This window comes from Saccoglossus kowalevskii, chromosome 13 (genome assembly GCF_978046115.1).
Source record: "Saccoglossus kowalevskii chromosome 13, keSacKowa6.1, whole genome shotgun sequence".
NCBI lineage: Eukaryota > Metazoa > Hemichordata > Enteropneusta > Harrimaniidae > Saccoglossus > Saccoglossus kowalevskii.
In genome coordinates, this window is record NC_140653.1 from 1,773,717 (window position 1) to 2,018,805 (window position 245,089).

General features: G+C 37.1%; 3 protein-coding genes and 1 long non-coding RNA gene across 7 annotated transcripts; 1 reads left to right on the forward strand and 3 right to left on the reverse strand.

Annotated features, from left to right (window-relative positions):
- The first annotated feature begins 16,159 nt into the window (after positions 1 to 16,159).
- On the forward strand, positions 16,160 to 149,569 carry LOC102802336 (importin-11-like). Of its 4 annotated transcripts, XR_014931363.1 has the most exons (31): positions 16,160 to 16,243; positions 26,858 to 27,039; positions 28,509 to 28,609; positions 29,641 to 29,917; positions 35,670 to 35,799; positions 36,492 to 36,550; positions 36,946 to 36,994; positions 41,529 to 41,599; positions 46,847 to 47,074; positions 50,048 to 50,131; positions 50,654 to 50,731; positions 65,464 to 65,554; positions 65,904 to 65,951; positions 79,147 to 79,252; positions 79,951 to 80,114; positions 82,014 to 82,054; positions 82,389 to 82,454; positions 97,019 to 97,069; positions 97,354 to 97,467; positions 97,666 to 97,781; positions 122,841 to 122,917; positions 123,562 to 123,641; positions 123,771 to 123,854; positions 129,993 to 130,088; positions 130,589 to 130,702; positions 133,675 to 133,796; positions 133,937 to 134,046; positions 135,997 to 136,377; positions 137,201 to 137,290; positions 147,407 to 147,479; positions 147,686 to 149,569. XR_014931363.1 is itself a non-coding variant. In XM_085506852.1 (29 exons), the coding sequence occupies exons 2-29, from the start codon at positions 26,902 to 26,904 to the stop codon at positions 147,842 to 147,844; spliced, it is 2,907 nt and encodes a 968-aa protein (XP_085362978.1). In that variant the 5' UTR covers positions 16,160 to 16,243; positions 26,858 to 26,901; the 3' UTR covers positions 147,845 to 149,569. The 4 variants fall into 4 exon arrangements, 3 of the variants coding, with proteins under 3 accessions (XP_085362978.1, XP_085362976.1, XP_085362977.1); XM_085506852.1 differs by lacking the exons at positions 133,937 to 134,046; positions 135,997 to 136,377; XM_085506850.1 differs by lacking the exons at positions 137,201 to 137,290; positions 147,407 to 147,479; positions 147,686 to 149,569 and having other exon boundaries at positions 135,997 to 136,988.
- On the reverse strand, positions 149,467 to 195,125 carry LOC102802464 (uncharacterized). Its single transcript, XM_006813587.3, has 7 exons — positions 194,987 to 195,125; positions 154,959 to 155,042; positions 153,970 to 154,028; positions 152,571 to 152,669; positions 152,091 to 152,233; positions 151,703 to 151,976; positions 149,467 to 151,011 (listed from the first exon to the last, which is right to left on the reverse strand). Exons 1-7 carry the CDS (start codon positions 195,075 to 195,077, stop codon positions 150,019 to 150,021), a joined length of 1,743 nt encoding a protein of 580 aa, XP_006813650.2. The 5' UTR covers positions 195,078 to 195,125; the 3' UTR covers positions 149,467 to 150,018.
- On the reverse strand, positions 159,732 to 160,271 carry LOC146734920 (uncharacterized). The gene is made up of 2 exons (XR_014931282.1): positions 160,209 to 160,271; positions 159,732 to 160,049 (listed from the first exon to the last, which is right to left on the reverse strand). It is a non-coding gene; the product is annotated as an uncharacterized LOC146734920 (long non-coding RNA).
- Positions 195,126 to 200,419: 5,294 nt separating the features above from the next.
- LOC100370397 (pro-cathepsin H-like) lies at positions 200,420 to 243,757 on the reverse strand. The gene is made up of 11 exons (XM_085506853.1): positions 243,626 to 243,757; positions 232,059 to 232,090; positions 228,964 to 229,072; positions 228,624 to 228,694; positions 217,183 to 217,290; positions 216,624 to 216,766; positions 212,888 to 212,969; positions 206,042 to 206,110; positions 205,160 to 205,266; positions 204,942 to 205,070; positions 200,420 to 200,664 (listed from the first exon to the last, which is right to left on the reverse strand). Exons 1-11 carry the CDS (start codon positions 243,696 to 243,698, stop codon positions 200,589 to 200,591), a joined length of 999 nt encoding a protein of 332 aa, XP_085362979.1. The 5' UTR covers positions 243,699 to 243,757; the 3' UTR covers positions 200,420 to 200,588.
- Positions 243,758 to 245,089: the final 1,332 nt, after the last annotated feature.

Sequence of the window (245,089 nt, forward strand, 5' to 3'; positions counted from 1 at the left end):
AGTAGTGGCAAAGTACAGTAAAGTGTGGCAAAGTACTGAAAAGTAGTGGCAAAGTACTGAAAAGTAGTGGCAAAGTGCTGGAAAGTGTGCCAAAGTACTGAAAAGTTGTGGCAAAGTGCTGACAATTAGTGGCAAAGTACTGAAAAGCAGTTGCAAAGGACTGAAAAGGGTGGCAAAGTACTGCGAAGTTGTGGCAAAGTCGTGGCAAAGTACTGAAAACTGTGGCAAAGTACTGAAAAGTTGTGGCAAAGTTCTGAAAAGTAGTGGCAAAGTACTGAAAGGTAGTGGCAAAGTGCTGAAAAGTGTGGCAAAGTACTGAAAAGTTGTGGCAAAGTGCTGAAAATTAGTGGCAAAGTACTGAAAAGCAGTTGCAAAGTACTGAAAAGGGTGGCAAAGTACTGCAAAGTTGTGGCAAAGTCGTGACAAAGTACTGAAATGTTGTGGCAAAGTGCTGAAAAGTGTGGCAAAGTAGTGACAAGTTGTGGCAAAGTCGTGGCAAAAAACATGGTGCCGCCAAGGGATAACAAAATTGTCAACTAAATTAAAAGATTCGGTTTTCATTATGCTAGATGCAGGTTATTTTGGCTTGCAAAATAACATTATTGTAGGTTCCCTGTATATTCCTCCAGAGCGGTCAACTGCCTATACAGACGAAACTAATGGTATTGATTTATTAGGTCAACAATTGAGTAGTTTGGGGGCTCAGTACCCTGACTGTTACTGATTACTTATGGGCGACTTCAATGCCAGGACAGGTCAAGATTTTGATTATATTATTGGCGATTCTTTAGACCACATTCAAACTTCAACTGAAAGTTATGTAGAGGATACCTTTGAGATTAAGAGAAATTCAAAAGATATGCTTAAAATAATTTTGGGAATAGTCTGCTTGAATTGTGTTGTAAATATTCAATTCATTTCCTTAATGGTAGATTGGGGGCAGATTTAGCAGGGGAGTTCACATGTACATCTAACAGGGGATCCAGTGTGGCGGATTATGTTATAGCATCGACTCCACTATTTCAAAACATTACCAGTTTTTGTGTAGGGGACAGAGGTGATTCTGACCATTTCCCATTATTGTGTTCTATGAATATTAAGTTGTTGAATAACACATCAGAGGAATCTGAAACACTTTATTATACGTTTTCACCATTTAAATGGGATAAGGAAAACAGAGAAACAGAGGTCCTTCGCTCATATTTGCCACGTAATCATGGTGCTTCGCACTTATTTATAATAATCGTGGTCCTTCGCTCATATTTATAATATAATCGAGGTCCTTCGCTCATATTTGCCACGTAATCACGGTCCTTCGCTCATATTTGCCACGTAATCACGGTCCTTCGCTCTTATTTATAATATAATCGTGGTCCTTCGCTCATATTTATAATATAATCGAGGTCCTTCGCTCATATTTATAATATAATCGAGGTCCTTCGCTCATATTAATCACGTAATCGAGGTCCTTCGCTCATATTCGCCACGTACTCATGGTCCTTCGCTCTTATTTATAATATAATCGTGGTCCTTTGCTCATATTTATAATATAATCGAGGTCCTTCGCTCATATTAATCACGTAATCGAGGTCCTTCGCTCATATTCGCCACGTAATCATGTTCCTTCGCTCTTATTTATAATATAATCGTGGTCCTTCGCTCATATTTATAATATAATCGAGGTCCTTCGCTCATATTTGCCACGTAATATTGGTCCTTCGCTCTTATTTATAATATAATCATGGTCTTTCGCTCATATTTATAATATAATCGAGGTCCTTCGCTTATATTTGCCACGTAATCACGGTCCTTCGGTTATATTTGCCACGTAATCATGGTCCTTCGCTCTTATTTATAATTTAATCGTGGTCCTTCGCTCATATTTATAATATAATCGAGGCCCTTCGCTCATATTTGCCACGTACTCATGTCCTTCGCTCATATTTATCACGTACTCATGTCCTTCGCTCATATTTATCACGTAATCATGGTCCTTCGCTCATATTTATAATATAATCGAGGTCCTTCACTCATATTTGTAATATAAACGTGGTCCTTCGCTCATATTTGTAATATAAACGTGGTCCTTCGCTCATATTTATAATATAATCATGGTCCTTCGCTCATATTTATCACGTAATCATGGTCCTTCGCTCATATTTATAATATAATCGAGGTCCTTCGCTGATATTTATAATATAATCATGGTCCTTCGCTCATATTTGCCACGTAATCACGGTCCTTCGGTCATATTTGCCACGTAATCATGGTCCTTCGCTCTTATTTATAATATAATCGTGGTCCTTCGCTCATATTTACAATATAATCGAGGTCCTTCGCTCATATTTGCCACGTAACATTGGTCCTTCGCTCTTATTTATAATATAATCGTGGTCCTTCGCTCATATTTATAATATAATCGAGGTCCTTCGCTCATATTTGCCACGTAATCATGGTCCTTCGCTCATATTTGCCACGTAATCATGGTCCTTCGCTCTTATTTATAATATAATCGTGGTCCTTCGCTCATATTTATAATATAATCGAGGTCCTTCGCTCATTGTTGCCACGTAATCATGGTCCTTCGCTCTTATTTATAATAATCGTGGTCCTTCGCTCATATTTATAATATAATCGAGGTCCTTCGCTCATATTTGCCACGTAATCACGGTCCTTCGCTCATATTTGCCACGTAATCATGGTCCTTCGCTCTTATTTATAATTTAATCGTGGTCCTTCGCTCATATTTATAATATAATCGAGGTCCTTCGCTCATATTTGTAATATAAACGTGGTCCTTCGCTCATATTTGTAATATAAACGTGGTCCTTCGCTCATATTTATAATATAATCATGGTCCTTCGTTCATATTTATCACGTAATCATGGTCCTTCGCTCAAATTTATAATATAATCGAGGTCCTTCGCTCATATTTGTAATATAAACGTGGTCCTTCGCTCATATTTATAATATAATCATGGTCCTTCGCTCATATTTGCCACGTAATCACGGTCCTTCGCTCTTATTTATAATATAATCGTGGTACTTCGCTCATATTTATAATATAATCGAGGTCCTTCGCTCATATTTGCCACGTAATATTGGTCCTTCGCTCTTATTTATAATATAATCGTAGTCCTTCCCTCTTATTTATAATATAATCGTGGTCCTTCGCTCATATTTATAATATAATCGAGGTCCTTCGCTCATATTTGCCATGTAATCACGGTCCTTCGGTCATATTTGCCATGTAATCATGGTCCTTCGCTCTTATTTATAATATAATCGTGGTCCTTCGCTCATATTTATAATATAATCGAGGTCTTTCGCTCATATTTGCCACGTAACATTGGTCCTTCGCTCTAATTTATAATATAATCGTGGTCCTTCGCTCATATTTATAATATAATCGAGGTCCTTCGCTCATATTTATCACGTAATCATGGTCCTTCGCTCATATTTGCCACGTAATCATGGTCCTTCGCTCTTATTTATAATATAATCGTGGTCCTTCGCTCATATTTATAATATAATCGAGGTCCTTCGCTCATATTTGCCACATAATCATGGTCCTTCGCTCTTATTTATAATAATCGTGGTCCTTCGCTCATATTTATAATATAATCGAGGTCCTTCGCTCATATTTGCCACGTAATCACGGTCCTTCGCTCATATTTGCCACGTAATCATGGTCCTTCGCTCTTATTTATAATTTAATCGTGGTCCTTCGCTCATATTTATAATATAATCGAGGTCCTTCGCTCATATTTGCCACGTAATCATGGTCCTTCGCTCTTATTTATAATATAATCGTGGTCCTTCGCTCATATTTGCCACGTAATTATGTTCCTTCGCTCATATTTATAATATAATCGAGGTCCTTCGCTCATATTTGCCACGTAATCATGGTCCTTCGCTCTTATTTATAATATAATCGTGGTCCTTCGCTCATATTTATAATATAATCGAGGTCCTTCGCTCATATTTGCCACGTAATCACGGTCCTTCGCTCATATTTGCCACGTAATCATGGTCCTTCGCTCTTATTTATAATATAATCGTGGTCCTTCGCTCATATTTATAATATAATCGAGGTCCTTCATTCATATTTGCCACGTAATCACGGTCCTTCACTCATATTTGCCACGTAATCATGGTCCTTCGCTCTTATTTATAATATAATTGTGGTCCTTCGCTCATATTCATAATATAATCGAGGTCCTTCGCTCATATTTGCCACGTAATCACGATTATATTTATAATATATTTGAGTTCCTTCGCTCATATTAATCTCCGACAAAATGCAACGTATATCAACGTTATTTTTATCAGCGGTTTATAGTCATTACGCCCGTTTAAGTTCTTCGGTCCTTCGGCTCGGTCCTTCGGTCCTTCGCGGTCCTTCGTTTTAGTGAGTACCAGGAAAGGAAGGATGAATTATCCAAACAAATACAACGTAATACTGAAGACGTCCGTGTGCTTAAAGAAGAGATGACTCAGTTGAGATCGGAAAATGAACAGTTAAAACTTCAAAACAGTTCTATAAATCACCGTTTGCTACAATATGAAAGGGGAAAAAATGAAAGTGAAGATAGAGCAAGGAGATCAAATTTGGTATTCTACGGTATTCCACAAGAACAAAATGAGACCTGGGAAATGACAGAGGAAAAAGTGAAGAGCCAAATATCGGAAAATCTTGAATTAGATTCGTCATCTATGGACATAGAGAGGGCACATCGCGTATTTAATGCTCCAAATGTTAGAGGTTCAAAGCCAGTTGTTGTTAAATTTGTGCGTTATAAGGATAACGAGAAAGTTCGAAGAAACGCTTACAAACTGAAAAATACTAACTTTTCAATCGAGGAAGATTTTTCAAGAAACACTAGAGCTAAACGCAAGCAACTTTTTGCAAAGAAGAAAGACATTCTGCAGGCAAATAACAGTGCAAAGGTATATATAAATTATGTTACCATGTCTGTTGTATATCCAAGTGGGGAGAAAGTTAAGTATATGGTAGATGATACCACAGGTACTGTCAAAACCATTAATACACATAGATAGAGGTGTGGTCAAGGCAGGGGTATACGAGATGTTCCCAAATCCAGTATTCGTTTTCTGTCATGGAATGTTCAGGGGTTAAGAAATAAGTTATTTAATGAATCATTTCAACAATTTGTGTCAGAGTTTGATATTATTTCCTTTGAGGAAACATGGCTTCATAAGCTGAATTTACCCGATGTATGTTTAGCTGATTATGATGTTTTTTATTCAGTTAGAGAGAAAAAGTCACAATTTGGTAGATGTGGTGGTGGGGTATCTGTTTTCATTAAACATGGTGCCGCCAAGGGATAACAAAATTGTCAACTAAATTAAAAGATTCGGTTTTCATTATGCTAGATGCAGGTTATTTTGGCTTGCAAAATAACATTATTGTAGGTTCCCTGTATATTCCTCCAGAGCGGTCAACTGCCTATACAGACGAAACTAATGGTATTGATTTATTAGGTCAACAATTGAGTAGTTTGGGGGCTCAGTACCCTGACTGTTACTGATTACTTATGGGCGACTTCAATGCCAGGACAGGTCAAGATTTTGATTATATTATTGGCGATTCTTTAGACCACATTCAAACTTCAACTGAAAGTTATGTAGAGGATACCTTTGAGATTAAGAGAAATTCAAAAGATATGCTTAAAATAATTTTGGGAATAGTCTGCTTGAATTGTGTTGTAAATATTCAATTCATTTCCTTAATGGTAGATTGGGGGCAGATTTAGCAGGGGAGTTTACATGTACAGCTAACGGGGGATCCAGTGTGGTGGATTATGTTATAGCATCGACTCCACTATTTCAAAACATTACCAGTTTTTGTGTAGGGGACAGAGGTGATTCTGACCATTTCCCATTATTGTGTTCTATGAATATTAAGTTGTTGAATAACACATCAGAGGAATCTGAAACACTTTATTATACGTATTCACCATTTAAATGGGATAAGGAAAACAGTCACCTCTTTTTAGAAAATATGATGTCCAATAAGGGGGTAAATATGATAAATCAGGTTCTAAATTCTAATACAGAATGTGTAAATGATATTATCGAAAATCTGTATTATACGTATTCACCATTTAAATGGGATAAGGAAAACAGTCACCTCTTTTTAGAAAATATGATGTCCAATAAGGGGGTAAATATGATAAATCAGGTTCTAAATTCTAATACAGAATGTGTAAATGATATTATCGAAAATATGTATAATGTTTTAAACTGGGCAGCTAGTGATTTCAGGAAACGTGCATATTGTGGCAAAGGTGTTCACAGGCAGCCATACTCGACCTGGTTTAATACACATTGTATGTCAGCTAAACGTGATATGTACTCTGCATTACGTAAATTCAGAAAGCATGATGATCTTGAGAGCTTACAAAATTATAAAACATTAAAGCTTTTAAAAAGGTATGTGAAAAAACAAAAAGCAAATTCAAACGTGATGCTTGTAAGAATTTACGAGAGGTAGATAGAAATGATTTGTGGAAACAGGTCAAACGGTTCACGGGAGTCAGTAGGCATTGTCCAAACATTGAACCGACAAAATGGCTGCAACATTTTGAAATACTTCACAACCCCGAAAGACAAAAGTCACCTTTAGATGCCACAGTTGAGCAATATTTGGAATATTTTGATTACGTGGGCAATAGTCAGGATGGCAGTATAGATGAAATTTTGAAAAGGAAAATTTCAGAAAACGAAATTTTACATGCACTGAAAAAACTAAAAAATGACAAATCCCCTGGACCGGATGGCATTCCCAATGATTTTTTATAAAGCTGCCAAAAATATACTTGTTCCCGCTCTAATGTTTATGTTCAATGTTATTTTTGACACCGGAGTCTTTCCAAATGAATGGTGTAAAGGTATAATAGTACCAATACATAAAAAGGGAAGTATGACTGATCCACAAAATTACAGGGGGATTACCTTATTAAACTCATTGAGTAAAATTTTCACATCAATATTGAATATAAGACTGGTCAAATGGGCAGATGCTGTGGGTTGTATTACAGATTGTCAGGCAGGTTTTCGCAAAGGTTATAGTACGGTTGATAACATATTTGTCTTGCATGTTATGGTTCAAAAATATTTGAGTAAATCAAAAGGTAGATTTTATTGTGCATTTGTGGATTTTAGCAAAGCTTTTGATTCAGTAGACCATAACTTATTATGTATAGAAGGTATTAGTGGGAAAATGCTTATTATTTTGAAGTCCATGTACAAAGATGTCAAAGCCTGTGTTAAATCGCAGCAAGGTATTACAAACTACTTCTCTTGTCATGTTGGGGTACGTCAGGGATGCATGATTAGTCCATTTTTATTTACATTATTCATCAATGAACTCAATACTATGTTAAAAAATTCAGGTCACGTGGGTATTCAAATCTCACAGGAACTTTTAAATTTATTTTCACTTTTGTATGCAGATGATGTGGCCATTTTTAGTGATTCTCCTATTGGCTTACAGAGACTTCTGTCGATTTTGGAAAAATTTTGTACACTTTGGAAAATGTCGGTAAACTTAAGTAAAACAGAAATTATAGTTTTTAGACGCGGGGGCATTGTTAAGAAAAGTGAAAACTGGGCTTTTGGAGGGACACGGATTAATACAGTGAGTTACTACAAATACCTTGGTTTATTGATCTCTAGTAGAAATTCATGGTCAATGGCTGTAAATACATTAGCAAGACAAGCACAAAAAGCGATGGGGGCAATTTTTCGCATGATACATAATACTGGGAGTCTTCCATATAATGATTATTTTAAATTATTTGATGGTATGATTTTACCAATTTTGAGTTACGGATCAGAGATATGGGGACATAATAGGTATCAGGTAGTAGAAAGAGCCCAGTTAAAATATTGCAAAGCTTTTTTAGGAGTTAAGTCTTCCACATCCGACGTTGCAGTACTCGGAGAGTGTGGTAGATACCCTATATATAATTATACAGTCAAAAAGTGTATGAAATAGTGGCTAAGACTATTAACCATGCACCCAAGTAGAGTTGCTAAGCAAGCTTATAAACTTGCGCTCAATCTTGATGAAAATGACAGAACGTCATGGGCAACACACATAAAATCTATTCTTTTTGAGTTTGGTTTTGGCGAAGTGTGGTTTTGGCAGGGTCCTGGTGACCCTGAAGCCTTTCTCTGTCAATTCATGTCAAGGGCAAATGATATTTTTAGACAAAATTGGAGAGCGGAGGTGTGTACAAAAGATAAACTACGTACATATTGTAATTTCAAATTCCTATTCCAGAGGGAAGATTATTTATTAGTAATGTTAAATTGAGAAGAACATTATCATGCTTTAGATGTTCCAGTCATGTATTGGCAATAGAGGGCGGCAGGGTCATGGGGCTTGACATTGATTATAGACTTTGTCAAGTCATTCCCATTTGGTCTTATACAAATCCATCTGTAAATAAGTTTTATTCTTTAATGTCATGTAATTCATTTGAAATTATTAGTAACTTAGCTGTTTTTATACAAAATGCATTAAAGTTGAGACAAGATGTACTTGACCTTTGACCAAAGATTTGTTGCATCAGTATTGTAATAAGCAAAAGGGGCCAGTGACCTATAAGAGCAAATAAATATATATATATATATATATATATATATATATATTGTTTTTTAATGGCTATTTTTTTTTTATTAATTTGTGTTCTATGTCATTATTAGTTTTAAGGTCTTACATTTCATGTCATAACATTTATTCCTCTGTTGTTCATTCTGAACACATGTTTTTAAAACTTCTACAGGCAGTGTTGTGGTTAATATTTGACAACATTGCTGGCATTGTTCAGAATTAGCAACTAAGTTATTTGAGTATTTGTAAAGCCTGTAAAAAATATATGACACATTGTTCTTCTGACACACATATCATCACCAAAATGTTTGTCGCATACGACTTATTTACCACTTCCGTGTCACTGAGAGTGTTCTAGAACCGTACTGTGTCTGGGTAGAGTATTCTAGATTTTTTTTAGAAACTGGTTGAATAGGTAATAGAACAATGTAGGAGGTAATAGAAGGTAATGGAACATTTTAGAAATTTGTAGTAAGTTCCAGACTCATTTTGTATGCTGATGTAATGGTCTATTTATAGACAGTGGTAGTATATATAGGGGAGTTGTTCAGCACTGAGGTCAGATCGGAGATCTCGTTGAATTGTGTTGGAGTTTAAGTATCTAGTTATTGGAGGTTTGGAGTTTTACCGCGTTATTGTACTTGATGTTGATATAATAATACCAGTACCAGTTGAAACCTTATCTGTTGGCTCCGTGTTCGTATGTTATCATCGCCGCCAGGGAAGTCTTTATGTTACTGTTGCCATTTTGGTATTTGAATCATCACACCTGTACTATACCAATTACGGTAATATTATGTTGCGTGTGACAATTTTTTAGGAGTGAGCAGCCAAAATGAGATTGAATCTGATGATGCAGGCAAAACACGTTAAATTTCTCAAATCAAGCTGGCAATACGGAGTACTATCAGTAAATCACTAATTGCTTTTAGTATTTTGTGATTCCAAATCTCCTGATAATACAATTGTACTTTACTTTGGCATTATCTGTCTCCAGTAGATAAAACTAGATCTACATCTTTCCATGTATAAATGGATTACAACTGTGGACTAATGTAAAGAGTGCAAATAATGATATCTTCATCTAAACATGCTTGCCATCCAATCTACTCAAGATGAAATCCTTGCAATTACTGTTCATTTGTTGAATGCCCAATTTATAGTACCAGTCTGGTAGTGCATTTTATGTTTGGTTGTTCTGAATGTATGAAAATAGCTTAAGTTCAGAACTTGGATCTTATTATTTGCATTAGATTTAATTTCCACTATAATTATACAATCAAAGCAAGTAATACCATCTGTTTATAACATCATTAGAACGTGCACTGTACCATGCATTTCGGTGGGCTCTGTGTGAGCTGTTGTGGAACGCGTTACAATGGCCAGTGAAAGCGGTGAAATTATATATGTTGCATGCGGGTAGGGGTATTCTCGTTATACTATTCAGGTGAGTTTAAATAACTAGACGAAAGTACAGTTTTGCCGGGTGTGTTTGCGTTCAAAATGATAAAGAAAAAGTACCAGGTTTTGTGCAACTGTGGCGTCACAGTCTAGGAATATGGATTTATTATTGTAATATTTTGTTTTAGCTCGGTTATTTAATAAGCAATACTGATCAATGTATAGCGATGACATGTTGCGATTTCACAGTTCCTACAAGAACATCGTGGTAGCTAACTGTCGGTTCATTGTTCTTTTTGTGTTCGTCTTTGTGATTGTAATTTAGGCATTTCTAATATATTTGGTGTCATTACATATGATATTTTCAAACATTTGGATTGTTATCGACACAGAAGAGCTATGGTTCTTCCCATAGACTTGCGTAACACAGACGTACGACGCCAAATGGCATAGCAAATAAAATTTGATGAAAGTACACAATGTTCATATAGCACGCAACAGAAACTATAATCGATCGATTGCATGTTTATTAAACACTCACCAGCGCGAAAACCGTGACAACAATAATTAGTTTGAAGTTGTTTTTCCTGTGATTTCGCTCGCTAAACCGTGAGTAGCTCTAGTGACAGCCACTTGGCAGCGATCTTGAGGTCGAATGAGGAAAACATTACTTACCTATTTAACGCCACTGTATTATAGCTTCCTTCGGAAGGGAGCGGTCGCCTGCTACTATTGCTACTACTACTAGGAAAAACACATCATCTTGGGTATTTATGAGGAACTGGAAAAATATCCACTTGATATATTCATCAAAAAACAATTAATTAAATAGTTTAACAGAGTAATGAATACATCAAATGAATTGGTAAGGAAGGCAGCAATTTTGAACAAACAATTAAACAGCAAATGGTACAGTGCCATAACTACACTGTTAACTGAAATAAACCAACCACAAATTATCGAAACAACAACTATACTAAACGACAGAGAAATCAAGAAATTAAGTTTGAAAGATGAAAAAATATATAAATTTTATTGCAAAAAAGATCAACATGAGAACTGATGATAACCTAAATAACAATAACAGCAGAAATAAACTCAGAATGTACACAAATTTCAAAAATGAATTTAATTTAGAAAATTACACTAGAGTTAGGTGTGGTTCGAAGCACTAAATCCTGGGAAAAAGAACACCAAACTAATAGTTTTGTCACGGTTTTGGTTTTGGTGAGAGCTTAATATACATAGTTATAGCTAGGTCGAGAAACGCACACCCATACTAATTCTTCCTGCAAACAGCCAGTGCAAATTAGTATCAAAGTATCAAAGCAAATATTTTGAAGAAGAAGTCAAAAATAGCATTTTTACCAAAAATTACAAAATTATTCGCCTAGAATTAAAGATATCATCATGAAATGAACAAAACTAACAGACTAACTATTAGTTTGGTGTATTCAAGGAGGTACATAGAAATCATACAGTGGAATATGGGGGCTCTTAGAACAATTACCTCCTTTATTGTTACTGTTATTACACCTAACTCTGTACATGGTAAGGACCCTGCAGACCTGAGCATGTGCTTCTGTTTACATAAAGTACTAGTATGCATGACTTTTGTGTATTTAACCACGACTGTCTAGTTTCACTTGAGACTGGAATATAAGTTCTATTATCTATCTAACTATCAATATTCGTTACTGGTGCATTAGTGACTACCTTACTAAATAATTAATAAACAACTAAAAACGACTGCCCATAACACAATAGTACAATATAATGTTAACTTCCCAGGTCCCCCTACTCTAGTTGATCGATTACATCCAGTTTATACTTAGTGCCTCTGCATATGTATAAGTGGGAACATATTAGGGCTTATTGTAGGCCTTGGCCCTTTCTATAGGTTAATGTATTATGATTTTTGTTACCTATTTCACGAATAAAAAAACATTAGCAGTCACATGACTTTTACCGTCATATTGAACATTCTGAAAAACAGCAAAACACTTTTGAAAGTCTTCTTTTTTGGTATTGAGATTCTAAAGTTCATTACTGTTTGTAAAGTTCTTTATGTCACGTAGTTTGATCGCTATTTTTAATTTCTTTTAAACAGGAATTAGTTTTATACTGACAATTTGAAAAGAGCAAACATATTTAGCATTTGTTTTTTCATGAGTACTCAACTTTGAAGTAATCCCGAACAATCAAATTCATATATGTTACACACGTAGGGCTAATCTTGTTACACTGTTCAGGGGACTCTCAACAACCATCGCAAAGTACCGTTTTCTGCAGGTTTTTGGTCTTTGTTTTCACTGCGAGGGTTGCCAGGCGGTAGAAAATGCCCGGATGTCCGCCCCCGAGGATAAATTCCAAGAACACAAAACAAACAACTGACAACAATCGACAAAACAAAAATACTTCACAGTCACTGTAGCCACACCAGTAAGAAAAAGATACTGTGGAAACTCATTACAAATGTAAATACAAAATAATCGTCAGTGAATACAATATTTATTAATTTGTAGCCGCCGTGGACAAGTTCACAGCCTCTAATATTGCAAAACCGTTAGTTGTGAAGTGAACTTTAAATCACATCAGGATTTCCACATGAAGTTACAAAGTGCAATATTAAGACAAGAAAAAAATAATGCTTTTTTGTCAAGGGTATATCCTAATTTCTCTTATTTTGTGGGTATGTTTGTGAGTGTACTTGTATGCATTACAATTATCGTAACTTAAAATGTAATCATAGTACAAATGTAATGTAAACAAATTATCGAGTGTTTTTGGATTTGTTGGAAAAGTAGCCGAAATGCTGTGGCATGGTCTAATCGGTGGTGGGAATTGCCAAGCCAGTTTATAAAACAAGCCGGTAGGCTGGTTGGCGATCCGCTCCGCTCAAAAGCAAGCAACATCATGTGTTCGGCTGTTGCCATGGTAGGACATGAACGTAAAGCTAACGTCAGTTTATAACTATAACCGGGCCCCGTATACGAAGTTCTCAAAAAAAACAAAAAAAACGTTAATTCTTAAGTCACTTTATTGTATTGCTAGGACGTATTCTGCTGTTAAATTTATTATTTCCAACCGTTTTGCAATAGTATTTTCTAGATTGAAGGCAGCATTTACAGTTCATTCAAAGTTCAAAGTTGCGTTGGGATTACGTTGATACAGTGTAACAATGTTGGCTCCGGTGATCTCTTACCAGTGTGCAACGTAGCTAAAGTAAAAAACAAAAACATGATCATATACACTGCTATTACAAGACTGGTAGGAGGTAATAAATTTGAGGCGAAAGTAATCAAAAATCAGTTTTTGGCTGTTGCCATGGCAGAGGTGAGCGAGAATTTTTTTTCAATTAGTGACGGTACGACCTGCCTGTCAAGTATGAACAAAATCAGTCAAGCCAAAAAAAAACTCAGAGCAGTTAAAAGCCGCTGGTGAAAAGTTACCCCAACTTTGAGGTCAGGTTTCTCGGTATTAAAATAGACATAAAACAACCAGTAAATTTATGCACACTCAAGCTGAGTAGAATGAGCTACTTAATCCTAGAATTGTAGAGTGAGAAGGTATTCAAAACAATCATTTTGTTGGCTGTTGCCATGGAAACGGTGTACCCACACTCAAGCTGAGTAGTAAGAGCTATGTCTGAGGAGTTTTATCCTAAATTTGTAGGAGGAGGTACATTTGGCACGAAGCTATCCAAAAAACAGTTTTTGGCTGTTACTATGGCAACGATGGGCCAAATTTTTTTCCAGATTTTACCTAATAACTATGGTGATGGTGTGACCTGCCTGCCAAGTTTGAGGGAAATAGGCCAAGCCCAAAAAATCACAGAAGAATTAATACGTAAAAACACTGGAAATCACACATACAGACACACAAAATTGATTTTAAGGACAATCCTAGCGAAGCGGATCGCCAATAATGAACAAAAATTATCGTAAATATTACTGACCGCAAAAGACGCTCATCGCGAAGTGACTTGTTTTAATATAAAAAAAAGTACATTTTTCTTAGTAACAGTGACACCTGTTGTTTAGTATGATGGATCCCCACGGTTGGGTACAGGAGCACAGAAGTTTATAATTAAAATTGTTTTCCATAAGAAACAAGAAACCATCATAAATGGCCTTTTAAACAGCCTTTTACTTCATAGTGGGCTGAGTGGAGTAAACCTGTGATTATTTTTATTACTTCCTGACCATCTAGTTTGCCATTTTCCATGTCCATATAAACAAAAGCTCCAGCCAATATCAGATTTGACTACTTGTTTCAAGCTGTGGCACTTGGAAATGAGTGTTGTGACATGTGGCAAATGACCAAATGTCTTGGGTAATACTCCGCCATCTTTATTTTAATATTAGATGCAACCATTATTCTATAGGGGACAACGGGCCATGATTTTAAAAATGTCTTGATCAATAAGAGTCTAAGATACAGGGAACATTATTTTGATTTTTCAGTGGACCAATAAATGCATTTGACAGGAAAATAGAAAAACTCTACCACAACAGCAATTAAAACAGCTTGCTGCATTATAAGTATCACTTCCCTGTCAAATTAGTGGTTCAACATAACTGGCCAATTCTATCACACCTTGCCTGGCTCGAACTTCCATCCAATCAGAGCATTCCAACTTAAACATGATTCTCCACAAATACTAGAGGGCGCTCTGACCAACAAATTGCCATATATATAGATAGATAATTAAATATACGACACCAGCTACATAGCGCCCGACGAGGTATTGAGATTACATTTACCAACCATCTAGAAAATAACATGCTCGTATCCCATAATTCTGCTTGCAGCTTAAATATATATATATTATTTATTATCCCAGATTCCTGAACATAAATAACTTTTTATATCTGGATTTTAAATACTTGCATCTTTTATACACACTTCATACATTGTGTGTCTTCCCTACTAGTAAGGAAAGTGTCTCTGTGACACAATGGTGTGTATATGGTCCATGTTTTGCCAAATGTTTGTGTATTATGATATGGACCAACTTGTCCTGCACCATATTGCAAGATTAAAGGTAGACGTAATAAGCTTCGGGAATGATATGGCGAGTTTGTATTGGTATTTAATTAGTATTTTTTGCATTTCTCTTCCAAGTTGTGAGGGATTTTTTTAATATATTTTTCTATAACTTTTTCTGTAGATTCAATTTGTTTTTCTGAGCTAATTAATTGTCCCATTTCACCATCTCAACTTGGTTAAACCCCTATTAAAATAACTTAAGTTATACTTAACAACTCTATTTTTGTTTTTAGTATTACCAGAAAGACATCAAATTAATAAACTTTAACTTGAATGCGTTTTCAAATCGTCGAATCGTCTGTTCACGTTCTTAGACTGATACTACATACTCATTATTTTATTCTTATCCTTCTTCCAGCATTCATGGCGGAATACATACTACAGGTCTAGAAAATATGACCGACTAATTTAGACTGAAAAGGGGAAATTGATTAACCGAAACAAATAATATTGGAACACTTTTTCAACTCTATTTACATTTTATAACCGGCTTCTAGCTTGGCAACAATTTATTCAATTTTATTTTTGTTTTGCACGGTACAGTCAATCAAGATCAGCTGACAAAGCCATGTTCTAACTAACTTCTCTCAATTTATATAGAGAATATAAATCGTGAATCCGGCGATCTGATTGGTGGAAGGCCATGTTAGAAAGAATACAGCGAAAACACATTTCGTCATCACATGGCATGTCTAGCCATGAAGAAGTACGCTGTAAGACGCTAAGTGTCATTTATTAATCATATGTCACCTGCCCAAATTGTGAGATATATCCTTGGTATAGGAAATAACGGTAAAATGACAAATCATCTATTTTCACTTCATTTTGCACATTTTTCTTAGAGCCGAGTACTGTGACCCCATACTGTTAGTTCATTTTCTTCATCATTGTGACATGAAGTTACACTTACGAACATTACATTCTTTTTTACTACTGGGTCGGATTCTAACTCAAAAAGACATGCATCACTCTCAGAACAGTTATTACATGTAAGCTCTTCATTGATTATATCACACACATACTTTCTCTCAAACAGGGCGCCCTCACAGTCCATAAGTGGATATTTGAGTGTAGACACGAACAAACTAACAACAAATATGGCGTATTCCATGCTGGTTATGTGAATTTCAGCTTTTTCTCATTGAGGTAAGATTATCATGTTAATGTTGTCTAGGCGACGCTACCACACCCCCACCTTTCAGTGTTATGTGTTGAGTTTCGTTTGGAATCGATTTGTTAAACCGATACTCCGGTTGTATGGTATACGAAGACTAAACCGGGACTAAGACTTCAGTGACGCAGTCCGGCGTTTTTTTAGTTTGTGAGCGCGTGTCATAATAATACTGTGGATCTTGTCGTTGGAATCCTGAGCGATGTAGGGAATTTTCTGGTTAATGTCACTGGTTTTGCCGCGGTCGCTAGGACCTATAAGTGATGTTGCACGATAATAGATCACCAGACATCACAAAAATGATTTAATGTTAGCAAATAGAAATACTTTTTGGTAGAAAGAGTTTCTTTTTGCACCCCTTTCCCTAACTCTAACTCTAATCCTACTCTTACCCTTACCCTTACCCCACAGTCACTTGGGGGCTGAAAATCAATAAATACTAATTTTCAATAAAAATCATCCGCTATACGTATATAAATAAACAAGTTGTGAAACACGGCACCGAGTAAATCGACACCCTGTCGGTTTCAAATGTCGATTTCTTACCTTAAAATGCGAAACAAAAAGTGCAGAGGGGGTCAGGTGTTAGGTTAATAACCATTGTTCATAATCGCTAACTTGGTTTTATTCAAAACGGCACAAATCGCGAGTTTTTTGGTGATATCCGACAATTTCATGATCGAAAATGGCCAGCAGCCAGAATCAAGGGGGATTCGCGCAGAGTTATGGGTAAATCAAGTGCGCATACTCATTTTCAGCCAATCAGGCGTGCCGTAACAGCGAGTATTTCCTTGATTTACCCAGAACTCTATGCGAATCCCCCTTGATTCTGGCTGCTGGCCATTTTCGTTCATGAAATCGTCGGATATCATCAGAAAACGCGGGATTTGTGCAGTTTTGAATAAAACCAAGTTAGCAATTATGAACAATGGTTATTAACGTAACACCTGATCCCCTCTAAAATTTTTGTTTCGCATTTTAAGGTAAGAAATCGACATTTGAAACCGACAGGGTGTCGATTTACTCGGTGCCGTGTTTCATAACTTGTTTATTTATATACGTATAGCGGATGATTTTTATTGAAAATTAGTATTTATTGATTTTCAGCCCCCAAGTGACTGTGCCTTACCCTGCAGTGCTCCGCAATTTAATTTGTCCCCGTGCAGGCGCAGACTGAAAGGGAAAATATTAACCTGGGTTTCTTCTCACTGTTTAGGTGTCTGTGTATTATCAGCATTATCTCAGAATTTCATTAGCAGATACATGTACATGTATCGTGGAGGTAAAAAAAGAAGGAAAAGAGTAGCAGTAGAGTAACTAGTTCAGTTATGCGCATGCTCACAAAACTTTCGCCCAGATTTAAATCACAACTGACGCAATTCACAGACTTCTCAACTTGCATTAGATATAGGCAGGCACATTGTAATATCAATTCCCAGACTACTTGAATACAGAAGTATGTCAGATGTAACTGAGTTTGCTGCTACCTGGTAAGTGATACAAGTTTTGTGAGCATGCGCATAACTAGTTACTCTACTGCGCATGTGAGCTCATGAAAACAAGATGGCCGTTCCTTGCAGGCTGTAGATTTTTGAGAAAGTTCGGTTTTTCCACCAAAGTGAACGTTTTTTTGGATGAATAAAGGTAACTGAGTTCGCTCGATCATTCCAAAGGGCATTTACTTTATTTGTGGTCAATCGGAACAAAATATTTTGAAAAACAATTGATTCTGGGACTTTTCGTTTTCACGCCAACAGTTCTTGCCGACCTTGTGTATAATGGTTACAGGGCCGGGCGATCTCTCGACTCCTATTGTACATTTCTTTTATTATCTCAGAAACATACTGAGCGCCTGTGTTTGTGAGTACAGGAATGTTGGAATTTAAAAAATATCTCCCAATATGGACAAGTACTTATTTGACGATCAGATACAAATGTCAATCATTTTATTGTTAAACAATCATCATAATCATATTCTTGACATGGTTATATTCCAGCTATATTACTATGAACAAAACTATATATCTTAAAGTGCCTGTGCAATGCCCACTCTCACGTTAACTATTTTAGATCCGTGTCCTACTGAAGTGGGCAGTTATTGATTGTTTTTGTCAAAATGGTTACTCCTATCCAAGTAAATTTAAGATATATCTCGTGCTGTAGCCACGCCCACCTATCCTGAAACGGTCGACTGTTTCCGGATTTCCGACTCTCGCCGAAAGTGCGCCACCAAATGCCAAAATATGAGAGGAAGCCATACTCCTGAGCTGTACTTATATAACACTGCGTGATTCAACATACTTTTAAACGATATACATTTTTCGGTCGGCATTTCTTTTTTTTGTCAATTTTTTTTTTTTTTTGAGATAGAGAGTTTTTAGAAGTTGTTTTCAGAACAAACGTTTGTGATGGTTAAACGTTGTGTTGTGGGCGGTTGCAGTAATACGTATAGTCATAGTGTAAGTATTCACACTTTTCCAAACGATCCGAAGGTGCGACGTCAGTAAACGAAAGCCGTGAAAACAACGAGAAAAGGTTGGGGTGGACCTTCTCCTTACAGCGTCATATGTAGTGTCCACTTCACCTCAGATTCTTTTTTCGAAAAACTGTCTTCGGCCGTGAAAAAACAACTAGGTTTTAAAGAGAAGCGCCGACAACTTAAACCTGGCGCAATACCAACAATTTTGAAAGAAATAGATTCCGAACCAGCCCATGATCACCGAGGCGGATTTCAGAAGAGAGAGAGACGTCGGGTAAGTGTTTCAAATCATTTGACTTGTTTTGCCATCCTGATTATCGCTTTATAGAGACAATTAAGTTTGCGTTATGTAAAGGTATCAATAATTTTTGATAGTAACACGAAAACGACGCGTCGGACAAACAGGAAATTACGCAGTCCTTACACACTGCTAATTGTTTTCATTTTCGCAGGCTAAAAGTTTCTGAATTGTTCGGTGATTGGTGCTGAATGTCGAATTCACACCTCTGTTACTTTCCTTCTAGCTTGATCTGCGAAATAATTTATGGGGGTACTGGACATCTCGACCCCAAAAAATCCCGACCCGTTTTTCATACCTACAGCCAAAACAAAAATTGAAAGTCAGCTTGGACTTTCAGTTATGAGACATGACAAAACAAACGCTGCCAGTGATAGATTTCGCGAATAAAAAACAAAATTAACGCAATCAAAGGCGCCGACCACACGCGTTGGAAATACTAGTAGATAGTACACGACGTTTCGAATTAAAAGATGTCGATCAACGTTGAACTAGATAGAGGTTCGCGTCGCCACATTGAGACAGGGTCGCGTCGATGTGGTGGGTCGAGATGTTCAACTTGGGTCGAAATGTCTTGGGTCGAGATGTCTAGAAATCATTTATGGAATAAGAATCCGGGCTTTGGCTGTCAATGCGTTATCACCAAGTAAATAAGTATGACAATCACGCTAACTCGAGTCCACTCTGAATTTTTCTGTATGTGTGTTGCTCTCAATTATTTTTGTTATCCAATTAAACGCCACCAGTCACGCACTTGTCCTCGTCGTGACCCGACGCGTTCACCCATTTCAACTGAATCTATTTCCACGCGGCGGTCATTTATTTAGTAACTGTGATTTGTCGTTTTTTTAGTTATTTCCCTATTTTATTGATCACTATAGTTTAACGTCTAGAATGTCAAAATATGTTTTCTTTTTATTTTAATTTTGATGCTTCTACTGGAAATGTACTTCAATAGAGCATGTGTGATATGATTCTTTATGGTTTTCTATCTACTATTGTTGAATCAAAATGCTCTTATTATAATTTACAGATTACGTAGAAGAGCTCTTCAATACACTAGACTTGTATGTTGGAGGAGATTGTGTATTACATACACTTGATGATGCACCCCTGCCACTCAACAGCCAGTATGCCCACCCTGACAAAGTCTCGGCAGTTCATTGCCACACTACAAGATTCACATAACAGTGTAAATACATTTCCAGATGCTGCAACAATTATGCTAATAAAAAACAGGCTACGTTACACAGTTCACAAATTGTATTTAGACTTGTGATGAACAAAGAAATATGACAATGTAAACATTGGATTGTCTGTACATGTATGTGAGGAAAATAATGTGAATAAAATATAATTTGTACATGGATTACTATTACTATAGTATATGGTTTTAATTGAGTGACACTGTGTGACAATGAAAAAAGGAAACACATCTTCAGATTTTGGAATCTATGAAAAACCAAGATTTGGTAATTTAAGTCCTAAATAATTCTCTGACATAAATATTGATAAATCTGTTACTGCTCACTCTGGTAGTACTGTAGTCTTTTTCAAGGAACTTCAAGTATCCCCTCGTTAACCTGTGGAGGTTTAGAAAATAAATAAGGTCACAATCTTTATTTGGCATTTGTTTATACGTAATTCATTCGTTTTATGATGCATCTTTTTTTACTATAATAAAGGCAACTATTATTATGTTATATATGTGTTTGAATTATGGATGAAAAAAATATTGAACACATTTACAATTAGTACATAAGTATAAGCAATTGCCACCCAATCCTCTCAAACGATTATTCAAAAAATAATTAAATTTTTTTTCTTCATTTTCTTTTCATAATAATATGTCAATTTTATTTCACCAAACATTTTTCAAATTTACGTTTAAAATTTTGAAACTTGCGGATGTAATGCACACCCGCGCTTCGTGTGAGGGGAAGCCAGGTCAAAACATTGGGAATTTTACGTGTGTAGAGCAGCCCACAGAGACGTCGGCCGATCCCAACAACCATATCAGAAATTGTTGATGGTGGAAAAAAATAAGAGTTTCATTTGTGCAAAAAAAAAAATCAAACGTGATAAAGTAAAACGCCGATGACATTCGGGCCACACGAGACACTCACGCCTTCGACCATGAACGAAAATCCAATATATGGATGCCAATGCACGTTTGAACGAAGCAGGCAATATTTCTGAGGAAATTCGCGATCTAAGTTTATCGAGCATAATAAAGAGTTCACACATACCTCTTTGAAATTATCGATAAGATATTTTATAAAGAGTAGTAAGCTCAACTAGAACAAAAAAAACTAGAACTTCTTACCGACTCGAAAGTTGTCCAGTGCCGAGGTTCAGCGATAGTTTACAAACGTGCGCCGGGGACGGTGACATCACTGCGACCAGCCACACCAGAACGGACATATCTCGCATCTAACTCAACCCCATGCAACAAATTTGATATCCAAGTGTTCATTATGGCCCGTTCTTCCTCGACGAAAAAGTACATAAGTGACAATTTAGTCAAAGACGAGAAAACTGCACAAGAAATTTGCCTTATTTACACGTATCGGCAATGCGAGCTGCCCAGCAACTTCACTTTCTGACGTCACAAGGGGAATTTCTGTATGGCAATGAATAGCTAATGAGGAGCCTCGTTTTAAAATACAAAAATAAAGTTGCTGTAGACTGAGTTTAAAACACATTTTTTCACTTAAAAAAAATAATTTATGCTTAGAAACATAAAAATTAATAATATTTATGTATCAATTGATAATTTTAGACGTGAAAATAGCAGCCATTTCACAGGCACTTTAAATTTGATAACTACCGTAAAATTCCTAATTGAGGCCGCGGCTTTAATTAAAATTTGTTTTTTCAATGGACGAATTCAGAAGCGTGAAGTCTTGGTGCGGCTTTAATTAGAGCATTCACTTCGGTAACAGTGGGATTTTTTTTCAGAAAACAAAGGCCAGAAGGAATAATGATATGCTAATGAGATGCACGACACTCGATTGCAACGATTCTAAGGCACTTTCGGATTTTTACACACAGACAAACTTGTACACAAACAAAATTTCACACTGTGTAACATACTGCACAATAAATAATATCTACAAATAGATTTGTATGCATTTGCAGATTACGGTACTGTATACTACAATATCTTGAATAGACTAATTCGTTAGCACCAGTCACTCTTTTAGTAACGGTGCAGACAGCCGTCTGACACAGTCGATTGCGGCATGTTCGACTTCCGGCAGAGTGACTGTACATTCCACGTTTAATCTAGACATCGGGGAAATTAAAATAAAAAAAGTCAATCAAAAAAAAAATGTTCGCATAATAACAATAAAATACTCAGTATATTATATAATGTAATATATATTTATTTTCTTATTTTTTTGATAACGAAAAGTATATTCTAAAAGAAGCCAAAACAAAAACGAATGCATTCTTAGTAGCAAATGATCACGGTAACGGTCATGCTGCGTTTCATACAAGTGAATACTTACTTGTCTTCAAAGTGTTACAATTGCTGATTATTAATCAGTAGTGATTACAATAATGTACAAAAAAGAAATTTGTTGAATTGTTGTGAAAATTCAACTTAGTTTCACCGCAAGCGAATGATTTTGGTCACATTTAAATGCTCGATACGATATCCGCCATGTTAGTTCAAACATCTTTAGTGAATTGAAACTGTTATGTTGACCTGATAGGTCAAGTCGCTAATTAACCAATCGAAACGCTGGATGGTGCCAACATGATTAAATTACCATAGCTCATTTAAATATGTTAATGTAGTTCAGCGACCTCATGGTAAACGAAACACGGTAGAGATTTACCGTTGCTGTAGTGCGATTGTTTGGCTTTGATTTTAATGGGAAAACGGCATGATTTTTTTTTAAGTCAAGAAATTAGTTGTTTTCAAAAGATAAGCTGAGCATTGAAGAAGAATTTAACACTTTTGAAGATAATAACAGCTCATTGTCGAAACGCAGTTTACCCAGTCATGTCACACAAATTAAACCTGTACTCTGGAATAAGCGTCAATGACTACGGAAAACCTTAATTAGACTCTAATTTAAGCGTCATGAATATTAATGAGCTATATGAATATTAATTAGCAATGAATATTAATGAGTTTGGTCGCAGCAAATATTTTTATTATGTTTCACAATTTAGAAGAGTTTGAATTTAAAAATTAAATATATTCGAAATGCAAATGCTGCAGACTAAAAAACAGAAACAAATAAATTATTGTTGCAATATTAATGTATATTGTAAAAGTTAAATAAAACGCATTTGAAACGTTTTAGCGAGGAATATTTTCACGATCTTATTTACTCTAAATACATTCTCCTTCAAAAAATCGACCACGTAATTATTTGGAGTAGTGTTGTAATTTATTATTCGTATCATCAATTTCTAAAACGTATATATTTACAGTAATGAACGAACAAATAAAACTTCCGAACTTTCAACGTTACGACGTGACACAACTTACTTCGCGATTTTATACACCGATTATACCAATAATTCCTCTTACTCAGTCATGATGCCAAGCAAAAAATGTTACTTCGTTTTTTTGATAAGAAATAAATGTAAAATTTGACTTAATTTTATCGGGAGTGGATATTTTTGATCACTCGATCGCTTCGGTAAAAAACACAGCCCGCCATGATGTTTGTGACTTATTAGTTGATCGGCACGTGTCCTTTGACCCGATGGGTCAATAATTCCATTAACCAATCAGAATGTCGCATAGTAATGCCGGTAGAATCCGAAGTTTTCCGAATGGTAGTGATCGTAAATGTTACATTGCTGAAGTAAAGCGATGTCGCACGACGTGCTGACATCGATTTCAGTTGAAAACTGCACGATGGTGATAGAAAGAGGTGATTAGTCGCGATGATAACAGCGTAAACTGTCGTGAACTCTGCTTTGACCATGTTATATTGGGGTGAAATTGATTTTGAAAGAATTTTACCTTTCAATCTAAAGACTGACACAGTCGGAGACACTATCGCAGAAAGTATTTACTTACAAACAAAGAGGTGCTAATTTCACAAAATTGACTAGCCACTACGTATCGTGCGACTAGGTCTATTGTTTACAAATTATAATCCACGACTGACAGGATGCGTGTCAGTCGGTACATAATTATAATAACAATCGGACAATAGTCCTGGTCGGAAGCATTTCAGTGGTAGTCGCTAATTTTAAGTGCCGGTCGGGGCCGACCACCGCCGACCAGCATGGCGAGATCCCTGGGCTTATATTGCAGACTTTTCCCTGGGATCAAAACTTGTCAATTTCAACATGAAACAATGTCTCAAGTTAGGGGTGCGGCTTTTATTAAAGCTGCGGCCTCAAATATGATTTTTACGATACTGGAGACTGTGCCATGCATGGCTTGTTCGTTGTATTTTTGAATTGGCAATATTGTACTGTTTCGAAATCTTGCTAGTACTGTTTTTTAGTCCAAAAGAAGCTTGTTTAATGATCTTTGCAATGATGCATGACATGGATCCCATCGCATTGTACCAGAAACTGAATTTTAAGGATAGTAATGACAATTTTTAAAATTTATATCCAGTGTACCGTAAAAGTCTCTTGATCCGCAGTAGTAAAAACAATCATTTCCAAGGTGAGCAAATTAATTTACGTTTTGATCGGTTCAGTTTTAAAGACAACATGCCAATCACTGAGACCCGCTGCATTTTGTTTGGTGGTTTAACGGTACTTCTGGTGTGCTTTTATAAAACTGTTCACTTCGCTGGTACTTCATTTACTGGTGCTGGTCCAAGAATTTCATCAAGTTGGCTCTGTCCTATCAATTGCAACCACTGCATAATATTCATTTTGTTTGCTGCAGCCATAGTTTATCGTTTGCAGTTTGTCAAGGGTGCCAGTTAACAGGATACGTAAACATATCCATCCGCAGTGCCAAACTTATCGATTAACCCGATTGCATGCGCAAGTGTATCATTCACCCTCTTAACATCGGGCAAATGATCACCTGTGCTCAGGCACAAATGCCCATATTCGAGCAGTAATATATACTCTAGTTGTGACAAATTTATTTGTTTGGAATATTAGATAAGTCAGATAAATTTATGAAACTATTCTCAAAATATACAGCGCAAGCCATGCGTAGTTTAACTATGTTTTAACTTGAAGCTAAATTAGTGATAAGATGCCCTTATCCATATGGTAATAGTTGTGTTCACGTTACACAAAGTACGGTCTAAGATTTAGGCTTATCTAGCATATTTGCAATTCGGCTAGACTCAATTGCGTCCAATCACACAGGGAGGGCCAGTCGTTAGCACGGGCTAAGGGACGCCATCAGTCGGTGACCTTTGGCAAGCCGCTATTTACGGACGAAAAATGGATGACACGCGCGAGGTTCTATTTCTGCTGCTGACATGTTTCGTTCAAAATTTTGAAGCGACGTGCACAGGAACGCGATAAAAGATGGACCCAACTTATTTGGATGCACAGAAACAGTATACAACGGCGTAACAGAATACAGAGTTTTATTAATGCATGTCGTAGACAGCGAACCAAATTTATTTAGCTCGGTTATCATTTTGGGAATGAGAAAGTTGGATACATGTATATTTGATCACATGCATAATATTCACACCCAAAGGTCGCTGCAGATGGCGCTTAGCCCTGGGCTAAACGTTCACGCACACTTCGTTAGCCCGTGCTAAGGGTCTAGACGTCGTCTTAAATTCGGATCAGATTTAACACGTACTTAGCATTCCTTAGCCCGTGCTAAGCGTTAACGCACGTTTGCTTAGCACGGGCTAAGGAATTTGACCTCTTAGCCCGTGCTAAGGAGCTGTGCGTGAACGCAACTAATAGTTATTACTGAGACAGATGTGATGTTGATATTCAATAACAATGAATATAAATTTAACTTAATTGAATATGTATGACATTATTAGTGTTTCTTATTAGTCCCCGTTCGGACGAAGTCCGAAAACGGGGACTTATAATTCGGTCTCCGTCCGTCCGTCCGTCTGTGCGTCCGTGCGTCCATCCGTCCATCCGGAGTCATATCTCAGAATCCCTTGGACCGATTCCGTTCATTCTTTGCATGTGCCTAGTACTTTATGTGGGACATATGCACATGCAGTGGTTTAGCGATTCGATTTAAAATGGCCGACTGGCAGCCATCTTGTTTTTTGAAAATGTTGTATTTTGGACATGCTTTGTCAGTTGTCATTCAAACTTGGTACATAGATTATACATGTTAGGATACATGTCCATGACGATTTATTTCGCAATTGGATCAAAGATGGTCGACTGGCAGGCATCTTGTTTTTGTTATTTTATGCGGTATCTTGGACGTGCTCTGTCAGTTTTCATTCAAATTTGGCACATACATGTACTTTATACATGTTAGGATGCATGTCCATGACAATTTGTTTCAAAATCTGGTCAAGGATGGCTGATTGACAGCCATCTGACTTTTTGGCCTTACTACTATATTTCCACAATTTATGTACCATTTTCATTCGTATTTGGCACATACATCATACATATCAGTGTGTTTCATTTTGGCTATATTACTATGACACGAAACAAGTGTTTTGATGTAAATAAACAATCTGTTGTATACGCCACTTGGAACTCAAGTTTCAAGGACACGCTCGCGACAACCCCTCTGCTTTAATATGACAAGCACAAAGAGAACTTAACGGGGACTGTGTCATTTTCAATGACTTGTTACATGTACATGACACTTTTAGTGTTTTCATGTCATGTATGACATTATTAGTATTTTCTTTTCAGTTCTATTTATCTGCTGGGTGTCAACCTATGATAGAAAATATAAGATGGAAGTAGAGACTGCAGGTCTATTAGTTTTACAGACTTTGGGTAGAGCGGCCAGTCAAGATGCCTCAACCCTGAAACCTGCTGAACAGCAACTAAAACAATGGGAGACTCAGCCTGGTTTTTACTCAATCTTGCTTGTAAGTATTCTGCCTTTCATAAAGATGGTGGGGAATGTCTGACGTGTTCTGTCATATCATCATCACCGTTGATGTTGATTTGATTGGGGGCATGTACTATTTTAAATTTTGTACATGAACCGTATTTATCTGGGTAAGAGCCCATGCCGGGGCAAATGCCCACCCCCCACTTTTGATACAATATAGGAATTGAGGTCATGTCCTGGCATACGCCGAGGGTGTCTTTTTCTACACTTGTAATAAAAAAATAACAAAAACCTATTATGTTTCATTGTATTAAGAGTTGATTTCTTTGCAGTTTGTTGTGATTCTGATAAAAATTCTTGAAAAATAATTGTCAATTGCGTAAAACGCAAAAAAGCTGTGACAGCAAAATAGGTAATTTCGCTTTCAGCATTCGAAGCAGCAGCGTGTTCATCGTTGTTGATGTAATTTATATTTAATTTTCAAGATTTTTTATCTGAATCATATTAGTCATCAAGTCTACAAAAATGTATATTAAAGCAGAAATGGTAGTTCTCTTTTTGAAATATGTCGTGTCCCTGAAAAGGTCGACCGCTTATGCTTTCTTCAAAACGATACAAGCAAATCTTACAGTATATGGAGAGCCGGGAAGCAAGTGTCGCACTTGTTCGGCTTTAGCATAATCGACAATGAAACCAATGTTGCAATATTGTAGCAACTCGTACCTGGGAGATTGGTTGAAATCACATTGTTTTGGCTTTAAAAAATATTTGGTAGCTGCTTGTGAATCCATAACTGAGGCGTGCATTTTTGCAATGTCACGCCGAAGACTGCCAACTTTTTCACCATCTTTCATCACAGCTTTTTCATTTCTGTCATGAAAATTAAATCTTCTGTCGTTGGAGAAGTACAAATGCTTTTTATTTCAAGCTCACCGCGTTATCCATATTGTGAGACATTCCAACCTCTGGAACTTGCTAAATGTTAACTTTCGCCATGATTGATGAGCGCCTAGTCTGATAAGAAAGCATTGCTGACTTGACCTCTATGATGAAACACTAGTAGTAGTGATGTCATTCTTAGCCAATCAGTAAAGCAGATGCTTAAAGGTCAAAGATGATTGTCAGACTGTAAACAAAAGCATTGTGTGCCATTGCAGCAAAGTTGTTTGCTGCGACCCCATTTTTCTTGTCTCTTTATTAGTCTTATGTTTTGACTTATGTTTTGATCTCTGTGTGCGTCCGGACCTGTATCTTAGAAATGCCTGGACCAATCACAATCAAACTTCACACATACATAATACATTACATTATACATATGCACATCAATTTGTTTCACGATGTGATTCAAGATGGCCGAATGGCAGCCATTTTGTACTGAAAATCATCAAAATTAAAATAAAGAATTTTACAGTACAGATTTGCAACTACATATAATTAGCTGGCATGTTATTCACACAACAGAAAATCATTCGTTGAAAGTTGTCATTTTCTCATTTTTGGCAGACAATATTTAACAACCATTCTATTGATGTTAATGTAAGATGGCTTGCTGTGCTTTACTGTAAGAATGGTGTTGATAGGTATTGGAGAAAAACAGCTCCACAGTAAGTAATAATAATGTACTTTCATACATTGCCATTGGCTAATCGGCTACCATGAGTGAAACAATGCATGAATTCACGTCTTTGAATTTCTGATTGCGTCTAAATTATTCTAACAAAAAAATTGTATTATATAGTTTGTGATGAAGACAAGAGTTCCTCTATCAATAGTGTTATGAATATCCATCTTGGGCTTGGATGTTGTATTTTTTGGCAGATTTGCATACTTTCTGTTGGTGCACTTTGTTTCGTTTAGATTTTTTTAAGTTATTTTCATTTTATGTAATGTTTAAATTGCTGCTTTATTTTATGTGCAATCTTTCAGTGAAAAGTTACACAAGACTACATGTAAAAAATGTTTAAAAAAATAAGGCAATATTTTATAATAGATTTATAATTTTGTTATGTTTGATAACATTGATGTTCTCTTAATAATTATTTGAGATATTTCCCGACTTTAACATTAAGTGAACCATGCCTTGAACCTTTTCCGTTTCAGGTTTACACCAGTAAAGGTGTATGTCTGCAGTGAATTTTTAAACTTGTTTACTTTGTCCACTGTATAATGCATTGTGACCTAAAACCCAAACATCCTCAATGGCCCAGTTTTATCCAAACTTAGGTACATTACATTTTCTGCAACTTGTATTCATTTATTTGTTGATAAAACTATGATTGACAGTTAATTTCAAGACCTGCATGGCTGTTAAAACAAAGATTTTTATCAATTTTTAGATGGGACATAAAGTCTTGCCCAACTAATAGACTAACAGCAAAATCTATTTTCTATATGTATTCATGATTGTGTACGACAGACAAAATAATTGTGAAAATTCTTGATTCACGGAACACATGCAGTTGATGCATGACAATGAAGTGCAATTTGCATACTTAAATCTAGTATTAAACCTTTCCATGTATGCACTGTAACTGTGGTTTAAGATTCATAGTGACTTGGTACAATGTAGTACATGTATATCATTTTAAAAAGTCAAAACTGGAACTTACTGATTTGTGTTGACTGTTAATTTCAGTGCTATTGCAGAAGAGGAAAAAGTAAATTTAAAGAAACAGTTGATTGCAAACTTCAATGAACCAATCAGTCAACTTGCAACACAGCTTGCCGTACTTATTGCTAAGATAGCACGCTTAGATTGTCCTAGAAACTGGCCAGAGCTTATACCGTCACTCCTTGAAGCTGTTAAACAGCCAGAGTTGTTATGGCAACAGAGGGCTTTGTTAACTTTACATCATGTTACAAAGACGCTGGCTTCAAAGCGACTTTCTGCTGATCGTAAGCTATTCCAGGAAGTGAGTACACTTTTAAACAATTACTACCGTTAAAATCCTATTATAAACCGCATACCTAATAGTAACCGCAACCCTGATTTCGGCTTCAGTGTTGAAGAGTTCTCAACAAAAATTGAAAACATGAAAAGTACCTATTACCGTACTCGACCGCGTTAGCGCCCAGGGGCCTCAACTCAGAAAATCATGATTTTTTAGGGGTGGGCGCTTACCCGAGCACCCCCCTCGAAAAATAGTGCAAATTAAAAATTTGATTCATCAAGTGACAGATTACGTCTTTGAGGGAAATCAAATTACGAAATTAGTTGAGTCGTCATTGATTTTCACAATGAAGAAACAGAAATGATCACAAAAAATATGCACGTTTTATTACAATATTAATTACGTACCGCCAGAATTTACGAAATTAAAAACATTTGAGTCTGTTGGAACACAGTCGAAGTCAAAATTGTCATATTATCTCCACTGACGAAGGTGTTGGATCGTACGCAAACTCTCGATGAAAATCACTTTCTGCCATGATGCATTTGCAGATTTTACCTGCAGCGGCGTCCTTTGACCTAATGGGTCAAGTTGGTTATTAACCAATCACAATGCTGTGTTGTACTGACGCAATTCTTCGGAAATTCCCGAAGACTTTCCGGTAACGCAATGCGGAAGTGAATTATCGATGTTGAAGTATAATCTGTTGGAATTGATTTCAGCGAATAAACGACATAGCTTTTCCAAAAAACTAGTAACTAGCCATTTTTGAGAGGTAAACTGTATATGGCATGAAATATTTACCGCATTTTACTTGTATTAACAGGTCATTGTCGAAGCGTAGTTTATGCACGGTTACCGTGTTCTACGCATTCACAACATGTTCACAACGGTCGATATCCATGCTGTATCATATAAAAAACGATTACCAAGATTCGTTACGCAAGACCAAGTTTTAAATTAGTTGCATTTTGAAGGGGTGGGCGCTTTGCCGAATGTGACCCCAAATATAAAAATTGCGCAAAAGTGGGGGTGGGCGCTTTCCCGGGCATGGGTGCTAACGTGGTCGAGTACGGTACTACCGTTAAAGTCCTAATATAAACCGCATACGTAATAGTAACCGCACCCCCAATTCCGGCTTCGGGGTTAAAGAGTTCTTAACAAAAATTGAAAACTTGAAAAGTACCTATTACTAACCGCACCCCCAATTCAACAAGACCGTGACTGACTTCATTGTTTCAACCAGCTGTTCCAAAACGGCACTGTTCCTAATCCTATTCATTTGTTTCGACAACATGCCTAAAAATATTCACACCTATTTATTGTTCAGCGGTGATAAGATGTCAGACAGGCAATGAAACTGCTTTTGTTCTGGCGGCGACCTCTGTCAATACTCTTTCTGAATACGTCTGTGTTTCGTAAGTTTTAGACAATGAGCTTTTATCATTGTAAAAGTGTTAAACTGAGCATTGAAGAATAATTTATCTTTCGAAAACAAATAATTTCTTGATTTAAAAAAAAAAAATCATGCCATTTTCCCATGGAAATCAAAGGCAAAAGATCGCACTACATTATCGGTAAATCTCTTCCGTGTTGCGTTCACTATGAGGTCGCTGAACTGTCATTAACATATTTAAATGAGCTATGTAATTTAGACACGTGGGCACCATCCAGTATTTTGATTGGTTAATTAGCGACTTGACCTATCCGGTCAATAATACGTCACGTGAGCATTCAAAAACATGGCGGATATCATATCGGCTGTTTACATGTGACTGAAATCATTCGCTTACGGGGAAACTAAGTTGAATTTTACTTGCATTTTATAACAATTCAACGAATTTATTTTTCGTGCGTTATTGTAATCACTACTAAATAATAATCACCAATATCAACACTTCGAAAACAAGTAAGTTATTCACTTGTGACCCGCAGCATGGCCGGATCGAGCTACCGTTCTGTGATCATTTGCTACTAAGCAGTGCATTCGTGTTTTTATTTGAAACTTCTGTTTGAATATACTTTTCGTAACCAAGAAAATTAAAAAAATACATGCATATTACATTAAAAATACTGAGTATTTTTTGTATCATGTGGAATTTTTTTTTATCGACTGTAATTTTTCAACATTTCGTAACGCCTATTTTAGAACCAAAATAAGGCTTTTCACTCTTCCCCGACGCCTATTCAAGAGATTGTACGGTGTATTGTTTGTTTTGTGCATGTGTTGTGGAAAAAAAATGACCATGCCCATTTAGTGATTGCAATATGTACGTAATAGAAACCGCACCCCGAACTTGAGCTTTTGATCCCAATTTTTAAATTGATACATTGTAATATGAACCGCGGTTTATAATAGGACTTTAAAGGTAACCGCACCCCCAATTCAACAAGACCGTGACCGACTTTGTTTCAACCAGCTGGTACATTGTTCCTAATCCTATTCATTTGTTTCGACAACGTGCCTAAAAATATTCACACCTCTTTATTGTTCAGTAGTGTTAGGATGTCAAACACGCAGTGAAACTGCTTTTGTCTTGTGACAACTTTGTCAATACTTCTTATAAATACGTCCGTGTGTCGCAAGTTTTCGACAATGAGCTGTTCTCACTGAAAAACTGTTAAATTCTTTTTCAATGCTCAGTTTATCTTTCAAAAACAACTAATTTCTTGATTTAATAATTTAAAAAAAAAGTCATGTCGTTTTCCCATGGAAATCAAAGCCAAAAGATCGCACTACATTATAGGTAAATCGCTTCTGGGTTTCGTTCACCATGAAGTCAGTGACCTGTCATTAACATGAACTAAGGTAATTTGAACACGTGGGCACCATCCAGCATTTTGATTGGTTAATTAGCGACTTGACCTACCCGGTCAAGTAATGTCTCGTGTGCATTCAAACTACATAGCGGAAAATAATTCGCTTACAGTGAAACTAAGTTGAATTTTACTTGCATTTGTTAACAATTCAACGAGTTTATTTTTTGTGCGTTATTATAATCACTACTGAGTAATACTGTAAAATCTGTATTAGAAACCGCGGCTTCTATTAAAATGGTACAATGCAATAGAGGGGATGCGGCTTCTATTAGAGCATCTACACATATGAGAAATGATGATTTTTTGGTTCTCAATTTTTCAAAAAGAATGGGTGCGACTTCTATTAGGGATGCGGCTTCTAATACAGATTTTACGGTAATCAACAATTTCAACAGTTTGAAAACAAGTAAGTTATTCACTTGTGAGCCGAAGCATGGCCGGATTGCGTTACCGTACCCAAGGTACCGTACCTTTTTAGTGCCGTACCATGATCATTTTCTACTAAGCAATGCGTTAATGTTTGTTTTTATTTGAAACCCCTGTCAGAATATACTTTCCGTTATGAAGAAAATTAAAAAAATAAATGCATATTACATTAAATATACAGAGTATTTTTTGTTCATGTCAACAGGTTTTTTGTGACGTGACGCTTATCACTCTTCCCTGACATCTAAATTGGAGTTAGCTTATATTCAAAAGATTGTACGGTGTATTGTTTGTTTTGTGCAAGTGATGTGGGAAAAAAATGACCACGCCCATTTAGTGATTGTAATATGCACCTAAAATAAACCGAACCTGAGCTGTTGATCCCAATTTTTTATTTGATACATTGTAATATAAACCGCGGTTTATAATAGGATTTTAATGGTACCATTATATATTGAGCTGAAATAGTTTGCTTTGTTCTGAATACCTGATTTCTACTTAAATAATGCAGTTGTTTTGAACCATTCACTTTTAACATAATGCCATAAAAAATTATAAATGAAATGTGACATTAGCTAGGAAATCACTGCTGTATACATGTATGTATCACTGGGCATGATAAACATATTAAATGTAAATACATTTACATTCATAACAGGAGGTCCTTATCTTGGTTGTACTTGTACAAGAAAAGTTTCACAGTTTTATATGAAATACCAGCAATTATTAGTCCCCGTTCGGACGCAGTCAGAAAACGGGGACTTATGTTTTGACCTCCGTGCGTGCGTCTGTGCATGCGTGCGTGCGTCCGAACCTGTATCTTAGAAATACCTGGACCAATCACAATCAAACTTCACACATACATCATACAGGATATTATACATATGTACGTCAATTTGTTTCACGATCTGATTCAAGATGGCTGAATGGCAGCCATTTTTGTGCTAAAAATCATCAAAATCAAGCATTTCCCGGCTGTTTACAAATGGATTTTGTTCAAACCTCGCATATACGTTGGACATTATAGGACCTTGATGCACATTGTTTTGTTTTACAATCTGATTCAAGATGGCTGAATGGCGGTCATTTTTCTGCTAAAAAATCATAAAAATCAAGCATTTCTCGGCTGTTTACAGATGGATTTTGTTCAAACTTGGTATATACATTAGACATTATGGGACCTTGATGCAAATAATTTATTTTTTCAGATAAAATTAAAAATGGCCGACTGGTGGCCATTTTGTTTTATGAATGTGGTTCTCGTGCCATATCTTGCTTTTACTGATTATGTTCAAATTTTGAATATTCATTATACATCATGTCATAGATAGACAGATATATTGGTTTGACGATCCTATTCAAAATGGTCAAATGGTGGCCATTTTTGTGCTAAAAAATCATGAAATATCAAGCATTTCTGGCATTTATGGATGGATTTCGTTCAAACTTGGTACATATATTAGACATTACAGGTTCCTGATGCACATCATATATTTTTCAGATCGGATTCAAAATGGCTGTCTGGCGGCCATTTTGTTTTAATGAATGGGCTTCTAGACCCATATCTCCGACTTGTTTTGACTGACTGTATTTAAATTTTAAATATTCATTATACATCATGTTATATATATACAAAGTCATGTATTCAAAATGGCTGATTTAAATGCTGTTCCAAAGCAATATCTCTCAACATGAACAAGTACTTGTTTGACGATCAGATACAAATGTCGATCATATTCCTGACATGTTTATATTCCAGCTATATTACTATAAACAAAATTATATATCTCAAATTTGATAACTAACGGGGACTGTGCCATGCATGGCTTGTTCAGATAAGATTCAAAATGGCTCTCTGGTGGCCATTTTGTTTTAATGAATGGGTTTCCAAACCCGTATGTCTGACTTGTTTTGAATGATTATGTTCAAATTTTTAATATTCATTATACATCATGTCATAGATATACAGATATATTGGTTTGACGATCCTTTTCAAAGTGGCCAAATGGTGGCTATGTTTGTGGTAAAAAAAAATTCAAATATCAAGCATTTTTGCATTTATGGATGGATTTTGTTAAAACTTAGAACATATATTACACATTACAGGTTCCTGATGCACGTCGTTTTATTTTTCAGATTGGATTCAAAATGGTTGACTGGCGGCCATTTTGTTTTAATGAATTGGCTTCTAGAGCAATATCTCATAAATGCTTTGACTGATTATATTCAAATTATGCATCATGTTATATATATATATATATATATATATATACATGTATTCAAAATGGCTGATTTTGAATGCTGTTCCATAGCAATATCTCTCAATATGGACAAGTACTTGTTTGACGATCAGATACAAATGTCAATCATTTTAATGTTAAAAAATCATATTCCTGACATATTATATATCATATATTATATATATTATACATCCAGCTATATTACTATAAACAAAACTATATATCTTAAATTTGATAACTAACGGGGACTGTGCTATGGATGGCTTGTTATATATGTTCTATTACAGTTAACTGCCAATACATTTACATTTGTCTTTCACCTATGGAATGAGCACACTGATCGCTTTCTACAACAAGCCTCAGAACAAGATAATGATATGATTGCTTCACTGGAGCTGAGTCTAATAGCATTACGAGGTAAGTTACTCATGCAGACATTGACGCCTTAGGCATATATTACATCCAATTTTTTATTCATTCACCATCATAACAATATTACATGTTTGGATGTACATGTATATGGGACTTCTGTTTTAAGTGCACTCTGGCCATCTGTCTGGAGCCATTTTTCAGACATGCCTGGACGATTTTGTTTTCTCCAAAATAACAAAAACAATATTCATTCATTTTGAGCAGCCATTTAAAAAAAAACACTAACTTTTTCCGGGTTGCATGTCCACCGATTTTATGAGTTGAGGACACCATCGCGGTCAAGTACGGTAATTGCAATGTACAAGAGCAAGGGGGACTGTGACATTCTCAATAGCGTGTTACTCCTTGTTCAAAGTTCAAAACAGGGACTTATAATTTGGTCTCCATTTGTCAACCAGTGTTATATTTCTGAGCCCTGTGGACCAAATTCTTTGCATGTGCCTAGTACTTTACCTGGCATATATACTCATTTTAGTCCATATTACTTTATTTTTGGCATAAATAACATTTCTAATTCCAACAGCGACTATGTGACTAGCAATGACTTGTTTATTACAATATTCTTTCTTTACATTTCATCGATTTTGTTACCATTCAAACTCTGCTGGTATGCTATAACAATACTATTTCCAATTATAATTACCCAATATTTGATATTGTTTTTTGTTTTTTTTTAGTTCTTCGAAAGTTATTGGTCCATGGCTTCAAAGAACCACACAATGAAGTTTATGTTATGGTAATGCGTTATTAACTATGTAAATAAGGGTACTAGTACACAACTGTGGGGTAACAAAAATACATTTCTCAATAACCAGTCTTCAAATTGTGATGAAATTTGGTACATTGGTGTTATTTGGTTCAATCACATGCACATATTTTCTGTATCAAATTTTAAATGAATTTTGGTACATATGTATGTTTGAATAATCTACAGATCTGTTTACTTTATGGTAGCATGGGCATATTAATGACATCATTTGCATAAATTAGGCAACCACTCATCTGATTTAATTTAAAACTTTTACTTTGTGCCACAAACTTTTACTATTATAAATTTGTTAATGCATCTTAAAGACAGGCATCTGGGTTGAAAGTTCACTTATAAATAAATAATTAATGTGTTTATTTCAGACGTTCCTTAGAATGACATTTGTGAGGCTTCGTGAAATGCTTATATGTAGTAAGTATTATATCATTCTAACTGTCATGCTACCATGCCTTTCCAACTCCACTAAGCACCCATTCCCTACTATTGTTGTATATAATCTAAATGGGAAATATTATATACTTACATGTAATTTCACCAAGCAAACACTTTTCTGCTGTTTATGTCTTTTCCGGTCAAGTCAGTGAAAAACCGCCGTCAATATGGGTATGCTAGAATTTACCACTACAGCTAGCTAACTGGTTAAGTCGTTGAAAAACGGCCTGCTATTTAGGTTGCTCAGACGGTCAAGCGTTTATAATACGTTGTACGGAACCTGATAATTTACACTTGCGAAATTATGGAGGGAGAGAATTTGTTGTCGATTCTGCCAAGTCAAATAAACTGACTGAGTAATAAAGAATGTGATTCTATACACTTGTCTGCTCATTTCACTATTTTACCGTCACAACGTGACATTTGCGACGGCGTAAAAAATACTCATTGACCACATTGCAAACTGCAGCATTACAACCGTATTTGAACGATACGATTCACGATTATAACTGTAGTAACGTATTTTGACCAGCTTGGCAAATAGTCCTGGCACTTAGAATGAATAGCATGACGGATTCCAACGGCTGAGCTTGGAATGTCAGCAATCACCATTGTAAAATGACCGGGACAGCTGGTGGGAAATATTAAAGTTCACGTGATTTCACCATCTGAGCTAGCATATGCAATTCTATGTGTATGCAAATTGTAACCAATTCGTGTTCGAAAAAATAACATATTTATTTACATAACAATAAATATTCAAATTGTGGGGAGGTGCAGTCTTGTGGACATCTGGTTGTTCAGTATAAGTATGGCCGAAGAAAGTGAGATAAAGCCCAGACTCGCAGTGTGCCTTCTTTCCGACACATACGTTAATATGCCGTCCTATACAGATAGGAAGTGTTTTATGAAGGCAAGAAGGAAACTGAAGAAAACGTGTCAATCGTGCAGTGGCATGGGGAGTGATAAGTTTGATATTGACATGACAGATTTTTCACCAGCAAAGTGTTGGAAAAGAAAGAAATCCAAAGCAAAGGAAACATATGACGTCAGTGAGTTACCAGCTGAACGTACCATGGACACCAGTGATAATAGTCCACTCAAGAAAAGGCGTAAAAAGAAAAAGAACAAACGCAAGTCGGAGACTGTCTCCTCTGTCAATGAACATGGGATTACAGAAGAAAGCCGTTCGAAGGACTGTGGGAGGCAAACGTGAATCGAAGACGAACCATAAAGTGGTTGAATCGCTAGTTGCCGACGTAGCAAATGCCTAAGAAATGGGAGTTGGTCACGATGAAATACAATGTGCCGTTGAAGATGTGATACAATTTTTGCAAGACAATGTTTGCAATTCGGAACCGTCAACATCCGTCACAACTGCCAACACAGAAAAGCAGGGGCCTGAACATATCGACCCAGCGAGTATGCAACAAAACGTTGATGTTAACACCAAAGAAATGGTACAAGAAAATGCATGTGATACAGAACAATCAACATTTGCGAGTTTCCCCGAAAAACAAACTATTAAAAAACGTGTTGTGTATGCACATGCATCGACAATGGACATGCGTGATGATGAACCTGTATTGGACGAAAAAACAGGTGAACTACGACACAAAATACCAGATGACATCATAGTTGCAAATGACGACGATGCGGATTCAGAAATCGTTGAAGATTGTGCTGAGAATGACGAATTTTTATAGCAACGTTACCCACATGTACTCGATAGCGATAGCGTCATTGAAATTGAATCCGACACAGAAATTGGTGCTACATTCGATTATGTTGCCTCCGCCACTGGAGAATGGCCACGGAGGAAGACGGCGATATATTTAGTATTCCAGTTTTTGAACATGAACCTGGACCAACTTTCGAACTGCGTTCATATGCTCGTGAGGTGGAATATTTCTACAAATTTATCCTGATAGAACTGGCTTCCATTGAGACTAATAAATACGCCAAATATCATCAAAAATACATTGCAAACAAATTAAATGCCTGCTGGCGTAATACAAATTTAAGTGCAATGCAAGCATTCTTTGGTGTGATGACATGTACGGTTGTTGATCACAAATCAGCAATCGACGATTATTGGTCGAGTGATGTCTTTCTGCAGAATATGGGAATTGCATCTGTAATGACTCGGGCCAGATTTCAAATGCCAATGCGTTATTTTCATTTAGCAGATCCAGTAAATGACCCACGGCGGGATCCTGACATTGAATGTCGTCGTCAACGATCAGAGGCCGACCCGTTGTATAAAATCAACCCGTACTGAAACCCGTACTCGAAAATTGACGGCGATACTACCAGATGGGCCAGGAAATTTTGATTGATGAGGGTATGGTTAGATTCAAGGAACGGTCCAAGTTTAAGCAGATATTGCCTCACAAACCCAATCGTGATGGCTTCAAAATATGGCAGGTGTGCGACTCGACAACATCTTACATTGCAAACTTTGAACAATATTTGGGGGTGAAATATAAAACTACAAATGACCGGAGAAGGAAAGAAACTGGGACAATCAAGAAGACAACACATTGGTTGCTACAGCCCTTCACAGAAAAAACACATATTCTTTTTTGTGATTCGCTTTTTACGTCAGTTAACACAGTCCTTGAATTACAAGACAAGAAAGTGTACATGGTCGGTAGTTTTAGCAGACGAAATCGGAAAACCATGCCGCCGCAATTAATTCCTGAGGGGAAAAGCAAGAAGCTGAAATTGAAAATTGTTGAAATGAAAGCAGCAACTAGACCGGACAGCACTATCAATATTACTGCATACCAGGATGACAGCGCACAAATATTGATTTTAAATACAGTCTATCCCCCACTGGCTACGTCGGCATAAGCAGTTTATGACCAGAGACACGTGCCTGTATTGTTACAATGTTACAGACATCACATGGATGGTGTGGATCGTTCTAACCAAAGGTGAAAATACTATCACACAGGCAGAAAAAACAATCGTTGGTGGATCTACATGGCCTGTTACCTCATAGATGTTGAGTTGGTCAATGCTCATGAATGTTTCAAGGCATTAAATCGCACGACTAAAAGTAACGCACAAATTCTTTAATATCCGCACAGGAAAACAACTGATTGGTGGACACTTTCAAAAATCCATAAAAGAAGTTGGCTCCCTTCCAAGTAACACGTCATTTATTCGTAGTGAAACATGGACTCACACGAAATATGCAGACTACCCAGGCATCAAAAATCGTGTAAGCAGTGTAGCAAAGATGAGAGAAAAACAGCGAGTGGTCGATTATCACTAACATCAAAAGGATGCCCAATTTGTAAAGTTCACGGGTGAATGTTTCGCTGCTTTTCATCACATCATGGCTCTGAGGGGAAAACGCACCGTGGGAACACAAACACGAAGTACAGAAGAGCAGCCCTCGACATCAGGCAGACGCATGGAAGAAGCCCGCCGGGGTGGACGACTAAGAAAGGCGTACAACAAATAAATTTGGGACTTATTACAGCGTCACGGACTGTACAATAGTTTGAGTTAGTGAAAATACGTTATCGTTAATTTTGTTTCATGCTCACTCGGTATTTATATGTTTTAATGTCAGGATAGTTCATCGGGTCTAGTCGGTGGAAATACGTTTCTGTGCGAGTATATATACACACCAAGTCCCTGAAGTTACATTCTCGCTAGTTCGTTTTATTTCAAGTTGTTTAATATACGTTGAAATATTTAGTTAGTTAATCGGGTCATGTCGGTGAATATACATTGCCGTGTGAAGGTAACTCCGATAAAGTCGTTGCAGTTACGTTCTCGTTCGTTTTAGTTTCAGTTTGAGTTGTCAAATATACGTTGTAAGTGTGGTCTTATTCGTACGGTCAAGTCGGTTAATATACGTTAGAGCTTGAATATAACATCAGTCAAGTCACGGAAAGTACGTTGTAATATGTTACACATGTAGTTCAAGTCGTTGAATATAAGTTGCAATTTGTATTGTACACAGGTTGAGTACGTCTAACACGTTTTCCCTCGTACATGTCCCAAATATCCCCATACTTGCGCGTTTTTTTTTTCTTCTTACTGCACATTTGCATTCATGCAGTGACCTTGTACTTGCTTGTAATGTGTTTTCAATTAAGCAATATTTATTTCAATGTTTAACACGTGTTTATTGAGACTGTACAAAGGGCAAAACATTGTTACTTAACGACAGTAAAAAATGTGTATTGAAATAAAACGGTGATTTTTTTTATATGAGAAATTGTTGTCCATGGTGGTAATGAAGTGTGTATGCAAACAGATTGCAAAAAATGTGAAAACTGAGGTTGATACAGTCTGTTAACTATGGCCTATTTTTGCAAAAATGTCTGGCAGAATAGCATGCACAGATGCTGGCTACTGGAGTGCATTGAATCATGACCGTTTTTCACCGACTTAACCTGATAGCCTGAAACTCCCTGACCAGAAAAAGGTTAAAAAAGTGTTCTAATGTTAGGATTTTTATGCACTGGACTTTGTACTTTGACTTCTATAGGATCTACATTTCCACAAGAATGTCGCTCTAGAGAAATGTCTGAGAAGACTGTTGTCCTTCTTACAAAGGTGGTGAGTACTGAAAAAATTAAACTCTTCTCACCGGTACTATCCATAGTCACCAATTTGTTTCTGTTTCAGACATACAGTACAGCTCAAAACTCGCTTACCAAAATGTTAGCATGGCGTTAACGCAAGTCAACGTGATGTTAGCTTTGCGTTAACGCAGCTGTAATGCACGCTAACGAGTGGGTAACGTGCCAGGGCGTTAGCATATTCAGCGTTAATTGTCGTGCAGTTTTTTCTATTGTTTGTATTCAAATTATCTTTAGTGTGTTCTATAAAAACAGAACGGAGGCTTACAATTGTATCTCGACGGATTCCGGTGATTTTGTATGTCGCGTTTGTGTTGCCAAAGCCGGGAAAGTTTAATTCAAGATCCGTAAAAAATTTGAAAGATGCGTACTATACTGAACACATTGTACCAGTATTATTTTAAACTTGAGCCCTGCTTTAAAATAAACCCAGCACATATTTTAAGCGTGCTTGAATCAATGTTTGAATTTGCGTCTTGCATCGTGTTGTTTTATCTAGACGATTCTCAGTATCAGCTAAAAAAAACTTTTTTTTTTATACACATTGTAAGGCAACGGATGAGTGAGTAAATTAGGCCATTGGACGCGCAAGTGTGGCTTTCAAATGAAGCAAGCTTGGGTCAGTGAACTTTCAAAAGAAGCAAATCTGAGCCAGGGGCGAAGTCAAGAAGCTCTCCAGTCTCCAGTTGTGAATCATGTCCTGGGATTTGCTTCCTGGCGAGAAACCCGATTCGTGTCTTTATCACGACTTGATTGTCCATAAGGGCAACACACCTGTCTCAGAAGGACGCCCCTAGTTCAGCCCGACGCCTACCTGAGGCAAGGGTGAGTAGGAAGACTGTTTTCCACGTCAAAAGTTTGTGAGTTGTGCTGATCGTAGAGGCTCAAAGGGCTGCTTAGAGCGGCCAACACAACCGATAAGTTCCAATTGGTTGGTTCCCTCATTCGGGGTCTAGGCCTCTGATTAAACAGTAAACAATGGTAGGACAACCGGCTAGCCTCGTCCCCAGAGAATCTCAATGGTTGACCTATAGCCAACAATCGCTGAAAGGACAAGTCCATTTCGTTCAAACGATGGATGAAAAGTCAGCTGTCTGGCCAACAAAGGGATGGCATGAATCTCCCTTCCACTACACCAATCAGTGTACGCACGTCATTTCGAGACGTAGTCTGTGTTGGTGGGATCCCTGTTCGCCCTGGCCAGGACATTGGCAGCCCACTCAGAAAAGTGAGTCAACTGAGAGCCTCGATGCGTGTAAGTGGTTGCTGGGCTCAAAGGCAATGCATCATCCGGTTGGGAGAGCAGATCCAGAAGCACCCTGGTGTTTCGACTAACATTTCCAACAGTAGTGGAAACCAGACCCTGCTTGGCCCATTGGGCGCCACCCGCGTCAAAGTGCAGATGCGCTCCTGTCAAAGTTTCTCCAGTACCCGGTGATTAGCAGGAAGGGAGGAAAGGCATACACGTCCATGTGGGTTGACAAAGTGTTCCTGGCCCAGGCTCCTGGAGTCGGCAGGAGTGTCATGCGTCGGCAGCTTGGCGTTCCTGGGTGTGGTGAATAGGTCTAACCTTGGACCATCCCACCGCCGAAACAGTCTGGAGGTTACCCATTGGGGTATCCACCACTCCGCGTTCTGGAGACTGAGCTGCCACGAGAGGGTGTCCACTTGACTGTTCCTCGCCCCTGGAAAGCGGTGTGCGGCTAACTCCACATTGTGTTCCAGGTACTAAAGGAGAATTTGCTCTGCTCGGACTGACAACAATGGGGATCTGGTCCCCCCCTTCTTGTAGCTATAGCTGTGTTGTCCCTGCGAAGCAAGAGTCTGTGGTCTTGAACTATGGGTAGAAAGTGAAGTAGTGCTAAGCGCACTTCTTTTAGTTCGAGCCAGTTGATATGGCAGTACTGAATCTAATGCAGGGGCCATATTTTCTATTGGGCTTGTTCGTCCAATAGGTGCACTCCCCAACAGTTTCCAGAGTCATACATGTAGCCATGGCGAATGTGTCCAAGGGGACCCCCTGCCTGAGGTTGGCAATTGCCGACCACCAGGGCAAGGCATCCCTCGCTTGGTCCTGGTCCGTAAGTGTTACTCGCCTCTCCAGTTCCCGTAAGAGATCCTGGTGTTGCAACAAAAGTGCGCTGTAATGGGCGGCTGCATAACGCGGCCTAGGGGCACTTCCCTGCGAACTGTTGACATCATTCTGATGATCTGCATTACTTCTCAGAGGGACACAGAGAGAACGCTAACTAAGCATTTTGCTAGGTTGTTTAGGCAACATGCCTGCAGTGAACGTACCAAGCCCACCTCTGTGTCAAACTCCCTGGCCAGAAACACCAACTGTTGTGTTGGCTGAGGGTGGGACTTGCACGATTTACCAGGAAGCACAACTGGTCTAGAAAATCTGGTGTTAGCCTTGCTGTTTGACTAACCACCCTTTGTTGGGTTGTGTAGTACTCAGCCACACGTTGATGTGTATCGATGTCATGTATATCGGCGCTGCAGTAGCGCACCACCTGTTTCTATACTCTGGTGAATATGTATGGAGCCATGCAAAACCTGAAGGGGAGCACCCCGCGCTCGACTACTTGGCCGAACTGGGTAAATCGAGGGAGTCATAAACTATCTACCTCCTGTTGAATTGCTCTCGCTTTGCGGGAGTCCCCTGCTAGTGGCCTGAATGAGGGCTGGTGCCAGGGGGTGGAGATTGCAGAGATTGCCACCTGGAGAGTCCAGGGATCGGTTACGCGCTGCCTCCGAACCGGAATACACCGGCACAATCAATGTGACAGAGATGTGTGGGTTCCACGGTCCCACATCAGGGTGATCTCTCCTCCGTCGAGGTGAGACCCCACAGGGTCTGTGGAAGTCGATTGGTTCCGACTCTACCTCCCGCCGAACATATGCCCATCCCCCTTGTCACAACCAGAAGCATCAAACCTGCTTCCATGCAAGCTAGGTAGGTGACCCCTGAGGAAGAGGGGGGGGGGGGGGCAGTCCCACCAATGGCTGTGTTTCTGCTGGTCTAGGAGGCTGGTGCATTCCACCATTGCTACTTCAGAGTGCTGGCGTCGCAAAACAATTTGTTCCAGTGGGCTGGCCACAATTCGAAGGTTGATGGTCGCCACTCTGCTCTCAGTGCATGGATTGCTTCCAACTAACCGCTTGGTCCAGTGGAAAAGGCTGAGCATAAAATGTACCTACCCTAAGGACTTAGGCCTCTATCCCACAGGGGACCAAGGTCTGCCCATCAACACCTGTTTGTGCGTTTCTCCCTACGACCAGCACTTGGCGGGATCCAAAGCAATACCGAATGCAGGACTCTGGATCATCTGGTCACTAGGATCGATGTTCTCCTCCCACGGCGTGGCTCACAGAGTCATTACCAGGAACAGACTCCTAGGGGCTGCCCGAGGTTGCACATTTAAATTATACTAATTTGACGGCTATATTGGATTTATGCAAATGGTTGTTATTCAATCAAATGTTTCACAATCACATACATTCACACACACCAAACCATATCGCAGCAACTTGAATATCTAAAAAATGTCGGCTAGAATTAAAGATATGTCCTAATAGTTATATTTTCCATGTTGTAAAAATGCACCAAACGGCCATTTTGAATATATGCAAATTAGGTATATTTCGGTGCCTAGATTTTCCTAGACTTTTAGTATGTCAAGCTAGGCACCTCCCCAAATGTATTGTGAAGGAATTATTTCTGTTGCAATTTGTGATGGGTCAAACCATAAATTGACTGGACTATGAGTCTGCTTGGAAATAAATTTATGAATGGCAAGATTTCCTCCTGAGATGCATATCCATGTAGCTCATACAACAGATTGCAACTATGGGTGCGAGTAAACTTTAACTGACTTTAATTTGTGAATTCTCAAACATACATTGTATGTTATTCACTTGGTACAGTTCGCTTTCTAGTCGCAGTCCAAAAACGTGTCCATGATTTTATCTTAGACATGCCTTGACTGATTATATACATCGTACATAATATTATACATATGTACATCAATGGCAGTCATTTTTGTGCTGAAAAATAATCAAAATCAGACATTTCTGACATTCTGGAACCGGATCTCAGCTGTTTACGGATGAATTTTGTTCAGACTTATTACATACATTATGAGACCTTGATGAATGTCATTTTGTTTCTCAGATCAGATTTTAAATGGCCGACTGGCGGCAATTTTGTTTTATAAAATGTGGTTTTAGTGCCATATTTCTGACATGCTATGACTGATTATGTTAAAATTTTTGACTGTTGTGTGAAAATATACAAGTTTTTGCATCTATGCTATCATGAACTATTAAACATATTCCAAGACAACTTGGTACATCAATGTTCTATGTCATTGTTTACACCTGATTACTTTATAGCTCTGCTGTTAATCATTGGCATATTTAAGGTAGAGATGTAGTTTACCTGACAGGTATTTTAATTAGTTAATTAGGAAACCAAGATGACCTCCCTTGTCCACCAAACTATATATTTTCGGAAAGCTTATTGTATGAATTTTAAATTTTTTTTTAAAGTTCTGGGATGTGCACTAAAAAGAAGGTGAGATAATTGCTAATTTGCATAACAATTCACTCAGTAAGAAGTTTACTAATGCTCATAATTAAAATGGCTGTAACAGTTCCAAATTGAAATGTATTATCGTATTGTTAAAAGTCAAATATATGGAGATCCCGTCATTTCTTTTTTCACCATGTTTCTTTTTTATTATTTATGTACAGCCTTGCCAAATCTTGCTGAGCATTCAAAAGAGAGAATGTTTGCACCTGTTATCTATATTTTAAAATCGTTTTTTAAGTATGTTCCACTATTCACAATTCTACAAAATTTTAACAGTCTATAGCCAAGACTTTTTGGATAATAAAAAGCAAAAAAAAAAAAATCACTCCCAAGTGCCCACAAACCTGCATCTCTACCTAAAAGTCTGTTCCAGAGCAATATGGCTGTGATACTTTCTGGGCAGGTACCTTGGTTGGTTCTCCACTAATTTGTTTCCCAACGATAACTTCAATTCACTAATTTTAGTAAATATTGTTTTCATTTTTAGTAAAAATACTATTTTTGCCTTTCTGAAAAATGGCTAGCCCAAATGCTTTAACTATCATACCATCCTTACAACTATATATGTCTATCTGTATTCTATAAATACAATCTGTTAATACCAATAATGTACTTTCTTCTACCAAGCTTCTTGACACCCAGCATACCTATCCACTGTCCTACGTACCATTTATCAGAGAATCACTAGAGCTGGCCACAACTTGCGTGTTCACAGACGTTGGAAAAGGAATATTATTCGAGAGATTCATTGTGAATTGCATGAACCTAATCAAATCTATTGCGAGATGTGATGCTTATACACCAGCTAGGAATCTAGAAGAAACCAAAGATATTAGAACTATTGATGCCTACAAGGTTAGTGTCTACACTTATACCTTATATTGTACAGTCAAACCTGTGTAAAGTGACCACCCATGGGATATAAAATGGTTGTCATAGACAGGTAGTCCTTATATCAAGGTTGGATTATAATTTGTACATTTGACAAAATGTAAAGACACATTTATTTGGCTTGATCAATTCACCTTGATGATGAAATTAAAAATTGTTTTATAAACATAATACTGTAAAATCTGTATTAGAAACCGCGGCTTCTATTAAAATGGTACAATGCAATAGAGGGGATGCGGCTTCTATTAGAGCATCTACACATATGAGAAATGATGATTTTTTGGTTCTCAATTTTTCAAAAAGAATGGGTGCGACTTCTATTAGGGATGCAGCTTCTAATACAGATTTTACGGTACTAATTATTATTTTAGATTTTAAACAAAGATGACAAATCTTGAAAAGATGGGCACATAAGACAGATGGCCTTTATATTCATGTTGCTCATATGTTATGCCTTGGGACTGCCTAAAAGTATGAATAGATATGGTCACTAACACAGGTTTTACTGTATAACTAAAGCCCAGGGTAGATTCAATTAGGTTAAATGAATTATTTCTATCATTAGTCCCTGTTCGGACACAGTCTAAAAACGGGGACTTATGTTTTGACCTCCATGTGGACCTGTATCTTAGAAATGCCTGGACCAATCACAATCAAACGTCACACATACATCATACATGATATTATACATATGCACGTCATTTTGTTTCACGATCTGTGCTAAAAATCATCAAAATCAAGTATTTTTCGGCTGTTTACAGATGGATTTTGTTCAAAATTGGTATATATGCTAGACATTATATGACCTTGATGCACATCATTTTGTTAAGATTAAAAATGGCTGACTGGCGGTCATTTTGTTTTAATAAATGTGGTTCTAGTGCCATATCTCTGACTTGCTTTGACTGATTATGTTCAAATTTTAAATATTCATCATAAATCATGTCATAGATATACAGATATATTGGTTTGACAATCCTATTAAAAATGGCCAAATGGTGGTCATTTTTGTGCTAAAAAATCATCAAAATCAAGCATTTCCCGGCTGTTTACAGATGGATTTTGTTCAAACCTTGTATATACGTTGGACATCATAGAACCTTGATGCTCATCATTTTGTTTTTCAGATACATGTAAGATTCTAAATGGCCGACTGGCAGCCATTTTGTTTTAATGAATGTGGTTCTAGTGCCATATCTCTGACTTGCTTTGACTGATTATGTTCAAATTTCAAATATTCATCATAGATCATGTCATAGATATACAGATATATTGGTTTGACGATCCTATTCAAAATGGCCGGATGGTGGCCATTTTTGTGCTAAAAAATCATCAAATATCAAGCATTTCTGGCATTTATGGATGGATTTTGTTGGTACATACATTAGACATTATGGGTACCCGATGCACGTCATTTTATTTTTAAAATGGCCGACTGGTGGCCATTTTGTATTAATGAATGCAGCTCTAGTGCCATATCTCTGATATGCTTTGACTGTTTGATGTTTTATACCCTACTTCCCCGAGTATAAGCCCACCCCTCTGTTTTTGGAAATTTACCGAGTTGAGGGCATCCCCGAGTATAGGCCAAGGGTGTTTTTTACCGGGCGTCAACAACATTTATTTAAATATGCATGTAAAAAGTGTATTTCATTGCATAATAATCATGATTGGTACGGTAGTTTGATTCCAGCTTTTACGAGAAAACAGGCATTAATTTCAGAGTGCACGGCGGGTGAACGTACATAGTTCGCACATTTTCTATTCTGTTATTTACTCTGGATCAAACCCGATGTTGCAATACTGAAATAATCCATATTTCTTTTGAGTAGTAGTTTTCCAAACAGCAAAAATGTGATCGTCAAGTCGTGAAACCTTGTCACTATCATCGTTTTACTTTTCTGAATAATCTTGTCCATTGAGACTATCATGAATGCGGTGTGAACGAGCAAACTATTCGTCGACATGACTTGTTGGCGGCCGGGAAAGGTTTAAATACTTGCCTCACCCTCAGTTTACCTTTCTAAAATTGTGAATCAACAGCTTTTAGGGAAAAAAGTCACCGTGTTTTGTCGAAATCGGTGTTAACAGATCGCATTTTAACATCGCAGTAATACACTTACGCATTGCGTTGATAAAAATACTTCAATAATCAGAAAAGTTTGACTGTATGACAGAGCATTTTCATTGTTAACAAAAGACGTGACCTGTTAGGTCAAAGGAAGTTGTTCAGGTCAAATTATGATGAAACCATGGCGTAAATAGGTTTGTATCGAGAGTTTGCGTACGATCTTGCCTTCGACCGTTTTCCCACAAACCCTACCTATTTTTGCACCGTAAATTCATACGGTATGTGAACCGCATTGTAATAACATTTTTGTTTTTTGTTCATATTTGTTTCTTCATTGTAAAAAGCGTTGTTGAAAACAATGATGGCTCGTTTCGCATTTTTGTTTTCTCAAAAAGACGTAATATTCCCCTGAGACTGGCACTGTGAACGAAAAATGTAATTTGGATAATGTTTCGAGGTCGGGAAGATGGTTACAGTTTTAAACGCACCAACAAATTATTTTTCTGGTCCTCAAGTATAAGCCCACCCCTTATTTTTCCGATTTTACATGGGCTTATACTCGGGGAAGTACGGTATATTCATTATACATGTATTCAAAATGGCTGATTTTGTTTCAACTAATGCTGTTCAAGAGCAATATCTCTCAATACTCGTTTGACGATCAGATACAAATGTCAATCATTTAAATGTTAAAAAATCATCATATTCATATTCCTGACATGTTTATATTCCAGCTATATTACTATAAACAAAACTATATATCTTAAATTTGATAACTAACAGCGACTGTGCCATGCATGGCTTGTTTTCTATTAATATCACTTCTATTGAGGATCATGTATAACAAAATGTGTTGTCTGTTTCAGTTGAAAACCGCTTTCTTTACCAGTGCCACTCTGTGTGAAATATGTACTACATTAGTATCACATTACTTTCTGCTCACTTCTGAGGTATGTTAATCTGACAGCTGACTTGATTCTTGACAGCTTACACCCATATATGCCATTTTGACATCTGTTTCCATCCATCCATCTATTTACACTTAGTTGAAATACTATATTTATGGGTTGGCCTCCAAGCGTGCATCTTTTCTGTATCATAAACTTGCCTGGACCTATCTTATTCAAATTGTACACATACATCATACATGAGATCAATATGTCTAAATATCAATTTATATGCATAAAATTCATCAAAATCAATTATTTATGTGGATGGATTTTGTGTAAACTTGATGCACAACATTTTGTTTCTCATATCAAATAAGAAAATGGCTGTACATAGTGAATGCTGTTCCAGAGCCATGATATATGTGCTGATCAAAAATAAATATTTTTTTTTTTACTTTAATTAATGATAACATAATATAATGAAAACGTATAAAAAAGCTAAAAAAGACATGTTTTTGCAAAATAATAGGATCATTATTGTAAAATTTGAATTATTACCCACAATTCTTGCCTGTTTTCCAGGAATTACTGATGTGGGAATCTGATCCTGAAGGATTCTGTGCGGATGAAACTGGGGAGTCTTTTAAATTCAACCTCAGGGTAGGTTTCTTATTTTCTTAGTTTTGCCGCAAATGGACTATCAGTATTAATTTAAGTTTGTCCTAAGCCATTACATTACTGTCCTTTCCTGTATCTCAGACATGTCTGGGATACATATGCACATGGTCTGATTTGAAATGCATGTATGGCTAGAAGTAATATAAATCAAGCATTTCTATCATTTTCAAACATTTAAATTTGGATCATACTTTGAACATAATAGAACATTGATGCTTGTCATTTTGTTCTTCAGATCAGATCAAGAGCGGTAGGCAAAAGTGCCTCGGTTAATACCATACTAGAAATAATACATGAATGTTTTCCTTTTTGGATAAAATAAGTTATTAGTAATATTCTACAAATGATAAAACAGTACTACAAGCATTACCGTGGTGACATGTTTTAACTTTAACTCATACATGTATTGGTTTCGTGTCTTGCCCAGACTCTGAGTTTTAGAAACTGATTTTCATAATACTGTAATAGGAGTAATTATTCACTGGGTTTTAATTTAGCTTATTTCGCTGACTGGAAAAATGCGCTAAATTAAAACACAGTGAATATGTAAAATTTAGCATAGAACACATTATCTAAAAGACGAAACTGTAAATTTAAAACCCACTGAATATGTCTGAAATGGTAAATCAGTGAAAGTTAGTCATTTTACAGTAATAGACGGGGTATGACACGACTCAAGCTGACCAATAAGTGTTTGCCATATAGAACACGTGACCTGCAATTTTCATCCATTGCTCGTACCATTGTTTACGAGTACCATGCTCTGCTTCGCATTATTATGCATGTCTGCTTTTTATTGAAGAAGGTACACACCATGTTCAATCCTTAAAAAACATAATTCACTAATCTGGGCTCAATATTGAACGTTTGCTGTAAAATGCAGAAACTTTAATAATCGCTGTTGTGCGGTCGCTCATGATCCATCACTGTCACTAGATGCATAGCTGCCGTTCTGTGCATATTTAAACCTAGTTCGATGACGGGCGAAATAATCTTATCGCCAATAAAACAACGATATACCCTAGCAATACTGCAGCTACTGATGCGTTGTTAATAGTCAACTTCCCAGGTGACTCAATTTTGAACAATATTTGTACAGTCAAAAAATAGGCTCAATCAAGCAAAATGTTCAATATGTTCATGAAAAATTTGGTTTATTTCTGTATTCATAAACACATTTCAAAACCATCACATAAAAATTACGTACAATTTTACGCTAAAATAATGGCGATGTGGTTATTTGTCACCATACGAACACCATAAATAATGTTCGCGAACGAGAAGTCTGGTACGTGGTGTGTCTGAAAATGGAACACACTGTATCATACCCCGTCTATATTATAGTTTCGCTAAATATTTCTCCTTTATGGCGGAAACTAAGGAAACAAGAAATCGTTCCTTTTGGATATCGCTAATTCATAACTTACGGCTCGGCTTACAATGCCCTTGATCAGATTCAAAATGGCTATCTGATGGCCACTTGTTTTAATGAATGCTGTCATAGAGACATAATCACTGACATGCCTTGGCCAGTCACATTCAAACCTTATACATACAGTAAAAAATATTATTTCAAGGTTGTGAAAATAATTATATTTTCAAAAGCGTGAATGCCCAAGATAGATATTCAAAAAACTAGGTACATTTGTTTTCTCCAAAAAAATATAATTATCTTGTAAGTCATATACATTGTTAAATTAATTTAGACGAAATCAACATTGACAACATTTTATATTACTGTATTTATCTGGGTACAAGCCCAGGGTCCTGAACATGGAAAATTGCCAAAAAATAGGGGTGGGCGTTTGCCAGGATATCCCCAGCAAAAATTCTGGAAAATTGACAACATGCAGATCAAACTGCGACAGGGAATAGAACGGCAAATTGTCACAGGGTGCTAGTTGGGTTGAGCTAAGATTTCAGATTGTCCCAAACAAATGACACCCATAATACCCCTGTGAACTGGGTCCTTTAATAATTCGAAACTTAAGATTGTTGTATAATTTATATGCGACATAAACAACAAGTACACGCTACGCGAGTAAGGTGTAAACAACGTACTTTATTCCACACACCTAAAAGATGGGCAGGAAATGCCTGACCCGTTACAAGGGGTAGTGGGGTACACGTTGTGTTGTTACACAAAAATATAACACTAGAAATATAATTCAGTAATAATATTGTAATATTTCCACACGGGAAAAGGGTAGTCAAGAAATGCCAAACCCTCTATAAAGGGGTAGTGGATTACGTTATAATATTATGATGAAATGCGTAAATCGATAATGTAAATAATTGTCTAACATAGAATCTTGCATGCATGCATAAAACTAAGAGACAAACATACAATGTACATAACAAACAATGGACGCAAATAATATACTGGCGATCGGACACAGCCCTACCTACATACAGTTTCTTCAAAGTAGATGAAAACGGGTCTTTGCGTGATAACGGTGTATTTTCCAGCGAGTCTCTGCTAACGGTGGCGACGACGGTAATTACAGAACGCAGTCAGAAGCACTGTAGTCGTAGAATACACGCTGCACACTCAGTCGAGCACGATACCAATCAATTACAGAGTTTATCTGTCCAATATTCGTAACTTGTAGAAGGAGAGTGGTCCTGGTGGATTCCCTTGCACCGCAGTACACATCCATAGCCAGCAAAATAAATTAGAAGGCACGTCCAGTTCAGAACCAAAATCGGGAATGCCATTCACTGGCGAGTTTCCCCACTCGTTAACTGCAGTAGGCCGGAATTGGCCAATAGAATTATCTTTATGACGCACATTCCGTAGATCACAATACATTAATTTGTATGACAATACACAGTGCATTGTTCTAACGTTACTTTCAAACGCGTGATTAGTAGACACCTAAAAATTGGTATACTGTCAGCAACGGCAAAACGACGTCCTCCAGAATAGATCACAAACTCCCATGATGCAATATTATTCAATGGCTTACTGTGGTACCTACAAGATCGGACATCCACATTTGATCACATGAACGTTCGGATCGGGTTCTATCAAAGTCAGCTTCTTGAGTACTGACTAAAAGAAACATCTTGCCACTCTATATTTAACAATTATCTATCACCAAAAACAACATTGCCTATCTATCGCCGTAAGACAAACACAAAACACCACCATCACGACATACAACATAAACATGATTTAATGTTTGACATTCGTGACACAAATGAAAACATGCAACAGAAATAAATGAACAATATGCAACATTAGAAGTAAAACAAAACTAATGTATTGCTTATAATGTGACAAATAAACCAGAAACACGCCCAATACGCATGAACTCAAAATGAATTAAAATGTCAGAGGTTAAACTGCGTAAAATGATTTCCGGTCTCAACAAATTATGAATCAACTGTCATACAAAATCAATAATAACTTACAAATTTACACAGTAAAAATTATAAAAATTCATAGCTGTTTGAAAAAACTTCACAGATCTTTATTTGTACGTTCATTGCCATCTTCGTCAAACTCAAAACCCTCAAAGTCCAAGTCAGCGTCACTGTAGCCGTCAAACAAAATCCCTACAACTTCTTCCTGAAGTTCGTCGATATCGTCCCACACAATTTGTACTTAGCACTTTTAAACCACGGATTCGCAGTCTGTCAGCTTGGTACTTTTCATTCTTGTCTAATCACAATAAAGAGACAAGAAAAGTGGGGTCACTCTTCTGCGATAGCACACGATGCTTTTGTTTACAGTCTGACAATCATCTTTGACCTTTATGCGTCTGCTTTACTGATTGGCTAAGAATGACATCACTACTAGTATTTCATCATAAAGGTAAAATCGTGACATTGCTTTCTTATCAGACTCAACGCTTATCAATCACGGTGAAAGTTATCATTCAGCAAGTTCCGGCGGTTGGAATGTCTCACTATATGGATATCGCGGTGGGCTTGAAATAGAAAGTTTTGTTTTTATCCAACAACAGAAGAATAGTTTTCATGACAGAAATGCAATAGCGGTGATGAAAGATGGTAAAAAAGTTGGCACTCTTCGGCGTGACATTGCAAAATTGCTAGCCCCAGTTATGGATTTGCAAGCTGCTACCAAATATGATATAAAGCCAAAATAACGTGATTCAACCACTCTGCCAGGTACGGGTTGCTACAATATTGCAACATTGGTTTCATTGTCGACGACGCTAAAGCCGAATGAGTGCGTCACTTGCTTAGCGGCTCTTCTTATATTATACGATTTGCTTGAATCGTTTCTAAGGAAGCACAAACCAAACGACCGGCCCTTTTTAGGGCTATGACATATTTCAAAAAGAGAACTACCGTTATGATTCTGTAAAAAAAATCTTGAAAAATAAATGTAAATCAGCGGTGAACGCGCTGCCCTAAAGGCAGAAAGCGAAATACCTATATTTACCTATCTAAAGTGGGGGGTGGGCGTTTGCCCCTGCATGGGCTCTAGCCCGGATAAATACGGTAATAAATGCTGTTCAAAAGCCATACATGTACCTCTGATTTGCTATGACTGATGCTTTACATCTCCTACATTACATCATGGCAAACATATTAACATGTTTTCAGTTCAAGCTCTGATTCAAAATCGCTGACTTGTTTCAGTTTTTGACTCCTGTGTCTGTCCGTTTGTTCCACTGATGCCTCAAGAACCGTATGTTGGTTTTTAATGAAACTTGGTGAATAGTTGCTCTGGTTTAATGCGCAGATTTGACTAGGTTTTGGTTGAAATCCATGCTTATTAATTACCTAATTTGCATGATAATTAGCTAATTTTCAGCTGTTCCATTTATTGGATTTTGATGAAACTTGTTACATACAGTAGTCATTTCGCCCAAGCTCCCGCCCGCTTCCGGATTTCAATCGCTTTTTTTTCGCTCACTTTGTTCAATTCGACCGCGCAATTTCCGCTTTTTTTTCGACCTCGCTAATCCGGAAGTATCTGCTTGCGCAAGCGGTCGCTCGCTCGCTCGCTCGCTCGCCTGACAGCGCAACCGCCCGCATTTACAGTTCATTACCTACTGTTTCATGTACAAGTGTATCATTTTTGTTATTATGATGTTAAAATAAGAATAAATACAATCAGAAATTTATAGAACGACCGTTGAAAAAATACGGTGGATCACACTGCCATATAAAATTGGTAATAATACATACGTTTAGTAATAATGTCCACCATAAACAAGATCGAACCAAACATGTGAAATCAAATACGACACTGACACAGACACAACTAATATGAAATAAACCATTCTATTTTTGGTGGAGAGCGAAAAATGTCTACTGTAGAGTACGGTATTCGTTGAGTAACCGTGTGTAGGGTGATGGTTGTCATGCACGCATGGTTTGGGTTTAACACAGGTCAAGTTGTAGTTATGTTAAAATCCGTGGCACCTATAACAATTGAAGAATATCTGCAGGAATAGTAAGACTGTGAAAAAAATGACCAATCGATTGTTATAGAATGACCGTAGTGTACAATTTTTCAAAAAAATACAAGTCTTGCAAATGTAATGTCGGGCAGCGCCCATCTTACTCATCCGAAGTTGTCGAAGCCGACATCAATGAAGATCGCGTTTTTTAACTAGGCGGCTGGCAAGCGGAGTAACACGTTACATACACTTGTTGAATTACAATTATGGTTTTTATTTTTGCGCCCAATGTCTCGTTATAAAATAAAGGATTAAAATTTTGCAGGGTATTCCGTTTTTTGCGAACTCTGGGCGAAATACTTTCATGAGCTGTATGTAGTTCATTTACAGCCAAAACAAAGTCAGCTTGGACATTAAGTTGTGAGACGTGACAAAACAAATGCTGCCAGTGATAGATTACGTGAATAAAAGAACAAAATAAACGCAATCAAAGGCGCCGACCACACGCTTTGGAAATGAATAGAACGCGTTGCTAAGAGGAATCACACCTGCATCTCGACGACGTCTCCGGTCATGAGCAGGGTTTGCCGCGTCTTAGAAAAATTGAAAGTTAAAAAGGAATCAGTGTCGGGAAACCATTCACAATGTGTGCATGAAAAATCACACGCGAAAGCGTTTTTTTTTTCTGTTACAAACACTATGGTACCTTAATCCCGATTAATTCATAAATATGAATCGGTAAGGGTCAATTTCCTGCAATCCTTCAAGATTATATTTGCCTCCGAAAATTTTTCTAACGATGACCTGGAAGATTGCCATGATTGAGTGTCACCATTTCTGTTCTAAGATTTATTCAGTATAATAATACAAATGTTCACCCCAACAGAGGTGGACATACAGTTTTAGCGACCCGAAGAGCTCATTATCAACCGAGGTGAAGCACTACGATAAAGACTTTCTGTTCCCAATAAATAATAAAAAAAAAAAAAAATTCTCGTTCCCGACATTATGAAATTCTTTCGTTTTGGGGGAAAAACCCGGGGAAAAAAAATGATTTTGACAAGATAATTTAGAAATTGATATTAAGAATAATTCATAACGAAATGTATTCCATATGTACCCATAATTTTTTTCATAATTACTGATTACACACGAATATTACAGATAAAAATAATTTGCTATACATGTATTATCTATATATGTGCCTTTTATTTGTCTTGAATCGTGACTGAAAGGAGCTGGATGAAATTACAAACTATGTAGTGTGCTCGACAACTCATTTATGAACAACAATTTTAATAAATATGATTTTACTTGGTAAAATTACTGTATTTTTCTACATAAAAACAAAAGAATTTCACAATGTCTTTATTATCATAGCGTTGTTGGCAATAGTTGAAAATGATACATCCACGTGAACCTGCTTATATGAGATCGAAGGAGTCTCTGTTTTCAACAGCCGTATACATCTAACTGCATCATCGCTAAGTTTCCTTGGTGGACCACGAACTCTGTTCCTTATTTGCACGTTATCATGTTCACACAATCGCAGACATTATTTGTAAGGATGCCCTTTGAAATGGCACATTTTCTCGATGTTTTAGCGAGTACTCCGCGGGTATATGGCTTGTTCTCACATCAGCATAATTTTCCTCGAGTTCACTCATCGCTTTCCCACATGCACTTCTCGTTCTTTGCTGCTAACTTTTTTTGCACTCTAATATGTTGTTGTTTTTGTCTTTCTAAACATTGAGTTTATTTTTGACATTCAACGAGATCGCTTGAATTTTGAATTTGATGACGGTTCGAATTTATCCACTTTTACAGTGATCAACATTGCGTTCGAGTAGAGTTACTAGTAATTACAAGCCTGATTTACATTTTTCTTGCGGTGTTTTTCGTCAATGTATTAAATATAAATGCTTTAGGAAATAACATACATGTAATTATATTGCGCGAGTGAAAGAGTTTGGTGAGACTGTCACAACACATTTTATTTATTTCCAACGCGCGTGGTCTGATTGCGTTTATTTTGTATTTTTGTTTTCAAAATGTATCACTGGCTGCGTTTGTTTTGTTTTCCTCTCTTTCATTTTTCGTCCGGCTGCTGCCAATCCAATAATTCGTCGCCGCATGTACTCAGACAAACGATTAATCGTCACAGTCATTATACTAGTAGTTTAAGTCCAATTGATTTGTAGAAATTCAGCTATGCGATAATTATATGTGCAGTTTTGTTTTGCGCACCCAGTCACGAGCAAAAGTTAACCAATAGATTTTCTGAACTACAGCATCATTACTTATGCAAATTGAGTAAAGGTCATAGTGTGAGTTGCGTTCGCAAATAACAAAGTGTCAAATTATTTTGAGCGCCGTTCGGAATAAATTTAGTCAAAATCACACACAGAAACACACAACACACAAATACTAGTACTCAATACATATCGCGATTGACCAGTTATATAGCTGCTTGAACTACACACACAAGGACGTAAATATGTAAATACAGGTCACAGTTCGACTTGCGTAGCAAACGTTACAATGTGTCAAGAGATTTAAAGGCATCTTTGTTCCAACACAGAGAAGCAATAGGCGTTGTGTTTTGAATCGTCATTAAAACCTAAATTTATTACAAATAAAAACTTAAGTTTATACATACAATGTACGATCATTGTTACTCCAGCGGTCGGTTGGCAAGCGGACGATGTTTCTGAAGCCAGCCATAGCAAGAGCGAGCGAGCGAACAAAAGCGAACGAGCGAAAAAAATAGCGGTCGGTTTCCAGGAGGAAAGCAGTGAGCGGTCGGAAATTAAGCGATAAGAGGTCGGAAAAAAAGCAATAAAAGCGGGAGGTTGGGCGGAATGAGTACTGTAGATGTCTGGACTAAATCACAGATGTGATTAGTTTTGGGTAAAAATCCATTCATATAATTAACCTAATTTGCGGCTTCTATTAAAATGGTACAATGCAACAGAGAGGATGTGGCTTCTATTAGAGATCTACACATATGAGAAACGGTGAATTATTAGTTCTCAATTGTTCAAAAAGGATGTGTGCGGCTTCTAATACAGATTTTACGGGAGTCAAGTTTTGGCTTTTCCACTGATATCTCAGGTACTAATCATCACATTTCAATGAAACTTGCATAGATACATAGGACGATGCACAGACAGATATGTGCATAATTAATCAATTTTCAGCTTTTGATATTTCAAGTACTATTACTTCATTACTTTTCAATGAAACTTGGTACATAGATGCTCTAGAACAATCCAAAGACCCGCTCAGTTGTGGGTTAAAATCAGATCATATTAATTACCTAATTTGCATAATAAATCATAATTTTTGGTTCTAATCACATTTCAATGAAACTTCGTACATACAGATGGTCTGTGACAGTACTTATCTTAATTCAGTGAATCTCAGTACATAAGTTCTCTAACAAAATGTGATGGTCAATTTAGTTTTAGGTTTATATACATCTATAATAATTACCTTATTTGCATAATCATTTACTTTTCAGCTTTCCACTAATTTAGTTAGGATTAATCATCACATTATAATGAAACCTTGAACATGTGCACCATGAAACAATGTACAGATCTAAATCTATGCATAATAATTGCTTAATTTGTATAATAATTCATTTGGTTCATTGGGGTAATCCACAGACATGATTAGTTTAATTCAGTTGATGAACATGCATATTGATTATCTATTATTAGTCCATTTCTGATTTCGAAAAAAATTAGATTTAAATTGAATTCATTGCAGAGGTGCTCTGGAACTAATTAGACTAAAAACCATGGATGAAAAATCAAATGTATTTTCTGTATGTATTCATATGAAAATTGGTGCTTACAAGTCTTAGTGGGGGATTTGGATTATAACACGATCTAAATCCAACGTTAAGCCTATAAACGTTCCATTGTTTTTAGTGCCAAATCCCTTTGTTAAGTACAACAACAAATATTTCGTTGGTGTTTGTGAGCTCTTGTGTGATTGGTCAATGCATGGACAGCTCTTCCACTTCCGTGTTTTACTCCCTATCAATTTGGGCCCTGTTTAACCATAGACAGTATAGTAATATAGTAACACCAATGTCAAACGCCGTATGCCCAATGTAAGCTGGGCTGGAATATTATGATGAGCAAGTAAACAATAACGTCATATTTACTTCCATGCGATGTCACTACTTTCGTATCGAACTACAAGTATCTTTCCGCAATGCGCATCTTCCGAACACACAATAGTTATCCGATGTTCTCGTGAACGTGGTTCACTAGTAAAAAATATGACTTTTAATATATATGTTCCTGTTTAATTGAATAAAATTAAAAGTTAGTTTCAGATGGCAGTAATGTTTCCGTACATGTTATATTCAGTCTGTACCCCGTTTTCGACAAAATATTTGAATATTTTTGTTTTCTTGGTGTATGAATCTTATTATGTTATTGTTTACCGACTATGCCGTTTTTTATTTTTCTCTGCCACGCATTTTTTTTTCAAACAGACTTTGAATCCGTATGTTCTCTCATCTGTCCCATCTTGACAATAGCTCACACTCTTTCAACCGGAATTCATGTCTAAGGTTGTACCCCGTTTTCGACAAAATACTCGAATATTTTAGTTTTCATGATGCATGAATCTTCTTATTATGTTATTTTCCACCGACTGTGCTCGGTTTTTGTTGTTCTCTGTCTTGCACTTATTTTGAAATTAACTTTCAATCCGTCCGTTTTCATGTCTGTCGTCATCTTGACTACTTATTCACACTCTTTCAAACGGAATGCATGTGTAAGTGTGTACCCCGTATTCGACAAAATACACAAATATTATTGTTTTCATGATGCATGAATCGTCAAATTTTGTTATTTTCACTGACTACACTTGTTTTTTGTTGTTGTCTGTCTCGCATTTTTTTAATAGACTTTCATTCCGTTTTCACGTCTGTCGCCATCTTGACTACACGTCCAGTCTTTCAGCCTGAATGCACGTCTACCTATGTTATACCCTGTTTTTATTAATAATTTCAACAAAATAACTTGAATACTTGTGTATAAATGAGGCACGATTGTCTTTATTATTCTATTTTCACTATTTTCGGTTTTTTGTTAGTGTTTCAAGGAGTTTCTTTTACGTGACGATCAAGAAAATGCAAATCTTCGCTATTTCCGATGTTGATGCCCGGGCTCTGAATCACACACACAGAGTTGTTAACATGAATTGCTGTGTCTACTGCGTTTGGATCTTCTTCACTATCATTTCCACCGTCATCAAAATCCGGAAAAAAAAAACATCGAGCAAATCATCTACACACGGGAACTCGTGATCAGCAACGGCCATTTAGAATACCCATGGAATACCGTAGGCGACTCTCATCAATGAAATTACGCAGTCCGCTTCATTGATTGTTTAGTTTGATAATTTATAAACATATATTCAGTGTGAGACTGTTGCTTTCAAGTTGTGTTAATACAAAGATGATTTAAACTTGTCCCTTCCGTTACCAACGTATTCAATATACGGAAATAGCATGTGTGTGCGTTTGCGTGAGTGAAAGATGCAGGCGAAATTTCTCGTCAGTTCTATTTATTTCGAACGCGCGTGGTCGGCGCCTTTGATTGCGTTTATTTTGTTCTTTCATTCGCGAAATCTATCACTGGCACCGTTTATTTTGTCATGTCTCACAACTGAATGTCCAAGCTGACTTTGTTTTGGCTGTATATAGGTTGGTTGCCTAATTAACTAATTAAAATACCTGTCAGGCATCTCTACCTTAACGAGAAATCGAAATCGAAATAAATATTTAGTTTATGTTAACGGTTAGTTTAAATCAGCTTAACTTTTTTCCAGCCTACCCTGCTACAATAGAATCGCTGGAGTTGCTTGTCCTTCCTACTATATTGTCTATGGTTTAACTCCGGGGTTACGTCCAAACGCCACCCTTTTGACTGGAGATCTGTGTTAGAAAATAAACCTTTGTTGTTGCGGTGTACGCAAGAAGATGAACTACTTATGTTTTTAACATCACTTCACCTATTAACAATTCATCCCTAGACGTGATAATTTCATTTTAATAGTAAAAATCTGTTCTCAAAAATCCAAATAATCACAACTTCACCGAAATTCATTTTTAGCTCCGCTGTCGACATTGTCGAGCGGAGCTTATCATATGAGTGATTGTCCGTCGTCGTCCGTGTCAATGTTTTACTTTTTCGACTTCTTCTTGAAAACTACAAGCCTGAATGCTTTGATACTTGGTGTATATGTACCTTGGGTAGACCTCTCTTAGGTTTGTTCATTTCATGTTGATATCTTCAATTCTCTAATTTTGGTGAATATTTTTGTCATTTTTGGTAAAAAGTGATATTTTCGACTTCTTGTTAAAAACCGCAAGTGCAATTGCTTTGATATTACATATATAGGTACTACATGTAGACCTCTCTCAGATTTGTTCATTTTGTAATGATATTTTTAATTCTCTAATTTTGGTGAATATTTTTGTCATTTTTGGTAAAAAGTGATATTTTCGACTTCTTGTTAAAAACCGCACGTGCAATTGCTTTGATATTACATATATAGGTACTACATGTGGACCTCTCTCAGATTTGTTCATTTTGTGATGATATCTTCAATTCTCTAATTTTGGTGAATATTTTTGTAATTTTTGGTAAAAAGTGATATTTTCGACTTCTTGTTAAAAACCACAAGTCCGATTGCTTTGATATTACATATATAGGTACTACATGTGGACCTCTCTCAGATTTGTTCATTTTGTGATGATATCTTCAATTCTCTAATTTTGGTGAATATTTTTGTAATTTTTGGTAAAAAGTGATATTTTCGACTTCTTGTTAAAAACCACAAGTCCGATTGCTTTGATATTACATATATAGGTACTACATGTGGACCTCTCACAGATTTGTTCATTTTGTGATGATGTCTTCAATTCTCTAATTTTCGTGAATATTTTTGTAATTTTTGGTAAAAAGTGATATTTTCGACTTCTTGTTAAAAACCAATTGTTCAATTGCTTTGATATTACATATTTAGATACTACATGTAGACCTTTCTCAGATTTGTTCATTTCGTGATGATATCTTGGATTCTATAATTTTGGTGAATATTTTTGTCATATTTGGTAAAAAGTGATATTTTCGACTTCTTGTTAAAAACCAAAAGTTCAATGGCTTTGATATTACATATATAGATACTACATGTAGACCTTTCTCAGATTTGTTCATTTCGTGATGATATCTTCAATTCTCTAATTTTGGTGAATATTTTAGTCATTTTTGGTAGAAAGTGATATTTTCGACTTCTTGTTAAAAACTGTAAGTCCGATTGCTTTGATACTATACATATTGTTCATTTTCTGATGATGTCTTCAGTTCTTTAATTGAAATGTGCATTTCTAACAGCGGAGCTATCTCAGCCGATAGGCTGCTTGTCTATTCTTACCCACAAGCCACACCCAGACCATTCATCAAAACGAGTGGTCTGGGGTATAATAGTACTCTGACCCATGCTGAGGACTTCCTGTTTGTAATGCTATATGATAAATCAGATTAACTATCACATGAAACCAAAGACAATTGTCTTTGGTGAAACCAAATGAAAATCATTCTAAAATAACGTACAAATGTACTTATACCCAATTGATTCTGGAAAAAAATGACATTTGCAATAATAATCGACGAGCAGGTCCGGGTAGTAATGTTCGGTTGACGAAATAGACGATACAACAGTACTGATTGGACCTACATGAATGCTACTCTATTTCACATAACCAAATGTTGTTTTTTGCTGTTGTACATTAACTTGCAAAACGAGTCTGTTTCGATCCATCATCGCTTAAGCAGCATACAATTTATTTATTTTTTGACTCATTTAAAAAATATGAACGGTGTCAATATTTAAAACTGCATTTTGTCTGTCTCTAGCGTGCCTCAGAATGATATAGATCTTGGTCGATCGTATTTTTACAAATGACCTGAATGTACAGCACTAATTTCACCCAACCTCCTGCTCGCTTCTGCTTTTCGATTATCATTTTTAATCGCTTTTTCAACCGCCTGTTGAATAATTTTCGCTTATTTTTTCGAGCGCGCGAACCGAGAAATATCGCCCGTCTGCATGCTCGCATTTTAAATACATGGCCGTGGCATCAATATGTTCCTGGTGTATCTGCTCTCTGCCCTAAGGAGTTAGCATTGCCTGTATCACGTAATTGTCTCGATAATCATGTTGTTGAAACGATATAGCAGCCCTGGATTCAAACGGAACACAGTCCCGCTGTACGTTCGCGAACGAAACAAAGTATGATGGTTTGGAAGTGTCGCTCGAAATTAAATAATGGTTAATAATCATTGAATCCTCAAACTTTAGCACTAAAACAACCATTTCGACAACTCATGTGCCAGTGTTCAGTGTTTGAACAAGCGGTCAGTGTTTTTAATAAGCGAGTGAGAAAAAAAAGGGATAAAAACATGGTCGTGTTTCCGGTCGGAAATTAAGTGATATGTTATAAAATGTTATAAAAGCGAAATATTGGGCGAAATGAGTATTGATGCCCATTTATAGCTTTACATGCGTCACTAAATGGGGACATGGTTAAAGTTGGTAGTACCATGGAAGGTACTAATCCATGGTAGTACCAGTACTAGTATACGCGGGGAGGGAGTCCAGAGAGGGAACAGCCAGCATCCCTTTTACGGGAAAACGTGAAATCTCGACGGATTTGTTTCGTTCTCACATGTAATATTAGGTTTTGCGGGCTTCTGAGTTCAAAAATGATGACGAAATCAGCTAAAAAGCAAGCGTTTAGAAACATACCTATGCAGAAGTTGGTTTGCCAGTACTTAATCTATTTTTAACACCTAGGCTACTCTATTGACATTGGTTGTTTATTTCATGGATTTGGCACTTGAGGTAGCTGATAAGCCGTGTCGAAAACGTGCACAAAACGACCATTCTGTGCACGTTTTCGACACGGATTAAAAACCAGTTGTAAGCACAAATTTTCATATGTTATAAATTTTGATAATGTGAATCACATTTTTTCATCTCATTATGCATCTCAATTAGCAGACAAAAATTAGTTGCCAAGCTTCTTTTTTGAACAGCAAATCTTAAATTTTGAATTCATTTTAATGTGTCTCCAATACTCTCAGCACACATGAGTTCTTTCTAAGCTTTCTTTGATTATCATATGTATTGTGGATTCAAGAGTGGTGTTTATTGCTCACAGGAAAACATTTGGTTTTTGGTAAAATACATAATTTCAGTGTCTTTAATTCATTAAGTGTTTTTTTCTTTTTTTCTTGGCAGCCATGTGTAGAAGTTTTATTCTTAACTTTATTTCATGAGTACAGAGAAACACTGACTCCTCTGTTGCTGGAGATGATCCAAAGCACAAAAGGTGAGGTACTCACTTCTGACAATGACTAAATAGTTTACATATTTAACTGTAATATTCAACATTTTAGTTGCACAATTGGGAATGATACTTGGAAGCAAACCTAAAAAAGAAAACAACCATGTCATGAGAAAGTAATTGATAAGAAAACCTAAGTGGTGTCTGGGCCTAGAATATGAACATTGGATGTTTTCGCGCCAACATATACGGTCTCATCTATGACTTTCTCTGTCTTATCCCATGTCACTCTGTCATTGCTGATTTATTTATTAGTGAAATTATAATTCCCATCAATTATTTGTCCTGTATAGATTCATTTTTTTATAAAATGTATTTGTCTTCTTTGCTCTAGGCATGACAAGTATTGATGACATGGCTGTGTTGCTACAAAAAGATGCAGGTAGTTTTAAATTGATTTATTATGTACACATTACTATCCTATTATAGTAGCCTTCAGTGGTACCACAGTGTTCTCCCCAGGCTCAGAGGCAAGCATGGCGGTCTAATTTGCATACTAATTTGCATATTTTTCAGGATTCACTCTCACAAAAACAAACATACAAGATAGTATTAAAATGTATGAGAGACTTTATTTAAATTACATAATACTTTACATAATATACCATAATTTGACAAGATCGTCATTTAATGTGAACTGTTCCATAAAACTTAGTCTAAACTAATCCTTCTGACTTTGTTGTGCTCCAAACATTGGCTGCCTTCTTTCACAACTTGTTTATTTATATACGTATAGCAGATGATTTTTTTAAAAAAAATAGTATTTATTGATTTTCAGCCCCCAAGTGACTGTGGCTGCCTTACTGTAGTTAAACTCGTCATAGACGTGCTTTGAGCATTAACTGCACAACATTCCTAGTGGGAAAAAATGAAAAATAATAAAAAAACAAAACAATGAGGATTGAGGTTCAAATAAATGTAAACATAACGATTGAATTGTGCCACAATCGGGAACCCAGTGCCGTATGGATAGCATTTCGTCTGCAAAACATGTTGTTTACATGTTGGTTTTGTCAGGTCAACGACAAGGAGACTCGGGAATTTCTAGGAAAAAAAACATGAGGTCACTATTCAATTAAAATTAAAACGTAACAATAGAATTATGTATACAAATCGGGATTCCATCGATCATAGCGCGTGATGATGATAGCAGCGTCGTTCGCAAGACGTTGACAGGCCGCCATCTTGGAAATACCTACACAGGTCAACATGTGACCGGAAGATTACAAAATTCGATTTTTTTTTTTGCTTGGACAAATTATAACATACGCGTACCCATTAATCTATGAAGATATCCATAAATAATCTAAAAAAAGTTGACAGTAACGAGTGATGTTTTTTTTTTTCATGTCGTGTCTATACCAGCCTCGTGTCTAAGATGTTGATTGAAATCGGTGTAGGCCTACCATGTTCGGTGTTCTTACGATCGGCAAAACATACACACACTGGCATTTTATTTCTAAAATTACGAAATCTTACCTGAACAATTGACCTTAACCAGGGAAATGTCTTTTTCCACGATTCATCAAAACCAGCCTCACGCCATTTCCGTGTTTCTACACGCTTCCGTTTCTGTGCTGTGCTAGCGGTGATTGTACGTTTTAGCCGGGCGGCATCACCTATTTTTCCTTTACATGTTTAGATCTCGGTGTTTGCAACTTGAGTGACAATTTGTTCCCCATTGACAGCGTCTGTACTTCACACGTGTTTAACAATGGGACTGTTTAATTCGTCCCGGCAAGTTCAAACCGCCGTGGCGTAGACGGTGATAATTTATGCATGGCGGTGAAGTTGTAAGCTTGGCGGTCCGAGCCCAAGCGTGGCGGCCGGGTCGCCAAGCATGGCGGTACCGCCATGCTTTGTTCTATGTGGGGAGAACACTGGTACCAACATTGTTAATTTGATACCACATGCCAAAAAGTGGTCTACAATTTTAAAGTTAATCAATATGAACAAATTACAATGTTTTAAAATTATTTTAGCTCAAGATAAGCATGTACATGAGGTAGTCTGCGTGCGTGCGTGTGTCAGAACCTGTATCTTAGAAATGCCTGGACCAATCACAATCAAACTTCACACATACATAATATTGTACATATAAACATCAATTTGTTTCACAATCTGGTTCAAGATGGCAGAATGGCGGCCATTTTTGTGTTAGAAAATCATCAAAATCAAGCATTTCTCGGCTGTTTACAGATGGATTTTGTTCAAACTTGGTATATACGTTGTACATTATAGGACCGTGATGCACATCATTTTGTTTTTCAGATAAGATTCAAAATAGCCGACTGGTTCTAGTGCCATATCTCTCTGACTTGCTTTGACTGATTATGTTCAAATTTTAAATATTCATTATACATCATGTCATAGATATACAGATATATTGGTTTGACGACCCTATTAAAAATGGCCGAATGGTGGCCATTTTTGTGCTAAAAAATCATCAAATTTCTGGGATTTGTGGATAGATTTTGTTCAAACTTGGTACATACATTAGACTTTACAGGTTCCTGATGCATTTCATTTTGTTTTTCAGATAAGATTCAAAATGGCCAACTGGCGGCCATTTTGTTTTAATAAATGGGGTTCTAGTGTCACATCTCTGACATGCTTTGACTGATTAGCCCCGCCGGATCTGCGATCCGGGCGGGGGGTATTAATTTGGGTCGTGTCTGTGCAAATGTGTGTGCACATTTTCATGTTACCAGCTTTTTCTCACACATGTGTGATCCAATTCAGTTCAGAGTTGGTACAGAGACAGAAATTGATGGTGCTATTGTGCACATCAAGTTATTTTTTCGATTCTTCAAAGTTTGACTGTGTTTTTCCTTGATTTTTAACATTTTTCCTTCAAAATCCGAAATTACCCGAATGTAGTCCGAGTTTTGATGACACATATGCAGTTCTTGTCTCGGTGAAAATCACAGTCGTTTTTGTGTGAGGATATTGTATCCCGGAATTGTATCTTTATTTGCGCAACGCTTATATGGACAAAATTGTGTCTCGTCAATTTCAAAGGTAAGAAACTGTTCTTGTTATGGTATTTTACACTTTGTATTATTGTTTGTGTCTCGGGTTTGGTGATCGTTAGAAACTATTGCTAACCTGGCGAGATTTTCGCCAGAAAAACTGCCTTTTTATTATGGTTGTAGGAACTGATTATGTATTGTGTAAATTGAAAGTTTACCTCGTGATTTAAGAGGTTTGCAGTGCTCTCACCGGGATTCAAACGTCGTGGTGGTGTCGGCGCAATGCTGCTCTGAGACGCTTGCCAGACTCTGCCTCGCTCAAAATCATTATCGCCATGCTTGATTTCCACAACATTTACATTTGTTTATGATTTCCACAGCTATTGTTCTATAAGAAGCGTCCTCGCTGTTCATAAACAGCCATAAACAAGTTTAGTTGGGTCGGCATGTACTCATTGAAAGTGTTGGTTTATTTACGTAATCCACTGATCACGCAATAGGCGAAGTTAAAAATATGTCGCTACTCAGGAGAGCTTATCCACAACGCTAAATGGCCCAATATAAACGTACCGGTACGTTTATTTTTTCCACAGAAAAATTCCACCCGGTACATTTTTATTTGGGACGGTACGTTTATTTATTTTTCTAAATTTGATTAAAAAAAATCATGCCTTTTTCCCCAAGAGAAACGAAGCCAAAAGATCACACTAAAACATTGGTAAATCTGGTCTTCCGTGTTGCTTTCACCATGAGGTCGCTGAACTGTCATATTTAAATGCTTTATGGTAATTTTAGCACATGGGCACCATCCAGCATTTTGATTGGTTGATTAGCGACTTGACCTATCTGGTCAATAAACACATGGAAGGATAACATGGCGGATATCGTATCGCTTTGGGCGTTAACATGTAACCGAAAACATTTGCTTACGATAAAACTAAGTTGAATTTCATTGCTAAGGAGTGGAAAATCACATTCACATTTAGAGTCATAACTATGGAAAGAATATTTTTATATTTGGTGGAGCTGCTCATATATCATCTGCATACATTTTTGTATGTATTGTGCAGTTTCCCAGCCAGTCAGACTCAAGTAGTGATTGGTTTGCTACTTCATTACATCTTGCAGCCTTTCAAACAGTATATTGCTAGACATGCATCAATTGTTATTCATGTATATTCCTAATTGCTCAGTGAAAACTTGCAATTTCTTTCTGGCTGGTATAAATATATTAAGTAATATGTTTTCGTACTGAAAAGACGGTACACAAATATCTTTTTTAATTAAATTTAACAGCTAATGGGAGCATATATGCTACAACCTCTGCTTACTTTTGACTAAATGTTTTTTTTGTTTTTTTCAGGTGCAGAGCCAGAATTTTTTTCTCGGAAAGCAAAGACACTGAAACTGCATATATTACAAAAGCATACTATTCGCTGCATGTCTGACAATTGTATAAAGTTTTGCAGGTCCTCTTTTTAGTCCCCGTTCAGGCGCAGCCTGAAAAGGGGACTTATAATTCAGGTTTTGTCTTTTTTCCGTCTCCAACATTTTCTCAGAAATTCTACAGCAGGTATCAGTGAAACTTGGTAGGTTGATGAATAAGTGTCTTCCGAGTATGCACGTAATTTTTTTTCCAGATCTGAAAATCCCAAGTGGGTCTTTTTCACGATTTTCATCAAAAATTACCTCTCCCGGCAACATTGACAGAATGTCTGCGCATGCTCAGAATAAATTAATTACTGTAAAATACTTTATTTTTGCTTGCAACATTTTTTTGCTATTTTCGCTGAAGGAATGTTTCAGTTAAAATAAAATCCAACGAATATACCCTTTTCTTATATTTTACAGTCAACTTGTCAAAAATCAATGAAAATAAATTCAATACAAAACAGCCAGAAAAAGTCTTTTCAGCGAATGATAATTCCAGCTGAAATAAAATATTTTACAGTAGATTAGATCTGTGAGTAACGCTGCTGTTATTACGGCACGTGATTTCTCCAATGCGTGCAATTTATTATAGTACTGTTTATACATGTATTCTGTTCGGCTCAGTGGTCTCATTCACTAGTTGCTAGAAGAACTAGTAACCTTATTTGATTTCAAGAACTTCAAGAAGGCGGCATAAGAGACGTGTTTGCAAAGGTAAGTTCTCCAGTTTCTACAAAATTGAATGTATTTTGGGGTACGATTGGTGTACATTCCGTGACGTACGTACGGACATGAATATTATGATGATTGCCAGCTTTATATTCTTGTGAAAAGCCAAAAAAGCAAACAATTGTCTCCAATCTACGAAACTAGTTTGTAAATTGTATACCCTGTCAAATTATTGTACACGGACGATTAATTCATGGGGACATAGTTTCAAGTTAGTAAATCGTTATGCGGTCTTTTGCTTGTGACGCGATTTCTGAAATATCCACAACTCGGGGGGGGGGATGTCCCTGTGTCGATCAATTTATTCATTATATAATAGTAGGTTGCATATGATTATATTCGTATTTTTATGTTGTGAGCATTAAACTGTTAGTTGTAATGAAGATTTTGCCGATCTCGTACGATTCAACATGGCCGATGTGCAGTGACAACACTTGTATGGACGTTCGGTCGAGTAGTCTGCAACGGACCATGAAATCGCCCGGCGATTTTTCAGCATTTTTTTATAGTTTTTTTTTTAAATATTTTAGATATTTCATTCACTCCTGGCGCCTAAAAGAGTCTACTTTATATTTTACCGTAGTCATTGACACCTATTGTGAATAGCCCGAATGGGTAAGCTTCGTTTCGACAATGAGCTGTTATTTCTGCGAACAATGTTAAATTATTCTTTGAATGCTCAGTTTATATTTTGAAAACAACTAATTTTTTGATTAAAAAAAAAATCATGCCGTTTTCCCTGTCAAAATCAAAGCATAAAGATCTTGCCAGAACATTGGTAAATCTACTACCGCGTTGCGTTCACCACGAGGTCACTGAACCGTCATTAACATATTTAAATGAGCCATGTGTAAATGAGAACAAGGCGGATATCTATCGCTTCGCGCAATTACATTCGACCGAAATCATTCGTTTACGATGAAACTAAGTTGAATATTACTTCCAATTTATAAAAATTCAATGAATTAAATTTTTGTGCGTTATTATAATCATTACTGAATAATAATCAACAATTGCAATATTTCGAAAACAAGCAAGTTATTCACTTGCGAAACACAGAATGACCAGATTGTGCTACCGTGATCATTCGCTACCGGTACTAACCACTAAGCAATGTATTCGTGTTTGTATTTATTCGAAACTTCTTTTAGAACATACTTTACTTTTCGTTATCAACAAGATTATAAAAAAAATAATGGATGTTACAGTATGTGAATTTTTTGGGGGGATTCAATTCCAACATTTCGCGATGCCTATGAACCAAAGGCCTTTCACTCTTCTCTGAGTGTGACTCCTAAACCAGAGGTTTTATGGTGCATAAATTGGCACTAAATGAAAAGGCCGTTGAACCTTATTCAAATTTATAAATACATGTTATTATGTATTTCATTATGAAAACTGACTAAATTAAATGTGATCTTATTTTTAATTATGATTATGATTTATATCGATAATGACGTTTTCATCCAATATTAATTGTGCAATTGTTAAAATGCCTACCTACACATTTATTGTTTTTGTTTCTGTTGCCCTGAAATAGACATTTGTAAAAAATAAAAAAAATAAAAAATCATGCTTGATTAAAATAAAAAAAAAAAAGATATAGTCATGTAGCCCCTTCCTGTTACCTGTTTTCAACTTCTTCCAAAGTAAAACTGGCGAAGCCTTGTAATTGCCATAGAATCATCAACTGTAGGAAAACTTGTATGTTATTGAAAATCTTTATTTTGTTGTCTGTGAATTAATATAATATTTGAAATGGCGTAATGGTGCAAAATATTCTCAAACAATCAGTCTTCTGATGACACTACACTGTGCATTTATGCACAGTCAGTATCCCAATGCGCGATCACATCTTACTAAGTGATGATTGTGGTTGAAATGGAAAACTGAATACAAAAATCCAGTAATATCTCAAACGAATTTCCGTCTGCTGTGAATGCATGTTTCGTTGCATCAAATAAATAACCCAATTTTATGATAGAAGCTTGCAATTGTCAATTAGTTCGCCTGATCAACACAGCGTTTTACATAGGACTGATATTGAATCACGGAGAGTAAAATCTGGTGATACTAATCTCTAGAACCACTCAGATTGGTACATATGTCTTATGAACCCACATGTGTATGTCTTTGACTATACTTATTTTAACCTTTTTTTTTTTTTTTTTTTTTTTTGCAGTGGTGCTGTGAACTGCTTCAATTTCGCAAGGCAATTTTTTCTGGGTTCCTACAACATGGAGTGTCAGGGACTTTATTGAAATGTTGTACACAAATTTCACAAAATCCTGAATATATCTAGAAGTGAAAATTAAATGGTTTACAGTATTTTATACCCATTAATAATGATTGAAATGCAATAATATCACTGCACTAAAAAGACTTCAAACAATTATTTGTTTCTTCTTCATTGAAGGGAATGAGCAGACCAACCATTATCGCAACTGGCTTTCTTAATTATTATTACATGTACTTGCTCTGAAAACATAGCTTTTACAATTGTTTAAATTAACAGATGTTGTTCTATGTACAATGAATACATTTTAAATAATAAACCTTACTTTGTTAATAACAAATTGTATTTGACAACATGAGAATGATTCTGATGCCCAGTGGTGATGTTGAAACAAACCCAGGTCTTGGTAATATACTAAGACCTGATTAACAAAGAAGTCATGTACCAGTACATCAAGGTTCACTCAGATTTATGAATGCAGTTTCTTGAGCAAGTATACATGTATGACAAATAGTTTTGTTGCACTTGTGTACTCTGAGATTCTGAACATGGGTCAGTGGAAGTTTTTAGTTGTCAGTACAAAACTAGATCATCGGAAATCACTTTATGATGAGTTGTAACTACAAAGAGTACATATTTATTCACCTGTTTGCAGATGTTCCTTGTACAACTTTATAATCAAATAACTGGGACTGTGACATTTCATGTCTTGTTTTTTCTTTGAGAAGTGCTGTCAACCAAAGCATAAATATGTGTTTCTCTGTACATAACAGTTCAATTTCACACAATTTGTTAATATTAATGTATGATAATAAAAACTTGATAATATTTTTCAGGATTCTTGCACTTTATTTGTATCATTGTCATATGATAAGTACTCTTGTCCTTATTTAGAGATATTGAAACTAATTCAGGGCCACAAACTACATGTAGATCTGTACATAAAGTACATGGGAAGTAAAGTTGTTGGCACAGGTAATGTACACCAAGGATCATTGCAGTTTCTCAGTTCTTCATCTGGTGCTAGTACTTGTATGACAAACGGTATCTTTGCCCTGTTACTGTTTGAAATATCAGAAGTTTTTCGCTGGAACAGTTCTGTGATTGGCAGTGTTCTTGTATTAGGAATACAGTTGTACAAGGAAGTTTATCCAAACAGACACAACACTAACTCTTCAACATACTTGCAGATCTGATTTGCATACTTTCATGTCATTTTACCTGTTGTACTTGTTTGTTGCTCTCTGGTGTTCTTGCTGAGACCAGGATGGAGAGTGCTATAAACTTGAAAATGCCATAGAAATCATGTTTGCCAATTTACATCCATGCCAAAAACTGGACAAATTATATGTTGCAACTTTCAGTGTCATTCATGACCTGTTTGATTGGATAAAGTTTTACGACTTGGAGGCCATTTTTCCCCTCAAAAATCTAAAAAAAAACAAGCTTTTTCTAGCTGTTAACAGCTTTTTCTCAGATATGTGTCATCCAGTTTTGTTCAAAGTTGGTACAGGGACAGGTAATAATTGTTTACAAGTGCACATCGCATTATATGTTTAACAAGTTATAAATTGTCTCAGAAAAGCCAAATGAATAAATTTTTACCCCACCCCCTAAAATTGTAACACATCAATTCTGAACATTTAATAACAGAATTTTAATACAGCTCATAATGAATTAATTCACTCTGACACAAACTAAGTTCAATATAAGTTTTTAAAGTTTTTTCTGTCATGTCTTGTTATGTTCAAATTTTATATATTCATTGTACATGTATTCAAAATGGCTGATTTTGTTTTAATTAATGCTGTTCCAGAACAATATGTCTCAATACTCGTTTGACGATCAGATACAAATGTCAATCATATTCCTAACATGTTTATGTTCCAGCTATACTACTATAAACAAAACTATATATCCTAAATTCGATAACTAACGGGGACTGTACCATGCATGACTTGTTTTCCTTGACTACCATTTTTGTCCTGCAAAACACCAATAATCCACATAAGATTTCTCATCATTTCTCAGGCACACCTAAGCTGATTGCCTTAATCTGTGTTTCTCAGGCACACCTAAGCTGATTCCCTTATTCTGTGTTTCTCAGGCACACCTAAGCTGATTCCCTTAATCTGTGTTTCTCGGGCACACCTCAGCTGATTCCCTTAATCTGTGTTTCTCATGCACACCTAAGCTGATTCCCTTAATCTGTGTTTCTCAGGCACACCTCAGCTGATTCCCTTAATCTGTGTTTCTCAGGCACACCTAAGCTGATTCCCTTAATCTGTGTTTCTCAGGCACACCTAAGCTGATTCCCTTAATCTGTGTTTCTCAGGCACACCTAAGCTGATTCCCTTAATCTGTGTTTCTCAGGCACACCTAAGCTGATTCCCTTAATCTGTGTTTCTCAGGCACACCTAAGATGATTCCCTTAATCTGTGTTTCTCAGGCACACCTAAACTGATTCCCTTAATCTGTGTTTCTCAGGCACACCTAAGATGATTCCCTTAATCTGTGTTTCTCAGGCACACCTAAGCTGATTCCCTTAATCTGTGTTTCTCAGGCACACCTAAGCTGATTCCCTTAATCTGTGTTTCTCGGGCACACCTAAGCTGATTCCCTTAATCTGTGTTTCTCAGGCACACCTAAGCTGATTCCCTTAATCTGTGTTTCTCAGGCACGCCTGAACTGATTCCCTAAATTAATCTGTGTTTCTCAAGCACACCTAAACTGATTCCTTTCATCTGTGTTTCTTAGGCACACCTAAACTGATTCCTTTCATCTGTGTTTCTCAGGCACACCTAAACTGATTCCCTTAATCTGTGTTTCTCAGGCACACCTAAGCTGATTCCCTTAATCTGTGTTTCTCAGGCACACCTAAACTGATTCCCTTAATCTGTGTTTCTCAGGCACACCTAAACTGATTCCCTTAATCTGTGTTTCTCAGGCACACCTAAACTGATTCCCTTAATCTGTGTTTCTCAGGCACGCCTAAACTGATTCCCTTAATCTGTGTTTCTTAGGCACACCTAAACTGATTCCTTTCATCTGTGTTTCTCAGGCACACCTAAACTGATTCCTTTCATCTGTGTTTCTCAGGCACACCTAAACTGATTCCCTTAATCTGTGTTTCTCAGGCACACCTAAGCTGATTCCCTTAATCTGTGTTTCTCAGGCACCCCTAAGCTGATTCCCTTAATCTGTGTTTCTCAGGCACACCTAAACTGATTCCTTTCATCTGTGTTTCTCAGGCACACCTAAACTGATTCCCTTATTCTGTGTTTCTCAGGCACACCTAAGCTGATTCCCTTAATCTGTGTTTCTCATGCACACCTAAACTGATTCCCTTAATCTGTGTTTCTCAGGCACACCTAAGCTGATTCCCTTAATCTGTGTTTCTCTGGCACACCTAAGCTGATTCCCTTAATCTGTGTTTCTCAGGCACACCTAAACTGATTCCCTTAATCTGTGTTTCTCAGGCACACCTTAGCTGATTCCCTTAATCTGTGTTTCTCAGGCACACCTAAGCTGATTCCCTTAATCTATGTTTCTTAGGCACACCTAAGCTGATTCCCTTAATCTGTGTTTCTCAGGCACACCTAAACTGATTCCCTTAATCTGTGTTTCTCAGGCACACCTAAACTGATTCCCTTAATCTGTGTTTCTCAGGCACACCTAAACTGATTCCTTTCATCTGTGTTTCTCAGGCACACCTAAACTGATTCCCTTAATCTGTGTTTCTCAGGCACACCTAAGCTGATTCCCTTAATCTGTGTTTCTCAGGCACACCTAAACTGATTCCCTTAATCTGTGTTTCTCAGGCACACCTAAGCTGATTCCCTTAATCTGTGTTTCTCAGGCACGCCTAAGCTGATTCCCTTAATCTGTGTTTCTCAGGCACACCTAAACTGATTCCTTTCATCTGTGTTTCTCAGGCACACCTAAACTGATTCCCTTATTCTGTGTTTCTCAGGCACACCTAAGCTGATTCCCTTAATCTGTGTTTCTCAGGCACACCTAAGCTGATTCCCTTAATCTGTGTTTCTCAGGCACACCTAAACTGATTCCCTTAATCTGTGTTTCTCAGGCACACCTAAGCTGATTCCCTTAATCTGTGTTTCTCTGGCACACCTAAGCTGATTCCCTTAATCTGTGTTTCTCAGACACACCTAAACTGATTCCCTTAATCTGTGTTTCTCAGGCACACCTTAGCTGATTCCCTTAATCTGTGTTTCTCAGGCACACCTAAGCTGATTCCCTTAATCTGTGTTTCTCAGGCACGCCTAAGCTGATTCCCTTAATCTGTGTTTCTCAGGCACGCCTAAGCTGATTCCCTTAATCTGTGTTTCTCAGGCACACCTAAGCTGATTCCCTTAATCTGTGTTTCTCAGGCACACCTAAGCTGATTCCCTTAATCTGTGTTTCTCAGGCACACCTAAACTGATTCCCTTAATCTGTGTTTCTCAGGCACGCCTAAACTGATTCCCTTAATCTGTGTTTCTCAGGCACACCTAAGCTGATTCCCTTAATCTGTGTTTCTCAGGCACGCCTAAGCTGATTCCCTTAATCTGTGTTTCTCAGGCACACCTAAACTGATTCCCCTAATCTGTGTTTCTCAGGCACACCTAAGCTGATTCCTTTAATCTGTGTTTCTCAGGCACACCTAAGCTGATTCCTTTAATCTGTGTTTCTCAGGCACGCCTAATCTGATTCCTTTAATCTGTTTTTCTCAGGCACACCTAAGCTGATTAATCTGTGTTAGTGATGCAATTTGGCATTAAATATAGAACAGAGACTGTGCATTGTCAATTATCTGATGCCTGCGAAATGGCTGCTTTTTTCACACCTAAAATTATCCATTCATACATAAATATTATTAATTTTTATGTTTCTTAGCATAAATTATTTTTTTAAGTGAAAAAGTGCGTTTTAAACTAAGTCTACGGCAACTTTATTTTTGTGTATTTTAAAATGAGGCTCCTCAGCTTCTCATTTGTATACAAAAATTTCCCCTTGTGACATCAGAAGGGGAAGTTGCTGAGCAGGTTGCATTGCCGATTCATGTAAATGAGGCAAATTTCTTGTGCATTTTTCTCATCTTTGACTAAATTGCCATAATGAACACATAGTATCAAGTTTGTTGTATGGGGTTGAGTTAGATGTGAAATATGTCCGTTCTGGTGTAGCTGGTCACCGTGATCGTCACCGTGATCGTCACCGTCACTGGCGCACGTTTGTACACTATTGCTGGACCCCGGCATTGTACAAAATCAAATTTGACGTCTGAATTGTCAGAATTTAGCAGGTTACTTAGGCACGTCACTACACTGTTTTATTTCGTTGATTGTCTCAGTAAAAAAAACATTCAAAATTAAAATAAAAAGAGAACATATTTTGATATTCTGAACACTAAAGTATAGTGATCAATAAAATAAGAAATAATTTAAAAAACGACAAATAACAGTTACTAAATAAATGACAGTCACATGGAAATAAGAATGTTGTATGTGTTATAAAATTACGGCTCAGGGGTATGGCTTTCTCACATATTTTGGCATTTGGTGGCACACTTACAGCGAGAGTCAGAAATCTGGAAACAGTTGACTGTTTCAGGATAGAAATATCTTAAATTTACTTGGATACAAGTAATCATTTTTAGCAAAAAAATCAATAACTGCTCATTTCAGTAAGACACAGATCTGAAATGAGAAACGTGTGGGTAGGCATTGCACAGACACTTTAAATTAAACTTGGTACATTGATACCAGCAACTGTAAAATCTGTATTAGAAGCCGCATCCCTAATAGAAGTCGCACCCATTCTTTTTGAATAATTGAGAATCAAAAAATCATCATTTCTCATATGTGTAGATGCTCTAATAGAAGCCGCATCCCCTCTGTTGCTTTGTACCATTTTAATAGAAGCCGCAGCTTCTAATACAGATTTTACAGTAGTATTAGTTAGTGTTAGTATCTGTGAGCTGTATTAGCTGACAGGCATCTGATTTAAGAGATGAATATTAAATCTGTAGTCATTATTTGTACTCTATGCTTCCAAAAATACCCTTGGCACACACAGTTGTTTTCCAAGGTTTATTTGATTCTTCTGTGATATCAGAAAATATTTTACAACAAAATCGATTACACAATTAGCAACCATGACAAGAGGGATGATTGTTTCTAAGCTTTCTTTGATTTAATATATTTCAGTGTATAATGCTGCTGGTATTACGTCATTTGAACTCTTTGATGATATTAATTTTGATGAGTGGTTGACAACACAACTTTTACCAGAACTAAAAAACAAGTATCCAAGGTATGTTTAACCACTAAAATATTATAATGGTGAAAATCAATGACACCATTTGTGATTTCAATTAAATGAGCCAAAATAAAGTTTTCTGGACATAACATAGTGTCAAAGTCAAAGACAGTATAGTTGATGATTATTATAAACATGATTGATGTAGATTACTTTAAATGCAAAAAGTCACATTAGTGTTGATAAACACACAAAACCTGTTTGAAGACAGATTCTATCGATACAATATTACACCAGCTGTATCTTTGATGAGCTTCTAATTATTATTTCACTAAATGACCAAAACAAAACCAAATGTTGCACACTGTTCATGTTGAACTGTTGAGCTGAATATTATCTGTAAATAGCAAGTCATTACTTACTTTTTAAAGTGCTAGTACAGTCTATATTGCTGAACACTTATACAGCCACTTGCTATATTTTAGTAAATTTGGTTCAATGCACACATTAACAGAACCTTAATTAAACTAAAGAGCCAACAATTTCATTGTGGTAATATACATGTACATGTACTCTCTTTTAAATTAGCTACATCTTGAATGAATGGAATTGTGAATTGGCATGAATTTTCTAAAATAACATGCTAGCTAAAATACATATTTACAGTACTTCGATGGATCAGCTGTAATGAACAAATACATGTATTTCTTGAACCAATATTACATATTACCTAATCTGTGTCTTTACTGCAGGTTTAAATTGATAAGACGTCGTGTGGTATGGCTGATTGGTCAATGGATTGGAGTGAAGCTTTCATGTGATTTGAGACCAGTGGTGTATGAAGCGTTATTGCCATTACTTGCTGACACAGAAGACACCGTAGTTCGAATTACTGCTGCACAGACTTTAAAAATTGATATCCTTAGTGTTTACCTCATGTTACCTTTTTATGTCCTGCTCTAACAAACATGTTATTTGTCCTATTCCAACAAACCCGTTATATGTCCTATTCTAACAAACCCTGTATTTGTTCTGCTCTAACAAACCCGTTATATGTCCTGTTCTAACAAACCCTTTATATGTCCTGTTCTAACAAACCCTTTTTATGTCCTGTTCTAACAAACCCTTTATATGTCCTATTCTAACAAACCCGTTATATGTCCTATTCTAACAAACCCGTTATATGTCCTATTCTAACAAACCCGTTATATGTCCTATTCTAACAAACCCGTTATATGTCCTATTCTAACAAACCCTTTGTATGTCCTATTCTAACAAACCCTTTATATGTCCTATTCTAACAAACCCTTTATATGTCCTGTTCTAACAAACCCGTTATATGTCCTATTCTAACAAACCCTTTATATGTCCTGTTCTAACAAACCCGTTATATGTCCTGTTCTAACAAACCCGTTATATGTCCTGTTCTAACAAACCCGTTATATGTCCTGTTCTAACAAACCCTTTATATGTCCTGTTCTAACAAACTTGTTATATGTCCTATTCTAACAAACGCTTTATATGTCCTATTCTAACAAACCCTTTATATGTCCTGTTCTAACAAACCCTTTATATGTTCTGTTCTAACAAACCCTTTATATGTCCTATTCTAACAAACCCTTTATATGTCCTGTTCTAACAAACCCGTTATATGTCCTGTTCTAACAAACCCTTTATATGTCCTGTTCTAACAAACCCGTTATATGTCCTGTTCTAACAAACCCTTTATATGTCCTGTTCTAACAAACCCTTTATATGTCCTGTTCTAACAAACCCTTTATATGTTCTGTTCTAACAAACCCTTTATATGTCCTATTCTAACAAACCCTTTATATGTCCTGTTCTAACAAACCCGTTATATGTCCTGTTCTAACAAACCCTTTATATGTCCTGTTCTAACAAACCCGTTATATGTCCTGTTCTAACAAACCCTTTATATGTCCTATTCTAACAAACCCTTTATATGTCCTGTTCTAACAAACCCGTTATATGTCCTATTCTAACAAACCCTTTATATGTTCTGTTCTAACAAACCCGTTATATGTCCTGTTCTAACAAACCCTTTATATGTCCTATTCTAACAAACCCTTTATATGTCCTATTCTAACAAACCCTTTATATGTCCTGTTCTAACAAACCCTTTATATGTCCTATTCTAACAAACCCTTTATATGTCCTGTTCTAACAAACCCTTTATATGTCCTGTTCTAACAAACCCTTTCTATGTCCTATTCTAACAAACCCTTTATATGTCCTGTTCTAACAAACCCTTTATATGTCCTATTCTAACAAACCCTTTGTATGTCCTATTCTAACAAACCCTTTATATGTCCTATTCTAACAAACCCTTTATATGTCCTATTCTAACAAACCCTTTATATGTCCTGTTCTAACAAACCCGTTATATGTCCTGTTCTAACAAACCCGTTATATGTCCTGTTCTAACAAACCTATTATATGTCCTGTTCTAACAAACCCTTTATATGTCCTATTCTAACAAACCCTTTATATGTCCTGTTCTAACAAACCCTTTATATGTCCTGTTCTAACAAACCTATTATATGTCCTGTTCTAACAAACCTATTATATGTCCTGTTCTAACAAACCCTTTATATGTCCTATTCTAACAAACCCTTTATATGTCCTGTTCTAACAAACCCGTTATATGTCCTGTTCTAACAAACGCTTTTCAGATCAGTTTCAGGGTTCTGTGCTTGAAATATATAAACTAATGGCCCTTTTATACTGCTATTGTAGAATTTTTTTCTGTTATTCAATAACAAAAATTGATTTTTTTCTTAATTTGCTGTTTTACCTGTGGATGATTTTGAGTTCAAGACAGACCAGTTTATGCCTGTGAGTACATTTGTTTATATCGTATACATTATTTCTTAGTCTGATCAGACAATAGCTCAAAACAAAGGATTTATTTTTTATGTTCTGTCTGTCTGCTCATGCAGCAGCATTTCTCCAACAAGCTAATAAGACTGGTGATAATGGATTTGTTACAGAACAAAACAAATCCTCAAATGCTAATTCATCCAAATTAAGACTATCTAATTGACTTGTTTTATTTTATCTGATGTTGTTTCTATCCTGCTATGCATGTTACAAAGCAATGATTGGCAGAACCCGATCCAGGGTAATGTAATACACTTGTATTCTGATTTAGTTTTCTTCTCATTTGAAGTACCTTGAACCAAGTTTTGATCTGTTATTTCAACTGCTTCGCCAAGTATCTGAATGTGATACAAAGGTAGGGTATATATACAATGTCTGGTCATTTTGTCACACTTATGTGCAGTTTCTACATGATACTTAGACTTGCTTGTGAGGTATGTGTGAGGCTTGAAATCGATACTCTGCACCACTGGAATGCGCCGGCGCATTTCCCAAAATAAGCATTGTGCGCCACCTAGTTGCGCCACCATTCTGCGCCGTATTCTGCACCATCGTAAAATTTATCATGTGTCCCAGTTCACGCTTTTTAAAAATGTAAAATCATAGACCCATAGACGGCAATGATTTTCAAGCCTGTTTATCGCGTAAAATACTGTAATATAACATTTCTGGGAAATAAGTACGAATCTATTGGAAACAAGTAAATTAAAATAATCGGCCAGCTATAATTAGGCAAATTTCCAAAGGGGTAGCACATGGTTAGCGTAACATTCAATCGTACATATTGATACGAAAATGAATAATCTGTGAAACAAACAGGACAGAGACTAACCACGGTAACATGGGCTTTCAACGGTTAATTCTAAGGTCACGAAACCATGAAAACAAACATTATCTTTTGGAGTGGCTAAAATGCGTGTTTGCAGATTACAGAACGTTTTCTCTCGCCGAAGGGTATTTGGCCAATCAATTCGTCGTTCTTAGGCAAGCATTCAACCATTTGTGGTCTTGAGTGATTTTTGGAAAAACGTTTTTTTAGTCCCCGTTCGGACACAGTCCGAATACAGGGACTTATGTTTTGATTTCCGTGTGTCCGTGTGTGCATCCGGATGTGCGTCCGGACCTGTATCTTTGAAATGCCTGGACCAATCACAATCAAACTTCACATATACATCATACATGATATTATACATATGCACATCAATTTGTTTCACGATCTGATTCAAGATGGCCGAATGGAGGCCATTTTTGTGCTTAAAATCATCAAAATCAAGCCTTTCTTGGCTGTTTACAGATGGATTTTGTTCAAACTTGGTATATACATTAGACATTATAGGACCTTGAGGCATATCATTTTGTTTTACGATCTGATACAAGATGGCCGAATGGCGGCCGAATGGGCTTCTAGACCCATATCTCCGACTTGTTTTGACTGATTATATTCGAATTTTAAATATTCATTATACATCATGTCATAGATAAACAGATATATTGGTTTGACGATCTTATTCAAAATGGCCGAATGGTGGTCATTTTTGTGCTAAAAAATCATCAAATATCAAGCATTTATGGATGGATTTCATTCAAACTTGGTACATACATTAGACATTACGGGTTCCTGATGCACGTCATTTTATTTTTCAGATTGGATTCAAAATGGCTGACTGACGGCCATTTTATTTTAATGATTGAGCTTCTAGAGCCATATCTCTTAAATGCTTTGACTGATTATATTCAAATTTTATATATTCGTTATACATCATGTTATATATATACATGTATTCAAAATGGCTGATTTTGAATGCTGTTCCAGAACAATATCTCTCAATATGGACAAGTACTTGTTTGACGATCAGATACAAATGTCAATCATTTTAATATTAAAAAATCATATTCCTGACATGGTTATATTCCAGCTATATTACTATAAACAAAACTATATATCTTAAATTTGATAACGAACGGGGACTGTGCCATGCATGCCTTGTTTAGTCCCCGTTCAGGCGCAGCCTGAAAAGGGGACTTATAATTCAGGTTTTGTCTTTTTTCCGTCTCCAACATTTTCTCAGAAATTCTACAGCAGGTATCAGTGAAACTTGGCAGGTTGATGAACAAGTGTCTTCCGAGTATGCACGTAATTTTTTTTCCAGATCTGAAAATCCCAAGTGGGTCTTTTTCACGATTTTTATCAAAAATTACCTCTCCCGGCAACATTGAAAGAACGTCTGCGCATGCTCAGAATAAATTAATTACTGTAAAATACTTTATTTTTGCTTGCAACATTTTTTTGCTATTTTCGCTGAAGGAATGTTTCAGTTAAAATAAAATCCAGCGAATATTCCCTTTTTCCTATATTTTACAGTCAAACTTGTCAAAAATCAATGAAAATAAATTCAATACAAAAACAGCCAGAAAAAGTCTTTTCAGCGAATGATAATTCCAGCTGAAATAAAATATTTTACAGTAGATTAGAACTGTGAGTAACGCTACAGCACGTGATTTCTCCATTGCGTTCAATTTATTATAGTACTGTTTATACATGTATTCTGTTCGGCTCAGTGGTCTCATTCACTAGTTAGTCCCCGTTCGGACGCAGTCCGAAAACGGGGACTTATGTTTTGCCCTGTGTGCGTCTGTCCGTCCGTCCGTGCGTCCGTGATCACCTGTATCTCGAACATGCATGGACCGATTAAGTTCAAACTTCACTCATACATCACACATTATATGGGACATATGCACATGCATTTTTTTCATGATCCGATTAACGATAGCCGAATAGCGGCCATTTTAAGGCCGAAAATGCATCAAAATCGCACATTTTCACCATTCCGGACCCGGATCTCAGTTATGCATGGATGGATTTTGTTCAAATTTGGTACATACATTAAACATAATAGGACCTTGATGCACGTCATTTTTTTTTTTGGATCGGGTTCGAAATGGCCGACTGGCGGCCATTTTGTTTTAAAGAATTCAGTTCTGGATCCGTATCTGAGACATGCTTGGATTGATCGAGTTCAAACTTCACACACACAAGGTACATCATGTCACAAATATGTATGTGCATTTGTTTCATGATCTCATTAACGATAGCCAAATGGCGGCCACTTTAAGGCCGAAAATGCATTGAAATCGCACATTTTCACCATTCCGGACCCGGATCTCAGTTATGCATGGACGGATTTCATTCAAATTTGGTACATACATTAAACATAATAGGACCTTGATGCACGTCATTTTTTTTTTCGGATCAAGTTCGAAATAGCCGACTGGCGGCCATTTTGTTTTAAAGAATTCAGTTCTGGATCCGTATCCGAGACATGTCTGGATTGATCAAGTTCAAACTTCACACACACAAGGTACATCATGTCACAAATATGTATGTGCATTTGTTTCATGATCTCATTAACGATAGCCAAATGGGGACCGCTTTAAGGCCGAAAATGCATTGAAATCGCACATTTTCACCATTCCAGACCCAGATCTCAGTTATGCATGGACGGATTTCATTCAAATTTGGTACATACATTAAACATAATAGGACCTTGATGCACGTCATTTTTTTTTTCGGATCAAGTATGAAATAGCCGACTGGCGGCCATTTTGTTTTAAAGAATTCAGTTCTGGATCCGTATCCGAGACATGTCTGGATTGATCAAGTTCAAACTTCACACACACAAGGTACATCATGTCACAAATATGTATGTGCATTTGTTTCATGATCTCATTAACGATAGCCAAATGGGGGCCGCTTTAAGGCCGAAAATGCATTGAAATCGCACATTTTCACCATTCCGAACCCGTATCTCAGTTATGCATGGATGGATTTTGTTCAAATTTGGTACATACATTAAACATAATAGGACCTTGATGCACGTCTTTTTTTTTCGGATCAAGTTCGAAATGGCCGACTGGCGGCCATTTTGTTAAAGAATTCAGTTCTGGATCCGTATCCAAGACATGTCTGGATTGATCAAGTTCAAACTTCACACACACATGGTACATCATGTCACAAATAGATATGTGCATTTGTTTCATGATCTGCTTAACAATAGCGGAATGATGGCCATTTTAAGGCCGAAAATGCATCAAAATCACGTATTTTCACAATTCCAGAACCGAATCTCAGTCATGCATGGATGGATTTTGTTCAGATTTAGCACAATGTGTTGTACATATGCAGGTGCATTTCGGTCATGATCTGCTTTGAATGTATATGTCACTCAAATAAGAACGGAATGGGGACGTGTCATTGACAATGACTTGTTACTAGAAGAACTAGTAACCTTATTTGATTTCAAGAACTTCAAGAAGGCGGCATAAGAGATGTGTTTGCAAAGGTAAGTTCTCCAGTTTCTACAAAATTGAATGTATTTTGGGGTGCGATTGGTGTACATTCCGTGATGTACGTACAGACGTGAATATTATGATGATTGCCAGCTTTATATTCTTGTGAAAAGCCAAAAAAGCAAACAATTGTCTCCAATCTATGCAACTAGTTTGTAAATTGTATACCCTGTCAAATTATTGTACACGGACGATTAATTCATCTGGACATAGTTTCAAGTAAGTTAGTAAATCGTTATCCGGTCTTTTGCTTGTGACGCGATTTCTGAAATATCCACAACTCGGGGGGGGGGGGGGGGGGGTGTCCCTGTGTCGATCAATTTATTCATTATATAATAGTAGGTTGCATATGATTATATTCGTATTTTTATGTTGTGAGCATTAAACTGTTAGTTGTAATGAAGATTTTGCCGATCTCGTGCGATTCAACATGGCCGATGTGCAGTGACAACACGTGTATGGATGTTCGGTCGAGTAGTCTGCAACGGACCATGAAATCGCCCGGCGTTTTTTCGGCATTTTTTTTTAGTTTTTTTTAAATATTTCAGATATTTCATTCACTCCTGGCGCCTAAAAGAGTCTACTTTATATTTTACCGTAGTCATTGACACCTATTGTGAATAGCCGGAATGGGTAAGCTTCGTTTCGACAATGAGCTGTTATTTCTGCGAACAATGTTAAATTATTCTTTGAATGCTCAGTTTATATTTTGAAAACAACTAATTTTTTGATTAAAAAAAAAATCATGCCGTTTTCCCTGTCAAAATCAAAGCATAAAGATCTTGCCAGAACGTCGGTAAATCTACTACCGCGTTGCGTTCACCACGAGGTCACTGAACCGTCATTAACATATTTAAATGAGCCACGTGTAAATGAGAACAAGGCGGATATCTATCGCTTCGCGCATTTACATTCGACCGAAATCATTCGTTTACGATGAAACTAAGTTGAATATTACTTCCAATTTATAAAAATTTAACGAATTAAATTTTTGTGCGTTATTATAATCATTACTGAATAGTTATCAACAATTGCAATACTTCGAAAACAAGCAAGTTATTCACTTGCGAAACACAGAATGACCAGATTGTGCTACCGTGATCATTCGCTACCGGTACTAACCACTAAGCAATGTATTCGTGTTTGTATTTATTCGAAACTTCTTTTAGAACATACTTTACTTTTCGTTATCAACAAGATTATAAAAAAAATAATGGATGTTACAGTATGTGAATTTTTTTGGGGGGGGGGGGGGGGATTCAATTCCAACATTTCGCGATGCCTATGAACCAAAGGCCTTTCAATCTTCTCTGAGTGTGACACCTAAACCAGAGGTTTTATGGTGTATAAATTGGCACTAATGAAAAGGCTGTTGAACCTTATTCAAATTTATAAATACATGTTATTATGTATTTCATTATGAAAACTGACTAAATTAAATGTGATCTTATTTTTAATTATGATTATGATTTATATCGGTAATGACGTTTTCATCCAATATTAATTGTGCAATTGTTAAAATGCCTACCTACACATTTATTGTTTTTGTTTCTGTTGCCCTGAAATAGACATTTGTAAAAAAAAAAAAAAATTAAAAAAATCATGCTTGATTAAAATTAAAAAAAAATAGATGTAGTCATGTAGCCCCTTCCTGTTACCTGTTTTCAACTTCTTCCAACTGGTGAAGGCATGTAATTGCCATACAATCATAAACTGTGGGAAAACTTATGTTATTGAAAATCTTTATTTTGTTGTCTGTGAATTAATATAATATTTGAAATGGCGTAATGGTGCAAAATATTCTCAAACAATAAGTCTTCTGATGACACTACACTGCGCATTTATGCACAGTCAGTATCCCAATGCGCGATCACAGCTTACTAAGTGATGATTGTGGTTGAAATGGAAAACTAAATACAAAAATCCAGTAATATCTCAAACGAATTTCCGTCTGCTGTGAATGCATGTTTCGTTGCATCAAATAAATAAGTGATTGAGCAATAACAAATGTGATTTTATGTATTAGGTCATTGAATGTATCCAAAAACATGGTACCAATGATCTGAAATTTCAGGAGTGCTCGCGGAAGGTTTATCTATCCTGCGTATTGTCTTGTTCTTTTTCAATCCTGCATTTCAGTTACTAGAATTCATACTAAGAAAATAGTTTCTGTTTTTCTTCTAATAATTCGTCCACTTTCAAAAACAAATGTTTTTCCATAGTCAAAGTGCTAGAAGAATACAAAACTACTGTGATTTCATAGCGATACCTGTAGGGCCATTGTCAATTAGTTCGCCTAATCAACACAGCGTTATACATAGGACTGATATTGAATCACGGAGAGTAAAATCTTGTGATACTAATCTCTAGAACCAACTCAGATTGGTACATATGTCTTATGAACCCACATGTGTATGTCTTTGACTATACTTATTTTAACCTATTTTTTTTTTTTTTTTTTGCAGTGGTGCTGTGAACTGCTTCAATTTCGCAAGGCAATTTTTTCTGGGTTCCTACAACATGGAGTGTCAGGGACTTTATTGAAATGTTGTACACAAATTTCACAAAATCCTGAATATATCTAGAAGTGAAAATTAAATGGTTTACAGTATTTTATACCCATTAATAATGATTGAAATGCAATAATATCACTGCACTAAAAAGACTTCAAACAATTATTTGTTTCTTCACCATTGAAGGGAATGAGCAGACCAACCTTTATCGCAACTGGCTTTCTTAATTATTACATGTACTTGCTCTGAAAACATAGCTTTTACAATTGTTTAAATTAACAGATGTTGTTCTATGTACAATGAATACATTTTAAATAATAAACCTTACTGTGTTAATAACAAATTGTATTTGACAACATGAGAATGATTCTGATGCCCAGTGGTGATGTTGAAACAAACCCAGGTCTTGGTAATATACTAAGACCTGATTAACAAAGAAGTCATGTACCGGTACATCAAGGTTCACTCAGATTTATGAATGCAGTTTCTTGAGCAAGTATACATGTATGACAAATAGTTTTGTTGCACTTGTGTACTCTGAGATTCTGAACATGGGTCAGTGGAAGTTTTTAGTTGTCAGTACAAAACTAGATCATCGGGAATCACTTTATGATGAGTTGTAACCACAAAGAGTACAAATATTCACCTGTTTGCAGATGTTCCTTGTACAACTTTATAATCAAATAACGGGGACTGTGACATTTCATGTCTTGTTTTTAAAGATATAGGTGAAACTAAAACACTCTAACGTTTTTTTAAATAGTATGATACAAGTAAAAATTTTGATAATTTGACCAACAGATGTTTTATTTTCTCAAAAACAGGCAAAACATATTCTCAAAGACAGCTACATCACAATCCCCAAACATTGCCAGGACCAATCACAAACAAGAATAGACAATGATTTTTTGGATTAACACTTCTGTTTTCCCCCACACTAACGAAAAAATCTTTTGTCTTCTACTGACTTCCTGTTCCGGCCCGTCTTTGACAAAGCTGACACAAAACAAGTCGGCGCAGCCATTTCCAGTCCCGGGTGATTTTTAGACAGTTCGTAAATTTCAGAACAACAACTTTTGAACACTGATTTGCCCAACTAACAAACACTAATGTTGAAAATAGTATGATTTTAGTCATCATAAAGAATAATTCCCGTATATACTTTAGATGTCGTTTTCCGAATAACCAGTACCGAAAAAAGTATGATCTATCACGGTTACTAGTAACCGTGGATCTATACACTTTTTATTATTCAAATTGTTCACAGTCATTCGAACAAAAGACATTGCCTAGTGGTAGAGAATAAACATTGCATTGTCATTAAAACTTTTACGCACAAATTAAACTTGGGTTGTTTATTTTTGTAGATACTAGTGAGTTTGCGCTGCAAAATTAATCAACTTATGTGACATTCGATGTTGTTTCGACTTCGGCATTTGAAAGTTTAGAGTCCATTCCATAAATAAAGAAATCATTTTTTAAGGTAAATAATACTCTCGCTATCGAAGTGAACATAAATGGTTAGTAGCTTCGGCGACTTGAAGTCTGGATACATCGCGAATGTTTCAAAACAATGTTTATTGTAGCAAACCAGGGAGCTACAATTTTGTTTGTAGCTTCACAAGCAAACCAACATCAATAACTGACAAAGCAATTACATTTACCATCTTGAGAATTTTAATTTTGCTCATTTTGTTGGGTTGCACTTATCACGTGGCTATGAGTATGAATCCGTGCGAATTACAGTTGTGTGTGTGAAGCTATGAGCACGTCTGTTTTTGTAAAATACTAGATAGTGCAAAGACATGCAAGTGTGGTGGAGTTGGAATGAGTTCATGCAATGAAGTGAAACATTGTTTCAACTACGTAACGGTGGACCTAGATTGAGTCATATAAAACAACATTACAGTGCTTTTTGTTGGCGCAGAATGACAGCTCAACTAGTGGGCAATTTTGATAAAAAAAGGACTGTAAAATTAATAGATCAAGAATGAAAACATTGTTTAAAATTTGTTACAATTGACATAGATTGCGTTTTTGAATACAAAAATAGTTCGTACGCAAATGATGAGAGCTTTTTGATGCCCCTGTCATTGGGTTTGCACCTATTATAGCTTGTTCTTTATGGTTTTTGGGTGGTTGGTTGAGTTAGTTGGTTGTCCGGGAGAAAATAAGTGACGCTGCCTGGGTTGAATTTGGGGTGTGTTGCTTGGCTTTGAGAGTACTTTCTGGGAGTGGCATAGGTGATATTTGAACTGCTCAACAATATTTACACAAGTCACCGCATGTCATTTTCATCAAGTTATAATATAACACACACCCAGAGTTGCATGTTCTGAGGCCTAAATGTACATTAACGCAAAGTGGCGAGTCGTACTGAACCGATCTGTCGTTAACTCGGTCTTTGACCCAACTCTCTCGTTGACTAGTTACCCTGCACTCCTCACTCTCTCTAACCTGACTCAAATCCAACTACTTAGTAACTAACTGTCTCACTGTTCTAACTCGTGAAGTTGCATTGTGGGATGTATCATGTTTCCTTGAGATCACTATGCTCTCTTGCGTAATCATGCAAAAAAGAGTGTGCCCGCAGTGACTGAGTTAAATACAATTTGGGCAGCAAACACCTATGTGATTACTCATATAGCCAAAGGGAATACTTTCGTATACTTTTAAGTGTTTCTCAGACTGCTGACATGGTACTTTTCCCAACATGGAGTGACCTCACTCCAGTTAAATATATGGGGGGGGGGGTTCAACTCTGTAAATTGTTAATACATGTCAATCAAAGAATTTTTTTTAAAAAAATACAGAACTTGTAAAATGTACATTTAAATAAATAATGTTAAATACTGCATAGAAATGTAGAGAATTCAGAATTTTGCTGGAAGTGTCAATAAAATCAAATAATTTCAAAAGCAACTATCACGTATATAAAAAAATGTTCAATTTAATACATATATAAAACGTGTGACAAATAAACACTCTAATTAGGTATATGAAGAACACAGTGAAATATATAGATTTCCAAACTCATTTAGTAAACCAAACATAAATTCACTACACATAATGCATCGGATATCAAAAGAATTGTTATTGTTATCGGTCATGGTCAAAATGTAAAATTAATTTATAGGTTTCGTTTGTTCCTCATGTCATGCACTAATTAAGTATGGGCGTGTACAGGGCTTGACGTAAATATTCATAGTCTGAAGAGATGGGTTGCACTGTGTGGCAAACAGAAATTTTCGTAAAAATGGGATATTCTCCAATCAAAACTCTAGTGTAGAATTTGGAATGTATAATCCTTTTAGCATGTGTAGCATGTCCAAGTGGTATGGGTAATTTGGTTGGCAAGCAAATAGTTTGTTCCGTAAGACAATCAATTAATATATTTACCGCCTGCCATCGAAGACATATATGGGGGTGAATGTGACCTATTTCAATTCTGGCACTCTTAACAGCGCTACGCTCAGTACGGTAATTCTTGCAACGGGATAAGAAATTGTTTAACATGAATGCTAATGGCATCATCGTAGTTTTACAATTCAATAACAATAACAATGGTCGCTCCACAAGTTTGAAGGAAAGGGACATGAAACAATTTAGTATGAACACGTGCCAGTGTGAATTTGCAATTTATATTTTTCAAGAATTTTTCATCGGAATCACAACAGACAGCAAGCAAGTTTACATGGTACTCTCAGCCCAACAACTCAGTTATTGAATGTCATTAGAATGTGCAATGATCTCGTTGATTGGCTGGTTTGATTCAACTGCCATTGAGATTTATAAATATTTATTAAAATGAAGGGAATGCCTTTGTTGAGCTGAGAGTACCTACTTTTCTAGCTCTATGATTAGTCCCTGTTCAGGCGCAGCCTGAAAAGGGGACTTTATAATTCAGGTTTTGTTCGTTTTCCGTCTCCAACATTTTCTCAGAAATTCTACAGCAGGTATCAGTGAAACTTGGCAGGTTGATGAACAAGTGTCTTCCGAGTATGCACGTAATTTTTTTTCCAGATCTGAAAATCCCAAGTGGGTCTTTTTCACGATTTTTATCAAAAATTACCTCTCCCGGCAACATTGACAGAATGTCTGCGCATGCTCAGAATAAATTAATTACTGTAAAATACTTTATTTTTGCTTGCAACATTTTTTTGCTATTTTCGCTGAAGGAATGTTTCAGTTAAAATAAAATCCAGCGAATATTCCCTTTTTCCTATATATTACAGTCAAACTTGTCAAAAATCAATGAAAATAAATTCAATACAAAAAACAGCCAGAAAAAGTCTTTTCAGTGAATGATAATCCAGCTGAAATAAAATATTTTACAGTAGATTAGATCTGTGAATAATGCTGCTGTTATTACGGCACGTGAATTCTCCATTGCGTGCAATTTATTATAGTACTGTTTATACATGTATTCTGTTCGGCTCAGTGGTCTCATTCACTAGTTACTAGAAGAACTTGTAACCTTATTTGATTTCAAGAACTTCAAGAAGGCAGCATAAGAGACGTGTTTGCAAAGGTAAGTTCTCCAGTTTCTACAAAATTGAATGTATTTTGGGGTACGATTGGTGTACATTCCGTGACGTACGTACGGACGTGAATATTATGATGATTGCCAGCTTTATATTCTTGTAAAAAGCCAAAAAAGCAAACAATTGTCTTCATTAAGGGCATTGTCTATATCTCGGACCTTTGTATTTCAAATGGAAAAATAAAAAAATTGGACACAACTACAAGAAATTGGGTTTACTCCTAGACAATATCTCCTTTGGCACGGCATAATTTCCGCTATACCACCAGAATGGAGAGGCTGTACTCTCTTTTTTGTTAGACCAGAATTGCCTATTGGTTTGTACATTAACAACATATTTTGTCCATTGAATATGGTAACATGTAAAGTAATACGGAATGCTCTTTCATCTCTTTATTTTATTCCACCAAAATGTAAAACTTATTTTCAGCAGTTGTTTCAATTAAATAAAATTAAGTGGGAAATTATTTTCAAGTTACCATTTAGAGTTACCATTGAAACAAAACTCCAAGAATTCCAGTGGAAACTAAATCATAATGTTTTATTTACGAATACTATGCTTCACCGTATGAGACCTCCTCTCGTCACCTCTAGCCTTTGTTCTTTTTGTCATAATAGCGATGAAACTCTAACACATTTATTCGTTACATGCAACTATGTTACTGTCCTTTGGACATCAATATGTAATAGATGGGGTGAATTTTTAAATACCCCAGACACTTTCACAGATATTCAAATTTTGCTGGGCGATGATCAGTTCTCAAGTTTATTGAACCATATCATTATTATAACTAAACAAATTATTTATTCCTGTAAATTTAATGGCACTTCACCTTCATTTCGTCTGGTAGAAAAAAAAGTAATGGAAACAAAAGAAATGGAATATTGTATATGTAGTAAAAATAGCACTATCGAATTGTTTCAGGTGAAGTGGGGTAATTTTACCTAATGTTGGTTTGTGCATCTTTCAATTTTCAATCCACAATTTTTTTCAATACAATTGGAGTTACATGGTAATCTGTCTTCATTATTCGTTTGTTTTGTTTATTACTGTATTTACTGTATTTATTAAAGTACTGTAATTTTTTTGTTTATGGGTAATAACAAATATTTATCAAAAAAACAAACAATTGTCTCCAATCTACAAAACTAGTTTGTAAATTGTATACCTGTCAAATTATTGTACACGAACGATTAATTCATGGGGACATAGCTTTCAAGTAAATCGTTATCCGGTCTTTTGCTTGTGTCGCGATTTCCGAAATATCCACAACTTGGGGGGGGGGATGTCCCTGTGTCGATCAACTTATTCATTATATAATAGTAGGTTGCCTATGATTATATTCGTATTTTTATGTTGTGAGCATTAAACTGTTAGTTGTAATGAAGATTTTGCCGATCTCGTGCGATTCAACATGGCCGATGTGCAGTGACAACACGTGTATGGACGGTCGGTCGAGTAGTCTGCAACGGACCATGAAATCGCCTGGCGTTTTTTCGGCATTTTTTTTTAGTTTTTTTTAAAATATTTTAGATATTTCATTCACTCCTGGCGCCTAAAAGAGTCTACTTTATATTTTACCGTAGTCATTGACACCTATTGTGAATAGCCCGAATGGGTAAGCTTCGTTTCGACAATGAGCTGTTATTTCTGCGAACAATGTTAAATTATTCTTTGAATGCTCAGTTTATATTTTGAAAAAAACTAATTTTTTGATTAAAAAAAAATCATGCCGTTTTCCCCATCAAAATCAAAGCATAAAGATCTTGCCAGAACATTGGTAAATCTACTACCGCGTTGCGTTCACCACGAGGTCACTGAACCGTCAATAACATATTTAAAGGGGAGCAGAGGTGTAGCTTTTGACACTCTGTACATGAAATTTGAGATCTATGAATGAATTCTGTCGATAAAAACATTTTGTATGTGCTGCGAAATGCCCTAAATATCGGGTATAAAACGGGCTGTGAAGCAGATGACAAACGTCCGCTTTTCCTGGCGTCATTTCGCCTCTAGAGGGCCAGTCGAATGACTTCATCAGTGAACACTGATAATTGAACCTATTCATGCTAGTACGTCAATCCCATAGAAATGCTACTATGAAAGACCTTGTTAACTGACAACTGTTTTTCTTCTAATAATTCGGCCACTTTCAAAAACAAGTATTTTTCCATGGTCGAAATGCAAGAAGAATACAAAACTACTGTGATTTCATAGCGATACCTGTAGGGCCATTGTCAATTAGTTCGCCTGATCAACACAGCGTTTTACATAGGACTGATATTGAATCACGGAGAGTAAAATCTTGTGATACTAATCTCTAGAACCAACTCAGATTGGTACATACGTCTTATGAACCCACATGTGTATATCTTTGACTATATTCATTTTAAACTTTTTTTTTTTTACAGTGGTGCTGTGAACTGAATTTTTTCTGGGTTCCTACAACATGGAGTGTCAGGGACTTTATTGAAATGTTGTACACAAATTTCATAAAATCCTGAATATATCTAGAAGTCAAAATTAAATGGTTTACAGTATTTTATACCCATTAATAATAATTGAAATGCAATAATATCACTGCACTAAAAAGACTTCAAACAATTATTTGTTTCTTCACCATTGAAGGGAATGAGCAGACCAACCTTTTTATCACTACTGGCTTTCTTAATTATTACATGTACTTGCTCTGAAAACGTAGCTTTTACAATTGTTTAAATTAACAGATGTTGTTCTATGTACAATGAATACATTTTAAATAATAAACCTTACTGTGTTAATAACAAATTGTATTTGACAACATGAGAATGATTCTGATGCCCAGTGGTGATGTTGAAATAAACCCAGGTCCTGGTAATATACTAAGACCTGATTAACAAAGAAGTCATGTACATCAAGGTTCACTCAGATTCTTGAGCAAGTATACATGTATGACAAATAGTTTTGTTGCACTTGTGTACTCTGAGATTCTGAACATGGGTCAGTGGAAGTTTTTAGTTGTCAGTACAAAACTAGATCATCGGAAATCACTTTATGATGAGTTGTAACCACAAAGAGTACATATTTATTCACCTGTTTGCAGATGTTCCTTGTACAACTTTATAATCAAATAACGGGGACTGTGACATTTCATGTCTTGTGTAATTGAAGATTTCTAGATATGCTTACCTGATTGCACAAATTATATATTCACCTATTGGATGAGCATTCCCTGTGATTCCAGCACATAGTCACTAATCATATGAACACCAACATTTTTATTGTCACGTTTGGACGAACATTTTGTGTATTTTCCTTAAATTTCTTTGTTAATATTGGACTTGGTTTTACATAGCTTACAGATAGTTTTCAAGTTGACTTTGGCCCTCAAAGAGATAAATTGTCTTAGATAGCAGTTTGTACATCCACGTAATCTCCAACCTTTATTGTTTAACTCAATGCCCAACACATGTAGATGTGTGTGCAGACATCTATGATAATTACTTTGTTTGATGATATTATCTTTGATTTACCAGATGCAAGCCCTGCACGTCATGTCATTTGTTATAGAAAGGGTTGAAAAAGAGGTAAATCATTTTTTCTTTCCACATTTGTTATATTCCTCTATTTCTCACATTCTCTTTTTATTCCTTTCATTATTTATACATAAAACAAGACAATTAACATTATCTCTAAGATGTATATGAAAAACAAGCCAGGGCATGGATGTGTAAGACACAATGTTAAAATAAATTGTTTACAGTGCCAACATTGATTAAAGTGATTACTGTAATGTTATATATGCCAAGAGAAGCTTATCTTCAGGCATTTGTTACAATGAAACTGACACCATTAAAATATTCTTCTCTAGATTCGTCCATATGTGTCTTCCTTGATCCAGTATTTACCATTGCTATGGAGCGAGTCTGCTGAGCATAATATGCTACGATGTGCAATTCTAACAACTCTCATTCACTTAGTACAGGTTAGTATGCAGAGTAAATAAAAACAATAACATTCAGGGTTTGAGAAACTGCTAGGCTTAGAATATTTTTGTGTGGTAGTTTTCACAGCTATAGCACAGAATATTATTGTATGGTAGTTTTCACATCTATAACACAATTGCTTAAGCCATGCTAGTCTGAAAAAGTTTAGAAATGACAAATGTTTCTGTTTCTTCCAGGGTCTTGGTACAAGTAGTGTTTCTTTGTATTCATTTTTGTTACCAGTTATAAAGTTTAGTACTGATGTCAACCAACCCCCACATATTTACCTCTTGGAGGATGGCATTGAGTTATGGTAAGTATATACTACCCTCCCTATAATGTATGGGTTCATTGACTTTGGATGTATCAAACAAACCACTGATCCCCAGTATCAAATACAGCACTGGTCGCTTGTATCAAATACAGCACTGGTCCCCAGTATCAAATACAGCACTGGTCCCCAGTATCAAATACAGCACTGGTCGCTTATATCAAATACAGCACTGGTCCCCAGTATCAATTACAGCACTGATTCCCAGGATCAGATACAGCACTGGTCCCCTGTATCAAATACAGCACTGGTCGCTTGTATCAAATACAGCACTGGTCCCCAGTATCAAATACAGCACTGGTCGCTTATATCAAATACAGCACTGGTCCCCAGTATCAATTACAGCACTGATTCCCAGGATCAGATACAGCACTGGTCCCCTGTATCAAATACAGCACTGGTCGCTTGTATCAAATACAGCACTGGTCCCCAGTATCAAATACAGCACTGGTCGCTTGTATCAAATACAGCACTGGTCCCCAGTATCAAATACAGCACTGGTCGCTTATATCAAATACAGCACTGGTCCCCAGGATCAGATACGGCACTGGTCCCCAGGATCAGATACAGCACTGGTCCCCAGTATCAAACAAACCACTGATCCCCAGTATCAAATACAGCACTGGTCGCTTGTATCAAATACAGCACTGGTCCCCAGTATCAAATACAGCACTGGTCGCTTATATCAAATACAGCACTGGTCCCCAGTATCAATTACAGCACTGATTCCCAGGATCAGATACAGCACTGGTCCCCTGTATCAAATACAGCACTGGTTCCCTGTATTAAATACAGCACTGGTCCCCAGTATCAGATACAGCACTGGTACCCAGTATCAAATACAGCACTGGTACCCAGTATCAAATACAGCACTGGTCCCCAGTATCAAATACAGCACTGGTCCCCAGTATCACATACAGCACTGGTCCCCAGTATCAGATACAGCACTGGTTCCCAGTATCAGATACAGCACTGGTCCCCTGTATCAGATACAGCACTGGTCCCCTGTATCTCAGATACAGCACTGGTCCCCAGTATCAGATACAGCACTGGTCCCCAATATCAGAAACAGCACTGGTCCCCAGTATCAGATATACAGCACTGGTCCCCAGTATCAAATACAACACTGGTCCCCCGTATTAAATACAGCACTGGTCACCTGTATCTCAGATACAGCACTGGTCCCCTGTATCTCAGATACAGCACTGGTCCCCTGTATCTCAGATACAGCACTGGTCCCCTGTATCTCAGATACAGCACTGGTCCCCTGTATCTCAGATACAGCACTGGTCCCCTGTATCTCAGATACAGCACTGGTCCCCTGTATCTCAGATATAGCACTGGTCCCCTGTATCTCAGATATAGCACTGGTCCCCTGTATCTCAGATACAGCACTGGTCCCCTGTATCTCAGATACAGCACTGGTCCCCTGTATCTCAGATACAGCACTGGTCCCCTGTATCTCAGATACAGCACTGGTCCCCAGTATCAGATACAGCACTGGTCCCTAGTATCAGATCAGAAACAACACTGGTCCCCAGTATCAGATATACAGCACTGGTCCCCAGTATCAGATATACAGCACTGGTCCCCAGTATCAGATATACAGCACTGGTCCCCAGTATCAATTACAGCACTGGTCCCCTGTATTAAATACAGCACTGGTCCCCAGTATCAGATACAGCACTGGTCCCCAGTATCAGATACAGCACTGGTCCCCAGTATCAGATACAGCACTGGTCCCCAGTATCAGATACAGCACTGGTTCCCAGTATCAGATACAGCACTGGTCCCCTGTATCAGATACAGCACTGGTCCCCTGTATCAGATACAGCACTGGTCCCCTGTATCTCAGATACAGCACTGGTCCCCAGTATCAGATACAGCACTGGTCCCCAATATCAGAAACAGCACTGGTCCCCAGTATCAGATATACAGCACTGGTCCCCAGTATCAAATACAACACTGGTCCCCCGTATTAAATACAGCACTGTTCCCCCGTATTAAATACAGCACTGGTCACCTGTATTTCAGATACAGCACTGGTCACCTGTATTTCAGATACAGCACTGGTCCCCTGTATCTCAGATACAGCACTGGTCCCCTGTATCTCAGATACAGCACTGGTCCCCTGTATCTCAGATACAGCACTGGTCCCCTGTATCTCAGATACAGCACTGGTCCCCAGTATCAGAAACAACACTGGTCCCCAGTATCAGATATACAGCACTGGTCCCCAGTATCAAATACAGCACTGGTCTCCAGTATCAATTACAGCACTGGTCCCCTGTATTAAATACAGCACTGGTCCCCAGTATCAGATACAGCACTGGTCCCCAGTATCAAATACAGCACTGGTACCCTGTATTAAATACAGCACAGGTGCACAGTATCAGATACAGCACTGGTACCCTGTATCAAATACAGCACTGGTTCCCAGAATCAGATACAGCACTGGTTCCCTGTATTGAATACAGCACTGGTTCCCAGTATCAGATACAGCACTGGTTCCCTGTATTGAATACAGCACTGGTTCCCTGTATCGAATACAGCACTGGTTCTCTGTATCGAATACAGCACTGGTTCTCTGTATCAAATACAGCACTGGTCCCCTGTGTCGAATACAGCAATGGATCCCCTGTGTCGAATACAGCACTGGTCCCCTGTGTTAAATACAGCACTGGTCCCCTGTGTTAAATACAGCACTGGTCCCCTGTGTTGAATACAGCACTGGTCCCCTGTGTTGAATACAGCACTGGTCCCCTGTGTTGAATACAGCACTGGTCCCCCTGTGTTGAATACAGCACTGGTCCCCAGTATCAGACACAGCACTTGTCCCCCGTATCAGACACAGCACTTGTCCCCCGTATCAAATACAGCCGTTACCCTGTATTAAATACAGCACAGGTCCCCTGTATTAAATACAGCACTGGTCCCCTTTCTTAAATACAGCACTGGTACCCTGTATTAAATACAGCACAGGTCCCCTGTATTAAATACAGCACTGGTCCCCTTTTTCAAATACAGCACTGGTCTCCTGTATTAAATACAGCACAGGTCCCCAGTATCAGATAACACTTTGCTACCGTGTACTAAATACAGCACTGGTCCCCAGTATCAGATACAGCACTAGTGCCCTGTATTAAATACAGCACTGGTCCCCTGTATTAAATACAGCACTGGTCCCCTTTCTCAAATACAGCACTGGTCTCCTGTATTAAATACAGCACTTGTCCTAAGTATCAGATACAGCACTGGTACTGTGTATGAAATACAGCACTAGTACCCTGTATTAAATACAGCACTGGTCCCCTGTCTCAAATACAGCACTGGTCTCCTGTATTAAATATAGCACTGGTCCCCAGTATCAGATACAGCACTGGTACCCTGTATTAAATACAGCACTAGTACCCTGTATTAAATACAGCACTGGTCCCCTGTATTAAATACAGCACTGGTCCCCTGTATTAAATACAGCACTGGTTCCCAGTATCAGATACAGCATTGATCCCCTGTATTAAATACAGCACTGGTTCCCTGTATCAAATACAGCACTGGTTACCTGTATTGAATACAGCACTGGTCCCCTGTATCGAATACAGCACTGGTCTCCTGTATTAAATACAGCACTGGTCTCCTGTATTAAATACAGCACAGGTCCCCAGTATCAGATAACACTTTGCTACCGTGTACTAAATACAGCACTGGTCCCCAGTATCAGATACAGCACTAGTGCCCTGTGTTAAATACAGCACTGGTCCCCTGTATTAAATACAGCACTGGTCCCCTTTCTCAAATACAGCACTGGTCTCCTGTATTAAATACAGCACTGGTCCTAAGTATCAGATACAGCACTGGTACTGTGTATTAAATACAGCACTAGTACCCTGTATTAAATACAGCACTGGTCCCCTGTCTCAAATACAGCACTGGTCTCCTGTATTAAATATAGCACTGGTCCCCAGTATCAGATACAGCACTGGTACCCTGTATTAAATACAGCACTAGTACCCTGTATTAAATACAGCACTGGTCCCCTGTATTAAATACAGCACTGGTTCCCAGTATCAGATACAGCATTGGTCCCCTGTATTAAATACAGCACTGGTTCCCTGTATCAAATACAGCACTGGTTACCTGTATTGAATACAGCACTGGTCCCCTGTATTGAATACAGCACTGGTCTTCTGTATTGAATACAGCACTGGTCCCCTGTATTGAATACAGCACTGGTCCCCTGTATTGAATACAGCACTGGTTACCTGTTTTGAATACAACACTGGTACCTTGTATCAAATACATCACTGGTCCACAGTATCAGATACAGAACTGGTCCACAGTATCAGATATAGTACTCATTTCGCCGAACCTCCCGCCTGCTTCCGGATTTCGATCGCTTTTTTTTCGCTCGCTTTGTTAAATTTGACTGCGCAATTTCCGCAAGTATCCGCTCGCGCAATCGCTCGCTCGCTCGCTCGCTCGCCTGACAGCGCTACCGCCCGCATTTACAGTTCATTACCTACTGTTTCATGTACAAGTGTATCATTTTTGTTTTTTATGATGTTAAAATAAGAATAAATACAATCAGAAATTTATAGAACGACCGTTGAAAAAATACGGTGGATCACACGGCCATATAAAATTGGTAATAATACATACGCGTAGTAATAATGTCCACCATAAACAAGATCGAACCAAACATGTGAAATCAAATACGACACTGACACAGACACAACTAATATGAAATAAAACCATTCTATTTTTGGCGGAGAGCGAAAAATGTCTACTGTAGAGTACGGTATTCGTTGAGTTACCGTGTGTAGGGTGATGGTTGTCATGCACGCGTGGTTTGGGTTTAACACGGGTCAAGTTGTAGTTATGTTAAAATCCGTGGCACCTATAACAATTGAAGAATATCTGCAGGAATAGTAAGACTGTGAAAAAAACGACTGATCGATTGTTATAGAATGACCGTAGTGTACAATTTGTCAAACAAATACAATACTTGCAAATGTAATGTCGGCCAGCGCCCATCTTGTCCGAAGTTGTCAAAGCCGACATCAATGGAGATCGCGTTGTTTAACTAGGCGGCTGGCAAGCGGACTAACACGTTACATATACTTGTTGAATTACAATTATGGTTTTTATTTTTGCGCCCAATGTCTCGTTATAAAATAAAGGATTAAAATTTTGCTGGGTATTCCGTTTTTTGCGAACTCTGGGCGAAATACTTTCATGAGCTGTACGTAGTTCACTTACAGCCAAAAAAAGTTAGCTTTGACATTAAGTTGTGAGACGCGACAAAACAAACACTGCCAGTGATAGATAGATAAAAGAACAAAATAAACGCAATCAAAGGCGCCGACCACACGCTTTGGAAATAAATAGAACGCGTTGCTAAGAGGAATCGCACCTGCATCTTGACGACGTCTCCAGTCATGAGCAGGGTTTGCCGCGTCTTAGAAAAATTGAAAGTTAAAAAGGAATCAGTGTCTGGGAACCATTCACAATGTTTGCATGAAAAGTCCCACGCGAAAGAGTTTTTTTTTTTCCTGTTACAAACACTATGGTACCTGAATCCCGATTAATTCATAAATATGAATCGGTAAGGGTCAATTTCCTGCAATCCTTCAAGATTAAATTTGCCTTCGAAAATCTTTCTAACGATGACCTGGAAGATTGCCATGATTGAGTGCCACCATTTCTGTTATAAGATTTATTCAGTATAATAATACAAATGTTCACCCCAACAGAGGTGGACATACACTTTTAGCGACCTGAAGAGCTCATTGTCAACCGAGGCGAAGCACTACGATAAAGACTTTCCGTTCCCAATAAATAATAATAAAAAAAAAAACTTCTCGTTCCCGACATTATGAAATTCTTTCGTTTTGGGGGAAAAAACCTGGGAAAAAAACCTGATTTTGACAAAATAATTTAGAAATTGATATTAAGAATAATTCATAACGAAATCCATATGTACCCATATTTTTTTTTTCATAATTACTGATTACACACGAATATTACAGAAAAAAATAATTTGCTATATTATCTATATTTGTGCCTTTTATTTGTCTTGAATCGTGACTGAAAGGAGATGGATGAAATTACAAACTATGTAGTGTGCTCGACAACTCATGTATGAACAACAATTTTAATAAATATGATTTTACTTGGTAAAATTACTGTATTTTTCTACATAAAAACAAAAGAATTTCATAATGTCTTTGTTATCATAGCGTTGTTGGTAATAATTGAAAATGATACATCCACGTGAACCTGCTTATATGAGATTGAAGGAGTCTCTGTTTACAACAGCCGTATACATCTAACTGCGTCATCGCTAAGTTTCCTTGTGGACCACGAGCTCTGTTCCTTGTTTGCACGTTATCATGTTCACACAATCGCAGACATTATTTGTAAGGGTGCCCTTTGAAATGGCACATTTTCTCGATGTTTTAGCGAGTACTCCGTGGGTATATGGCTTGTTCTCACATCAGCATAATTTTCCTCGAGTTCACTCATCGGTTTCCCACATGCACTTTCGTTCTTTGCTGCTAACTTTTTTGCACTATAATATGGTGTTGTTTTTGTCTTTCTAAACATCGAGTTTATTTTTGACATTCAACGAGATCGCTTGAATTTTGAATTTGATGATGGTTCGAATTTATCCACTTTTACAGTGATCAACATTGCGTTCGAGTAGAGTTACTAGTAATTACAAGCCTGATTTACATTTTTCTTGCGTTGTTTTTTGTCAATGTATTAAATATAAGTGCTTTGGGAAATAACATAATTATATTGCGCGAGTGAAAGTATTTGGTGAGACTGTCACAACACGTTTTATTTATTTCCAACGCGCGTGGTCGGCGCCTCTGATTGCGTTTATTTTGTATTTTTGTTTTCAAAATGTATCACTGGCTGCGTTTGTTTTGTTTTCCTCAACAAATTAACTGTTCCGAGATCTCTTTCATTTTTCGTCCGGCTGCTGCCAATCCAATAATTCGTCGCCGCATGTACTCAGACAAGCGATTAATCGTCAGTCATTATACTAGTAGTTTAAGTCCAATTGATTTGTAGAAATTCAGCTATGCGATAATTATATGTGCAGTTTTGTTTTGCGCACCCAGTCACGAGCAAAAGTTAACCAATAGATTTTCTGAACTACAGCATTCGTATTACTTATGCAAATTGAATAAGGGTCATAGTGTGAGTTGCGTTCGCAAATAACAAAGTGTCAAATTATTTTGAGCGCCGTTCGGAATAAATTTAGTCAAAATCACACACAGAAACACACACACAACACACAAATACTAGTACTCAATACATATCGCGATTGACCAGTTATATAGTTGAATTACACACACAAGGACGTAAATATGTAAATACAGGTCACAGTTCGACTTGCGTAGCAAACGTTACAATGTGTCAAGTGATTTAAAGGCGTCTTTGTTCCAACACAGAGAAGCAATAGGCGTTGTGTTTTGAATCGTCATTAAAACCTAAATTTATTACAAATAAAAACTTAAGTTTATACATACAATGTACGATCATTGTTACTCCAGCAGTCGGTTGGGAAGGGGACGATGTTTCTGAAGCCAGCCATAGCAGGAGGGAGCGAGCGAACAAAAGCGAACGCGAGCGAGCGAGCGAACAAAAGCGAACGCGAGCGAGCGGGAAAAAAAGCGGTCGGTTTCCGGTCGGAAAGCAGCGAGCGGTTGGAAATTAAGCGATAAGCGGTCAGAAAAAAAGCGATAAAAGCGGGAGGTTGAGCGGAATGAGTACTGTACAGCACTGGTACCCTGTATTAAATACAGCACTGGTACCCTGTATTGAATACAGCACTGGTACCCTGTATCAGATACAGCACTGGTACCTTGTATTAAATACAGCACTGGTCCCCAGTATCAAATACAGCCCTGTTACACTGTATTAAACACAGCACTTGTCCCCTGTATTAAACACAGCACTGGTACCCTGTATTAAATACAGCACTGGTACCCTGTATTAAATACAGCACTGGTACCCTGTATCAGATAAAGCACTGGTACCTTGTATTAAATACAGCACTGGTCCCCAGTATCAGATACAGCACTGGTACCCTGTGTTAAATACAGCACAGGTCCCCAGTATCAAATAAAACATTGGTACCATGTATTAAATACAGCACTGGTCCCCTGTGTTAAATACAGCACTGGTCCCTAGTATTAAATACAGCACTGGTCCCATGTATTGAATACAGCACTGGTCCCCAGTATCGGATACAGCACTGCTACCCTGTATTAAATACAGCACTGGTTCCCAGTTTCAGATACAGCACTGGTCCCCAGTATTAAATACAGCACTGGTCCCCTGTATTGAATACATCACTGGTCCCCAGTATCAGATACAGCACTGCTACCCTGTATTAAATACAGCACTGGTTCCCAGTATCAGATACAGCACTGGTACCCTATATTAAATACAGCACTGGTCCCCAGTATCATATACAGCATAGGTCCCCTGTATCAAATACAGCACTGGTTCCCTGTATCGAATACAGCAATGGTTACCTGTATTGAATACAGCACTGGTCCCCTGTATTGAATACAGCACTGGTTACCTGTATTGAATACAGCACTGGTCCCCTGTATTAAATACAGCACTGGTCCCCTGTATTGAATACAGCACTGGTTACCTGTATTGAATACAGCACTGGTTACCTGTATTGAATACAGCACTGGTCCCCTGTATTGAATACAGCACTGATCCCCAGTGTCAGATACATCACTGGTCCCCAGTATCAGATACATCACTGGTCCCCTGCATTAAATACAGTGCTGGTTCCCTGTATCGAATAGAGCACTGGTTCCCTGTATCGAATACAGCACTGGTTCCCTGTATCGAATACAGCACTGGTTCCCTGTATCGAATGCAGCACTGGTTCCCTGTATCAAATACAGCACTGATCCCCTGTATCGAATATAGCACTGGTCCCCTGTGTCGAATAGAGCACTGGTCCCTGTGTTGAATACAGCACTGGTCCCCTGTGTTGAATACAGCACTGGTCCCCTGTGTTGAATTACAGCACTGGTCCCCAGTATCAGACACAGCACTGGTACCCTGTATTAAATACAGCACTGGTACCCTGTATTAAACACAGCACTGGTACCCTGTATTAAACACAGCACTGGTACCCTGTATCAAATACATCCCTGCTACCCTGTATCAAATACAGCACTGGTCCCCTGTATAAAATACAGCCCTGTTACCCTGTATTAAACACAGCACTGGTACCCTGTATTAAATACAGCACTGGTACCCTGTATCAAATACAGCCCTGTTACCCTGTATCAAATACAGCACTGGTCCCCTGTATAAAATACAGCCCTGTTACCCTGTATTAAACACAGCACTGGTACCCTGTATCAAATACAGCACTGGTACCCTGTATCAAATACAGCCCTGTTACCCTGTATCAAATACAGCACTGGTCCCCTGTATAAAATACAGCCCTGTTACCCTGTATTAAACACAGCACTGGTACCCTGTATTAAATACAGCACTGGTACCCTGTATTAAATACAGCACTGGTACCCTGTATTAAATACAGCACTGGTACCCTGTATTAAATACAGCACTGTTACCCTGTATTAAACACAGCACTGGTACCCTGTATTAATTACAGCACTGGTACCCTGTATTAAATACAGCACTGTTACCCTGTATTAAACACAGCACTGGTACTCTGTATTAAACACAGCACTGGTCCCCTGAATTAAATACAGCACTGGTACCCTGTATTAAATACAGCACTGGTCCCCTGTATTAAATACAGCACTGGTCCCCTGTATTGAATACAGCACTGGTTACCTGTATTGAATACAGCACTGGTCCCCTGTATTGAATACAGCACTGATCCCCAGTGTCAGATACATCACTGGTCCCCAGTATCAGATACATCACTGGTCCCCTGCATTAAATACAGTGCTGGTTCCCAGTATCAGATACAGCACTGGTTCCCTGTATTGAATACAGCACTGGTTCCCTGTATCGAATAGAGCAATGGTTCCCTGTATCGAATACAGCACTGGTTCCCTGTATCGAATACAGCACTGGTTCCCTGTATCGAATGCAGCACTGGTTCCCTGTATCAAATACAGCACTGATCCCCTGTATCGAATATAGCACTGGTCCCCTGTGTCGAATAGAGCACTGGTCCCTGTGTTGAATACAGCACTGGTCCCCTGTGTTGAATACAGCACTGGTCCCCTGTGTTGAATTACAGCACTGGTCCCCAGTATCAGACACAGCACTGGTACCCTGTATTAAATACAGCACTGGTACACTGTATTAAATACAGCACTGGTACCCTGTATTAAACACAGCACTGGTACCCTGTATCAAATACAGCCCTGCTACCCTGTATCAAATACAGCACTGGTCCCCTGTATAAAATACAGCCCTGTTACCCTGTATTAAACACAGCACTGGTACCCTGTATTAAATACAGCACTGGTACCCTGTATCAAATACAGCCCTGTTACCCTGTATTAAACACAGCACTGGTACCCTGTATTAAATACAGCACTGGTACCCTGTATTAAATACAGCACTGGTACCCTGTATTAAATACAGCACTGTTACCCTGTATTAAACACAGCACTGGTACCCTGTATTAAATACAGCACTGGTACCCTGTATTAAATACAGCACTGGTACCCTGTATTAAATACAGCACTGTTACCCTGTATTAAACACAGCACTGGTACCCTGTATTAAATACAGCACTGGTACTCTGTATCAAATACAGCACTGGTACCCTTTATTAAACACAGCACTGGTACCCTGTATCAAATACAGCCCTGTTACCCTGTATCAAATACAGCACTGGTCCCCTGTATAAAATACAGCCCTGTTACCCTGTATTAAACACAGCACTGGTACCCTGTATTAAATACAGCACTGTTACCCTGTATTAAACACAGCACTGGTACCCTGTATCAAATAAAACATTGGTACCATGTATTAAATACAGCACTGGTCCCCTGTGTTAAATACAGCACTGGTCCCTAGTATTAAATACAGCACTGGTCCCATGTATTGAATACAGCACTGGTCCCCAGTATCGGATACAGCACTGCTACCCTGTATTAAATACAGCACTGGTTCCCAGTTTCAGATACAGCACTGGTCCCCAGTATTAAATACAGCACTGGTCCCCTGTATTGAATACAGCACTGGTCCCCAGTATCAGATACAGCACTGCTACCCTGTATTAAATACAGCACTGGTTCCCAGTATCAGATACAGCACTGGTACCCTATATTAAATACAGCACTGGTCCCCAGTATCATATACAGCATAGGTCCCCTGTATCAAATACAGCACTGGTTCCCTGTATCGAATACAGCAATGGTTACCTGTATTGAATACAGCACTGGTCCCCTGTATTGAATACAGCACTGGTTACCTGTATTGAATACAGCACTGGTCCCCTGTATTAAATACAGCACTGGTCCCCTGTATTGAATACAGCACTGGTTACCTGTATTGAATACAGCACTGGTCCCCTGTATTGAATACAGCACTGATCCCCAGTGTCAGATACATCACTGGTCCCCAGTATCAGATACATCACTGGTCCCCTGCATTAAATACAGTGCTGGTTCCCAGTATCAGATACAGCACTGGTTCCCTGTATTGAATACAGCACTGGTTCCCTGTATCGAATAGAGCACTGGTTCCCTGTATCGAATACAGCACTGGTTCCCTGTATCGAATACAGCACTGGTTCCCTGTATCGAATGCAGCACTGGTTCCCTGTATCAAATACAGCACTGATCCCCTGTATCGAATATAGCACTGGTCCCCTGTGTCGAATAGAGCACTGGTCCCTGTGTTGAATACAGCACTGGTCCCCTGTGTTGAATACAGCACTGGTCCCCTGTGTTGAATTACAGCACTGGTCCCCAGTATCAGACACAGCACTGGTACCCTGTATTAAATACAGCACTGGTACCCTGTATTAAACACAGCACTGGTACCCTGTATTAAACACAGCACTGGTACCCTGTATCAAATACATCCCTGCTACCCTGTATCAAATACAGCACTGGTCCCCTGTATGAAATACAGCCCTGTTACCCTGTATTAAACACAGCACTGGTACCCTGTATTAAATACAGCACTGGTACCCTGTATCAAATACAGCCCTGTTACCCTGTATCAAATACAGCACTGGTCCCCTGTATAAAATACAGCCCTGTTACCCTGTATTAAACACAGCACTGGTACCCTGTATCAAATACAGCACTGGTACCCTGTATCGAATACAGCCCTGTTACCCTGTATCAAATACAGCACTGGTCCCCTGTATAAAATACAGCCCTGTTACCCTGTATTAAACACAGCACTGGTACCCTGTATTAAATACAGCACTGGTACCCTGTATTAAATACAGCACTGGTACCCTGTATTAAATACAGCACTGGTACCCTGTATTAAATACAGCACTGTTACCCTGTATTAAACACAGCACTGGTACCCTGTATTAATTACAGCACTGGTACCCTGTATTAAATACAGCACTGTTACCCTGTATTAAACACAGCACTGGTACTCTGTATTAAACACAGCACTGGTCCCCTGAATTAAATACAGCACTGGTACCCTGTATTAAATACAGCACTGGTCCCCTGTATTAAATACAGCACTGGTCCCCTGTATTGAATACAGCACTGGTTACCTGTATTGAATACAGCACTGGTCCCCTGTATTGAATACAGCACTGATCCCCAGTGTCAGATACATCACTGGTCCCCAGTATCAGATACATCACTGGTCCCCTGCATTAAATACAGTGCTGGTTCCCAGTATCAGATACAGCACTGGTTCCCTGTATTGAATACAGCACTGGTTCCCTGTATCGAATAGAGCAATGGTTCCCTGTATCGAATACAGCACTGGTTCCCTGTATCGAATACAGCACTGGTTCCCTGTATCGAATGCAGCACTGGTTCCCTGTATCAAATACAGCACTGATCCCCTGTATCGAATATAGCACTGGTCCCCTGTGTCGAATAGAGCACTGGTCCCTGTGTTGAATACAGCACTGGTCCCCTGTGTTGAATACAGCACTGGTCCCCTGTGTTGAATTACAGCACTGGTCCCCAGTATCAGACACAGCACTGGTACCCTGTATTAAATACAGCACTGGTACCCTGTATTAAACACAGCACTGGTACCCTGTATTAAACACAGCACTGGTACCCTGTATCAAATACATCCCTGCTACCCTGTATCAAATACAGCACTGGTCCCCTGTATAAAATACAGCCCTGTTACCCTGTATTAAACACAGCACTGGTACCCTGTATTAAATACAGCACTGGTACCCTGTATCAAATACAGCCCTGTTACCCTGTATCAAATACAGCACTGGTCCCCTGTATAAAATACAGCCCTGTTACCCTGTATTAAACACAGCACTGGTACCCTGTATCAAATACAGCACTGGTACCCTGTATCAAATACAGCCCTGTTACCCTGTATCAAATACAGCACTGGTCCCCTGTATAAAATACAGCCCTGTTACCCTGTATTAAACACAGCACTGGTACCCTGTATTAAATACAGCACTGGTACCCTGTATTAAATACAGCACTGGTACCCTGTATTAAATACAGCACTGGTACCCTGTATTAAATACAGCACTGTTACCCTGTATTAAACACAGCACTGGTACCCTGTATTAATTACAGCACTGGTACCCTGTATTAAATACAGCACTGTTACCCTGTATTAAACACCGCACTGGTACTCTGTATTAAACACAGCACTGGTCCCCTGAATTAAATACAGCACTGGTACCCTGTATTAAATACAGCACTGGTCCCCTGTATTAAATACAGCACTGGTCCCCTGTATTGAATACAGCACTGGTTACCTGTATTGAATACAGCACTGGTCCCCTGTATTGAATACAGCACTGATCCCCAGTGTCAGATACATCACTGGTCCCCAGTATCAGATACATCACTGGTCCCCTGCATTAAATACAGTGCTGGTTCCCAGTATCAGATACAGCACTGGTTCCCTGTATTGAATACAGCACTGGTTCCCTGTATCGAATAGAGCAATGGTTCCCTGTATCGAATACAGCACTGGTTCCCTGTATCGAATACAGCACTGGTTCCCTGTATCGAATGCAGCACTGGTTCCCTGTATCAAATACAGCACTGATCCCCTGTATCGAATATAGCACTGGTCCCCTGTGTCGAATAGAGCACTGGTCCCTGTGTTGAATACAGCACTGGTCCCCTGTGTTGAATACAGCACTGGTCCCCTGTGTTGAATTACAGCACTGGTCCCCAGTATCAGACACAGCACTGGTACCCTGTATTAAATACAGCACTGGTACACTGTATTAAATACAGCACTGGTACCCTGTATTAAACACAGCACTGGTACCCTGTATCAAATACAGCCCTGCTACCCTGTATCAAATACAGCACTGGTCCCCTGTATAAAATACAGCCCTGTTACCCTGTATTAAACACAGCACTGGTACCCTGTATTAAATACAGCACTGGTACCCTGTATCAAATACAGCCCTGTTACCCTGTATTAAACACAGCACTGGTACCCTGTATTAAATACAGAACTGGTACCCTGTATTAAATACAGCACTGGTACCCTGTATTAAATACAGCACTGTTACCCTGTATTAAACACAGCACTGGTACCCTGTATTAAATACAGCACTGGTACCCTGTATTAAATACAGCACTGGTACCCTGTATTAAATACAGCACTGTTACCCTGTATTAAACACAGCACTGGTACCCTGTATTAAATACAGCACTGGTACCCTGTATTAAATACAGCACTGTTACCCTGTATTAAATACAGCACTGGTACCCTGTATTAAATACAGCACTGGTACCCTGTATCAAATACAGCCCTGTTACCCTGTATCAAATACAGCACTGGTCCCCTGTATAAAATACAGCCCTGTTACCCTGTATTAAACACAGCACTGGTACCCTGTATTAAATACAGCACTGTTACCCTGTATTAAACACAGCACTGGTACCCTGTATTAAATACCGCACTGGTACCCTGTATTAAATACAGCACTGTTACCCTGTATTAAATACAGCACTGGTACCCTGTATTAAATACAGCCCTGTTACCCTGTATTAAACACAGCACTGGTCCCCTGTATTAAATACAGCACTGGTACCCTGTATTAAATACAGCACTGTTACCCTGTATTAAACACAGCACTGTTACCCTGTATTAAATACAGCACTGGTACCCTGTATTAAATACAGCACTGGTACCCTGTATTAAATACAGCACTGTTACCCTGTATTAAACACAGCACTGGTACCCTGTATTAAACACAGCACTGGTACCATGTATTAAACACAGCACTGGTCCCCTGTATTAAACACAGCACTGGTCCCCTGTATTAAACACAGCACTGGTACCCTGTATCAAATACAGCACTGGTCCCCTGTATAAAATACAGCCCTGGTACCCTGTATTAAACACAGCACTGGTACCCTGTATTAAATACAGCACTGGTACCCTGTATTAAATACAGCACTGTTACCCTGTATTAAACACAGCACTGGTACCCTGTATCAAATACAGCCCTGTTACCCTGTATCAAATACAGCACTGGTCCCCTGTATAAAATACAGCCCTGTTACCCTGTATTAAACACAGCACTGGTACCCTGTATTAAATACAGCACTGGTTCCCTGTATCAAATACAGCACTGATCCCCTGTATCGAATATAGCACTGGTCCCCTGTGTCGAATAGAGCACTGGTCCCTGTGTTGAATACAGCACTGGTCCCCTGTGTTGAATACAGCACTGGTCCCCTGTGTTGAATTACAGCACTGGTCCCCAGTATCAGACCCAGCACTGGTACCCTGTATTAAATACAGCACTGGTACCCTGTAGTAAATACAGCACTGGTACCCTGTATTAAACACAGCACTGGTACCCTGTATCAAATACAGCCCTGCTACCCTGTATCAAATACAGCACTGGTCCCCTGTATAAAATACAGCCCTGTTACCCTGTATTAAACACAGCACTGGTACCCTGTATTAAATACAGCACTGGTACCCTGTATCAAATACAGCCCTGTTACCCTGTATCAAATACAGCCCTGTTACCCTGTATCAAATACAGCACTGGTCCCCTGTATAAAATACAGCCCTGTTACCCTGTATTAAACACAGCACTGGTACCCTGTATTAAATACAGCACTGGTACCCTGTATTAAATACAGCACTGTTACCCTGTATTAAACACAGCACTGGTACCCTGTATTAAATACAGCACTGGTACCCTGTATTAATTACAGCACTGGTACCCTGTATTAAATACAGCACTGTTACCCTGTATTAAATACAGCACTGTTACCCTGTATTAAACACAGCACTGTTACCCTGTATTAAACACAGCACTGGTACCCTGTATCAAACACAGCACTGGTACCCTGTATCAAACACAGCACTGGTACCCTGTATCAAACACAGCACTGGTACGCTGTATCAAATACAGCCCTGTTACCCTGTATCAAATACAGCACTGGTCCCCTGTATAATATACAGCCCTGTTACCCTGTATTAAACACAGCACTGGTACCCTGTATTAAATACAGCACTGTTACCCTGTATTAAACACAGCACTGGTACCCTGTATTAAACACAGCACTGGTACCCTGTATTAAACACAGCACTGGTACCCTGAATTAAATACAGCACTGGTACCCTGTATTAAATACAGCACTGTTACCCTGTATTAAACACAGCACTGGTACCCTGTATTAAATACAGCACTGGTACCCTGTATTAAATACAGCACTGTTACCCTGTATTAAACACAGCACTGGTACCCTGTATTAAACACAGCACTGGTCCCCTGTATTAAACACAGCACTGGTACCCTGTATCAAATACAGCCCTGTTACCCTGTATCAAATACAGCACTGGTACCCTGTATTAAATACAGCCCTGTTACCCTGTATTAAATACAGCCCTGTTACCCTGTATTAAACACAGCACTGGTACCCTGTATTAAATACAGCACTGGTACCCTGTATTAAATACAGCACTGGTACCCTGTATTAAATACAGCACTGTTACCCTGTATTAAACACAGCACTGGTATCCTGTATTAAATACAGCACTGTTACCCTGTAGTAAACACAGCACTGGTACCCTGTATTAAACACAGCACTGGTCCCCTGTATTAAATACAGCACTGGTACCCTGTATTAAATACAGCACTGGTACCCTGTATTAAATACAGCACTGGTACCCTGTATTAAATACAGCACTGGTACCCTGTATAAAATACAGCCCTGTTACCCTGTATTAAACACAGCACTGGTACCCTGTATTAAATACAGCACTGGTACCCTGTATTAAATACAGCACTGGTACCCTGTATTAAATACAGCACTGTTACCCTGTATTAAACACAGCACTGGTATCCTGTATTAAATACAGCACTGTTACCCTGTAGTAAACACAGCACTGGTACCCTGTATTAAACACAGCACTGGTACCCTGTATTAAATACAGCACTGGTACCCTGTATTAAATACAGCACTGTTACCCTGTATTAAACACAGCACTGGTATCCTGTATTAAATACAGCACTGTTACCCTGTAGTAAACACAGCACTGGTACCCTGTATTAAACACAGCACTGGTACCCTGTATTAAACACAGCACTGGTACCCTGTATTAAACACAGCACTGGTACCCTGTATTAAACACAGCACTGGTACCCTGTATTAAACATAGCACTGGTCCCCTGTATTAAACATAGCACTGGTCCCCTGTATTAAACATAGCACTGGTACCCTGTATCAGATACAGCATTGCTACCCTGTATTAAATACAGCACTGGTACCCTGTATTAAATACAGCACTGTTACCCTGTATTAAACACAGCACTGGTACCCTGTATTAATTACAGCACTGGTACCCTGTATTAAATACAGCACTGTTACCCTGTATTAAACACAGCACTGGTACTCTGTATTAAACACAGCACTGGTCCCCTGAATTAAATACAGCACTGGTACCCTGTATCAAACACAGCACTGGTACCCTGTATCAAACACAGCACTGGTACCCTGTATCAAACACAGCACTGGTACCCTGTATTAAATACAGCACTGTTACCCTGTATTAAACACAGCACTGGTACCCTGTATTTAATACAGCACTGTTACCCTGTATTAAACACAGCACTGGTACCCTGTATCAAACACAGCACTGGTACCCTGTATTAAATACAGCCCTGTTACCCTGTATCAAATACAGCACTGGTCCCCTGTATAATATACAGCCCTGTTACCCTGTATTAAACACAGCACTGGTACCCTGTATTAAATACAGCACTGGTACCCTGTATTAAATACAGCACTGTTACCCTGTATTAAACACAGCACTGGTACCCTGTATTAAACACAGCACTGGTACCCTGAATTAAATACAGCACTGGTACCCTGTATTAAATACAGCACTGTTACCCTGTATTAAACACAGCACTGGTACCCTGTATTAAATACAGCACTGGTACCCTGTATTAAATACAGCACTGTTACCCTGTATTAAACACAGCACTGGTACCCTGTATTAAACACAGCACTGGTCCCCTGTATTAAACACAGCACTGGTACCCTGTATCAAATACAGCCCTGTTACCCTGTATCAAATACAGCACTGGTACCCTGTATTAAATACAGCCCTGTTACCCTGTATTAAACACAGCACTGGTACCCTGTATTAAATACAGCACTGGTACCCTGTATTAAATACAGCACTGGTACCCTGTATTAAATACAGCACTGTTACCCTGTATTAAACACAGCACTGGTATCCTGTATTAAATACAGCACTGTTAACCTGTAGTAAACACAGCACTGGTACCCTGTATTAAACACAGCACTGGTACCCTGTATTAAATACAGCACTGGTACCCTGTATTAAATACAGCACTGGTACCCTGTATTAAATACAGCACTGGTACCCTGTATTAAATACAGCACTGGTACCCTGTATAAAATACAGCCCTGTTACCCTGTATTAAACACAGCACTGGTACCCTGTATTAAATACAGCACTGGTACCCTGTATTAAATACAGCACTGGTACCCTGTATTAAATACAGCACTGTTACCCTGTATTAAACACAGCACTGGTATCCTGTATTAAATACAGCACTGTTACCCTGTAGTAAACACAGCACTGGTACCCTGTATTAAACACAGCACTGGTACCCTGTATTAAATACAGCACTGGTACCCTGTATTAAATACAGCACTGTTACCCTGTATTAAACACAGCACTGGTATCCTGTATTAAATACAGCACTGTTACCCTGTAGTAAACACAGCACTGGTACCCTGTATTAAACACAGCACTGGTACCCTGTATTAAACACAGCACTGGTACCCTGTATTAAACACAGCACTGGTACCCTGTATTAAACACAGCACTGGTACCCTGTATTAAACATAGCACTGGTCCCCTGTATTAAACATAGCACTGGTACCCTGTATCAAATACAGCCCTGTTACCCTGTATCAAATACAGCACTGGTCCCCTGTATAAAATACAGCCCTGTTACCCTGTATTAAACACAGCACTGGTACCCTGTATTAAATACAGCACTGGTACCCTGTATTAAATACAGCACTGTTACCCTGTATTAAACACAGCACTGGTATCCTGTATTAAACACAGCACTGGTACCCTGTATTAAACACAGCACTGGTTCCCTGTATTAAATACAGCACTGTTACCCTGTATTAAACACAGCACTGGTACCCTGTATTAAACACAGCACTGGTCCCCTGAATTAAATACAGCACTGGTACCCTGTATTAAATACAGCACTGTTACCCTGTATTAAACATAGCACTGGTACCCTGTATTAAATACAGCACTGGTACCCTGTATCAAACACAGCACTGGTACCCTGTATCAAACACAGCACTGGTACCCTGTATTAAACACAGCACTGGTCCCCTGTATTAAACACAGCACTGGTACCCTGTATCAAATACAGCCCTGTTACCCTGTATCAAATACAGCACTGGTCCCCTGTATAAAATACAGCCCTGTTACCCTGTATTAAACACAGCACTGGTACCCTGTATTAAATACAGCACTGTTACCCTGTATTAAACACAGCACTGGTACCCTGTATTAAATACAGCACTGTTACCCTGTATTAAACACAGCACTGGTATCCTGTATTAAATACAGCACTGGTACCCTGTATTAAATACAGCACTGTTACCCTGTATTAAACACAGCACTGGTATCCTGTATTACATACAGCACTGGTATCCTGTATTAAATACAGCACTGGTCCCCTGTATAAAATACAGCCCTGGTACCCTGTATTAAACACAGCACTGGTACCCTGTATTAAATACAGCCCTGTTACCCTATATCAAATACAGCACTGGTACCCTGTATTAATTACAGCACTGGTACCCTGTATTAAATACAGCACTGGTACCCTGTTATAAATACAGCACTGTTACCCTGTATTAAACACAGCACTGGTACCCTGTATTAAATACAGCCCTGTTACCCTGTATAAAATACAGCACTGTTACCCTGTATTAAACACAGCACTGTTACCCTGTATTAAATACAGCACTGATACCCTGTATTAAATACAGCACTGGTACCCTGTATTAAATACAGCACTGGTACCCTGTATTAAACACAGCCCTGTTACCCTGTATTAAATACAGCACTGGTCCCTAATATCAGACACAGCACTGGTACCCTGTATTAAATACAGCACTGGTACCCTGTATTAAATACAGCACTGGTACCCTGTATTAAACACAGCCCTGTTACCCTGTATTAAATACAGCACTGGTACCCTGTATTAAATACAGCCCTGTTAACCTGTATAAAATACAGCACTGTTACCCTGTATTAAACACAGCACTGGTACCCTGTATTAAACACAGCACTGGTACCCTGTATTAAATACAGCACTGGTACCCTGTATTAAATACAGCACTGGTACCCTGTATTAAATACAGCACTGGTACCCTGTATTAAATACAGCACTGGTTCCCAGTATCAGATACAGCATTGGTCCTCAGTATCAGATACAGCAATGGTACTGTGTATTAAATACAGCACTAGTACCCTGTATTAAATACAGCCCTGTTACCCTGTATTAAATACAGCACTGGTACCCTGTATTAAATACAGCACTGTTACCCTGTATTAAACACAGCATTGGTCCTCAGTATCAGATACAGCACTGGTACTGTGTATTAAATACAGCACTAGTACCCTGTATTAAATACAGCACTGGTCCCCTGTCTCAAATACAGCACTGGTCCCCAGTATCAAATACAGCACTGGTCCCCAGTATCAGATACAGCACTGGTCCCCAGTATCAGATACAGCACTGGTTCCCTGTATTAAATACAGCCCTAGTACCCTGTATTAAATGCAGCACTGGTCCCCTGTATTAAATACAGCACTGGTTCCCAGTATCAGATACAGCACTGGTCCCCAGTATCATATACTGCACTGGTTCCCTGTATCGAATACAGCACTGGTTACCTGTATCGAATACAGCACTGGTTACCTGTATCGAATACAGCACTGGTTACCTGTATCGAATACAGCACTGGTTACCTGTATCGAATACAGCACTGGTCCCCTGTATTGAATTCAGCACTGGTCCCCTGTATTGAATACAGCACTGGTCCCCTGTATTGAATACAGCACTGGTCCCCTGTATTGAATACAGCACTGGTCCCCAGTATCAAATACAGCACTGGTCCCCAGTATCAGATACAGCACTGGTTCCCAGTATTAAATACAGCACCGGTCCCCAGTATTGAATACAGCACTGGTCCCCTGTATTATATACAGCACTGGTTCCCAGTATTAAATACAGCACCGGTCCCCAGTATTGAATACAGCACTGGACACCAGTATCAGATACAGCACTGGTTCCCTGTATCAAATACAGCACTGGTCCCCTGTATTGAATACAGCACTGGTCCCCAGTATCAGATACAGCACTGGTACCCTGTATTAAATACAGCACTGGTACCCTGTATTAAATACAGCACTGGTACCTTGTATTAAATACAGCACTGGTCCACAGTATCAGATACAGAACTGGTCCACAGTATCAGATACAGCACTGGTACCCTGTATTAAATACAGCACTGGTCCCCAGTATCAGATACAGCACTGGTCCCCAGTATTGAATACAGCACTGGACCCTAGTATCAGATACAGCACTGGTCCCCGGTATTAAATACAGCACTGGTCCCCAGTATCAGATACAGCCTTGGTCGCCCTGTATCAAATACAGCACTGGTCCCCAGTATCAAATACATCACTGGCTCCCTGTATTAAATACATCACTGGTCCCCAGTATTAAATACATCACTGGTCCCAAGTATTAATTACAGCACTGGTCCCCTGTATTAAATACAGCCCTGGTCTCCAGTATTGAATACAGCACTGGTCCCCAGTATCAGATACAGCACTGGTCCCCAGTATCAGATACAGCACTGGTACCCTGTATTAAATACAGCACTGGTACCCTGTATAAAATACAGCACTGCTCCCTTGTATTAAATACAGCACTGGTCCCCGGTATTGAATACAGCACTGGTCCCCAGTATTGAATACAGCACTGGTCCCCAGTATGAGACACAGCACTGGTCCCCAGTATGAGACACAGCACTGGTCCCCTGCATTAAATACAGCAGTGATCCCCAGTATCAGATACAGCTCTGGTTCCCTGTATTGAATACAGCACTGGTTCCCTTTATCGAATACAGCACTGGTTCCCTGTATTGAATATAGCACTGGTTCCCTGTATCGAATACAGCACTGGTTCCCTGTATCAAATAGAGCACTGGTCCCCTGTATTGAATACAGCACTGGTTCACTGTATTGAATACTGCATTGGTACCCTGTATTGAATACAGCACTGGTACCCTGTATTGATTACAGCACTGGTACCCTGTATTAAATACAGCACTGGTCCACAGAATCAGATATAGCACTGGTACCCAGTATTAAATACAGCACTGGTCCCCAGTATCAGATACAGCACTGGTACCCTGTATTAAATACAGCACTGGTCCCCAGTATCAGATACAGCACTGGTACCCTGTATTAAATACAGCACAGGTCCCCAGTATCAGATAAAACATTGGTATCATGTATTAAATACAGCACTGGTACCCTGTATTAAATACAGCACTGGTACCTTGTATTAAATACAGCACTGGTCCACAGTATCAGATACAGAACTGGTCCACAGTATCAGATACAGCACTGGTACCCTGTATTAAATACAGCACTGGTCCCCAGTATCAGATACAGCACTGGTCCCCAGTATTGAATACAGCACTGGACCCCAGTATCAGATACAGCACTGGTCCCCGGTATTAAATACAGCACTGGTCCCCAGTATCAGATACAGCCTTGGTCGCCCTGTATCAAATACAGCACTGGTCCTCAGTATCAGATAAAGCGCTGGTACCCTGTATCAGATACAGCACTGGTCCACAGTATCAGATACAGCACTGGTACACTGTATTGAATACAGCACTGGTACCCTGTATCAGATACAGCACTGGTCCACAGTATCAGATACAGCACTGGTACACTGTATTGAATACAGCACTGGTACCCTGTATTAATTACAGCTCTAGTCCTCTGTATTGAATACAGCACTGGTTCCCTGTATCGAATACAGCACTGGTTCCCTGTATCGAATACAGCACTGGTCCCCTGTATCGGATACATCTCTGGTCCCCTGAATTAAATACAGCACTGGTACCCAGTATCAGATACTTCACTGGTACCCAGTATCAGATACGGCACTGGTACCCTGTATTAAATACAGCACTAGTACCCTGTATTAAATATAGCACTGGTACCCTGTATTAAATACAGCACTGGTCTACAGTATCAGATACAGCACTGGTCTACAGTATCAGATACAGCACTGGTACCCTGTATCAAATACAGCACTGGTACCCTGTATCAAATAAAGCACTGGTCCACAGTATCAGTTACAGCACTGGTACCCTGTATTAAATACAGCACTGGTACCCTGTATTGAATACAGCACTGGTACCCTTTATTGAATACAGCACTGGTACCCTGTATTAAATACAGCACTGGTACCCTGTATTGAATACAGCACTAGTACCCTGTATTGAATACAGCACTAGTACCCTGTATTAAATACAGCACTGGTCCCCTGTATTAAATACAGCTCTGGTCCCCTGAATTAAATACAGCACTGGTACCCAGTATCAGATACTTCACTGGTACCCAGTATCAGATACGGCACTGGTACCCTGTATTAAATACAGTACTCGTACCCTGTATTAAATATAGCACTGGTACCCTGTATTAAATACAGTACTGGTCTACAGTATCAGATACAGCACTGGTCTACAGTATCAGATACAGCACTGGTCTACAGTATCAGATACAGCATTGGTCTACAGTATCAGATACAGCACTGGTCTACAGTATCAGATACAGCACTGGTACCCTGTATCAAATAAAGCACTGGTCCACAGTATCAGTTACAGCACTGGTACCCTGTATTAAATACAGCACTGGTACCCTGTATTAAATACAGCACTGGTACCCTGTATTGAATACAGCACTGGTACCCTGTATTGAATACAGCACTAGTACCCTGTATTAAATACAGCTCTGGTCCCCTGTATTAAATACAGCACTGGTCCCCAGTATCAGATACAGCACTGGTACCCTGTATTAAATACAGCACTGGTCCCCTGTATTAAATAAGCACAGGTCCCCAGTATTAAATACAGCTCTGGTTCCCTGTATTGAATACAGCACTGGTCCCCAGTATTAGATACAGCACTGATCCCCTGTATTGAATACAGCACTGGTCCCCAGTATCAGATACAGCACTAACTTTAGAAATAATTATTAATATATATATATATTGTCATACAGGTTGGAATCATTGCACCATGCTTCTTCCATTACACCTGAATTACTAGAGTTATTTACAAATATGCCAGATTTATTGGGTAAGTTATGTACTATGAATATTCGATTAGTAGCATGTGTACATATGCAAATAACAGAGGTGTTTCTAAGGTGAAACTATTAAAGTGTCATAATGATCCAGTATACATTAAATGCAATTTTTGGTTTATATGTAGATGCACTTGCAATAGAGCAAATATGGTATATTGACTGAGACAACTTTCTATCTGATCACTTTTCACAACAGTAGACTTTTTTTTTTTTTACCCCTCATTGAATTATCAGAAAAAATGCATAATGTGTTTGTCTACATTTTTACATACTTCTATATGCATTTTGAACTTTGGTAGTCCATACACACTTTTATAAGTGCCATAATTTGATTGGCCTTCAAATCCCGCAGTACACAGAAAGCTCCAGTCATTACTAAGCGTTTTGATAGATATACATATAACCTGGCTTAGTAAGATTGATATATGTGGTACTGTAAAATTTGTATTTGAAGCCGTGGCTTCTATTAAAATGGTACAATACAACAGAAGGGATGCGGCTTCTATTAGAGCATCTACACATATGAGAAATGATGAATTTGTGGGTCTCAATTGTACAAAAAGATTGAGTGCGACTTCTATTAGGGATGTGGCTTCTAATACAGATTTTACGGTACACTTTTTGTTTTTTTCAGAGCTTGGATCTGAAACTTTAAAACCATGCTTTAACATTATTACAGCATATGTGTTGCTTGGTACCAAAGTCTTTCTACAGGTATTGTACAAATTTTAATTATGTGAATTGTGTGATCAATATTTGTTATGAAACATGTTATTTTATCATGCTGTAAACTCCCTGTCGATGACAGTGATTTTTATATGTGTACATTTGTTTTGTCTGTAGAGTTACTCTGGGACTGTTGTCGCAGCCTGTGCCTCACATCTTGGAAATGATGTCAAACCAGAGGGCATTGTTATGGTAATGAGGGTAGGTCACATGACATTTTAATTACTCATTACAAGTGTTCTCACAAGGAAATAATTATATGGGTCAGAAAGTATGAGACAATTACCCATCCATGTGAAGTATTTTGTTGTCTTGACCTCAAATGTCTGTTCATGGATTTTCTGTAAAATGATCTAGTATTAAATGTATTAAAACAACGGACTACATGAATTGAATGAAAAGTTGAATATCTAGAGAATGAAAAGTGATATAAAAAAACTGTAAATTGCATGTTCTTACATTTGCCAGCTCTTTTATCTGGGAGTAGTATGTTGTTAGCCTTGACTTTCCCTTTAATATGAATTTTCATTCTACATTTATAAATTGTCTTTTGAATTTTCTTACATTTTTGTGAGACCATTTTGTTGTTTGAAAATATTGTATCTTTGACATCCTATGTCATTTTTTAGCTCCGCTGTCATCGCAGATGACCCAGTAGAGCTGTTGGTATGGGGGGTCCTCCAGCGTCGTCTGTCCTGCGTCAAAAGTACTTGACCAATTACATTCATATTTGTACCTAAGGTATTGGGGTGGTCGTTAATTTGTTAAATTTGTGTCAAAATATGCAAATTTGGATTTTTAGTGAATATTTTTGTCATTTTTGTTAAAAAATTGTATTTTCGACAACTAGTCCTAAACTGTAAGTTCAATAGCTTTCATATTTCTAGCAATGGTACTTGGGGTGGCCTTCTGTCAGATTTTTAGTGAATATTTTTGTCATTTTTGGTAAATAGTGTTATTTTCGACAACTAGTCCGAAACCGCAAGTCCAAATACTTTCATAATTGCAACTGAAAGCAACTGTAACTCAAGTGCAATGTTCTCTAAATGACTAACATGAATATTACAGCCACAATGCCACTTTACTGATTCTTGTTCCATGATAATGAAGACATGTTAGGATTCAATGACAATTTTTTTCGTGTTTGGATGGCCAACTGGAAGCCATCTTCTTCTTGTTGCTGGGAAAGGATTGACCAGCTTTGTTATTAGTCCAAGAAAATTGTTCAGCTTGGAATGTGTCTGAATCCCTCATTAGTAATATTAGTATGCAAGAATGTAGGAATGTACCAAGAAAATTGTTTTTCTGGAGTAAATTGTAGTGTATTTTACTTATGAATGATCAAAAAGTGCATGGAGATTTTATGAAAATGTGTGGATGTTAACAGAATGCTGTCGTGAGTTCACAGTTGCGCAATAAATGGACTGAAAAGTGATTTCCATTTACTTTGTTTGTTTGTTTGTTTGTTATAAATCAACTGTATTAACTTCCTTCGAACTTCCTATTGCCATCAAGAGTATGTCTACTGCACTCGGCCGTGTAGTTCGTATCGATCTTCTTGTATGAAACGCACCCGAACCCGGAAATCGATGGCAAATCGAGATGGTCTCATCACGTAATTTTTTACCTTGTTCTTGGCCGCAGTACACTTGGCTATGAACTTCTACATACCCACGCTTATGGGAATAGTACATCGTGGGTATTACTGCATTGATCAAGGTTAAACAAACTTGGCTGCCGTAATGCCTGTTGTTCGATCATGGTTACTAAAAAAACGTAAAGTAACCGTGTTCAAATACATCGCTCGTGTTTCTCTTTCTGTCTTAGAGTTCCCTGTTTTCTTTGATTTTTTTTTATTTCAATTAAACAGCGATTTGGCTGTGACCATGCATTTAGTCATTGTCGACTGTTTTTCTCAAATTGGTTGATTGTCATAGTAACATACGCTAAGTACAATTAAACGTACGGAGTTGAACAGTAGTCATTTCTAACATGATTATTTAATTTAGTTTAATTCCTTCAGTTAAAAATTGTGTTTCCAAAATAAATAAATAATAACATGTACGTCGTACTCTTATGTATACTTCAAGTTTTCATTGAAACAAAGTCAAAGTTTTTGAAATTGCTTTTCTGCCTGTTCGCCAATCCATTGCTCCAAAACACACCTTTAAATACTCTTATTTTCCCAGCATCGAGATGGCTCTGCCAACTCTTGTTCTTGAAAATTTTGTTATTTTTGTCACATACATAATATTATATTGTACCAGTATATTGATGGCGTTAATCCATCGATTTGATTGGTCCAAACACAAAATTTGCATATGCAATTATTGGTATATTGGCTGATAATGTACGGCTAAACCAAGTGGCCCTGGAACATGAATTGACTAAAGGTTTAATACGGAAATTCATGAGACCGGTAGTATTTGATTTTTAGGGAAATATAGTGGTTGAATTTTTGAAAAAAATACGGAATTAAAAACAAAATTATATAACCATAATATTGCTTTTTGTTAATAGTGGGATTTAAGTTGTGAGCGTCGGTCGTTGGGTGTTGTTCGCCACATAAACCTAAATCACCGTCCCTCAACACTGTGAGGTGCTTAAATGAACGCCAGAGAACGCTGTGTTCTCGGTGTTGTGACATTGTTGAAGGTTCGCAATCCATTTTAAAGAAAACATTATCTTTATGTTTAACTGGGGACCAACTAGATGAGATTGAGGGATCAAAGGACAAAAATAAAAGCAAAAAACTACGAGTCACAGGCAAAAATGTTTGCCACCAATAACAACCAGTGTCCCGTATCGGTGTTTGAATTCTAGCTGACAAAACTGCATCTGGTAATTGCCATCTGTTTTAATGAACACGGGACAATGCAGAATTCGACGATGATATATGGTATTGTAATTCTCCACTATGGGTAAATAAATTACAGGAGATGATGAAGGTAATTTCAAAAGCTGCAGATTTGTGCCGATTGTACACCAACCACTGCATTAGAACAACGGCGTGCAAAGTCTCTCTTTCGGCCGGAGTTAAGACAAGGCATATCATGTACGTGTCACAAAAATGCGAGAATCTGATCTTACACCATCAAACTTACCCCAGAACAACGACAAAAACTTTGGTTATATAGATGTATCCAGGTCAGATGTTTTGAGACTGAGGTTGCGGTGCTGGTTGCCGTACATGATACACTGCTGTGTCTCAAACTTCGGTCGCACAAAGTACCGCTGAACATCAAATATCCACAGTTACAAGTAGTATGTTGAGTCACAGAACTGGTTTATTTCACTACTGTACTTTCAATGGGCAATTTGTGCAGAAAACAGAATGAAAACATGGAAAATTCGTTGTTTCTGAGAAAGGATTGACCAGCTTTGGGGACTTATGTTTTGATGTATGTGCGTCTGTACGTGTGTGCGTCCAGACCTGTATCTTATAAATGCCTGGACCAATCACAATCAAACTTCACACGTACATCATACATGATATTATACATATGCATGTCAATTTGTTTCACGATCTGATTCAAGATGGCCGAATGGCGGCCATTTTTGTGCTAAAAAATCATAAAAATCAAGCATTTCTCGGCTGTTTACAAATGGATTTTGTTCAAACTTGGTGTATACATTAGACATGGGACCTTGATGCAAATAATTTTGTTTTTCAGATTAGATTAAAAATGGCCGACTGGCGGTCATTTTGTTTTAATGAATGTGGTTCTCGTGCCATATCTCTGACCTCTTTTGACTGATTATGTTCAAATTTTAAATATTCATTATACATCATGTCATAGATAGACAGATATATTGTTTTGACGATCCTATTCAAAATGCCCGAATGGTGGCCATTTTTGTGCTAACAAATCATCAAATATCAAATATTTCTGGCATTTATAGATGGATTTTGTTCAAACTTGGTACATACATTAGACATTACGCGTTCCTGATGCACATCCGTTTATTTGTCAGATCAGATTCAAAATGGCTGTCTGGCGGCCATTTTGTTTTAATGAATGGGTTTCCAGACCATCGTCCGCCTGCACGGTGTTGTTTCGTTCGGATATTCCTCCCTCTACAACATCGTGCGGTAATTCTATTCATAACCGTGTATGTCACGTGGTTGCGCGATAGAAAGTTTACCGACCAATAGAAAGCTTTGTTACAATGACTGCCAGAAACGGCTGGAGCTTTGCATTCCTGATGTCTTCGGCTTCATTTCTGCCGATATATGTTGCAGTGACATCATGAACTTTGAGGTATAACACCTACTCTTCTATAGTACCCAACAGTGGTGACAACACTATTACCACGCTCGACAGTCGCAAGGCCGGTAAAGCATAATAACATAAGGATTTACTATTTCCAGTGCGACTAAAAACGAACACATCAGACACGGCACTAAGTATAGTTTGAATAGCTTTAGTCTGAATATCAGTGAGTTGCATGATGTATGGATATTGTCGCTGTATTGCCTTGACATCCAAGCCAACACAGCTTCCACTGTGCGCAGCGAAATTTATTCTCGAGTCAGACATTTTCACCGCCTGGCAATCATCATGGTGAAAACAAAGTCCGATAAATTCTAAGAAAACGGTGTTTTGGGATGGTCGTTGACACCTCTGAACAGTGTAACAAGATTACCCCTACATATGCAACATATTTAAATTTGGTTGTTTAGGATTTCTTCAAAGTTAAGGTCGTGCTGTTTTCTCAAATTTAGTCGTTTTCACCGGCTTTTCGACCGGTACTTCACAGCAGCTCGCGCAGAGCCCATAGAAATACATGGCAGAGTGGAGCGCATGGGGCATCTCGTGATGAATTTGATAGCTTGGCCAAGCGCGTTGAAGAAAGAAGCAATATGATTGGCTGTTGGTAAATTGATTCTATACTGTGAGGGCATTGTCACATACACATATTCCTAATGAAATACTTCAAGGTGATAGCGGAGTGCTTCGCCGGAACATTCACCTTGAAAATTCAAGATGTTCCAGACCCACATGTCTGACTTGTTTTGACTGATTATGTTCGAATTTTTAATATTCATTATACATCATGTCATTGATATACGAATATATTGGTTTGATGATCCTTTTCTAAGTGGCCAAATGGTGGCTATTTTTGTGCTAAAAAAATCATCAAATATCAAGCATTTCTTGCATTTATGGATGGATTTTGTTCAAATGTATAAACCCAGGTTGTGATACTGAATCATGCCTATAAATTGGACAGACTAAAGACAGTTTGGGTTGATCATTTCAACTTGGTGTCCGTCACTTCAACTTGCTTTCCTGTGTGTTCTACTACGATACGATATTACAGGCTACAACCATCATTCTGTGAGACTTGTATGAACTGCTCTGTGATCTCCTGCTTTCAGCGGTGCCCTCCAGAATACCAGCGTTCCTCTGCAAGCAAGACTCCTGTATTTCTCTGTTGTTGTGTTGCAGAAGCCATTGACTGTCGTCCATTAATACATCATGGAAGTGTGAGTTATCACCAATGCTCACTTCCCTAAGCAATCCCCTATTTTAGTGATTTTATTCATTGTATTTCTCTGTGCTTTATTTCTTGTAATTACTTTGAGAGGTATTAAAGTCAGGATATTTTGGTGTATGTGTATTTCATTTCCAGTACTATTGTCTTGTCTACCCATACTAGCAGTGAAAGAACCCCCTGTCCAGTGTGAGTTCTGTGGGTAGACCTCTCAATTGCGATAAGCAGGCCGTACACTGTGACAATCAAAATCAAGCATTTCTTGGCTGTGTACAAATGGATTTTGTTCAAACTTGGTACATACATTGGACATTATGGGTTCCTGATGCACATCATTTTGTTTTCAGATAAGATTTAAAATGGCCGACTGACAGCCATTTTGTTTTAATAAATGTAGTTCTAGTGCCATATCCCTGACTTGCTTTGACTGATTATGTTCAAATTTTAAATATTCATTATACATCATGTCATTGATATACAGATATATTGGTTTGACGATCCTATTAAAAATGGCCAAATGGGGACCATTTTTGTGCTAAAAAATCATCAAATATCAAGCATTTATGGATGGATTTTGCTCAAACTTGGTACATACATTGGACATTCTTGATGTTCCTGATGCACGTTATTTTATTTTTTAGATTGGATTTTAGATCCAATTTAATTGCATATACACATATTATGCATGTAGCAGTACAAAACAATTTGTGTTTAGATGAAAGATGATGTGATGACTTTATTTTAGACATTTCCCCTAATTGCAATGGGGTCTGTGTGACTTGTATATATTGATTTGATTGATTGACCATGTGACCAGTGCTGCTATATTTTACTATACAGGTGATGGAGACCATTTTAAAAGTCTTTCCTGTGGAAGGATCTGAAATGTTCAGACAGCTTTTACCAGATATATTACATGCTGTATTGAAAGGAGATGTGAGTATATACTACTTTATGATTTGAAAACTTACTGTACATGGTACAACCCTTTTAAATAGAGATTTTGTTGCTATGGTCATCAGATGTCATATTGTGCCTGGCTTCTGCTAACCTTTCACCTACGACATTTTTGCCACCAATGGCATAGGCAAATAACATATTATAACATAATAACATAACATCACCCTCAGAAATAAACATCTGGAAAATATATTACTTATGGCTATATTATAATGGCATATTTAATTTTGTGCATGAATTTTTCATTGACTAATGTTATCCCAGTTTGCCAAGTGTCTAAACAAGTTGATGATTAGTATGTAGTATGATCCACTTTCCAAAGTCAAAGTAGTGTACAGTCTGCATATTCTGATTTATTGAAGAATAAAAACCAACGAATCATGGCAAATGCATTGTAATGTGAAAGTGCCTGTAATGCAGGGATATATTCTGTTACAGAAAACTTGTTGAATTTTATTGAATATTTCTCTTCTCAGGAATACCCTATGGTGATATCCATGTACCTGTCTGTTCTGGCAAGGATTATGTTACAGAATGAAACTTTCTTTTTCTCATTCTTGGATGATGTTGCTCGTCATTGTGAAAAACAGGTAATTCAAAATAGCACTTTTCCATCTCTAAATTCCACCAAGTACCACCTCTATTAATCTGACAATTTTATATCCCTGCCTTGTCGCGTCTTTTCATGCATGGTCAAAGTTCCTTTTCCACAGAGTGCACAGGTCGCGGCTTTCTCCAAGCATTCGTTCAGGGACTTTAGGTCGATTATACCCAGGACTTCAGAATCTTCTTCCATTATATTGTCATTATGGCCCATGGCATATCTGTTTCTTCTGTTGTACATATGTATGATCCCATGTCTGTTTCATACTCCGAGTCGGACTCTGTCGGGAAGCTGTCACTTTCGGTACAGTATGCCCTAAAAATCGCGTCTTCTCATTGGTTATGATAGAAACCACAGTCTGATTCCTTCAGTAACATTCTTTTTTTTTTCTAACATAGTGTCCGTCTTTCCTTTTCCGGATCTGTTCTCCTTTTTACTCTGCGTGGTATTGTTGTATATGATAAATAAATCTTGGGATATAAAATAGCTGATGTGTTGCGTATGAACGCCATTTGTGAAACCATGGAGGTAGCTCCATGGTGAAAGAAGTTAAATGAAACGAAACTGGTCTTCCCGAAACATGATTTGCATACAACTGTTAAGCTCTAGCGGTCAATCAACATTAATTAAGCAAGATTTATGCAAATTAAACAGTTAAACTAAGACCGTGGCACATGTGTTTTTAATAATTTAAACCTAGTTTATAAGGTGTTCTACTCACAATAGGATTTTGAAATTTTCACTCAAGAACAAGGATGTTTTCTGCTATATAAAAAGTTAAAAAAAGTGAAATTCCACGCCAACGCCACCTTAAAGTATTTTTTTAGACAATCATTTTTGATTTTTGACAAAGGGAGTCTTTGCAGTTAGTAAGTCTGTCTGCGTGTGTCTGTGTGTGTGTCTGTTCCACTGATATCTCAAGAACCATACATTGATTTTTGATGAAACTTGTTGCATATATGCTCTGGGCCTATGCGCAGATTTGATTAGGTTTTGCTAAAAATCCATGCATATTAATTACCTAATTTGCATGATAATTAGCTGATTTTTAGCTGTTCCACTGATATCTAAAGAACCACTCATTGGATTTTGATGAAATTTGACACATAGATGCTCCAAACTAATGCGCAGATTTGATTAGTTTTGGGTGAAAATCTGTGCAATATTAATTATCTAATTTGCATAATGATTAATCAATTTTCTGCTTTTGATATTTCAAGTAGCAATCATCACATTTCAATGACGCTTGGTACATAGTTACTTAAGGACTGTGCAGACCCCTGATTAGTTTTTTGGTAAATATTTGTGCATATTAATTACCTTATTAGCATAATTAGGTAATTTTCAGCTTTTTGCCTGATATCTCAAGTACTAATCATCATATTTCAATGAGACTTGCTACGTAGATCTTCTAGGACTATGCAGAGACCTGATAAGTTTTAATTGGATATTAATTACCTAATTTGCATAAAGTTCTACTGATATATAAAGAACCACGAATTGGATTTTAATGAAACTTTTAAAGAGAACTATGCAGAAACCCAATTAGTTTTTGGTAATTATTTATGCTTATTATTAACGTAATTAATTAACACTGATCACATTTGAATAAAATTTGATACATAAATGCGCTAGGACAATAGACACGCCTGATTAATTTGGGGTTAAAATTTGTTCATATTAATAATTAGTCCCCGTTCAGACGAAGTCCGAAAACTGGGACTTATAATTCGGTCTCCATCCGTCCGTCTGTGCGTCCGTCCGGAGTCATATCTCAGAATCCCTTTGACTGATTCAGTTAATTCTTTGCATGTGCCTAGTACTTTATGTGGGACATATGCACATGCAATGGTTTAGCGATTCGATTCAAAATGGCCGACTGGCAGCCGTCTTGTTTTTGGAAAATGTTGTATTTTGGGAATGCTTTGTCAGTTTTCATTCAAACTTGGTACATAGATTATACATGTTAGGATACATGTTCATGACGATTTATTTCACAATTGGGTCAATAGTGGCCGACTGGCAGCCATCTTGTTTTTTTTAAATGTCGTATTTTGTACATGCTTTATCAGTTTTCATTCAAATTTAGTACATAGATCATACATGTTAGGATACATGTCCCCGACTGTCCGTGAGTTCCTGAGTCTGTCTGTCCGTCCGTCCGTCCGTCCGTGCATCTGTCTGGAGTCATATCTAAGAATCCCTTGGACCGATTTGTGAAAATGTTGTATTTTGGACATGCTTTGTCAGTTGTCATTCAACATTGGTACATAGATTACACATGTTAGGATACATGTCCATGATGATTTATTTCGCAATTGGATCAAAGATGGTCGACTGGCAGGCATCTTTTTTTTTTTTTTTTATGTGGTATCTTGGACGTGCTCTGTCAGTTTTCATTCAAATTTGGCACATACATGTACTTTATACATGTTAGAATGCATGTGCATGACAATTTGTTTCAAAATCTGGTCATGGATGGCTGATTGACAGCCATCTGACTTTTTGGCCTTACTACTATATTTCCACAATTTATGTACCATTTTCATTTGTATTTGGCACATACATATCAGTGTGTTTCATAATCAGATCAAAGATGGCCGAATAACGGCTGTTTTTATTTTTGGCCACATGGAAAATGTGTTTTGATTTAAATAAACAATCTGTTGTATAGGCCACTTGGAACTCAAGTTTCAAGGACACGCTCGCGACAACCCCTTCGCTTTAATATGACGAGCACAAAGAGAACTTGAGAACTTTCAAAAATTTAACGGGGACTGTGTCATTTTCAATGACTTGTTCATAATTGTTAATGTGTCTTCAAAACTCTCAGCACATGGGGGTTCTTTCTAAGCTTTCTTTGATCCCATTTTATATTGACGTACAAGTTTCTGGGAACATCGTAGGTAAAAGTAAATTGTCAGTCTACTTATCTTGCTGTATGTGGTATTTTTCTAGAGTACAGAACTACTATCATCACTAATAGACATGTGGGTTGAAAAGATTGATATGATTACACAGACAGAAAGGAGGAAATTGTCAGCTTTTGCATTAGGTTCACTTTTAACAGTGAATTCAAGGTAGGAAGCAAACTTATTTAAATCTTTCACATTGTGTTGCATCAATTATTATGACAATTAATAAGTCATTTTAATGTAGCATTTCTGCCACAGTACAAGTGTGATAAAATAAATGCAACTTACCAATATTTACTATATAGGGAATGCCATCTTGAATACAACTCAGTCAATTTTGTGAGGATATTGTATTCCGGAATCTTTATTTGTGCAATGCTTCTATGGACAAAATTGTGTCTCGTCAATTTCAAAGGTAAGAAACTGTGCTTGTTATGGTATTTATACACTTTGTATTATCGTTTGTGTCTCCGGTTTGGTGATCGTGAGAAACTATTGCTAACCTGGCGAGAGTTTCGCCAGAAAAACTGCCTTTTTATTATGGTTGTAGGAACTGATTATGTATTGTGTAAATTGAAAGTTTACCTCGTGACTTAAGAGGTTTGCAGTGCTCTCACCGGGATTCAAACGTCGTGGTGGTGTCGGCGCAATGCTGCTCTGAGACGCTTGCCAGACTCTGCCTCGCTCAAAATCATTATCGCCATGCTTGATTTCCGCAACATTTACATTTGTTTATGATTTCCACAGCTATTGTTCTATGAGATGCGTCCTCGCTGTTCATAAACAGCCATAAACAAGTTTAGTTGGGTCGGCATGTACTCATTGAAAGTGTTGGTTTATTTACGTAATCCACTGATCACGCAATAGGCGAAGTTAAAAATATGTCGCTACTCAGGAGAGCTTGCCCACAACGCTAAATGTCCCAATATAAACGTACCGGTACGTTTATTTTTTCCACAGAAAAATTCCATCCGGCACATTTTTATTTGGGACGGTACGTTTATTTATTTTTCTAAATCCGATTAAAAAAATCCTGCCTTTTTCCCCATGAGAAACGAAGCCAAAAGATCGCACTAAAACATCGGTAAATCTGGTCTTTCGTTTTGCTTTCACCATGAGGTCGCTGAACTGTCATATTTAAATGCTTTATGGTAATTTGAGCACATGGGCACCATCCAGCATTTTGATTGGTTGATTAGCGACTTGACCTATCTGGTCATTATAAACACGCGTCGTGGGCATGGATAACATGGCGGATATTGTCTCATCGAGCGTTAACATGTAACCGAAAACATTTGCTTACGATAAAACTAAGTTGAATTTTACTTGCATTTCATAACAATTCAACGAATTTATTTTTTGTACGTTAATATAATCACTACTGAGTACTAATCAACAATTACAACACTTCGAAAACAAGTAAGCTACCGTACCGTGCTACCAACAAAAAAATAATGCATAATGAATATAGTGAATATTTTGTTGTTGTCATGTGAACAGTTTTTTTGATTGACTGTAATTTTCCAACATTCTATGATGTCTATTGTAGCACCAAATTAGGTCTTTTCACTCCTCCTTGACGCCTATTTAAACGATTAGACGGCACCTTGTCGCCAGCCACGAATGTCACACTAGACGAACTTGATCGATACTGCCGACTATTCCATGCATTTTTATATCGACGCACGATTTCATGCAAATCGAGAAAAGTATTGTCCTTGCAACAATTTTGCGCAAATATACGTCACCACTATACAGTGACTGATTTTAATTTTTATTCAACATTAAAACAAACTACAGTGAGTTGTTCTATGGTCGTATAAAAATAAAATGAACTACATTAAGATACAGTAAAGTTAACCAACTAAACAGAATGCTAAATAAAGCTAAATAATATTACAAACACATAGAATCACAATAAACTTGTACGATACAGTACAATACAATACTCTAACTACTATTGCTAAGGAGTGGAAAATCACATTCACATTAGAGTCATAACTATGGAAAGAATATTTTTATATTTGGTGGAGCTGCTCATATATCATGAGCATACATTTTTGTATGTACTGTGCAGTTTCCCAGCCAGTCAGACTACTTCGCTACTTCGCTACTTCATTACATCTTGCAGCCTTTCAAACAGTATATTGCTAGAAATGCATCAATTGTTGTCCATGTATATTCCTAATTGCTCAGTGAAAACTTGCAATTTCTTTCTGGCTGGTATAAATATATTAAGTAATATATTTTCGTACTGAAAAGACAGTACGAAAATATCTTTTTTAATTAAATTTAACAGCTAATGGGAGCATATATGCTACAATCTCTGCTTACTTTTGACTAAATGTTTTTTTGTTTTTTTCAGGTGCAGAGCCAGAATTTTTTTCTCGGAAAGCAAAGCCACTGAAACTGCATATATTACAAAAGCATACTATTCGCTGCATGTCTGACAATTGTATAAAGTTTTGCAGGTCGTCTTTTTTTTTTTTTTTGAGAAGTGCTGTCAACCAAAGCATAAATATGTGTTTCTCTGTACATAAAAGTTCAATTTCACATGATTTGTTAATATTAATGTATGATAATAAAAACTTGATAATATTTTTTCTTGATTCTTGCACTTTATTTGTATCATTGTCATATGAGAAGTACTCTTGTTCTTATTTAGAGATATTGAAACTAATTCAGGGCCATAAACTACATGTAGATCTGTACATGAAGTACATGGGAAGTAAAGTTGTTGACACAGGTAATGTACACCAAGGATCATTGCAGTTTCTCAGTTCTTCATCTGGTGCTAGTACTTGTATGACAAACGGTATCTTTGCTCTGTTACTGTTTGAAATATCAGAAGTTTTTCGCTGGAACAGTTCTGTGATTGACGGTGTTCTTGTATTAGGAATACAGTTGTACAAAGAAGTTTATCCAAACAGACACAACACTGACTCTTCAACATATTTGCAGATCTGATTTGCATACTTGCATGTCATTTTACCTGTTGTACTTGTTTGTTGCTCTCTGGTGTTCTTGCTGAGAATGCCATAGAAATCATGTTTGCCAATTTACATCCAAACCAAAAACTGGACAAATTATATGTTGCAACTTTCAGTGTCATTCATGACCTGTTTGATTGGATAAAGTTTTACGACTTGGAGGCCATTTTTCCCTCAAAAATCTAAAAAAAACAAGCTTTTTCTAGCTGTTAACAGCTTTTTCTCAGATATGTCATCCAGTTTTGTTCAAAGTTGGTACAGGGACAGGTAATAATTGTTTACAAGTGCACATCGCATTATATGTTTAACAAGTTATAAATTGTCTCAGAAAAGCCAAATGAATAAATTTTTACCCCACCCCCTAAAATTGTAACACATCAATTCTGAACATTTAATAACAGAATTTTAATACAGCTCATAATGAATTAATTCACTCTGACACAAACTAAGTTCAATATAAGTTTTTAAATTTTTTTCTGAGCGGGGGCTATGACATGACATGACATGTCATGTCTTGTGGTATTAAGACATCACATACTATGTGATTTTGCTTCATGAATATTTGACGCTTATTTTCAGCATCATTCAAGAGAAGTTCTGTGGTATTATATATGTACTGGTAGAAGTCTTGCATGATGTTTGTAGAAGTGACAGTGGTTTCCAAGCAGAGTAAGTTTACATTGTTCCATATCTGCTTTTTACACATTTTTAGTTTTGACCTCTGTGTGTCTGTGCGTGCGTCTGTGTGTGCATCCAAACCTGTATCTTAGAAATACCTGGACCAATCACAATCAAACTTCACACATACAACATACATGATATTATACATATGCACATCAATTTGTTTCACGATCTGATTCAAGATGGCCGAATGGCGGCCTTTTTTGTGCTAAAAATCATCAAAATCAAGCATTTCTCAGCTGTTTACAGATGGATTTTGTTCAAACTTGGTATATACATTAGACATTATAGGACCTTGATGCACATCATTTTGTTTTACGATGTGATTCAAGATGGCCGAATGGCGGCCATTTTTTTTGCTAAAAAATCATAAAAATCAAGCATTTTTCAGCTGTTTACCGATGGATTTTGTTCAAACTTGGTATATACATTAGACATTATGGGACCTTGATGCAAATAATTTTGTTTTTCAGATAAGATTCAAAATGGCAGTCTGGCGGCCATTTTGTTTTAATGAATGTGGTTCTCGTGTCATATCTCTGACCTGCTTTCACTGATTATGTTCAAATTTTAAATATTCATTATACATCATGTCATAGATAGACAGATTTATTGGTTTGACGATCCTATTCAAAATAGCCAAATGGTGGACATTTTTGTGCTAAAAAATCATCAAATATCAAGCATTTCTGGCATTTATGGATGGATTTTGTTCAAACTTGGTACATACATTAGACATTGCGGGTTTCTGATGCATGTCATTTTATTTTTCAGATTGGATTCAAAATGGCTGACTTGCGGCCATTTTGCTTTAATGATTGGGGTTCTAGAGCCACATCTCTTAAATGCTTTGACTGATTATATTCAAATTTTATATATTCGTTATACATCATGTTATATATATACATGTATTCAAAATAGCTGATTTTGAATGCTGTTCCAGAGCAATATCTCTCAATATGGACAAGTACTTGTTTGACGATTAGGTACAAATGTCAATCATTTTAATGTTACAAAATCATATTCCTGACATGGTTATATTCCAGCTATACTATAAACAAAACTATACATCTTAAATTTGATAACTAACGAGGACTGTGCCATGCATGGCTTGTTCATCATTGGCTAGGCCTGGATATGTCAAACTAGATGTATGTTGTGCCACAAGGATTGACCTTTGCTGGGTATATCAGACTAGATGTATGTTGTGCTACAAGGATTGACCTTCCCGGGGTACAGTACAGTTCTCGCGAAAGCATTGGCTTCACTTCAGCTTCACCTTTGCTTCAGCATCGCATCATTATGGCATTGTTGTGGCTTCAGCATCGCATCAATGTCACGACATTAAAAAGTTGGGCGGTTAACGCTTCGCTTCATTGTCGCCTCATTATGGCAACAATGTGGCATCAGCATCGCTTCATCAAAAAAGGAAGTACAAAACTCGTTTCGCCCAACCTCTCACCCGCTTCCGCTTTTCAATCGCTCGCTTTTGCGACTGTCATTTTCTTTTATGATTTAATTGATGGTCACATTGGTTTACTACATTTACTACCTACCAGAAAGTCTGTGGAAATAATAAATTTCATTTATTACTCGTTAGGCCTAATTACAGATTACATCCCCCAACGGAAACAATTAGGGAATATACCCGGGTCCACAACAAACACCCTAGGGTAGCATTCCCTATAGAAAAAAAGGCCTCTCCTGAAGGGTCACCCTCAAGGCACTCACGCGAGAGAAGCCCAGACCTTTCTCTCCTGTTTTCGCGACCAACAGGTGCAGATATTTTTGAGCTCTGCTGCTACGCACGACAGGAGAACAGGTTACAGTTTTATGACAGATTATCTAGGAATCTAGTGTTGGCAATCGACTCCATTACGGTAAAGGCTTTCCATTATTTAAGGCCCCATTTTTTACCTGTTTTAGTTGAATCACCGGCTCAGTTTATATTCACTGGATTCCGAATTCTGGCATGAATTTTCTCGTTTTTTTCACGATCTCATTTCGTAATTTTTTCCTGACAGCATAATGCCTAAGTCGTAAAAAAAGACGAAGAATGTCCCGACACAATAGTCGGGACGGTAGGACATCCTCATCCTGCCTTAAACAAGTGCCTGTTTGGGACCCGCAGTCTCCGTTTGGTAGGGATTCAGGGTATTGCCTAGATAGTCTATGCGATCAATGGGACCCCAAAAACGTGGTTGCATTACAAGGCAAGATAGAAAGCGGAAGGCAAGCGATTAAAAGCTGGTAAAAATCGCGATAAAAAGGCGAAATCCCTAGCCGCAGCTAGCGATGTAATGTCTGATTCAATGAGTGAAAAAAATCTCTCCCTCCACTTGGTAATCGTGTCGAGGCTTGCCTCCGATCAACAACCGATATTGTTGGAGAGTTGTCAGGATCTGACTCCCTGCTCGAGGTGGCGGGTCGACGATTGAGACAAGACCTTCAAAACCATTTATCTCTGAGATGACGGAGATGTCGGTCGATAACGCGGAAACACCGGTGACAACTCACATCAGTGGGAAAGGGAGCATCCACTTCTTTTATAGAGGGGGCCCTTATTTGTCCTCCGTATTCCCCACCCCCTTCAGGCTCGGGCTGACCAGGCATTGTTATCTGAGTCTTACCAGGCCACGCAGATTGCCCCCACTTGTGACTCTTGGGGGGGGGGACTGCAGTGACTTATATGGGGTGCAGCTACCACTCCTCCAGCAGGAGTAGGGGGCGAGCGCTTTGTCGTCTCTCGTCCCCACTTTGTCGCGGTCACAAGATACCCTACCAACTGAAGCCCAGTTGACCCTTACTAATATGCAGTTAAGGTCGCAGCTTGTGAACCAGGCAGTGATAGCCGCAAGACTTTTGTTTTCATACGAGCCAGTTGACCAAGAGGCAGTTCTGAGTCTGTGCGTCTATCCTAGTCCTCAGGCTCAGTCTCCCTGTCTTCGTCCTCCCATAGTGGAGGCTGGAGTTTGGGAAGCACTAGCTCTGAACCCCCGTCCGCCCCTTCCCGTGGAATCACGCCTTATGCAGCACATACCAGCTTGGCGCAGGAGAATTTCTGATCCCTGGACGCTTGCAGTAGTGACGCGTGATTCCTCTTTGGTCTCTGACTCCTCATCCTCCCTCAGGTCCTCAGTGTCTTCAGCCGAAACCACCCTTCTTTGCTTGACGCTGCTGGTTTCAATCGGCGCTATCGAACCCCAGCAATACACTGTTTTTGATGCATTAGAATTGTTGGGGCCCTATTTTATTGTTCAGTCGGCCAGCTTTAGTAGCCTCCCTAAATTGGGGGGGTCTACTCTTGAGGCTCCCGGTCCCTGAAGAGTCGCCCGAGTGGTTGTATCCCGGAACAAGACTCCTTGTTAGTGAGTAGTTTTAGATTTTAGATTTAGCGAGAACGTTTGTGAGAATGAACGGTCTGGGCCTCTCGCGTGAGTGCCTTGAGGGTGACCCCTCAGGAGAGGCTTTTTTTTCTATAGGGAATGCTACCCTGGTGTGTTTGTTGTGGACTCGGGTATATTCCCTAATTGTTTCCGTTCGGGGCTGTAATCTGTAATTAAGCCTAACGAGTAATACTGTAAAATGACTAATTTTCGCTGGGTTTAAATTTCGCTGATTTACCATTTCAGGCACATTCAGTGTGTTTTAAATTCACGGTTTTATCATTTAGAATAATGTGTTCTATGCTAAATTTTACATATATTCACTGGATTTTAATTTAGCGCATTTTCCAGTCAGCGAAATAAGCAAAATTAAAACCCAGTGAATAATTAACCGCTTTACAGTAAATGAAATTTATTATCTCCACAGACTTTCTGGTAGATGTCATTAGGCAAACAAACGGGTTTATACACCCCTAATAGTTTATATTTTTATTTGTCCTTAAACAATTCCTTTGACATGCCTTGACCAATTTTGTTCAAAGTTGGCTATGTGCAATTTTGTGAACTGGCAGCCATATTGTTAGTCCCCATTCGGACAGTCCGAAAAAGGGGACTTACGAATTTACCTCTGTGTGTGCGTCCAGACCTATATCTTAGACATGCCTGGACCGATTACATTCAAACTTCATACCGGTACATAAATAATATTATACATTGCACATCAATTTGTTTCACAATCTGATTAAAGATTTTTGTGCTGAAAAATCATCAAAATCAAGCATTTCTGGTATTCCGGAACCATATCTTGACTGTTTACATATGTATCTTAATCAAACTTGGTACATACATTGGAAATCAAGGGACCTTGTCCGCTGAGCCTATGGAATGGGTTTCTGTCCTGCGTCCGTCTGTCTGTCTGTGCATGACTTCTTCTCAAAAACCGCCTTGATGAGTGCAGATGGTAATTTGTTCATGAGAAGTTGCTCTGCCAAAAATTATGCAAATTAGCCCCCCAAAAACTCTACTGTGGCGGTTCATAGTGAAAGCGCCATTTATAGTGTGGTGTTGGAATAACCATGTTTATGAATAAGTCTGTGTGTCCCTGTGTCGGATTGTACTCGTCTGTGTGGGCAGGTCGATTCTCCTGTTAAATCAACTAAATTCCTTCCAAAGACTGAACTAAAGTGGTTATGGATGTTGTGGAACTCTTGGGACAGAAGAAATCGTGTTTGCGCGGAATTTAGTGACTGGCAGAAGTCTTTTCCGAAAGTGGGTCGATCGCAGAGGTTGCAGTTTTCTGTTGCCATTGTGTTGAAAAAACCGTGGTTGAACCTAGCTGCAGTTCTGTAGCTCAGTTGGTTTCGATGTCTGTTATTTCGTTCGTCGTGGTGTTAACGTGAAACCATAGCTACAGTTCCATTCTTTCCGAGTTACCCTATTTTACCAAACTGAAATCAGGTCGGGTCATAACAGCCGTTTTTTAGCTCCGCTGTCGACTTTGTCAAGCGAAGCTTATCATATGAGTGATTGTCCGGCGTCGTCCGTCCGTGTCAATGTTTTACTTTTTCGACTTCTTCTTGAAATCTATAAGCCTGAATGCTTTGATACTTGGTGTATATGTACCTTGGGTAGACCTCTCTCAGATTTGAGAGCCCAATTGCTTTGATATTACATATATAGATACTACATATGGACCACTCTCAAATTTGTTCATTTCATGATATCTTCAATTTTGGTGAATATTTTGGTAAAAAGTGATATTTTCAACTTCTTGTTAAAAACCGCAAGTCCAATTGCTTATATATTACATGTATAGATACTACATATGGACCACTATCAAATTTGTTCATTTCATGATATCTTCAATTCTCTAATTTTGATGAATATTTTTGTAATTTTTGGTAAAAAGTGATATTTATTTATGGTTAAAAATTATATTTTTGAATTCTTGTTGAAAACAGCAAGTCCCATTGCATTGATACTATGCATATTGTTCATTTTCTAATGATATCATCTGTTCTTTAATTGAAATGTGCATTGCTAACAGCGGAGCTATCTCAGTCGAGAGGCTGCTTGTTAGGGGCCCAAGCCCAAAGGGCGAGGCCCCTATTCTTATTGTTCGGTTTTTTCTTCTTTCTTCTTCTTTCTTCCACAACTTCTTTCGTCAAGCCGTTTGAGAAAACTGCTGAACTGAATAGTCTGAAAATGCTCTCTACTGATAGTCCCTAATGTGAACTGGTGCAACATGCTTTCAGAATTTCGATTGGTCAATTAGTTTGGCAGCCATGTTGAAATGAAATAAAACCGGAAGTGGCTGTTTGACCACTTTCTGAGGGTCTAGGCGTCTAGATTTTTTTATGGTATATAGTACAACTCATGTGTAATAGATATCAGCAATAAAAACTTTAGCGGTCATGTGACTTTTCCCGCCATTTTGTTTTTCCTAAAAACGGCAAAAAACACTAAAAAATCTTCTTCATCAGAACCACCAAGCAGAATGCTATCATATGTAGTATTAAGCTTCTATATATGAATCCCATTTATGTTTGAAAAAATTATTACGATTGGTCAAGTGGTTTGGCCACCATTTTGGATTTCTTCTAAACAGGAAGTAGTATTTTACTCTGGCAACACTTGAGGGATTATTTTCAATTTTGCTTCATGGCATCTGTATATCAAACGCTTTCAGAAACCTAAGAAAGATTTCAGATCAGTCACATGGTTTGGCCGCCATCTTGGATTTTAAGCAAAATTGACCAAAAGTTTGGGCATTTGTTTCTCAGAGGTGATTCAACCAATCTACTAGATGTTTTTATATTTACCATGCCTGGCCTTAGCTCCATTTGAGAAAAATAATATTATTTTTGATCGGTCACGTGGTTTGGCCACCATCTTGGATTTTGTGAAAATAGAAATTATGCAACTACATGTTTTGTATTAGTCTGATTTCTTTCAAATTTTGTATGTGCATTTGTGTCATCAGATGCATCATTTTGCCCCAATAGCACACTGCTAGGCCACGTGGCTGGGCACCCATGGGGTGGGGGCTTCTAACCTCATTAATATGCATAACTGTTATAACTCAAGCACTGTTATAGTTAGGATGATGAATCCTGTGTTATTATGACAACGTTGAACAAGAGATTCGATTAAAATAACAAATGACCATATATGGTCATGTGAGCTCATTAATATGCATAACTGTCATATCTCAAACACTGTTGCAGTTAGGAAGTGGAATCCTGTGTTATTATGACAACATTGAACAAAAGATTTGATTAAAATAACAGATGACCATATATGGTCATGTGAGCTCATTAATATGCATAATCGTAAGATCTCAAACACTGTTGCAGTTAGGGTGATGAATCCTGTGTTATTATGACAAGAGTGAACAAGAGATTTGATTAAAATAACAGATGACCATATATGGTCATGAGAACTCATTAATATGCATAACCATTATCTCTCAAACACTGTTGTAGTTAGGATGATGGTTCCTGGGTTTTCAGGACAACAGTGAGCAATTGATTTCATTAAAATAACAGATGACCATATATGGTCATGTGAACTCAATAATATGCATAACCATTATATCTTAAACACTGTTTCAGTTAGGAAGATGAATCCTGTTTTATTATGACAACAGTGAACAAGAGATTTGATTAAAATAACAGATGACCATATATGGTCATGTGAACTCATTAATATGCATAGCAGTCATATCTAAAACACTGTCGCAGAGCAGGACATGTAACTAGTGTCATTATGAAGACATTGAATGAAAGATGTAACTGACATTAGAAATGGCTATATATGATTATGTAATCTCATTATTGTGCATAAGAACATGGCTAATTATATATCCTGAAAACTATATTTCGATTACCAAAGCAGATAAATACATGGTACAACTTCATTTTGACCTCATGTTACTGATAATAAGATCTATCTGATTGTTTAACATGTAACCTCATTAATTATGAAACAGAATCTTATCAGCTTGGGCCCCGGTGACGCCGCTTGCGGCTTTAATTTTTCATTATTTTCGCCTTAAGTTCCTACCTTTCTACTGTCGATGGGTCCCGAAACAATTTCATCAATTATTTTGAAGGCGATGGTCTGAAGTTGGTCGATTTCAAGACGAAAACCGCGGGAAAACTTCAACGAAATCCCTGTGTTTGCCGCCATCTTGAATAAGTCATCGTGAAGCCACGAGGCGTCATAGTTTTCCCATTCCATACGATTTTCGCCGTGAAATCAACCAATTTCAAATTTTATATATTCATTAAATGTCATGTCATGGATATACAGATGTAATGGTTTGACGATTCAATTCATGGTGGCCTGTTTTTGTGTTGAAAAATCTGGCATTCCAGATCTTGGTCGCTTATTGATAGATTTTGTTCATTAGTACATTATTGGTCTTTGATGCACGTCATTTTGTTTTTAAGATCAGATTTAAAATGACTGGTGTTTTGTTTCAATGAATGTGGAGCTATATCTCTGACATGCTTTGACTGACGTATTCAAAATGACTGATCGGTAATGATTTTGTTATAATGCTGTTCCAAAGTAATATCTCATTTGATAATCAGATACAAGATGACTGAATGTCAATCATCATAATCAAACATCAGCTTCTGGACTTGTATCTTTGATATGTTTATGCTCCAACTATATCATAAATAACTAACAGGGAATGCGCCATGCATGGCTTGTTGACTCCCATGTGCGAAGCACAAAATGGGAGTCTTTGCAGTTAGTGTGTGTGTATGTGTGTATGTGTGTCCGACTGTTCCACTGCTATCTCAAGAACCATACATCGGTTTTTGATGAAACTTGGTGCATAGATGCTCTGGGCCAATGCGCAGATTTGATTAGGTTTTGGTAAAAATCCATGCTCGTTAATTACCTAATTTGCATGATAATTAGCTAATTTTTAGCTGTTCTATGACTGTTCCACTGATATCTAAAGAACCACTCATTGGATTTTGATGAAACTTGGTACATAGATGCTCTGAACATATGCGCAGATTTGATTAGTTTTTGGTAAAAATCCGTGCATATTAATTACCTAATTTGCATGATAATTAGCTATTTTTTAGTGGTTCCATGACTGTTCCACTGATATCTAAACAACCACTCATTGGATTTTGATGAAACTTGGTACATAGATTTTCTGAACTAATGCTAGGTTTTGATTAGTTTTTGGTAATAATCCGTGGATACTAATTACCTAATTTGCATAATGATTAGTCAATTTTCGGTTTTTCCACTGATATCAAGTACTAATCATCACATTTCAATGAAACTTGGTACATAGATGTCATATGACACTGCACAGACCTGATAGTTTTTATGGTAATATCAGTACATGTAATTACCTAATTTGCATAATTAATTAATTTTCAGCTTTTGATATAAATAGTGAGCATTACATTTCAATGAAACTTGGTACTTACATACTCAAGGACTATGCAGAGATTGATTGTTTCGGATAAATATTTGTGCATAATTAGTTAATTTTCAGCTTTTCCACGGGTATCTCAAGTACTAATCATCGCATTTCAATGAAACTTGGTACATAGATCCTTTAGGACTATGCAGAAACCTGATTAGTTTCAGGGTAAATAATTTGCATAATTAATTTTCAGCTTTTCTACTGATATCTAAAGTACTACCGTAATCATCACATTTCAATCTATCTAAAATTGTGCAGAGACCCAATTAGTTTTTGGTAAATATTTGTGCATATTAATCACCTAATTTGCATAATTAACCAATTTACAATTTTCACATTGATATCTCAGGTACTACCGTAATCATCACATATCAATGAATGCTGTAGGACAATAGACAGACCTGGATAATTGTGGGTTAAAATCTGTACATATTAATTACCCAATTTGCATAATTAACCAATTTTAAGCTTTCACACTGATATCTAAAGTACTAATTTCCATTTTAATGATGCTCTAGGACAATGTACAAACCTAATTAGTTTGGGGTAAAACTCTGTTCATATTATTTCCCCAATTAGCATAATAATTCATAATTTTTTGGTTCTAATCACATTTCAATTAAACTTGGTACATAGAGTTTTTGTTACATTGCGCAGACCTCATTAGTTTTACAATCAAATCTGTTCATGTTAATTTTCTGATTTGCATAATTAGTTTTCAGCTAAGTAATTTAATGTGTCTCCAATACTCTCAGCACATGGGAGTTCTTTCTAAGCTTTCTTTGATTTTATTTTTTGTGTGTCTTTGATATTCCATTATCACTCTTTGATTGATTTTCTTTAAATTTAACCATGGCAAGAGTCTTAGTATTTACATGTACACTATCATGAATAAAAATCATCACAACATTCAATCTCTACAAATATATCTGTCACCACACGATCTTGTGCTTGTCGTTGATGCATCACAACCAAAACATTGCCTTGTTGCTGCTGAAAGCATACCCGATGTTTGTAGAAGAGTTAGTCATCAATACTACAAAGTGTTTTTGTTTATTTCCTCCCCTATAAATCAACAGAAATGTCAGCTTAGGTAACAGAGTTATTTCAGTTATACTTTAGGTGTTCTAACCACAAGGAACTCTGGAAAGGAGATGCACAGCATTTTAACATTCCCTGCTGTCACGTTATTCATAGTTATATTTCTCAGTCCTTCAGTTAATATGTCCCTGCTTTTCTACATCTTATACATAGCTATCTGGTGATGTCAGAGAGAGAAGATTTAGATGATGAATATGAAACAGAACATGATAAGAGAAGACGACAGGTATTTTGAAATCAATAGTCCCACAGTTTGCTGAAATGGTGACTACTGTATCCATCCATGCATTCAAAACGATTGCTTGGACATGCATCAACCAATGTGTTTGAAACTTGGTAAACAGTACATGTCATACTATGCACAAATATGGCCAACTGGTGATGTTTCAAGGCTTGTCTTGCTTATATACCTTTTTTTTTAACTCCATGCAGCTCTCATTAAAAGATCCTGTGCACTCGGTGTCTCTCAGAGACTTCACTATCAACAAGCTGTCAGCATGCCAACAGATCTATGGACAGGGAACGTTTGAAACCATGATGGAAACCGTCGATGTTGAGATTGTGCAACAGATGCAACAGTTTGTAAAATAAGAATATTCAACTCAAAGTGTCACAATTAATACGCCTGAAGTAACATCAGTCAGTGCTTTCATACAGTAGAAACTATGCCTTAATGAGCTAACGCTAGAAAACTGTGTAGTAACTGTTGATTTTGGTACACTCAATTTCATCAATGTTTTTATATCAGGTATTTATTATTTTAAAATGACCAATCATAACTTTGATGCATGGCAGTAGTTCAGCCAATTCTTGAATAAAAACTGCAATGACTCCTGGGTAATAGCCGTCTTGAATTTGAATGTAGCATAAGGGTCTGGGTCTTTTGAAATAAATGATTCATAAATTTTCATAAAACCATATTCGTTGCTTTTGTGAAATAGTGTATCAAGATCAGATACATGTTTCTCTGCCACTCATTGGGGTGGGATGACAACATTTGTACAGTTATCTTTCTTTCAAGTTATTTATTACTACATTGTTGTCTACTCACCATCCAAGTAAAAAGTTTAGCAGTAATGCATTTTTAGACCCTATGAACTATAGTGCAGGTGTTTTATTGTGTCATTTTGAGTGAAGCAATAAATTGCAGTTCAAGAGTTCAGGTATAAGCAAATACAAAGTTATGTTTTAATGATTGTTTTTCATGTTTTTATTATGTAAATTTAAGACTTGCATTTATTTTAATCTTGTTTCTTGCTGTTCTGAATTTTGACATTTCCCATTGCTGTTACCTGTGAATAAGAACCTTTATTTACTCATCAAACCCTGCTCTAAACAGTTGTTACATGCAAACACACTGCAGTTTTTTTCCACACACACAACAAATAAAACTGCCATAAACATTGAGTTTATTCAGGCATGATTCCGTAGTAATCTTTGTATTGGCAAGGTTTAAATCTCATTTCTATGGAAATATATGCTTATTGCATTAATGGCAAAAAAATTGACTTTTGTGAAGCTCTGACTCAAAGATGTGGTGACCTTCCAAAAAAATAAACACTGTTAAGTTAAAAAGTAATTAATGTTGGTTTATGAGTTGATACACCAAAAGGTAAGAAAAAGCTCCAATGATGAAGAATCAAGATGGCGGACTACATAATTTATTCTCACTGGAATTAATTTTTGCTGAAAATACATTTTGAGTATTTTGTATGGAATTTATTTTCACTGATTCCCTTCTATAATGCAACTGAAATGGTCACATGGGAAGGATTTATTTTGTGCTTGAGAATTTTAAGCAATGCGAACTTTGCACCCAGTACGACTTCAAATTAGAATTGCTGCAACTTCTTTAATAAAAACAAATGGTGCTAACATTCACATTTAATAATATTTTGTAAGTTAATGTCTCTTATTATATAAAGTATCACCTATTCTAATGTATTTTCAAATTCAATGAATTTGTTTTTTCTTGTAATCTTTCTTTTCTATGCCCATTTCATAAGACATGACAAAGCTACTCCATAGTCTTGCAGGTGAGAATAGTTATGTTCTATAATGATTAATTTTAGTGTAGATACAATGCAATCCTGTCAAACTCAATGGCTGATTGAACCACAATCTATGTACAAGGTGAAATGGTATTTTAGAGATCATGCATTGTGTCTTCTTACAAGTGGACAAGACAAGTGTTGCAGAATTCAAGAAAAAAGTGAAAGGAAAGAAACATACTTTTATTTGTTGAGGTGAACCATTTTCCTTGTATTATGAAGCCTATTATATTTTGCAATAAAAGTAGCCATACTGAAATGACAAGAGTTTCTTGCTCTATACATTTGCTGAGAGAACAGCTTCTCTTGTGGTGTTGTGTCATACTCTCCATTTTACAATACTGAAGACAAAAACAAATATGGGGTAATCAGCCAAAGTAGGCTAAAAAATAATACAATTGTATATTGTTAATGACATTTTGATTAATATTACTATGGTTTAAATGAGATTGTGTTTTTCCATTACATGTAATGGGAATTTAAGTCCCAGCAACACACAGACCATTATGAGCGGCTGCATTATCAGTCTGATTAGTTCTCACTTGTAACCTGAACTGAAATTAAATAAATAAATACAATGTTTCTTTCAATATGTATATTACATTTTTTTAAAAGTCAATAAAATTGTTATGCACTAAAAAAACTGAAGTTCATAACACTAACTCAGAAAGGAAAAAGAAGAATGATTTTAATTTTATAAATAATTGTTTCAGGTTATTTTGTTTTAGGATTTCTTCGTGGTCTACCTCTCCTTACTGCAGACTTTGGTTTACATGGTGGTCTGATGGGTTCTTCCAGAACTGGTGTTGGAGGCAAAGCATTACGGATTAACTTTTCAAAGTATGACTCTAGCGGTGGTTGTTTTGACAGTATGGTGTCAATTCTTGTATCAGATTCACTGATTAATGATTCATCAATAGAGTGATCAGATGTGCCCCCGCCTTGGACGATAAGATTATTATATTCACTGTCTGACAAAGTGTTGGTTAAGTACAGTGATTCCTCTGAGCTATTTGTTTTCTCCACCGACTGTACTATGCTATCATTAGTAGATGAATAATTGAATATGGTAGGCACTCTACGAAGACATGCTAATGGAGCTGCCTCCATCACACCATACATACTGTAACTGTTGTCACTACTCTTAGCATCATTTGATGAAGATTCATCATCTGACTGTGGAATGTCTGAATTTTCAATCTCTCCGTTGCTGATAATGACCCTCTGAGAGTATGGGAAAGCCGAGTTCATTTTGAATTGCAAAGACACTGGTTTTCCATCACACAATGCAGTGCGACTTCCATTAGACAATGCCCTCGTTGCTTCACCCATATCCAAATTGAGTTTTTCCAGCATTACACATGGTTCCATTGATGATGTCGTGTAGCTATCGTCTCCAGAATTAGGCTCATCTTCATGATCACTTCTTGACACATTAGGTGTCCTTTTTCTGCATTCTTCATTATCCTGGTTGTCCTCACTGTCACTCGTCAGATTTTTTCCTTCATCATCTACAGCCATGTATTCCAGCTCACTTACATTATCACTTGTGAAGGCCTTCTGTTGTAAAGTGTTGAGCTTTTGCAAGAGTTCCTTCTGTTTCTCTTTTAATCTCCGGGTATTCATTGTCACACTCACAGAGTCTAAGGAATCACTGCAACTAGTTTCAGATGTGTGCTCAGCTGACATGTGTGGAGAAGAAGGTATCTAGAAATAAAAGAACAGGAGAGTCCAAGACCAATAACTACAGTAGTCATTTCGTCCAACCTCCCACCCGCTTCTGCTTTTCAATCGTTTTTTTTTTTGCTTGCTTTTGCGACTGCTAGTTTAATTTGACCAGACAATTTCCGCTTTATTTTTTACAGCGAAAACCCGGAAATATCACAGCTAGCTTGCTCGCATTTAAAATTCAGCTCCCAACAAATTTCCAAGGTTCACATTGATTTATTGGGCGAGCGGTTGGTGTTTTCAATGAGCGAGCAAGAAAAAAAGGCGATTAAAATGCATTCTGTTTCCGGCCGGATGTCAGAAATTAGGCGATAAGCGGTTGATTAAAAAGTGGAAGGTTGGGATGAGTACTGTATTATTGTGATGGTATCGTATGCCTGATGAAACTATTGTTAAAGGGTGGTGGTCACTGCGCCATTATGGGTTCCATAGCAATGTATACAATGTAACATGCACTGAGGGTTGAAGACCACTCTTTAATTATTCCAGAATGCAACATGTACTGTTACTTTATGATTGTACAGCATTAAAATGATTCAAGTAGCTTTTCAAGCTTTGTTTCGAAGAATAGTAAACATTCTTTTCTTTTGCACCTGGGCATACTCTCAATCATACAAAGAGATGCCTAGTTTCTAATTGTTTCCAGTGGCAGATATCTTAATTATTATACCTTGTCATATAGCTGTCTGGATTTAGAAAATTCAGGTTTTTTCAATAAGTGTTTTGATTCACTTTGTAAAAGTGAAGCTAAGTTGGAATCAGAATGCTGGTTCTCTGGTTCTTTAGGTGATTGTGTTTTCATACTCTCTGTGAACTTGGATGGCACTCCATAAGCAGCCATGTAGGCACTGACAGCAGGTTTACAATAATTGTAGAAGGACACTTGTCTTTTCTGCTGTTTTGACCTTTTGGACGTCTCCAATGTTTCTTCAAGATTCCTTTTCCTGGAATACAATGTCATTAAAAACAAAACTTTAACACTAACATCATGCCTGTTACTGTCTTTGAAAGGGTAGCAGATCATGATTTGACCCAACAATAGAAATGAAATTACCAACCTTTGATTTTGATCGAGTCCATTATTGAGAGGTTTGAAGGCAAAGACACCAGTTTTTAAGTCAAATGTCTGGTATATGATGTACATAAGGTTATCTGCAAGGATGGTCTGTTCTTTCAATAAGTATCTAATCCTCTTTTTAATCTATAACGAGTTAGAATGATTATCATAAAACACTAACCATGTAGAAATAATAATCTTGACATAATCCTTGTCAAATCCGCAATGCAGTGGTTCTCATCTATCTGCAATATTATAAACTTTGATAATACTCAGAATGACATTTTAATATGTTTCAGTTTGTATTTGGAAATCTGTCTTTCTAATAAATATTGATACCTCAGATAGAAAACAACCACAACATATGGCTCACAATTTATATCATGCTGAGCCAGTAAATCCTGTCTCCCAATGATTATTTACAAAGCCCAATGCATACATACATATGTACATATGTAGCTGTATAAATTCAATAGCTTACCACGGGATATTTCAACATGCCTTCTGGAGTATCAGTGTCTATTTGATATAACAGTCCAATTAGATGTCTGAATACATCAGGGTTCTCAGCATACTCATTCTGTAATAGTTGCACAAGAGATTACGTAAATGACAGTTATGACCAAAATAAGTAATATTTGAATGATCGTGCATGCACTCCTATTGGAGGTTCACTTTTAATAGATCAAGTGCACAGTATATGTACTGGATTCTAATTTCTGCCATGAATTTTCAGACATTTCAATCATTCCTGATGCCTAAAATAGTCATAGACACCTACCTATTCAAGAGTATGATGTTTATTGTGACTAGTGTGAATGGGTACGCTTCGTTTCGGCAATGAGCTTATATCACTGTAAACAATGTTAAATTATTCTTCAACTGCTCATTTTGATTTAAAAAAAAACGTGTTTTCCAATCAAAATTCAAGCCAAAAGATCGTACTACAAAATCAGCAAATATCTTCTGTGTTGCGTTCATTAACATTAACATATTTGAATGAGCTATGGTAATTTGGACATGTTGGCATCATTCATCATTTTGATTGCTTAATTAGGGATTTGATCTATCAGGTCAAACACCGCCCCAGGTCAAAACATGGCGGCCATTATGGGTTGGCAGGTCGTACATTATTGTTTAAATAATCAACAATTGTGAAACTCAGCATGACCTGGCCGGATTGCGCTACCGTGATCATTTGCTACTAAGGAATGTGTTTGTTTTTATTTGAAACTTCTTTTTTAATTTTATTAGTAATGTAAGTAAATTCTCAAAGAAGTTTCAAATAAAAACGAACACATTCCTTAGTAGCAAATGATCACGGTAGCGCAATTTGGTCATTAATTTTAAAAATTAATTGTATTTGGCGTACCAGGTTGTTAATGTGATTTTTTTTGAAGAAAGTTGACTCTGGGTGACATAGTAATGAAATTTTACACAGTCTACTTTTTAATTCAGCAAGAAAAAGAAGGTATCAAATTTTAGATCTCCTGCAATAGTTTTTGTTTTGGATGGTACAACTGCCGGCGTTGAAAGTCAGCATAGGTGGATTCTTCAATGAAAATAGAAGTTCCCCAAAAAAATACGGACCCCCCCAGCTGTGAAAACGTCCAATTTACGGCAGAATCCGGTTCTATATTATTAATTTGGAAAAATTTATGTACACCTTTTGTATCAAGCATTTGTATTTTGCCATCAGGATACAAAAAAAAAAATAGTGTGATTTCCAAATATCTCAAAATTTAGCTTGAAGACATCGAATAAATTATTATTGATATGCATACTAATATTGTTAAAACATTGACATTTAATCAGCTTGATATATGATTTTGGCAAGATATTTTCTATTATATACAATGAGAGGTTAATCTACCATATACCTTGATCTCATTCATTACACTTAGAAAAGGCAATAACTGATAGCTTGACACCATGAACTCTGGAACAGAAATATACCTGTATATCACAACACATCTAAAAAAGATTAGCTAGCAACATAATATTCAGATGTAAAGGAGCAGTCCAACAAATAAATGTATAGCATCTTCTATTACGCGTGATGGAAAATAATCTTGTCACCAAAATGCAAGTTTACAGAACAAAGCATCTTTCATTACCATTATGGGCTTTACATGGTCTCAATAATTACTACAAACAGAACAAAATCAATTCAATGAAATTGTGTTTAATTCAGGTACTTGCCTTCATAGATTAAAAAATAACACAAAAAAGAAAGTGAGAATTGCATTTTTATAGAGTTAATTTTAAACGTCCAATAAATATATATTCCATTATAATTTTTTTGTAACAAGGCTGAACAAAATTGTTCAATGCATATCTAAATACCAGAAAAAACAAACATTTTTGCCCCAAATTGATCACATAATAATAAAGCCTTTATTGAAATCGTATCTTGTTCAGGATCTGGATTTTTAAAATACAATAAAGTTTCAGATGCATACAAAGTGGCAAGACAAAATGAAAACATAATAAAATGGGGAGAACAAGGAATGGGTAGAAAACAAAACAGAAAAGGTATCTTAATGAGTTATATCAATTATGAAGCAGCTGGTATTTTTTGTTTATGGGTGTCATTTCTTAAATTGAAGCACTCAAAGATACATACGAAAAATGGTGAATTTGTGGGTCTCAATTGTTCAAAAAGAATGGGTCTGGCTTCTATTAGGGATGCAGCTTCTTATACAGATTTTACGGTACTGTTGACTTGCATGAAATTGATTGCTATGTGATATTTGACGTTGTGGAAATACACTATGCAAAGGAAATACAAACACAATGTGACGCAATAAGACAAAGCATAAATGTGAGTCGCTATGCAATTGTAAAATAAAATTCTCTTTGTACTCACTGGCAGAGTAAAGTTGACTTAGATGATACCTCAATGCATCAGGTATGGCATTCCTTGTACAAACACTGGACGACATGATTTCACCTAGGAAAACAAATTGCAGTTCAACATCAATTTTAAAATTTTTTTTTTTTTACTTTATTCATCCAGAAAGGTTCCAAAGTTCGGGCTAAGTGTTGAACATTGAGTCACAGTTTGGACGTGGCTTTGCAAAAGTGTACACGGTTCCTATAATATGGCCATGGTTATTCTTGATGATCATAACTCTAACAATTCAGCATGTCTGCTAAGGACCTTCATATTTGTTTACTTTTTTCGCAGGCAGTGTCATAGCAGATATGCACAAAATTGTATATTAATTATATACATTTCTATATAGTTAGGGAGAAGAATGAAGTTGTTGGTATATTATATATGTAGTACTCTAAATAAATATGGAATTGTGTCTTTTATGATAACAGACCTACATCAGGGCATTATTATCACCACCTGGCAACCATCACAGTAAAAACAAAGGCCAGAAACAGTACTTTGGTATCGGCCATTTCACAATCAAGCGTACCATTTGCATTCGTGAAGTGTTACAAGCTCCTTGTATGAAACTTTTTTCTTTTTAGAATGGTAGTATCATACTCTGGAAAAGCCCCCTTGTTGACGATAAAAACAAAACAAAAATTGTGGAAATCGCTTAATATTTGGCGAAGATATTAATGAATTTAGCACCCCAAATTGGCTATTTTTGGCTGTTACGAGCAGCCACTTGCATTTTTTTTTAATTTTGAGAGAAAACACACACACATTATGAATAGATTACATCATTTATGCTATAAAAATCCTACATAAATGTTCCTTCTGAATCTCATGTAAAATGTCTTTTGATGTTTGAAGCTCACTATTAAGAGAAGTTTTGCAGTTTCTGTTCTCTATGACAACATTTGTAAAAAGCACCATTTGTTACGGTTTTTATACTTCTTATTCAGGCTTAACTAAACTCGTTCAGAATTACACCATTTATGCTATAAAAATAACAAATGTATCACTAATATGTAGCCCATGCTATGGACACAACTGGGAAGGCAGCATATCCTCACCAGGTAAATGGAAATACGAAAAGCATACATTGGTGTATACTTTCAGCCATCAAAGTCATGTATTTGTGTGTTCCACTTCTCATACTTAAATGCAGTATATGAACAAGATATACCATAAAAGGATGAAAAACTATGCCATAATTAATGCTCAAATGTAGTGTCCGTACCCCTGACATGTTGCATGCAACATTTTATACAAAGCTGAAGATTTAATTAGATTAGTATCATGTAGCATGTTCCAATGTGGTATGAAGAAAACAGAAACAGCACATTTTTTAAGTGCACAGTCATCTTAAAATATCTCAAGATGTATTCACCAACTTGTTTATAGTATAGCACACAAAGTCAAGGGTGGCATTATAAAATCATTTGGAATACGAACTAATGCTTTATTCGAAGCAACAAGGTGTGATGATTGTAAATAATGAAGCTTGGTATGAGCATTTGCTGCTTCAAATAGTATATGACACCCAGGGGGTACGAACACTACACAAACACATGCTGCATTGGGCCATTCCAGTTTATATCTGCAACCCCCTTGTTGATGTGGTCGGATATATATAAACTGGAATGGCCCATTAGGATATCTAATGTAGCCCCCAAAGTAACATATCTGGGCTGCCATATTATATAACATTTCAATGATACAACAAATAAAGTTAATTTTGTATGAAAATAAAATAGATTTTTAGTCCCTATTCGGATGTAGTCCGAAAATGGGAACTTATGTTTTAACCTTTGTGTGTTTGTGCGTGCATCCTGTATCTTAGATATGCCTGGACTAATCATAATAAAACTTCACACATACATCATACATAATATTATACATATGCACATCAATTTGTTTCACTATCTGATTCAAGATGGCCGAATGGCGGCCGTTTGTGTGCTAAATAATCATAAAAATCAGGCATTTATGAATGGATTTTGTTTAATTGTTCACTTGTGCCTGCACAAGTGTGAATTTGTAAAGACATGGAACCCTTGAGCTTGGTACATTTTAGGATTCTGGTTCTTCCGCTCTCAGCCAATCACAGCCTGTTTATTTCGACCAATCAGCTCACAGCTTGGTCAACCAATCAGCTTCTTTTCGCCAGCCAATCATAGCCAGCTTGTGCACACAGACTGTAACGTCCCTACTGCTTTTGTTTTCTTTTGTTCAGCAGTTTTCATTCATTGTTTTTTACGCGTCACTGCTCAAGCATTGTATTCTCTTCGCTCGTTATCCCACCACCATCCCCTTCGTTCCCCTCTTTTTTTTTTCTAGCTTCTTCCCACCAGCCTGAGCATTGGATTTCATCCTGACCCCCATTTCAAGGTCGGGCGGCCTCATACAGGTTTTCCCCCTCCTTCTTTTGGATCCCGAAATCTATTGCTCAGGGGGACACGTGCTGTCTTGGTGGGTAGAAGTGAGCCCCCTGCCCAATTTTGGAGTTTTTATGAACTGTATATTTTTAAATTGTAATTTTATTAGTTTTGTAGTTTGTGTATGTAAGTCGTTTTTGCTCAATAAACTTGTCTTTGTCTTTTACTTGTTTACCGTGTGGAGTGTCTTTACAAAACCTTGATGCACATTATTTTATTTTTCAGATCCAATTTCAAATGACCGACTGACGGCCATTTTGTTTTAATGTTTTGATTAGTGCCAGGAAGTGACCACTGTCCAATATCAACAACAATACAAATGCCAACATTTACAGAAACAGAGTTTAACATAAACAAAAACCTGCAAAATCACCCAGGAAGCTATAAATGGACGAAGTCAGCAACAGATATTTACAAGATATTTTTAAAAACAAAAGAAGGTGAACAAAAAAAAAGAAGAAGAAAGAAAAAACATGTAAAAAAAAAAGAAGAAAGAAAAAAAATGTAAATGAGATAACCCAAAAATTTCAAAATTTATTAGAAAACATTGCCAAAAAATGTAACATAAAAAAGACAAAACACAGAAAAAACATTAAGAAAAGTAAAGTAAAATGCACTGACTCAAACTGTATGAAAATGAAGAAACAACAAGAAACTCTTGCCAAGCACATACAACAGAGACCTTATGATGAAAACTTGAGAAAAGTATATCATGAAGAAAGAAAATTATTCAGAAAATATGTCAAAACACTTCAAAAGGAAAGATGGCAAATGATGAAACAAAAATTAGACAACCTAGATAATGAAGAAAATACAGTGAAATTTTGGGAGGTAATAAGACAATACACAAAGAGAAAACAAGACAGCATTGTGTCTGAAATACCATACAATGATTGGATAGACCATTTCCAGAATATCAGTCAAAATACTAGTACTTCAGAAAAGAGACAATCAAAAATACAGAAACAATTAAGGGAATTAGAAAATATGAATTTCCTAAATAATATGTTGAACGCTGAAATATCACTTAAAGAAATCAATGAAGCTTTGAAAAAGATAATCAAAGAAAGCTTAGAAAGAACTCCCATGTGCTGAGAGTATTGGAGACACATTAAATATAATTCGAAATTACTTAGCTGAAAAATAATTATGCAAATCAGAAAATTAAAATGACCAGATTTGAGTGTAAAACTAATGAGGTCTGCGCAATGTAACAGAAAATCTATGTCTCCAAGTTTAATTGAAATGTGATTAGAACCAAAAAATTATGAATTATTATGCTTATTAGGGAATTATTATTAATATGAACAGATTTTTACCCCAAACTAATTAGGTTTGTACATTGTCCTAGAGCATCTTTGTACTAAGTTTCATTGAAATGGAATAATTAGTACCGTGAAAACTCCAAAAATTCGACCGCCTATTTATTTGCCAGGTTTCGGTGTTTTATTTACCTCCAAATTTTCGACTCCACTAAAATTGCCGACTCATTCTTATTCGAAAATTGCGACCAGTTTTAGTTTTCCCCCAAACGAAAAAAAACCCCGATGTGAGCGTTCAAACGGGACCTTCCTCAAAGGCATGAATCCGGGTTTCTGATTGACTGAGAGATTTTTATTTTATTGGTAACGAAAATATATTCTAAATAAACGAAGTTTCAAATAAAAACGAACACAAAAATCTCGGCATGCTGCGTTTCTGAATTGTTGATTATTACTGTACTCAGTAGTGATTATAATAATGTACACAAAATAAATTTGTTGAATGGTTATGAAATACAAATAAAAGTCAACTTAGTTTCATCGTAAGCGAATGATTCCGGTCTCGTATAAACGTTTGATGCTGTAGGATATCTGCCATGTTCTCTTAGGTCAAATAGGTCAAATCGCTAATTAACCAATCAAAAAGCTGGATGATGCCAACGTGTTCAAATTACCATAGCTTATTTAAATATGTTAATGTTATTGAACGCAATGCGGAAGAGATTGATGTTGTAGTACGATATTTTGGCTTGGATTTTGATGCGAAAACGGCATGATTTTTTTTAAATAAAAAAATTAGTTGTTTTTAAAAAATAAACTGGTCATCTGAAGAATAATTTAACATTGTTCACAGTGATAACAGCTCATTCTCGAAAGGAAGCTTACCCGCTCACGCTAGTCACGATAAAAATCATACACGTGTACTCTTGAATAGACAGACGTCAATGACTACGGTAAAACTTAGACTCTATTTTAGCCGGCAGGATTGATTGAAATGTCCGAAAAATGACGCCAAAATACACCTTAAAAGTCCCATTTTATTTTCTTAAATCCCATTTTATTTTTTAATCCAAGGGCGAATTTACGGCAGAATTTGGTCCCTCAAATAAGGGACACGTGAGCTTTGATTCTAACCGGATACATTGCACTGGGTCGGGGAGATCGTTTGCTAAACTTCCATGTATCTTTTGTCCAATGGGTACCTGTACTTCGAACATTCGCAAGTTTTCCTAGGTAGTGCGAGACAGCTTTGTCTTTTGACCTATTAGTTTTGTGCTGACCTCTTCTCCACGTCTTGATGTTTTGTTTTGCTTGTCATAATACTCACTGATTGATGACTTTGTTTAGATTTTGAGTTACAACTCGGCCACGACCTTTGCTTTTACCGTGAAACATGAGGAAGTTTACGTCAATTGACGGACATTGCATTTTTTAAAAACTAATGAAGCACACTGTCTATCATCCCCATTTTTTTTTTTGCTGATTTCTATTCTGAAAAATTCGACCGTCTGAAAATGCACCTTAATTTTGACTCTAAAAACATGTCACATTTCTAACACCAATTATTTAAAACCGGTCGAAATTTTGGAGTTTTTACGGTACTTTAGATATCAGTGTAAAAGCTTAAAATTGGTTAATTATGCAAATTAGGTAATTAATATGTACAGATTTTAACCCACAATTATTCAGGTCTCTCTATTGTCCTACAGCATCCATGTACATTCATTGATATGTGATGTATAGTACCTGAGATATCAGTGTGAAAGTTGGTTAATTATGCAAATTAGGTGATTAATATGCACAAAAAATTACCGGAAACTAATTGGGTCTGCATAATTCTAGATTCATTGAAATGTGATGATTAGTACTTTAGATATCAGTAGAAAAGCTGAAAATTAATTATGCAAATTAGGTAATTAATATGCACAATTATTTACCCTAAAACTAATCAGGTCTCTGCATAGTCCTAAAGGATCTATGTACCAAGTTTCATTGAAATGCGATGATTAGTACTTGAGATACCCATGGAAAAGCTGAAAATTAACTAATTATGCAAATTAGGTGATTAATATGCACAAATATTTATCGAAAACAATCAATCTCTGCATAGTCCTTGAGTATGTAAGTACCAAGTTTCATTGAAATGTAATGCTAACTACTTATATCAAATGCTGAAAATTAATTAATTATGCAAATTAGGTAATTAATATGTACTGATATTACCATAAAAACTATCAGGTCTGTGCAGTGTCGTATGACATCTATGTACCAAGTTTCATTTGAAATGTGATGATTAGTACTTGAGATATCAGTGGAAAAACCGAAAATTGACTAATCATTATGCAAATTAGGTAATTAGTATCCACGGATTATTACCAAAAACTAATCAAAACCTAGCATTAGTTCAGAGCATCTATGTACCAAGTTTCATCAAAATCCAATGAGTGGTTGTTTAGATATCAGTGGAACAGTCATGGAACCACTAAAAAATAGCTAATTATCATGCAAATTAGGTAATTAATATGCACGGATTTTTACCAAAAATTAATCAAATCTGCGCATATGTTCAGAGCATCTATGTACCAAGTTTCATCAAAATCCAATGAGTGGTTCTTTAGATATCAGTGGAACAGTCATAGAACAGCTAAAAATTAGCTAATTATCATGCAAATTAGGTAATTAACGAGCATGGATTTTTACCAAAACCTAATCAAATCTGCGCATTGGCCCAGAGCATCTATGCACCAAGTTTCATCAAAAACCGATGTATGGTTCTTGAGATAGCAGTGGAACAGTCGGACACACATACACACACACATACACACATACACACATACAGACACACTAACTGCAAAGTCTCCCATTTTGTGCTTCGCACATGGGAGTCAAAAATTATGAATTATTATGCTAATTAGAGAATTAATATGAACAAATTTTAACCCAAAATTAATCAGGCCTGTCTATTGTCCAAGAGCATTTATGTACCAAATTTTATTCAAATGTGATGATCAGTAATTGAGATATCAGTGTTAATTAATTATGTTAATTAGGAGATTTAATAATAAGCATAAATATTTACCAAAAACTATTTGGGTTTCTGCATAGTTCTCTTTAAAAGTTTCATTAAAATCCAATTTGTGGTTCTTTATATATCAGTGGAACATTATGCAAATTAGGTAATTAATATCCAATTAAAACTAATTAGGTCTCTGCATAATCCTAGAAGATCTATGTAGCAAGTCTCATTGAAATATGATGATTACTACTTGATATATCAAAAGCTGAAAATTAATTAATTATGCAAATTAGATAATTAATATGTACTCATATTACCCTAAAAACTATCAGGTTTGTGCAGTGTCCTATGACATCTATGTACCAAGTGTCATTGAAATGTGATGATTACTATTTGAAATATCAAAAGCTGAAAATTAATTAATTATGCAAATTAGCTAATTAATATATACTGATATTAGCCTAAAACTATCAGGTCTGTGCAGTGTCCTATGATGTCTATGTACCAAATTTCATTGAAATGTGATGATTACTACTTGAAATATCAGAAGCTGAAAATTAATTAATTATGCAAATTAGGTAATTAATATGTACTCGTATTACCTTAAAAACTATCAGGTCTGTGCAGTGTCCTATGACATCTATGTACCAAGTGTCATTGAAATGTGATGATTACTACTTGAAATATCAAAAGCTGATCAAAGAAAGCTTAGAAAGAACTCCCATGTGCTGAGGGAATAGGGATCATGATGTAATATTCGGGAATATTTGAAAATGATAAACAAATTATGAATAATCTATTAAATAAGTAGCCACCAGTAGTCATCTACACACATAGACATCGTATACCTACAATAAGCCTACTTAAAAATATGCATAAAATAGCTACACAAAATTGAAACAAATAAATGCCCAAAATAAACTTATAGGGCAATTAAAAATATTTTAGAAATTTAGTTAACACGGAAAACGTAAAGTAGCAAGAACAACTATGTAAATTTCTGACAAACAATCACAATCTAAATTTCTAAAATTCAAACCACTATCTTAATATCAATATGTGTGTCAATAAATATTATATTTATTTACTTTCAGTTACGTATATTAATAAGGAAGGCATCACGATCTTTTCGATTGGACTTGGTTCATATATCCCGAAAATCGACATGGTAAAATTACAGCCATCGTACAGCTCAGTACCATAACAAATATTAATAACTTACGGCAGACGTACTTCTCGGTACGTAAAATTTAAAGTAATCCCCAACGCGTCTCATTTGTTACTGCTTATAAATTGACACTATCTGGGGCACGTCGCACGCGATGAGTACCAACCAAAAATACACATAGGACATTTTAAGTGGCTCGAAACAAAACCTATTCGCTAATTTTCGTTTCAAAAACATCTACGACGGCTTAAAACCCTGCAGCCCGTCCCGCATGTTTTTTTTTTTTACCAGGCAGGAGACGCCGGTCAGCGTGGCGTTGCTCCAGTGGTTTCCACTGTGCATCCAGTAGTTAATGCCGACATCACGGTCTATACATTCCACATGAAGCATGGTATTCAGCTTAACCATATTTTCTTTTTTGCTCCATGGCTTAACTTAATAGGAACAGTAACTCGAGTAATAAATGTGCCTTCCGATTTGAGGGATATCGTGCCGTGTAATATTCAATGAAAAAAATAGTGAAACACGAGGCCCACGCTGGGGCCCACATAAGGTGTTGCAATAGTGTAAATATAACAAAGTCAGGCACCGATTATTTCCTTTGCAAGGTAAAATCAATGTACAGAATAATCGGATGAAACAACTAAAGTAAACTAGGATATATTAGAGCCAATGAATTCATAATTTCCGACGAAAAGGGCCGGGAAAAATACCCTCCATAACAAATCACCGTGTTGAGGGGCGGTGAACAAATGAGACACCGATTGTCAAATTGTTTTGGTAATCATCGCATATCGATTCACGTCATTTGTACAGGGTACTCTGACACAAAATAAGGTAAACCAGCCAACTTAGTGCTAATAATTTTGTGATTTCCCACACGAAGAACGTTCTCAGAAATAATCCGACATGCTGATCAGCCCACCAGCAATCGGCATCAAAATTGATCACTGCTGTCACAGTAAATTCGGTATGTTTTACGAGTTTTTTTCTCCAAATCCCAACATATATTCACACATGTAGGCGAATTTTGTCAGCTCTGTGTAAATAGATATTTTTTCTGGGAATGCGCCCCATTTTACGTACGAGAAGCCCTTACACAACGCAGTAGTCATCAACACACATAGACATCCTATACCTACTAATCGACTTGATAGCTTCGTAATTTGGGGAAGGTGGGGGGTGAAAGTGCACCATGCAAGTTTCCAAATGTGTAAAGGAAAATAAAGGAAAGAAGTACAATACAATGTTGGTAAGCGATACAAAGGAAATATCTCCTTACGGCAGTGACTTGATACAACTACATTGATAAATCAGGATTCACAAGTACAACGAATTTACACAACATTTTACCATGAAATCGAACCTACCAACCATTTTCATATCTTTAACACTGCCATGGTTTTAGCGATGATGAATTTCACATTCGTTATTTTCTTGACTGGGCTCACACAGGGTTCAATGTTCCGTGGCTTGAATGTAATTGTACACCACACGTGAATGTAAACTAGCTTGCACAGTAATTCGTTTCACAGTCATTGAGGTTATACATTTGTTCAATTACTTATTTATTTATTTACTTATACGATAATAAAAAATCATACATGTAATTTCTTAGACCTTTTCATAATGTAAACTGATACATTTCATCTCCCGAGCGCTTGCTTCATTTTTGTACAACACACTGGAAACAAGTCATTGTCAATGACACGTCCCCGTTCCGTTCATATTTGAGTGACATATACATTCAAAGCAGATCATGACCGAAATGCACCTGCATATGTACAACACATTGTGCTAAATCTGAACAAAATCCATCCATGCATGACTGAGATCCGGTTCTGGAATTGTGAAAATACGTGATTTTGATGCATTTTCGGCCTTAAAATGGCCATCATTCCGCTATTGTTAAGCAGATCATGAAACAAATGCACATATCTATTTGTGACATGATGTACCATGTGTGTGTGAAGTTTGAACTTGATCAATCCAGACATGTCTTGGATACGGATCCAGAAGTGAATTCTTTAACAAAATGGCCGCCAGTCGGCCATTTTGAACTTGATCCGAAAAAAAAAAAGACGTGCATCAAGGTCCTATTATGTTTAATGTATGTACCAAATTTGAACAAAATCCATACATGCATAACTGAGATACGGGTCCGGAATGGTGAAAATGTGCGATTTCAATGCATTTTCGGCCTTAAAGCGGCCCCCATTTGGCTATCGTTAATGAGATCATGAAACAAATGCACATACATATTTGTGACATGATGTACCTTGTGTGTGTGAAGTTTGAACTTGATCAATCCAGACATGTCTCGGATACGGATCCAGAACTGAATTCTTTAAAACAAAATGGCCGCCAGTCGGCTATTTCGAACTTGATCCGAAGAAAAAAATTACGTGCATCAAGGTCCTATTATGTTTAATGTATGTACCAAATTTGAATGAAATCCGTCCATGCATAACTGAGATACGGGTCCGGAATGGTGAAAATGTGCGATTTCAATGCATTTTCGGCCTTAAAGCGGCCGCCATTTGGCTATCATTAATGAGATCATGAAACAAATGCACATACATATTTGTGACATGATGTACCTTGTGTGTGTGAAGTTTGAACTCGATCAATCCAAGCATGTCTCAGATACGGATCCAGAACTGAATTCTTTAAAACAAAATGGCCGCCAGTCGGCCATTTCGAACCCGATCCCCAAAAAAAAATGACGTGCATCAAGGTCCTATTATGTTTAATGTATGTACCAAATTTGAACAAAATCCATCCATGCATAACTGAGATCCGGGTCCGGAATGGTGAAAATGTGCGATTTTGATGCATTTTCGGCCTTAAAATGGCCGCTATTCGGCTATCGTTAATCGGATCATGAAAAAAATGCATGTGCATATGTCCCATATAATGTGTGATGTATGAGTGAAGTTTGAACTTAATCGGTCCATGCATGTTCGAGATACAGGTGATCACGGACGCACGGACGGACGGACGGACGGACGGACGCACACAGGGCAAAACATAAGTCCCCGTTTTCGGACTGCGTCCGAACGGGGACTAATAACAAAATGGCTGACACCATCATAAATTGCTGGTCATGAAAAAAATAGAATACGCATGCGCATCATTATGCAAATTAGTCCACTCACCGATTCCTATTAGTTGTATTCATGCAATTGGGCAGAATAATTTAAAAAAATAATACAAAAATACATAAAAAATGCTAAATTTTAATTAAAATGTAAAATACAACAATGAATTGCAGCTGCCAATCATTAGTAACATTCTTACCAAGTTACATGAAAATCGTTTTAATGCTTCTTGAGATATAACAGAAATAGTGTAAAATTCACACATTATTATGCAGATGAGCTCATTAATATGCATGGATGTCAACCAAAAACTAATCAAATCTGCGCATTGCCCCAGACAAGCTATATACCAAGTTTCATTGAAATCTGAACATTGGTTCTTGAGATATCGATGGAACAGACACACACACAGACAGAAACACTAACTGCAAAGACTCCCTTTTTGTGCTTCGCACACGGGAGTCAAATACATTGACATAATTGAGACTAAGTGGCCATAAACTAAACATCGAGATGCGAAGGCACAAAAGACCAAAAATAAAAACAGAAGACAGAAAATGTACTAAATGCAACCTACTTGAGGATGAAATTCATTACATCACAAAATGTGAACTTTACACAGATGAAAGAGAGTTGTTATATTCACATTTTTCAAAGAAAATTAACAATTTTCAACACTGTACAAACAAAGAAAAATTCAATCATATATTGAATACAAACAACAAATATTTACTAACAGCATATCAAATTTATAAAAACAGCAAATACATGTACCATTAGAGACAAGTCATTGAAAATGACACAGTCCCCGTTAAGTTCTCTTTGTGCTTGTCATATTAAAGCGGAGGGGTTGTCGCGAGCGTGTCCTTGAAATTTGAGTTTATTTACATCAAAACACGTGTTTCGTGTCATAGTAATATGGCTAAAATAAAAACAGCCGTTATTCAGCCATCTTTGATCTGATTATGAAACACACCGATATGTATGATGTATGTGCCAAATACGAATGAAAATGGTACATAAATTGTGGAAATATAGTAGTAAGGCCAAAAAGTCAGATGGCTGTCAATCGGCCATCCTTGACCAGATTTTGAAACAAATTATCATGGACATGCATCCTAACATGTATAAAGTACATGTATGTGCCAAATTTGAATGAAAACTGACAGAGCACGTCCAAGATACCGCATAAAAAAACAAAAACAAGATGCCTGCCAGTCGACCATCTTTGATCCAATTGCGAAATAAATCGTCATGGACATGTATCCTAACATGTATAATCTATGTACCAAGTTTGAATGACAACTGACAAAGCATGTCCAAAATACAACATTTTCAAAAACCAAGATGGCTGCCAGTCGGTACTAGGCACATGCAAAGAATGAACGGAATCGGTCCACAGGATTCTGAAACATGACGTTGGATAGACTGACGCACACACGGACAGACTCAGGAACTCACGGACGGTCAGGGACATGTATCCTAATATGTATGATCTATGTACTAAATTTGAATGAAAATTGACAAAGCATGTCCAAAATACGACATTTTCAAAAAACAAGATGGCTGCCAGTCGGCCATCTTTGATCCAATTGTGAAATAAATCATCATGGACATGTATCCTAACATTTATAATCTATGTACCAAATTTGAATGAAAACTGACAAAGCATGTCCAAAATACAACATTTTCAAAAAACAAGATGGCTGCCAGTCGGCCATTTTGAATCGAATCGCTAAACCACTGCATGTGCATATGTTCCACATAAAGTACTAGGCACATGCAAAGAATAACAGAATCGGTCCAAGGGATTCTGAAATATGACGTTGGATAGACTGACGCACGGACAGACGGACGGTCGGACGGTCGGGGACATGTATCCTAACATGTATGATCTATGTACTAAATTTGAATCAAAACTGACAAAGCATGTCCAAAATACGACATTTTCAAAAAACAAGATGGCTGCCAGTCGGCAATCTTTGATCCAATTGTGAAATAAATCATCATGGACATGTATCCTAACATGTATAATCTATGTACCAAGTTTGAATGAAAACTGACAAAGCATGTCCAAAAAACAAGATGGCTCACAGTCGGCCATTTTGAATCTAATCGTTAAACCACTGCATGTGCATATGTCCCACATAAAGTACTAGGCACATGCAAAGAATGAACAGAATCGGTCCAAGGGATTCTGAAATATGACGTTGGATAAACTGACGCACGGACAGACGGACGGACGGACAGACTCAGGAACTCACGGATGGTCGGGGACATGTATCCTAACATGTATGATCTATGTACTAAATTTGAATCAAAACTGACAAAGCATGTCCAAAATACGACATTTTCAAAAAACAAGATGGCTGCCAGTCGGCCATTTTGAATCGAATCGCTAAACCACTGCATGTGCATATGTCCCACATAAAGTACTAGGCACATGCAAAGAATGAACGGAATCGGTCCAAGGGAGTCTGAGATATGACTCCGGACGGACACACAGACGCACGGACACACGGAGACCGAATTATAAGTCCCCGTTTTCGGACTTCGTCCGAACGGGGACTAAAAACCAACTAATGGGTCATTAATATTTTTTTACATTATTCCATGTATCTGTATTGTAGTAGATATTAGATATCTAACTTGTTTTGTTTATTTTAACACTTTTATTACATTTTATAAACCAAAATAGATATGTAATTCATTCTATAAGGTTGTAATAAAGAATTATCTTGTCTTATCTTATCTTATATAATTTGTAAAGTGCATTTAGTTATAAGTTTAAATCTACATACCGGAATGATATATAGAAGATAATATTTGGTAATCGTAGTCCTAAATAACTATTAAAAATAGCAAGACGTTTCGAGCAATGGCTCTTTATCGATAGTATAGAAGAAAATGTTAAAACGTACAGGTAGAACATAGGAGCGTAAGAACGCGCATGAACTATAAATTAGAATCACAAAAAATTCCACAATAGAACAAATAACGCGCCTTAGGTAGTGAGCTCAACAAATGAGTTGAACTGTTTGTTAATTCCATGGGGTTCTTTAGTTCCAAGGCGGAATATAGTTTCCTTCTCGACACGCCTGAGCTGATTTTCGTTGCCATTGACAACACATACACCAGAAATAGACATATCTGTAATATTATGTCCATTAGAATTAAAATGAAGTGAAACTTGATAATAACGATTTTTCTGTCTAGTTTGCCGTAGATGCTCAGCAAACTGATCACCCAATCGACGAACTGTAGAACCAATATAAAGTTTCCCGCATTTAATACATGAAATGCAATATACAACATTCATGGTGATACAACTGAACGGATATTTGACCTCAACATCTCCCTTAGGACCAAATATACGATTAGAGTCTGTAATAAAAGTTCAAGTATTACACCTAGGACGATTACACGGGACAGAACCATATTTCTCAGGGTCTCCCCTTTCACCCGTATGCACCAATAACCTCCTTAAATTAGTGTCATGGCGCCAGGCAGTAGTAGGCATGAGCGGAAACGTAGAACTCGTCTCCTCGCTGGTCTGTAAAATGTGAAAGTGTTTGTACATTATGTTTTTAACCCTGACATTTAAAGGATGGTACGTAAGTGCCAAAATTAGAACTTGTTACCTCGCTGGTCTGTAAAATGTGAAAGTGTTTGTACATTATGTTTATTTATTTACATACCGGAATGTTACATATAGCTGCTTTGCTAAATTTACATAATAAACAAGACACGACATGTCATGTCATAGTCCCCGCTCAGAAAAAAAATTAAAAACTTATATTGAACTGGGTTTGTGTCAGAGTGAATTAATTCATTATGAGCTGTATTAAAATTCTGTTATTAATTGTTCAGCATTGATGTGTTACAATTTTAGGGGGGGTGGGGTACAAATTTATTCACTTGGCTTTTCTGAGACAATTTATAACTTGTTAAACATATAATGCGATATGCACTTGTAAACAATTATTACCAGTCCCTGTACCAACTTTGAACAAAACTGGATGACACATATCTGAGAAAAAGCTGTTAACAGCTAGAAAAAGCTTGTTTTTTTTTATAGATTTTTGAGGGGAAAAATGGCCTCCAAGTCGTAAAACTTTATCCAATCAAACAGGTCATGAATGACACTGCCTTCACTTGTTGTCATTTGAAAGTTGCAACATACAATTTGTTCAGTTTTTGGCTTGGACATAAATTGGCAAACATGATTTCTATGGCTCTTTCAAGTTTATAGCACTCTCCATTCTGGTCTCAGCAAGAACACCAGAGAGCAACAAACAAGTACAACAGGTAAAATGACATGCAAGTATGCAAATCAGATCTGCAAACATGTTGAAGAGTCAGTGTTGTTTGTTTGGATTAACTTCCTTGTACAACTGTATTCCTAATACAAGAACACTGTCAATCACAGAACTATTCCAACAACAAGTCATTGTCAATGACACGTCCCGTTCCGTTCATATTTAAGTGACATATACATTCAAAGCAGATCATGACCGAAATGCACCTGCATATGTACAACACATTGTGCTAAATCTGAACAAAATCCATCCAATACGTGATTTTGATGCATTTTCGGCCTTAAAATGGCCATCATTCAGCTATTGTTAAGCAGATCATGAAACAAATGCACATATCTATTTGTGACATGATGTACCATGTGTGTGTGAAGTTTGAACTTGATCAATCCAGACATGTCTTGGATACGGATCCAGAACTGAATTCTTTAACAAAATGTCCGCCAGTCGGCCATTTCGAACTTGATCCAAAAAAAAAAAAAAGACGTGCATCAAGGTCCTGTTATGTTTAATGTATGTACCAAATTTGAACAAAATCCGTCCATGCATAACTGAGATCCGGAATGGTGAAAATGTGCGATTTCAATGCATTTTCGGCCTTAAAGCGGCCGCCATTTGGCTATCAGTAATGAGATCATGAAACAAATGCACATACATATTTTTGACATGATGTACCTTGTGTGTGTGAAGTTTGAACTTGATCAATCCAGACATGTCTCGGATACGGATCCAGAACTGAATTCTTTAAAACAAAATGGCCGCCAGTCGACCATTTCAAACCCGATCCAAAAAAAAAAAAATGACGTGCATCAAGGTCCTATTATGTTTAATGTATGTACCAAATTTGAACAAAATCCGTCCATGCATAACTGAGATCCGGGTCCGGAATGGTGAAAATGTGTGATTTTGATGCATTTTCGGCCTTAAAATGACCGCTATTCGGCTATCGTTAATCTGGTCATGAAAAAAATGCATGTGCATATGTCCCATATAATGTGTGATGTATGAGTGAAGTTTGAACTTAATCGGTCCATGCATGTTCGAGATACAGGTGATCACGGACGCACACAGGGCAAAACATAAGTCCCCGTTTTCGGACTACGTCCGAACGGGGACTAAAAACTTCTGATATTTTAGTCAGTAACAGGGCAAAGATACCGTTTGTCATACAAGTACTAACACCAGATGAGGAATTGAGAAACTGCAATGATCCTTGGTGTACCATTACCTGTGTCAACAACTTTACTTCCCATGTACTTCATGTACAGATCTACATGTAGTTTGTGGCCCTGAATTAGTTTCAATATCTCTAATGAAGGACAAGAGTACTTCTCATGTGACAATGATACAAATAAAGTGCAAGAATCCAGAAAAATATTATCAAGTTTTTATTATCATACATTAATATTAACAAATCGTGTGAAATTTAACTTTTATGTACAGAGAAACACATATTTATGCTTTGGTTGACAGCACTTCAAAAAGAAAAAGACGACCTGCAAAACTTTATGCTTTTGTAATATATGCAGTTTCAGTGGCTTTGCATTCTGAGAAAAAAATTCTGCCTCTGCACCTGAAAACAAAAAACATTCAGTTAAAAGTAATCAGAGGTTGTAGCATATGTGCTTCCATTAGCTGTTAAATTTAATTAAAAAAGATAATTGTGTACCGTCTTTTCAGTACGAAAAAATATTACTTAATATATTCATACCAGCCAGAAAGAAATCACAGTTTACACTGAGCAATTAGAAATATACATGGACAACAATTGATGCATGTCTAGCAATATACTGTTTGAAAGGCTGCAAGATGTAATGAAATAGCAACCAATCACTACTCGAGTCGGACTGGCTGGGAAACTGCACAATACAAACAAAAATGTATGTAAATGATATATGAGCAGCTCCACTAAATATAAAAATATTCTTTCCATAGTTATGACTCTAATGTGAATGTGATTTGCCACTCCTTAGCAATAGTAGTTAGAGTATTGTATTGTACTGTATCGTACAAGTTTATTGTGATTCTATATGTGTTTGTAATATTATTTAGCTTTATTAAGCATTCTGTTTAGTTGGTTAACTTTACTGTATCTTAATGTAGTTTATTTTATTTTTATACGACCATAAAACAACTCACTGTAGTTTGTTTTAATGTTGAATAAAAATTCAAAAAAAGTCACTGTAAAGTGGTGATGTATTGTGCGAAATCGTTGCAAGGACAATACTTTTCTCGATTTGCATGCCGTTGTGCATCGATAAAAAATGCATGGAATGGTCGGCAGTATCGATCAAGTTCGTCTAGTGTGACATTCGTGGCTGGCCAAATACAAGATGCCGTATAATCGTTTAAATAGGCGTCAAGGAGGAGTGAAAGGCCCTAATTGGTTCTACAATAGGCGCCATGAAATGTTGGTACGATAGCTTACTTGTTTTCGAAGTGTTGTAATTGTTGATTAGTACTCAGTAGTGATTATATTAACGTACAAAAAATAAATTCGTTGAATTGTTATGAAATGCAAGTAAAATTCAACTTAGTTTTATCGTAAGCAAATGTTTTCGGTTACATGTTAACGCCCGAAGCGATACGATATCCGCCATGTTATCCTTCGAGCGAGGCGTGTTTATTGACCAGATAGGTCAAGTCGCTAATCAACCAATCAAAATGCTGGATGGTGCCCATGTGCTCAAATTACCATAAAGCATTTAAATATGACAGTTCAGCAACCTCATGGTGAAAGCAACACGGAAGACCAGATTTACCGATGTTTCAGTGCGATCTTTTGGCTTGTTTTTCATGGGGAAAAAGGCATGATTTTTTTTTAATCGGGCCGATTTAGAACAATAAATAAACGTACCGTCCCAAATAAGAATGTACCGGGTGGAATTTTTCTGGGGAAAAAATAAACGTACCGGTACATTTATTTGGGACATTTAGCGTTATGGGCAAGCTCTTCTGAGTAGCGACATATTTTTAACTTCGCCTCTTGCGTGATCAGTGGATTACGTAAATAAACCAACACTTTCAATGAGTACATGCCGACCCAACTAAACTTGTTTATGGCTGTTTATGAACAGCGAGGACACATCTCATAGAACAATAGCTGTGGAAATCATAAACAAATGTACATGTTGCGGAAATCAAGCATGGCGATAATGATTTTGAGCGAGGCAGAGTCTGGCAAGCGCCTCAGAGCAGCATTGCGCTGACACCACGACGACGTTTGAATACCGGTGAGAGCAAGTGCAAACCTCTTAAATCACGATGTAAACTTTCAATTTACACAATACATAATCAGTTCCTACAACAATACTAGAAAGGCAGTTTTTCTGGCGAAGCTCTCGCCAGGTTAGCAAAAGTTTCTCACGATCACCAAACCCGAGACACAAACGATAATACAAAGTGTACAAATACCATAACAAGCACAGTTTCTTACCTTTGAAATTGACGAGAGACAATTTTGTCCATATAAGCGTTGCGAAAATAAAGATACAATTCTGGGATACAATATCCTCACGCAAAAACGAATGTGATTTCCACCGAGACGAGAACTGCGCTTGCGTCATCAAAACTCTGATTAAACTCGGTTAATTCAGGAAAAGTCGGATTTTGAAGGAAAAAATGTTAAAAATCAAGGAAAAACACAGTGAAACTTTGAAGAATTGAAAAAATAACTTGATGTGCATAATAGCACCATCAATTCCTGTCTCTGTACCAACTCTGAACTGAATTGGATCACACATGTGTGAGAAAAAGCTGGTAACATGAAAATGTGCACACACGGATGCACAGACACGACCCAAATTAATACCCCCTAATAACATGTTAGCTATGCCTAGAAAAAAATTTAGCAATCAAAATATATATACACAACTCTTGTGTAGTGTCCGTACCCCCACTGACATATATACACATATGTAGTTCTTAAGATAACTAAACAACATTTAATTGGTAAAACTGTTGAGAGTTCAACTATTGTGTAGTGTGACTGTGTCTGTACCCCCGTCGCCATATGATCATGGAATATATTTTACAGTAGTTTGAATCAATGTGAAACCAGTACAACTATAGATTTTCCATCCAAATACTTTACTCATGATGAAAGTGGCAAAGTAATGCTTTTAAAGTGGGTAGAATAATAAATTCAGTGTTTGATTGTTAGTTGTAATTTTAGAAAAAGTTGTCTTTTTCGGTGACCATCAGAATATTGCAAATAAACTGAACAAGGTAGAGTATGGCATAAGTGTAGTAGTTTTTTTTACAGTTAGATTATCCATCTCTACAGAAATATGTGAATATTATCTAATTTCTGTAATGTTTGTATGGTAACAGTAAGGAATAGACGAGACACTGTGTTATTCAGTTGACTACTAAATGGGAAGTAACTTTATTACTTAAAAGTACAGATATTGATTACATAGGAAGTGTGGGTAGTTCATTGACATGTGACGTATCACAGATGGTATTCAAGGATAACGATGTATACCTATTTGTTTATAAAGCAAGATACTTAACTACACTACATTCCTCCTTTAATAAAAATAAAAGAACGACTCCAGGGTGGGTGATATCATCACATCAGGAACAGAATAAAAGTTCATAAAGATATGTGATTCGAAAAATGAATATAATAATATAACTGTTAAAGAGTTATGGTGGTACATAAAGTATATATATAATACTAAGCTAATTCAGGTATGGGTTCAGAATATACTATTCTGTCCCGGCAATACTTCAAGCCCAGAAATTATTATGTTCTGCCACACGACTGAAGTATTTTTTTAACTGTCTAACTAAGTATGATAATCCTCAAGGTATTTCGGAGGATGACGATCTCTAGTAGGGTATCGTTTTGCAGATTCCTTTTGAACCGGAGATGCAGGATTATTGATATCCAAGGGTAAGTCCTCCTCATCTGTCAAATCGGTGGTGTTGATTTCATGGTCAATTTTATGGTGGGGAATTCTCTTAAAATGCGAAGAATTGCGAGTTATAGTACGCGTGCCTCTTTTGGCGGAAATCATGCTGCCTTTCCTTTGAATGACTTGGTATGGATCAGCGATGAAAGGAGTCTCGAGTTTTCCTTTTACCGCATTTTTAACGAGTACTGTGTCGCCCTCCTGAATTTCAGATGTAACCGTATTGCGTCGATTGTCAGCATACTCTTTCATTTTCTGTTTGGCCTTACTGTCTTGGTGTCTGATTTTATCACTAAGACTTGAGTTATAATACGTTGGTAATTTTATTCTCATTGGTCGTTGAAATATTTCAGTGGCGGGACTTTGACCTGTCGTGCAGCGAGGCGTGGATCGATAATTACGTAGAAATGTGTATATTTCTTGTTTCCACGATTTTCCCTCTGCGTGTGCCGTGCGTATTGCTTTCTCAAGGGTTCTCATAAAGCGTTCGGATTCGCCATTCGCTTCGGGCCAATGCGGTGTGATTCGGCGATGGTGAAACCCTAGGTGATCCGCGAATTGTCTAAACTCGTGGCTTTTGAATGGAGGTCCGTTGTCGGACGTCAAGCTTTTCGGAATTCCATATTCGGAAAATATTTTGTCGAGTTTGGGTATAACTGCTCTGGCGGATGTAGACTTAATTATTTCCACCACTGGGTAACGCGAGTAGTTGTCAATGACTACTAATAAATAGTCCCCTGACGGAAACGGTCCACAAAAATCCATTGCTAATTCCTCCCATGCGTTATCTGGAAGTGGTGTCATTTGTAGGGGTTCCCTGCTGTTTGAGTGTGTTGCCGATTGACAAGCCACACAGCTGTAGACTTTCTCTTCTACTAGTTTATCGATGTTGGGGAACCAGACTTTTTCCCTTAATAATCTCTTTGTTTTTACCACTCCCTGGTGTCCTTCATGTGCGAGATCTATTACGCGGTCTTGTAGCGATTTGGGAATTACAATTTGCGTTCCACGCAGAATTACGTCTTCTGTAGATGTTAATGTTAACGTATCTCGCACTTTCTGTAACGAACGAATTATCACTGAATCAATTTCGTTTTGTTCGTTACATTCAGTGTATTTATACCATGTCCCCGTTTTGATGGCTATGGCCGCAGCTTGAAATGTCTTGTCGGCTCTTGTCGCATTCTTAATTTCGTTAAGTGTCAGCGCTTTGGGTGTGGCATGAGTAGTAACGAAGTTTAGGTATTCGTCCGCAACTTTCTGTTCGCGATCTGTCGGTTTGGATTGTGCATTCGGGTGCCTTGACATGTAGTCAGCGGGGTTATCTTTCCCGGGTCGATATTTAACTGTATAATCATACTGTATAATCATACTGTATAATCATTCACTTAATGGATTCAGTTCACCTGAATGATCAAGGTACTGCAGCAATAGTGAAGAACATGAAAGATGTTATTGGACCACTCATCGGAGTGAAAAGAATAGAAAGAAAAAACAACAAATATAGAAGTAACAATTATCAATCAAAGCAACAAACCAATAATGGATATATGTATCCACCATATGGAAACCTATTTCCATTTAATCTTATGTCATTTCATGGACAACACTTTCAGCCAAATTGGTCACAAATGTATGGTCAGAGACCACAACTCAAGAAATAATGTATTACCAAAAAAAGACAGTTAATACTTCAAAAAGAGCATTATCAATTTCCTATTGGAACATTCAATGTTTAGGAAGGAAATTAGAAGATGATGACTTTATTGCAAATATAAATTGCCATGATATCGTTGGTCTAGGAGAAACATGGTTGAGTTCAAAATCTAACACTATAGACATACCTGGATACTATTGTTACTCTATAACAAGGAACAAGCAACGAGGAGGAGGAATATCAATTGCCATAAAACAACATCTTAAAAAGGGCATCACAATTGAAGATACACCTTTTGAGGATATGCTATGGTGTAGAATGAAGAAGAACTTTTTTAACCTTACAAGAGACATTTACTTGTGCTTCACTTATCATCCACCTTCAAACTCAAGACACTGCAAATCAGACTTTTTTGACATTTTACAGAATGAAATATCCAAATTTTCAAAAAAAGGCAACATTATTCTACTCGGAGATCTTAACAGTAGAACAGGCACACTACCTGATTATGTTGATAATGATAATAATAGATTTACACCATTACCTAATTCTTACTTAGATGATGACATATCAGAACCAACAGTTCGTAATAACAGGGACACATCCATTAATGCACATGGCAAAGCATTATTAGAATTATGTAAAAATTGTAACATCAGAATTCTAAATGGAAGAATGCCCGGAGATTCCAGTGGCAATTTTACATGCTACCATTACAATGGAATAAGCACTGTTGATTATGCCATAACCTCACTAAACATATTTGACAGCATTGAATATTTTAAAGTTCATGATTTTACATGTACATCAGACCACTGCCAGATATCGTGCTTACTACGATTAGATCAGAATGCACTTGATATACCGATAAATAACACAGGTACTTTAAATAATTTACCAAAGAGTTGGGTTTGGGATAGATTGTCAGTCTTCGATTACCAGGATAATCTAGCATCTGAGAAGGTTCAAGCTATTGTAAAGTCATTTATTGATAAAATTTATAGCATAGATAAGAAAGGAATTAATACTGCTGTAGAAGATTTTAATTTAATTATTAATAATGCAGCCAGTCAGATTTTTAAACATAAACGAAAGAGTAATGGTGGAAATGTTAAACGTAAATCAAAGAAATAATGGTTTGACAAAGAATGTAATATTCTTAAAACAGACCTGCGTAATACTGCACGTATAATCAGCAAATATCCTTTTAATGCTAACTTACGAAATGTGTTCTTTGCCAAGAAAAAGAAATACAAAAAGTTAATTAGATCAAAACAAAAAGAAGAACAAAATAAAATTGTTAATAAATTAACTGACATAAAAGAAAATAATCCCCAACAATATTGGAAAATAATCAATGAACTAAAAGGCTCAAGAAATGATCAATCTAATCCAATTTCACCAGGAAAATGGCAAGAATTCTATGAACAATTAAATAATAATGCTACTGATAATAATAATACTCTTTTTCAAAAACAGATCATCTCTAACATCTCAGCTATGGAAGTAAAAGAACATTTTTACAATTATAATTTAAATAATGTTATATCTGAAAAAGAAATTAGGCTAGCCATTAAAAAACTAAAGAGTAAAAAATCATCAGGATATGATGGTTATTGCCCAGAATTACTTAAATACAGTTCAGACTTCCTAATTCAGCCACTACGTAAATTATTTAATATAATCCTGGACTCAGGTATTTATCCAGATCTTTGGAACATTAGTATTATCTCTCATATCTTCAAAAAAGGAGACAAAACTGACCCAGAAAATTATAGAGGAATAGCTGTTTCTAGTTGTGTAGGTAAAACCTTTTGTAGTATAATTAACACTAGAATTAGTCAATATACCGAAGATAATAACATTATAAACAATAACCAGGCAGGATTCCGTAAGGGATATCGTACTACAGATCAGATATTTGTATTGAAAACTATTGTCAACAAATACTTGAAATCAAAGGGAAAATTGTACTCATGTTTCATAGACTTTCGAAAAGCATTCGATAAAATCTGGAGACAAGGGCTTTTCTATAAATTACTTAATAATGGTATAAATGGTAATCTCTATAACATCATTAAAAATATGTATCTAAATACAAAATCATGCATTCGTTTCAAAAATAAAATTACACCCATATTTGAAACGACCAAGGGTGTTAGGCAGGGTTGTGTCATTAGCCCAATGCTTTTTAATTTGTTTATTAATGACTTAAATAAATCACTAGAAGATGAATCATTAGATCCGGTTACATTGAATAACTGTAAAATTAGTTCCCTACTCTATGCAGATGATCTAGTGTTAATATCTGAAACAAAAAACGGTCTACAAAATGCACTAAATAGTTTAGAAGTTTATTGTCATAAATGGAAACTTCAGGTAAATCTGACAAAAACAAAAGTTGTTATTTTCAGACGAGGAACACTGAAAAAGACAGAAAAATTCTATTATAATGAACAAAATATTACCTGTATAGATATGTACAACTACCTGGGTATAAATTTAAAGTCAAATGGCTGCTACACTGAAGCCAAACAAAATTTAGCAGATAAAGCAGCCAGAGCAATGTATGCATTGAAACAGTTCCTACCACCAGAAACAAATTGTAGAACTTTCATCCATCTTTTTAAAAGGTGTATTCAACCAATATTATTGTACGGGTCTGAAATCTGGGGCCATGAAATTCAAGATTACAACAAATGGGACAAAACAATAACAGAAAAAACACAATTGAATTTTTACAAACAACTACTAGGACTGAACAAATTTGTGGCAAACATTGCATGCAGAGCCGAAGTAGGAGAATTCCCACTCTTAGTAGATATTCAGATCAATTTAATAAAATACTGGACTCGTATCAGTAAATTACCAGACAATAATATCACAAAACAAGCATACCTTGAACAAAAGAAATCCAATTTACAATGGTACTCTTCAATACAAAAAATGATGAACAACATGAACTTTTCACGAGAACAACAGAATGATTGGTTAACAAAACATATACAGCAAATTGGCAAAGTTGTCAAACAAAAATACATAAATTTCTGGAGAAAAAATATAACTGAAAAAACAAAGCTGAGAACTTATGAAAAATTCAAAGACTCTTATAATTTTGAAAAATACTTAGATGTGCTAAATTTGAAACAAAGAATTTCAATGACAAAATTTCGAACTAGTAATCACATTTTAGCAATAGAAAAAGGGAGACATATGCAACCAAAAATACCTACTGAAAATAGAATTTGCAAACAATGTTCACAGAATGAAATAGAAGACGAACTGCACTTTGTTATGAAATGTCCACAATATAAAGTAATACGCCAACAAATCATACAAGACATTATATTTCCACAAGAAACCCAGGATGATCTCCAGAAATTTAATTTCTTGATGACTTCAAAAGATGATGTAATAATAAAAAAGATTGGCAACTACATGTATATTCATAATGCATTTCAATCAAGAAATAAAAATGCCATTTGATATGTAACACTTGCTTTATCTTTTTTTTTTTTTTTTTTTTAACAACTAACTTTCTTTTTGTAGTAGTAGTTATCACAACTAATCTTTATTGCTATTAACTGATAGAAACATTGTATTTCTAAGGATGCAATAAAGTTATTATTATTATTATTATTACTGTTGCATTTTTAGTGTCCATCGCTCAATTCTCGCGGGCGGCTTTGAACCTGGATTGTTATAAATCTGTTCAAGTGGTTTATGGTCCGTTATCACAGTGAATTGTTTACTGTACACATATAAATGAAATCGTTCTGTTGCCCACGTGACTGCTAGCGCTTCCCTCTCTGTTTGCGAATACCGTTGTTCCACAGGAGTAAGCGATCGACTTGCATAACTGACTACTCGAGGCGGGGTCACACAATGTTTTCCACATTGTGTTAGCATTGCCCCTAATCCTACAGGGCTTGCGTCAACAACAATTTCGGTCTCTTTGTTAGGGTCGAAATAAGCCATTACGGTATCACTAGTTAGACGCTCCTTAATTGATTTCAGCGCATTGTCGTGAATCGCCGTCCATTCCCATGGTGTCCCATCTTTTGTTAATTGACGTAGCGGGTCTGTAATCGTTGCTAGATCAGGTATGAAACGGCTGAAATATGTCACCATTCCCAGTAAACTTCTAACTTCGCTGGCACTTTTCGGAGATTCAGCATTGTGTATAGCTGTCACCTTTTCTGGATCTGGTGATATTCCTTCGGCAGAGAACTTATTGCCATAGAATATCAGATTGGACTTATTAAATTGACATTTTTTCTTATTGAGAGTCAGATTTCTTTCTCTAAGGCGTTGAAACACAGCTCGTAGATTCTTGTAGTGATCTTCCTCGGATGTACCATGTACGAGTATATCGTCGCTGACATTTATTGCGCCGGGTATTCCCTCAATAACTTGGCTAATTGCGTTCTGAAATATCTCCGACGCGGATGAAATTCCAAAACTTAGTCGTTTATAGCGACATAAACCAACATGAGTGCTAAATGTTGTAATATACCGCGACGCGGGTGAAAGTTCGAGTTGATGGTATCCTTGATTTAGATCAAGCTTAGAGAATACCGTAGCTTTGTTTAAATCTTGTATTATATCATCGGTGGTAGGCATTACCGGTATGTGTCTTTCGCGTTTTACGGCCTTGTTTGGTTGCCGCATGTCCACGCAGATTCGGATATCATCAGGACTTTTTGGTTTAGGTACCACTACAATTGGTGATACCCAAGGAGTCGCTTCATCAACTTTTTCGATGATGCCGTCTTTCTCCATTTCATCTAGTTTCTTTTCCACACGTTTACGAATGTGAAAAGGAATTAGTCGGTGAGGTTGAGCTACTGCCTGTATCGATTCGTCGATGTGCAATTTGACTTGGAAATCTGTCAATTTTCCAACACCCGTGCACAAGTCGGCGTATTCTTGTACCAAACTATCGATATTAGTTTGGCTTTCCACCTGTTTGACTATTTGTATCAGTCCGAGATCTTCCGCTGTTTGGAAACTTAACAATGAGCTACCGATTTCCCCATTGCGTTTAACAACATATATATTCACATGGGATATTTTTCTCGGCCCAGCGGATGTCTTACATTCGATGTCAGTCACAAATTTACCGAGAGTTTCAAGCGGAGTAGAACTTTTGTACGGGAATATCAAATATATATCCCATCCTCGTCGCCAGTGTAATGTTTGTATGGTAACAGTAAGGAATAGACGAGACACGGTGTTATTCAGTTGACTACTAAATGGGAAGTAACTTTATTACTTAAAAGTACAGATATTGATTACATAGGAAGTGTGGGTAGTTCATTGACATGTGACGTATCACAGATGGTATTCAAGGATAACGATGTACCGGGGGTATACGTATTTGTTTATAAAGCAAGATACTTAACTACATTACAATTTCTTCATGCAAGGCAACACATATAGGTTGTTACTTATGATACAAACCTACTATTGTAGTGTCCGTACCCCTTGCATGGTATGTTCCTTAAAATTAATGACAAATGAAGAAAAATGCAGTTTGTGCAAAAATATTTTAGCATGGCTTGCCCAAGGTATGTAGCTATGAAAAAATGATATCAACTAGCTGATACAGTACAGTTGTCGCGGAAGCTTTGGCTTTTGTGGCATCATTGTCGCCTACGCATGGCCTCATTGTGGCATTAGCTTCACGTCATTGAAAATTGAAGCTGTGTTCACCTCGCTTATTCTGTGGCATCATCGTGGCCTCAGCTTTGCAGTCTCGTGGCATCAACATGGCATCAGCTTCAAAGTATTGTGACACGAGTATGACATGGAAAGGCAGTAGAGAAAAATACATGTACAGAAGTTCGATATGTAATTGATTTGAAATTCAAGGCGGTAAGGGGAATAAAATAATATGACCAAGAGTAAAATGACATTTTAAAAAGATATCTTGTTTAATTATATTGACTGCAAGGAAAATCGTGATAAATTTAAATCACATGATGCTATCATCGTTCGGATACAACGCATACATTCCTAACTATGATTGGATGGTTGTGGTGGCGTCGGTATGGTAAATTTTTACATCCAATTTTCAAAATTAAGTCACGATCAGTGACCTAAGCTCAACCTATACGTACTTTAAAAGTATTCTCACAAAAAATATTTTCAAATAAAAATGAGCCACATGCCCTGTAAAAAATTGAATAGCACTTGACATGCAGAAATAATTTATTGGGCTTCAGAAAAAAACTTGTCCATTTAGTTGTAGCCGTAAATATTTGGTGACCAGTCGATGAACAATTTGAAACTCACGATACACACGGAAGTCATTCGATACTGAATATCATCGACCCCAATCTGGTTTACCGTATTTCCCAACTTGCAAAACTGATTTGTATCTCAGCCCAGTTTTTTTTTTCTTTTTTTGAACTGAGGTTAAATCCCAGCCGTTTGTCAAAATATACCGATGTTTTTAGTGAATAATTGTGAAGCCTGTCACAGCACAAACAAACTATGTGAATCGACGCAGGAGATTGGATGGTACGACGACCCTTAAATTAGCATCAAGTATGCTTTGTTACAACATCATTGATTGGCTAAAAGTCACCTGATCGAAGCACACAACCTGGGTCACAGAACCATATTTGTCCGTATTATCAACGGGACTTTATTATTTACGAACATACTGTCATACTAAATATATGAAAAATTGACAAATACACAAAGAGGTGTAATAGTAGGTCATTTTTATTTTAGCCCTAGAAATATTTTCTTTCACTCAGTCCATGCGTGGGACTTCTATTTAGCTTCATGGTCCTTTGGCTTGCCTTTTCCTTGGGGGAAATAACATTAATTATACAAATCGTAAACTCAACACAGTCAGGAAAAGAAACCCAGACAACCATGTTGTACTTCTGTTGAATACATTTTGTAGCAGTGCGTCACGTCGGAATATTGTCTAAAATAAAATAGTCAATCCCAGCCAAATCTAGGTCAAAGGGTTAGATTGCGTGCATATAATTATAGATAGTTAAAACAAAAAAGTATTTGAACTTTTGACGGTTGTTCAACATCTATGCACGGTTACTAAACTAGTAACCGTGATCTATGAAAACCAGAAAACTGTTAGTAGTCCAAATTTGTGCAGAGTCGAAACTAAAGCGGAAATTCAACAAGCGGTCGCAAAAGCAAGCGTTTGAAAAGCGGAAGCGGGCGAGAGGTTGGGCGAAATGAGTTCTGTACTTCTTTGTTTGATGAAGCGATGCTGATGCCACATTGTCGCCATAATGAGGCCACAATGAAGTGAAGCGATGACCGCCTCAACTTTTTATGTCGCGACATTGAAGCAACGCTGAAGCCATAACAATGCGAAGCTGACACTGAAGTGAAGCCAAAGCTTTCGCGAGAACTGTACTGTATGTTGAAGATAAATTTTACCCCTTTGTGGCTGCTAAATAGTACACTCGATTGTAAAATAGCCGTATAGTTGTTGACTCTCCTGAATAGTGTAACAAGTTACCCTTACATGTCAAGGTTTTTTTTTAAACCGAGGCGCACCGCCCTGATACTCTCGGCTGGCACCCTCTTACCCTCTTGTTTTTCTAGAAAAACCCCTGCATGTGTAACATAATAAATTTGGTTGCTGAGGATTACTTCAAAATTGGGTTTGTGCTGTTTTCATCGGCTCTTCGACCAGCGTTCCATCAAATACATGGTAAAGTGTGGCGGGTCTTAGCAACCTGTTCTTGTTTGTTATACTGTGCCCTGAACCGTATTTTTAAATATACACTGAGACATGACAGCTGTAAGTTGCACCATTAAAGATTGGTATTTAATTTTGCATCTCTATTGTATCTGCTGGCCAATCACAGTAGTTTTAGCTATTTCCAATCTCCTCAAACAATCAAGGCATCCTTGTCAAGTAGAATGTCAATAATCGTTAAACCGAACAGCCGTGTTGGTGTTTCATCTTTTCTGAGCTTGAATTTATGGCAAATACATGAATCTAGTATCAATAACTCAATGGAATTATAACTTTCCAGTTCCAAAGCAAGTTTGTATCTTAGTGTACCCAGAAAAAAAGAAGCCATGGAGGTTTCATCCGTCCTCCAGTCTAGTCCCGGGGATGGGGGTGGGGTGTGTCTCTCTCTCTATATGCTGTTACTACCCCATGTGCGTTCCAAATTTAACGGGGTGTTTTTCACCTTCTAAAGTGGGCCCGCGCAGGAAGCAAATAGGCCCCTTTTAAAATGTTAATGTTTGCAATAAGCCCCAAGAAATAAACTCACAGGGTTGCTGGTCCCTCTGTAGGCCCTCTCTTGCAACAACCACTCCCATACACCGCCCCAGGCCCAGAATTGGTGGGCCCTTAGCCCCGACCAGGCCGCAAATGTCCGCCTGAACTTTCCCACTGGGACTTTCCCGCCACTTCCAACACGAGCATATGGAGGCTTATTGTAATCGAAGAAACAAAACAAAACGAAACGAAATGGGATAACACACATAATAAAAATTAAATTGTATTCAGTGAAAATGGGTTTAATACGCACAATATTTACAAAATATTTGCTGAAAATAATAAGCAATAAACACCGCTAGAGACGAAACTTGACCAGTATTTTTATTTATTTGTTGCTACCCTTTTACATCAGGGGCTCACTAATTAGTAATTAGGAGCTGCGGAAAAATTATTGGAAAAAGCACATACTATATAAATGAAAAAAAAAAAACAGAAAATTTAAAATTTAAAGGAAGTACAATCAAAGAAAGCTTAGAAAGAACTCCTGTGTGCTTAGAGTATTAGAGACACAGTAAAAATTTGTTCAAAATTACTAGTACTTGATATATTGATGGAAAAGCTGAAAACTAATTATGCAAATCAGAAAATTAATAAGGTCTGCACAATGTAACATCTATGTACCAAGTTTCATTGAAATGTGATCAGAACCAAACAATTATGAATTATTATGCTAATTAGGGAATTTATATGAACTGATTTTAACCCAAAACTTTTGTACATTGTCCTTGAGCATCTATGTACAGAGTTTCATTGAAATGTGATGATTAGTACTTGAGATATCAGTGTGAAATTAGGTGATTAATATGCATAAATATATACCAATAATTAATTGGCTCTCTGCATAGTTTAGATTCATTTAAAGGTGATGATTAGATTAGATGATTAGACTCGAGATCAGTTAAAAAGCTGAAAATTAAATAATTATGCAAATAAGTTAATTAATATGCACAATTATTTACCCCAAAACTAATCAGATCTTTGCATAGTGCTATGTACCAAGTTTCATGGAAATGTGATGATTAGTACTTGAGATATACATGAAAATCCGAAAATTAACTAATTATGCAAATTAGGTTATTAATATGCACAAATAGTCATCCCAAAACAATCGATCTCTGCATAGTGCTTGAGTATCTATGTACCATGTTTCATTGAAATGTAATGCTCACTACTTGAAATATCAAAAGCTGAAAATTAATTTATTATGCAAATTAGGTAATTAATATGTACTGACATTACCCTAAAACTACTAGATCTGTGCAGTGTCCTATGACATCTAGGTAGAAAGTTTCATTGAAATGTGATGATCAGTAGTTGAGATATCAACATTCAATGAGTGGTTCTTTAGATATCAGTGGAACAGTCATGGAACAGCTAAAAATCAGCTAATTATCATGCAAATTAGGTAATTAATATGCATGGATATCTCCCAACACACACACACACACACACACACACACACACACACACACACACACACACACACACACACACACACACACACACACACACACACACACACACACACACACACACACACACACACACACACACACACACACACACACACACACACACACACACACACACACACACACACACACACACACACACACACACACAGAGAGAGACAGACAGACAGACAGACAGACAGACAGACAGACAGACAGACAGACAGACAGACAGACAGACAGACAGACAGACAGACAGACAGACAGACAGGGTAACTGCAAAGACTCCCATTGTGTGCTTCCACACGGGAGTCAAAAAATGAAACTTTTTAAAACGTAAAGAAAATACACAAAAAAAAGAAACTTTTGAACTTAAAGTAAGTACAGGAAATAAATCTAATCTACATAATCTCTTCTATAATCCATGACATCAATAAGAAATTTTCTCACAATTCTATATTAACTTTTAGTCGTGTATTTAACACCCTAAAACATTTGCCGAAAACAACAGGATTTTAATGAGTAAATGGTTCGTTTCGCTAATTAAAGATTATCGGAAATCTGCAATCACGTGGCGAAACAAGGGTCTTACAGTTACAATAATCACAACTATCGGACGAAACTTGAGCAGTATTTTTACCTTTCAGTCGTGTATAAAACTTCATAAAACAATTATTTATAATTAGCGAAACTAACTATTCACTAATTAAAATCCTGTTATTTTCGATAAATGTTTCATGGTGTTTTAAATACACGACTGAAAGATAAATATACTGTTATGACAGTTGTGAATATTGTGCGTATAAAACCCATTTTCACTGATTACAGTTTAATTTTCATTATGTGTGTTATCCCGTTTTGTTTCGTTTCGTCAATTACAATAAACTGCATACAGAAAGTCACCCTCGGAGTCATCCACACTTCCGAAACTCCTTTCTCGCCTCGTCCTCATTCGCATTCAGATCCTGTTTTTTTTCTGGGTTGTCTGCCCTGTATTCATGCCAAAGTCAATCGGAGCTGAACATAAAATTGCGTAATGGTATCTGATGAAATAAGAATCTGGGCATAGTTGTGTGCATTGTGCATTAAACTATCAAATAAATGATAGTTAATATGTGGATTGTACATATTTAGTATTTGCTTCCAGTTTTTAACTTCTGATATATCAGAGTTTTTATTATTATCATGTGTGTGTATATATATATATATATATATATATATATAGGTATATTGCGTATACATATACAGTGGCCCCTCGCTAAGTCGCGCCTCGGTAAGTCGCGATTCGGCTAAGTCGCGGGTACTTGGATGGCTCCCAAAATTTCTATTGTGTTTTGACAGCAGTTTTGAAGTACAAAGACTAATGTTTCGTGGCATAGTATTTTTAACTAACCGTTAAAGAGACAACTTAACACCTACTGTCCGTCAATTGCTGAGACGCAATGGGTGACGGCAGCCTTACTCAAGGTGTCAACACGGGTGTCGAGTAGTGACCGTACGTACTTCTTGGCCGGTCCCATTTTGGTATACCTTTACAAAAACTCGCTACAATGAGTTGAATTCATAGAATTCTGATCTCTATTTCTCAATTGAGCAGCATGTCAAAGCGAAAGCTACATGTATACAGCCTGTTCGTACGCCATAAACTCACGGCGATCGACCGTGTCAAACCAAGTTAAGGGTTGCACGTGGTTGAGCCCACTATTCGTGGGTGGGTAAAAAATGAAAAGTAAATTTGTTTTCAAAGTTGACCAAGAGGCGGGACTGAACAGAAAAACAAGCGAAAGTGTCCGACAATGATGACACCGATAAAGCTGTTTACGTTTCTTTAAGAACGGTCTGCCGGAACTCCACTATCTGGTCCCATCACCCAATGCAAAGCATACAACTCAGATATGACGACTTTGAATTTAAGGCCAGTTCAGGGTGGTTCTTGCGATGGCAAAGAAGACACGCTATCGACACACGCAGTCTCAATCCAAGACGAAGCTCGATCTGGGAACATTGACGCTGTCGGAACTTTTCCCGAAAAACTGAGAGAAATTATCTATGAAGGTGGTTATTTTGACGAACATGTTTATAATTGCGATGAAACTGGTTTATTTTGGAAGCTGTTACCGTCGAAGTCGCAAGCAACAGCAAGCGGCCCACATAATATCAGACCCAAACAAAATAATCAACGCAATGTTTACAGCAAACATAATCATGATTTTATTCGAATACTGCCTGACACATGTGATGATACATCAATTAACTAAACCGAGGGTTTATATGTGCTTTTTATATGTTTTTAAATGCACGACTTCCCTCTTTCACGACGTCCCTCGGTAAGTCGCGGCCCTCGATAAGTCGCGGTTTTTGCTTGGATCCCAACACCCGCGACTTAGCGAGGGGCCACTGTATTTCTATCTGCGCTTCCGCTAACCCTTCGCCAGTCGCCAATGGCGAACTTTTGTATTCCTTGGCGATCCAAGTTTGTTGATGTTTCGCCAAAACTGGTGACGCCGATCTTTCACAATGATTTTCATAAAAGACATAATAAATGCGTGAAATAATGTTTTATTACCGTGTCTAAATGTAAAAACCATGAATTTCAGCTTTAGAATCGTCATTGTCAACATTGAAGCAGACGTACATCGCGAACGATCGTTGACGGTATCCATATTGAAATTATCGGCCTCGTTCTGGGGTGGCTGTCAATGTAGGTCACGTACATGCGCAACTCGTACCATCTCTCAGGAAATGTGGTTTGATTTTTCCTCGAGATTACATCATGGTAATATTTATATTTTCATAATATTGTATGATAATAGTAAATTTTCTTTTTGAGTTGTGTTGTAGTAAATATTTACTGTAACACAGTTGTAAATTATTAACATTAATTTATTGTTTTTTAAGAGTAATAAATTGATGGTAATCAACAAACTGTGCTATGGGCCTCTCTGTCACTGAAATTTGTAAATACCGGATTCTGCCGTAAATTTGCCCTGGACCGTTAAACGGCAGTTTGGGTTGTTAAAAAAAAAATGGGACCAAGAAATCGCACAGGAGTTTTTAAAGGGGAGCAGAGGTGTGGCTTTTGACACTCTGTACATGAAATTTGAGATCTATGAATGAATTCTGTCGATAAAAACAACTTGCATGTGCTGCGAAATACCCTAAATATCGGGTATAAAACGGGCTGTGAAGCAGACGACAAACGTCCGCTTTTCCTGGCGTCATTTTGCCTCTAGAGGGCCAGTCAAATGACGTCATCAGTGAACACTGATAATTGAACCCATTCATGCTACAGTCAAACCTGTGTTAACGACCACCTGTGCAGAGCGGCCACCTGCTCATAGCGACCACCTTAGTACAGTCCCTTCGCAGTTTACACGTTAAAGACACTGGATATAGCGACCACCTGTCCAACGCGACCAGCGACCACCCTATTGTAGACCTATTCACACTTTAACCTTTGTATAACTTCCACCAACATTTCCATCAGATTGTCTCAGCAAAAAGACAATAGCTTCTTGTGAATCACTAACAGGAAAGTGGCCACATGTTACGTTCAGATTACCGAGTATGCAATCTTTAGGGTTAATAGACGGGGTTGACCATCGCAACTTGGTTTGTGAAGTTGCAAAAAAGTAAAAAAAAAAGTTGAATATCATCTGAATGTAACGTCTGGAGACTGGAAAGATTTTAACAACAAATTAAAACAGTTTCATTCAAAGTTTGAAATGAAAAAACTAGCTTGTTTCCGATCGGTACTATACTATCGAACCCCAGCCGGCCAGCGGCAATTCTGTGGACTGTCTCGCACATGGACAGCAAATTCCTCTCATCTCGAAAACAAAGAAAAATGAACCAGTTTCATTAAAAGAGAGATGTTTTATTTATCTTGTCGACATGAAATATCCAAACAAAGTAATAAAACATTCGTTTATTTCGTTTTCATCGCGGGATTGCAAAATCCGACCTATTTTGGCTGCCATGTTGTTTGTTGTTGATTGTTATAAATTATGCTAATGAAGCTAGTGCATGAGCAAATCGTATTGTTACTGAGGGGTCATCTCAGGGTTATTCTCAACGAAAGGTGTTTTTTATTTTGATCCTATTTTTTTTATAAAAGGTGATATTAATAATTCGCAATCGAGAAAATTCGTTTCGTTTTGGCAGTTTTGACACGTGGATGCTTGCAACAAATAACTGTAAAATTGCGTGTATCAAAGAATGTCGCTATATACATAAAGACAATAAAACATGTCAGAGTGAAGGTGTGGAATACAATGTGTTCATTCACACAATTCTTGGACAAGATTTATTTGTGGCTTCTGATAATACAGAAGCATTTAAATTTGATTGTGAGAAAACAAAACAGGAGGGCAGATGGGCATCAATGCACCATGTATTGGCAATGGCAACAGTGCTTGGGAAACCCATCTTTTCGTTATTTCCAGATGTTGAAAATTATTTCAGAGTGTTGTTTCATAGAGAAGTTAAATCGGTTCGCAAAGCCCCATCCTTCAGGATGGCTAATCCCCCGAAATGTCCAATCATGATCTTATGGTCAAGATGTGGCTCTTTTGATCACAGTGCTGTATTTTATGAACCAAATCATGTTGTACCTGTGTTAACCGAATGTACCCCAAATTATGAGACTCATCGCAAAAAAACAAGGCAAAAACGTACACTGCATGATTTTTTTTCAATTCTTCTGGAGAATCTGGTAACAAAAACATAAAAGAAAAATCTAGAAAGATGCTTTCCCTCAGCTCATCCTCCAGTGATCCAAAGGTAGAAAGTTGTACCCCTGATACTTGTAGTATTAATTTAGGTTCTCCTACAGATGATGTAATTAGGGAAGCCCTCTTTTCAATGACGCTATTGGTAACGTTAAAATTGATAAACCTGATGATTCTGGAGGAGAGGTTAACACTGAGGCTGCAAGTAAATCAATCAGAGCAATTAAATCATCTTGGTTCTCAGAGTTCAAATGGCTAAAACATGACAGTGAAAGCAATTTATTTCATTGCCAAGTATGTATTGATGCTAAACAAAACAATGTATTCACCCAGGGGAAATCCACAAAAGTTCCCAAGAAAGATGATTTTTTGAAACATCAAAAAAGTAGGGTTCATTTGGCAGCCGTAGATTCTGTACAACGAAAGGAACTTAAAAAAGCAACTCTGAAAGCTGTTGCTGGCAGTAAGGGAGCAATCATTGGTCAAATGGCAACTCTCTTTACTCAAGCAAAAGAATGCATTCCTACATCCAAAAATAAACCACTTATTGCACTGCAGGTACATAATGGGGTACAGCCACTAAAATTATTATGCACTGATAAGGGCAAGATATATTACCAACATTCTGATTCAATAAATGATTTTTATGGAGTAATGTGATGTTGTAAACGAGGAAAAGGAACAGGATGTGGCAGCTAGTCCATACAAGGTATATGGCATAGAATTTGATGAGGGAACCGATGTTGCTAATCTTTCCATTGTCATTTGTTTTCTGCGATATATTTGTAACACTGGTTTGGTTAAAACTCGTTTTCTGCAGGACTTGAACTTGAATGTACTGATGCAGTACATATATATGATAGGGTGAACAATGATGCTGTTCAACCAGTAAGTAACACTGGAATGAAAATGGTTGGATTAGCAACAGATGGGGCCAGTGTTATGACTGGTGTGCATACAGGTGTTGCCACTCGTTTCAAAAAAGAAAATCCTTTAAGCTTATCACTGTTCACTGTATGGCTCACCGCCTCCAACTAGCAACTCAAAAAGCTGCACAAAAAGTTCCTTACCTTGTCAAATATCTTTCAATACTGAATCAGTTTGCTAAAAGTCTAAAATACTCTCCTAAACTTAACAGGAGTCTTAAAGAGTGCAAAATTTTGAGAGAAGAAAACGCTAGAAAAATCAAACAAGTATTTTTTACAAGTGGCTGTCCTTAAATGACAGCATTCTAGCGCTATGTGATTGTTTGGGATCTGTGATTAGTTCACTTGCTGCATGAAGTATGGAAAGAGGTATGGAAGGGAAAGCAATGTTGCAGGGTGTGATGAACCAAATGAGAGTTGTTAGGTTTCTTCTTAGGACACTTTTTAGTAGATGTTTTTGGTATTTTATCAACCTTGTCATTAGTAATGCAAAAACAAGATGTTCAATTTTTAACAATAAAGTCGCACATTGATGGTGCATGTGCAGCAATTAAATCTTTGAGCACATTACCTGGTAACAAATTAAAATCTGTGTTGCAAGATATCCCAAAAGAACCAGACAACAGTGGCTACTTTGAATGTAAGGATCACCATTACAAAGATTCAATTAAAAAAAGAGCAGTTTTCCAAGAAGCATCCCAGCAGTATTTAGAGGCACTCATTGACAGGTTGGAAATTGCTTTTCCAGATCACATGATTTTATCATCATTCTCTGTTCGTTTGCCAGTGCATTGTTTAAAAATGGATGCAAATGAACAAAGTGACAAGCTACTAAAACTATTAAACCATTTTGATAAAGATGTATCAAAGGAACAAGCACTTCAGGAATGGGAGTTATTAAAACATATCATAGGAAGTTATCCTGAACTCAATATGGAAGGATTCATTGCAAATTTTCTAAATGAATCTAGAACAACATTTCCCAACTTGTCAATGCTTGCTGCAATTGGATTGTGCATCCCTGTCACTTCAGTATGTTGTGAGAGGGGCATATCCATTTATAACAGTATTAAAACTGATGGACACAACTCCCTTAAAGTTGAAAATGCAAACATGCTCATGAAGTTAAATTTGGAGGCATATAATATATCTGAATTCAAATTTGAAGCAGCATTTGAAAAATGGGCTACAAAGAAAACAAGACGTACAATCCATCTGAATAAATAGATGCCCTGTATATTTCTGCCAATATTTTCTGGTTTTCACTAAAAGTTACTGTGTTTTACTGTTAAATATACTGTTGGTAATATTTTTTATTCTTATAGGATGGCATGGTGTTGCTAGTGATTGTAACTGATTATAAAACTTAAAGTTAAGCAATGTGTTACTGTAACATAAGAATGTGTAGTAGCCAATATCACTGTATTTCCTACATGCATCAGTATTGATCTTAAATAAATTGCGTTTAAAAAGTTAAGTAAAAAATGTGTGAAATTTTGTTTTACATCCACTGTGTAACCACAATATAATTACAGTTTATGCTTCTTTATCGCAAGTACAACTGTACACTGTTCCGGTGATTGTTAAAACTGTACATAATATGCTCTTTAAATCAATTTTTTCGGCTACTAATTAATTTCTTCTATTTACCAAAATGGCTAAAACGTTTAGCATTTGGCTAAAGAAAACACTGAGGCATTAGCCAAAATGGCTAAGACAGAATCTGGCTTAGTGGAAGCGCAGTCTATCATATATATATTTATTCATTCATTACAAATTAATAGTATGATGTACAGTTACTTTTCGCCCTATAATTTATTCAATTTTTTTTTGAACGGGGAACAGACTTTTTTTTCCCCTATACCTATTTCAAATTATATTTTGTACAATACTCTTAGATTTATATGTGTAACAAATAAAATGAAATGAACACATGTACAAATTTAAATATCAACAATAAATAAATAAATAAACATATTCACACTCATGTCAATAGTTCTCATCTTTCTTCATCAAACAACGAATGACACCAACACGAGTTACATACACAGTAACTTGTTTGGGTTGATCACATTCAACTTGAGTGGAAAAAACGGCAGAGAATCCTCGCAATAGGGGGTAGGATGTTCTCAATATATGTCTGAAATAGGGGGTGTTTTTTTCTTCTGCTCTAGGGGTACTAAATTTACATTCCGTCTGCAAAAGGGAGCATGGCTTGCCAATCGGCTGCCAGCCCTAGGGGCCTATTATTTTTTTTAGCAAGAACGTACTCCCCCGGGAGTCTAGTCCAGTGCTAGTTGTAAACTTGTGTGTACATTTGGTATGCACTGAGGTGAGGTGAGGTAAAGGGGGTCAGGGTAACATTAGTTGGAGCATTATAGACAGAGTATAAATGCAGTTCCCAGTGGCAAACTATGGGTAAGGAATGAAGGAATGCAAGTCTTGTGCAATAATCTTTAGCGTTTTAGTGGACGATGCGTCGAATTCACAGCGATTGAGTTTCACAAGTTGTTGTTTTATAGACGAGTTGCAATGAATAACCGAAAACAAACTAACAATAAATATAATATTGATCGATTTATTTGGATTTTCAGCCCTTTTCATTTTTAGTTTCGCAATGCAAACTTCCCATATTTCTCAAAATCAACGGCAACCTAGAGCTCGTAAAAACTGAAGAAAACCACGTACGTCCATGATCAAACCCAGAAACACTTGGATATATTGTATTAAAAAACAGCCTACCTTTATGGGAGTCAGAATTCAATAACCCAATCCATATGTTTGCCACGCACTGGTCCCATAAAACTGTTTTGTTTTTTAATAGAGCGCGCATCAGATGTCGTTCGGTCAGATCTCGTGGTTGGCGGACCGACGCGGCAGGGCTTAGACTGATTGATGCCGTTGGTGGCGTGCTTGGAGAATGATGAAAGACGAGATCTTGATCACGCCTGCCATTACAGGGCTCATACCACTAATTGAATTTCCATAGACGACAATGTTAACATATGACGAGATTGCTATATGAAAATGACGAAGAAAGTTGAAAATATGGCTCAAAAATGGGAAATCAACATGCCAGTAATCAACCATATGAAAAAAACTAACATGTTGGCCAGCTGAAACTCTTGCAAATCTCAGGTAAACAAGACACACCTACTGTATTTGGATTGCACCAAGAGAAATCACTGGAAAAACACCAAGATTAGAACATCCATTAACACACAGAATAAACCCACAGGTACACAGCCGCTAAGTAGTAAACAAAAGACCACATGTTGGTCTCACCTCTGACCCAGGTGATTACGCCCTCAAACAGGGAGCACCTGAGAAAAATAATATTTAAAAAATTTCATTGGTTCTTGCTGGGCATTTAAATTGAGGGCTATGAGCAGCCATTGGTTAATTAGTGGCATGAGACCTACAGCGAGTGCAAGATATTTACATACACCTAACTGCCGCACCTGGTCAATTCACTTTTCTATGCAGATGATCTGGCCCTGATATCAACAACAAATGACAGTCCGCAAAAGTCTCTAAATATTTTGAATGATTAATGGTAACTGGAAAATAATTTAAACAAAAAAAAAAAAAATTTCATTAATTATTAAACACTGGAGAGATTTTCTACTTTCTTCAATTCATATACATATCAGGTAGTAACAACAGACAAATGGTAAATTCAAGGACGGAAAAATATGGCAGATAAAGCACTTTATATGCTATGTCAAAATACTTGCCAAAAGAAACTCACTCCAAAACAGTTATCCATATTTTCAAGACATGTGTAAAACTCGTCTTATTATATGGTGCAGAAATTTGGGGAATGGAAATTTTAGATAACAATAATTGGGATAAAACATCAACAGAAAAAGTTCATCTAAAATGTTGCAAACAACTATTGAATCTAAACAAATGTTCCACAAATATTGCATGTAGAGCAGAGCTGGGGGAATTTTCGTTACTTGTTGATATTAAAATAAATCTTATTAATTACTGGTCCAAAATTTAGGTTCTCCAAAAAAAAAAAAAAAAAAAAAAAAAAAAAAAAAAAAAAAAATTAAAGAACAGATGAGGTCAAACTTATCATGGGGTATTTTAATTCAGAAATTAAACAAATCTGTAATGCGAGAGAATTTAATTCTGGAAAGAATGCCTTGAAGTTAAAGAAAAGACAAAGCATATGACATATGCAATGTTTAAATTTACTTATACTTATGAACCATATTTATCTGTACTTCCCCTCAAAGAAAGATTCACTTTATATAAATTTAGAAATAAATTTCTATTGAAACAGGTAGACCCAAAACTCCAATTGAAAATAGAACTTACATAAAGTGTCCCCATAATACTAGTAAAACTGAAGATGAATTACATGTTTTCATGGATTATCATCACTACAACAATTATTGAGATGAAATGAAATGAAGAAAAATATTGAACTCCCTAAAGAAATAGATAATAAACAAAAAAAACATTTATAATTCTGATGAGCAATAATAACCAAAATATAATTAAACACGTGGGGAAGTATATTTACACATCTTTTGAAATCAAAACTGAAAAATTCTTTATAAACTCATAACAAGGTACTAGTACTTTGATTTACTATTACTTTTATCTTATTATAAGTAACTCAAATTCCTTTTATTACTTTATTGCTGTAGACTGATAGAAATATTGTATTTCTAAGGATGTAATAAAATTATTATTATTGAATATGCTCATTCATTTAATAATTTCTATTGTGAACGTTTTGCGAAAATAAACCTCATAAATAAATTGATACAAATTTGTAAAAACGCTCCTAACATATAATCATAGACCTTAGAATGTAATGAAATTACCAACATTACTCTCATGAAAACAGTTTAGTTTTGAATGCAGTTTATGATTTATTATCGTTGATTATACAATTATTGCTATTATGTCAAAGCGTATAGACGAAGACACTCAGATGAAGATTATTCACCTCTTGCGAACGATTGCTGAGGAAGTTGGACTAGCGAGGGCAATGAACGGTTCAATGAATTGTTCGGCATTTCTGTCGTATCGGTTGGATATGTTCCGACAGGAGTAGTGACGGTCGTCGACTGAAGTCTACACAAGAAATCGTTGAGTTTATCGAATATCGTCTCTGTTCTGAAAGATATTTGAAACTGGAATATTGTGACGGTGTGGAGGTGAAACTAAGAATATCCCTGGGAAATATTCCTGGGCGATTCTGGTAAACCGGCAATGAGACATGACATTACGCGAGAAATGTAGAACGGGTCACTCACAACGCTAATATTATTAAGCTCATTGACATCTTAAACTACAAATCAAAGGAATTTACATTTATCGTTTCTTGTTAATATTCATACCAAGTTTTATGTTCATATTCTATTTTCGTGTCACACAGTAATGATTTTTGTACCTACAAAGCATTGGAATAGTCCAACAACTCTTCGTCACACGTAGCCGCGTCACGTGGGTGAGTACGTAACTTTATTGAGTCTATAAAGATCACTGGGAGTCACAGTCGAGTGACTGTTGGAGTGTTTAGGAAAGTGTCTGAGGATGTTGCAAAGCCCCTCAGTAACTGCCCATGGGGCGAGGGAGTTAGGTGTATGTAAATAACTTGTGCCCGCTGTAAACAATATATATGTTGGAAACTATTTTCAAGCATAATAGTACTTTCGGATTCTAAATAGAAGCAGTTATCCAATCGCAGATAGTTGATTTCGGGTTAAATGATATTCGTTTTTGCTTCATTCTTTCAGCAAATATTACAGTTCTTTTTTCTATTTTGGTTTTGTATGCCTTTCTGTTTTGATTTTGAGGTCGTAGTTACTTAAACGGAATCGAGAGATTTACTTTCGTAGATTAATATTTGTTAGCATTGTTAAATAATTTTCCAGTGCAAACATTTTCTTGAATTCTCTGTATGTACTCAGTTTGAAATTTTGGTGTTATCTGAATTTTTTTTTTTTTTTTGTTCCAATGAGTGATGAATATTTTTTTCTATTTTGTCGTTGTTTAATGCTTGTATTTGTAACGTCTATCGATTAATTATGTTTCATTAATCTTGTCTAGTTGGGAAGTTATTACGCACAACCATTTACTATATTTAGGTGTCTAATTAATATTGCTGCTTCCTTCACAAGTTCGTCTGTTGTAGTATTTAATCATTTGTCTTTTGATAAAATTGTCTAATAGAAATTGAGCCAATTCTCCATATATTCCCATTAGGGGAGTGTTTTTCCTCACACCTTGAGTGAATTGTAAAAAGTGTAGATGAACATTTTCTATGTCAGATTTGTAAAAACTCTTATCTCCCCGAATATCACTACCGTATACTAGTATTGGTCTAATTAGTTTGTCAAAGAAGTAAAACATTGTTTTTAAATGTAGATTAATTTTATCGCCAACTTTTCCCTGCAGTGAGAACAAAGCGTTTTGCTCTTTTTCTTTTTAAGGAATTTTTTGCTTCCTCGAATTTATCATTGATGATTAAAGTAATTTCCAAGCAATTAAAGTGTCTGGCTATATTTATTTCTTTACCACAGAGGCTGTGGGGGGGGGTAGGCGAGATCTGCTTACCGACCTTACTAGGAGGGCATGCTCCCCCTTAAAAACTTGGAAATCTAGACCCTCTGAAACGCTATTTCCTGTATTTTGAGGGGCAAACTTTGCTGACACAAAGGCTTTCAGCTTGATTTTGGAGGGGCCCCCAACATTTTTTCGAGAGGCATTCGCCCCTCTGCCCCATGTGCCGCCGCCTGCCACAGAAAAATATATGGTCTATTAGTTTTGTTAAAAATCATTGTTTTATTTTTGTACTGTGTTAACAGTTGGCTTCCACCAGTACGCATTCTCGCACCCATAGTGTTATTTCCACTTGAGACTTCGTGAAGTGGCCGTGGCGTACGTGGTAACCATTCATTGAGTCACTCTTCGCTTGTTCTTCTCAACACCAATGTGTTACAATCAGCTATGTTGTGTGATGAATCACACAGGGTGTCAGCTTTGTTGTTAAAAAGTCAGAATATCCAAAATTATTCTACAGATATTGAAACTAAAAATTCCAAAGGTAACAGAGACCACTTTGCACATACAACTTTCCCACATTCCAAAGAAACTGTATTGTCTTTCAAACATGATTTTCAAATTTTTTATACAACTTCCAAAGCAACTTTTCTGACTAACATCGTTCTAGTTTCTCAAACCGCTTTTGAAAAAACAACCTTTATAAGACCTTTATGCAACTTTGTCGATCTTGCTGACGATGTTTCAGACTTGAGCTGATTTAAAAAAAAAAATGTTAAATCACTTTGCAGGCATAGAACATTTCTAACATACAAAGCAACTTTACAAGCAACTTTTCTGACCTCTCGAATTTTTATACAGTAAATTTCCCAAGCTTTTGTATTGTACAACTTTTCCGACCTTTCGAAACACTTTCCCACCATCAAAACAACACTTTCTAGTTTTCTGAATATGCTTTGCGACTTTCTGTAATTTTTTCCAATCTTTCAACAACCGTTTGAAACTTTCAAAACGCTGTATATACGTTTTATACAACTTTTCAAAGTGACTTTCTCGCCTATCAAAGCAACTTTTGTAGTAACTTTTTAGTCCCCTCAAGCCACTTTGCTAACTTTTCATACAGCTTCTCTGCCTTTCAAAGCAACTTTTAGGACATCTTGATAGTCTTCTCAAACTGCTTTCCAAAATTTTCATTCAGTTCTCCCTTTTCAAAGTAACTTTTCTGGCTCTACAGGCCCCTTTCTTGACTATTCATATTGTCTTCCAAAGTAACATTTCCATCTTGGTGGATGACTTTCCTTTTGTCTTTCTTTGTTCAAATATAGATTGATCACACATGTAAGCATTCTCTAATATAATTTTTGAAATTTTACTCATTTCATGAGGATACTGCAAAGTATGCACTCAGACAGCAAGTTGTCACTTTGATCTCTGCTGCGCAAAGGACGACACTTCTGCTGTATTGTCTTTGTGCATACTTTGCAGTATCCTCATAGTATTGGGGCTGCACTATAACTGAGTGTATGAAGAATTTACAAATATACATTTGTATATCTAGTGTTAACTCACAATTAATAGATCCAGACCAATGTCAGGTAGAAAGAATTTACTATACAGTAAGCCAGCCAGCCAGGCAGGCAGGCAGTCTAGGTTTTCAAAATAGTTTATTAAATATTGAAATGAAAATTACAAATATTTATTGTTTATGATTAATCAGTGAAATTTGTGATAATAATAACTGCTTAATCTCAGAATTGTGCTCTATTGGCAGATAATATGAGAGTACATTGGTAACTGAAATGGTAAAGTAGATGATTTATTTGTAAACAATTGGATATGAGGCACAGTCTGCTAGTCCACACATGTTCTTGTTCCTTTCTATCCAAAAATATCTGTGGAAGAAATGGTTGATTAGAACAATTATAGGGATATGAAAATGTGAGCAAAGACACATGTTTATTATTTACTTATTAGAACAAAATATATGATATTCTTGGTTGAAGAAACAAACTTTTAGTTACTCAGTAAAATGTGCACTTATTCAATGTGATGAGGTGGATGTTTTCATTGCTATCCTATACTGCATATTTATCACAGATATATTTTGAAAATACACCACGTTCACATGAAACCTGTTTACAACATATATAGTACCGGTAAGTTAGGAATGCATATGCAAACAAGACATGAAATGTCACAGTCCCCGTTATTTGATTATAAAATACAGGTAGTACAAGGAACATCTGCAAACAGGTGAATAAATATGTACTCTTTGTGGGTACAACTCATCATCAAACGATTTCCCATAATCTAGTTTTGTACTGACAACTAAAAACTTCCACTGACCCATGTTCAGAATCTCAGAGTACACAAGTGCAACAAAACTACACTGTATTTGTCATACATGTATACTTGCTCAACAAACTGCATTCATGAATCTGAGTGAACCTTGATGTACATGACTTCTTTGTTAGTCAGGTCTTAGTATATTACCAGGACCTGGGTTTGTTTCAACATCACCACTGGGCATCAGATTCATTCTCATGTTGTCAAATACAATTTGTTAACACAGTAAGGTTTATTATTTAAAATGTATTCATTGTACATAGAACAACATCTGTTAATTTAAACAATTGTAAAAGCTATGTTTTCAGAGCAAGTACATGTAATAATTAAGAAAGCCAGTAGTGATAAAGGTTGGTCTGCTCATTCCCTTCAATGGAGAAGTAACAATAATTGTTCGAAGTCTTTTTAGTGCAGTGATATTATTGCATTTCAATCATTATTAATGGGTATAAAATACTGTAAACCATTTAATTTTGACTTCTAGATATATTCAGGATTTTATGAAATTTGTGTACAACATTTCAATAAAGTCCCTGACACTCCATGTTGTAGGAACCCAGAAAAAATTCAGTTCACAGCACCACTGTAAAAAAAAAAAAAAGTTTAAAATGAGTATAGTCAAAGATATACACATGTGGGTTCATAAGACGTATGTACCAATCTGAGTTGGTTCTAGAGATTAGTATCACAAGATTTTACTCTCCGTGATTCAATATCAGTCCTATGTAAAACGCTGTGTTGATCAGGCGAACTAATTGACAATGGCCCTACAGGTATCGCTATGCAATCACAGTAGTTTTGTATTCTTCTTGCATTTCGACCATGGAAAAATATTTGTTTTTGAGAGTGGCCGAGTTATTAGAAGAAAAACAGAAACTATTTTTTTTAGTATAAATTCTAGTAACTGAAATGCAGGATTGAAAAAGAACAAGACAATACGCAGGATTGATAAACCTTCAGCGAGCACTTCTGAAATTTCAGATCATTGGTACCATGTTTTTGGATACATTCAATAACCTGATACATAAAACCACATTTTTTATTGCTCAATCACTTGACCCTGTATGGCACAAGATCGCAAGCTTCTGTCATAAAATTGGGTTATTTATTTGATGCAACGAAACATGCATTCACAGCAGACGGAAATTCGTTTGAGATGTTCCTGGATTTTTGTATTTAGTTTTCCATTTCAACCACCATCATCACTTAGTAAGCTGAGATCGTGCATTGGGATACTGACTGTGCATAAATGCACAGTGTAGTGCCACCAGAAGACAGATTGTTTGAGAATATTTTGATCCATGACGCCATTTCAAATATTATATTAATTCACAGACAACAAAATAAAGATTTTCAATAACATACAAGTTTTCCCAAAAATGATGATTGTATGGCAATTACATGCCTTTGCCAGTTTTACTTTGGAAGAAGTTGGAAACATAACAGAAAGGGGCTACATGGCTACATCTTTTTTTTTTTTTTAATTTTAATCAAGCATGATTTTTAATTTTTTTTTTTACAAATGTCTACTTTAGAAACAAAAACAATAAATGTGTAGTTAGGCATTTTAACAATTGCACAATTAATATCAGATGAAAACATCATTACCGATATAAATCATTCTGTTCAAACAATTAAAAATAAGATCACATTTAATTTAGTCAGTTTTCATAATGAAATACATAATAACATGTATTTATAAATTTGAATAAGGTTCAACGGCCTTTTCATTTATGCCAGTTTATACACCATAAAACCTCTGGTTTAGGTGTCACACTCAGAGAAGAGTGAAAGGCCTTTGGTTCATAGGCACCGCGAAATGTTGGAATTGAATCTCCCAACCCCCCAAATCACATAATGTAATATGCATTATTTTTTTATAATTTTGTTGATAACGAAAAGTAAAGTATGTTGCTTAGTGGTGAGTACCGGTAGCAAATGATCACGGTAGCACAATCTGGTCATTCTGTGTTTCGGAAGTGAATAACTTACTTGTTTTCAAAGTATTGCAATTGTTGATTATTATTCAGTAATGATTATAATAACGCACAAAAAATTAATTCTTTGAATTTTTATGAATTTGAAGTAATATTCAACTTAGTTTCATCGTAAACGAATGATTTCGGTCGAATGTAAATACTCGATACGATTCAATATCCGCCATGTTTTCATTTACACGTGGGCTCATTTAAATATGTTAATACGGTTCAGTGATCTCGTGGTGAATGCAACGCGTTACTGTAGAGATTCACCGATGTTGTAGCAAGATCTTTATGCTATTTTGACTGGGAAAACGTCATGATTTTTTTTTTTAATCCAAAAATTAGTTGTTTAAAAAAAAAACCTGAGCATTCAAAGAATAATTGTTCACAGAAATAACACAGCTCATTGTCGAAACGAAGCTTACGCATTCAGGCTATTCACAATAAACATCATACTCTTGAATAGGTGTCGATGACTACGGTAAAATATAAATTAGAATCTTTTAGGCGTCAGGAGTGAATGAAATATCCAAAATATTAAAAAGAAAACTGCCGAAAAAACACCGGGTGATTTCATGGTTCGTTGCAGACTACTCGACCGACCGTCCATACATGTGTTGTAACTGTACATCCGCCATGTTGAATCGCAGGAGATCGGCAAAATCTTCATTACAACTAACAGTTTAATGCTCACAACATAAAAAATACGAATATAATCATAGGCAACCTACTATTATATAATGAATAAATTGATTGATACAAATAAACAATAAATATTCAATTTTGCTGAAACTGGAGAACTTACCTTTGCAAACACGTTTCTTATGCCGCCTTCTTGAAGTTCTTGAAATCAAATAAAGTTACTAGTTCTTCTAGTAACTAGTGAATGAGACCACTGAGCCGAACAGAATACATGTATAAACAGTACTATAATAAATTGCACGCAATGGAGAAATCACGTGCCGTAATAACAGCAGTGTAACTCACAGATCTAATCTACTGTAAAATATTTTATTTCAGCTGGAATTATCATTCACTGAAAAGATTTTTTCTGGGTGTTTTGTATTGAATTTATTTTCATTGATTTTTGACAAGTTGACTGTAAAATATAAGAAAAGGGTATATTCGCTGGATTTTATTTTAACTGAAACATTCCTTCAGCGAAAATAGCAAAAAAATGTTGCAAGTAAAAATAAAGTATTTTACAGTAATTAATTTATTCTGAGCATGCGCAGACGTTCTGTCAATGTTGCCGGGAGAGGTAATTTTTGATGAAAATCGTGAAAAAGACCCACTTGGGATTTTCAGATCTGGAAAAAAAATTACGTGCATACTCAGCAGAGACTTGTTCATCAACCTGCCAAGTTTCACCGATATATGCTGTAGAATTTCTGAGAAAATGTTGGAGACGGAAAAATGGACATAACCTGAATTATAAAGTCCCCTTTTCAGGCTGCGCCTGAATGGGGACTAATAACAGATGTTAAAGAACAAACATTTTTGAGTGACACTAAGTTTTAAATATTTAAAGGAACATGGTGAATCCCAAGTAGAGCGAGGGAGGGAGGAAGGGAGGGATTTGGGTCTTACAACAACATTATCTTGTATAGGTAATTGCTAATGGATTACTATAGCCTAAAGATAATTGCTAACTGATCTGTGTTTTATCACCAACCATGCCAGCTATTTATGCACACAACACTATATTTGTTTCATCTTGTCATGTCATTTTTTTTTTCATTAGCTCGTTATGCTTTCATAACAAATAAATTTGTCAAAATTCACCACAATTCTTTCCAAAACCAATATGGAACTTGTTGATAGAAGTTCATGAAACTTACCCATCTAATCCCCAATCTGGACCCCATGAGTTCTTGACCATCCAGTATTTGAGCCCCTCAGCTGTCTCATTAAACCCAGTAGCTAATACAGCATGATTGACGTGTTCTGGGTCTATCTTGCAAACCGTACTGAGTAATAAGAATAAGAAAAATCAAAAAAGTAGAAATGAAAATAAAATTTGTCCAAAGGAATGAACCAATATACTATATGAACTTACCTGCTGTATACACCACTGTGATAGAGATGGAAATCTGAAGCAACATCATATGCAATGCTCACAGGACCATGTTTGTACACTGCATTCAAAATACCATCTTCATCTCCCTTGTAAGTAAAACATTAATACAGATAAATCAGACTTTTTTAATTATTTTTAGAGATGTATAACCAATATAATGCAAATAATGTAGTGATGTTTTATTTATATAAAATGACAAGAAAGTCAATTTGCATAAATTGACACACAGACAATTAAGAAACAAGTATATATGATAAACTAAAAATGAAATAAAATCTTTGAATTTGAGAACATTGTAACAAGGTTTATGCAAATTGAATAAATATTTAAACATACTAAATAGGTGATTTTCCGTACAATTGCGAGATGCATGAAAGACGCGCATCAAACGTCTGCCGCAAAAATCGAACGATTTGATTTTGAACTAGAATTTCTTTATTTCGTAGCTTACATTGACCGGCCGATCTTCGACAGAGGAATATTGCTTTCGAATACCCTTACTTAATCGAAATTGCCTATCATCAAATGTGGACAGCACATTAATAAGCATGGAAATGTCCCCAAAATACTTTCGCGTTTGTCGAATCCCACGCGATGTTTGACGCCACCATGACGCTATGACCTTTGTTTGTCCTGTTTTTACGTTCGATTTCACGCATAACGCGTGATTCTCGCAGTGAACGGAAAATGGTCTATTGGACAACACAACCTTATGGGATTTTGTGTCAAATTCAATTGATTAAATGGTAGGTAGTTGAAAACCAGTCAGTAAAGACATTCATTCTTGTGACAAACACAATTACAAATAAAAAGTAAGTTCAAAGTGGGCAATCTGTTTCCATGGCTACTAGTTAAACTCACCTTGGTGATATTAACAATCTTACTGACGAATGCAGCTGCCTTTGAGGGATCATATTTACATTTGCCATCCTGAAATATGCAACACATGAAAACATAGAAACAATATCTAAGCCTTGCCTGTATGAGATGTGCGAGGAAGGCTGTGTTTTACATCTGTGAAACAGATTTTGCTGTAAAACAAATGTTTGACAAGTAATGTAAAACAGACAGAAGTAATACACTGGCACACACTAACACTACACTGGCGTGCACACACCGACCCCTACACTACACTAACACTACACTGGCGCGCACACATCGACCCCTACACTACACTAACACTACACTGGCGCGCACACACCGACCCCTACACTACACTAACACTACACTGGCGCGCACACACCGACCCCTACACTACACTAACACTACACTGGCGCGCACACACCGACCCCTACACTACACTAACACTACACTGGCGCGCACACACCGACCCCTACACTACACTAACATTACACTAGCGCACACCGACCCCTACACTAACACTAGCGCACACGCACACCGACCCCTACAATAACACTAGCGCGCACACACACCGACCCCTACAATAACACTAGCGCGCACACACACCGACCCCTACACTAGCGCACACACACCGACCCCTACACTAACACTAGCGCACACACACCGACCCCTACACTAACACTAGCACACACACACCGACCCCTGCACTAACACTAGCGCACACACACCGACCCCTACACTAACACTAGCGCACACACACCGACCCCTACACTAACACTAGCGCACACACACCGACCCCTACACTAACACTAGCGCACACACACCGACCCCTACACTAACACTAGCGCGCACACACACCAACCCCTACACTAACACTAGCGCACACGCACACTGACCCCTACACTAGCACTAGCGCACACGCACACCGACCCCTACACTAACACTAGCGCGCACACACACCGACCCCTACAATAACACTAGCGCGCATACACACCGACCCCTACAATAACACTAGCGCGCACACACACCGACCCCTACACTAACACTAGCGCGCACACACAACGACCCCTACACTAACACTAGCGCACACACACACCGACCCCTACACTAACACTAGCGCACACACACACCGACCCCTACACTAACACTAGCGCACACACACCGACCCCTACACTAACACTAGCGCACACACACCGACCCCTACACTAACACTAGCGCACACACACCGACCCCTACAATAACACTAGCGCACACACACCGACCCCTACAGTAACACTAGCGCACACGCACACCGACCCCTACAGTAACACTAGCGCACACGCACACCGACCCCTACAGTAACACTAGCGCACACACACCGACCCCTACACTAACACTAGCGCACACACACCGACCCCTACAATAACACTAGCGCACACACACCGACCCCTACAATAACACTAGCGCACACACACCGACCCGCACACACACACCGACCCCTACACTAACACTAGCGCACACACACCGACCCCTACCCTAACACTAGCACACACACACCGACCCCTACCTTAACACTAGCACACACACTTACCCCTACCCTAACACTAGCACACACACACTTACTCCTACCCTAACACTAGCACACACACACTTACCCCTACCTACACTAGCACACACACACTTACCCCTACCCTACACTAGCACACACACACTTACCCCTACCCTACACTAGCACACACACACACTTACCCCTACCCTACACTAGCACACACACTTACCCCTACCCTACACTAGCACACACACACTTACCCCTACCCTACACTAGCACACACACACTTACCCCTACCCTACACTAGCACACACACACTTACCCCTACCCTACACTAGCACACACACACTTACCCCTACCCTACACTAGCACACACACACTTACCCCTACCCTACACTAGCACACACACACTTACCCCTACCCTACACTAGCACACACACACTTACCCCTACCCTACACTAGCACACACACACTTACCCCTACCCTACACTAGCACACACACACTTACCCCTACCCTACACTAGCACACACACACTTACCCCTACCCTACACTAGCGCACACACACTTACCCCTACCCTACACTAGCGCACACACACTTACCCCTACCCTACACTAGCACACACACACTTACCCCTACCCTAACACTAGCACACACATACTTACCCCTACCCTAACACTAGCACACACATACTTACTCCTACCCTAACACTAGCACACACACACTTACCCCAACCTACACTAGCACACACACACTTACCCCTACCCTACACTAGCACACACACACTTACCCCTACCCTAACACTAGCACACACACACTTACCCCTACCCTACACTAGCACACACACACTTACCCCTACCCTACACTAGCACACACATACTTACTCCTACCCTACACTAGCACACACACACTTACCCCTACCCTAACACTAGCACACACATACTTACTCCTACCCTAACACTAGCACACACATACTTACCCCTACCTACACTAGCACACACACACTTACCCCTACCCTACACTAGCACACACACACTTACCCCTACCCTAACACTAGCACACACACACTTACCCCTACCCTACACTAGCACACACACACTTACCCCTACCCTAACACTAGCACACACACACTTACTCCTACCCTAACACTAGCACACACACACTTACTCCTACCCTAACACTAGCACACACACACTTACCCCTACACTAACACTAGCACACACACACTTACCCCTACCCTAACACTAGCACACACACTTACCCCTACCCTAACACTAGCACACACATACTTACCCCTACCCTAACACTAGCACACACATACTTACCCCTACCTACACTAGCACACACACACTTACCCCTACCCTAACACTAGCACACACACACTTACCCCTACCTACACTAGCACACACACACTTACCCCTACCTACACTAGCACACACACACTTACCCCTACCCTTACACTAGCACACACACTTACCCCTACCCTAACACTAGCACACACACACTTACCCCTACCCTAACACTAGCACACACACACTTACCCCTACCCTACACTAGCACACACACACTTACCCCTACCCTACACTAGCACACACACACTTACCCCTACCCTACACTAGCACACACACACTTACCCCTACCCTACACTAGCACACACACACTTACCCCTACCCTACACTAGCACACACACACTTACCCCTACCCTACACTAGCACACACACACTTACCCCTACCCTACACTAGCACACACACACTTACCCCTACCCTACACTAGCACACACACACTTACCCCTACCCTACACTAGCACACACACACTTACCCCTACCCTACACTAGCACACACACACTTACCCCTACCCTACACTAGCACACACACACTTACCCCTACCCTACACTAGCACACACACACTTACCCCTACCCTACACTAGCACACACACACTTACCCCTACCCTACACTAGCACACACACACTTACCCCTACCCTACACTAGCACACACACACTTACCCCTACCCTACACTAGCACACACACACTTACCCCTACCCTACACTAGCACACACACACTTACCCCTACCCTACACTAGCACACACACACTTACCCCTACCCTACACTAGCACACACACACTTACCCCTACCCTACACTAGCACACACACACTTACCCCTACCCTAACACTAGCACACACACACTTACCCCTACCCTAACACTAGCACACACACACTTACCCCTACCCTAACACTAGCACACACACACTTACCCCTACCCTAACACTAGCACACACACACTTACCCCTACCCTAACACTAGCACACACACACTTACCCCTACCCTAACACTAGCACACACACACTTACCCCTACCCTACACTAGCACACACACACTTACCCCTACCCTACACTAGCACACACACACTTACCCCTACCCTACACTAGCACACACACACTTACCCCTACCCTACACTAGCACACACACACTTACCCCTACCCTACACTAGCACACACACACTTACCCCTACCCTACACTAGCACACACACACTTACCCCTACCCTAACACTAGCACACACACACTTACCCCTACCCTAACACTAGCACACACACACTTACCCCTACCCTAACACTAGCACACACACACTTACCCCTACCCTAACACTAGCACACACACACTTACCCCTACCCTACACTAGCACACACACACTTACCCCTACCCTACACTAGCACACACACACACTTACCCCTACCCTACACTAGCACACACACACACTTACCCCTACCCTACACTAGCACACACACACTTACCCCTACCCTACACTAGCACACACACACTTACCCCTACCCTACACTAGCACACACACACTTACCCCTACCCTACACTAGCACACACACACTTACCCCTACCCTACACTAGCACACACACACTTACCCCTACCCTACACTAGCACACACACACTTACCCCTACCCTACACTAGCACACACACACTTACCCCTACCCTACACTAGCACACACACACTTACCCCTACCCTACACTAGCACACACACACTTACCCCTACCCTACACTAGCACACACACACTTACCCCTACCCTACACTAGCACACACACACTTACCCCTACCCTACACTAGCACACACACACTTACCCCTACCCTACACTAGCACACACACACTTACCCCTACCCTACACTAGCACACACACTTACCCCTACCCTACCACTAGCACACACACACTTACCCCTACCCTAACACTAGCACACACACACTTACCCCTACCCTAACACTAGCACACACACACTTACCCCTACCCTAACACTAGCACACACACACTTACCCCTACCCTACACTAGCACACACACACTTACCCCTACCCTACACTAGCACACACACACTTACCCCTACCCTACACTAGCACACACACACTTACCCCTACCCTACACTAGCACACACACACTTACCCCTACCCTACACTAGCACACACACACTTACCCCTACCCTACACTAGCACACACACTTACCCCTACCCTACACTAGCACACACACACTTACCCCTACCCTACACTAGCACACACACACTTACCCCTACCCTAACACTAGCACACACACACTTACCCCTACCCTAACACTAGCACACACACACTTACCCCTACCCTACACTAGCACACACACACTTACCCCTACCCTACACTAGCACACACACACTTACCCCTACCCTACACTAGCACACACATACTTACCCCTACCCTACACTAGCACACACACACTTACCCCTACCCTACACTAGCACACACACACTTACCCCTACCCTACACTAGCACACACACACTTACCCCTACCCTACACTAGCACACACACACTTACCCCTACCCTACACTAGCACACACACACTTACCCCTACCCTACACTAGCACACACACACTTACCCCTACCCTACACTAGCACACACACTTACCCCTACCCTACACTAGCACACACACTTACCCCTACCCTACACTAGCACACACACTTTAAGTTTAAATTTACTTATACTTATGAACCATATTTATCTGTACTTCCCCTCAAAGAAAGATTTACTTTATATAAATTTAGAAATAAATTTCTATTGAAACAGGTAGACCCAAAACTCCAATTGAAAATAGAACTTACATAAAGTGTCCCCATAATACTAGTAAAACTGAAGATGAATTACATGTTTTCATGGATTATCATCACTACAACAATTATTGAGATGAAATGAAATGAAGAAAAATATTGAACTCCCTAAAGAAATAGATAACAAAAAAAACATTTATAATTCTGATGAGCAATAATAACCAAAATATAATTAAACATGTGGGGAAGTATATTTACACATCTTTTGAAATCAAAACTGAAAAATTCTTTATAAACTCATTACAAGGTACTAGTACTTTCATTTACTATTACTTTTATCTTATTATAAGTAACTCAAATTCCTTTTATTATTTTATTGCTGTAGACTGATAGAAATATTGTATTTCTAAGGATGTAATAAAATTATTATTATTGAATATGCTCATTCATTTAATAATTTCTATTGTGAACGTTTTGCGAAAATAAACCTCATAAATAAATTGATACAAATTTTTAAAAACGCTCCTAACATATAATCATAGACCTTAGAATGTAATGAAATTACCAACATTACTCTCATGAAAACAGTTTAGTTTTGAATGCAGTTTATGATTTATTATCGTTGATTATACAATTATTGCTATTATGTCAAAGCGTATAGACGAAGACACTCAGATGAAGATTATTCACCTCTTGCGAACGATTGCTGAGGAAGTTGGACTAGCGAGGGCAATGAACGGTTCAATGAATTGTTCGGCATTTCTGTCGTATCGGTTGGATACGTTCCGACAGGAGTAGCGACGGTCGTCGACTGAAGTCTACACAAGAAATCGTAGAGTTTATCGAATATCGTCTCTGTTCTGAAAGATATTTGAAACTGGAATATTGTGACGGTGTGGAGGTGAAACTAAGTAGAATATCCCTGGGAAATATTCCTGGGCGATTCTGGTAAACCGGCAATGAGACATGACATTATGTGAGAAATGTAGAACGGGTCACTCACAACGCTAATATTATTAATAAAATACCCCTACCCTACACTAGCACACACACTTACCCCTACACTAGCACACACACTTACCCCTACACTAGCACACACACTTACCCCTACACTAGCACACACACTTACCCCTACAATAATAATAATAACACACTTACACTATAGCGGTATATAAAATAAAACACTATATACTAGTTATATATTTTTGCAATGGTCAATAGGAATGAAAGAACTAACCTTGGCCTTGTATTGGTAATCAATATCTGCCATAAGACCATCATTGTAGTGAATATACTCAAAGGCTTGAGCAGGAAGACCGCTGTCAGAAAAGATATATCTAAGTTTGAGCAAGGATATTCTATAGCTTAAATACTATATTCTTACCCATATATGGCAAGGGTATCACCAATATCCTGTTTTTAATTACTTACAATCTAGGTTGCACTAGAAGTTACCTAGCTTATGTTGGTCTTAGATTCACAATTGTGAACATGCGACTCTAATGTAATTTAAGCAGCCTTTGATTAAGGGGTTTAGTGAAGTTAGGCTGCTTTAAGTGCAGGTATGAACACATAATGCCCTCAATAATAATAATGCTTTTACTGTGACGTTCAAGTTTTCCACAAAACAACCCTGATCAAAGAAAGCTTAGAAAGAACTCCCATGTGCTGAGAGTATTGGAGACACATTAAATTCAAAATTACTTGCACTTCATTGAGATTGTGATGGAAAAGCTGAAAACTAATAATGCAAATCAGAAAATTCATATGAACAGACTTGAGTGAAAACAAATGAGGTCTGCACAATGTAACAAACCATATATGTACCAAGTTTTATTGAGATACGATTGGAACCAAAAAAAAATATGAATTATTATGCTAATTAGGGAATTAATATAACCAGATTTTAACCATAAACTAATCAGGTTACTTTGTATATTGTCCTAGAGCATCTTTGTGCTAAGTTTCATTGAAATGGAATAATTAGATATCAGTGTGATAGCTTAAAAGTGGTTAATTATGCAAATTAGTAATTAATATGTACAGATTTTAACCCACAATTATCAAGGTCTGTCTATTGTCCTACAGCATCCATGTACCAAGTTTCATTGAAATGTGATGATTAGTACTTGAGATATCTGTAAAAAGCTGAAAATTAACTAATTATGCAAATTAGGTAATTAATATGCACAATTATTTATCCCAAAACAATCAATCTCTGCATAGTCCTTGAGTATCTATGTACCAAGTTTCATTGAAATGTAATGCTTACTACTTGAAACATCAAAAGCTGAAAATTAATTAATTATGCAAATTAGGTAATTAATATTATAATATTACCCTAAAAACTATCAGGTCTGTGCAGTGTTCTATGACATTTATGTACCAAGTTTCATTGAAATGTGATGATTAGTACTTGAGATATCAGTGGAAAAACCGAAAATTTACTTTTCATTATGCAAATTAGGTAATTAGTAATTAGATAATTTTTACCAAAAACTAATCAAAACCTAGCACTGATTCAGAGCATCTTATGTACCAAGTTTTATCAAAATCCAATGAGTGGTTGTTTAGATATTAGTGGAACAGTCATGGAACAGCTAAAAATTAGCTAATTATCATGCAAATTAGGTAATTAATGTGCACGGATTTTTACCAAAAACTAAACAAATCGGTGCACAAGTTCAGAGCATCTATATACCAAGTTTCATCAAAATCCAACGAGTGGCTCTTTAGATATCAATGGAACAGTCATGGAACAGCTAAAAATTAGCCTAGTATCATGCAAATTAGGTAATTAATATGCATGGAATTTTACCAAAACCTATGCACCAAGTTTCATCAAAAACTGATGTATGGTTCTTGAGATATCAGTGGAAAAGTCAGACAGACAGACAGACAGACAGACAGACAGACAGACAGACAGACAGACAGACAGACAGACAGACAGACAGACAGACAGACAGACAGACAGACAGACAGACAGACAGACAGACAGACAGACAGACAGACAGACAGACAGACAGACAGACAGACAGACAGACAGACAGACAGACCGACAGACAGACAGACAGACAGACAGACCGACAGACAGACAGACAGACAGACCGACAGACAGACAGACAGACCGACAGACAGACCGACAGACCGACAGACAGACAGACCGACAGACAGACCGACAGACAGACAGACCGACAGACAGACAGACCGACAGACCGACAGACAGACAGACAGACAGACCGACAGACAGACCGACAGACAGACCGACAGACAGACCGACAGACAGACCGACAGACAGACCGACAGACAGACCGACAGACAGACCGACAGACAGACCGACAGACCGACAGACAGACCGACAGACCGACAGACCGACAGACCGACCGACCGACCGACAGACCGACAGACAGACAGACCGACAGACAGACAGACCGACAGACAGACCGACAGACAGACAGACCGACAGACCGACAGACCGACCGACAGACCGACAGACCGACAGACAGACAGACAGACCGACAGACAGACAGACAGACCGACAGACAGACCGACAGACAGACAGACAGACCGACAGACCGACAGACAGACAGACAGACCGACAGACAGACCGACAGACCGACAGACAGACCGACAGACCGACAGACAGACCGACAGACCGACAGACCGACAGACCGACAGACCGACAGACCGACAGACAGACAGACAGACAGACAGACAGACAGACAGACAGACAGACAGACAGACAGACAGACAGACAGACCGACAGACAGACCGACAGACAGACCGACAGACCGACCGACAGACCGACAGACAGACAGACAGGGTAACTGCAAAGACTCCCATTGTGTGCTTCGCACATGGGAGTCAAAAATTTATCAAAAATGCATTTTTGGAATACCGGTAGTTTACAATTGACACCTATGTCTGCAGCATTCTATCATATCTCAAAGTTTCGGTGACCTATGCTCAAAAAATGATATATGGTGTGATGATGGCAAAATATCACTGTCATGAAAAAGTGGAAGAATTTTGAATATTAGTAATAGTTATTCATGGAATACTTTGTTTACATGGAATCCTATGGAAAATTTTCCAAAATGGCTGCTTTTTTAGATTACTTTGCATATATTTTCTTGAAAACATCACTTTCTCCGTAAAAACATTAAATAGGAATGGCATGCATGTATGTGAATCATCACACAACAATTTTTGAATGATTTACTGTCGTCACATTTTTTTTCATGTTTAATGGTTTTTAAACTACCTCAATCTTGAAAAATTGACCAGAGGTAGTACGATACTGAGCAATCACCTGACCAGTACAGGTGAGAAGTATAGAGCAACCTAACTATACACACACAAATCATGTTTGTTCTAAGGTTCTTTATTGTCTGTTGTAAGTTAGATTGGTCTAATTATTCGCCGTGAGAACATGGTATTAATGGTAATTTTCTCATCAGCTACATGATGGATCTATGCAATAGAGCAGAATGTTAATTATTTTGATGAGTGCTGACATGTGATATTGCACAATTGCATTTCTTTAAAGCTCAATTATTAACCAGCTATTCAGATGCTACCCTAATTCTCTTTATATACAGTCAGTTAAAATAAAATTAGTAAATTCTTCATATACTGATCAGAAGCAAACAAATAAAACCTGGATCTAAACAGCAATGAAAGCAGTGTATTGAATGAGATTACAATATCACTACATCCAATGAGATTACAATATCACTACATCCAATGAGAGTACAATATCACTCCATCCAATGAGATTACAATATCACTACATCCAATGAGATTACAATATCACTACATCCAATGAGTTTACAATATCACCATATCATAGGAAGAATATAAACTTAATAGACACCATAACCATTCTGCAACAGTTCAAGATCTACGGTATGTACAAATAAAAGTAATCCCCCAAACCTAAAGCTTGTCATGTATATTTCTATTCCTCTTACCCATTACAGCCATGGTTGTTAAAAGCCTGTGCACAGTCAATTAATTGTTGTTCAGATAAAGATATCAATGTGGACTTAGCAATGGCTGTAGCAGATTCTAGTGCCCCTGTAGTAGAAAAACTCCAACAGCTGCCACAAGAACCCTGAAATAATAATAACATGTATATGTAACTATTCAAAATAGCTAGACGTCTTATCAATAGCATAAAATAAATAGTTTAAACATATAGGTAGGATATAAGGATGCAAGAACGCACACACCAACTACAAAATAGAATCACTAAAATATTCTACAATAGAATATGTATACATGCACTAGATAGTAATAATTACAGGAAATGAGTTAAACAGTTTGTGTCTTTAGTTCCAAGGTGGAATATAGTTTCCTCTTCAACACGCCAGAGCTGATTCTTGTTGCCTATGACAACAAAAAATGCTAGAAATGAAGAGGAACCGGATGAAAACATTGTATTGTCTGGTATGTTGTAGATGTTTAGCAAACCAAACTCCTCGATGACGCACTCAAGAATCTAATACTACATACAAGTATAATTCTTACCTGCGATTTCACATCAGTAACAACTTTTCTGGAATATTTTGTCCAATCAAATGCTTTAGGAATGTCATTAAAACTGTTCAAGTGATTAGATTTGGTTGCTGAACAATTCTGTGGACAAAGAAATAAATCAGTTACAATTTTAATTCACAACATTTTAAAAAAAAGAAACAAGACATGAAAGTCAAAGTCTCAGCTCTGAACAAAATATATGGCTTTGGATATCATATATATCTAAAACATAGTGTAACAATTATAATCTTGCCCAATGAGAATCTAAATTAAATACCGTATTTATCTGGGTTAGAGTCAATGCCCGGGCAAATGACCACCCCACACTTTTGACACAATAAAGAAGTTGAGGTCATATCCGGGCATATGCCCAGGGGGTCTTTTTTTACACAAAAAATAACAAAAACCTATTTTCTATTTGTTGACTGTGGTTGTATTAACAGTTGACTTTCTTGCAGTCTGTTGTGATGCTTATATTTGTTAATTGCGTAAAACGAGACGAGGGGTGAACGCGAAATAGCTGTGACAACAAAATAGGTATTGTTGCTTTCTGCCTCAGGGCAGCGCCATCACTGCTCATTTACATTAATTTTTCAAGATTTTTTTTTCAGAATCATAACAGTCAGCAAGTCTATAATCAAAGAAAGCTTAGAAAGAACTCCCATGTGCTGAGAGTATTGGAGACACATTAAATATAATTCAAAATTACTTAGCTGAAAAATAATTATGCAAATCAGAAAATTAATATGACCAGATTTGAGTGTAAAACTAATGAGGTCTGCGCAATGTAACAGAAAATCTATGTTTCCAAGTTTAATTGAAATGTGATTAGAACCAAAAAATTATGAAATATTATGCTTATTAGGGAATTAATATGAACAGATTTTTACCCCAAACTAATTAGGTTTGTACATTGTCCTAGAGCATCTTTGTTCGAAGTTTCATTGAAATGGAATAATTAATACTTTAGATATCAGTGTGAAAGCTTAAAATTGGTTAATTATGCAAATTAGGTAATTAATATGTACAGATTTTAACCCACAATTATTCAGGTCTGTCTATTGTCCTACAGCATCCATGTACATTCATTGATATGTGATGTATAGTACACGAGATATCAGTGTGAAAGTTGGTTAAATATGCAAATTAGGTGATTAATATGCACAAATATTTACCGGAAACTAATTGGGTCTGCATAATTCTAGATTCATTGAAATGTAATGATTAGTACTTTAGATATCAGTAGAAAAGCTAAAAATTAATTATGCAAATTAGGTAATTAATATGCACAATTATTTACCCTAAAACTAATCAGGTCTCTGCATAGTCCTAAAGGATCTATGTACCAAGTTTCATTGAAATGCGATGATTAGTACTTGAGATACCCGTGGAAAATCTGAAAATTAACTAATTATGCAAATTAGGTGATTAATATGCACAAATATTTATCGAAAACAATCAATCTCTACATAGTCCTCGAGTATGTAAGTACCAAGTTTCATTGAAATGTAATGCTCACTAATATCAAATGCTGAAAATTAATTAATTATGCAAATTAGGTAATTAATATGTACTGATATTACCATAAAAACTATCAGATCTGTGCAGTGTCATATGACATCTATGTACCAAGTTTCATTGAAATGTGATGATTAGTACTTATATCAAATGCTGAAAATTAATTAATTATGCAAATTAGGTAATTAATATGAACTGATATTACCATAAAAACTATCTGGTCTATGCAGTGTCATATGACATCTATGTACCAAGTTTCATTGAAATGTGATAATTAGTACTTGAGATATCAGCGGAAAAAACGAAAATAGTTTCATCAAAATCCAATGAGTGGTTGTTTAGATATCAGTGGAACAATCATGGAACAGCTAAAAATCAGCTAATTATCATGCAAATTAGGTAATTAATATGCACAGATTTTTACCAAAACTAATCAAATCTGCGCATATGTTCAGAGCATCTATGTACCAAGTTTCATCAAAATCCAATGAGTGGTTGTTTAGATATCAGTGGAACAATCATGGAACAGCTAAAAATCAGCTAATTAACATGCAAATTAGGTAATTAATATGCACGGATTTTTACCAAAAATTAATCAAATCTGCGCATATGTTCAGAGCATCTATGTACCAAGTTTCATCAAAATCCAATGAGTGGTTCTTTAGATATCAGTGGAACAGTCATAGAACAGCTAAAAATTAGCTAATTATCATGCAAATTAGGTAATTAACGAGCATGGATTTTTACCAAAACCTAATCAAATCTGCGCATTGGCCCAGAGCATCTATGCACCAAGTTTCATCAAAAACCGATGTATGGTTCTTGAGATAGCAGTGGAACAGTCGGACACACATACACACACACATCCACACTAACTGCAAAGACTCCCATTATGTGCTTCGCACATGGGACTCAAAAATGTATATTAATGCAGAAACAGTAGTTCTCTTTTTGAAACATGTCGTGGCCCTAAAAATGGTCGGCCGCTTGATTTGTGCTTCCTTAGAAATGATTCAAGCAACTCGTATAAAGAGAGCCGAGAAGCAAGTGTTACACTCGGTTGGCCATAGCGTCATCAACAATTAAACCAATGTTGCAATATTGTAGCAGCCCATACTGAGAGAGTGGTTGAAATCACGTTATTTTGGCTTTATAGAATATTTGGTAGCAGCTTGCAAATCCATGTCATGCCGAAGACTACCAACTCAGTAATAAAAAAAATAATAATAATAATAATAATCTTTATTGAAACCGTATCCCGGAGTGGGATCTTAGTTGAAAATACAATAAAGTAATACAAAAAGATAGCAAACAAAAAAACAAAACACAAGACATTCATAGACAATTGAAAAGAAAAAAAAAAAAAAATGCTAGTAATGGTAGTCGTCCAATTTCCATTCTACTACCAATGTTACTTGTTCTGTTATTAACATTTAATAATCGTCTACAGAACATTAAATGGTGTTTTTCTGTACACGTTTTGTCCCAGTACTCTGGTCTGCTATTGATTCCCCAAATTTCTGCAGCATAAGTTAAAATTGGTGTCTGGATGCCCTCAAATAATTTCAATTGTAAAAGCATGTTTAACTTGTTTGATGTTAATACTGGTTTGATTGCTGCATCAGCTTTTTTTGCTTTATCTACCAATCTTTCCATGGTCATGTTCATTGCCCCATTTGTATTAAATGTTACCCCTAGATATGTGAATTGGTTTGTTTTTTCAATCGTGTTTAGCCCATATGAGAATTCTGTATCTTTTGATTTATGACCATTTTTTGTGAAAATCATAATTTGTTTTTCTCATATTCAACTGTAAACCCCATTGTTTTGTATATTCATAAAGTGTGTCTAATGACCTTTGTAAGTCTTCTTTGTTAATAGCCGTTAGAACAATATCATCAGCGAATAGAAGTGAAGAGATGTTTTGACTATTTAGGTTTGGACTATTCATTGTACAGTTATCAATGTTGGCTACCAAGTCGTTTATAAAAATGTTAAATAATATTGGGCTTAATGGACACCCTTGTTTGATTGACACCTTCTTGCATTTTAAAGCTCTGGGTCACTTTGTCATTTAATTTAATTTTGAATTGCATATTCATATACATATGTTTTAGGACTCGATATGTATCCCCCCCCCCCACATATGTTGTTTTGTAATAATTTTATGAATAGTCCCTCTATCCAAACTGTATCAAAACATTTTTTTAAGTCTATAAAGCAAGTGTTAAGTTTTTTGTTTTTTGATTGGTATTTTTTGATCAGTGTATGTAATGTCAGTATATGATCAGTTGTTCTGTGATTGCGTCTAAAGCCGGCTTGGTTTTTGACTCCTGTGTGCGAAGTCTTTGCAGTTACCCTGTCTGTATGTATGTATGTATGTATGTATGTCACTTTTTTTGTTCCACCGTTATATCAAGAACCACTAATCAAATTTTGGTGAAACTTGGTACTTAGATGCTCTGGGATAATGCGCAGAGTTGATTAGGTTTTGGTGAAAATCCATGAATATTAATTAGCTGATTTTTAGCTGTTCCATGACTGTTCCACTGATATCTTGATATCTAAAAAAACCACTCATTGGATTTTGATGAAATTTGACACATAGATGCTCCAAACTAATGCGCAGATTTGATTAGTTTTGGGTAAAAATCTGTTTATATTAATTACCTAATTTGCATAATGATTAATAAATTTTCGGCTTTTCCACTGATATCTCAAGTACTAATCATAACATTTCAATAAAACTTGGTACATAGATGTCATATGACACTGCACAGACCTGATAGTTTTTGGGGTAATATCAGTACATATTAATTACCTAATTTGCATAATTAATTAATTGTCAGCTTTTGATATTTCGAGTAGTAATGATCACGTTTCAATGAAACATAATATAAATAATTCAATAACATATTAAATGCTCTAGGACAATGGCCTTATTAAGGGACAACATCAAAAGTTCAATATAGGATAAAAAACATAATTCTTTTAGTTTTTTTCCAAACCCCCCCACTGAAACTTAATTGATAAATATTTACCATGGCGTCAGACTACTTTCACCATTAAATACAAATTGATAATCTGACAGTAGTATGGCATAGCAGTTGGTTGTCTGGTGGGTGTAAAAAGACTTTACACTCGGACCAAACCATTTTCTCGTCTTGGATGTTTTGTTTTTTTCATTTTTGTCCATGATTGGATAGAGAAAAAAACGAATTACAAATATTCCAATATTTTTTTGACTTCATTAAAAAATAATAAAATCGTTTTTTGTAGGATAGAAACTTTTTGAGGTCAAACCCCCCCCCACCCCTAAACTAAAGCTAATAAGTTTCGATCTTTTGACGTCGTCCCTAATTTTGGGTTAAAATCTGTTATTATTAATTTTCTAATTAGCATAATAGTTAATAATTTTTTGGTTCTAATCATATTTCAATGAAACTTGGTACATTGTGCAGACCTTATTAGTTTTACACTGTTCATATTAGTTACCTTATTTGCATAATTAGTTTTCTGCGTTTTCATCAATATCTCAATTTCAAGTAATTTTGTGTCTCCAATACTCTCAGCACACGGGAGTTCTTTCTAAGCTTTCTTTGATTTGATGTTTTATGGCTGTTGCACTGATGTCTAAAAAACCACTCATTGGATTTTAATGAAAATTTTTAAAGAGTACCCATCACATTTCAACGAACCTAGGACTATACACCATATTAGTTTTTGTTAAATATTTATGCTTATTAATCACCTAATTAACATAATTAATTAATACTGATATCTCAAGTATTGATCATCACATTTGAATAAAACTTGGTACATAAATGCTTTAGGACAATAGACAGCCTGATTAATTTTGGGTTAAAATCTGTTCATATTAATTCTCTAATTACCATAATAATTAATATTTTTTGGTTCTAATCACATTTCAATGAAATTGGTACATTGTGCAGACCTTATTAGTTTTACACTTAAATCTGTTCATATTAATTACCTTATTTGCATAATTAGTTTTCTGCGTTTCCATCAATATCTCAAGTTCAAGTAATTTTTAATGTGTCTCCAATACTCTCAGCACACGGGAGTTCTTTCTAAGCTTACTTTGATTATGGATAATGTTGTGTTATACGTTTATTTAAAATTATTGCAAATAATTTTCCAATTGTGTTACTTGTTGATACGCCTCTGTAATTGGCCGGATCATATTTGTCTTCCTTTTTATGTACTGGTGTAATTATATTTGTGTTCCAACAATATGGATATTCTCCCCTTTGTAAAATGATATTAAAAATCTTTTGTAATGCTTCTGCTATTAATGGATGACTATGCTTTAGCATTTCAGATGGGATGCCATCAATTCCAACTGATTTTCTTGTTTTTATCTTTTTCAAAGCTTCATTGATTTCTTTAAGTGATATTTCAGAGTTCAACATATTTAGGAAATTCATATTTTCTAATTCCCTTAATTGTTTCTGTGTTTCTGTATTTCTGATTGTCTCTTTTCTGAAGTACTAGTATTTTGACTGATATTCTGGAAATGGTTTATCCAATCATTGTATGGTATTTCAGACACAATGCTGTCTTGTTTTCTCTTTGTGTATTGTCTTATTACCTCCCAAAATTTCATTGTATTTTCTTCATTATCTAGGTTGTCTAATTTTTGTTTCGTCATTTGCCATCTTTCCTTTTGAAGTGTTTTGACATATTTTCTGAATAGTTTTCTTTCATCATGATATACTTTTCTCAAGTTTTCATCATAAGGTCTCTGTTGTACGTGCTTTGCAAGAGTTTCTAGTTGTTTCTTCATTTTCATACAGTTCGAGTCAGTGGGTTTTACTTTACTTTTCTTAATGTTTTTTCTGTGTTTTGTCTTTTTTATGTTACATTTTTTGGCAATGTTTTCTAATAAATTTTGAAATTTTTGGGTTATCTCATTTACATGTTTTTTTGTAAAATCAGTTTCTGTAAATGACTTTAATTGTTCACCTTCTTTTGTTTTTAAAAATATCTTGTAAATATCTGTTGCTGACTTCGTCCATTTATAGCTTCCTGGGTGATTTTGCAGGTTTTTGTTTACCTATGTTAAACTCTGTTTCTGTAAATGTTGGCATTTGTATTGTTGTTGATATTGGACAGTGGTCACTTCCTGGTACTAATGTTTTGACTTTAAAGTTCTAAATATATTTACTTAATCTATTGTCACATACCATGAGGAATCAGCTGGTGGGACATACACCGTGCATAAATAAATATCTCTTACAAGATTAAAATATTTTTTGTTAAGTTTTAACCATTGTGTAAAATCACTAGAGTTTTGTATCACAGTAATACCAGGTCTTATTGATTTCTTTATATACATGCTTATACCACCAGAGTTTTTCCATGCTTTACTACGTTGCCTGCGAATTTTGTGATGAACATAGTATTCTTCTGGTGTTGGAATTAAATTAATTGATTTCTGGTCTAGCCACGTTTCTGTAAAGGCATAGATGTGATAATTTTGAATACATTTCTCAATATTGATTAACTGTTTTGTTTTAGTGTCTACGTTTTGTGATAGCAGACAAGGGAGACTTGTGTTTAAGAGACTTGGTGGGTCATTACGAGCCAAGTCTAATGATGTTTTAATGTCATTTACATAGATATTGAAAAGGAGAGGGCTGAGTCCATCCCCTTGTCTAATTCCTCTATTAATTGTGAAGCTGTCTGTTACACCCTGTTTAAGTTTAACACATCCTGTTGAGTTCAGATAAATGGATTTTATGATGGTGTAGAATTTACCTGTAATACCACTTTGGATAAGTTTCCAGAAGAGACCTAGATGCCAGATGGAATCAAAGGCTTTCTGGAAGTCAATGAAACAAGCAAACAAAGTATTTTTGTTGCTTAGGTATTTTGTGGTTAGTTGTTTGAGGACAAATAGATGGTCTTTGGTGCTACAGTTTGGCATAAATCCTATTTGTTCTCTGATAATTGTGTTGTTTTCCTTTAGATGTTTCAAAAGCCGTTGCTTAAGAATGGAGGTGAACAGTTTACTGATACTATTAAGAAGTGTGATGCCTCTGTAATTGTTTGGATTTGTTTTGTCTCCTTTCTTGAAAATAGGAGTGATCATACCTAAATTCCAGCAATTAGGGATGTATCCACTCTGCAGGATTCAATTGAATAGTTTTTGTAGTGGTTTTACTAGTGGGTTCCTGCTGGCCTTGATCATTTCATTGGTAATTTTATCTGCGCCTGGAGCTTTTTTATTTTTGAGTTTAGTTATAGCATTTTGGATTTCTAGTTATGAGATGTACTTGTCTAAGTTGGCTTTAGGTAGAGAGAGTGATTCATGATTTTTTAGTTGTGGCTGCAATGAGTTTTCGCTCATTGTATTACTTGTTTTTTTACTCAGGTTCCTAAAATGTTCAAACCAGGTTTGACTGTCAACATTATCAGAGTCATTGTTTATTTTGGTGTCTTTTAGCTCTCTTAATAAATTCCAGTACTCACTGGGGTTTGATTTGCTAAAACATTCGAGCTTGTTCAATATATCATTTTTAAAATCTCTCTTTTTCTTTTTTATTAGCCGCTTGTATTCCCTCTTCAGACTGTAGCATTTTTCTCTCAGTTTAATGTTGTATGGGTTTGCACTAAATTTACTGCAGATACCCAAAATTTCCTTCTTTAGATTATATAGGTCCTTGTTGAACCATTTCGGTTTACATTTAGTTTTTTTTGGTTTTCTCCTGATATGTTTTTTCAGACATCTGCCAGCTGCTTCAATGTAAATACTTGAGAGCATAGTATTTGCCTCATCAATTGATTGTTGTGTATTGTCAAAATGTTTAATGTTATAGTTATTAATTAAATTTGTAATATCTCTGCTTTGTAGCGTTAGGTTGAATATCAAATTTTACTCGCTATTCCAAATGTAAGTGTCAGTTTCATGTACTAATTTATCACTGTGGGAGTGTGTTATTTTCGAAATATTATTTGTGTAAATTGCATTTGTTTGAAGTGATCTGAGAGTAATAAATTAAGAGGGTGAACATAGAATAGATTAATTTTGTTAAATAGATTATTGCTAACAATAGTGTAGTCAACTACACTGCTGCCTTTAGTTTGTTGACAAGTGTACTTGCCAGTTTTATCTCCTATACATCTAGCATTGAGGATGGTTGGTTCTGCGGATAAACATAAATCCAACAATGAGTCACCATAATGATTTTTTACTGCCAAGTCTTGAGATGCCCTTTTTCTAGTGTTAATATTTGGAGCGGATGACTGATAGTTAATTTTACTGAAAGAGGTCAATTCCATAATGTTTTTGGTTTTGGCATTGAAATCACCTGATAGAATAACTGAACCACGTTTTGAATATCTATTAATATCATCCTCGAATACTTGAAATAAATTTGCGTCTTTCCATTTGAAAATACTTGAATACTGCGGGCTAAGATAAATGGTGCCGTAATAAATATCCTCGTCAAGATTAAAAAATTCTTTGTCTAGGAGCAGCCAGAGAAAATCATCACTTCCACTCTTCACTTGTTTAATGCCCTTTTTTAAAGTGTTTCTGAAATAAACAACGATTCCTCCCGAGTTAGAGCGGGCTTTTTTGTGTTTATCAGCTCGAAATGAATGAAACTGGCAGAAATTTGGCAATTGGATACAGGAATCTGAACCTGTTTTGGTTTCCACCAGACTAATAATATCAAAGTCACTAATAAGATCTAGAAAGTTATTATCTCTAATTTTGAGATCTAAGCTACCATGAATGTTCCAGGAAGTACATTTAAGGGAGGGCTTATTAGCAACATTCATCATATAAAAAAAAAAAAAAATACATTGAAAGCAAACAATATCTGAATTCTAGGTCAGAAAATGTTTTCTAAAATAAGAATGTTTTGGAGTGAGTTCATTGAACCTATTGTTTTTTTATATAGCTCGCCAGGCTGGTAAGTAGGTCATCAAGTAATGAATATTGTCTACTGTGTTTTCTTCTGTTGAGTGTAGCTTGCTCTTTGTTTCTGTGACCAATGTTTCGCTACGTTTTATGATGGTTTGTATGTTTTGTACGTTTTATGATGGTCTGATATATATTACGTTTGAAGTTGGTGACTAGGAATTTAGTTCCTCTGTCATTTAGGTGCACTTTGTCTTCGTACAAGTACGATTTAATATTGTTTGTTGCGTCAAGTAGATTGTTTTGTATAAAGTGCACATCCGCTGTGTCTTCACATAAGGACTGTAAGGATGAGTTGAAACTAGTTGCTGTTGTGTTAAACTGGGCTTTGTCAATTCTGGGTAGAATACTAGAGACGAATATTCTATGCTGTGGATATGTTTTACGGGTGACGTCAATCAGGTTTACGAGTTTCTGATGGTAGTTGTTCGAGTAGTGCTTCATTCTTTGACTCTGTAGTTCTGTCCAGGTCATTAGATCCAACATGTGCTACTATGTTACGTGGGTTCTTGAAACTTGAGTTTTCCAGATAAGTTGTCACCTCGCTAATACCTTTTCCATTTAACGCTTTGACATGGGTTTTCCTGACTGTTGAGAATTTACGTGGATCAATGTGCTTGATAATAGAGTCGCCAATAATAACAGTATTGTATGCACTTTTGTTTGATGGACTTTGATTGTTTTTGTTTTTTTCAGTCTGTGTTCCGTGGAAGTCCTTTTTTAAGTCCTCAGTAAAGCAGATGCATAATGGTCAAAGATGATTGCCATAGCGGAAACAAAAGCATCATGTGCCATCGCAGCAGAGTGACCCCATTTATCTTGTCTCTTTATTGTAATTAGACATGAATGAAAAATGCCAAGCTGACAGACTGTGAAATGAACTTCAGAACGAAGCTGTAGGGATTTTGTTTGATGGCTACAGTTATGCCGACTTGGACTTTGGGGGTTTTGAGTTTGACGAATTGAATGGCAATGAACATACAAATAAAGATCTGGGAAGTTTTTTCAAATAGCTATGAATTTTTACTATGTAAATTTGTAAATTATTATTGATCTTGTATGACAGTTGATCCGTAATTTGTCAAGACCAGAAATACGCAGTTTAACTCCCGACATTTTAGTTCATTTTGAGTTCACGCGTATTGGGCTTGTTTGTTGGCGAGGAAATCCTAATTCAAATGAGTCCTCACTGTCGATTTTTATTATTTCTGGTTTATTTGTTACATTATATAAGCAATAAATATTATTTTTGTTTTACTTCTAATGTTGCATATTGTCATTTGCTGTTCTATTCCCTGTCGCAGTTTGAACTGTGTGTTGTCAATTTTTGTGAATTTTCGATTACTTTGCAGGGGATACGGGCAAATGCCCACCCCTATTTTTTGGCAATTTTCCATGTTCAGGACCCTGGGCTCTTACCCGGATAAATATGGTAGCAAATTGATGGATGGATACAAACTAATGAACTTGCAGCCAGGTAACTCTTTTCCTAGCATGGAAAGTCCTAAACAATGCAATAATTACAATACCTAAACATTCTCTGCAGAAAACTACTAGCTAAAATTTAGGTGAGAATAAAAGTTTCTAAAAAAATAATTATAGTTAAAAATTGTTCATGTTTTTATAACTTAAAGTAGAAGACAATTTCACTAATGTACATAGAATACATACCAAAACCAAACTTAGCAAACATCATCAACTGGTTAACATGCAGGTTTGAAAGAAATTGGATAAAAACTGTAACCACAAGAAAAATAACCACAAGTTTTACAATAGTCAATAATAATGACCAAGCAATGGTTGAGGTCAATGCACAATCAAACTATGTGTGAATCAACAATATCTAATGTTTTCTACATTTATATAGATCGTTTAAGGGTTTTGTCATTTCGAGAAATCCTAGTCATTTTCATCAACATTGACCGGTGAACATACCATGCGATACATGTGACATAACATATACCTGTGGAGCAGTTATAAGGTATTGTTGTCTGAACTCATCAAAGCTCATATCTGCAAACTTGTTCATTGCCACTAAAATAAAATGTAAAACACTACAATAAATGCAATAGTAAAAATGCAGTATAATTGTGATTTTATCAGTGTCAATAAATAAATAGAAATACATGTATGACTGTTCTATCTTCCTCTTTCTGTAATAAATGTAGTAAATTGATTACATATCACAGTTTGAATTAGTAAAAATTGTAATATTTATATACAAAATGTTGCTTGAATTATGAATTTTGCTAACAACCCCAGTGAATAGCAGCTGTCAACAACTTAGGTTGAATTGAACTCACAAGTATATGTATGGTTTTTAGAGTTGTGTTCTTTAACCATTGCATAGTTCTTCTGCCAAATGCCATATCGCAAATCAAATACACCATGATTGTTATACTGTACATTATACTAAGTGAAAACAAAAATAGTAATTAAAGGTCTTACCAAATGCAGTACAATTTGTGGTTAATTAGTGATCGCAGTGTAGATACAATGTAGCTATGAATAGCAATAGTCAGTTAGATAAATGGATTAATATTATATATTAAAATATGTATGCAATATACATTATCTAGGGTCAAAAAATAGTTATGGACAGATATATAATAAAAAAATTATTATACTACTAAAACCATCCAAGTGTTTTGTATGGTCATGGAGGTATCTGTTTATACCTCTATGGTATGGTATACATGTATTACAAAAACAAAAAAACAAGAACAAAAGGTTAACCCAAAATATTTAGGCAAAGAGTTTTTACTGAACCCGCCTATTCACATAGTTCATACCCACCAAAGACTCCGGTCAGTCAAAATGACTATTTTGAACTGTAGGCATTATTCAGCGATTCTGGCAATGACGGAGAGATAGAATCTAGATCAGGGGAAGCCCCATGACCCCAAGATTCTTTTCCCTTACAATGTAAGTCACGAACCACATGACCGAGGCCATATGGCCGTGCCATTACAGCCGGATAATCATTCTGGTTCCTTTCTCTTCGCATCAAGGACTTAGATCAACGCTATGGAAAGAGTGGGATGGTTGGGGGTGACCCAGTGTCTATGGTGGTTATGGACTATGTGAATAGGCGGGTTCGAAGGACCCTATGCCTAAATTCACTATGTTCAATTACCTACCATAGACTCTGGTCAGTCAAAATGACTATTGTGAACTGTAGTCAGACGCCGATAGGTGGCGGGTTTTCCCGAGCAAACAGAAAATGATGAAAGTCTTTTCCCAGTCCGGGATGATACACTTTACACCACTCATCACCTAGTTAAAACCCCCAAAAGAGGGTGGTGTTTTACCTTGCCTGTGCTAGACCCAAAACCCAAATTAGGGGGTAGTATGTTTCGAAGTAAAGACTTAAACAGTTCTGCATGAGGACATAGGCCGAAAAGTGAGACCTGGAAACTTCCAAGGAGTGCTGATGGTAGAGAAATCTGTCCGCAAAAATGCTGAGATTGACTAATTGCCTATGCACAGGGACCCTTGTGGTTGTTCGGGCTGGGTCAGCAAACTTGACCCGCTACGACGGGACCCAGCCTAAAAGAGGCCATCCTCAATGGTTTGGGTGTCTCTTAGGTAGTAGTTGATAAAGACGTTTGCGTTTTCCAGAAGCCTGCCCTCAGAAAGGGAGGCGCCGGCTGCTAGCACTGGTGAGTTAGCAATCGCACGAACCTCATGTGCTACGAGCTTGGTGTCTCTGCAAGCTCTGTATTATAAACCTCTAATACAGGCGCAGTCACCCACCTGGCGATGGAAGACAAAGAGGCCGGCCTATCCTGCCTGCCTGGGCCGCAACACAAAGACATGTGCTTGGCACCCCAACTTGAAACTCCAGTACGGTTTTTGTAGCAACTAAGTGCATAGAAGCAATTCCTGCTGACCCTCCGGGCCGACAAAATTTGACAGCCGGGGGATGACGATCGATGGGGATCATGTCCTGGGATTTGGTTCTTGGTGAGAAACCCGATTCGTGTCTTGAGCACAACTTGATTGTCCATAAAGGCGGTACAAGAAGGACAATTCCCCCAGTTCTGACCGATGCCTACCTGAGGCGAGGGCCAGTAGGAAGTTTTCCATGTCAAAAATTTGAGTGGTGCTGATCGGAGAGGCTCAAAGGGCGGTCTGCTTAGAGCGGACAACACAAACTACAAATCCCAGTTGGGCGGTTCCCTTGTACGGGGTCTCAGCCTCTGGTTATGGAAAGCAGTAAATAGTCTCCTAATAATAAGACAATCAGCTAGTCTTGTTCCCAAAGCGTTCTCAATGGTGGGGGACAAGGCCGGCCTGTAGCCAACGATCGCTGCATAGGACAAACCCACTTCATCAAACAGGTGGACGAAGAAGTCTGCTACATGGACAATAAAGGGATGTTATGGACCAATCTCCTTTCCGCCAATCAGTGTATGCTCGCCACCTAAAAATATAGGCAGCTTTGGTGGAATCCCTGTTCGCCCTGGCCAGGACGTTGGCAGCCCGCTCAGATAAACCTTTCGTCTGTGCGAGTCTACTGAGAGCCTCTATGCGTACATGTTTTAAATGCGAGCAATGCTTTTGTGTTTCTTCCTGCTTGCCCACCGAGGGGCTGCAGTGGAGATAGCACGCTCCAACTGCATCTGATCTACCCGGCCTGCCAGGGACGCAATTTTCCCCGACAGTTCATCGACCAAGGCCTCATCTCAGACGAATCCACAAAAGGAACTTGCAACAGGCCCCATAGGAGGAAAGACCTCCAGGGGCACAGCCACGCTGAAGCCAGTAAAATCGGGTAAACCACCGTCTGAAAACACAGACTGTGAGGATGCCTGCCGAACGACGGGGGAGACCAAGAAATATGTTGGTACTTCTGCCTCCAACTCGACATCTCGGTACACGAAGTACCGGTAGCCGAGCGTGAGGACTTTCCACTCATGCCAAACACGCAACTCACTTTAACCGATTTTTACTGGATGCACGACCTTGCTGTGAAAATACGAGCGACGCGATCATTCTCAACGATTTTGATGGCTCTGAAAAAATATGCCAGGCCTCACAACTCCAGTGAAAAACACACGCCTTCAAGGCAAAAGCCCCAAATGCCTACAGTTCAAAATAGACATTTTGACTGACCGTAGTCTACGGTGGGTAATTGAACGTAGTGAATATAACCTATTCTTTGGATATTTGCTAAAGAAAGATGAATTGTTAAATAAAGTTTATATTGTTGCCAACTTTTTTAACTATTTGTTTTTTTCATTCCGTGGCCATTGCTGACTAATTTGCATTCAAAGCCTCACTTTTAGGTCCACAGCAACGATACAAAATGTATGATTAAGCGTTGATTTGATAGAGAGGCTTGAACACAAATAGACAGCAACAGTTGCGGACTGATGAAAGTGATGCTTCTTACCTTCTGTGTCCATTTTTCAAATTCAATAAAATCTAATCAAAATAAAATACAATAAAAAAAACAAAAAAACATGAAAGCTTAATTAATACCGGTAAATGAATGAATGAATTGAAAAGTGGGTAGCCTTCACACAGCAGAGGATGATATAGCAAACCAAAGTCAAACCAATAAACAGTCCCTGTTACCAGTTGTAGTTAAATAGTAAACAAAACACAAATGAGTCAGAAATTTTTAATCAGAAAATGAAATGAATTACATAAAGAGTAAGGAAGTTAGAAAGTGGTTCACCCAACGTTCTCAAGAAGAACTATTAAAAAATGAAAATACAAGATATCACCATGAAATAAACAAATTTGAAAGGTCCACCAAAGTTACCTACACACTAAGTATCAAAGCAATTCAGCTGGTAGTTTTCAACAAGAAGGTGTAAATGTAACAGTTGTCAGACGGGACTATGGATGACGGACGTACAATGAACACAAATAACAAGCCATGCATGGCACAGTCCCCATTAGTTATCAAATTTAAGATACATAGTTTTGTTTATAGTAATATAGCTGGAATATAACCATGTCAGGAATATGATTTTTTAACATTAAAATGATTGACATTTGTATCTGATCGTCAAACAAGTACATGTCCATATTGGGAGATATTGCTCTGGAACAGCATTCAAAATCAGCCATTATGAAAACATGTATATACATGTATATAACATGATGTATAACGTATATATAAAATTTAAATATAATAAGTCAAAGCATTTAAGAGATATGGCTCTAGAAGCCCAATCATTAAAACAAATTGGCCGCCAGTCAGACATTTTGAATCCAATCTGAAAAATAAAATGATGAGCATCAGGAGTTTGAATGAAATACACCCATAAATGCTTGATATTTGATGATTTTTTAGCACAAAAATGACCACCATTCGGCCATTTTGAATAGGATAGTCAAACCAATATATCTGTTTATCTATGACATGATGTATAATGAATATTTAAAATTTGAATATAATCAGTCAAAACAAGTCAGAGATATGGGTCTAGAAGCCCATTCATTAAAACAAAATGGCCGCCAGACAGTCATTTTGAATCCGATCTGAAAAATAAATGATGTGCATCATGAACCTTTAATGTCTAATATATGTACCAAGTTTGAACAAAATCCATCCATAAATGCCAGAAATGTTTGATATTTGATGATTGTTTAGCACAAAAAAGGCCACCATTTGGCCATTTTGAATAGGATCGTCAAACGAGTATATCTGTCTATCTATGACATGATGTATAATGAGTATTTAAAATTTGAACATAATCAGTGAAAGCAAGTCAGAGATATGGCACGAGAACCACATTCATTAATACAAAATGGCCGCCAGTCGGTCATTTTGAATCTTATCTGAAAAACAAAATTATTTGCATCAAGGTCCTATAATGTCTAATGTATATACCAAGTTTGAACAAAATCCATCTGTAAACAGCCGAGAAATGCTTAATTTTGATGATTTTTAGCACAAAAATGGCCGCCATTCGGCCATCTTGAATCAGATCTTGAAACAAATTGACGTGCATATGTATAATATCATGTATGATGTATGTATGAAGTTTGATTGTGATTGGTCCAGGCATTTCTAAGATACAGGTCCGGACACATGCACGCACGAACGCATGCACGCACGAACGCACGCACAGACACACACACACACACACACACACATGCACGCACACACGGAGGTCAAAACATAAGTCCCTGTTTTCGGACTGCGTCTGAACGAGGACTAATTAGCTTGATAAGACAGTGGGTTCGAGTCCCACTCAGAGCTACCGTAAAAACGTAAATAAAATAAACTGAAATCCCTCAAACCGTAACAAGTAAACAAAGAGCGTCGCGAAAAATAAAAAAAAACCTCACAACATTCCACCATGCAAAACTGAATGAAATATGTTGTATTTCTATATATATACACATTATATAGTCTTATCAGATGCAAACACATCCAGTCAATTCATTGTGGTCTTTTGGGTCAGTTGTCTACGCAGTGTTCAGGAGGACCTGGGTTCAATTCCCATGCCTGCCAGTCTTTTCTCGCAAACACTAATTTGCAATAAAGCTAAATATGAAAACAAATCATTCATTTGCATGACTATTCACATGGTTCAGTGGATATGTACAATGTAGGCAATGTGAAAGATCGCTGGTTCAAATCCAGTACGGTTAGCATGATTTTTGAATGCTTGTGAAAACAGTGCTCCTATAAGTAGAACTTAAATCCTGTCACTTGTGAAGAAACTCGTGGTACAGTGGACAAGACAGTGCGCTGGGAACTCAAAGATTGCAATTTCAAATCAGGACAGGACACTTCTGTATATCAAGAACTCAAGTCAGAAAGACAGAACACAAGAATACTACCTCACATGGAAGCCAGTCGAAATACGAAGACAGTTGACAGCTGTAGGTCACGTGCAACAACAGAAACGAAGAGCAAGCCTGCTCTCCAAATTAGTCCCTTCTTTTGTATTGACCCCCTAAGGATTGCTAATCTCCCTTTCTAACTCTTCCCCCAAAAATAATATATCGCCCCTTTTAGAATTTATTGACCCACAAAATGATGAATATTCATGAGCACATAAACTGCTACGTCATGAATAAATTAGCATAATTAAAAACAAATTTGCATAAAGTGTAGGTACGTCTTCTGGAGTCCTGCCTATGTATTTAAAGTGCCTGTGAAATGGCTGCTATTTTCACGCCTAAAATTATCCATTGATGCATAAATATTATTATTATTTTATATTTCTAAGCATGAATTATTTTTTTAAGTGAAAAAATGTGTTTTAAACTCAATCTACAGCAACTTTATTTTTGTGTATTTTAAAACGAGGCTCCTCATTAGCTTCTTATTTGCATACAGAAATTCCCCTTATGACGTCAGAAGGGGAAGTCGCATGGCATATTTCTTTGGCAGTTTTCTCGTCTTTGACTAAATTTTCACTTATGTACTTGTTCGTCGAGGAGGAATGGACTATAATGAACACATAGTATCAATTTTTGTTGCATGGGGTTGAGCTAGATGCGAAATATGTTCGTTCTGGTGTAGCTGGTCACCGTGATCGTCAGCGGCACACGTTTGCACACTGTCGCTGAACATAATAGAATTTGACGTCAGAATTATCTCGTTATTTAGCAGGTTACTAGGCACGTCACTACACTGTTTTATTTCATCGATCGTCTGAGTAAAACTTTCAAAATTAAAATAAAAGAGAACATATTTTGACATTCTAAACATTAGACCATAGTGATCACTATAAAATAATTTAAAAAAAACGACAAATCACAGTTACTAAATAAATGACAGCCGCGTGGAAATAAATTGAAATTTTGTTGAAATAGGTGAATGCGTCGGGTCACTACGAGGGCAAGTGTGTTAAAAGCGGCGTTTAATTTGGATAACAAAAATAATCGAGATGGACACACATACAGATAAATTCAGAGTGGATTCGAGTTAGCGTGATCCATGGCGTGATTGTCTGATTGTCATAATTATAACATCATATTAAAACTTTATTTGGTGGAAACACATTGACCAAGCCCGGATTCTTATTTCAGAAATTATTACGCAGATCAAGCTGCAAGCATGGAGGTAAAATAAAGAACAGAGGTGTGAATTTGACATTCAACACAAACCACCAAACAATTCAGAAACTTTTAGCCTTCGAAAATGAAAACAATTAGCAGTGTGTAAGGGCTGTGTAATTTCCTGTTTGTCCGACGCTTCGTTTTTGTGTCACTGTCAAAATTATTGCTACCTTTTACTTAACAGGGACTAAATGGTCTCTATAAAACGATAATCAGGATCGCAAAAAAGTCAACTCATGTGAAACACTTGCCCGACGTCTCTCTCTCTTCTGAAATCCGCCTCTGTGATCATGGTCTGGAATCTATTTCTTTCAAAAGTGTTGCGCCAGGTTTATGTTGTCGGCGTTTCTCTTTAAACCTAGTTGTTTTTTTCATGGACGAGGACAGTTTTTCCAAAAAATGAATCTGAGGTTAAGTGGCTTTCGTCCACTGATGTCGCACCTTCAGATTGATTAGAAACGTGTGAATACTTCACATCTAAAACATCTAAAAACTCTCTCACTCAAAAAAAAAAGAAAATGGACAAAAAAAGAAAGAAAGAAAACGTTGACTGAAAAATGTATATCGTTTAAAAGTATACTGAATGACCAGTGTTATTACGGCTCAGGGGTATGACTTCCTCTCACATTTTGGCATTTGGTGGCGCACTTTCGGCGAGAGTCGGAAATCCAGAAACAATGGCAGGACTCCAGAAGACGTACCTACACTTTATGCAATTTTTTTTTAATTATGCTAATTTATTCATGACGTAGCAGTTTCTGTGCTCATGAATTTTCATTAATTTGTGGGTCAATACATTTTAAAAGGGGCGATATATTATTTTTGGGGGAAGAGTTAGAAAGGGGGATCAGTAATCATTAGGGGGTCAATACAAAAGAAGGGACCCATTTGGAGAGCAGCCATGCTCCTCGTGTCTGTTGTTGCACGTGACCTACAGCTGTCAACTGTGTTCTTCTTCATCGACTTCGACTGGCTTCCATGTGAGGTAGTATTCTTGCGTTCTGTTTTTCTGACTTGAGTTTTTGAATCCGTTGTTTATGTTTTTAACGTCTTTCATGTCTTTCATAGGAGCACTGTCTTCACTAGCATTCAAAAATCTAACTAAACATACTGGATTCGAACTAGCGATCGCTCACATTGCTGACATAGTACAAATCAACTGAGCTATGTGGGTAGTCATGCAAATTGAATAATTTGTTGTCATATTTAGCTTTATTGCCAAATAGTGTTTGCGAGAAAAAGATGGGCAGGCAAGGGAATTGAACCCGGCTCCTCCTGATCACTATGAAGAGAACTGACCCACAAGACCACGATGGATTGACTGGTTGTGTTTGCAATTGATAAGAGTATATAGTGTGTATATATATAGAAATACAACATACTTCTATTATTGAGTTACAATTGTCCAAAAAATTGCCAATTTTGTGTTTTTACTTGTGTAAACTATATACATGGCATAACCCGTTAGTGTACATTTTGCCAATTGGGTGTTTGCCATTTGCGTTGCCCATACCTGACCCGACCCTAACCCTAATGCCAAGACACGTTCCTGTTAATAATTCCGTTGCCCATACCTGACCCGACCCTAAACCTAATGCCAAGACACGTTCCTGTTTATATTTGCTCAATAATGATACTCTGTTGTGCACTGTCTGCGGGTAAGTTGCATTGATGTCAACTGATTAAACAAGTCGCGTTTAAGTAATTTCCACTATTAACAAGTGGTTAAATTGTGACAATAAATGTGTGGACAAATACTGTAAAATGGTTAATTTTCACTGGGTTTAAATTTCGCTGATTTAGCATTTCAGGCATATTCAGTGGGTTTTAAATTCACGGTTTTATTATTTAGATAATGTGTTCTATGCTAAATTTTACATATTCACTGGGTATTAATTTAGCGCATTTTTGCAGTCAGCGAAATAAGCGAAATTAAAACCCAGTGAATAATTAACCCTTTCACAGTATTTGAGATTAATTTTGGTGTAGACAACTCGTTTAATTATTTTACACCATTACAAGTTGTTAAATTGAGAGAATAAATGTATGGACTAATATTTGAGTCTTATTTTGGTGTAAACAACTCGCGTTTGATTAATTCCCACAAATACAAGTTGTTAAATTGAGAGAATAAATGTGTGGACAAATATTTTAGACTTATTTTGGTGTTGACAGCTCTCGTTTAATTATTTTACACCATTACAAGTTGTTAAATTGAGAGAATAAATGTGCGGACAAATATTTTAGACTTATTTTGGTGTAGACAGCTCTCAATTAATTATTTTACACCATTACAAGTTGTTAAATTGAGAGAATAAATGTGCGGACAAATATTTTAGACTTATTTTGGTGTAGACAGCTCTCGTTTAATTATTTTACACCATTACAAGTTGTTAAATTGAGAGAATAAATGTGTGGACAAATATTTTAGACTTATTTTGGTGTAGACAGCTCTCGTTTGATTAATTCCCACAAATACAAGTTGTTAAATTGAGAGAATAAATGTGCGGACAAATATTTTAGACTTATTTTGGTGTAGACAGCTCTCGTTTAATTATTTTACACCATTACAAGTTGTTAAATTGAGAGAATAAATGTGTGGACAAATATTTTAGACTTATTTTGGTGTAGACAGCTCTCGTTTAATTATTTTACACCATTACAAGTTGTTAAATTGAGAGAATAAATGTGTGGACAAATATTTTAGACTTATTTTGGTGTAGACAGCTCTCATTTAATAATTTTACACCATTACAAGTTGTTAAATTGAGAGAATAAATGTGCGGACAAATATTTTAGACTTATTTTGGTGTAGACAGCTCTCGTTTAATTATTTTACATCATTACAATTTGTTAAGTTGAGAGAATAAATGTGCGGACAAATATTTTAGACTTATTTTGGTGTAGACAGCTCTCGTTTAATTATTTTACATCATTACAAGTTGTTAAATTGAGAGAATAAATGTGTGGACAAATATTTTGGTGTAGACAACTCTCATTTGATTAATTCCAACAATTACAAGTTCTTAAATTGACAGAATGAATGTATGGACAAATATTGACCATTATATTTGTGAGTAAATACCTGTTGTTTAATTAATTTCCACCTCTACAAGGTTGTTAAATTGAGAGAATAAATGTGTGGATAAATATTTGAAACATATTTAGGTGTAAGAACTCGTGTTTGACCAACTAACACCATTGCAAGTTGTTAAAATAATGAAATAAATATACTGGTATCATTGGATATTTGATTTAATTGTGAAACTTTCTAACAAAATGTTAACAGCTGGCTTCGAACCCTCAATCAACAATTCCGCAGACACAGTATAAATTCCACAACACCACAGAAGATATTCGTCTGTAGCCTGAATTGTTTTCGTAATATAGAGAAGGGTGTTATGAAAACATAAACGGAGCCAAAAACGCCGAACGGACCCAAAAAATGCCGAACGAACCCAAAAAAGTACAGAACGGACCCAAATAAGTACAGAACGGACCCAAACGGACCCAAATAAATACAGAACGGTCCCAAACGGGCCCAAAACAATACAGAACGGACCCAAAAGAAACGAAAAACATGCAACATGTATTGGAACCGAAAGTGAGCCCTCAACGTCCGAGGTCATACCCTTCTAAATACAGGCCCTGGCCGGTTAATAATTTAGTAGATATACATGTAGATTTATTAACTGAACAAAATAAAATGTAAACATATTTGTTATGTTGCTTGTCAGAATAATAAATAAATTAAGGGCCATAAGCTGAGTTTGGTGTATTGTATAACAAAATGATAAACTAAGGTCAATTTCATGTGTTGAGCTTGTCAAAATGTATTTTTTTGTGTTCCTGTTAGTACAATGTATTCAAGATTGCTCATTAAAGAGTTTGTTTATTTGCATTATGCTATTCTGTGTTACGTTTGGTTATTCATAGACCCTTCTCGTTAATATGCTGAAATTACACAGAAATATGTTCGCAATGAATGAGCATACATGAAATTACACCAGCAAATCGTAACTAGACCCCCTTCCCCCGCTACACACAAAACACGACTCCGCCACGTAGACTGACGGCATTGTTGCATTTCGTTCATTTATGTCGTTATATTTGTCAAGGCACATTGGCGAGACATTAAGATTCCTTCTTATACATGCCCAACTATGCAATAAAGACTTGCCGTTCACGACGTGAAATTCTTTCTGGTTTTGATCATACAATTCGGAAATATAACTAAATGTATGAATAATCAAACCAATGATTTATTTTGATAATTTCCGATTACATGAACCATAATTATCTATATTTGTGTTGTCTTGAATGGTGAGAATGTGACCAAGAAGCTGAATAAAATTATAGAAGATGTTTGTAAAGTTCAACAACTCATCTAAGGACAATACATTTTACTATGCTTGGTCAAAATACTGTAATCAAGGAACGGCCAGACGTTGAGTCTTTGTTTCTAATTTAGATGGACCGATTTCAGACTTGTTTCACGTAGAGAATCAGCAGAATGGTAACTAGGAAAAATAACATCACATATTCAAGGAAAACATTTTATAAAAGCGGTACTTGTGAAATAAATACTGTAGTTTTGATGAGTTTTTTCAGTTGCCGTTTTTTTGACATAAACAGGACTATTCGTGGAAACAGAGCTAAACGTATAATATGATTGCAAAGGCACCTACTTGACATTTTGTTCTACTTTAGCAATAAGAATACGTACCATTTTACTGCATTTCCCAGAAAAGGGTAATGTAGAAATCAATCATTTATTATCTTGAAATATTGTGTGTTTCATTTACGTTATTGCTATGGGGCCATGGAATATGACACTAGTAAAATCGGTACAGATACTAAAATAAGGTTGCAATTCTAAAAAACGCGTTCGTTAGGATGATATAAAGGGGCATAAGCTGAGTCTGATGGCTATTTTTCTTATGGTCCGGCTAGTACTAGTGACGTCCTTATGAAATTTGGCCGATTATAAAAAAAAAACATGCTATGCTGTGCGTGTTTATCAATACGGTCACGGGGACAATCTGTTTTGTTCGAACAATAATTCACCGAATAACTAGTAATTTTGCATGCACTGACTTTAGTTGTGTCACTCCCGCCGATCCAGTTATATGGTTTCTGTTGATCAATCTAGAGCTTACTTAAAAGGACGCCAAATAGCGTAATGTGTGCAGTAACAATACTATTTTCGCTGTGAAACTAAATATAAAGTGTTACAGGGGCGCAGGATTTAAAGAGGCAATATAGATAACTTTGGGCAATTTTGGACCAGTTTTTAAAATTTGTCTTTTGATACTGTATTCGTTCATAATCAAAAATATATGCTTTATCGTGAAGTAAAATTCCACTTTTTGTAGCGAAGTTAGAAGTATTCGTTCGCCAAAGAACGGAAAAAATCGAGTGCGCATGTGCCAAAAGATTTGCCTATACGTATAGGTATATCAAACTGATAGTACGCACGCGCACTCGATTTTTTCCTTTCTTTGGCCAACGAATACTTCTAAGATCGCTTCAAACAGTAGATTTTTATTTCACGAAAAATCAAATATTGTTGATTACGAACGAATGCAGTATCAAATGACGATTTTGAAAACTGGTCCAAAATGCCCAAAGTTATCCATATTGCCTCTTTGAGCATTGTTAGTTTTGAAGACTGTGTGGAGCTATACACATTTAATTCCGATTTTAAACAAGGTGGCAAATAAATTCGCAAATACTTGCAAATCAATATTTTTGCCATGGCTGTACTGAGAAACGCGTTACAGCAGGATTTTTTGTACCCGGTCATAGTTCATAAGAACATCATTTGAAAGTTACTTAACTATACTGAATCTAAAACACAGAATTTCCGTCTCTAGATTCCGAACCAGTAATCACAGCCTAGCAATAGAAAAGAGTAGACATGCCCAACCTAAAATTACTTTGGAAAACAGGATTTGTAAACAATGTACTTTAGCAGACATAGAAGATGAAATGCATCTCCACATCAAATGCCCAAAATATCACACATTGCGAATGGATATATTATTAAATATAATGTTTCCTGATGGAACCAAAACTGACCAACAGAAATTTACATACTTAATGAAAAATTCTAACAAAAATGTAATCAAACTTGTTGGAGAATTTATACACAGCTCGTTCTTAATGAGAAACGAGAAAGATACTTAACAAAAACACTAAAATCTTTCTTTTATTATTTGCTATAGTTATTTTGTTATTTTTTTTATATCTCACTTTTGTTGCTATAAACTGATGGAAACACTGTATTTCTAAGGATGCAATAAATTATCTTTATTATTTATTATTATTTGTACAATATAAATTAACAACCGAACCATAACAAAAATACACCAAACTCAGCTTATGGCCCTTAATTTATTTATTATTCTGACAAGCAACATAACAAATATGTTTACATTTTATTTTGTTCAGTTAATAGATCTACATGTATATCTACTAAATTATTAACCGGCCAGGGCCTGTATTTAGAAGGGTATGACCTCGGACGTTGAGGGCTCACTTTCGGTTCCAATACATGTTGCATGTTTTTCGTTTCTTTTGGGTCCGTTCTGTATTGTTTTGGGCCTGTTTGGGTCTGTTCTGTATTTATTTGGTTCCGTTTGGGTCCGTTCTGTACTTATTTGGGTCCGTTTGGGTCCGTTCTGTACTTTTTTGGGTTCGTTCGGCATTTTTTGGGTCCGTTCGGCGTTTTTGGCTCCGTTTATGTTTTCATAACACCCTATAGGGAACGCCATCGACATTTTAACAAAACTTACCTTGACTTGGGTCTTGTTTATCTCTTTTGACTGGAAACTGTTGAACAAATTGCTCGTCATCCAGTTTAAGACGTTAGTTATTTTATTATTTATTCATTCAGTTTTGTACGGTGGAGTTTTGTGAGGTTTATTATTTTTTCGCGACGTTCTTTGCTTACTTGTTTACGGTTTGAGAGATTTCAGTTTATTTGATTTACGTTTTTACGGTAGCTCTGAGCGGGACTCGAACCCACTGTCTTTTCAAGCTAATTTTGTTTTATTTTGATGGCACGCTTGTGTACCACGCCACGACGTTGGTCGTTAAGTGGTGTTCATTTTTCTAACTACTCCAGTGTTCCGATGAGTTGAACGGAAAAGCCAAAACGATTGCTCGTTTCTGATTGCTTCGGTTCTGGTGAGTGTGTATCTCGTGTGATTCGAACCCATGTCGTTTGTAATGGGCGTTTTTTTATTTCCCATGTTAGCTACGCCGTAATATGCAACCACTTCCCCGTTTTATTGTGATTTTGAGAGTGTTTAATGATGTCTTCCTCGCCCGTCACGCCATGACCCAGTTTCAACCACACGGCCATTTTGCAACAAGTGCGTGACCCTCGGCGTCACCCGACTGACTATATGATCGTTCTGTTCAACTGTTAAGCTAGGATTTATTACCGTTATTATCATTATATTGACATTTTTTTTGTCACATGATTTATTTTACCTTATGTGTAATGTCTTAAGTATCTTTATTGTAATTTGTATATACCGAGGAAACGACCCCGATTGAAGGTCATGTATTTTGTGACGTCACCAATTCGTGTGTAGGTACGGCTTCTAGATCCATGCTTTAAGCAAAAAAATCAATAACTGCCCATTTCAGTGGGATACAGATCTAAAATGGGAAACGTGAGGGTGGGCATTGCACAGGCACTTTAATGTGATATTTGTGATATTAGTTGCGTGAAGTAATATTTCTGTTTTTGTTTTACAGCCATAAAATTACTCTCTGTAGTAGATTTTCGTGTTTATTATTATAGTAAACATGGCAGTGTATTATTTCGCAAAGATGGCGGATTGTTCTCCCACGTAATGCTCACTAGATCAGTAACCCAGTGACTCCCCCGTATTTTCCATACAGCTACTAACTTACCGTAGTCAGAATGCGCCAAACCCGAACAGAATAACACAGTAAATGCTGCAACATATATCCAATTAGTTTTCATGTTCGGCTTACCAGTTCTGTTGTTGCCCGCTTTATACTTTACTGCTGACAGTCAGGTGATTTGTATCACGTGATACAGTCATGTGATTGTTTCTTGTACTTTATATCGAATTTTTCAAATCATCTAAATTATACCTTGGTAAATAATATTTTTTTTAGTAATATGATGATAATTTCATTTATTATGCACATTTATAAAGCTATTCTCAGTGGCGATCTTTTTTACCTAAGAAATCTAACTCAAGCGGGCGCCCTTCACCCCTCAATGCCGTGTTGGCTGGTTCCCTTACAGGGTAAAGATGTGTGTAAACAATCTATTTATAATGTGAGTTATCTCTTTATGTAAGAAGCAAAGATCTGAACTGTACATTTACTTATATTCATATTAAGCCACTTCTACTTGCAATCCGCAAGGGGCGCCGGGAACCAGCGAAAACCAAGGCTCCTCGCCGCCTGCTGCCAACCTTGATGTCATAGTGACGTCACGCATTTCAACAATGTTTTTTCTCTCGTCTGAACGGTAATGATCTTACTTTTGTTTTGATGGACATCACCAGGGACTGGGATTTGTGTGATTCGTTGTTTGAGTGTGCTTTATTGCAATGTTTTCCACCAGGATCACAGGGAACCCAGGAACTATAATCAACTGTACGCAGTCTCAATGAGCCGGGGGGGGGGGGGGGGGGGCATCGGCTGGTATCTAGTGTAAGAAATAGACAAGGGATGAAGGCACAGTCAGTTGGCATCGGTGTCGCTGGGTGTATATGATAGAGGGAAGTTGTGCAACCAAATTTGCTGAGTTCGTATTTTTTCGCCCATAAAAAAATAACTAAGGCAAAAACTCATGGTTTTTCAGCATTTTTGTAATAAAGACATTATTCTCTATCAATAATCTGCCCAAAACAGGAACATTTCTACTAATTATTGTGCTTTTTCGATGTTTTTCGAAAAACATGCAATTAGGCTGCGAAAGTAGAACATTTTGGAGGGGGTGAAACGAAAGAGCATCGCCAGGTGATGGACCGGGGCTATTTGGCAACGATCGCAAACGTTTCGTGTCCAGCCATTGGTTGGCCACATAGAGGTAAAAATTCTATTTTTACGCATTAAATTCGGCTCTTCCGTTTCACCACTTCTGGAATGTTCTACTTTTGCAGCCCAATGCAGGTTTTTCGAAAAACGTCGAAAAAACACAATAGTAGAAATGTTCCTGTTTTGGGCGGATTATTGATAGAGAATAATGTCTTTATTACAAAAACGCTGAAAAACCTTATGTTTTTGCCTTAGTTATTTTTTTATGGGCGAAAAACTACGAACTCGGCAAATTTGGTCACATGACTGCTTTCATCCCTTTATTTTTTTAAATTATTGATATCCTCTTTATGTTTGCCA

Coding starts and splice junctions, on each gene's coding strand:
- LOC102802336 (XM_085506850.1), top strand. CDS start 26,902: ATGGAAGTAGAGACTGCAGGTCTATTAGTTTTACAGACTTTGGGTAGA. Junction 50,132..50,653: donor ACTTTCTGCTCACTTCTGAG/GTATGTTAATCT, acceptor CCTGTTTTCCAG/GAATTACTGATGTGGGAATC. Junction 80,115..82,013: donor TGCACAGACTTTAAAAATTG/ATATCCTTAGTG, acceptor TTGCTGTTTTAC/CTGTGGATGATTTTGAGTTC.
- LOC102802464 (XM_006813587.3), bottom strand. CDS start 195,077: ATGCGCGCTCTATTAAAAAACAAAACAGTTTTATGGGACCAGTGCGTG. Junction 155,043..194,986: donor GAATTCTGACTCCCATAAAG/GTAGGCTGTTTT, acceptor TTGTTTTCCTAG/GTGAAATCATGTCGTCCAGT. Junction 154,029..154,958: donor AAGTCAACTTTACTCTGCCA/GTGAGTACAAAG, acceptor TTTCTGTTCCAG/AGTTCATGGTGTCAAGCTAT.
- LOC100370397 (XM_085506853.1), bottom strand. CDS start 243,698: ATGAAAACTAATTGGATATATGTTGCAGCATTTACTGTGTTATTCTGT. Junction 228,695..228,963: donor TAAAAACCATACATATACTT/GTGAGTTCAATT, acceptor ATTTTATTTTAG/TGGCAATGAACAAGTTTGCA. Junction 205,071..205,159: donor CACAGTGGTGTATACAGCAG/GTAAGTTCATAT, acceptor CTTATTACTCAG/TACGGTTTGCAAGATAGACC.